This window comes from Emys orbicularis, chromosome 1 (genome assembly GCF_028017835.1).
Source record: "Emys orbicularis isolate rEmyOrb1 chromosome 1, rEmyOrb1.hap1, whole genome shotgun sequence".
NCBI lineage: Eukaryota > Metazoa > Chordata > Testudines > Emydidae > Emys > Emys orbicularis.
The window spans coordinates 307,423,020-307,711,377 of NC_088683.1; the positions used below are offsets into that span (position 1 = coordinate 307,423,020).

The following is a 288,358-nucleotide window of genomic DNA, read 5'->3' on the forward strand; positions in this document are numbered from 1 at the left end:
CTTGGTCTACGCTAATCTCCTAAAACTCCCCCATCCCAGACTCCTGAGTGACTGAGCTAGCCTAGAAAACGGGATTTCTATTCAGTTAGATTTGGCTGTAATCTAGCATTAACCTGGTTGAATCACCTTAAAGGTAACATGAAATGCTCTTTAAAAATACGTTAAAACTGTTGATGTTTTCAAATCCTTAACACAACAGGTCGAGTTATTTTTAAAAAAATAAATGCATTTTAAATTAAAATGTTTTAAGGTTGATTTAAAAATGCTATGCTGAGGGGCAGTGCCCTGCCAATGGCCAAAAGTAAGGGACATGCCTTTGTTTTTTCTTTACCACAAGTCACGTGACTGCTTTTCTCTATTGTTCCTACCACTCACTGATGCGTGAAGCAGCTTCTCTGAATGAAGTGTCTGTGACTAACAACAGACCTTATCTCTGGTGAAACAAATTGTCTGTGACTTTCTTTTATTATTTCGATGCCTCTCCTGTTTCTGATAATACGGAGCACTTAGGGTTTGATCCTGCGCCCCATTCAAGTCAATGGAAAAAATCCCACTGATGAATGATGGAGAATTAAGCCCATATGTAGCACTTTTTGCCCAGAGATTTTGAAGTGCTTTAAAAAGCATTAGCAGCACTGTTTAAATAGATGGGGGAAACGGAGACACAGAGAGGTGGTATGACACACCCACGTTAAGAGGGCATGTCAGTAGAAGAACCAGGGATAGAACCCAAGTCTTCTGATGTGCAGTCTGGTGCCCTATACACTGGATAATGCTACCTTCCTCTTTTCTGTCATCCCTTTTTTTTCTCCTCTCACTCTTCTATGTTTCTGACCTTTCTGCTATCCTTTCCCTTCCTTCTCTCTTTTTTTCCCCCTTCTCCCTCCCAGTCTGCTTACTTCTCTCCTCTCATCCCATCTTTTGCCATTCTCCTTCCATTGGCCACTCTTCTGCCTTCAGCCTCCACTCACTTGGCACTTCTTCCACGCAGCGCTTCTAGAATTAGATAGTAGCAGCAGCTCTAGCTTTCTAGAAATCAAGCTGTTTTGGATCAGGACTGCAGACCCATTATTATTCATATTTGTAGCATAGTACCCCCTAGGGGCCTCAACCAAGACCAGGGTCCCTTTGAGCTAGGCACTGTAGAAACACATAGTAATAGACAGTCTTTGTGCCAAAATACTTACAGTCTAAACTGACAACGGTTGGGAGAAAGCAAGTATTATTGTCGCCATTTTGCAGATGGAGAACTAAGGCACAGTGAAATTAAGTGACTTACCCAAAGTCACCCAAGATGTCAGTGTCAGAGCTTGGAATTGAACCAGATCTCCAGTGACCGCGAGCATCACACAACCATCCTTCCTGTAGGCACAATTCCACAGCATGGATTCATATCTGAATCCAGATATGACTATCAATTCCTCCTTTACTTGCCTGCCCAGTCCTGATCTTAGTGCTGTGTGAATCCTCTACTTCCATTGATTATGTCCATAGTATCTCATGTCATCATATAACCATCTGCTCATGTCTTGGTTGGTAAGAAGCTTCTAAGTCCATCTATCCACCTCTTCCCTCTGTGTGGTCCTTGGAATCTTACAGTTAACATGTTTGTATTTATTCTTAGTTATAAAAGCCTCTATCTAGTGCTCTAGGCTCCAAACAATAATCATACATCAAAACAGAAGTCAGCAGTTCAAAATGGCCATAGAAGACCATCAACTTTCTTCCTTCCTTCCTTCCTCTCCCCTTCCAAGTGACCTGTTAGAACATTCAGTCAGGTGTCCTTAAAATAAACTGACTAGAGCTCCGACTGCTATCGGGGTAGCCGTGTTAGTCTGTATCCACAAAAACAACAAGGAGTCCGGTGGCACCTTAAAGACTAACAGATTTATTTGGGCATAAGCTTTCGTGGGTAAAAAACTCACTTCTTCAGATGCAGTTAAACAGTTCCGACTGTTTATCAAATGTATATTTAACTTAAGGATATTTTTGGCACATGCTGACCAAAATAAAATAAAAAAATGAGTGTCCTTTGATATTGTTTTTAACAATTTCCTCTCCCAGTGGATGGGAATTGGCTGTAGGATATATATTTTGTTCTAAAGTGACAACCCAGTCAGGGAACATAATTATTTTTCAAGCATCCCACATCTATTAGGTATCTCAGAAAATACCTAAGAACATGTTTTCTGTCTCAAAGAACTTAAAATATAGATACAACAAGGGAGACTACTAAACAGCCCAACTGTGGGAGGGGAGAGGACAGAAATAGATAAGCAAACATTGAGGAATAAAACTCACTTTACCTTTCCCTAGAGAAATTCAAGACAACTGATCTGCAGAGAATCTGTGAGAGGCATTATTCTATTTAAAGGGGGGGAAACGGGAGATTTCAATATTGTTGAATTAAGCTGTCTGATCTACTGTAAATACAATTATCCTCTATTACTCTTCCGTTAGCATATTGTGCTTCAGCTTTTCCTTTCAGCTTCTTAGCATTCCTGTGAAGCAGTTATGACAATGGCGTAAACTGTTTTACGTTAGACCTTTTGAGTATGTTCACTGTTTGAGGTTTGAAGCTGAAACCACACCAGTTCTTTATCTTGATTTTCTGCATCTATTTTTAAATGAGCTACCAAGACAATTGGTTAAACTGGTAACAAACTGAAATCTTCTTTTCCCCCCACATTTTAGAGGCCCCAAGAGGAGAAATATCCTGTAGGACCATGGCTACTGGCACTGTTTGTTTTTGTTGTCTGTGGATCAGGTATGAACACACCACTGAGAATAGATAAAGAAGGGGCGGGGGAGGGAGTTGAGCTGACAGTAGAAAAGCATTTAAGAGCCTGATCCAGCTCCCACTGAAGTCAGTGGCATGGTTCCCATTTACTTCAATGGGAGTGAGTTCAGACCCTAAAAGTTTGTGGACAAAATTCTGACCCAGGACGCATGCACACAACTTCCACTGCAGCCAATGGGAACCTCTGCATGTGTATTTATGAATAGAATTTGATGCTTAGCATACAGTGCGGCTCTGGATCTGTCCCAGAGAAACTTACATGAGCATTTAGGAAAAGTTTCTGGAGATTGCAAGTGGTTTAATATATTTTTCCTCTCAAATCTTAAGCAATGAATGATAATTATATAGTCTTGCTTAGAACAAATGCATCTTAAGAGGAAAGTTTTTTCCACTTTCAGTCTAAAACTGGAGTTTCATTTCTATGTGGGACTGGATGGCTCAGGTTCCATGTCCTATTAATTTTTCTTTCACCTTTAGGCTGCAGGTTTGAACCTGGGCTGGGATGGTAATAGTGTTACCATGTGATGAATGCGAAATATATTCAATGGCCCAAACAAAATGAGTTCTTTATAGCAGTCCAGTTCCTAGCAGACAGGTGTCCAAATCACAAAATCTGCATTACAGTTTGGCTGCAGGTGGCACACTTATTGGCAGAGTCAGAGAAGAGGTCACTGAATGGGAGAGATTTAACTACCTTCCAGAGCCAAGTTAAGATTCAGTAGTGTGCGGGAGCATATGATTCCACTTCCTTTGTTTTGTACCCAGAGGAGTTTCTTTCCCCAGGTTGTCAATCTAAGATCTTTCACAAGAATTGACGTGTGTTTGATAGTAATTTTTTTAAGAGCCCCAATATGGAACGGGTCATAGGTAGACCCACCCTGGAGTAATGAGTAGTCCATTGGTATTGCATTGCTTTCAGAAATGCAATGCAGCGGCCTTTGTGTTGATGTCTGACTTAATGAATGCCATTTTTGAGAACTTTCTGTTCCTATTTTTTCACCTAGTCTTAAAGCAGGATTTCAACTCCCCCCAAAAACAAATGGTAGTTATGGTAAATCCACCACGGCCCATTGCAGCTAGATGTGTTCTTCTGATGCCGCATTCCTTATGCACTCAAATCTCTCCCTCCCACCAAAGTCAGTTGGGAGTTTTTGGTGAATGAGGGTTGTCCCTGTAGTTATGTATTGCTAAAGCTAATAATCATGTAGAGCATAGCATTAGACTGCTGCAAACTCTCAGGCCTTCAGCTAGCCTGCAGCTCCCAACTCCATTACATGTCTTTGGTGTCCTGTGAACTTTCATGTTTATTTATTCCCTTACGTGGCCTCTAACTAAGAATAAAGACGACGATGCTTTTTAGACACATCAGTTGTGATGTCAGTGTCTCAAGAAATAATAGTTCCTTCCCATAACAAGACATCAAGTGGTTTCAAACATGCTCTGGCAGAAAGAAAGAGCAGGGTCAAAGTGCAGCTCCTTAGTTAGTTATTATTTCTGTTGCGGGGGAGGGCTCCACTGTACTCGGCAGTGATGGCCAAACAGCACACATGCAGCCCCTACCCCAGACCTCACAACAACAAAAACTCTAAGAAAAGTGACAAAAAACGAGTGATTTTTTTAAAAATGTAATTGAAAATAAGTCAATAAAACAAAATCAAAATCTTAGTTTTATTTTCTAAAAATAAGTATGTTAAACAGCTGAACATGGGAGATGCAGAGAAGATAAATAAATATGCTGGTGCTAAATGACGGAGAGTACATCCAGTTGATTGCCAAGAACGAACATTTTGTGATCTGGAATTCAACCCTGCATTCTTTACTCATGCTAACCAATCACTGACTGAAATGGGAGTTTTGCCTGAGTGAGAACCACTGAACTGGTTTCATTATCTGAAGAGACATCGTAATAATGTGGCTTAGATGTTTATCTTGGTCATTTTTAGAGCTTGATCAGACTTTAGTCTTCAGTAATGTATTGGCTATGGCTATGTTTGTTCTTTCAGTAGTGAATCCATTAGACAAATGCCTCCTTTTTCCACAAACATTTTCAGGGCTGTTCTTGTGGGCTATTACAATCGCACACAGCTTTTGCTGTAACCCTTTTAATTATTATTTGCTTTGTGGGCCCCATCCCCAGGGTGCCAGGCACTGTACAACCATGTAACAAACAACATGGTACCTGCCCCCATCGCACATCTCTTTGCACCATGCAAATCAAAGGCCAGATTGTGCCACTGGATGAAGTACATGCACGGCTACCATTCCATTTGCAATGTGGACCTCAGTTTTGAGGGTGGCATTTTGGAAAAGGTTTTTCAGGGTTATTGCTGCATGAGGAAGGGAATTCCTAGCTTATGTAGCTAAGATTTACAGATGTTAAAGCCAGAGAAGACCACTTGGATCGTGTAGTGTGATCCCTACATTTTGGAGGACTAGTCTCTACTTAATTCCTGCAAATGTCTTATCCACTATCCAGTCACCTCCATTGGTAGCCTCCACCCAATGGCTGTTACTGTTGAGAACTTTTTCTTAATGTCTAACCTGAACTTTTTTCCTTCCTTAGCTTCAAACCATTGCTCCTTATCTACCATCTTCTGAGAATGGAATAATTCCCTTTCTTCATTTCTGTTATTACCTTGAAGGTATTTATAAACTGTGATCATGTTTTCTCCCAGCCCTCCCCTAGTCTTCTCTTTTCCAGAACATGCCCAATTAGTTCCCCCTCTCTCTCCGCGTAGGTTATAAACCCGATCCTTGTGTCCTTTGTGTTGTGTTTGTATATACTTCCTAAATGTTGAGGACTGGAAAGAAACACAATATTTCAGGTCTGCTACATGGTCTGGCCCTATTATCTCTCTAGTTTATACATGTGAGCCTATTTATGTATCTGAGACCAGCAATGGTTTCTGTTCCGTTTGCTTGTTTTGCAGTAGTGTTGCACTTGAACCTAATATTTCGCTTGCTATATTACTATCACCCCTTGGTCTTTGCAGACATCCTGTTTCCCAGATAGCTGTCCTCCAATTTATATCAGTGCTGCTTACTTCCTCTTCCTAGGTGAATGGCTTTCGTATTTGATTTCATCTCATTGCATGCAGCCCACTCTACAAAATGATTCTTATCCTTCTGTGTAACTGGCTCATCCTGCAAGGTTGAGATTGTCAACAGTTTGAGCACGGTTGAATTTACATCTTCCTTTAGATTACTAATTAATGTATTAAATAATCTGGGTCCCAGTATGTGCCTGTGACACCACATACAGAGAACTTGCCATTTACAATATCTTTGCTCCTCAGATCCTCAGTCAATTTCTAATCCACAATTTGGTATTTGTATCTTCTTGGTATTAGTCACTATAGTAGAATTAAAATATACTGGTATAAGAAAAATCTTATTAAGATGAAGGTCCCAGACACCCAAAAGCCAAGCTACTATTTTCAGCTCTGCCACTGATTCACTGTCTGAACTTGGGCAACTCACTTAACCTTACTGCACCTATGTTCACTCATCTGTATAAAGGATATAATGCTCACCACTCCGAGGCGATGTGAGGTAACATTAATTAAGGATTGCAAAGTGCTTTGAGACCCTAGAATGAAAGTAACCATGTGAGCATGAAGTATTATTGTTGTGAAAGCTGTCTGGTTTCCAAGGCCAGCTGAGATTCTAATGTCATGGTACAGGATCTGTACATCATTGGGGGATGTAAGTGAATTTACCTGAACTGGAGTTGTTTGGTAAATCCATCCATTTATTAACTAAATCGGTAAAGAGAGCAAAGAAAGGTAATTGTGTGGAGTGATCTATTTTAACAAACCCATGTTGGTGTAGAGATGTCTTTCTCCCAAATGTTTACATTGACTCTTATTTTGTATGTTCAGAGAGTTTGCCTAGAACAATTGTCAAGCTAATTGGCCAGTGCATATTCTTCTTGTTACTTCCTACTCCCTTTGCCCTTTTTACAGGCACCTCTCCTGACCTACAGCCTTTACTGAAGAGACTGAGAGCTTGCAAGATTTCCTTTGCAACTTCTTTTAGGATCGTCAGGGGCATCGTGTCCACGGTTATAGATACTTTGCTCCATCCGGCACTCTAGCACCAACTCTTTGTTACTCTCTGCTCCTGGCATCTCCAGCAATTGTCTCTAATAATTTCCCTGAATCCTATAGGAGGTTGTCCCATTTTTATTATAACGAGTTGAAAACTGAGCACCCATAGTGATTTATTCCAATACAAGATCAATGAAGCTTTCCAGCTAGGTTAGAGAGCTGACTTGTTTTCACTGGTCCTTCTCCCCTCTCTCTTTGACCCCTCACTTTTCTGATTGTATTTCTAGATTCTTTATTCTTTGTGACTAATTCTCTTCCTCCCTAGAGCTAACACAATTTCATTTTGCTGGTTTGTTCCTTTTATGCTCCTCTGTGGCTAGCTTGGACCTACTCAACTCACCCTCCTTTTCATTTCCTATACACACTTCCTTCAATTTCACATCTTCCTGTGTCCAGCTCTTCAGCCTAGATGGGTTTTTATGTTTGTCTTTCCTCTACCCTGCTCCCTGTTCCGACTGCAACTCATTTTATTCTGCCAGCTTCCTTATTTCTGCAAGGTTTGCAGCATGAACATGTAGTGAAAGGTTTCTGCCTTTTAGAGTTGGGATTGAATCCAGCAAGGTGCTGAGGATCCTCAAATCCTTTTGAAGGCCCCTGACTAGTCGCACAATTACAAATGCCACCCTTGGTCTCCCAACACAAAGCAGTCACAATGTCAGAGCACCCAGGACCTCAAGACCATTTTAACGCCCCTGCTTCATGCCTACTAAGCCATCCTTGTATTTTTAATACTTGAGATGCTGCTATGCAACCAATAGAACTTACTCCGCTTATTAATAATCCTTTGGATCTGTTAGTTAGTAACAGGCCTCCTTTCTGGGCTCTAATGTCCATGTTGAATATTGTCTCCTTTTAGTGCCTTCCTTTCTGTCTCCCCCGTTTCTCTTACTCAGCCATACACTCACTGGCACTGTTATTCTCTCAGCTCTGCTCTCCCACCATTAAGTTATTAACTTCTCAGAGTCTAGACTCCCTACTTCCTTCCTTTCTCTCTCTCTCTCTCTCTTTGAACTTCCTCAGCAACTCCACCGTCTTCCTGTTCCTTGCTGCACTTTGGAGTCAGATGTTATTAAACAGATTCACTCACTGGTTTACAGGCAGAGCTAGATGCTCCGTGGAGTTTGGTTTTTACAGACCCTGTTGCAAAAACAGTAGCTTTCTACAGTACAATGGGTCAGGCAAACTGGGCCCGACGGGGTGACAGAAGCAGGTGATTTTCACTAGTTTTGCTGCTCCATAGCCTAATCGACTTGTGATTCAATTTAGTATAATATTGCAAGAGGCTGGACTGCAGGGCAAATCCCATTCGATTGAGGAATCCTGTTTATTTAAGCAAGAAAAATAAACCTCAGAGAAGTGAATTATAAAAGCACTTACAGAACAAAATACAAAACAAACAAAATCATGTATTAAAAACACCTACAAAATCAAAACCACAAACCCTACCCCAAGCAGAGTTTCCACCCAAAAGAACCGCCAGAGGCTCCATGAAATCCACTGTGGACTTTGCTATTGCTATCGATTTTCCACTGAAGGTGCTCAGATAACAGAGTGATAAGTGGCAGTAAAAAGCTCTATGATAGACAGATAAGAGAGTTCGAGGGCCAGATCCTCAGCTGCTGGAATTTGGCATCACTTCCTTGACTTACATACACCAGCAGAACATCTGTCCCCTGAAGTTGGCCATTATTTTAAGTATTACTTTAAAAAAAAAATGGGTTTGGCCTTGTGTCCAAAATGAAGGCCTGACTCTGCAAACCCTTCTAGAGGGAGTCCTTAACCATGGAGTACGTCTGTAAACCGGCTGGAAACGTGCTTCCCAGGGTGGGTAGACAGACACCTGCTAGCACACTAAAAATAGCAGTGTGGCTGCGGTGGCAGCTTGGGCTACTTGCCCAGCCCCTTGGGTACTTACATGAGTGGCTGGCCGGAGCCGCCTCCTGTGCTGCTGTGGCCACACGGCTATTTATAGCGTACTAGCTCAAGCAGAGCGAATGCGTGTCTGGCTAGCCCCACTGGGAAGCACCGTCCCAGCTACTATGTAGCCATGCCCTCATTGACTTCAGTGGAACTTCTCAAGTGTCTGCAGGATGAGGGCAGAGACTCGGCATCAATTACTGCAGCTCAGCAATCAAAGTGACGCTTCCCGATCTTATGCCTTTTACCTTCTTGGTTTAAAAGGAAACAAGTTTTTTCTCAATTTTTCGTAAGTTTTCCAAACACACACCTCAAAGCTCTAAAAGGGCAACAGACGAGGGAGCTCTATGAAAATACATTTCCAGGGCACGTGTCTTTTCACGGGACGTGCTCAGCATCTGCAGCTGCGTCAGCACAGCCTGACTCCTGCACTTGCGCTCACTGGTTCCAGCAGACGGATGCCGTTCCAGAGCTGGGGGATTAGGAGGCAGTGACGGTACAGATGAAGAGAACTTATGTCCTGTTTGTATAATTAAGAACTAAGGCTCAATCCTGCAGCCTTTCAACGTATTGAACGTCCCGTGAAATCAGTGGGAGTTTTGCTTGCATGAGGTCTGCAGAATCAAGTCCTTAGTAATTCGTGTATTAACTATACTAAAGGACAGGAAATACAGTTATTCAATGCTCGGGTCTTTTTCTCTGTGGAGGTATAGTACCAGTTTGTGCCATCAGTTTTGATACCAATAGAGATTTCTGTTTCAACCGTGATGGCAGAATCGGCCTCATAAGAATGGCCATATTGGGTCAGACCAAAGGTCCATCTAGCCCAGTATCCTGTCTTCCGACAGCAGCCAATGCCAGGTACCTCGTTTCCATTTAGCCAGTTCTGGTGAACTGTCCCATTTTGAAGACTATCTTCTGATTTGAGATTTGCATCCCTAACGGCTAGTAAACAGTAGTCAACACTGCTCTTGTTTGTGGGCTGCAAACATAGGCCCCAGTCCTGTGAGTCTTTGTGGGCAGACACACGTACGGGGGGCTCTGCATGGGTCCACTGGAACTGATCTGTTTGCAGGCTTGAGATGACAGTGCCCCATCCGGCAAAACCTTACTCCCAAAAATCATCCCATCAACTTTCATGCATCTCCTCACATGAGTGCATTTTTGCAGGATTGAGCCCGCGGTATGGAATAATACAGGAGTTTAGATGGCCCAACCCTACAAATCAGCTTTAGCAATAATTAAAGTAGGCCAGATTTGTGAGAGGTTGTATTCCTGTTACTGGTCTACCTACTTATAAGGAGCCGTTTTATAAACAGCCTGTAACAAGAAGTGATTGTTCCCAAGAAAGAGACCCACCAACTTGTTAAGTGTACGCAGCTGTGCCTGGCAGCGCCACTGCACACCCTCTAGTCGAAGGGGTCTAATCCCTCATCAGCGCCCGAGGATTTACGCATGGTACTTCCATTAGCATTCCTAGACGGTACCTGCATAATCCTTTTTGCATCAGTGGGGGGAGTAGGCCCCTACTCAAAAGAAGTCCACTGATCCAAGCACTTGCTAGATAACATCTAATCATGCATGTGAGAACAGGAGCCATTCAGCTGTTTAAAGCAACAGTATCAGAGTACAGGATTGAATTTCAGGAAAGTTAACCAGCATTTGAACAGCCTCTCTTTTTGCCTTGTTTCAGCTATCTTTCAGATCATTCAGAGTATAAGGATGGGCATGTGAGGAGCTGCGTAGATTTGACATTGCCTTTATCATCCAACATGGTGGACCAGATACAATTTTAGCCTGACATAAATGTGAAGAGCTCTTATCTGAGAGTACCTGTGTGTTTCCTCTTGAATGGGGCAGACCAAATTACCTGTTGACCTGTCATATTGGTTGCGTATGTGTTTTAACTGCCACAGCAGAAAAGGACATTTTGCTTTTCTATTGCCTTAATGAGTTAACCACATTGGTTAGCTGTCAGTGCTGTTCAGTTGATTTATTTCTTCTTTTACCTAATGTATTTATGAGTGATCATATGAGTGCCTGTTTATCTACTCTGTACATTATAATTGTTTTATGCTGGAAATTTGTTTTTATTACAAATAAATATTCATGTTCAACTTGACTACATTTGTTCCATTTTTTCCAAACGTATGGCAGTATAAACAGCCTTCCCTCCTTCCCCCTCAACAGACACACTAGTGGCCAAATCTTGAGGTCCTTACTCAGGCAAATCTCTCACTAGATCTGATTTGCCCTCACACAGGTGTAACTCAAGAGTCGCTAGAGTTACATTCTTTGGAGTTGCAACTGTTTTACACTGGTGTGAGATGAGAAATCAGGCCTACTGGAAGGTCTGCCTGAGCAAGAGCTAATTAAAAACTCAGTTAGGACATTGGGAATAGTTATCATGTTATAGCCATTTAGGAATTATGTTTTCACAGCAGGATGGTTTCAGGATTTTCCTTTGATTACCAATCCTCTGAAAGCTGTTTGCAAAGAAAAGCCTTCCCTTCCCAAAGCAACAGGAGTGACTCAAGAGGAGATTTAGATGAAATGGTTGGCGTCCTGAGGTTCTTTCACATCCCTTTATTTCGGAAAGTCCTTTCTGAACCCCCAAACATGTTTAATAAAGTGATGATTGTTCTGTAGATGCTAAATGTCCACCTTAAAGAAACTTCTTCCTAGTGTTGCACACCAGGACAGGGAAAGATCATTTCCCAACACGGTGGGGGAAAGGGAGGATTTGCATACGCACAAGTGGTAGTTAGGTGACTAACCACAACTGACTTAGACCGTTAACTACCATTTGTGCCTTTGAAAATCCCCCCCAAAAAACGCTAAGCTGAGATTTCAAAGAGGCCTAAAGTAGGTAGCATCCAACTCCCTTAAACATCTTTGCAAATCTGAGCCCCTAATTATGGTCTCAAAAATGTAGTTTTTAAGAGAGGATATAGGAGAGAAAAGCCAAGACCCTTCTCAACTTTGATCAAGGACCTGAACCATCACTGTGCTTCTCTTTTTATTACAGTTTCAAAAACTGTTGGAGACTGAAAGTAAATTATCTTTGCCTGGATGAGTGGGAATAATATTAGGAGCATATTTCCTTTTGCTCTCTCCCAGCCCCTCTTTATAATCCTACCCACAACGGAGCAGCTACAGTCACTACCTGCACCCTAGGCAAGCAGTCTCCAAGATGGCAATGCTGGTCTGTAATTATCTACTCTCAGTTGCTACAGGCAGAATACATTTCTTTTCCCTTCCCCCACAGACTGAATATTGCTCCCAACCCCAACTAACATGAGGTGCTGTGGGGTCTCACCTGTTGTGTCAGTGCATAGAGTTATCCATTAAGGGACGGATTTGCAAAGGCACAAAGGAGAGTTAGGCATCCAACTCCCACAGAAAGTCAATGGGTGCCTTTGAAAAATCTGCCCTTAAGCTATGAAAAACAACAACCACCCCAGTTATTTTAAAAGGTTAGGGACAATTGTCAGCTCCTAACTCCATTTTTAGGCACTCAATAGAAGTGGCCTGATTTCCAAAGCTGCTGAGCACACCATGTTGTAATTACTTGTATTACACAGAGTAGCACCTAGAGATCAGGGCCCCTTTGTGCACTGTACTGTACAAACACATAGGAAGAGAGAGCACCTGCCCAGAAGAGATTACAATCTAAATAGGCAAGACAGATAATCAGTGGAAGAAGAAACAGGTACAGAAAAGTGAAGATGACTTGCTCAGGGTCACACAGCTGATTATTCCTAGCTCTGCCATTAATAATAGAATATAGCACCTAACTCTTACATAACGTGTGTCATCTGTAGATTCCAAAGCACTTTACAAAGGAGATCACAGTATCACTACCCCCATTTTACAGCTGGGGAAACTGAGGCACAGACAGGCAAAGTGACTTCCCCAAGGTCTCCCAGCAGGGCAGTGGCAGAGTCCAGGTCTCCCACATCCCAGTCCAGGACCCTCTCCACTCAACCATACTATAGCTCCCATTGACTTCCACGAGATTTGTGGGTACTTAGCTCTTCTGAATGTTAAGCCATTTGTAGCCAACTGCCTAAAAATGGATGATAAAAATCAAACTTTAGGCACCCAGGTTTGAAAGTTTTGTCCTAGTTTTCTGCCTCACAAAGTTTTTCTTCAAGGCATTTTTAAATCAGTGTTTCCTGTCCTGGCCAAAGAGCAAAAGACCCTCCCTCCTATCCCATCCCCCTCTCCACTTGTCCCATTCCTAAATAAATCGATTCCTCTATGTTTTATAAGATTAGCTGGTCAAGATTTGAATGACGTGCATGTATGTTTTTGCCCTATTTGCCCTAATGCAAACTTCACACACACACAGTAAAGCTTTCAGCTGCATGAGAACACAAACAGAGCAACTATCATAGGCAGAGAACGTGTGCCTAGCAGCTCGCCCAATTTGGGTTCAGCGATGCTGCACAAAAGGCGGTGGGTGCCTTCACTAACCATGTAGAGGCAGCTAGAGCTATCAATTACTGGCACAAGGATGTTTACAAGGCCCACCCATCTACTTCCTGTTCCAGAATGTTCTGCCTCTGCAGGCAGCGCACTGCAGCTCACAACTCTCCAAATTTTCATCTTTTTTCTGATTTTGAACTATCCCCTTTTTACCTGATTTCGCCTTGCTGTCCTTTCCCGCACGTGGCACAGTGCTTTGACTCTACCTGAGCACTGCAAGCCAGGTGGCCATGCTCAGTATCATGGAGTAGAAGAAACAAAAGGCCTGTTCCTGCTCCTAAGGCAAGGCTCATCTTTCCTCCTGGATAGAAAGGAGGATTTACCATTCCTAGTCCCAAGGAAGAACAGTTAAAACAGGAAAGATGGATTATCTGTGATGGCCACAGCATCCGGGCAGGAGAATGTTTCCACTCCAGCCTGTTCAGGGCTTGTAGGTTCCAGCTCAGTACAGATACTAAATGAAAGTTTTCAGAAAGTAGGAAACTTGGAGGCAACTAAAAGATTAACGTGTGCTGCCTGGTGCCTGATTCTAGTCTTGCAGTCACTTGCCAAGAGTCCATTTAACTTGCTCTCACGGTAGTTATGATCTAGGAAAAGGGGCATGGCAAGACTCCAAGTAACTGTCAGTTGAGGATCAATAATGCACCCATCCAAAGACACAGTGGTTCTTGGCTCGCTGATTACATTGTAATTTGAGTTTGCAGAGATCTCAGGGCATAGGACTCACATCATACTGGCCAAAGTGACAACAAGAGAAAGAAAATGGTGGCATAGTCTTAGGGCTTGTCTGTGCTGAGAGTGTTTGCACCAATATAGCTACACACCAGCGCAAACCCCCACTGCAATGGTTTATCTCAGCCTGATTTCAAACCACATTACTGTAAGCCCACTGCACTTCTAGGCTGGAGCATTAGGTCAGTTTTAGTACTCATTCTATAAGCAGGTTCCGAGTGTCATGCAAGATCTAGTTGAAAGAGTAGGAATCTTTCCAGAAGACCAACTTGCTATTTGTAGCCTATCACCCATGATATCGAAAGAAGAAACCCCGCAGACATCATAGCATGGTAGATAAAAACAAAAGTACTTGATGACACCTACAAAATAAAAACACTTTGTGCCCCTCCAAGCAACCAAGTGTGAACTCAATAAGATCTGTTGTTATTTTGCGGGTGGCGAAGTTCTAAGTCTCAGCTACCATGATTGGCAAAGCTGCCACCAGACTGTGTTTCCACGCTTTTACAAGGCATTTTAAACTGGATCCACCAGCATCCATGTGCAACAGCATCCTTAGGCAAAAGACACTCCGCACTGAAGTAACCTCATAATTCCTGTCTTCCCAGTTCTCCCTCTTCTGACACTTCCCAGCCTAACTCTTCACTTAACTGCTGACTGCTTCTCATCTGTTAAGAATGATTGGACCCAGATGCAAGAAAGAGGTCACTTACCTGTCAGTCTTTTCTCTAAGACTTTGGGACAGCTGATCCTTTTGCCCCTACAGGAATGACTTTCCAGTCTGTATGTCATTGTGGACCATTGTCTGCTTAAGAGAAGCTTTAGTCTGTGGTGAACTTGTGCTTTTTATGGAACATTTAGGAATTTGAAGAGGCAGCCAAGTTTATTCCAGATAAGTCATTTCAGCCAATGTAATAAATATTTTAATATACGCTAAGTCATTACTGACTGAGGATGTCAAAATGTGCAATGATTTAGACTAGGATTTTTTTAACAGGCTCAAAAGTGCATTCGTTTTAGGGTTTGTCAAAAGTTTTGCATCAAAACTTTTTTAAATGGAAAATTGGGGTTTCAATACATTTTTTGAAAAGTGAAATGAACAATGTCTGCTTTCTGCAGAAAGTTTCAAATATTTATTTAAAAAAAACAAAATATTTCATTTTGGCTATGCTGCCATATGCCTCATGGGAGTTGTAGTTCAGGTGCCTCATTCCCCCAATATCATTTGTACCTGAGAAGTGTCGCCAAGACTGTCTCTCTCTCGATGCACCATGGCCCAGGCCTCCTCGGATGCACTGCCTACCCTCACCAAGGTGGGAGACCATGGTGCATCATTGGAGATGTTGTCCAACGAGGGAGTCTAGCCTATAGAGGAGAATGGGAGTATGAGGCACCTCAGAAGCATTTCCAAATCAAAATATTTTTGGTTTTTGGCTGAAATATTTCACTTTTTGAAATTTTCTGAAAAGTCAGTTTTCTGTGGAAACCTCCCCCTCCAATCACCCCCCGCCCCGCCCGCAACTACCATTTTCTGACCAAGTCTAAATTATTAGCTCATAAGTTAAATGAGTTTACAGGTATTGGTCTAGTTCTAGTCGATAGTTGAACATAACTTTGAACCACAGTAGGGTTGTCAGATTTTGGTGAGGAAAAGCCCTGGATTGGGATAATGCAGGGAAGGATTAAGGTGTGACAAATCCGTGAGGGAAAGACTGCACAGAACAGCACCTTTCTGAATTGTATTGTTATTTATAGAAGGATAAATAGAGTATACACGTCAGAGCAAAGGCACTCAGGGAAGTACAGCATAGAATCATAGGACTGGAAGGGACCATGTATCATGCATGTATCATGCTGTGCAATATCACTGATGAATATGGTACAGTGCGTGAAGTAGGGCCTATGTCTACACTACAAGCTAGGGGTGTGATTCCTGCTCATGTCCCATACTCGCACTAGCTCGATGAGAGCTAGCATGAGTATAACTAGCAGTGCAGCTACAGTGGCACTGGTAGCGGCAGTGGAGGCACAGCTGAGCCGTGTCGCCTTAAACCACTGCGTACATATTTGGCACAGCTCAGCTCTCCCCACTGCCACTATGCCGCTCTACCATGGCTACACTGCTATTTATACTTGAGCTAGCATGAGTACGTGTGCACAAGCAGGTGAATCACACCCCTCGCTTGTAGTGTGGACAGAAGCCTAAGACAGAAAATTATCTGAATGTTGCAGATCCCTTCATCAGTTAGCTAGCTGGGATCTCTAACACTCCAGGTCAAACGCTTTAGTCTTTCCTATTTAGGCACAGTTTAGTGCTACTAATAAATACAGTATACTGCATTTTGTAGTTGTATCGAGGGCGCACGCTGGGCCCCTCTGGTTTCGGCCCCTGTTGCCCTCTTCAATCAGTCAGGAACGCCTCAGCTTGATGCAACACCAGTGTTCTTTATTTACAGTTGTTTTCTCACCACCACTTTCCACCTATGTACGGGTTTCACAGCCAACTTTGCCAAGTTCAGGTCTAGCCAGCAACAGACCCGAAGGCCCGCCCCCCCACCGTGCCTGGCCTTCTCCCAGCCTTTATAGCCCTGGCTAATGAGGCTGGCAGGTGCTGCCCCTTACCAGGCAGACACAGGGCTATCCAACCAGCCCCAATCCATTCCCCTTGGTTGGGGCTGGAGTGGCAGGGGCTGATTAGGTGCTTCTCACTCAGCACCCTGTCACACACCTCCCCCCTTAAGCAACCGCTAGGTTTGGCCTAGCCCAGCCTCTTCTCCCTCTACCGGGGGGTTACTCCGTGGGAGTCCCTCACCTCCCACTGGCTGATCTCCAGGGTCGTCCTTGTGGGGTTTGTTCATCCCCCACCCACAGAACGTATATTTTGGGGGGGGGAGGAGAGGGAAACAGCCCCTCAAGTCCGTTGCCACCCATAGTTTTTCACATCAGTCACAACCTCGGGTTTGTTCTCTCAGCTGATCCTGATCCCCTGCCAGGGAAAAAAGGGGGTTAGTCCGGGCCTCCTTACCTGGGGGTTCTGTTTTGGGGCACGCCCTGGATCTCCTTACCTGGGAGTTCTATTCTGAGGCACTCCTTTGGCCCCTCCCCCTCTGCTCCTTTTCCTTCCCTATTCGGGCTCTGTTGTCTAGGGTTTTTTCCTTGTTTTCCCTGGGGACCTTGGTCCTCCCCCTCACCGGTGTCCACTAATGTAGGGGGTTCTCCTCCCTTCTTTGGGGTCCCTCCCTTTATCTGCTGGTGGGTCTCCTCCCACTGCCTCCTTTCCCTTTTGGGAGGGGGCCCTTGTCTGTCCCCAGTACCAGTGGGTACAGTAACCCCTCCACTACCCCAACCCGTTTCCAGGCAAATCTGCCCCTTGCTCCCAGGGACCATGGGGCAGTGCTCCCAATCCCCATGGGGGCACTCTAGCTTTATCCTTGCCTCGGGGATAAGCCAATGTGGCTTTACCAGCCCCCTCTGGAGGAGCGAGCGGGCCGAAGCCATGTCCACCAGGCCCCTCTGGGGCTTCCTTCCCACCCGCACTGGAATGGTGGCTAGTCCTCGCCCGTTCCCCCGCACTCCAACATTAGTCCAGCTGCAAAACTCAGCTAGGCCGCATTCCATCTCCGGGCAGTCCCCCCTTTTATGTCCTGGCCGCCCGCACTGCCAGCACACGAGCTGTCAAGGGCGACCGGGGGCTCCCCTGGTCTCCTCCTTCCTCTCCGGGCCCTTCCCAAGGGGAAGGGGGGAGAAGTGTTTCTCAGGGTTTTTTTCCCCCCACTCTAGGTCCCGGCAGGTCCGACCCTCCTTTCGGGGGAAGTCCGCCTCCGTGTACTTCTCCGTTAACTTAATGGCGGCCTCCACGGTGCCCAGCAGGTGTCGCCTGACCCAGACTCGCACGCTGTCTGAGAGACCCTGTAAAAACTGCTCGAGCATCACCCAGTCCATGATTTCCCCCACCATTTGGGTATCCATCCACAACCAACGCGAGGCCCAATCTGTCAGCTTCTGGGCGAAGGCTTGGGGCCGCAAACCCACCGTCCACCAGCTGACCGAAACTTCTGCTGATATTTCTCCACCGACAGCCCTACGCGGTCTAGGACGGCCACCTTCGCCACCTCATAGTCCCTGGCCTGGTTGTTGCTCATCGTCATATAGGCGGCTTGAGCCTCGCCAGCCAGATAGGGAGCCAGTCATAGGGCCCACATTGCCCTATCCCATCCGGTGTCCATGGCTACCCGCTAAAAGGTACAAAGGAAGGCATCTGGGTCATCGGCAGAGCCCATCTTACATAGGCCTAATGCCGTTGCGTGGGTGCCCTCACCTCCCAGGGGACTCACCAGTCATTGTAGGAGCTGCTGCTGCACATTGGCCTGCTCCTTTATAAAGTCCTGGAGAGTTTTCTGTTGCTCCGCCTGCCAGGCGAGTAAGGCCTGCCTCTCTAGCTCGTGGGATTGCTGGAAGGCTTGCAGCGCCTTCTGCATCTCCTCCTGTTGCTTTGCTAGTCACTGCAGGGTTCCCTCCATCTCCGGGCTGCCAAACTCTTGTGCTGGCTTCAGATCCCGGACAAGTTCCCATGTGTAGCGAGGGCACACGCTGGTCCCCTCTGGTTTCAGCCACTGTTGCCCTCTCCAATCAGTCAGGAACGCCTCAGCTTGATGCAACACCAGTGTTCTTTATTTACAGTTGTTTTCCCGCCACCACTTTCCACCTATGTGCAGGTTTCGCAGCCAACTTTGCCAAGTGCAGGTCTAACCAGCAACAGACCCGAAGGTCCCGGTCCCTGTCCCTCTCCCCCCCCCCCCCCCCCCACAGTGCCTGGTCTCCTCCCAGCCTGGCTAATGAGGCTGGCAGGTGCTGCCCATTACCTGGCAGACACAGGGCTATCCAACCATCCCCAATCCATTCCCCTTGATTGGGGCTGGAGTGGCAGGGGCTGATTAGGTGCTTCTCACTCAGCACCCTGTCATAATAGTTATTGTAGTATCAGTATTTGATACAGTTGCCTCATTTGTAAATACCTATCTTATAGAGGCATTGGGTGGCAGTGTCTGTAAAGCCCTTTAAGCTCATTGAACAAAAAACATCATGTAAGTGCAAAGTATTATACACTAACATTTAACATGACAAATGGAGCTCTTGGTATCTCTTTCTGAGACACATTTTCATAGGACACTCAGTCTTTAGAAGAGGGAAAGGAATGTTTTTCAAAAAGGATGATGTGAGACTTCACATTTATATAGCAGTTTCCCTCTTCAAAGGGCCTTACTAACTAACTAATTACTGTCGAGTGTTCATCCATCACAGAAAAGCTCTTTGTTTTAGCATTGCTTGTATACATCTGCCCTGGCACCAACGTATGTTCTGTATTTCCATTTTCATGGTTTATGGAAACAGGAGGCTTCCAGGACAATGCTCCAGCACTTCGATTTCATCTGTTTGGTAATTTTTCTGATGGTAAAATGTGCTAGTTTGTTGAATAATTCCCCATCACTTGGAACATTTAAAATCAAGCTGAACACACTAGAAAACATACTGTAGGGAACAGCCTTGTATTGGCAGGGAGAAGGACTGGATGACCTAATGAATCTTATTCATTTCCAACTTCTATGTTTTCTTTAAAGGCTAATCTTTGCTACTGATTTTCTTTACAGGCTTGTTTAGTTCTGCAAGGACTTAAAACACACTTTAAAGGTTGTTCAACGATACAGTCACTATTGTGGTTAGTGTTTGTTTTGTTTTTGTAAAGGTTGCTGCTATTTTCAAGTCTGCTTGATCTAACCGATGGTTTGAGAGAACAAAATATGCAATGCTTCTTGACCCTTTATTGCAAAACACAACCTGGAATTTAGAAAGCTCGTTTCCAGAAATTTCTCACAAGTTGGCTCTGCCCTCAGCTACTGATGAGGCTGTGAGAAAGTAGCAAGGATTGTAAGGATACTGTTTCTTTAGTCACAGAATAATACCTGGTCTTACAGCTTATTACTTTCCTAGTAAAAGGGCTTTTACAGTACTAGCTATATAATACAGAGCAGTAGCTGCCACACAATGGCTAGGTTGTAGACAGTATAATAAAAGCACTGCAGTGAGTCTTTTGTGGTGAAAGAGTAAATGCCACTGCCTCTAAAATGAAAGCAAAGTCTAATCTTATTGAGGTTATATTCAGTTACAGTACTGTGGGACACCAATTAGGAAAGCTACAGCCCTTTACCTGTTTGCAAAGCTAAAGGCAAGTGATCATTTGTATTTTTGTTACTTCAAAAATCGCGGTGGTCTTTCTTGGCCCTTACTGAACAGACTGAATTATTGACACAGATAGTTTGTACAAAGTGGAAAATCAAAATGATTCTTTAATGTGATTGCTTTTTTAAATATGGAGCTTGCTGTTTTTGTTATGATTTAACCTGCCACAGGACAGGAAGAACTTTCACATCCCCCTTAGGAACTTGGGACTAGATCCTGTATTTCATTTTCATCCAAACTCCTCTTTACTTCAATGCAGGATCAGGGCATCAAAGCAACAAAGGCAGCACATGCTGCTGCAGGAGGATCCATGTACACAACACAATCACTATGTTGGAGGGGGTGGGGTAGAGAGGGAGGTGGGCCTGTTACAACACAGCTCCCGTATCACCAACCCCAAGCCCCTGAGAAACTCATGAGTAACACCTCAAAAATACTAAGCTTTTGGAAAATAAATACACTTGGGGTTCTTTTTTATTTGCCTTCTGGTTTCTGACTCTTTAGGTTACATTCAGTTCAGGTTTTCAAGCTTCTCTCCACAACCATGAGGGCTAGAAATTTATTTTTTTCCAATGAGAGCTCAGATTCTCATGAGATAACAGGATGCCAAGAGCTCAGCTATCATGAGAGTTGTGATAAAATTACAAGAGTTGGCAATACTGCAGTTATAGCTGTAAACACAGTCTCATCTTATGGTGTAGATTGGACGTAACTGTACATTAGCAGTGTCCTTGTAACACAGATGATGCTTGTGTACAGATATGAAACAACGATCGACTGTCCCAACCTGTAACTGACAGCAGAATGTTTTCAAAAGGTGACACTGCCTGGTGGTTTAGAGCAAAAATGTAAATATGGGTGTAGGTTTTTTTTAAATCTAATCTAGTTTTGTTTTAAATGTAACCATGGTTTGTTTGAATTGAAACATCCCCATAGTGTCTGCAATCCAGCTGTTCTGTGTTGTGTTACCATAGGAGAATCAGAAAGTGAAACTTAATCAAAACAGAAATGAAACTGTCAAGATGGTTTGCAATGTCTAAACCAGGGGTCGGCATCCTTTCAGAAGTGATGTGCCAAGTCTTCATTTATTCACTCTAATTTAAGGTTTCCCGTGCCAGTAATACTTAACGTTTTTAGAAGGTCTCTTTCTATAAGTCTATAATATATAACTAAACTATTGTTGTATGTAAAGTAAATAAGGTTTTTAAAACGTTTAAGAAGCTTCATTTAAAATTAAATTAAAATGCAGAGCCCCCCAGACCAGTGGCCAGGACCTGGGCAGTGTAAGTGCCACTGAAAATCAGCTCACGTGCCGCCTTCAGCTCGCGTGCCATAGATTGCCTACCCCTGGTCTAAACTGAATTAGATGCAAACAAACAATACAAATGGTGATAAGAATTGAGATTTTTTCAAAATTCTTTGAGTTTAAATAAGTTGTAGGTGCTGTTAGGAACACAGGCAAGGACACTATATATTAATCTGCCAGTGTTCCTTTAAAATAAATATACCAGTATAAAGGTGCTTATATTGATATAAATTAACATCATATACTGATATAATCACCTTTATACCACTAAAAGTGCATTGACATGAACTATATCAGTTCCTCAAATGATTTACTTAAAATAGAAAAAAAAAAAAGTGTGCAAACCAACCCTTCAGAATGGTTTGGTTTTTATCAGTATTAACATCCTTGGTAACATTTACAAAGGGATACAGGTTCAGAAAACAATGCTCTGGCATTGCGGCACCAGTGTCATGATTTATTATTTTATGTCTGGCACTTTACTATGCATTATGTATTCAAGTGGTGGCACTTTCTGCTCAAGAACACACCGTATCATGTAGCAGCGGGAATTCTATCTGGTTTATGTATACCGATGAGCTGCTATATTTGAAGACTTTTTTTCCTCTTACGGTGCTGAATCTGGGCAAGATTTTAATAAGCAGAGCCACCAGAAATCCACGTGTGGAATTTGCATCCTCTCTAAGTCCCTCGGTTGTCCTGCAGATCTTTAACATCCCTCCTCCTTACTACGTAATTTAAACTTTCATTAAAAAAGAAAGCATCTAATCTTTCTGGTTGTGAGGAATGGAATGGAAACAGATGCATTGATACCTGAAGGCTTTTCTACACTGAAGTTTTTATTTCAAGTTAACTGACAACCTAAGGCTTTATCATCACTGAAAACAAAAACACAAGATGTGTTTTAACATCAAGCTTGTTATCGGGAAGTAAAACAGATAGTTTTTACTTTGATGTACCTGGTCAAGGTCAGCACTATACCCCCCCACATGGGATTGAGCTAGACTAGCTACACTGAGGAAAACTGACAATTCCTGGTCTCCACTAGGATTTTCCAGCGAGTTAGCGGTAAACATTTTATTTTTGGCAGAGAAGCCAAAGAGAAACCCAAAACATCAGCATCCTGAAACAAAATTAAGTTTTTGGATTTGGATTTTTCCCCCCAGGGGTATGTGTGGGGGAGGTGGGAAGGGGAGTATCCAGACCAGCCTTTAGAACCCTGTTAACCACCTGGAGTTCAATGGCTAATCAGCTAACTCAAAATAAGACACTCTAGTGTAATCAAGCCCTAAAACAATAGCACTGCAGTGTGAACTGCTCCCATCCATCTCAATAGGGTGCCAACACAAAAGCCTAATTATGGCAATTTAAACATTAACCTCTAAAGTGTGTCATTGGTGCACGGAGAGGCTTTAGTCAGGTTTAAGCCAATTCTTTTTTTAAAATCAGAAACAGCCAGCTAACCTGCTCATCTAGCAAAGAGCTGTTGCCACTCATTGTAAAAGGTATTCAACAGGACTAAAGGACAGGAGACCCTCCCTCAATCCATTTCAGCCCTAGATCTCATACACAACTAACTTCTCAAGGTTACAGGCAGAGGTCAACCCTCCAGGCTGGCACTGTTACTCCTCCTGGCAGCATTCACATGCTGTTGCTCATGAGGTTCTGCTGCAGCACAGGAATGAACTGGAGTGGGTGCTGGAGGGGTTTGCTTAGCACAAGCTGCCTGTGTGGATGACCCCTTTTGTAACGGGACCACTCAGCTGAACTAAAACAAACGCTCTACTCCCAGAAAAGCTGGCTGGGAACTTGGTGCTTTATTCAACTGCATGATCTGCCCCACAGACTGGAGGGAAAACTCACACTTACAGAACAGGAAGGAACTTGGGATGGAGCATGGCTCCATCCCATAATACTCTGGATAAATCAGTTAACCCTATCATGGCCACTTTACTACAACCCCTTCATGTCCTTTTCCCATGCCCAACTCTGTGCCTGCTTTCATGCTGGCCCATATGCCTAGAATCCCCTTCCTGGCCCCATGGACCATGCCACCTCTTTTTCCTCCATGTCGGTTTTCCAATCCAGGAGAATTATAAACTACAGTCTTTCACACAGTGAAAAAAGCAACAAATACAATATATTGCAAACATTCACCACTGCTTTGATACTGTCTCAACATTGCATTTGCCTCTCCAGAGACCATGTTATTGTATTGTCCTCTGCTGCATCCTTTCCTCCTCTTAGGCTTCCCTGCGTGGTCAGCTCCTACCTCATTTTCATCTTGATGAAGACTATCAGCACCTCAGCATCTCTACATACAGACATGGGAAATACCGAAATTATTCCATGCCTTGTAAAGGCCATGTGCATCTATGGCACTATGTAAGTAAATAATAAATACACTGGTGCAACAAGCCACATGCTAGCTAACACATACTAGGAATTGAACTAGAGAATCTCCAGAACTGAATATTTAAGTCTATACAGCTTAAACTAAAGTGCCAGGCTCTACAGGTGGAGACAGTAACAGTCGCATATCCTTTGTGGATCAGGCAGAGAGAGGGATGCATAACACACATTGAGCTGTGGGTTACACTAGCATCACTCTTTTCTCTCACTTAGATCTCACCGAGTTTGAAGGACAGCTGCTGCTCCTTACTAAGAGCCCTCCCCGGGACTCTCTCTCCGGACTTAGTCCCATCCTCTCTCTAATTCAGCGTACAGTAGATGCGAGACCACTGGGGGAGACAGATGTGCTGCACCCCCAATATGTAGCTAACACCCAGCTTTAGAACTGTTCCTCAAGGGTACATATACATGGCAGTTAGGAGAGTGCTGCCTTTCTTTAGCAATTCTGAACATGGCTGCCTGGGAGCAGGAGACATCTGACTATGCCACAAACTGAACTAACTTTAAATATAGTCTCTTGCTTTCTTTTGCTTTTGTTTATAGACTCTGGTTTGTTTGGGTTTTTTTAAACCTCCCCTCCAGTAGCTTTCATTTGTGGTTGGGTGAGCTTCTATAGCCAGCTCTAAAAGAATGGTTCAGACTGAACTTTAAATAAAGAACTTTAAGTCAGTTAAGAATGTTATACACAAGTCTTTGGTATGTCTTGGGTCCGGATGGTGTAAGAAACTGGTAATGGGAAGTCTTTTACTGCTACATCACGAGTTTCTATGTGGTTTAGGGAGGTAGTTATTGTCCGTTACCGTCTGATGCTGATCTGAAAAGAGTTTGGTTGCTTAGTCCAGTTCCTAGGGTTGCTGCCACATCACAAGACCACCACAGTTGAGAATGTAATCCTTGCTGGCAGCCTGAGCAAGCAGACTAACAATTGCCTGAGCAGGACAACGGGACAACCCCTCTCGTTTCCAGAAGTTGTTCCTGCAAGTGATGGTGGAGGCACATTGGTGGGACAGTGTGAGGAGCGCTTGTTCAGTCACCCATGTGCAATTTGGATAAACAGGCAACTCCAGCCTCTAGTGCCATCAGTGCAGTCTCTTCTGCTACCAGTTAGGAGATTGCAAAAAGTTAACACAAACAAATCTTTGCTGCTACACCATTATATCACTGTGTCAATTTCTACATTCATATCAATACGTAGAAAGAAGAAAGGTCAAATTACTTACTGCCATTAAGTCAGGACGTGTCCTGTCTTCTTCTGAAGTATGAGGATTCTGGACGTGATGGCCCAACAGTCTGAGGCAGTACAGCAAACCACGTTCCTAGACAGGACTTTTTTGTAGCTTGTCCATTTCTGCCCCACAAGACAAAAGCCTTGATTTTGCACTGGGATGTGTCCTAATTTTAGCCACTAGCAGCCAGTCACTGCTGCAACTGCACAAAGGCAAACCCAGAGCAAGGAAAGCTGTGACTTGCACTGGAGGACTTCACCCATGTTTCAAGCAGGAATAAGCTGCACTGAGCCAAGTTTCATCTTTCATTTTCTGTACTAGAAGACTACATTGGTGCAGCTATATTGGATGCTGGCCACCAAAGACTGTAATTGGGGCAAACCCTTGATGCAGAGGACAGAATTCTTGCAGGGACTGATTTTGCTTCATAAAAGTCTTGCCAAAGTTAGAAAATATGTTGAAATCTTAAAGTTTGATAACACATCTGATCAAATTGCAGCTGTCCTTCCTGATGGATGTTGAGTGGTTGAGCTGCAATCAGAGCACCAGCAGAAAGGCAAACTTGTTTTTCCTCAGTGATAAAACTAATGGAAGGGAGAATAAACATTATTTACTATGGGATCCACAGTGAGTGTGCTGAAGGAGGTTAAATTTAAGAACAGGGGTAACTAGTGGTGTTCCCCAAGGGTCAGTCCTAGGACCTATCCTATTCAATTTATTCATAAATGATCTGGAGAAAGGGGTAAACAGTGAGGTGGCAAAGTTTGCAGATGATACTAAACTACTCAAGATAGTTAAGACCAAAGCAGATTGTGAAGAACTTCAAAAAGATCTCACAAAACTAAGTGATTGGGCAACAAAATGGCAAATGAAATTTAATGTGGATAAATGTAAAGTAATGCACATTGGAAAAAATAACCCCAACTATACATACAACATGATGGGGGCTAATTTAGCTACAACGAGTCAGGAAAAAGATCTTGGCGTCATCGTGGATAGTTCTCTAAAGATGTCCACGCAGTGTGCAGAGGCGGTCAAAAAAGCAAACAGGATGTTAGGAATCATTAAAAAGGGGACAGAGAATAAGACTGAGAATATATTATTGCCCTTATATAAATCCATGGTTCGCCCACATCTCGAATACTGTGTACAGATGTGGTCTCCTCACCTCAAAAAAGATATTCTAGCACTAGAAAAGGTTCAGAAAAGAGCAACTAAAATGATTAAGGGTTTAGAGAGGGTCCCATATGAGGAAAGATTAAAGAGGCTAGGACTCTTCAGTTTGGAAAAGAGAAGACTAAGGGGGGACATGATAGAGGTATATAAAATCATGAGTGATGTTGAGAAAGTGGATAAGGAAAAGTTATTTACTTATTCCCATAATACAAGAACTAGGGGTCACCAAAAGAAATTAATAGGCAGCAAGTTTAAAACAAATAAAAGGAAGTTCTTCTTCACGCAGCGCACAGTCAACTTGTGGAACTCCTTACCTGAGGAGGTTGTGAAGGCTAGGACTATAACAATGTTTAAAAGGGGACTGGATAAATTCATGGTGGCTAAGTCCATAAATGGCTATTAGCCAGGATGGGTAAGAATGGTGTCCCTAGCCTCTGTTCGTCAGAGGATGGAGATGGATGGCAGGAGAGAGATCACTTGATCATTGCCTGTTAGGTTCACTCCCTCTGGGGCACCTGGCATTGGCCACTGTCGGTAGACAGATACTGGGCTAGATGGACCTTTGGTCTGACCCAGTACGGCCTTTCTTATGTTCTTATGTTAACAGAAGTTTGTGAAGACATCAAGGGTATGTCTACACTGCATTGTAAAGCCGGGTATTAATGGGTTCATCTACACTGAAAAATCCTGAACCAAACCAAAACATGGCACAGTGTCTCAACAGCCTCAGGCTTGTGGGGCTCATTCTGTGGCTCTAAAAATAGAAGGTGTAGGCGTTCCCACTTAGGCTGAAGCTCAGGGCCTGAGACCCATCCACCGCGCCAGGTTTCAGAACCCGAGCAGGACAACAGAGATTTATAATGAGATGCTCAACACACAATAACTAGAGAATGCAAATTGGCCTGCTTACTTATGCATTACCAGCCTAAGCTCAAGAACAGGTTTTAAACAACTATTAAAAAAGCCTATTTTGACCTACCTTCAGTGGCCAGCCCAAGTGTAGCATTGTCAAGATTGGTTTGGAAAAGCTGCAGTGTAACTAGGGCCATCCACAACGTCTCTCCCCCCCTTCCCAACAAAACTCAGAGAAGGCAGTGGGACTGCACCATATGCCTTTCAATGCAAGGCAACAATTGGGGAATTTCTGCTTCACCGTAGCCAAGCGACTCTTTGTTGACTTTTGCTTTCCAATTATTTCCCTTTTTCTAGGTATTTACATTGTAAGGAAATGTGCTTATTGGCATTGTTGTTTTTATCATCATTGTTGATTTTAACCTCCCCTCTGACAGGAATTAGACCCTACTCCAGCAGACGCTGACCAGCAAATGATGCAAACGCTCTAGGGTGGGATTTTCAAAAGCACCCAGCGCTGACCTCACTCTGCACTTTTTGAAGTCAAGGGTAAAATGTCCCATTGATTTCTGTGGGAGGAGGATTGGGCCAATGCCAAATGCTTTCAAACTCTCTCCTTTAGCACAGGGAAAACAGCAACTTACCCTAGGCAAACAAGGGTAAGATCTCCCAATGCACATCATGACTTTCCTTGTTTATGTCAGGGGTTTGCATCAGTGCAGCTATGCGCATTACTGGCTGCCAGGGACTTGAGTTGGGCTAATTTTCAATATAAAGAAGGCCTTAGATTTACAAGTTGCTAAAAGTCCGCTCTACCAGAATGTATTCAGAGAGAATGTGGTAAAATATAGAATTCTAAGTAAAAACATTTTTTTAACCATTATTATTTGGAAGTCAACTAGCTGCTGATAAAATGTAACCAGTTTTTTTTTAAATATGAAAAAGTACTAACTAGAATTTTGGAAAGTGTTAAAAGTAAAATATTTTATCCTCTCCATCCTCAGCTAGCTTTGCACACTCCTATTTTCCCTTTATAAAGGAGGAGGGGTATATAATTCCCTTTGTATCCATCTGAATTTGTTTACTATGGGCATAAATGATTTCCACAGTAAACTTCCCTAGTAGCCATTTACAACTTCACTAGCCATTTCTCCCCCCCCCCACGAGGCATACAGGGTTGCCTTTCAGACTATACAATTACTCCATATAGAATTAAGGAGAGGCACTTGTACACAAGCTATTGCAATGCCTCCCACCGTTGTTTAGAAGATATGTTCAGGTACAGATTGTGTAATCTTTAAATACCATGTTAGGTAAGTATAACTTCTATCTAGGTATTTATAATGCACCCAGAATGGTGGCACATATGAGAACATATGAACTTGTCCTTGCTTTAAAAGCATATAGACATTTACAGGGGGGGAAATGGGGGAGGGGAATATGATATGAAGCTATTTGTCTATATGACTAATAATTTTTCTATCCATACCACCACACCTCATCACTCTGCATATTTGCTTTATTTTAAACGGCAATTAAATTCCAGTGGGAAGGTAAAATGACAAACTAAGGGCTTATCTACATGATGCCAAAGCCTGGACTACTGGGATATGAACTATAGAGTGCTCTAACGTGTTGCACTCTAACTGACCCACGAAGACCCTGTTGGCGTGACCTAAAAAGGTACCAAGTTAGCATTGTAGCCCTATTTCAAACAGGACGCTGTTAACGCAACCTAGCTACCTTTTAGTTTGCACCAGCAGGGTCTATACAGGACAGCTAAAGCACTCCACAGTCCATACCCCTGTAGACCTGACTGCAGCACTGTGTAGACAAGGATTTTGTAACTAAAAGCTATACAGAGGATGGAATTCTATTTCATTAAGGATTTTGAGATCTCAAAATCTGGCTTAGCTCAGAGGAGGAGCAAAAACTGGAAATTTCAGTTATCCGCACAGGAAAATTTAAAAAACAAAAAACCCCTGTTTTGAGTGGTTTGAAAATATTTATCTTGATTTTGACTTCTATTTTGCAGTACAGTATCTAATATAAACAGCAACAAAGAGTGCTGGGGCACCTTATAGACCAACAAATGTATTGGAGCGTAAGCTTTCATGGGTGAATACCACTTCGTCAGACGCAGTTGTGGGTGAATACCCACTTCGTCAGACGTGACGAAGTGGGTATTCACCCACGAAAGCTTATGCTCCAATACATTTGTTAGTCTATAATGTGCCACAGGAGACACTGTTGCTTTTTACAGATCCAGACTAACACAGCTACCCCTCTGAAATTCAAACCAGTTGTTTCAAAACAAAAAATTGGAATGTTTCATCGCAAAAAATGTCAAAACAGGCTTTCTACATTGTTGGAACTTTTTTCCATTTTTCTTCCTAAATGAAATTCTGGTGAATTTCTCAGTGATTTCCAGAAGCAGTTTGATGTTGATGGAACGACATATTCCCATGGAATATGGTTCTATCAAAGTTTCTCCAGCCAGTTCTAATACCTAATAAGAGGATTCAAAAAGATAGACTGCAGTGTTGAAAAACAGCTCTTCACAGACAAGCAAGTCCAAACCTTCATTTGTTCTAATGTTCAACTGTACTTTATGCCAAATAAATTCTGGAGTCCTCTCCTTAAACTCAAATTTTCAGTCTTCTTTTAGGCACTACGCTACTGGGCATAGTCTAAAATTCTAAACAGAAAATATGGTTTGGTTGTTCACTAACATAGGTAAAAGGTATAAATCTAATGTTCACACATGGTCTCAACATACTCAAGTTTGCACAGAAGTGGGATATCTTTAAACAAGTCAAATATGCGGAAATCATGTACACCTCTACACCGATATAACGCGACCCAATATAACACGAATTCGGATATAACGCGGTAAAGCAGTGCTCCGGGGGGATCCGGCGGATCAAAGCAAGTTCGATATAATGCGGTAAGATTTTTTGGCTCCCAAGGACAGCATCATATCGGGGTAGAGGTGTATTAAAATTAGACATGTGTATAATGAACAAGCTGCCCTGGCTGTTCTGAAGAGCACTAAAATTGGGAGAAAAACAATGGGACACTATCAGGTAAGTTATTAAAAATCACTAAAATCAGCATTCCTTTTATTAGAACCCTGATAAATCAACTGAAATTAGTTATTTCTAATTTTGAATTTTCTTCAATTTAGTCTTAACAAAAAAAGCATCTAGTATCTTTAATTTGGCTGTATTTTTAAAATGCATTGTTCAAATGAGCCCACCTCATTATAGAAGGTTGTTTTTTTTAAAGCATACATTCAATAAAATATTGAGATCCCGGAATCAAACTACAAATCAAGTCCCTGACTCTGCAAAAGATTTATTGATGCGCTTAGTTTACCACACTGTGATCAATCTCATGGAAGACAATGGGATTACTCAGTGTGTAAAGTTGAACACATACCTAAGTCTTTGCAGGATCAGGCCCTAAATGTGTAAGAATTCAACTACAAATCAACGTTCTAGGACAAAACTGTTTTTTCTGTAACCAGGCCTTCGTGTTCTACTTTCCCCTGCTGCAGTTGCTTGCTCACTAAAATCTAAAGCACTGTAAGAAATGCCACTCGTTTTTATGGATATCTTGGTTTTGTGTTTCTTCTGTAACTACTGATATGAAGACCATAAAATATGTGTGTGTGTATATTATGGTGTTCATATCAGTAGTTACAAAAGAAACAAAAACAAGATCCTGAAAGGAGAAAAGCTTTCCACCAATCTTTTAAGAGGAGTTGTATATTAGTTATTGGATCCAAATTTTTAGCGCATCTAACTTAAAAAGTGATGACCTTACAACCCAAATTTAAATGTTCTACCATTAAAGACTTGACCACTTTATCTTTAATTCTTGGCTGAAAACTGTAAATATGTAGGACTTCCTTCCTTAGTTCATTATGGTCCTAACTAGTAAATTGCACTCTGATTATGGAGTAGCAAATTCTTCAGCATCTCCCAATTCCAGGCATCATCATCATCTAGTATATGCATTTTGTAACACTGGCCTGATTTCCAAGTTTACATCATTTTATTAATCAACAGTAGTGCTGAACAGTGAGCAAGATTGTGTGTCTGGGCTGATAATTTTTCATGACAATTTTACAAGGCTGAATTGATGCTGTGTTCCAAGTTTGCATCATCCCATTTCACAAATAGAAAGAAACCAGTTCGCTTCCCACTCTGGTGATGAGGATGAGAGAGTGAGGAATTCTTGGACACCCACTTTACAGCACATTCTAAATCACTCAAAGCTCTAGCTAGTACATAGAGTTAAGAGTGATGAATTCAGGAAGCTACAGTAGCTACTTGATTTACCACATGGACTTGGATGGTTCTGAGCTGCTGCCTAGCAGGGGAATGCCTAGTTCCACATGAGGAGGTGCAGTTTGTTGCTAAGGGAACCATTGTTGTCTGAGCTTTACAGGTTCATTGCTGTACAAGGGACAGATGTCCATACTATTGCACTAATTACTATAGAGGGAGCAGAAGGCACCCAGCACTTCCTAAGAGCTGGTCAGCATCTCACAGGATTGGACCAAAAGAGGGAGCATTTGTCTGATACTCAGGCTCCCTCCCTTACACACTTCATTTTAGGATTTCCTCTGCCTCCCCCCCCCCCCCAATAGTATTTTTCCCACCTCTTTAAAGTCAGTTATATGGCAATTATATTTTTAATTTTCACTTTTAAAAAAAGTGAAATTATAAAGTTTTAAAAAAACACAAACAGAATTTAGTACAGAAATCTTTGTCCAAAAACTTAATCAGGTTACATTGGAAGGTTGCACTGAAGTTTGTCAAAATTATTATGGTTAACCTTACAATATAGAAGTCGTTATTTATCAACATCTTATGCTTTATTGAAGGTTGACAAGTGCAACAGTTAAATACATTGACGTGTTACAACTGTTTAGATAACATGCACAAAAACAAATGCATACTACTATACAGATCATATGCAAAAATCCATACTGGGAAACTCATTTTGTTTTATTCTTGCGCTAGCAGGAATTGATAATTTTTGAAGTGTTTTTTCCTGTCTTAAACCAAACTACAGTGAACAAAGATTTACTTCAAATATTCAGCAGCCAGGGAAATTCAGAAATTACACAATCAGCATAAATCTGCCAAATTCTGATCAGCTGCGTAAGTGTATTCTTATTTATGTAGCATTTAAAAAAAAAAACAACTATCCAAACTTCATCAGATCAGCCAATGAAACAACTAAATTTCAATCTGTACAAACTAAATAGTAGTTACAGTTTTCTATTTTACAAAGTAATTACACTAAATACACAAATATACATTAGGCAAATAACCTTCATTGTAATTATCCTACATCCCAACTCTGTCACCTACCTTCTCTCTCTAATACAGCTTTATGCACCTGTCCACGGCTTCCGAAAACAGCGCAAACATATTTGCACTTAAGGTTTCAGGTGACAGTTTAGTGTTGAACACTGAATTTACCTTTCACCCTTAGATCCTATGCATCAGTCTTTACTTTGGATCCCAATTGGATGTGTGTGTGTGGGGGGGGTATTGATCCATCACTTTTACTCCATTCTATTTCTTCATTTTTTCATGCCTGCATTAGTAACAGCAGTGGATGGATGGAAGATTTAAAACAAAAATCAAGCATGCAACTCCATTTCTTAGCCATTTGCAGAAGCTGTTCAAGTCCCCAGTGCATTTGTGCTAATTCTCTGGAAAATAGTGTTTTTGTGTGTTGTTTTTTATTCACCAACCTAAAAATAAGAACTCCTTTAGCCAAAAAGAAAGGACAGATGAGTGCTTAATACTGAAAAACAAAAATTTCTTGTGATGGTGCATGCAGTGTACAGAGTCCTTGAGTCTGGACTGCAGCGTGCAATGAAATGGATGAGGGGGTGGCTGTGGCAGATTTCCACTTGTCCTCTTTTCTCTGGGTAGCCCAGAGCATACTGGCCACGAAGGCCAGGACATTGGAGACTATGCTGAAGGTCCTGAGCCCTGTGATGCCGGCTGGGCAGGCTGTTGTGTTGTCCCTTGTGTCTGGGAAGAAGGTGGAGAACCAGTCTGCAGCTGTGCTTGGAACTGGGCGAGCTGCTCTGGGCTGGCCAGTGTTTTCAGCAGAGTGTTTTCCTGCTCCAGCTGGGAGTTCTTCTCAATCAGCTCTTTGATTTGCTCTTTGAGGACCTCCACTTCCTCCCTCACAGCATACATCAAATGGCTCTTCACCAGATCCTGAAACAGAAAAGAGAGCGCACAAATCAGGCAAGAGGTCCAACCTTAGGACAGGGATACAACGCTGCTCAGCCAGAGACACAATAATCCAACCCAACTAAGGCAAGCAGCAGATGTGGCTCCAGCTTTGAGACAGCAAAACACGGGTAGATGGGTCCGAGAAATCTCCCCTCCATGTACTAGCGCTTGTAAAGCGTTTTGGAGATTAACATGCAGAGCCAGAGCCTGCATTCCCTGTGCACCCAGAATACACACAAGAAGTGTTGGACGTCCAAGTAGGCCAGTCTCATTACAAACCTGACCACCAGCCTGGCCACTACTCTGTCTATGGGCTCACCCACCCCTGGCCAGCTCACCTATTAATTGATCTGAATAGAAAAATACCATCGAATTGATTCAGGCTGGAAGGGGGAAGGAGAGGGTTGTTTCTATAGGAAGCCAGCCCGAGCCTCCAAATTCCCCGCCGCGTGCTGTTGTCTTCCACTTCCAATAATCCACACCCCCCAGCCGGCACTTCTTCGCGGACGTGCCTCGGAGGAGGGCTGGGATCAGAGGGGTTTCACTGATGAGAGGTGCGGATCCAGGCACCAGTCCCGCTCTGCTCTCGCGGGCCGGCGCCGTGTGTTTGTAAAAGCAGGAACCTCCTCCCCTGCAACAACTGCTCCCCGCCCCCCCGCGCCCAGCCTCCGTGGAGCTGGCTGCAGCTAGTTCTTACAGTGCAGGTTGCCGCATTTCCCTCCCTCCCTCCCTCCAGTGTTTCGTGACCGAGAGTGACGTCAAAGAGACCCGGCCAACCACCCCCACGCGCCTCAGCCAATGAGCTGCCGAGTTATTTATAGCCGCGAGTTAAAGGTTCGGAGTTTGCCTAGCAACAGTAGGCAGAGAATCCCGTGAGAACGGCTACAGGCACCGCTCCAATAACAAAGAGCAGCCAAGGCGGAAATCAAAAAACAGGAAAAATTAGGCACAGACACAGGGTTTGTGGGTTGTTGTGTGTGTTTTTGGAGGAGGGTTTTTTGTTTTTTTAACCGGCTTCGCTTCTCCCCCATCGCGCAACAGAGCCCATGATTTCCACTGCACTTCAGGGCAGCAGCCCCAGCGTACAAGATCCCAGCTCCAAGGCACGTTACCTTCCATTGCCAGCAAGCATGGGAATTAAAGCAGCTTAGGATGCCCCTATTGGATCCATCAGCACACTGTGGCTAGTCCCATTTTCCAGGGATAATCCAGCTGGGATGGTTGGGGGATTTTGAAAAAAAAAAATTGGAGTGGAAATATTATTTCATCCTCCTTCCCACCACCCCCGGAGTCAGGATCGATTATTTTTAAAAAGGCAGAAGATGCCGTCATAGTCATTTAAGGCACCTACAGGGAAACGTATGCATTCCTCGCGTTTGGAAGCCTTTGATCATCAGTGTATTTAAAAAAACCCAGCAGCTTCACTATTAAAAAAACACGCACATGCATCGGTTAAATGTTACCCAGAGAACCTTGATATTGTGAACACTTACTTCTATTCACAACTCGCGCTTTAAACATTAATTGTATTTTTATTAAACAATCGGTACATACCATCGCTTGCTCGATTTTGTTGTCAATAGCTACCACACTTGCACCCGAGGAGCTGAAAAGAGGGGAAAGATATATCAGCAGCTGAATTATTTACAAGACAAGAGAGTTGAATACTGATAACTAGCTTGCTGAGAAATATATCCCGCACTGACTTAATACTGCTGTTTATGTCATCGGGATGCTTCAATGCAGAGAAACCAACCTGTAAAGCCACCTCAAACCGCCCGCTACAGCAGGATCAAAGATCCGGACATTTTCCCTAATAACCCACAAAGATGGAGCTTAATTACATAATGCGGTAACAGCGATCCGTGTCCCGGAGATTCAATCTCTCACAAGATAAATGTAAAACACACCGCCCGTGCCACTGCAGCTTCCCAGTAATGCCCAGTCCGATGGACAAAGGAATCAGCCCCCTGGCATTCACCTGCATTACTGCAAATATTCCAGCAAGGAAAACAAGCACATTTTAGACCAGAGTTATTTACCTACTGTCGAGTCTCAAAGAAGAATTGTCGGTGCCCAGCAAGGATGACAAGAAAGAAATTGAAAAATGTCTTAGTTGATAAACTCCTAGATCCATTGCCACTGTTCTACAACGTTGGGCATTCATGCAATTCCAGCCAGAAACACCCCCCCCAAAGAAAAAAAATAATGCAGAGATTCTCTGTTGATCTACATTAATCTCAGTTAAATCTCCGCCACGGGGGAATGGTAGGAGGCTGGCTAGAGAGATAGAATTTTGAAAAAACACCAGTTTGTGGCGGTATGATCCTGGAAGATGCTGATCCCAGGGCTGCGCAAAGAAATCTCCGAGGTCAGCTCTTCTATACTCAGCAGAAAACCTGAGGTTCCAGTCCTATTGCATAATATATGCAAGAGAGTCAGTGCCTATTGGCTGGCCGGTCATTCGGAACCTCCCACCGCCAGAACGGCTCCTTTGCATCACTTCAGTAGCAGTGAACCATCACCAAAATCCAGTTACCCTTAATCAGGAGACCGCTGGCCAGGAGACCCGTTCTCCCCCGTTATAATACTACGATTTGCAAGGAACCGCATGAGCATTTAGCAGATCTCTGCAGAGTCGGAGAATTTGGGTGGCAACAGCAGCGCAGAAACAAAACGATCCAGTGCCCAATTTAAACCCTTTCAACATGTAAGATGATTCGCTTACAAGATGCACAGGCTGATTTTTACCTGCAGAAAAACTACACATGCAAAGTTTAACCTGGGTAGAAACGATCGGATATAGCTGATGTTGGAATTCAATAACAATGTCACTAGACTTACATTTAGCTACTCCAATGCCGCCACCTATTGGCGCAACACTATACCTTTAGACTAGAAAAGATAAAACAGAACATGCACGATGGAAAGTCTCACGACATTTGGTCTCCGTTAATTAAACCCTAGGACCCAAGATCCCTTCCTCATCAGATGCCTTAGAATTTGCTTGGTGAAACCACTTCCAATAATACGATGCTTCATTTTTGCATCATCCCTTTGCAGTTGACCGTCATCGTACAACATGAGAGGGTTTTTTAATCTAAAGGACTATTATAGGTGGTTCTTGAAAGAGCAAAATCTGTTTTTCATATGAAAAGACAAAAGGATTTTTATGATGAGAAAGGTTAGAAGCAAGAAGCTGACAGGATGGTGTAGTTTAGGCACAAAATTCACACTCATGGTTCCTGGGCTACCAGGGGAGTTTCACCTTAAAAATTACAATCCTTACACAATTTTAAGGTGTTCATATGTCTGCCTCCACAGTACTTCAGCACACGTTGGCATAGGAAAATGAAACTAGTTATTCAATATATTCTTATATTCTTGAATACATTTGTGAAAATATTTGCAGCAGGAAGCAAATTATAAATGAAAGCCTATAGATCACTGTTCTGGCAAATTCCTAATACTTGTCTACTCTTTATTCAAATTAAATGGCCCTTTTTATAGCCTTTAAACCATTCATTTTAAGATATTCGGCCACCAGACAATTCAGAAAATACACACACAGCATGAATCTGTAAAATTCTAGACAGATGCTTTTTGACATTCTTATATTGTAACACTGAACATGTCTATCCACTCTTTTCCAGATGAGGCAATACAACAGCTACTTTTTAAACTATGTCATACAGAAAATAAGGAGTTTTCTTAAATTATTTATCACAACAGCATATTTCAAAATGAAGGTGTTACAGTTCTAATATTTAATTATAGAACAAAATCACACATTCAGATCAAAATGATTTTAAAATGGTGCGCTCTCTCCACTTAGCTATTTAACAGGACCAAATTATGACTTAGAACAATACAAGCAAAGCACTTGAATAAAACTGAAAACACCCTTTAATACACGTAACCTATAAAGTATCAACATTCGTGTGATTTAAACATGCAAAACAGAAAAGCCAAAACTCTTCTCTCTTCTGTAGTGCAAGAATTTTAAATATATATTACAGTTGTCACTCTCACAAAAGCAGGAAAGCTAGAAAGGCAAGGAATAATAGTCTTAAATTTAACTTTAGCATTAGCATGTCATCATCATCCTTCTTAAAGAGATTATTTTAGCTTTCTTGGTCTACTGTTCTTTCATTCAGTAATACCAGCAGAGTGGCGCAAGTAAGCTAATCCTACTTACGGGGGAGGTTACATTTAAGAATACTGAACTTCGCATAAATGTTTTTTCCAACTTCAAAGCACATACATTTCCTTTAAGGTAGAATTCCCACTCACTTCTGTGTTACTTCAAAAATAGTCACATTTCCCATGCCTTCGCAACGTTTCCCCTATTTTAAATTATCTGCACCTCTTGACCATGTAATCCATTCCAATTTACTTAATATTAACACAAACATTAGGGCATATGTTTTGAGCTCCTTCTGCACTCCTGGACAGGCAAATGACATCAGTAACCATAAATTCCTTTTATACTCTTCGGCTGTCCAAGAGGTTACACCTCTCATCAGCCACAGACCAAGCCAAGGTGATCTGTGTGTTTGTCACCTCTAAACTCAACTACTGCAACATGCTGAACCTCAGGTTGAAAGTGAAAGCTCCAGAGGGTACACCAGGCAGCCCCTCTTCTTACATAATGACTATGAGAATACACCACCCTAGCCCAGGGCTCTCTGTACTGGTTCCCAGTCCAACTTAAAACCGTGATCTTCACAGCCCTTAGTGGTTGTACCCCAAAACTCTCAGATCACCTCTCACTATGCCAATTAAGCTTCAAGGACACTGGAGGTGATTGTGCTTAGGCTGAAATTTGCAAGTGCAGGGGATCTGAGTCTCTTGGCAGATTATTTTTTTATGAGGGTGGTTAAAATCTCTTCAGATTAGGTTTTCCTACAATAACCCACCTCAAGATGGCAAGCGATAAAAACAAAACACACATTTGTCATGTTCTTTCTTGGTGTGACAAAGCAAGAGGCAGACTGCAGTCTTTCAGACTGATTGCGCTATTTGTAATTTTGGTTGTGCTCTGATTCCAGGGTCATGGGCACATTCTAGTTAATCAATGTTTCTGCGGAATGATTAGTAATGATTCCCTAAAATTGTTTGTAGAGGTCTACAAGTCTAATTAGAGTCAGTGCATAGTTAGCTGCATCTGGCTTCCAACGTTTTGTCAGTAGTGTGGATGGGATAACACAAACATAAGCATGCTGTCCTGTCCACTTTACAGACAAAAGCAAAGTGTTAGAACACAGATGCGCCTACATGTCAGACAACTGTGCTCTGACATGATCAAACATATAACATCTGGTCCACAGATTATGTAGAAATATAGCAAAGTGTCCGGAAAGACCTCAATCCTTAGAATTTGTGGATTTTCCATCTTTGTCAATTTCCATTGTCCCTGTTTATCAGGGAATTTCAGGAGAGAGTTATAATTCTCTTCACAGTCAGAACATAAGAACAGCCATATTGGGTCAGACCAAAGGTCTGTCTATCCCAGTATCCTGTCTTCTGCACTGGCCAGTGCCAGATGCTTCAGAGGGAATGAACAGAACAGGACAATTATCAAGTGATCCATTCCCAATTGTCCAGTCCCAGCTTTGGCAGTTGAAGGTTTAGGGACACTGAAAGCATGGGGTTGCATCCCTGACCATCTTGGCTAATAGCTATTGATGGCCCTATCCTCCATGAACATACTCAGTTCTTTTTTGAACCCAGCTATATTTTTGGCCTTCACATCCCCTGGCAATGAGTTCCACAGGTTGACTGTGCACTGCATTAAGTTTGTTTTAAATTTGCTGCCTATTAATTTCATTAGGTGGCCCCTTGTTCTTGTGTTATGTGAAGGGGTAAAGACCTTTATAATATCCCCCTTAGACTTCTGTTCCAGGTTTAGTGTCCCAGTCCTTTCCATCTCTCCTCATGTGGAAGCTGTTCCATACCACTAATCATTTTTGTTGCCCTTCTCTGTATTTCTTCCAATTCTAACGTATCTTTTTTGCAATGGGGTGACCAGAACTGTACGCAATATTCAAGTGTGGGTGCACCATGAATTTATATAGTGGCATTATAATATTTTCTGTCTTATCTGTCCCTTTCCTAATGGTTCCTAACATACTGTTAGCTTTTTTGACTGCTGCTACACACTGAGCAGATGTTTTTACAGAACTATCCATGACGACTCCAAGATCTTTCTTGTGCAGTGACAGCTCATTTAGACTCCATCATTTTGTATGTACAGTTGGGATTATGTTTTCCAATATGCATTACTTTGCATCTGTCAACATTGAATTTCATCTGCTATTTTGTTGCCTAATCGCCTAGTTGTGTGTGATCCCTTCGTAACTCTTCACAGTCAGATTTTGACTCAACTATCTTAAGTAATTTTGTATCATCTGCAAACTTTGCCACCTCGTTGTTTACACTTCTTTTTTCAGGTTATTTATGAATATGTTGAACAGTACTGGTCCCGTACAGATCCCCAAGGGATCCTGCGACTTACCTCTCTCCATTTTGAAAACGGACTATTTACACCTACCTTTTGTTTCCTATCTTTTAACCAGTTATTGATCCATGAAAGGACTTTCCCTCTTATCCCATGACTGCGTACACTGCTTAACAGCCTTTGATGAGGGACACTGTCAAAGGCTTTCTGAAAGTCCAATATACTATATCTACTGCATCATCCTTGTCCACATGCTTGTTGACACCATTAAAGAATTCTACTTGACTGATGAAGCAAGACAAGTCAAAGGAGAGCAACAAAAATCCTCTCCCGAACTCATTTCTTCCTTTCCCTTTGATCAGTGATCCCACTTCGCTATCCCTTTCTCTTCTCTCCCCCAACGATGTATTTTTATTATTTATAGTTTGCATTATGGTAGTACATAAGAGTCCTCAAACATGAGGTCTACCCCCATTGTAGTAGGCATTGTACATTGATAGGCAATGTACATTAGACATGGTCCTTCCCCACAAAAATTACGTCAGGCCCCCCAATTCTAGAAATGCTTATATAACGTTAAAAATTTTACACCCACAAGTTCAATGGCACTACTCATGTCTCATGTTATTCTTGTGTATAAGGATCTGTAGCATCAAGGGCTAATTTCTGTCCTATTTAAACCCTGAACCTGCAAAAAGATTCACACATGCAAAGGGTCCACCCACACAGAGTTCATTGCAAGAATGTATCATCCTTCGGAAGCTAACGTTTGTAAAACACCACAGACATGGTATAAATAAAGCACTGAATAAATAAAGTAATACATAATGCTGAGATGTATTTGGTGGGTAAAGAATGCATCCAAGTTCAATGCTAATTAAGTAGCTGATATGCATGCTCTGGTCTTTAGATACAGAGATCAATTAACTACCTTAACAACTGCAAATTGTTCCATCGCTGAAAAGATTGTTTGGCAAACTACTTTTTGTAGGGATTCCATTTCTTTTTGTCTCATTAAAAATTACCTCGTCTCAATAATATTTAGCCCTTAAAGAACTTTTCATCTTCAGCATATAATTAGATAAATATTTGTACAGACTCATTTAGAACCTGTTTGAGGTTCAGTTTGTTTCTATGTGCTTGTTAAACAACCCCCCCCACACACACATTTTTTCTACTTCCCTTGGGGTTTGATTTAATCTTTCAAGTACCTTGACAACGCTCTCCTCTCTTTAGAAACAGACATTTTAAATACAGAACAAATATCTCCCAAAATTGAGATAAATCTTCAGTCTTTCCTACACTATAAAACACTAGAAAAACTGATCATTTCAGGGCCTTTGTTACAACATGGTAGTCCCCTGCTATGGGTAACACAATTTTAACTATATTTCTCAACTGCAAAATGCTGAAATACAATCAAAATGTGGTTCAGTCACAAAAACATTAAGAACCAACTGCGTTATAACCACTTTGGTGGAGCAATGGAAGAAAGACTGCAGTAATTGGGTCCTGCAAAACATTTGCCTTCATTGCTTTAGAGGGGATTTTAATGCTGATTATATTGAACTGGACTAGTGGCATAAGTAGAGTTGCCTTAAAAAATCCTAAATTCAAACCCATATATATCCATTGGGGGGGGGGGGGAGAGGAGGGTACACGAGGGGGGAACTAGTGTAATGATTCTGACAGAAATCCACAAAACTCTAATTATATAGGCTGAAATCTTGGTCCCACTGAAGCCAATAGAAAAACTGCCATTGATTTAAACGAGGACAGGCTTTCCAACCAGTTTTAACCAGGTTCAATTTAGTCAGTTTAAAGGGGTGGTCTTTTGAATAGTTTCTCCTGACTTAACTGCGAATTTCATAGACTTTAAGGATAGAGGAGACTATTATAATCACCTAATCTGCTACAGGCCATAGACTTTCAGCCAGCAATTCCCATATCTAGCCCAACAGCTTGTGGTTGAACTAAAACATCTCTTTTAGAAAGCCATGCGATCTTGATTCAAAGACTCCAAGCCACTGAAAATTTACCACATCCCTTGGCAATCTGTTCCAAAAGGTTAAATTGCATCTTATTTTGAGTCTGAACTTTGCTGACTTCAACTTCCAGCCAATGGATCTTGTTATGTCTGTCAGTTAAATTAAAGAGCCATTGAGTACCAGATATTTCTATAGTATTAGCTTTCTTAATTTTTTTTGCTAGAACCTTCAAGCTATTTAAACCTATGGTTTGATTGCATGTGGATTTCCTTTTTTTGTTTTTTCATGATTTTTAGAAGAACTGTTAAAGAAGATTAGAATCTAACACCTCAAATGAAATGAAAAAGAACCAGTGTCACTTACCATGTTTGTAATTTTGTTTTTACCATTAGCAAGGTGTAGAAAAAAAATAATGAACTACAAAGTGGAAAGAACATTCATTCCACCTACATACAACCTACTTGGCCGGCAGTAGTATAACACCAGTATCTGTAATTATAGTACATATATGATGATATGCTCTGCACTCTGACTAGAAGACAGAAGGATGCATTTAAAAGCAAGCTGATATAAAATCAAAGGACAAAAAAAAAAGTCTGACTTCTCTGGGGATAGGATACTGGTCACAGCTCTTTCGTTTCTATAGGAAAACAGATAGCTAATTAAACCCCATTTGTTTTAATGAGGATGTCGTCATATCACATCATTGATTTTAATGGTGATGGAATAAATCTTGATTAAAAAAAAAGTCTGCATCTCTCCAGTTCAGGAGTTTCAGCAAGGAGAGAGAGACAGGTTACCACCTTCAAGGGACATCTAGACATCTTTAGAAGACCTCATTGGTGGGAAGAACTAAAACATTCTGAGGTTATCAAAGAATCCTTCCAGAAACAAGTAACTATGTCTAGCAACACAATTTGAATTATAGGAATAGAATCTGTTGTGTGTATGACCCCACTGGGCTAAATCTCTTGTATTAAGAGATCTAACTTTCATGGTTACTCTATACCTTGCAATTAGCATCCAGGATACTAGGGCTGAGTAGGTATGAAGTACCACCTAGTCTGGGAACCAAACACTTCCTTGTCTGTAAATTCAACCCTAGATTAGAAATCTGAAATACCTAAACTTAATACAACTGAAAGCTCTCCTTGGAGCGCTATAACTGCTTCTGTCCAACACTCACGGGGAGGAAAGGACCCACCCACTAAAGAGTTGTGCTTTTAAAATTTTAAATGACACACTCCTTTGTCAGGGACCAGATCTGTCCCTTCCTCTTCATAGGCCACAGTCAGGTTTATTCCCACCCTAACCCCACAGTATCTCTTACACAACTGGCCCAAAAGGGAGGGGGGTATTAAAAGGATTGATCCAGGAGAGGGCATTTTGGTGTGTGGAAGGTTGAAAGAACATTACAAGAGCTCTTCTTCCTCTGACACTGGCCAGCTCTCCAGCACACACCTCACTTTTATTCTTCCTTTTTGACCTCATACAAGAGATCATCCTTACCTTTGAATATGCTTGCCTGCTCTGCAGTCAGTACACAGCCTTTCAGAGCTTCCAGGCTTTAGAAGACTGCATATATAATTTCATCTGATACATCCCTATGTGAATTTATTTGCCAGAAAACTAAAAAGTTACTCAAAGTTCACATTTGATTCCATGCTTTCATCTGTACTTCTAATGTGTACTGGTTTCCTTAGAGGAGAAACCACTCATGCTACAGAATCCTGCTGTTCTCTAAAATGTACATTATGTATTTTCTGAACTGCACTCCAACGTTAAATGAAAGGAAATTACTGGAGTATTTCTAGTTACATCTACCATGACAAAAAGAAACAAAACCAACGATCAGGTGGTCACTTGGCAGCAGTGAGATCACTCGCATTTGAAAAGCACAAATTATCTTATATTAGAATGTAGCTCTCAACACTGGTCTGTTCTGATAGGCCAGCTGGACCTTGTTGGTGATGTCACAGCTCCCGGCAGTGCATGGCTGGGACCTCATTACCCAGATAAAAACAAGACATCCCTATGTATTTTGGCAAGAGAGGACAAGTTATCTGCTCCTCTCTCTCTTTCACCCCTGCCTCCTCCATCCTCCACCTATCCACTTTCTACTGCTCACCCCTTTCTTCTCTCCCTTTTCTTCCTGACTCTGGTTTTTCTTTTTATTGCTCCCCTTGAAGTTGCATTGGAAGTCTTGAATGGTCTCCTAACCTATTTTAAATTCATTTCAAAGCACCCCTGCCTTTTGTCTAGCAGAGCAGCTGGACTAGGTTTCTAGCTGGACAGCAGTTTTCCTTTGATGGTCACTTCCCTCTTCAGCCTCACACTTTTAAAATTAAGCCTATACTTAAGACATTACATTAGAAGCCAAGTCAAGGCTCCTAGGCATTGATTCAAAGCCCATTAAAGTCAACGGGAATCCTTCCACTGACTTAAATAAACTTTGGGGATCAGGCCACTATTGTAATTTCTTAGGGAACAGTAAAATTCTATGGGATCCTGAGAAAGGGGAGGCAAAAATACAGGGGAACAAAGTAGGGTAAAGGGAAATTGCTATGACCCCTTGTCCTTAAGCCAACCGCCTGCGCACTAACATTTTGTTTTAAAATCACATTCAGCTAGGAAAACATAATGGCTGTTCAAAATCATCCCATTTTGTCAGAAATTAATGCTAAATATATTAAATAGCATTGGTCCATTACTATATGGAAATGGTAGAATTATCAATAATAATTACACTTGGCAGAATTAGATTTTTTATTATTTTGATGAATATTGATGTTTATTTTAAGAGATTTTCAATTTTTATCTATTTAAATTTTCACAAGTTGCACAAAATTATGGGTTTAAAGCTTTTTATTTTCATTGATTTAACTTTTCAGTTGCAGGAAATTATGGGGAGAGTCAGACAATTTTTTAATGACAGTAGATTTGAGATTCAAAAAGCTAAAGCTTTATAACCGTTTAAACACCAATTGTCAACTTCACATATCAAATTTTACAAAGTAAATATCCTTAAATCAAAATTCCCAAGCAGCATTTTGCTTACTTTGCCTATCTGTAAACTTCAATCAACACAGATTTTTAAAATATTTTTGTATGCGTGGTGAAATCTAAGTTTACCCACATTTACTGATTAAAATCTACTCCTTCCAAGCCTAATAATAATGCAGAATGAACACTTCTGCCCTATAAATATTTCTGTTCTGTATTTGGGGAAAAAGCAGATATGCAGTCTCATCATATGGTAACACTTTCTCCATTAGTATCTCAAGAGACTGTTAAACAGCAGAGTCTAATGTTAAGACATTTTTAAATCAACAGATCCAGATAATTTGCATCCATGAGTTTTAAAAGAGCTGACTCAGGAATTGCTGCACCGTTAAAGTTATTTTCAAAAGTCTTGGAACACAGTTCCAGAAGACTGGAAGAAAGCTAATGTGACAGTATTTAAGATGGGTAAACGGGATGACCTGTGTAATTACAGGCCTGGCAGTCTGACACCAACTGCTGGCAAGATAATGGAACATCTTACATAGGACTCACAGAATTAAAAGAGGGCATATAACTAATGCAAATCAACATGGTTTTATTTTTGTGATCAGATTATAAATTTGGTTGATCAAAGTAATAGTAACGCTGTAATATACTTAGACTTCTGTAAAGTGTGACTTGATGCCACACAACATTTTGATTAAAAAACTAATAAAGAATATAAAATTAACATGGCACACATTAAGTAGATTAAAAGCTGGCTAACTGATAGGTGTCAAAATACAATTATAAACAGGGAATAGTCATTGAGCGGGTGTGTTCCTAGTGGGATCCTCTGATAATCATTCTTACCCTATGCTATTTAACATTTGTATCAATAATCTGGAAGAAAACATAAAATCACCAATGAAAGACTGCATATCACACAAAAATAGGGGGAGTGGTAAATAATGAAGAGGATAGGTCACTGATTCAGAGTGACCTGGATTGCTTGGTAACCTGAGCGTAAGCAAACAGTGTGTGTTTTAATACAGATAAATGTAAATGTACACATCTAGGAACAAAGAACGTCAGCCATACTTGGAGGATGGGGGAATCTATGCTGGAATGCAGTGACTGAAAAAGATATGGGAGTTGTGGTGGATAATCAGCTGAACATGAGCTCCCACTGTGGCCAAAGGGGCTAACGCAATCCTTGGATGCATATACAGGGGAATTTTGAGTAGGGGTAGACAGGCTATTTTGCCTCTGTATTTGGCATTAGTGCGACCGCTGTTGGAATACTGTGTCCAGATCTGGTATCCACAATTTTAAAAATGATGTTAAAAAAATTGTAGAGGGTTCAGAGAAGATCCATGAGAAGGATTAAAAGATTAGAAAATCTGTGAGAGTGGCAAGGAGCTCTGTTTAGCTTAACAATGAGAAGGCTAAGGGGTGACTTCATTACAGTCTGTAAGTGCATACATGGGGAACAAATATTTAATAATGGGCTCTTCAATCTAGCAGAGAAAGCTATGACATGCTCCAATGACTGGAAGTTGAAGCTAGACAAATTCAGACTGGAAACGAGGCGTACATTTTTAATGGCGAGATTAACCAACCACTGGAAAAATTTACCAAGGGTCATGGCAGATTCTCCATCACTCCATTTTTTAAATCAAGACTGGATGTTTTTCTAAAAGATCTGCTCTAGGAATTATTTTGGTGAAGTTCTATGGCCTGTGTTACACAAGAGGTCAGATCAGATGATCACAATGGTCCCTTCTGCCCTTAGAATCTATAAGTATATGAATGCTCTTCAGCAATTTCAAACTATAAAATAGGAAGAAATAAAGAACAAAACATGTATTATAAATATCTGATTTCTTATTTTGTACGTCATTAAGAAAAATTCATGATTATCTACCTTTAATTCAGCACAGGAATGAAGGGGTGGGGACAAAGATGCATTTAAGCCTTTTGATACTCTGGGGGTGGGGGATGTCTGCCTACTGTCAATGTAAACTGTAAAAGCCTCAGGGTACTCTAACTTATTCTTGGGTTCCCCATGCCTCTCTCTAGTCACAGCACAGTGAAGCTCCAGTTCAGCATCCTCCTTTGCATGTACCCCGGACACGCCTCCTACATGGAAAATTGTAAGGGACTGGTGTAGTCATTTCACCAGCAGGGGAACACTGCAGGTATTGCCTGGGGGAAGTTTGTTGCCTTTAGGACCCTCCTTCACACCATCTAGTGGCATAAAGAGGCCTCTGGGCAAGACAGGCTTGGGCCATCACTCTCCAAGACTTTGAAACTCTGCTGGCTTTCAAACAGAACACAAATTCCGTAATCTGGAACTAAGACACCATTAGAACACGCTGTCCTGGACAGAAGCCACCGACACCCAGCCACCCCTGACCTTCCGAGAACTACAGAAGATCTATCGTCTAATCTTTTAATACATGATTTGCCAAGTAAAGATTAAGACTTAGAATTTCATACCTATGCAACACCTGGTTAATCTCTTTAAAGTACTTGGCGTTGGCTAAATTTGTGTTAACGTTGTCCCTATTAATTACGGAACAGTCCTCACCATTCCCTAGTATTATATTAGGTCTACTGCCTGAAGAATGGTGCACTAAAAGTTTTGTATACCCTTACAAAAATCCTTCATTCAAACCAGGGCTTGAGTTGGGCTAGTCCATGCTGGGTCATTGACCCAGCACATTTTTTTGGGGAGGGGGAGGAGCGGGGGTAATCTTATTCTCCAAAATCAGTTAAAAAAAAAAAAAGCCTTCAGACTTCCTGGTTACCAAACCCTCTTTCCCTTCCACTCCCCAAAAGAGTCTACACTAGCGAGCTTACTGTGGCAGAGCTGTATGGATGCAATGTCTACAGGAGAGAGCTCTCCCATCGACATAATTAAACCACTCCCAATGAGCGGGGGTAGCTATATCATACCCCTGTCCACAATGGCGCTTCTATTGGTGTAACTTATGTCGCTCAGTGGGGCATTTTTTCACACCCCTGAGTGACATACGTTTACTAGCAAAAGTGCTAGTGTAGCCATAGCCTTAGTGATGCCTGGAAGCCTGAAAGAGCTCAAAGATGTGAGCTTCCTCATTCATCTTAAATGGAGAGTTAACTCAATGACAATTTTAAAATGACAACACCATTAATCATTACAATGCTCTGAAAGCATGAAGGAGAGAGTGAACCACACAAGAAAGGTCTGTACACATCTACTCTGAATGGCACCTCACTGGTAGGTGGTCTAAGGGCACATCTACGTGAACATTTAGCTTGCAGCAAGCTGGGGTGTGAATCTACTCCCCACGAGCCTGCTGCGCACAGTCTATGTGGACCCTGCTGACGCACAACAGTTCATTAGATTGCTTTGATCTAGGTCTCATTGAAACAGGCTCCCCTCCCCACTGATTTGACCAGTGGAGACAAATGGTCAAAGAAACATAGCCCAGAGGACATCTGAGCCCCAACAATGCAGAACTAATCTCACAGAGGCATCCAAGCCTCCCCCCAAAACCACTCAAGGCAACCTCCAGAGCTGGGAAGGCCTGCCTGGTCTGCTCTGGTGCTAGGTATAGGACACGTTAATTCTTCCTTCGCTCTACTGGCTACTGCTACTCCCTCTACTAGAGGCTCTCTGCAAATTCAGGGACACACTACTGCATCAGTCACACCGTTCAAGTTTCCTGAGTAACCACGATGGCTAGAAGCAAGCCAGTTTTTAAATGAAAGCTGAACTTTTGATTTCATCACATGACTCTGGAAGCTGAGGTACAAGTCTATGCCTGAATCTGTCCTGTTCAAAGGTGTATCTGAACCTCAGTGAGGGAAGCCCAGCAGAGTCCATATGATCATATTCTGAACATCTGCATGATCTGAGGAAAGGAGGTGGAGCTTGGAAATGTACCACCACTTCCCCCATCTCCTACAATTTGAAACTTGTCCAAATACAACAGATCTTATTGGGGATCCCTCTTGCAAAGCTTTAATAATATTAATAAAGGTTTCCAGGACCATGTCCTCGTATGACATGTCAATATATGCTGGAATGCTATTTACAATTCTGATGTCCACATTTTGAAAAGGATGTTGAAAAAAACTGGAGACGGTGCAGAAGAGCCACCAAATGATTTGAAGGCTGGAAAAAAACCTCAATCTGTTTATTTGTATCAAAAAGACTGAGAAGTGACTTGATTACAGTGTATAAGAACCTCCACAGGGAGAAAATACTTGATACTAAAGGGTTCTTTAACCTAGCAGAGAAAGGCATAATATGAACCAGTGGCTGGAAACTGAAGCCTGACAGATAAAAAGAAACAAGGTACAATTAAAAAGAAAAAGAAAAAGAAAAAAAAAAAAGAAAAATGAAACTGATTAACCATTGGAATCAACTACATAAGGAAGTAGTAAGTTCTCCATCTCTTGAGGCCTTTAAATCAAGACTGGATGCTTTTCTGGAAGATATGCTTTAATCAAACACAAAATTATTGGGCTCAATATAGGAGGAACTGATGGAAATTTAATGGCCTGCGTTATACAGTAACTCCTCACTTAATGTTGTAGTTATCTTCCTGAAGAATGCAACTTTAAGCGAAACAATGTTAAACGAATCCAATTTCCCCATAAGAATTAATGTAAACAAGGGGGGGGTTAAGTTCCAGGGAAATTTTTTTCACCAGACAAAAAACTACACACACACACACACACACACACACACACACACACACACACACACACACACACACACACACAGAGTAAGTTTTAAAACAAACAATTTAATACTGTTCACAGCTATGATGATTCTGAAGCTTGGTTGAGGTGGTGAAGTTAGAAGATGGGATATTTCCCAGGGAATGCCTTGCTGCTAAATCAGTGGTTCTCAAACTTTTGTACTGGTGACCCATTTCACATAGCAAGCCTCTGAGTGCGACCCCCCCATATAAATTAAAAATACACCTTACCTCAATATAACGCTGTCCTCGAGAGCCCCAAAATCTTACTGCGTTATAGGTGAAACTGCGTTATATCGAACTTGCTTTGATCCGCCAGAGTGCGCCGCCCTGCCCCCCCGGAGCGCTGCTTTACCGCGTTATATCAGAATTTGTGTTATATCGGGGTAGAGGTGTACTTTTTTATATATTTAACACCATTATAAATGCTGGAGGCAAAGTGGGGTTTGGGGTGGAGACTGACAGCTCACGACCCCCATGTAATAACCTCATGGCCCCCTGAGGGGTTCCGACCCCCAGTTTGAGAACCCCTGTGCTAAATGATGAACTAGCACTCGGCTGAGCCCTCAAGGGTTAACACATTGTTGTTAATGTAGCCTCTCACTCTACAAGGCAGCAGGAATGGAGAGGAGGGGAGATAGCATAGCAGACAGAGACAGATACACACCTTGTGTGTGGGGGAGAGAGAGAGATGCACGCTGCCCCTTTAAGTAACTGACCCACTCTAAAGTGCATTGTCTTTTTAAGTGGATCAGGAAGTTGAGAAAGCAGCTGCTGCCCCAAGGTCTCTCTCCCTCTGTGTCCCCACCCTGCTCTATATGGAGAAGAAGGGGTAAGCGGGGTGTAGGAGCGGGGGGGATGGGGACACCCTGACATTAGACCCCCCATTCCCCTCTCCCACTGCACAGCAAGCAGGAGGCTCAGGGAGCAGCTCCAAGGCAGAGGGCAGGAGCAGCACATGGCAGTGGGGGGAGGGACAGCTGCAACTGCTAGCCCGCTGGGCAGCTGCTGCACAGGGAACTTAGGGGAGCGGGGAGCTGATAGGGGGGCTGCTGGTCCACCCTGGTTCCAAGCCCCCACCAGCTAGCTGCAATGGGCTGCTCTTCCTGCAAGCAGTGGACAAAGCAGATGGCTGCCAAACGAGGTTAGAAGGGAGTATTGCACAACTTTTAACGAGCATGTTCCCTAATTGATCAACAGCGTAACAACGTTAACCGGGACGACTTTAAGTGAGGAGTTACTGTACAGGAGATCATCTTAGATTATCTAATGGTCCCTTCTGGCCTTAAACTATGAATGGAACAAAAGAGGAAGCCTGGAGGGAGGCTGCTGTCACTACAAGCAGGATTAAGTTTAATTTATTGTTGCAGACAGAAGTCTATAGGTATTTATTATTGAATAGTGTTAGAATTGTACACCTAACCTTAACTTGTGATTTCCACTGTTAATTTATTTACCCCTTTTTTGAAATCAACATGTGTAATTCAACTGTTTGGAGCAGCACTTCTCAACCTCTGCAGTTTGCTAACAAAGGCTTTTGGCTGAGATTATATTGCGCATTTATACAACTCCTTTGTCAGCCCAAAGCATGTCCACCCTGGCATTGCAGCAGCCTCTGGGGATAGAGGGCAGCAGCCAAACGATGCACACAGGTTGCTGCATGACCATGAGTGAAGGGGGAAATTTATATGACGACACCAGAGCAAACCCCGGCTCATACAAAATGTGTCATAGGCATTTTAACATCCACACACAGCTAACAGAGATCCTATTATTAAGGTCTGCTCTTAAAATTCTATGTATAAACTGCATGGAACTCAGTCTATCTCAAAGAGAACGGTTTGAGCCAAACCTGCCTTAATTTCAACTAGTGGCTCCAAGAGACTAAATATTTCAAACCTGCTCCAGGAGCAAGAAACCCTTTTTGCCAGACCTTGGGACAGTTTTAAGTATCTGGGGATTGACTGGGCTAGAGGAATTTGGGGGATTAAGCAATTCACTGTGAAAATTAAATTTGCTGTGCATACACACACAGTGCATCATTCCCTCATGGCACATTTAATGAGCTTAGCAAAAAACCCTCTACTCTTCACGCTCAACAGGTAATTTTTAAAACACTCATTCAATCAAATCAACACCAGGTTGTTTTTTTTGGACTAAGGTCATGCGCTGTTCCTCAATGAATATTATTTCCAAGCTAAATTGCAACATTAAATCAGCCACGTCAGCAATAGGGCTGTTCAAAAACCATCACAAGAGACCAAACATGGAAAATTTTAGCCAAAAGGATGATTGTTGCACAAAGTTATAAGCATCTGAAAATAGGCATTATAATGCAAAGTGTTTTACAACCTCACCCTTTAATTACAGTGGTCACTGCCAGGAGTTCACAGTAATATAAATACAGATCTCTTATATAAAAAAGACCTAGCACATAGAAAGACAGGCTTTAAAATAAATCTTTTACACATGCAGATTAGTAATTACACACTACTTATATCTATACTGTGTGTGTTCTTCAACAGCGATTGCTTTGCAACAGTAATGTCTTCAGTGAAGAGACAACTGAGTAATGATGAGCCCTTCTAAGCTATACATGATATTTCAGTGGTGTCCATCTCTTCCAGGTGGGAAATGATGCGGTGGCAGCAGCCAATAAAAACTAAGGAAGACAAAGGGTTCCGCTTATTTTGAAACTGGTGGGTAGCATGTCTATTATCCAATCCTAGTTTCCAGAAAAGCATCTAGAGTATAATTATCCAACACGCTTCTATGGGAAACGAAGTAATATGCGTGTTGAGGTCCGCCCTGCCGTTTATTGCCTCAGATAGGAGCATGAGGCGAGCCAGGGTGCATGCGTGGACCAAGGGACACTATTTTCAAATTCTCTGACTCCGGACACATGGTGTTTATGCCTAACCCTCAGTGGAATACAATAGTGGGCCATCACTCAACGCAGCAGCAAAATAATTAGTAAATAAAAAGAGGTAACCTGTTGAAACAAGGAACACAGTAAAGTACACACAAATCCTGTTTATACAACAGCTGCTGATGGGTGTTTTTATGAGCTGAGGTACTGTATCTAACACAGCATTATGTAAGACGGAATATCGCTTATAACAAGTTGCAGGGCAGAAAGGTCATAAAATCTTTTTTCTCCATGATTAACATGCTTGCTGCTCTTTTTCTGGGCTATGATTGGTTGATCCAAACACTGAGAAATATATTCCTGGTTTGGAAATATGCAGTAACCCAGGTTGTTGCAATATCACATATATAGTTTATGAGTAGGGAAGCATCTGTAACCTGTTGTCATGAGCTACATTTGAGATGAGTTATCAATAATGATTGCTAGCCTTGTTAAGTGCTAAGATACCAGTTTAGTGTAATAGTGTATTTACTGTTCAACATTTGAGAATACTTAAAAATCAAACATATTTTTAAACAGTTGCCTGCTGAATGAATCTCAATATTAGATAACTAATTTTATAGCAGCTTCCCAATGTATAAATTAAGAGGGTTGCGGTTTTTTTTTTTTTTTTTTTTTTTAAGACTCCACTCACACTATGGAGAAAAAGTTACTCTTTCTCTACAGACATTATTAAAGGCAGTGACATGAAAACACCTTCAAATGGAATGTGTTAAGTTACTATTTTAGTTTTCCTGAATACAATAAGAACAACAAAGTATATTATGCCAGATTTTCTGGGCAAGGCAAAATGAAGACAGCAACTCAAACATTTGAAATTTTCATAAGCAAAGAAGCTTTTATTATTTATCCTCTATTTACACTATAATCACACAGCAACTAATACCGAGACTAGGATCCTGAACAAAGGGTATGAAAATTGCTTTCATATGTTTGGGGGTGGGGGCACCAGGGTAGGGCAAGAATCTACCCTCCAACTTACTCTATCCAGAAAATCCTACATGTCATCACAGGGTCTGTTAAAAAATAACACCCATTATTGATGTTGGGAAATGTAAAATGTTCTGTTATTACATTTCTTCCCATAAAGGTAAAGGTATTCATTTGCCCTAGGCAAATAGCAATTATGAAACATGAAGGAACCAAGGCTTTTCTACTTTTATAAACAATAATACATGTACCTTAACTCAGCTCTATAAAAGAATCCCTCCCATTCTCCAAGTTAATACTTGAGATTTTCTTTTTTCTTTTAATCAGGAATCAGATTAAAAAAATCAAACCTCGTAAAGCAAATTAATCCCAAGTGCATCATGTAGCTCTGCTCAGGTGGCCAAAGGAGGATCAACATTAAGTGATTTGCTGAAGATGAAACCACAATTCAAGATAATTCCAATTTGTAACACAGAATAACAAATTATGTATTCAACTTTTCTCTGTAGGTGTTTGAAGAGATAGTAGAAAACAGGCAGTATGTAACTCTGCAACACTTCTGTTAAAAAAAGTCATTTAAAAGGGTACAAAAATATTCTTTAATTAACTCTTTAAAAATTTTAATCTTGTTAAACAGGATTATTCGATTTTAAAAGTTATGCATTTCAGCAGGGAGTCACCACATTATATACCTGCAATGAATTTATAAAGCACACAACTTTTTAAAAGAAAATAGTTTCTAAATACCTTGATTGCCAACAGTTTCTGATGAAATCTCAATTTTAAATTGAAAGATAGGTCTAGCTCTTTTCAAAGAGTGGAGGTTTTGGTCAATAAGTAAATCACTCAGCATAGCAAAGCATTTATCTCTGAATCAGTATCAGGCTTCTCTTTTGAGACAGCTTTAATAAAGTGACAAGCACCTTGATTTAAGAGTAGCAATATCATTTTTAAGCACTCACTCAAACTGCTTAAACAACCAAGAATCTTAAAGGAAAATAAAAGCTTTACAAATACCTCTTAAGATGCTGTTCCAATTCCAAGAACAACACTTTCATGGCTATTCCGTCACGGTTTTGTCCTTGGAGAAATGTCACTTTCATTGATATGACTATTTAGTATGACTATTGATTATTTCTCACAGAATGAAGCACCGATGAAACACTTAAGTCCTTAGCATCAGTAAAATTAGCATTAGCATTCCACTGTTAATTTGCCAGCCCTGAACTCAACAGCACTTTCAAGAATTAAAAAGCCTTGCTGTTAAAGATTATTCCCTTGCTTCTATTCAAAGTTTACTGTGTTTAACAGTGGTTGGTCATGATCAACAGAAACAAGACAGACAAATGATGACATCACAGAGCTTGAGATCACATGATGTGCTGTTACATAAAACATCAAGAGAGATTAACATCTTGAGAAGTGAAATCCTAATAATCATAAAGAGCCACCGGTGGTATATCTTCTTTCAACAGTGCACACTTCTCCAATTCTGAAAGTAAGTCACCCTGTGCTCTCCATTTTTTGGAGTAGTGTATGCTAATTGTTACATGTTCTCATTATTCTGCTTAAAGAAAATCTGCTGTCTCATGTTGCTCTCTCATACTAAATTCTAAAACGACAGCAGTAACTAAGCACATGGACAAGTGCCAGCACTGGATTAGCTAGAAAACTTCAGTAAGCAGAAAGTGCATGGGGTAAACAGGGTCTATGTCATGGTGATTACTAGTGACTATAACCTGAAAGTAGGCTCTCAACGGTGTTCCTGCACTTACTAGAATAAAGTAAATCTCCATGATGACAGTGACACTATCCTTACCAAACTGTTCACGTATATCAGCTGAACATGTTTTACTGATATACAGCAGAACCCTGTTTATCCAAGTTTCCATTATCCTGCTTGCTGTATTAACCGAACCACCAGCTGTCCAGGGCTGACAGCGGCTGGGGCTCGGGCGACCAGGCAGAGCCCTCCCATCCACCCCCCCATCTTAAAATAAAGGCTAGAAAGCTCTTTGCCAATTCTCCTGATTATCCCAATTTTTGATTATTCAATCAGGCCCTGGTCCCAATTAGATTGACTAAATAGGGTTCTGCTATAAATTTAAAGCACATTTAAAAAAAAAAAAAAAAAAAATCAACAAGAGGGGGAGGTTGTGTACATTGAGTAAATGACGCTGATACTTTCAGTAAACTTTAGTTAATGTTATTTTTTCCCCCCCACAAAACGTAAAAACTAAAGATTCTCTTTAAAAATGCAAATTCTGCTTTTTTCAGTGGCAAACAGATTTCTAGGATCCCTGATCATCATCCTGCAATGGTTTGACACATCAGATACTTTATATGGTCATGCATAATACTTCTAGTAAAAAAGTTTACAGTACTACAGTTTGTTACAGAAAACTGAATGACTGATGTCACATGCAACTCATATTTATGCTCTATGCAGGAGCTAGAGAATCAGAAATTAGCTTGTTTGTCTGGGAAGTCCAGGACAAGAAACTAAAAGTGGTGCAGGATAGCATACTTAGAGGGCAATGTAATAATCATTTGCACTTCCAGAATAGGTTCCACTGAAGGATCTCAAAGCACTTACGAATGATAAGGAATTAACCTTAACAATGCTTTCAATTAACTATTATTCCTCTTTTTACAAATGAAATTGAGCCCAGATCAGTGACAAACTTGAGAACAAAATGTAAATTTCTTGAATCAGAATATTGTGCTTTAACTACTAGACAATATATGTTATATATTTCCTTCATACACGTTTTCCCTATATGGATATATTTGATTAGGCCCCACAAACAGGTAACCTCAAACAGGGCACAGCATATTTATTATTTGTATTACTGTTGGGTCTTCCAAGGCTAGCTGTGTGGTTGCTTAGGTGACAACAGAAGAGTCTGGCCCAGTTTCAAGGATCCACACCAGTTTAAATAAACTACTGTTTGACAGCAAATCTAGCATAACAAAAGAAATTGGGTTTGTTCGTTTTTTTTGCAGGGGGGCAAGTAATGGAATGGACATGAGCAACACATCTCGAACAGGTGGACTCTGAGTTCACAGTCTAGTGGCATGCAGTACTGCTCTGCCAAAGCCAGCATCGTCCCAGGCGTGCTGGATAAATGCATCATGGGATGTGAACGTGTGGCCAGACGACCAGGGGGCCACCCTACAGATATCCTGGATTGGCACTTGGACTAGGAAAGCTGCTGAAGAGGTTTGCGTCCTGGTTGAATGGGTGGTTACAATCGCCGGAGGTGGTATCTTTGCCTGATCGTAGCAGCAGCGAATGCAGACAGTGATCCAAGAAGAAATTCTTTGAGCAGACACTGTCTGCCACCACAACAAATAATTGCATTGACTTGCGGAATGGCTTGGTCCTTTCAATGTAGAAGACTAGCGCCCTCCTAAAGTCTAGGGAATGCAGCCGACGCTCCTCCTTCGACTTATGTGGCTTTGGAAAAAAAGACAAGTAAATGTCCTGTCCCGTATAAAACTGTGAGACCACCTTAGGCAAGAAGGCCGGGTGTGGCCGCATCTAGACCTTGTCCTTGTAAAAGACTGTATAGGACGGTTCTGAGGTAAGCTGATTTAGAGGGCAGTTCCATAACTGGCTTGTCCTTGGATGCCGGGGCCTTAGCCGGGTCCGTCGCCTGGCTTGCATCCGCAGTGTCGGCTATCCTACTTTTGGCTGCCGGGGCCGCTTTGGGCACTTGAGGCCCTACGAGGAGTCGGGGTCTGCTGCTGCACCCAGGAGTCGGAGGTGGATCCCTGGCTGGGCTAGGGGGTCCAACCATAGGAGTACCCCCATGTAGCTCCGGGGCGGGCACATGGCCTGATACAGGTCCTTTGCCTGAAGCCCCATTCCCCTCTGGTACCAACAGACTCTTTGTCTTCAGCCATTTCGTGGGCACTGGCGAGGGGGAACAGTGCCGGCCGCAGCCCGGTGCTACTGGTGCGCTCTGCACGGATACCAAGGTGCTAGGCATGGAGTCCATTTGGGAGGGCTCCGAGGCAGGATGAAGCGCAGCCTCCATGAGGAGGGCCCTCAAGGGGAAATCCCACTCCTTTTGAGTCCAAGGGTGAAAGTTTTTGCAGATTCTACACTTGTCCTTTCCATGGGACTCCCCCAAACACTTTAAACAGCTGTCATGGGGGTTGCTAACGGGCATTGGCCTGCCACACAATGAGCATGGCTTAAAGCGTGAAGAACGGGGCATGCCCCGCTCCGAAGTCAAGTCCCAGCCAGGACTCTTAACTACTAAACTACACTAACACTTAACTTAATGGTCTAAGTACCTATAAGCTAAATACAAAGGCGACAGAACAATGGGTTGTAAGAACCACTAACGCTCTTGCAATGCAAGACAAAGCGCTCCGACCAACTCTCTCAGGCAGTAAGAAGGAACTGAGAGGGTGTAGGGCCGGCAGCGCCTAATATACCGATGCATGAGCGCAGCATTCACGAGGGGACCACACCCGGCCCTATGGATACCACTAAAGCAAAAATCTGACAACTGTGCATGTTGGTGCACACACACCTAGAATGGAATCGACATGAGCAACCATTGAAGAACACCCCATTACCAAAGCAAAGAGGTTACCAGACCACTCAAGCTGGGCAGCTCAAAGGTACTGAAGAACCAGAGTTGGTGTAGAGTAGAACATTTCAAATAGATCCTGTACAGGGTTGACAAGCCTCATTTGTAAGCAGCAGAGTGCAGTGTGCCATGTAAAGCATACATATATGGATTTGTAAGGCAAGTCCGGTTTTGTGGGAAATTTTCCACTGGTGTAGAGTGAGGACTTCTGCCTCAGTGCAGTAGTGGATTGGCTATTGGCTGGAGACCGCTGGATGGAGTCATGACTCATTTGGATGACACCCCCTCCCGGAGAACCCATTACAGCAGAACTATTCAGGCAGCCAGTGAATTAATTGTACTCAGCTAAGTGGATGATTGCAGGAAAAACTCCTGCATCCAAAGCTGGCCTACCCATGGATGCTCCAAAAAGTGGGGGCCACTTTTTGGAGAATCAAAAGGGATAATTTGATAAGTGAAGTGGTCTGTTCAGAGGGCCTCCCGGAGAAGGGAAGCAGTGAGCTAAAGCAAAGGGGGCCAACAATAATTAAGCTGGGAGAGTTCTGCCCAGTATTACCAGATTACTCAGAAGTTCAAGACAAAAACGTTATTTATGGGAGGGATTTTCCTCTAAAGGAGCCTCAGGTTCACTTTAAGGCCCACAACTTCAACCAGGCTAGAGGACATGCTGAAAACTGAGGCCAGAAAGTTCAGTTAGGAAGTAGAGGATGGCTCAATGGCAGCTTTTACACATCCCTTCCTAGTCAGAGATTCTTTGGGAATAGTTCCTAAAGAATTTCCAGGGAAAAATCATTTAGGACACCACTTGTTTTACCATTCCAGAGCAGTTCTGTGAATTACCAGATTGACCCACAGAACTGCTCTACAATGGTAGAATTATTAACCTATAAATATTTACTTTTAATAATTGGGTCACTCCATTTGCAGCGCATACACTCAACTTCATCCTTTTCTCCTGTTTATTTTTTTTTAAACTTTCGAATACTTCCTTGTGTTCTGAAACGTATTCTGATGCAGATTTTTGTTTTCTTCCCATTTTAGTGTGTCAATATTTAAACCGTTATCTGCTAACAGTTTGAAATGTGTACGTGGTGGGCATGAGATTCATCAGTATGTTAAGATGCACATGCACTTCAGGGCTTGCATGAGTGCCTGTTTATTTATTGTGTGCATCTTTCTAGACCAGTGGTGGGCAACCTGCGGCCAGCATGCAGCCCCGTCAGGGCAATCCGCTGGCAGGCCGCGAGACACTTTGTTTACATTGACCATCCGCAGGCACGGCCGCCCACAGCTCCCAGTGGCTGTGGTTCGCCATTCCCAGCCAATGGGAGCTGCGGGAAGCAGCGCAGGCCGCAGGGACATGCTAGCCACCACTTCCCACAGCTCCCATTGACCGAGAAGCCACTGGGAGCTGCAGGTGGCCGTGCCGGTGGACGGTCAATGTAAACAAACTGTCTCGCGGCCCGTCAGCAGATTACCCTGACAGGCCGCGTGCCACAGGTTGCCCACCACTGTTCTAGACTAATACATAGCCCTACTTCAATGGGCAACTTTGCATATACACAGACTGATGTATTATTGTAATACATATATCTCATGCAATGTACTGTGTTTTCATAATAAAACAAGTTATTTTTTATATATTTTAATGATAAAGTAAAGGTGAAAATCTGAAAAAACTGAATAATGCTTTTTGTAAAACCCGGGAATTTTTCAGTAAAAATCGGTTTAAATTGAAAACAAAGGGCTTAATTTATCACTTAAATCAGCTTCTGTACTAGATAACTGGAGCATATTTAATATAAGGTCAGTTTTTAAAAAAAAAGACTCCAGAGGCAATCCTAGCAATTACAGGCCAGTAAGCCTAATTTTAGTACTGGGCAAATTAGGTGCAACTGTAGTAAAGAACAGAATTATCAGACACGTAGATGAACACGATCTGCTGGGGAGAGTCAACATAGCTTTTGTAAGGGGAAATCATGCCTCACCAATCTGGAAAATAGGGCAAACAATGAGGTGGCAAAATTTGCAGACAATACAAAATTAGTCAAAATAGTTGAGTCCATAGCAGACTGCGAAAAGTTACAAAGGGATCTCACAAAATTGGGTGACTGAGCAACAAAATGGCAGATGAAATTCAGTGTTGATAAATGCAAAGTTAGGCATATTGGAAAATGTAATCCCAACTATACATCCAAAATGATGGGCGTCTAAATTAGCTGTTACCACTCAAGAAAGATTTTGGAGTCATTATGGGTAGTTCCTTGAAAACATCCACTCAGTGTGCAGCGGCAGCCAAAGCTAAGACAATGTTAGGAAAGTGATAAATAAGACAGTAAATATCATGCCACTATATACATCCATGGTACGTCTATGGTTTGAATACTGCGTGCAGTTCTGGTTGCTCTGTGTCAAAAAATATATTAGAACTGCAAAAGGTACAGAAAAGGGCAACAAAAATGATTAAGGGTATGGAACAGTTTCTGAATGAAGAGAAATTAAAAAGATTGGGACTGTTCAGCCTGGAAAAAGAGAGAAGGGGAGGCCTATGATAGAGGTCTATAAAATCCTGACTGATGTGGAGCAAGAATACGGAAGTTTTATTTACCCCTTCACATAACACAAGAACCTGGGAGCACTCAATGAAATTAATAGGCAGCAGGTTTAAAACAAACAGAAGGAAATACTTCTTCATGCAACATACAGTCACCATGTGTAACTCGTCGCCAGGAGATGTTGCAAAAGTATAACTGGGTTCAAAAAAAAAAAAAAAAAAAGTTAAGTTCATGGAGGATAGGACCATCAATGACTATTAGTCAAGATGGTCAGGGATGCAACCCCATGCTCTGCGTATCCCTAAGCCTCGGACTGCCAGCGCTGGGTGACAGGGGATGGACTACTTGATAGTATCTATCCTTTGATCAGGCTGTGGCCACAGTCCACACCTGGGGAATAGGGGCCATAAGCAGCTTCACATGTCAAGTGAGCTTTCCTTCCCTCTATCCCACCTTTATCTCTCTCTCTCTCTCTCTCTCTATCTTTCTTTTCCTTTGTGTTCTACTTGCCATGCATTCTACTTCTTCCTCTCTATTTCCCCTCTCCTTTCTGCTCCCACTTCTCCCACATTGTACTACTCTTTCCTAAATCAACCCCATCAATCTTCTCTCATACTTCTCCACATACCACATATAGAGGATTTGACAGGACACCTGAAACCACTGGCCACAAATAAACATGAAAGGTTGTGTGGGGGGGGGGCGGGGGGGGGAGGGAGGAGGGAGGCATTGTCCCTGGTCACTGCCCATGTGAGAACCCAACCTTTTGCTACCAAGCTGCTGGACAAAGGAGAGTGCCAGGATTCCTGTCAGGGTACAATCCCTGGATCTATCTTAGGGGCTTCATTTTGTGCATCAGCCTCCAGCAAGCAGGTGTCCGATATATATGAAGCCGCTTCCCTCCACCACATCCTCTATGGCTGCTGGAAGAGAGGAAATGTCTCTGCTACTTAATTTTGATCTTACATATTCCAGGCTGCAACAAGGATCCAAAGGGTAAGAGCAGGGACTAGGAATGTCTTTGCTACTCTACTCCTCCCCTCAGTGTTCTGTCTGTTGTAATGGGGGTGTACTCTACTAGTGAGCTGGAGGGGGCACTAGCTACTGGGCCAGCCTACAGCTTTTCCAAAAGGTAGGTGAGAGAATTCTTTGGGCAACACTTCACAAGCTTCCTACTTGCCTGGGTGAATACATTTTACAAGCCTTGGATAAAACGTGCTTATTTAACATCTATAAAGTTGGCAGCCTTTTTATTGTGTCCCTTTAAATGCTTTCCATCCCTTTGGATAAAGCACATTGCGTATAATTTAAACAGACTTATCAAGCTAGTGATGTAGGCATTGCTGGCACTGGTATCCTTGGCCTCCAGAGTTAACACTCCATTGAGATAAATGGAGTGATCACACTCAGACCTACTGCCTCATTTTGTCTGACAGGCAGCATTTCACTGGCTCAAAAACAGCTCTCTTCATAACCAGGAGGGCTAGAACTGTTATATAAATGAAAACTTAAATTTTGCAGGAGACACTAAAGGCTTTAGAGAGGTCCTAAATCTGTGCTAAAAACAAGCAACTTCTGATCTTGCAATTTCAATCCTTATAATTCTCGCTGCTGCTATTAACTAGATCCATGACATAGTCAGCTTGGCAATGAACACTTAACAGACGTGTTATAGGGAGATTTATTGCACGTATTCCGCGGAATGCCCATGTGACAGGTTGGATCACAGAAACCCCCTTGGGAGCTGCCACCCAATGTACCAAGTCTACCCCTGTTCCTGTTTTCCCTGCCAGCTCAGGACTCCAGCACCCTGTCTTGCTGAGCCAGACACTCCAGTCTGCTCCAACACAGACCCAGGGTCTGAATCACTTGTCCCAGAGCTGCAAGTTTACCTGAAAACAGCTCACAGAAGTGTGCTTGTCTTTAGCACTCAGATGCCCAACTCCCAATGGGGTCTAAACCCAGATAAATCCGTTTTTCCCTGCATAAAGTTTATGCAGGGCAAACTCATGAATTGTTCACCCTCTATAACACTGATAGAGAGATATGCACAGTTGTTTGCTCCCCCAGGTATTAATACATACTCTGAGTAAATTACTAAATAAAAAGTGATTTTATTAAATACAGACAGTAGGATTTAAGTGGTTCCAAGTAGTAACAGACAGAACAAAGTAAGTCACCAAGCAAAATAAAATAAAATGCGCAAATCTATGCCTAATCAAACTGAATACAGATAATCTCACCCTCAGAGATGCTTCAGTAAGTTTTTTCTCAGACTGGACACCTTCCAGGCCTGGGCACAATTCTTTCCCCTGGTACAGCTCTTGTTCCAGCTCAGGTGATAGCTAGGGGATTCTTCATGATGGCTCCTCTCTCCTCTTTTGTTCTGTTCCACCCCTTTATATATCTTTTGCATAAGGCGGGAACCCTTTGTCCCTCTGGGTTTCCACCCCCCCTCACTGGAAAAGCACCAGGTTAAAGATGGATTCCAGTTCAGGTGACATGATCACATGTCACTGCAAGACTTCATTGCCCACTTGCCAGCACACACATATACAGGAAGACTCACAGGTAAATACAGCCATCTGCGGATAATGGTCCTTGTTAATGGGAGTCATCAAGATTCCAAACCATCATTAATGGCCTACACTTTACATAATTACAATAGGCCCTCAGAGTTATATTTTATATTTCTAGTTTTAGATACAAGAGTGGTACATTTATACAAATCGGATGATCATACTCAGTAGATTATAAGCTTTGTAATGATACCTTACAAGAGACCTTTTGCACGAAGCATATCCCAGTTACATTATATTCACATATCATGTTTTTATAAAACCATATAGACTGCACAACGTCACAGCCCATTACACCACCTTCATACTGAACAGCACTGGGCACACTGTTTGGGCTCAACAAATAGCCATCCCCCCCGCGCGCACACACACTATTACAGATCCCCCATCCCCACTTCCAATCACCTCAAACATTTCACCAGCTAATTCTAAACTGATCTTGAGCAATGCATTTTCTACATGTTGTCAGTGTACAATGTGCGTTAATAATTCTGATCCATTACTTTCTAATTTCTGGAATTGTTCTGTGCTCCAATGGAGTCTATTTTATTTACCTTATATGTCAACTTCATAAAAGTAAAGAGAGATTAAAAATTGAGAAGGGTTCATTAGTTACCATGTTGAGATTGACTTCAATTTTAAACACCCGTAACTGGTTAAGGGAGGGCTGCTCTGAGAATAGGATATGGGATTTTTCTTCTGAACATTCCCATAAATTTCCCAATTCCAGTAGCAATATGTGTTCAAGTAATTAGAATTATTGCTCAGTGCTGGGGTCCCCTACACTCAATTATGTGAAGGTCAACAATTTACAGGTAATGGAAACAGAGAAGAAATCTTAAATCAGCTGGGTTAGCTAAGTGATGGAACATTTTTTACTGCTTTGAAAAACAGCCTCTAGCTACAACTGAAAATGCCTCAAGTACAAGGATCTTCTTTCTTCCCCTGTCAGATTCAAGAATTCATCACCAAGCTATGTTTTTCCTCTTTTGTCCTGAATCATTCTGGATTTTATATAAAGTGACAGATTGCACACAGATGAATTACCACTGTGGGTACACTAGGATGTCAGATATAGGCAAGTTAGCCTTGAACGATACAAAAACAACATTTAGTGCATGGTAGCGTCAGGGTACCCAATGTTTTTAATTTATTTTCCTCAGTGGATGTCAGATCTCGAGAATAGATATGGTGGTTCAAGATGTTACACCCATTGTACACGAGAGTTTTGCTTTTTGCAAAAATTGGCAGTCAACTAGGGAAGTTTACTGTTTGCGTCAATCTCCGTGAAATTAACAGTTCAAGCATGAATTCCTGAGTGTGTTACACATCACTGAGTTAGCTGCAGTACCCATGTGCAGTAAACACTTTTAGATAACAATCACTAGCAGGTTTTACTTCCATGTACTACAGACCAATATGTTTTTTGAGACATTCAGACATTACCATATTGAAAAGCATAAAGTGGAAGGCAAGCTAATTTTCATTCAAAAGTAGTAAGATTAAAGCCTTTTAATAAAACATCAGTTTTGATGTAAAGCAACAAATTAACGATGAATGTAAAATTCTGTTGCAAACAACAGCACTTTAAGAGACAGAAAACATTAAAATAAACCACTTGAGCCCTTTTGGTGGTTCTTAACCGTATAAAAAATAATCCTTAATATTTAGCCGTAAAACGTCTTATTAACAAAACATTCTATTTGGGACTGATATCCACCAATAAACCACTATCATTTAGAATCCCAAAAGCATGTTTTGCAAATATGCACTGACACAGGTGTCCAAACACTATTTCTTCAAAAAGTCTAGCAAGCTTAAATTATTGCTTATTCTCTCAGGAAATACAATACATTGAATATTTAATCCATGCTATGTCTCAACATTTTAGTATTCCTTGATATTTTAGTTTTAATTTTATTGCAAAGTGAAATCCGCAAGATGGACTTTAACAGAATGTTTCGGAATTCTGATATTCAGATGCAGCAAGTTTTTTTTAAAAAATGCAGAGCACTATATGAAAAAAATCTGGCTTCATAAGACATTCATTTCAACTAAGCTGTGAAATGATCCATGAAAGCAAGCAAACGAAGGGAGAAAGGAAGGAGGAAACAAAGTAAGACAGAAAAACTAAGATGAATCCTGCCCATAATTGCTTTATAGATCATAACCAGGATACTGTAATGGAAACCAGCATAGAGATGCCAAAGCAGGGAGCATGTCTGAAATACCTGTTCCATTCTCAGTGCTAGCACTTTTTTTTTTTTTAAACCAACACACCAAAAAAAAAAAAAACCCACTTGAACTTTTGTTACCCCCACATTTTCAATCAATATTCTTGATTCTTCAGTTACAAAAGAGATCTGTGTTTCAATCCAGCATTATAACCAACAAAACAAAAGAGAGGTATTACTTAGTCTCCCTTGTATCCCCTAGGCATGCACCTCTGCTCATTTCCTTCACTCCTCTGCCTCTCATCTCCAAAAACGTGGATAGCCAAATCTAAAGGTAAGAAAACTTTCAGCTAAATAAGCATTAAAAATTTACATTGAAATTTAAAATTAAATAGAATGTTTCTTGGCTGCTGTTGGTTACAGATGTTTGCAAAATGTGAGATATTTCTCACTTACAAATCCTGTTGAAGCTTAAAAGTCAGTAATGCCAAACCATCCTGAACTTGGTCAGAAGTCTGGATGGCTCAATCGGAATGAACTGGATACTGTCCAATAACTTTGTGGCTAAACCACCAAATAATGAATTATAATAAGCCTCGCTATTAAAAAATACATGAATCAGAGTTTCTAGGTCAGATCCAAAACAGTCCCTACACCTTACAATTTTGCACACACAAAAAATAAAAACAAACAAAAAAAAACACTTGTAACCAACTGTGGTAATTTTATCTTGATTACAAAGTAAATCCCATTGAGGTACCACAGTTGAAGTTTTGTGGATGCTTTAAATTCCATCAGTATAACTAGCAGAACCTGTACCACAACATTCATGAATGCAAGACAAGACAGACAGGAATCACTGAAATTACAAACAAAATCTATTCAGCTGTTTGAGGTACAATAACATGAAAAAAATTCACTCCCCACATACTCTGCCTCCTCCAACCCTTCCCCCTCCCCCCAAATAAGGAAATTTATAACAAAAGAAATTAAGATAAATTCTGAACCCTATCACCCATTAAAACATTCCTAGATTTAAAACAAAAACAAAAACTGTGGGACTACGTTTAAGATTCTAGCAAACCAACCTTAACTCTGCCCACCTTCTACCTATAAGTAAGACCTCTTTATCCTACCTGCCCTGTCCTAAAAGAAAATTCTCTTCCTTGGTCATAGCACCTTTGAAATCTAGACCAACGGAACTAATTAACCTGGACTAGCACAGCACAACAACAGAGTTGGGCATTTCTTCCTACAAGGGATTGTCAATTTATGTTTCATGAGGACAGCTGGATTTGAGCCAATTTAAGCATACGTAGTTAGATCAGAAAGGAACAAAGATTGTGTGTGTTTTTAATTTTTCCTCACCATATTCACAGTGAGATCTGAGCTGTGTTTAGGAGGTTATGACCAGTTGCCCCCAGTTTAGGGGGTTAGGACCAGTGTATGAGACAGACCCCGGTTACATGCTGACTAAAGCCAGCAGAGAGACACTAGGCTCCATTATGACAAGATTTAGAAAGGTCTCCCTTTCGGAGGAGCTAGCCACACCACACTTGCACAAGCAGTAGTTACAGTTCTTACTCAGGAAACTTCCTTTGACATTAGCCCTCAGCCCAAGCCTCGCGAGCATGAGTCAGTTGGCACGGGAGAGCCGCGGGTGTCTAAATGTAGTGTAGATATACTCTTAGAGTACAGGCATATTTAATTCCCCTCAATGGAGATGTTTAAAATTTTTAAATATTCATGAAAATATGAATATGCCATTAAAATAAAATTTTAATTAAAATGGTAAATTTTTAAAATTAAAAACAAAAACTTTGTTTCTTGTTTGACTTCCTCCTTTGCTCAGCAGCAGAATCGGGAGTGAGACCCGTGCATGGAACTAGGATTGTACTGACGTCAAGGTGATCGCCTAGCAAGGGCTACAGGTAAGTCAGTGGACTTAAGCTGAACCTGCAAGGGATGTGGTCCAAGGTGGCCATGCTGATAGAGCTAACAATCAGGAGCCATTCACCACAAGATATTTGCTCACTAGCAGGATCATGTGGACTGGATGAAGCAGCTCTTTCAATGAGTTTGTTCCTTCCTCTAAGAGAAGTTCCAAAGGGTAACATGATAGGAAACAGCTCATCTTTCCCAAAGCTCCTCATAGTTATGGGACCTTGCAGAACCATATATATCTAGGACACTGCTAAACAGGGTGGATAAAAATCAATGATTTAAAAAAAAAATCGGATATTTTTTATTTAAATCAGATTTTTTGATAAAATGATTTTTGAGGAAAAACCTATCTAAAGATAGTTTTAATTAAGATACATTATAGTTCAAAGCTATCTCATCATGGAATAGGGATTATAAATTCTAATTCTATAGAATGAGACAATATACACCTCTACCTCGATATAATGCGACCCGATATAACACTAATTCAGATAGAACGCGGTAAAGCAGTGCTCCAGGGGGGCGGGGCTGCGCACTCCGGTGGATCAAAGCAAATTCAATATAACGCGGTTTCACCTATAACACGGTAAGATTTTTTGGCTCCCGAGGACAGCATTATATCGAGGTAGAGGTGTATTCATGTAATGTTTAAGAAAAGTTTTGTAAATGAGTTCCAATAGTTCACTGATTAAGGACCCAATCTTATGGGGTTCCACAGGCTTCTGTGCAGATTATTTAGGTTAAGCTTTCTATCTACCCAATGGGACTCAGTGCTCAGTCCAGAAGATACCATCAGAGATGTTTAGTTTTGCAGTTCTCAAACTGTGAATTTGTGTCTCCAGAGGTAACATGCTTGTTAACAGCAAAAATGTTTTAAAATAAATAAATATATAGAGGTGAGAAATAACAGGCCTCAACTCTATTGTCCCTCTGCAAATTTGTGTACACGGAGTCAATCCCCTTACCTCTCACTAAAAGTTTAAAGTTTCAAAAAGTTCAATAAATAGAAAATTATTGGGGGCGGAATAGATCTGGACAAGGAGAAGAAGTCTGGAGTTAAATGTGAGAAGTGAGGGACATATGCTTGTTTTGTTAAAATATTATATGTTTGCTGTTGAAGAAAAAAATCCAGAATACTTAATGTTGTTGTTAGTTAAATAAAACAATTTAAATGTGTGTCTGGTGATGTTCTCCTCCTAATGCAGCATGGCAAGAAAATCCTCCAAATATTAGTGATTAACCTGTTGAATTGGAGATAGTTCACCTCCCAATGACTTCATAAATATCTACTTCAATTACCTTTGGTAAACGAAATAACCAAACAATCATTCATTTTCTGATATAGCTGTAAAACTCATCTGAAAAGTTTCCAAAATAAATCACTGTTTAAAAATGTATAGCGTGTACCTTCTAAAAATGAAACCTCCACCTATCTCCAAATTGTGAAGAATATGTATTAAGGTTGTAACAACCAAGAATGCACTTTTATGTAGAAAACCATGATTAAATCGAGTCTCCCTGACTAGCGATTTAAATCATGATTTAAATCAAATCCACCCTGCTGCTAAAGCACCTATTCCCCGTGCTATCTAAGTTATCAGTGTTACCCTTTCTGTTCATGCTAAATGAAACCACTTTGAAAGATCTGTGATGTTTAAGACTACAATGTCATCAGTATAGGAGGATATTCAGCTCTATGCCTCCTTTTTCCTTCAGATTTTACAGTTTCAATGTTCTTACCAGTATCTGACAGAGATAGCCATCTGGATGAAGATGAACTGCCTGCAACTTGTGCACACATTGTTACTCAGACCCAGAAGACACAAAATTTGAATGCTAGCTGTAATTTCAGTACCACAAATTCAGACAAGCAAACCTTTTCCGTCTCTTTAAAAAACAAGCTAACTAAACACAAATATATTCATTAATGCAACATTACCTTTGAGTTTTTACATGCACAAAAACTCCTACAGCAATTGCAACGCTGTATTGGGTATGTAATATAGCCCCATTTAATCAACGTTGGTCTATACCCCTAAGATTTCAATGCCATGCAAGTCAGTTTTTCAGGCCAAGCAGTATTTAGTTTCTTTACCATACCCAGGAATTAATTTTTCATAGCTGGGCTGTGTATGTGTGTGTGTGTGTTACATAAAGGCAAAAATGCCAACACTCCTCTCCCCTTAAAAAATTGTGGAATTAACAAGATTTTGCCAACCATTACTCTGATCACTCTGCTTGTATGTTATATTTCCCCCACCCCCCTCGATCTTGTCCACTTAATTTGTAAGTTCTGCAGGACAGAACCATCTCTTCTATATACTTGCATGATGTCTAGCACAATGGAGCCCCAGTCTGGCATTTTAGAGCTGATGCACAAACAAACAGATTTCAGGGTTCTGAGGGCACTATTAATCAAATATACTGATTTGTTTAGACTCTTTTAGAACATGCAGCAAGGTTATATGTCAGGGGTCGGCAACGTTTGGCACGCGGCTCGCCAGGGTAAGCACCCTGGCAGGCCGGGCCAGTTTTATTTACCTGCTGACGCGGCAGGTTCGGCCGATCGCGGCCCCCACTGGCCGCGGTTCGCCGTCCCGGGCCAATGGGGGCGGCGAGAAGCCGCGGCCAGCACATCGCTCGCCTGCGCCGCTTCCCGCCACCCCCATTGGCCCGGGACGGTGAACCACGGCCAGTGGGGGCCGCAATCGGCCGAACCTGCCGCGTCAGCAGGTAAATAAAACTGGCCCAGCCCGCCAGGGTGCTTACCCTGGCGAGCCGCGTGCCAAACGTTGCCGACCCCTGTTATATGTAATGGCTAGATAAGGAAATAGAAATAATGGGACATAGTCATGTTAATACTGATAAAATAAAGAATATGGATGTCATAAAAGGATTTTAAGCATTCACAAATATAGTTTGAGCCTTTTTCTACTATATGAATGTTCCACCATGAATGTTTCAGCCACATCAGCTGATGTGCACTGATCATATAGATATATTACCCTTTAAAAGCTCTTTGCTACGTTAAGTACAAGTTCCGTTTACTTACCTCAAGAACATTTAGCTGATCCAACACATTCTACATTTATAAAGGATTTTTCTATTTTTATTATACCCAGGCGTGAATTCCTAGGTCCTTATGAATACAGATTTTATTTTTATATCTCTCTACATCCATCTACATTGCATGTGGTTACACAAAATTTATTTCAGAAAGGGAGACATTCACAATCTTCAATTTTTCTGTTTGCTTGCATAACAAAAGGGGAAAGTTTTTAAAGTAATATCTCCTGTCAAAGTATTCTCTGTGAAGGCCCTTGACTCTGATATTCACTTTCACTCTATCCAAAGGAGCTCGTATTTGTTATCCTTCCAGGAAAGGCCCCTCTTTTTAACCAGGAATTCAGGCCTCAATCTCTCAACCCTTATTCATGAGGCCAGTTCTGTTGAAGTCAATGGAACTATGCATGTAGGTAAGGGCTATAGGATCAGGCCTGGGTGGAGGGGGGCAGGCTGTTATTGTATTTTATAGAAGTGATGTTGTTTATCTTGTGAGCAGCTGGTTATTAAGGGTGTTGAGCAGTTTTGTTGTATTTACTGGGAATCTTAATATTACGTCAGAGCATGCACAGCAAATGCACCTGGCTACACTTTTACAAACTGAAAGAACAGGAAGAAGAGTGTGGAGATGGAGGAGAAAGAGGAAAGAAGGAAGGAGAAAATGTAAAAAGGGAAGATAGGGCAGGAGACTAAAGTGGGGAAGGAAGAGGGAGAGAAATGAGAGGGGAAAGGAGGTGAGAGGGAGGAGGAAACAATGGGGAGAATGGTGGGAAGAAGGGGAGAGAGGCAGAGAACTGACGGACAAAAAATGCACAAAGATAGGTGAAAACAGAGAAGGGTGGTAGGGAGAAAACAAATGAAAAGTGGAAAGCAAACTCTGCCAAAATATAAAAAAGGGGTGGGAAACAATAGAGAGGAGAGGGAGGAAGGGAGCTGGATATAAACCAGGCTAAGATACAGCTGCAATGCCTTCCGAAGTTAAAGTATAACTCCCCTGCCTCTGCTAAAAACAGAGGGGAACTCCTCCCTCTCTCCCTGACTTAGGGGAGCACTGCTCCCCACTCTTCCTCAGCTGGTGTGGCAAGTGCTCCCCTTCCCGCTTCAATGTCCTTTACTCACTGATTGCCAGGATGTAGCATGACATGACATGGGGAAGAAAAGGGGGTTCATTACAAATAAACCACAAATGGAAACTCCTTCCCATAAAGGTTGGAAACTACTTGCATAGGGACTGATCAGAGTGACATTATGCAGCTCCAGAGGGAGCTTCACGCATTCAGCTGGCCTGAGGCTGCAGTAGCAATGAAGATTTGCCTACGGAAAGGTCAGATGTTGCTGCTTGAGGGATGTCCCTTGTCAGGCAGAAGCTATTGCTGCTTGGGAAAGAGAAAGGAGAAGGAAGAGAAACTATGTTCTCAGTATGAATGACTTGCAAAGCCCACAATTCCCCTTGGCCAGACAGACATTTTGATTCTGTCAGGTGCAGTGACAGCACACTGGGATGAAGGCGTGTGTCTGTATAAGAACAAATCTACGCACAAAGTCCCTTTTCTGAAAAGGGAAATAGATGGTATATTTTAGAATCAGAATTGAATGCTGAATATCAAATATATCCCAGTAGATAAGTTAGTAACTCAGACCATTTTATAGCACTAAAGAAACAAACATTTGTCTCAGAAATGAAACCAACAAGACCTTACCTACATTTAGACCTATTTTCTCAGAACCCTTCGCCACTAGTGCAGTTCCACCACTGTAGCAAACAATGAGAGCACCAGAGTTAATAGTCATTAGTGGCTGCTGTTGTTTTAGCCACCAGGTAACCTACCTGTTTAGAGCAGCACTGAACAACAAGGTGGTCAAAAAGCGGTCTACACTACCCCTTCCACTATTGCAACTGAATCAGTGGTAGCAATGGCGGGAAATTTTAAGGAAATGGGTCTAGTACAGAGAGCCTAAAAGTACAGCAGTATTTTCAGTCCTCTTTAAAATACATACTGCTCATTTTAGACTAAGCTAGTTTTGTTCACACGTCTCCTCTAGCCAATAGTGGAAACATTTAATAAGAAGACTGCAGAACAGCTCGCTGCAAAATGCATCACAATACATGAGGATTTCAGGTTCCAAATGCCTTTAGAAGTGTCTATACATTTTAAGGTTCAATGGTTTATAAATATCAATTTATCAAGTTATAAAGGTGTAAATTCTCTCTCAAGGTGCCTGAATATCAAAGTATTACTTTCTCCTTCAGTGAACAGTTCAATATCCCATTGCACATCGGTCATGATCACTATTGGACAGGATCATCATGTATATGCCAAAAATAAAAGCTGTTCAGCCCCTCAATATTTCAGTAGGTTTGGTATTGACGGAAGCTGAATTTCCCATGATTTATTATGAAGACATAAACCAAGCTATAGTACAAATTAAATTATGATTTTTTTTTTTAGGAAGCAGTTGGCAGAGGTGTATCTGTTTTATGCTCATATCTATATCTTTCTGGTTTATTAAATATATTTGGAGTCTGTTGTACATTTGGCAATCTATTTTAAATCATTTTAGCTTATTTGTCTAAATTAGAAGCATGTAAGAAACCGTCAATAATCTGTCCAGTCAGCACCATTAAACATTTTAATGTGGGTTTGTGGTAACATAGCTCATAATTGCTCATTGCTAATATGTCAAGTTCCAAGTTTTATTTAAAGCAGGTACTGTAAAAGGGTTTACTTTCATAATCTAATAGCATACCAGCAAAAAAATCAGAGTACTATTTTGGCCCTGTTTACTGCACTATATGAGCACCACTGAATAAGGGAAGTGCTTCTATCCCATTTTACAGTGAATTGAGGCAAGGAGAGAGTAAGTGACTTGCCTAAGGTCTCACAGGAAATTTGTGGCAAAAGCCAGGACAGGTGACCTAAACATTGTCTAGTTCTCCTTTTACTGCCACCAGTTAAGAAACACTAAGGCCAGGTCTACACTAAAAAAAGTCAAGTTGACTCAGCTATGTCACCCAGCCATGTCACTGAACACCCCCGAGTGACATCGTTAAATCAATGTAATCCCCAGTGTATACAGCAGTAGGTCAACAGAAGAATTCTTGGGCAGTTGGATTAACTACAGTGACAGGGAACCCCTCCTGTCACTATCTACGCGGAAGCACTGTAGCTGTAGCAGTTGAAGTGTAGAGACGTAGCTTAAATTTTCAACATTGATTCATTTTTATGAAGTGTCAAAATGTACACAACAGAAACTTAATTTTAAAAACAAAAACAGCTCAGAATCAGTTGTTCTTCTCTACGTTACTTGTCAAGACCTAAGCCTGAAGTTGGGCATTTCTCCTGCAAAAGAGGTCATAAACATCTTAAGCAGTATAAAGAATTCAGGTTTTTTTAAAAAAGGTGTTTGTGATACATAACTGTCACAGGTTCTTCCTGAAGATCAACTGACTTTTAAAAAGGTGATTTGCAAATTGGCTTGGCAAAAATGCATTAACTTTGGAATTATATACTGAATGCCCCCAAAGGCAAGTCCAAATAGGGACACTGAGTATACAGCTGATTTTAAAGGGTTTTTTCCCCTTTTATATATATTGCCATTAATATTGCTTTCTGTAATTCTGAGTATATCACATTTAATTCCAATATAATTAATGGGCAATACAGAGTCAATTTAACTTAATTCACAGCTCAGAGATTTAGAGGTAGTTTACAAATATGCATGCTTCCCCCTCTCTCACCCCAAAAATCCCTTTCAGAATTATATTCTGAATGCCCCATTCTGAGAGAAGCAATCTGCAGGTTTGTAATTTTAAAACATCCTTTGGATATAGAAAAACAAAGGCATTGCCATGGATCAGTAGCTTTGAACTCCCTCTCCTGATACATTCTGCTGATGATCTAACATCTGCCACTGAACACTGTGGATAACGTATCTTGCCATTAAGGGTTTAATTTTCAGGTCCTTCAGACTGTTTACTTAGCACACTGTTGGAAAAATCTGTACAGATTTTAAATGTTTTCAAAAATAGCATTTTTTCTAAACATTTACAAAACAGTACACTGTTCTAAAAATAGCTGTGTTACTTCTAGATACAGAATCCACTTTTCAGAGTACTTTCCAGTATAAAGCCACCAGCAGAATGTATATTGCAACATTCCTCCAAAAGGAATTGGGCAACCTAGACTTCACAAACCTGAAAAGCTAAAAACAAAGCCACATACATTCTAGATAATAAATCTGCTGCTTGGCTCTCTTATTACGGTTATTTGGGGCATTCAACACAGAATTCCAAGCTGTGGAGTTCTTTTAATATGCATTTGCAGAGGGCAAAAGATACAATTAAAGGGTCTGAATCTGCAAAAAACTTAGGCTATGTCTACACTAGAGAGTTTACAGCTGCACTGCTGTAAGATCTCTCGTGTAGCCGCTCTATGCCAACAGGAGAGAGGTCTCCCGTCAACGTAATTAAATCACCCCCAACAAGCAGCGGTAGCTATGTCAGCGCTGTGCATCCTACCACTCATGCCAGCATAACTTGTCACTCAGGGGCGTGTTTTTTTCACATCCCTGAGATACAGAAGTTTTGCCAACATAAATGGTAGTCGAGACATGGCCTTACTGGTTATATTACTTATTAATGGATATAGTAGCATTGAAGCTAATGGAGCTATTCACGATAGTAAACAGTATACTGGGTAGTGTCTGCAGATGAGGCCCTCGTTTTACCAAAGTTTGTTTCACCTTACTAATACTAAAAGGTAATAGGAATTCCCTGCAGCTCCTCATACAAATTCAACCCTAAAATACATTTTCCATCAATTTTAAAGGTAATCTGCAAAGGATTTTGAGAGAGTTAGGCTTGTGCCTTTTCTTGGTTTATTTTATATGAAGAAGGCCTGATCGCTTTCCCCCACCAAAAAAAGTGTTCCCCAACTTATCTTTTAATTTAAAAACAAAGGATTTAAGACTTGTCTTTTTTTATTTTTTAATGTTGCTGAAGGATCTTTTGAAGGTCTCAGAACATGGACATTATGAGCTCTCAACTTAACTGAAGGGGCAAGATATAAAGTTGCTAACAAACATTCTTTGTCCAAAATGTTAATTCAACATTCTAGTTTAATAGGTGTTAAACCCCAAAGTGTTGTCAAAAGGTATCCTTTCGCAATTGGCCTAATCTACACTTACAAATGTACAGTGTAAAATAGGTTGTAATTATGCTGGTTTGGGGGTGTGTGAATTTTTTGCTGACAGTTACACTGGGATAAAGGTACCTTATGTTGGTATAGTTTATTTCAGTTCCTGAACTGGAATAAACCATACCAGTATAAGCTTTTTAATATCTGTATAACTGCAGCCACACTTGGGGTTGGAGGGAGGGGAGTTGTTGACACTAACTCTACTGGTAGGTACTAAAGCCCTAAGTCTTTGGGCTCCTTGATTTGTGAAGTCATAATTCACCATTTATGTAGGTACCATAAAGTCTTCCAGGGAATACAAGACCTAAATTTCTAATGTGGGGGAGGGGAGGGGGGAGAAGATAGAAACAGCCTCCATCACTTTTCTGAGCTGGGGTAGAGGAATTGGTAAGGAAGGGAACTTTTAGACCATTTTTCTTCGCAGGTCACCTTTAACAGCCAATTGTGATAATGATGTCAGTATCACATTATGAATGAATGTATCCAGTGTATTATCCATGACTGAACTGTATTGTCTAATTAAAGCCTGTTTGTACACTCTCCAAGCAGAGATTACATTCAATAAATATTGGTAATTAAAAAAGTCTTTACCTGTGTCAGAAGTACATCATGATTGTTGAAGAACCACATTCCAAAAAGGATAAGCACACACATGGGTGAGAAAAGGGAGAAAGGAGGGGAGGGGGGAAAAGTAAAAATAAATTATAACTACAATATCTAAGATGCACAACAGCATATACAAGTTTAACATTCAGTCCAATTCCAAACTTAATAATACATTAATTAAAAATAGGTTGCACATTTTATATCTAGGAATAGAGATACAGTGTAGGATGACCAGACGTCCCGATATCCACCGGCAGCACTGTGGTTTTTTTCTTTTGTTTTGGCTCAGCCGGGGAAGGACTCGGCTTTTTTTTTTTTTGCTCTGCCGGTGGGCACCCCTTCCTCCCCCACCCCCCCCATGTGTCCCGATATTTTCTTCCCCTCATCTGGTCACCCTAATACAGTGACACTGATATACTAATATACAACTAACTGCTTTTTTATGAACAAAATAAATCATGCATTTTTCACTAATTAAATTTCAACATAAATGCTCTATAATCAGCTAAGGATGACCCTCAGATATGCAAATACATTAGATCAATTTAGAAAACACATCTGCTGAGAATCTTATTTGAAAAAACATGCATGTTGAATACTAAATCACAAAGCAAATGCTCCAACAAAATCCACTCATTCCAAACTAAACCAGTGCTACATCTGACCTGAGTACTTTATAACGGGTGTTCCTGAGTTTCTTTCATAATGAGGGCCATTCCTTAACAGAGAAAGTCTTAGGAAAACTACCTCCTGTCTGTGATCAAGTAATAGCCTTGTGATACACATCGATTACATGGAAAAAAGTGTTTAGAAAGGAGAAAAGAACCAAACACTGCATAAGATTTCCAGCCACTTGCCTTCTCCTTGTATATGATGCCCAGATATCCAGTCCTCTTCTTTTCCTGCTTCTCTGAACATTGCTGCTCTGTTGGCTGGCAGCACCAGTCTCACTAACAACACTATTTCCTCTACTCCTCTTATGTTGCAATAGCCTCTAAGTAGAGACAGATAAGCTGGGATCTCCTACTTTCCAGCTCCTTTCAGAGTATCCTAGGCTCTTCTTCACAATAAAGTACGTGAGCACTTGTCACAGTATTTGGACACAAGGAGGAGAGCCAGCCTTATGTGGTCAACCAGGTCTTCATGCACTACCAATGAGCGTTACAGGGACTATCAGTGGACCACATACCATACTGCTGGTTAATAGAGAATGCGGAGTTAAAAGAACTGCATATTGATACTCAAGACAAACTGATCTTTTGAATTTCAAGCATATTTCAATTTACAAAATCATCTACACAAGTTCCAGGCTCTCACACAAACCAAACTTAAAAAACAAAAACAAATTGACCAAATTCAAAAGTTCTAATCCCTTGGCACCAACCCGCCCCCTCACTCTGCCACAAAAAAAACCACCACCCAAAAACCTTGAAACCTAAATCAACTTCCTATTCTTAACCCATCCACTTCCATTCAAATCAGTCCATTGTAAAAAAGCCAGAATGGGAATATATTGTCAAGTGGCTCTGAAACCTGTTCTAAAAGAAAAAGCTGCATGAAGTAGGGAATTTTAACTGCTCTAGACAGAAGCCAAAGACATATTTATGTTTAACTTTTGGAGATGCATCTTGCATCTGGGTCCAGGATATTGTGGACAAAGAAAAGATATTAACAGGTTGAAGTTTCTTCATAAAGCTTGGTAGAACATCTCAGGGTTAAGATTAACTTTTGTATGGCATGCTGAAATTCAGTTAAACCTGGTCAAACATTCTCCATCAAAATAAGTGTGATAGGAAACATCTTTTCAAAAAATCAGAAGGGATCAAAAAAGTACAGGAGATTTGTTGAAAAATAATTAAATTATTTTTAATAATTTAATTGAATAACAATTAAACCCTGAAAAATGAGAAAAAAAATCAGTGAAATAAACTGTTTATTTATTTTTTTAATGGGGGTAGTGGGAGGGGAATCATTTCCTCACCAGCTCTAATCATTGTCTTCACTGTAGTCAGCAACCTTGCACATACAGATGCAAACAGCTATCAACATTAAGGATTGAGAAGTCAAGCCCACAAGAGTCACAAGAGTCACAAAATTCCAAAAGTTAAAATCTCTCCCACAACATTAAAACTGTTTCACGTTGCATATCCTGTATATTTGTATCCTGCATACTATACGGATTACTATGGCTTGCATTACACAAGTAAAGCAGGAGAAGGTATACAAGTGCACCATACCTAGCCCCTGCTCAAATCTATTTGCCTTAGAGGGCTTTTATAGGACTTCTACAATTGTGTAACCTTCTCATTTTCTGATTTTTTTCAGGAAAGTGTTCATAGAGAGAATTAAGGAAGGGTGTATAGGACCCCTCCCATGCCTGCACCCTCCAAAAAACTGGAGAAGTGTACTTTGTCATAACTCTAGTCTTCCTTTGCTCAGCATATAAATCCTTGTTCAGAGACAGAGAAAACAGTTATATGTCCCAAGCATTTCCCAACTCGTGAAAGATTTGACTCACCACTCACTGATCCTAACACCATTTGCCAGTGTTTATTACTCATTGACTCAGCCTATCTATAACTGGACTTTCCTTCCTGTTAAGAGGCCATACGAATGCCTTGTTATCTTCTACGTTGTCTTGGGCTAGGTCTACACTGCAGCGGGGGTCCGACCTAAGATACGCAACTTCAGCTACGTGAATACCGTAGCTGAAGTTGCGTATTTTAGGTCGGCTTACCTGGCAGTGAGGACGCGGGAAAGTCGACCGCTGCCGCGCTGCCGCCGACTCCGCTGTTGCCTCCTGCCGAGGTGGATTTCCGGAGTCGACGGCAGAGCGATCAGGGATCGATTTTACCGCGTCTTCACTAGACGTGGTAAGTCGATCCCCGAAAAACCGATTGCTACCCGCCGGATCGGCGGGTAGTGAAGACAAAGCCTTGGGCTCTTAATAGGGGAAGGAAGGCTTTTTGCCTAAGCTGTCTCTAGAAAGAATCCTATGTAGGCCAACTACTTCCAAGTGAAGAACCTGGTATTTGGGTACACCAATAAATTAACAGTGCTTCCAGAACCTTGGGAGCAACACACAAGTCTGCTAATAAGTGTTTCAAATCTACTTTTTCACCCTGGAGGTAGATGCCTTCTTAGATTTAAGCAGGAAATCTACTGGTTCCCGAGAGTGAATACAGCATTGAGCGTTTATAATTTTAGATTCTACGCCAACAATTTCAGCCTTTAGAGACTGGATAATTTAGAGGGCCTGGCAGAGGAGACTGTGTCCAAGTTATGAAGGTACTAACTTATAAACAAACACTACTGCTAGTTGTGGGAAGCAAGACCTTCAGAGTCAAACAGGTATGATCAAAATGGTGACATTTTCATCCTGGATTCTTCTGGTTATCATCAGTAAGTGTGGAAAAGGGAGATATTTATACTCTCCTTCTTTCTACTCCACTCATACTGCCTCTTGCCAACCATCTCCCTCTCACTTTGTTCAAAACCCTTTCCTTCTAACTGTACCACCTCCTCACTCTCTACCCAGCATCTGGTCAACTTTTTAAACGCAAAATTGATGGGACCAACCCTTTACACTATCCTCCTGTTCCTTTTTCACGATGTCAAATCAGCTAGCTAATGACTAGCCTGTGTGACAGTCAGGCTGATTTTAAAAATATTTGCCATGATTCAGAACCATCGCATTGCACATGCAACTTACCTAGATAACAGAGTGAGGTTATTACTGCTCCTCATTTCCTACCCACTTGCCTCTTATAGTTACTCACATTTTATTTCAAATTAGACTAGCTTCTTTGGGGAAGGGACTGTCTTTCCAAGCATTCAAACAGACTAAGAACAACATGACCCTGATCATGACTGCGGCAGTTGGACACCACTGTAGAATAAAATAACTGTCCTCTTTTAAACCCCGTATTCTATTCTTAAGACTCCATCCATCTGTCTACCTTAAAATCTCTATTTCTGAACTTGGCCTTCATCCCCTCACCCCTCAATCTACCTTCTCCCTCCCTCTTCTTCCCTTCCTGTCTCTTATCAATATCCTCTTGGGCTCCTTCCCCCTCTGTATAAGTGTGTTACTAGCATTACTTAACGCTCCTCACCTGCTCCCCATACCATTAAAATCACACCTTTGTTGAAGCTGGATACAAGCTAAAACAAGTGGGTGGGCACAGAGACTGAAATAGCCATTCAACAAAGGGCTGCTTACTGGAAGACAAGGTTGAAATGGGAAAAGTTACATTGCTGGTTCCAGTAATGTACACGTTCTGCAGACAGAAAACCCTGGCAATCCAGAAGGTTAATCTGGCACCTTTCAGATTTTTTTAAGGGGGACAAGTTAACAAAACTGTACGTGTTAGCAATTATGAAATTATGTTAGCATACAGGCAATTATGAAAAATATACTTTTAGCACTGAGTTTTCACGCATAGTCAGCACCCATTTAGGCAACTAGATAAATGCTCACTGGCTTCCACTGATCTCAAAAGGAGTTGCGGGATGCTCAGATCTTTAGACAATTAAACAAGTGGCAAGGTTTTCAAATGGGAATGGTTTTGAAAATCTGGCCGTAAAAGTAATTTATGTTTCACCATTTTTTGACTTTTAATATTCCATTCATCTTGGGCAAACTGGTTAGTATCTAGACAGTTTCACTTTGGTTCTCACACAATGCTGTTGTGTTCACAGTGCAGCAGGGGAATATGTTTTTAAAAGCTTTTTATTGGAATTAAAAAGGTATTCCATAAAAACCACTTTTATTCTATTGTGTGTGTGTTTTAAAGCAATTAGCTAATGAGTTGTAACATGTGTTTGTACCCAAAACCGCCTTCATGCACCAGTTACATTCCTTTTTATAATATACTTTTAATATTGTGTAATAGTTCAGTTGCCAATAAAATATTCACATCTGTTTATAACACAAAACATTCATGCATGCAAATTATCCATATGCTGAAGAAATGAACACGTCTCTAAGGATCCAAAAATGAAAATCTTTGCAATTTTTATTCCTCCACTTCTGCATTAATTTGACTTTATAACAAGGTAAAACTGCCACTGCTATCAGGGAAGCACACACAGTAATAGGGAAGGTAAAACAGCAATGCAGTATTTTAAGACCAATTACTGTTAGGCTGTGTGAATATGTTTGAAAAAGTGAAGAGACTGAGAGGTAACACACATTTTAAAAAGCTCCCTTTAGAGCATAATGGAAAAAAGAAGTGACTCAGAAGCTGCCACACGGCTGCATGTGAGGATTATGTAACACCTGGATAATCAGCCAATCAGATTCCCAGGCAGGCTGAACCCTTCTAAAGATCTACAATTCTGTTTCTAAAAAATGCTTCTTACTCTGGAATTGACTTTTAAGATTACACTGAGGTAGAAGACTCTTTATTTAAATTAACTGAAACCATGGCTCTCACTATGTATATTTCAGTGCACTATTGTTAATGGCATCACAAGGTTACCTCTGTTTGTGTTATGGTGCGTCTCATTCACAGTAAGTTCAAAATAGCATTATTCAGCTTTACTTAAGAATATTATTGCCTAAAGCAGACCTGCTCACAATATGCACTGGTACGGATAGAATCATTTACCCACTCTTCCTCCGGACAGCATATTATTTTGGAAGGTAGCTTCAATATGTTAATATTCCATTGCAACAGCAATTAAGGCAACACTATATTCATTAGAAGTACAACTAACCTCTCAGGAGCAGAAATGTATTAACTGTTTAGTTCTAATATACCACATTAGTGGTACACTGGGATCAGCCACAGAGATACAAGCACTGATCCTCATGTCAACAGCTCCTTCCTTTCCTTTGCAGCGGACCTCTTCATTTCCCTCCCAACCCATGCAGCTTCCTCCTGTTGGAAGCCAGGGGCTTGAAGAGCTGTTACTGCTCATGTCTCTGAATTGTCAAATAATCAGAAAACTAAAAGAGAAACCAGTTGCATCTAATAAATTGGTAAGATGTTCTTTTCACACATACATCATTCATACTCAAGGGTGAAAAAAGACAAATAAAAACAAATATGCATCAGTTGTCTGACAAGGCTTCTGCTTAGAGAAAACAAATACTCCAGAAGACATCAGCAACTCTTTAAGGACACATTAAAAATAAATTTGGTTTATTAGATATTTATAGATACACAGATTCCAAGGACAGAATAGACAATTGTGATTGTCAAGTCTTACCTACTGTGTAACACGGGCCATAGAACTTCCCCAAAATAATTCCTAGAGCAGATCTTTTAGGAAAACATCCTATCTTCATTTAAAAATTAATCAGCGATGGAGAATCATCCAAACACCCCATGGTAAACTAAACTTGGATGATTCTCCATCACTGATTAATGTTTATTAATTATTTATTAATGATGTTTTCCTAAAAGATCTGCTCTAGGAATTATTTTGGGGAAGTTCTATGGCCCGTGTTACACAGTAGGTAAGACTTGACAATCACAATTGTCTATTCTGTCCTTGGAATCTGTGTATCTATAAATATCTAATAAACCAAATTTATTTTTAATGTGTCCTTAAAGAGTTGCTGATGTCTTCTGGAGTATTTGTTTTCTCTAAGCAGAAGCCTTGTCAGACAAGGTAACACCCCATGGTAAATTGTTCCAATGGTTAATTACACTCACTGTTAAAATTGTATGCCTTATTTCCAGTCTGTAATGGTAATACTTGCCTATAAATAAGCCATAAAGATTTAGTACCCCAAACATATTAGCGCCTGCAAAGGATTCAGTATTCAGTTATATCAATACCATAATACAATCCTGCCCCCTTGTGGTGCACTGGCAAAAAGACAATATGCTGTGATACCTTCCTGTCTAAATATACTTATAAGAATTTCTCTTCTGGATATTTAGGACCGCATTCCTCATTCATATACTGGCCATTTTATTTCCATATCCAATAGTCCAAGATGTTGAACTCCAGTATGTACAGTAGTTATAGACGCTACTGTTTAGAAAAAAAATCATCTTCCACTTCCAAGCTCATTTACAATTTCATCTAGTTCAGCCAAATGTGAGAAGAACATTGTATTTACAATCTAGTACTCCCCTCGCCTGTGAGAACCCAGACCAGGGGTAGGCAAACTATGGCACGCATGCCGAAGGCGGCTCGCGAGCTGATTTTCAGTGGCACTCACATTGCCCGGGTCCTGGCCACAGGTCCGGGGGGCTCTGCATTTTAATTTAATTTTAAATGAAGCTTCTTAAACATTTTAAAAACCTTATTTACTTGACATACAACAACAGTTTAGTTATATATTATAGACTTATAGAAAGAGACCTTCTAAAAACGTTAAAATATATTACTGGCACGCGAAACCTTAAATTAGAGTGAATAAATGAAGACTCGGCACACCACTTCTGAAAGGTTGCCGACCCCTGGCCCAGACAATAACTTACATGTGTTACACTAAACTGTTTCAGAGTAGCAGCCGTGTTAGTCTGTATCCGCAAAAATAACAGGAGTACTTGTGGCACCTTAGAGACTAACAAATTTATTAGAGCATAAGCTTTCGTGGGCTACAACCCACTTCTTCGGATGCATATAAACTGCACTAAACTGTTCTTACCTTTATTGGGTTAAACCCAATTGCAAACATTTCACTGGCCACTAGGTAGCACTACTTGATAAGTTTAAACAGAGACAAGCCATGGAAAACAACTGCATTATTGGCAAAAAGAACAGGAGTACTTGTGGCACCTTAGAGACTAACAAAGGTGCCACAAGTACTCCTGTTCTTTTTGCGGATACAGACTAACACGGCTGCTACTCTGAAAACTGCATTACAACAATTCAGTTTAGGTTTGAGTCTTTAAAAACATTTCTTAACCCTCAAAATTATCATTGCATTCTAACAATGTACAACTGGAACATCTCTCTAATCCCAAACTTCACACAGTCCCCTCTGCTCCTTCAAATACTTTTTTCCCATTGTCTCTTCAACCACCACCTATTGTCTCTATTTTTAATGTAGAATAAATTAATTAAGAACCATATAAAAAAAGTACCATCATATGCAAGCAAACAACATAAAATTAAGGCAATCTCTTCCGCTTGCCTGATGTCATCTCTTCAGCATACTGTTGTGTCGGATTATGAACTCCTTGCAAACTGTGTTGTACCTTCACTCTTAGGGGCCAATAATGCCTGGCCCTTATGCAGGTAAGCAGAAAAGGGAAGGTCACAAAATAAACCTCTTCTCCCCTTCGCAAGTCCCACATAAGGGCCATGCAGATTCACGAAATCATTTGGCCAGCCACTTGCACGCTTGCAAATGCAATTAGTAAAAAAAATACATTCTTGCAATAAAAAGTGTTGCCAGGTCCCCTTGAAACACAATTGATGGCACTCTGGAGGAAAAACTGCAACTCACTGGTCCTTTTGACGTGTCTGTTACCAGCAAGGCAGTCTTGATTGTCTACAAGGCCTCCAGCATTGAACCATGCATTTCCTTCCCCCTACTCTTCCCTCACCGTATTTATTCCAAATTGCAGAGTAAACCAAACAAAAAACTCCCCAAAGTAGTATCGCCCCAACCAAAAACTCTAAGAACAACAAGAGGGTAAAAGTGGGTTGTACAGAGAAAGCACAAACCGTCAGTAGTCTCTCTTCAATAATCAGTTTGAGATAGGTGGTGACTCCCAGTCAGGATGCAATAATGTTCCCATAAAAAGGAGATTATCTTTGGAGAATAGTTAGCAATATATCCCTGTGTGTTAGCTCTGAAAAAAACCTGGTTTTGAGCCAGAATTGTCTTGTTCTCTCTCCCCAAATAAACAACATATGAAACCTGCGTATGCACAGTACAGATCTGATTAAATTCCCACCCTTGGGATAAGCAGAAGCAGCAATTACTGCTTTACTTGCCCAAAGTCTGCTTTGAGAATCTGCTTTTGTTTTTGAATGGAGGCAGAAAGAGACAGTGATGTGTAACAGACTCAGAACACATGACTTCTTTCTGAATAGAATTAATCTCTCAAACTCATCATCAAATAAGAGAGAGCATCAATTAACAGGATAAGTCAAACTCTAAACAACTAAATCAAGTTAAAAACAAAAAGCAAGGTACCAAAAGGCAATTGGAGTAACTTATTGGAATAAGAGGAAAGTGTCAACAATCAATGAAAAAAGAATCCACATGTAAGGTAGACAGGTGTATCTCAGCACAATAAAAGTTTGCATTTTCCTTTCAAAATAGTTAAATGGCAAAAGGACTATGTATCAAAATCATTCTCCTCTCCATCCGAAAGCCAATCTCACTTTGCTTATTTCCATGTACTGAGTAGGCTCTCACATCTTAATTGGATTACCAGTTTCCTACCAGTACATTTGAGACGAATCACCTACAATGGCTGATTAAGTTTACCTTTTCCAAGATTCAATCCCCAGGAGGCCATTAACTCATTCTAGAGCAAACATGATCATACATATCCATGATTTTGCAGTTTCCTCTAATAAGTCTTTACTGGTTGACTAGATCTTCCTATCCTTTTCTGTCAGGTCTCACAAGGCACCACAAATAGTAAGTATGAACCTTTAACCTGTTAGTCTATTTAAAACAACAGGATCTCTCTCCCACTGAATTATCCCAATGAGTAATTACAATTATCTTTAAATAAGTTATTAAGGGAGTCAAATGCTTTGGATTTGAATCCCAAACAATGGCTGCTTGCATGACTAGGAATGCTTCAATATAGAGGGATGGAATGATTCACTGGAGAGTATGGGTACAAAACTGATTGACAGTGCAGTGTGTCTAAAGAGCCATATTTTGTTAAATGGAAGTTTAATACATTTAGCAGTTTATAATTATAACTATCTCTATACAAGTCATTCAGTTAGTATTTAAAAACCAGTTTTCATTATTTTTATTTTGCTTTTAAAATTTCCAATATTTGTGAAGAAATTACATTAGAAGTATGAAAATATAATAGCTTTCGCTAATGTTTTAAAAAAAGTTTTCACTTTTCCTGTTGGTCAGTTTTTCTTCCCCTTCTCACATGGCAAACACTGACTGTTTTCCCTGCCCTACTCAGCAGGTCCCCATCCTCCCCACTAAGCACCAGTCAACTTGGCAAAGAATTATTCCTTGCTTGCCAAAAGCATCACTAATATAAAAGTGGTGCCAGCATACTTTTGTTAGTAAATTTGTGCTCCTTCTGAAAAGGCAGAACAAACATATTGCCAGGTCAAGCATTAATGGAAACTACTATTTTGCTCAGCCTAGCAGTATGGAAGTTTACAAGACAAGAATCAGTTACACCACAAATAAGCGGTAAAAAGGAAGGCTGCTCACCTCTAACTTAATTTCTCCAACTACATTGCCTCTGCAGACTCAATATCCTTGGAAGACCACAACTCACAAATCCCCAAGGAGTGGGGACACAGCAGAAGCAATCTCAGGCTAGGTCTACACTACAGCGGGGGTCCGACCTAAGATACGCAACTTCAGCTACGTGAATACCGTAGCTGAAGTTGCGTATTTTAGGTCGGCTTACCTGGCGGTGAGGACGCGGGAAAGTCGACCGCTGCCGCGCTGCCGCCGACTCCGCTGCCGCCTCTTGCTGAGGTGGATTTCCGGAGTCGACGGCAGAGCGATCAGGGATCGATTTTACCGCGTCTTCACTAGACGCGGTAAGTTGATCCCCGATAGACTGATTGCTACCCGCCGGATCGGCGGGTAGTGAAGACATAGCCTCAGAAGAAGAATTAGCACTTCAGAGATGCCTGCTGGAAAAACTATGAACTTAGTCCTGGAACGTGACATCTTGATGAAAACTGATGTCATCTGTGACATTAGGGACTCAATGGGCAAGACAGTAAACCATTCTAATTAAATCTTATTTAATAATGGTTTAACCATCATAAAATGTAAAACTAGAGTTTGAATCTTTTGTAATTCCCATCTATAGATTTTTTTTTCTATTAGCGTATTTAATACAGCACATTTGCTGAGAGTTTCCTGATCTGTATGGTTTTACAAATCAAAAGAAAACTGTATTTGATTACTTCAGCAAGTGGCCTGAACTTCCCTGGTTACTTCCACAAGAGTAGTCAAGTGCTTGTTAATTTCTAGTCATTTAGAAAATCCAAGGGAACTAGTCTGATAATGAACCTCGATTAGAGGATGTGGAATTGTAAGCGCTTCTGAAGGGAAGCAATATTAAAGCACAGATGTTTTTCTATCACTTTCAGGTTAATAGGGAAATAAAACAGGTCAACCAAGGTTTGAAAGACTGCCTGACTAGATTAGAAGCCTTTGAAATAATGTACAACATGGCTACCAAGCAGTCGGGTGCACAATCATCCGCATCTCCAATGGAACGGTTGCATGGAAAGAGTAGGTAGAGGAAGAGAGATTGATGTTCACAAAAAGCTAGATACGATAAAGAACGTACAACACAGATCAGTAGAAAGTCTACATGCCAGAATTTTAAACCAGCTGGATAGGAGTACACAGATAAATGATGTAATGTTTATTTGAAATCTGCAGTCCAGATTTATAAAGAAGGGAAAAATCTTTGTTTAGTGACTCATTGCAAACTATGGAACAGCTAGTATATCCTTATGCGTTACTATACTAATGTGACTGTTTGGAATACAACCATGGTTGTTTGTTAGATCATCCTGGAATACAAAAGCATATTCATCTTCCACACATACATTATATAAACGCTTCTATCAACATCAGGCATTAGCAATTGCATGGTACAGCCTTAAACTGCAATCTCTATGTGACCAGTTTTGAAAAGTTTGTAGAGTCCCTTCCAACTTAAATGATCCCAATAAAATAGCACTTGGATCTACAGATGGTTCATCAAAGTAAAACTTATACAGACACAAAAATCAGAGCTATTTCATCATCAAATAGAATGTATTATAATTATTGTTCAAAAAAACACACTCTAAACTACTATTACTACTAAAGACCAGGATATCAGTTCATGGCAGTAACATCCAAACATTGTATTTCTCCAAATAACGTTTGAAACTTTTTGAATTAGTTCAAAGTTTATAAAGCTTTAAGAAAGAAGAAAATCAAACAAGAAACCCAGGAAGGAAAAAATATCATTTATTATAATTTCTCACCAATATCCTGTCTGCAGTACAAAACTGACCATGTAGATGGGGCTTTGTTTCGTGGTTGTCCCAGCCAGTTACAACACAGTTCCATCTTGCCGTATAAATTGAACTAAATCCCATCCCCAAATCACTCTAAAGACAGCCTTCTCTGAATATTGTTCTAGGTTGTAGCATGATTTGAGGATACAACTACAACATAATTCAATCCCGTCTATACTATATGTTTAAACAATGGTTGGAGACAACTGCATTTTCACTGGACCTGCTGTAACTGGATTTTAGAGTGTTGACAAGATATGAAAACATTTGCTCAAACTTGAAGAATCTCATCTACTTTACAGGGGAACTAAGTGATTCAGAATATTCTTTAAACATTCCTAGAACACTGCAAATATGTTTTCAATATTGTTCTCCTGATCCTTGAAGGCCAAACCTAGTCACCCTATAAAAAAAATTAATGTTCTGTACTAAGTTTGTGTAACAGATGGCTTTAGATATTAACAAGAATATTGTTCAAATTCAAATTAGGACCAAAATGTTCCAAGCAAAAATCTGCTTGTGTTTTTTCCTATAAACAGAAAAATGTATATCTACAGGTTCTCCATCTTGGTGTTCTGACCATTACATTTTTAATATAGTTTAGTGTCTCAAACTCAAGACTGTTTCTTTGAAATTACTGGATGACATTTCATTCAAAATGCTCAGTTTATGGCTACTTAAAAACAGTTAGTAACAAAATTCATTATAGAGGGATATATTTAAAGGAAAAATTAAGTTTAAAGAATGAATGAGTAAACAAATCAAACAGAGAAGAATTAACATCTAGAAAAATATCCAGGGGGAAAAAAGACCTGAACATCAGAGGAGGAAACCTAATAGAATATTACACAATGTTTAAAAGAAGGGCATAAATTATTCAGTCTAAGATGGTCTGCAAATCAGCAATAATGTCCTGAAATTAAGGAAGGAAATGTTTATTGCAGGTTGTTAGGAAGTATTTATAATAGAACCAACTGGGCAGAGAATATGAATATTAAGTTCAGCAGAGGTATCCCACTGTTGAAATGCCAGAACAAGTTACTGGGAATGATTCAGACTGGATTACCCAAAGGGACTTTTCTAGTCTATGATTTATGGGCCACACTGCAGTTATTTATCATGAACCTGCTACAAAGTTTGTTAACTGTAGTATGCAGACCAAGAGAACAGTTATTCTCCATAATCTTTCGTTAATACTGTTTTTCAGATTTTGAACCATCAGAATTTTCATTAGGTAGAGGTCACATATGAATGCAAAAAATACCATATTTTTGCAGCCCTTACTCATAGGAATTGTCAAAAGAGATCAGACCAAGGTCCATCTAGTCCACCAGTACCACGCCTCTGACAGTGGCCAAAAGCAGATGTTTCGTAGGAAGATGCAAGAACTCTGCACTAGGCAGATCTGGGACAATAGGTTAGTGACTGGGTTAAGCCCGGAAGAATGAAGTTTAATATCCCTGTCAACATTTTTGTGGTCATTAACAGCAACTCTGGATATTTTTGATAGCAACAAATATCCAACCTCTCTTTGAATTTTGTAAATTCTTGGCCTCAACAACTTCCTTTGGCAACAAGTTCCATAGTGTAATAATCACACAGTGTGAAAATGTTTCCTCTTATCAGCTTTGAATTTGCCATTTTTTAAATTGTATTGAATAGTTCCTTGTTCTTATGCCATGAGACAGGAAGAACAGAAGTTCCTGATTTGCCTTTTAAGTTATGGAAACAAAAAAATTGTGATATTTTAATCTTTTTCTAATTCCAAAGAATTGTACTCCACACTGAACTCTGATACCTAGGGCCCAACGCAAATATAAAATTTATATCCGCATCCTATCTGTGATCTGCAAACATGGTCCACAGGTATAAAGTGGATATCCGCAGATTTGCAGACACCTACTGGATAGTAGGATTGGGGCGCATTAGAATGTTTATGATAAACAGATGCTTGCTAAAATTATGAACAACCCAAAGATAAGGAGTCATCTGAAAATGGCAGCTATAAACTCAGATTCTAAACCACCACACACATTCTGCTCATGGTCAAACAATTGTTCTCAACGTTTTTTGTATCTGGGCCCCAAAAACACATATAGGCATCCCAAACAATTCTCACAATCCTGGCTGCCACAGAGTCCTGGGAGATGGGGTTACAGCAAAGAACCTTGGTTGTTCTGAAACAAAAGAAACCAAGTGAAAGAAGCTGGTTGGGGTGTGGGGGGAGGGTGTCTGGACATGAGGCTTCTGCACCACCAACAAAAATAAGAAGAATCTTACTATTGTTAAAACTAGAAGAGAAGACTCAATCTTGGTGTGGCAAAGGGAAGTTTCATATATTTATTCCTTTGAATCTTATACCATTTAAGAGAAGCTTTACTTGAATCCATTCTTCTCAGGTAATAGCCATTCAGAATCAACTTTTCCCCCCAAAAGACTGATGAGCTACATAAAGAGCTTTCCCATTATGTTTGTCCATTTTAAGGACAAGTCTGTTTCATAATTTTAATTTCTTCCATTGTCCCTGATGGCACCTATACGTCTTTCTAAATCATTAGTTAAGCGTTATACAGCATGCAATCATCATTAAAATCACTCACCAATCACTCATCTATCTCGATCAAAATATCAGTTTCATAAGTTTAGCAGCATTTCATTCTCTCTTGTATACTGTCTGTAACATGTATTAATTCTTTAACTACCTTAATCATCTGGATATTAGAAAATATCCACCCATCATCTTTATTAAAAATATAAATTGAAAACTTTACAGAAGATCCTAGATAAAAATTGTAACAAGCAATGCACTCACAGTTTACTGTCCTAGTTTCAACAATAGAGAGGAAAATCCCTCTGGGGCAAGATACTTAAGTGCACAAATTTTGGAGGAATGGGTTTAAACATTTATAATAGTCACATCAGAATCTTATTCTACTTTTACAAACAAGGCTTTAACTAATATTTTAGTTAGCTTTGGCTTAAAACATTTCGAAGAAGCATCGTGATTTGACCCGACTCTGACATGGATGTGCTGTGACACCATGGCAAGTCACCTCTCTGTACCTCTGTTTCCCTCCCTACTCTGTGTCTGTCTTGTCTATTTAGGATGTAAACTTCTGGACAGAGACTGACTTGCTAAGTGTATGGCCACTGGGAGCTGCAGGTGATTGTGCAAATGTAAACAAACTTTCTGGCAGCCCGCCAATGGATTACCCTGGCGGGCTGCATGTGGTTGCCCACCACTGCTCTAGGTGCTACCATGAAAAAAAATACTAAATGATGAGAATTCTATAAGTCATATCTATAATAAGATCAATCTATAACCAAAACACAGAAAACAAACAATTGATTACTTAAGAAGGAACCACCTAAGCTTCATTTATCCATTTTGTTATTTGGGAACCTAATGCTAAAAAAAGGTGCATGCTCACTTACAGTCCACTTACAGAAGGTAAAGCCCAAATGTAATTTAAAAGTGTAAGTCTTCTCTATAGTACAAAAGTTAATCAGATTAATTAAATTAAAAACTTGATTTAGTTAAACTACTGCAAATGCCTAATATAGACATACTTAGATTGATTAAATCATTGCTTATATTAATTTAAACTGAGGTAAGTAAACAAGGGCTCAACTGGTTTAAGTGTGTTCACATTAGTAATTTGCACTGGTTTAAGAAGACCCATTTTCAAACTGATTTAGTCAAACTGGTACATTTTCTAGTACATAAGAACATAAGAGTGGCTACACTGGGTCAGACCAATGGTCCAGACCAATGGTCCATCTAGCCCAGTAGCCTATCTTTCAACAGGGTCCAATGCCCAGGTGCTTCCGAGGAAATGAACAGAATAGGCAATCCTCGAGTGATCCATCCCCTCTCGCCCATTCTCAGCTTCTGGCAAACAGAGGCTAGGGACACCCAGGACCTATCCTCCATGAATTTATTTAGTACTTTTTTTAAATCCGGTTATAGTCTTGGCCTTCACAACACCCCTGGCAACAGGTTCCACAAACTGATTGTGTGTTGTGTTAAGAAATACTTCCTTTTGTTTGTTTTAAACCTGCTGCCTATTAATTTCATTGGGTGACCCCTAGTTCGTGTGTTATGAGTAAATAACACTTCCTTATTCATTTTCTCCACACCAGTCATGCTTTCACAGACCTCAATCATATCCCCCCCTTAGTCATCTCTTTTTCCAAGCTGAAATGTCCCAGTCTTTTTAATCTCTCCTCATATGAAAGCTGTTCCATATCCCTAATCATTTTTGTTGCCCTTCTTTGTATCTTTTTCAATTCTAATATATCTTCTTTGAGATGGAGTGACCAGAACTGCATGCAGTATTCAAGGTGTGGGAGTACCATGGATTTATACAGTGGCATTATATTTTCTGTCTTCTCATCAGGGATCCTGATTTTCCACCCCCAAATAAAAATCCATTTTTCCATAATGAAAATGAAATGCTGAATTTTAGTTTCCCTAGCTACCGAATACATGGGTATCAGTTGAACACAGTGTTTTATTGATATACAGGAAAACTCTATTTATCTGAGCCTCCACTATCCGGCTCTCCATGTTAACTGAACCACTAGCTGCTGGAGCCCCGGCTACCCACTGCTAACTGCCGCCTGTGCCCTGCCATTGTCAGAGCCAGATAATGGAGGATCAGATAAAACGCGGTTCCACTGTACGTAGATTTAAAGCGCATTCAAAAATCAACCACAAGAGGGGGAGGTTGCACATACTGAATAAGAGACACTGGTACTTTTAGTAAAATTTAGTTGTTAGTTAATATAGGTTTTTATTTTTTCACAAAATATAAACTAAAGAGTCTCTGTAAAAACACAAATTCTGTGTTTTCCTGTGAAAAACAGATTTCTAGATTTCCTGCTTATTATCTATCCCTTTCCTAATGGTTCCTAACATTGTTAGCTTTTTTGATTACCAATGCATATTGAGTGGATGTTTTCAGAGAATTATCCACGACTCCAAGATCAGCTAATTTAGACCCCATCATTTTATATGTATAGTTGCGATTATGTTTGCCACGTGCATTACTTTGCATTTATCAACATTGAATTTCATCTGCCATTTTGTTGCCCAGTTACCCAGTTTTGTGAGATCCCTTTGTAACTCTGCTTTGGACTTAACTATCTGGAGTAATTTTGTATTGTCTGCAAATTTTGCCACCTTACTGTTTACCTTTTTCCTGATTATTTATGAATATGCTGAACAGCACTGGTCCCAGTACAGATCCTTGGAAGCATAGGCACAGACTCCGTGGATGCTCCAGGGCTGTAGCACCCACGGGGAAAAAAATAGTGGTTGCTAGGCACCCACTGGCAGATGTGCAGATCTGCTCCTCCCCCACCCCCAGCGCCTCCCACCCACTAGCAGACCCCACCGATCAGCTCCTCCTCCTCCCTCCCAGCACCTCCCACCTGCCGTGATCAGTTGTTCAGTGGCATGCAGGAGGTGCTAGGTGGGAGCGCGACGAACAGGGGCAGGAAGAGGCAGGGTGGGGGTGGAGCAGGGGAGGGAAGAAGTGGGGGCTTAATGGGGTGGAGTGGGGCCTGGAGCGGAGCAAGGGTCCAGCACCCCCAGGGAAATCACAAAATTGGCGCCTGAAAACTGACCATTTATTCCTACCTTTCGTTTTCTATCTTTTAATCAGTTACTGATCCATGAGAGAACCTTCCCTCTTATCCCATGATTCCCTACTTTGCTTAACAGCCTTTGGTGAAGCACCTACATCCACTGGATCACCCTTGTCGACATGGCTTGTTGATACCCTCAAAGAATTCTAATAAATTGGTGAGGCATGATTGCCTTTTACAAAAGCCATGTTGACTCTTTCCCAACAAATCATGTTCATACATTTGTCTGATAATTCTGTTCTTTACTATAGTTTCAATCAGTTTGACTGGTACTAAAGTCAGGCTTATAGGCCTGTAGTTGCCACGATTGACTCTGGAGTGTTTTCTAAAAATTGGTGTCACATTAGCTATTCTCAGTCATCTGGTGCAGAAGCTGATTTAAGTGAGGATACATACCACATTTAGTAGCTCTCCAATTTCATATTTGAGTTCCTTCAGAACTCTTGGGTGAATCCCATCTGGCCCCGGTGACTTATTTCTGTTGAGTTTATCAGTTTGTTCCTAACCCTCCTCTATTTACACCTCACCTGAGACAATTCCTCAGATTTGTCACCTAAAAAGAATGGCTCAGGTGTGGGAACCTCCTTCTCATCCTCTGCAGTGAAGAGGGATGCAAATAATTCATTTAGCTTCTCTGCAACAGCCTTGTCCTCCTTGAGTGCTCCTTTAGCACCTTGACCATTCAGTGGCCCCACTCATTGTTTGGCAGGCTTCCTGCTTCTGATGTATTTAAAAAAAAAATTTGCTGTTAGTTTTTGAGTCTTGGGCTAATTGCTCTTCAAATTCTTTTTTGGCCTACCTAATTTTACTTTTACACTTGACTTGCCAGAGTTTATGCTCCTTTCTATTTTCCTCAGTAGGATTGATCTTCCAATTTTTAAAGGATGCCTTTTTATCTCTAACCACTTCTTTTACTTTGTTGTTTAGCCATGGTGGCACTATTTTGGTCCTCTTACTACATTTTTTTTAATTTGGGGTGTACATTTAATTTGAGTATCAGAGGGGTAGCCGTATTAGTCTGAATCTGTAAAAAGCAACAGAGGGTCCTGTGGCACCTTTAAGACTAACAGAAGTATTGGGAGCATAAGCTTTCGTGGGTAAGAACCTCACTTCTTCAGATGCAAGTAATGGAAATTTCCAGAGGCAGGTATAAATCAGTATGGAGATAACGAGGTTTGAGACTCTATTATGGTGTTTCTAAAAAGTTTCCATACAGCTTGTAGGCATTTCACTTTTGGGACTGTACCTTTTAATTTCTGTTTAACTAGTTCCCCCATTTTTGTATAGTTTCCTTTTCTGACATTAAATGCTATTGTGGTGAGCTTCTTGGGTATCTCCCCACTCTCTCACACACACACACACACACACACGGATGTTAAATTTAATTATTATCGTCACTATTACTGCGTGATTCAGCTTCTATTCACCTCTGGGACCAGATCCTGTGCTCCACTTAGGAGTAAATCAATAATTGCTTCTTCCTTTGTGGGTTCCAGGATTGGCTGCTCCAAGAAGCAGTTATTAATCGTGTCTAGAAAGTATGGTACAGATAAGTTGTCTTATAAAGTCATGTGCATGAATTTTTACGTTCTAAACTGCTCAAATACATTTGAAATATCCTTTTTACCCAGTGGCAGTGTAATTTATTTTCCAAGACTCTCACTAAGGAAGTGCATAAGTTCTCATTGTTTCAAGCTCATCTGGAAACAACAAATTTCACACCTCATTTTATAGTTCAACAATGACACTAGAGGGGCTGTATTTACAATGAAGTATTATTGCTTGACATTAAGATGGAAAGTATGAGGCTCTTACATCACCTCATCACAAAAATCACACAGTCTGAAATCAAATGATTTCTTCCAGTTTTAAAGATAAAGCATTTGCAGAGAGACATTAACCAGGAAAAAGATTTCCATTTGAACACAAAATGAAAGCCATTATTTCCATACTATCTAATGTGAAAGAGTTAAACGTTTAAAGTTTTTGAAGTCATGTTTGCTTCAATAAAGGGTCTGCTTTAAAAAACATGTCTGCACACAAAAGTTGAAGGAGTTGACCACTGATTCTTTCAGTCATATTTTTATCAAATTGAATCCCTAACTAGGAATTATTTATCACAGATGTTAGGGGTGTTCTCAACTAAAAGAGAGATCAGTATCTCTATTCACTGACTTGAAATACTGAAAGTACACTGTTTTAAAATCAGGTTTAAAAATTCTGTTCTTATTGAGATTCTGCCTCACACACAATTATTCAATTAACTAGTCTCAGATATACATTCTGTAATATTTATCAATATTTTACCGTATAATGGAAAATGGATAAAAACATAACTAATCATTGGGATTTTCCTTTAACAATTTTTTGATTAATTTCTTATGAAGTTGAAAAGGCAAAACCATAAAACATACACAGACAAGTAATGCTGTAACATAAAAATCACACCTAAAAATTAAGCTATCCATACCTGAAATTTAGAGGACAACTCATTTTTTAAGATAATATCCCATATTCAAGTTATCTCTCACAGCTCATGTGACAAGAGGATGCATTACTGACTAGCCAATATAAATCGGAGAGTGTCATTGTTGAACTATAAAATGAGGTGTGAAATTTGTTGTTTCCAGATGAGCTTGAAACAATGAGAACTTATGCACTTCCTTAGTGAGAGTCTTGGAAAATAAATTACACTGCCACTGGGTAAAAAGGATATTTCAAATGTATTTGAGCAGTTTAGAACCTAAAAATTCATGCACATGACTTTATAAGACAACTTATCTGTACCATACTTTCTAGACACGCTTAATAACTGCTTCTTGGAGCAGCCAATCCTGGAACCCACAAAGGAAGAAGCAATTATTGATTTACTCCTAAGTGGAGCACAGGATCTGGTCCCAGAGGTGAATAGAAGCTGAATCACGTAGTAATAGTGACGATAATAATTAAATTTAACGTGTGTGTGTGTGTGTGTGTGTGTGAGTGTGTGAGAGAGAGAGAGAGAGAGAGAGAGAGAGAGAGAGAGAGAGAGAGAGAATACCCAAGAAGCTCACCACAATAGCATTTAATGTCAGAAAAGGGAACTATACAAAAATGGGGGAACTAGTTAAACAGAAATTAAAAGGTACCACCTCTCACTGAAGACAATGGAAGGGCGTCATGGGGAGGTGGATCAGGCCCCATCCGAACAGGAAACATTTTTGCTTCAAGTCCTTAAGAACAAGGATTTAAGAAATACAGGTTAGGCTACCTATAATTACTTTTTGCAGTGAGTTTAAACAAAATTTGGTGAATACCAAATTCATCATTTGGAAATATTAACACCTTTGTCTCAAAATCAGTACAAAATAGGTGTTTGGATCTACTAATTTAGTTAAAATATTTCTAGGCAACAGAGAAAGGGAAAAAATTGTTAGCTTTGGAAGGTGTATATGTTAATAAGTAAAGGGGCAATTATTTTTGTGCAACTGTGAATAGAAAATATTTCAGAAGAATGTTCTAATATCTGATGTTGTGTATTGAAAGTAAGTGATCAGTTAAGCATGTAAGGAACCCATTTCTAATTTTAAGAAGTTATTATACTTTCTCCATTTGTGCATTCCCTTGCATTATAGCATGATTAAAATGCTGCCGTACTCTGCCTTTGAAAAATCATATCATACACCTTCAAATCAACTAAGTCTTAAATCTACCATGGAGCCATTGTGTTTAGTTACTAGGACTAAACATGTCACTTCATAAATCACCTGCCTGACAAGTCGGGGGGGGGGGGGGTGAGAGGGAGGGAGAGATGGGGGAGAAGAAAAGCACAATAATGTGAGAAGGTACCACACATCCAAAAGCAAGTGAAGGCAAGGAATAAATAGTCCGTATTTATACACGACCCTGTCAAGCAAGATCACTAGCAACAAACAATCAAGATGTTAAAATTAATCAACCAGCTTGCTACTTCATGTATCAGATCTCCTTGGGCCCTCAAAGATCCAAATCATTTTCATAAAGACACAGGTTTACACTTCCTTTGAATTCCATAGCTGTCTCATTTACAGTAGATGGTGTCCCACCAAGTTCAAGGCAAACATCCTGCAACTATCTTAAGAACTGGAAGGAAGAGAATTCTCAAACCGAAGCTTCACATCCCTCTCTTCATCATGTCTGAAATACATGAAATGCAACTTGAGCAAGAACTATTTTGCATCCTGTGTCTTAGAGACCTGTAACTCGCTTGCTGTCTCTTCAGAAATATGATTTCCAACATATTCCTCTGTTGAAACTAATTTATGATTTACTCTCGTTGTCAGCAAAAAGAACGAGGAGTACTTGTGGCACCTAGAGACTAACAAATTTATTTGAGCATAAGCTTTCGTGGGCTAAAACCCACTTCATCGGATGCATGCAGTGGAAAATACAGTAGGAAGATATATATACACACACACACACACACACACACAGAGGACATGAAAAAACGGGTGTTGCCATACTAACTATAACTATTCTATAGCCCACCTTAACTGATTACTCTCGTTATCAAGTTTTCACACGACATTCTTCTAGTCCAGGCAGCCTTCGATTTAGACTGTCTTGTAGGCCCTATGGCTTCAATATAGAGCTTAGCAGCACAGCTGCACCGATGCAGCTGCACTGTTGTAGCACTGCTAGTGAAGACACTCTAAGGACTTGTCTACATTACCCTCAGGATCGACGTGCAGCAATCGATCCAGCAGGGGTCAATTTATCGTGTCTAGTGAAGACGCGATAAATCCACCGCCGCGCACTCTCCCGTCGACTCCGGTACTCCACCGGAGCGAGAGGCGCAGGTGGAGTCGACGGAGGAGCGTCAGCAGTCGACTCACTGCAGTGAGTAGATCTAAGTACGTCGAATTCAGCTACGTTATTCACATAGCTGAAGTTGCGTAACTTGGATCATTCCCTCCCCACCCCCCGCCGCCCCAGTGTAGACCAGACTTAAGACAATGGGAGAAAGCTCTCCCATTGACTTAATTATACCGATGTAAGCTGTAGTGTATACATAGCCTAAAACAATCTTGCAACAACAACTTAGGTTCCAGAAATAACCATATAGAAAGCAGCAATATCACTCCCTTACTTCTGGCAATTAGGTTCCCACCTTTTCTTATCCTGGGGGTGTTAGGGAGTTCCCCTATTCAGCTTCCTTGAGAACACTCCTTTATGCCATCTGACCCACATGAAGTACCTCTATGGAGCAGTTTAAACATATAGAAACTGTTGTGGAGAACTATTATTTTTTGTGAAATTCCATTGAAACTTTTAAGCTGGCAAATATTGTACATTAACCATGCTTTACAACTTCTACTTGCTAAAGCAGAGTAGCCAAGAGGTCCCAATGATTGAAGACATTAAAAATTTGATTGTTTCTACCGGTCATTCAAGGTGAAAGAGAACCTCACAGGAGTAAGACTGGTGAAACTAGAACCTGAAAAGATATGCTAGATGTACTCTGAAACATTGCACTTTTGCACAATACTAAATGAATGCCACAATACACTGTCAAAAACATGCCACAGTGGGTGCCTGCCACATGAAACTTCTGATGCTAGTAAGCATGATAAACTGATCCTTTTTGATTTTACTGACCATGTAATGAGGAAGTCACAAGTTCTGTTCAAAATAAAAGCTGAAAACTGTGGCAGTGGATGACTTCAGGATCTATACATGCCACAACATCCATCATTTCTTGAATTTCATTATTTTTGGATTATGCCACTATTGTAGAGTACTTAATAAAGCAATCCACTTATCAGTATGTTAATCTTTTCTCCTGACATTTAATTGGCATAATACAGTTGAGAACTCAGGCCAGTATTTTCAAAAGTGACTAGTGATTTAGGACTTCTCAAATTTTTGGGTGCTCAATCTGAGACACCTTAAAGGGGTCTGATTTTTTTTAAGTACTGGGGATCCACCCACCCACTCACAGAAACTCATGCTCCTTTAATATGTCAGGCTGAGTATCCAAAAACTGAGGCACCCAACTTCACTAGTCAAAACTTGGTCCATTGTAATTTGCCTGCGTTCTCCATCCTGGACTACTCTTATAGTTCTGTATATGTACGGGTTCTACTGTAAGGAGACAGGGTTTTTTTTTGAAAGATTTAGAGTATAAAGCAGCACTTGGAGTTATGTTTACATATGCAAAAGCCAGTTTAAAAATGATCACTATTGTTAAATCCGACACTTGGCCTGGTCTAACTCCACTAAGGGTTTTGGAACAGTTAACTGGAAACATAAGTCACAAAAAATGACCGCTCAGTTTGTTGACTCTCTCACATTACATTTGCTTCATAAAGCACTCACTACTTTTAATGAAATTGCTAAACTAACTAACTATTTATGGTGCTGTATCTGCACTGTACAGTATATCTAAGTCAGCAAAATACTTTGTTATATTCAATAAGTGAATTTACCACAGATACCAGAGAATGCTTTAGTACTAAAATTGGCTTCATATGCTTAAAAGAACCCTTAATAATATATAGGCAGAAAAATTAGCTCATTCACTAGTAGTGTTTTGAGTGAATGCAAAGTATGGGACCTCTGGGAAGATTCAACCATCACCCACCCACCTAGAGTTTCAATCACACAGCTTTGAGGAATAAGAGGAAGGAACTCATTGTCTCCCTATGGGTGCTCCACTGTAGGCATATCTTTGCCCCTGCGCTTCTAATTGAAGATTTTAAGTAGCAGTGTCCGTTCAGCCTGGACATGCGCTCTCCCTCCCTTGTGGTCTGCCTCGAGGCTATCTAGCACTGCACTGGCAAATGCCCCTCAGTTCCTTCTCTACTGCGGAGCCCCTTATGGAGAACTCCGAAGTAGAGGGCAGGTTGTGGAGCACCCATAAGGGGACACATCTCAAAGAACCATTGTTACTGCACAAGGTGAATAACTTCTTCTTTGAGTAGTGTCCCTGCGAGTGCTTCACTGTAGGTGACTTTACAGCAGTATCCCACATAGAAGGATGGGGCTTCAGAGTGGAGTCTGCTACTACAGAGTACTGTGGAGCCAAAGATGGCGTTGGAGTCCGAATCTCCAGTGATTGCACAATATTCTGCGAAAGCATGGACAGATGCCCCAGTCACTGTTCTGCAGATTTCCAAGATAGGGACATCTTTAAGGAAGGCAGAAAATGACCTCATGGAGAGCGTATGAATTCCAGAAAGAGAGACCAGGTTTCACCTTTGATATTAGTGACCCATTTGGATAGTCTTTGAGAGGCTATTGCGGAGCCTTTAATCTTTCTGCAAACTAAAGGAAGAGTTTAGAAGACTTCCTGAATCCCTTAATCCTGCCTAAGCAGGTTAGTACTCTTCTAACATCTAGCATATGCATAATCTCCTCCCTGTTGTCACAATGTGGTTTGGGGGAAAAACAGGTAGATGGATCTGTTGATTCATATGGAAAGTGGAGGCAACTTTATGTAGAAAGTTGGTATGCGGCCTCAGAGTTACTTTGTCTTTAGAAAAGATCGTGTATGGTAGGTGGCCATTAGAGCTGCTATTTTTCCTATGCACCTAGCTAAAGTGATTGCAATTAGAAATGCTGTCTTCATAGACAGATGTAAGAGAGCAAGTTGCCCTGGGCTCAAAGGGAGATCTAGTCAAAGCTCTGAGAACTAGGTTAAGATCCCAGGTTGGAGGGGTGGTATCACATGCGGGAAGAGATTCCCAATGCCCTTAAGGAATCCACACATCAGTGGATGAGCGAACACCAAGTTTCTGTCTACATGATGGTGGAAAACCATTATGGCCGCAAGATTAAGGGAGCTGAGCGACAGTTTTGACCTCTTGAGGTCTAAAATATAGTCTAAAATCAGAGGGAGAAAAGAGAAGATTGGTCTGGTTGCTTAGAATTACACCAAACTTGGAATAGTTTCCATTTTTGTAGTTAAGTACACTGAGTGATCAACTTTTGGCTGTGCAGCAACACGTCTGTCACCTCACTGTTCGAGATCAAAGACGGGGGTGGGGGCCGGGGTCGCCTGCACAGAGCTAGATAGCCTTGAAGCAGACCACGAGGGAGGGAGCGCGCATGTGCAGGCTGAACGGACACTGCTACCTAAAATCTCCATTTAGAGGCAAAGGGGCAGATATACCTACAGTGGAGCACCACAGGGACACTACTCGAAGAAGGCGGCTAAGCTAAAAAAGCCACCGCAGCCCTTTCACAATTTCATACCTAGAAAATGGGAAGAAACTCTCTTTTGCTGACTAGTTGCTGCAATAGCCCCTAAGGTACAGAGCTGTGCATGCACTGAAAATGGGGTCACCCAGGAAGTGGAAGAGGAATATGAACACACAATAGGGACTGAGGCAGTGTTCCTGATATGCTTGGAACCAAAAAGCTGATCTTGCCTCCATATCCCCTCTGCATACCAGCTCTCCCAACTCTCGCCAGCAGTCTGGATAACTAGGGGGTGCTTGCTTGTCTATCAATTTGAACTTGTAAAAGCAGAGTCAGGAAGTGGATTTGATAAAAGGAAGAACTTTAAAACAAACCCCATTGATGTTTCCAAATTATATTAGTTCCTGTCCCAGCATCATAGCCTTGCCTGGTAACTAACTGTGCCACAATTATGCTCTTAACCCATGTTCCCCCAGTTTCGTTTGCATTAAACGGTCTCATTCCTTTATGATGCAACAATTCACATTCTGGAGAGAAGTAAACTGGCCAGGCCTGCTGGATAAGGGAGCACAACTGGTCTGCCCCACTGAAAGTGAGACGACTGGTTGTGACAGGGAGCAAAACCTTAACAGCTGAGCTATCAATGGTTTTGAACAGCAGCATCTGACAAAATGTACAAGTTGCGTGCTCATCATGCCAGTGATTAACTGAAACCCTGTCACTCACAGCCATGGAGAGGTCAAATGAGCAGGAAGGAGACTGCATAGCTTTTTAGATGCAACACGTCTCTGGGCAACAGCATGATCACAGATGAATGATGTGAGCAGGGATATGCTTGCTGCACAGCAGCAGGAAGAGCTCACAGATCATTGTTAAGTATGTCAGGTCAAAACAGGAGTGGGTAATTTTAGCATCTCCTAGCGATTGGTATGTTTGTTTACCTGCAGCGTCCGCAGGTTCGGCTGATTGCAGCTCCCACTGGCTGCGGTTCGCCGTTCCAGGCCAATGGGGATGCGGGAAGTGGCAGCCAGCACATCCCTCGGCCCATTCTGCTTCCCGCAGCCCCCATTGGCCTGAAACAGTGAACCACGGCCAGTGGGAGCCGTGATCGGCTGAACCTGCGGAAACTGCAGGTAAACAAACCATCCCGGCCCATCAGCGCATATCTCTGACAGACCGTGTGCCAAAGGTTGCCGATCCCTGGTTTATACCATACATATCCAAAGTAATGATTTATTTGCCTTATTTTCTTTGATCTTTCCCCTTTAAGTCTCTGTCAACATTTTCCTTTTGATCTATACTTATTATTATGCAAGCTGTGACATCACTAGTATGGCCCAGAGCTTAACAGAACCCACAGGGACACAAGTGCATCACAAAAATCAACTGATGTTCTGAATGGAAACCACACAAAAAAGATTGAAACAATTTAAGTATGTCACATTGGAGCATCAACTGGTTAGTGCCGCCCCTGTACATTTGCTCAAATTGGGAAACAGTGTTTCTGTACTGAAGACAACAGAAGAAGTTTCAATTAGTCTGCAAAGTTAATATAAGATATAGTAAAGGGAAGAGGCCAGGGACGAAGCAGCAGTGTGTCCTGGTTTTCAAGTCTTAAAAAATTATGGTCACCTTACACTGAAATTAAATGGAATAAAAAGTTCATGCTTAAAAACTGAAACGACATTCAAACTATTACTCTTTCAGTGTCTTTTTAACTAAGAACCTGTAAAATCTCTAGAGATCCCAATCTTGATTGAAGCCTTATTAGGCTAGGTACTGCACAGACACATGAAGATACAGCTCCTACCATTAAGTGCTTATGAGTAATGTTTGGTTTCCTCCTGGCAAAATAAATAAATAAATCAGAACCTACTTAGTACATGGCCCACCCATGCAGACTAGACTGCTGGATTTTAATATAAAAGACAACATAATAAAAAAAAGCAAGAGAATGCCAACACAGGCACAAGAAAAGAAGAAGGGAAGCACAGCATTTATCATTAGTATCAGTCCAGGGGCACATGGACTGAACTGCTAGGACGCTTCTAGTGTTGACATGTAATGACATCAGAAGACTTTCATGTCAAATTCATCTTTGGTTTAACGCCATTACAAAAAAATTTATGAATTTGGTCCAATTTCTCAAACCCTGTAACGTGCCATTACGTTAGATTCTGAGCTTTCAGAGTAGACAAGTCCCAGACAGAGTAAGCCAGCGAACTGCAATGTAAAAGTCACCACTAGGAGAAGGAAGAGGCTAGTTTTTTATTTCTTAAAATGTAAAACGGTTGTACAACTGTTTATGACGTATAGCTGAACGTATACTGGCAGAATTCAAAGTTGGCCCTAAACTTACCAGTAAGTAACTCTTCAGTTAAAGATCACAACAGAAAGATAGAGGGGGCCTGGAAGGAGCAAAACTACATTAAGCTACACCTACAAAAGCTGGCAGTTCATCTTGAAGATTTAATGGTAAAAAACAATTGAACCTCTCACGTTACACAGTCACATACATAAATTACAAGACAAGACCTTTAATACACTTACTAGTATACTATAGAACATAAGAATGGCCCTACCGGGTCAGACCAAAGGTCCATCTAGCCCAGTATCCTGTCTTCCGATAGTGGCCAGTGCCAGGTGCCTCAGAGGGAATGAACAGAACGGGTAATCATCAAGTGATCCATTCCCTGTCGTTCATTCCCAGCTTCTGGCAAATTAGTAATAAATTATAAATTAGTAATACAATTAAAATTTAATTTTAGTTGTGAAAATAATGTAATTAAGTATGCTTTAGGATGCATTAGTCTTGCTTTATATTGTGTGTTACACTCACTCACTAATTGACAATATTGAGGGTCTTCCCATCAGTAGACATTAGCAAGGCCCTCCAAAATAGCACACCTAATTTGCACTGCAGTACAGCAAAATGAAACGCATTTCAATTTAGAAGCACCAATAGTTTGCTACCTTAAGAAAAGCTTACATTAAAGCTGTACAGGGAGGATGCTAACATCTTTAAAACATCAAGCATGAAAATCAAGTGTTTGGTACTAGACAGAAGGGCTGTATAATTTCTGCATGAAAGATAAAATATGTCTGACCCATATCATGCTTACAATAGATAAATGATTCCTGGTACATACCTTTATTAAAAATACGAGTAGGGGAGGTATCTTTGAAAGCTGTCCAAATTAAAAACTTAGTCACATGGTTTCTGCCCACCTGCCCTGGCAACTTTGAAATTCTCAGAATGAAACGTTAAAGAAAGCATTAAGAGTGTCATTAACTTCAATTGTATTGATCTTCTTAAAAGGAAGACTTTTAAAATTAATTACATAAAACCTTTATGGTATCACTCATGAAATCACAAAGGAGACGGCTAACTTAAATAAATCAGATACTTAAAGTTATCAAGTCATGTTAATTAACATCAAGTCATGTTAATGTTCTCTCTTAACTAACTTGTGTGTAGGATTTTTGTCCAGGAAAATTAAAACTAGGGGTAAAAATGAAATAGCACTATGCAAAAGTAAAAATGATACAAGAGAGTGCACAAGTGCAGGAAGAGAGAGAATTTCATTCCCACATCGACCTTCTCTCATCTTCCAATTTTAAGATGTAGTAGTGTTGGCACCATTTGCTGTAACAATTAGTTGGCTTATAAAGCAGTTTTCTCCCAGTCTATAGCAATCCAACAAGCTCAACAGCAAGGAACAATTAACCCCCAACTTGCAGAAATATAGAGGGGAATTTAACTTTGTATTAGTGCCACTAAAAATTAATATTATCTGGGTGGGATAGTCCCAGATTAGTGGACAGACACACACACACACAAAATATACACACACAGCGCAAGTGCATCTGCATGCAATAAACTTTTCTGGGACTTCAATCTATAAATCTGGAATGATGGAAACTGAATAGCATCCCTCCACACAAAAAGGGGGGGGGGGGGAGAAAGGAGGAATGAAAGTTGAGAAGGCACTGGAACACACTAAAAAGTCATCAGTAAGGAAAAACAGCTATTTAGGTTACTCTGTTTGGTAAACAAATGCAGGGAGAGTCATACCAGCTTTCTACAAAATTTATCTGAATAAATATACTCACATTCAGCCTTCCAAATTAATGGCTTAAGTGAAATAAACTAACTCTGAAGTTCAGAGGCCCCTTGTTATCTGCAAGGCTGAAATACAAAGGCAGATCAAATTGGCAATAGTTTTTACTGCGGTTTTCAATAAACTCCTGGGAGCTGACGCATGCCTTAAAGGTAAGGCATAATACTGAAGAAGAAAGTTCCCTAGAAGAGTCCTCATGATTTGAGAGTGACAAGGAACAATGTGTGGGACTAAGCATCCTGGCAATCCTGGAAGGTTAAGTAACATTCTGGGCTAAGTGCTACAATTGCCATTATTATTGATTCTGTCACTTTTTTTTCTCCACATCAAAACTGCGGAGTCATTTCAAGTGCAGGAATGGTCTGTCACTCCTCAGTTTATTCACAGCTATTAACCAGAATCTGTTCCATCACGTGCATTTTAGTGTATGTAAAACCTGATCATGTCATATTCCTCCAACCTCCCTTCCTCTCCTATGTGTCACCCACCTGTTGCAGCTTGCCGTAGAGGCAGTTTATTATTGATTGTCCATAAGGGCATATTAACTTCATTTGGACTACTCACAAAGTTAAACACACGCAAAAGCTTTTGCAGTATTGAGGCCTAAGACTGTAAGCAGTTTGGGACAGGAAACATGATGAGTGCACAATGGGAACCCAGCTTGCCAGGGGTTTCTATCACTACCATAATACCAATATATAATAAATGGTCTCTATGAATAACTACTGTTACCAAACTCTTCCATTTCATTTCATCTTACAAGCCAAGGCACAGTACAAGTCAAGATAACCCACGTATTTAATCATGCCTGGACAGCATAGCTGGTACCCATTAGTCCATCATAACCATAGCCTTTTGTCCACAAAAACTCAAGTGCCAGAGAGGTAACCAGAAGAAATCTTAGAAGGCTTTTCTGTAATAACATACCCTTCTCCTACTGCCACACAAGACTAAGAGGTTTGATATATTCCTGTGCACGGGAAGACAGGGACCCACAAGAGTAATGACAAGTTTGTTAAACTTCTGAATTTCTTCATTAGATAATGGAGGGACCCCTTTATGGAAATCCTTCAGCATAGTCTCAGGAATCACCAAATAGAGGCATATCCACCCACAACTAGACAGGAATATTAAACTGATGCTTTATAAATAATTCAGCTGACTTGGTATAGAATCAAACAAGTCCTTCTGGCAATTGTGATCTCATGTTTGTAAACAGGAAATTTCAAGAAATCCTGTGCAGCATCTTAAATAAAAAGAAGAACTTTTGGGGCGCTTTTACAAACCAAGCACATTGCTGGCCCTTAAATGATCAGTTTGAAACAGACTGGAGATATAGAACAGTGGTTTTCAACCTTTTTTTCCATTTGCAGACCCCTAAAACATTTCAAATGGAGGTGCAGTCCCCTTTGAAAATCTTGAGAGTTTGCAGACCCCCAGGATCCACGGACCACAGGTAGAAAACCAATGACATAGAAAAACTATCAGCAACTGAACAATTATATTGTGGGTTATAGTAGCAAGATCTCCTTTGCAGTTTCTTAAAGGACTGATTCTGCCACCTTTAAATCATGCTGAGCTATACTTTACTTCAAAAATCAGTAGGCCCAGACACTGACTGAGGATTACACAGCACAAGGTGGCAACTCAGCTCCTTTGTAAAGAAAACCCTGCTTCTAAAGCATATGCTTTTTCTTTGATTATGTAACACACACAAATACTAAGATTTCTACAAGTGAAAGCCCCTTGTAATTGCAAACATTTGTTCTAAACCACACTTGCAAAATTATATTTGCTCGCTCATCCAGGGCGTATATTTTTTTTTAAAAAAACTAATTAGTAAAATAGGTTTTTCAGCAGCATCATAGTAACCATGGGCAATGCAAGCAGATTTGGTGGAATTTTTTTTTTTTTGTGACAATTTTGCAAAGCTATTCAAAATAGATATAAAGCAAGAAAAACAAAGAAATGCTTAAGTGAAGATGCTAAAAAAACATAGTTTATGTAGTCCAAATGTCTCTGCATATCATCTTAAATATATACTATAAAAATGCCATCGTAACTTTCTCATTCTACAAATCAACGACCACCAAATCGGTGTCCAAGTGTATTAAAAATGAAATAGTTATGTTACTTGATGCCCAGTTGGTCAGCCTGTGCACTGTAGTTAAACTTCACTGCCCTTTCAGGGCTGGGGCATCCACGCGGAGTGAAAGAAAACTAAAACAGGAAGAAGCTTTTTGCCATCTTCGCCCTCTAACAGCAGTATCTAGTAGCAAAGGAAGCATACAGCAGTTCTAATAGGTCATGGCTCCTTGCAGTGGCAAGAAGAAAAAAAAAGAAAAAAACGAACACATTACTGCTGGAACATTAAAGACTGGTTAAACTACTTTGAAATATTTTGAAAGGTTGGGAACAGTGATTTTAAAGCACTAATGCTGTTTAATAATCAGACATTGGGTTTGATGGAAACGAAGCCAGCAGCAAGGTCATTAGAACTCTGGCTGGTGGCTAAGCCTTGTAAATGACATCTTTCAAATAACACCTATAAAAAAAAAATGGAGGCTCCAACATGGTCCTACAGGGTACAGTAGTTTAAATTTAAGAAGTTACTGAAAGACAACTTTATAGCAAACCAATTTAAACCACACATTCTGAATACCCCCAGATGGAACAAAATTTTCAAAGTTGTAGAAAACAATATCCCCTTGCATTAAATGTCCTTTCACTTAATGGTTTAAAAAAAAAAAAAAAAGCCCATCCTCATACCCTAATCCTGCAAACAGGTCAAATGCGTAACCCCATTCATAGACTTTGAGATTAGTCACATGAGGAAAGTTACATATGTGCATAAAAGTGTTTTCAGGATCAGTGGCTCAGTTTCCAGCAATACACTTCAAGTGATGTGGATATCATTGACACTTAAGAATGTTTGGGGTGATCCAAGACAACTGTGGTGTGAAAATATCCGCTACAACTACGTGCCTGTGTTAGAGGTTGTTCAGGTTTTATGGGGAAAAGTTTGGCCAGACATGGGCAGGATGTAATGGTTATTATGGACCAATACTTAATCATCTACAAAACTCAGACCATAATGTATTTTTATTTTGTTTATTTTAAATATAAAAAAGCATCTAGTACTTTAAAAAAAAAAAAAAAAAAAAAAAAAAAGGCACTTCCCAGGAGTCTATCATAGCTTAAATTTACTACTTCTCGCACACACATTCCCCCTCAACAAATGCACATATTTCACGCACCAAGTACAAGAACAGTATCATGATGCGAAAACTAAAATAGTACAGCCAATATTTAAGTGCTATTAAAGTATACACATAATACCACTATATCCACATTTTCATGCTGTCACTTGTTAAAATGCTGTCTTGGATGGGCCTCTCTTTAAAGTATAAAGTCAAGCTACAATGTAATGCTAAAAATTCCAGCATCAGCTCCTCCTCCTGAGAACATTTTTCATTCACTGATAGTCTAGTACACATACACTTCAAAGTTGAAGCTGTGATTAATATTGTATATGGTAAAATAGATACTTAGTAGACATTGGATAGTTAACTAAAATCTCGCTGTTGCAGTCATAAACCCACGAGCAGTAAACTAAGCACAAGAAACAAGGGCACCATGCAAAGGCAGAGATGGAGAACAGAAACTATGCTACAAGAGGGAAAGCGCCGATTAGAAGTGAAAAATATCTTCACCAGTAGCAAAAGAAACAAAAATACTGACTTAAGTGTTCCTTTTATTTATTATAACTTTTCCCAAAATTTGTTCGGTTGTGATAGCCCTAGGTTTCTGATAAGTGGGGGGCTGGGGTTTATTTTTTAGGGAAACAAATATATAGTTTACACTATCTGGTTGGTGGTACTTAAATCTCTGTTTACCTCCTTGGAGGTCTTTTTTTCAAATAGGTAAAGAAACAGAGTTACGGGTTTTTTGGTTTTGCTTTTAAATATAAATTCCTTGTGTGATTGACCCTATGTCAGGTACTGGCATCAGGATTTGGAGGAACATATTCCATCTCTGATTGAGAACTAGGAATGACAAGTCAATGGGGGGAGGAGGGCAATGAAAATACTTTGCCTTGTTATACTTTATAAACCTGGTTATTGTTATTTATAAATTTGTAATGCAGTAGCAGCTATGGCCCAAATCAGATATAACTTAGAGAATTTTTTCACTTCAAGGTCCCAGAAGCAAAGACAAGGTTTTCATCTCAAGGCCAAAAGACCAAAAACATCAAGACACTTGATCACGGCCTTGGATAGACCAAGAGACTACCTACACTTGACCAGAGCTCAGAGAGCCCCCCATTAAAAAAAACCACACACACAAAAGGGCTGTCAATCCTAAACTTGAAGATTAGCTCAGAATGGTTTTGCGCTCTGCATGTGTAGACCCATTCATAGTGAAAATAGTGAACTGCATCTCGATGAGGAAGGTAATTGCTTTTCTTGTATTTTATTGTAAGCAGCCTGGGACCATGAATTCTTGAAGGCCAGGGAAAAGTAGATTAGTCACGGATCATATTGGAACAGGTGAATTTTCCTGAGTCATTTAAGTTGGGAGATTTCAAGGGGACTTTGTAAGGGAAAGAGACATGCTTACCATCCAGGAATTAATTTGAGAGGAGGCATAGGAGCTTTGTAGACCTTTTAGTTCTCTTATATTTGGACATATCTAGAGCACAGGAGGGTCCTTAACAAATCAGCAAGAAGGCTGTTCTGGCAGAAGGCTTGTGTTGAGGTGGTCTAGTCCAGTCCATCCCATATCACATTTTTCAGGAGACAGGTTTCAAAGATCACTGGATCACTGCATGCCCACAAAAACAATTAGACTATTCACCGAGTAAGGTGCTACCCAGCATAAGCAGGAGCATCATAATCCAACCCGTAGATATTTGTGGCTTGGATTTCAAGTTTTTACTTCATTTATCTATTTTCTCTTTGTATAGATACATACCCAAGCATGGGTATAGATGCATATGTGCATATAAAACAAATATTGATAGTTTGCAAAGCAGCAGCATTCTTGGGTAATACTTTGGTATTTGGGTAGTGAAGACAAAGAAAAGAGATGAATTATTTATAAAGTGCAGTGGTTCACCCAGCGAAGCAGATACTGACAAACAGATACTGACAAACAACTGGAACATCGAGAGAGACAAAAAACAGGTGGGCAGTTCAGGATAACACAAGGTAGCATAACTACAATACCAGCCAGACACTGTTTTGTTTAAAGGTAAATGGAGATTCAAAATCTGGCTCAGTTCAGAACTATCTGAATACACAATGGGCTTCTTGTGAGAGACAGGAGGCAGCTTAAAATGCAACAAATAAGATCATGAGGAATGGGAAACTAGCTGACTCTCACATCCTATCATCATCACCACCACCACTCTGCAATCAGAGTCCACAATTTAAAAACAAAACATCAGAGATTGCCAGAGGTTGCTTTCCTGGTTATGGTCAGTAAGACATCTACTCTGACCTGCATGGCAGCCTGCAGGTGGTGCTCTACACTGCCATATAGGAAACTCTGGTTTGATTCCTGGCCTTAGTGACACCATTTCAGACATCTTAAGACTCCCAAGTAATTTATATTTCTGGGCAGCAATTTGGGATTTGATACCAGGAAAACTTAATTCCTGAATTTCCCAGTTTTTCACTCCCTGAATAAATACAGTATTACTGTGTAGTTAGCTCGTTTAGCACTAGGGTAAAGGTTGCAGAAGTGCTTCTTAAGCTACCCCTCAGCTAATTAGAAAGATGCTTTGATTGGTACTAAAGTGACATGACTAGTGTATCGCTATAAGAATGATGGGAGTGAACAGGGTAGACTGATTTCAATCAATGACTTAAATCACCAATTTTAATCACAATTTAAATCAGCAAACAGGCAGCGTTGATTTAAATCATGTTTTGTATTTGTACTTTAATTCTTTTCCTAAAGAAAAGTAGAGTCTCATGGGATGGTAACAATTAAAACATGTTGATTTCCAACTAATTATAGCCTTTACACTAAGTTTGGCGCTTCTTTTTGCTAGCCAGGATGATACACTATCACTCTATACTTTTGTTTAAGCAATTATAGAGCTTAACTTACATTTATTCAGATTCTTAATTTTTACCTTTTTGTTAGAATGAAGGGGAATGATGCACTTATTTACTAGATTTTTTTTTTTTTTTTTACTTGCAATTTGCATCAAGCTTTATTTGGATGGAAATTCAAACAATTAAAAATGCACAAAAATAGCATTTTCAATTTCTTTCCAAATATTAATGCTACCTTAAATGTTCTGGATACATAAGAAAAAATGTTTAATAAAAATGTTATCAAAATATTTTATTTTTTTATTTAAAGCTAACGTTATACAAAGGAAGTATTATCTAGTCAGTGAATACTGATTGTTCCTGGTCACCATGTCCTTTTAGATTTTAGAAAATGTAGATCTCATTCTGTTTTTGTTCATGGAAGAGGAAAACAAGCTTTGCTGCTTTTTACATCTCCCAATTTTTTTCTTAATTTTGAATGAACTAGTCATTGAACTGAAATAGCTGAATAAACTGAAATAAGGAAAATATTCTCTCTGCACCTGCAAAAGAGGCTACTGCTGTCAAAAACTGGGCTAGCACTTCAACAAACTTGTTCCAAACGCTTAGTCAGTGACTTCCACCAGTTCAGTGGTTTCATTTTCTTTAAAACTTGGCAAACAAACACGTACAGCTGAATAGTTTTTGTATTTAACTTAAAATATTTTAATAGATTAGAGTTTAGGTCTTAATATAGGTTATCAATTGTAAATAGGTATATTTTTTAAAAAAAAGAAACCTGTATTTAAAAAATGCAATTTAAATATAAAAATCTGATCTAATAAAATCTGATTTTAAACCAGCCTGTTAGTGAACAGTCTCCAGAGTGAGTGTGAGCAAGGATGAACTCATTCTGCACAAAATTTAATAGAAATAATTAAAAATAAAAATCTTGGGATTGATACAGGTGGAAATGAGGTATATCCTGGCAAAAGATCTCATCACTGCCAGTACATAACTAACTAAAAGGATGACAATACATGGAATTCTGCTCAACATATTCTGTGACGAAGGAAAATACTGCATTGACCTAAATAATATAGCAGTGGACAAACCAGAGTCACGGGTGTTTTGCAGGTATTTGATTAAGATTAACCTTACACAAAATTATACACATTGCTGTATTTGCCAAAATCTACAACGCAGTAGTCCATACTACCCTGAAAATGTAAAAAACTTTTTGGAATCCTAGGTACCTACTTTTGGGGAGGGATGGTTCATGAAAAACAAAGTTAACAATCCACAATAAAAACAGCAAGGTCTTCCCAATGCTGTAGTAGGCCTTAACTTCATGAGATAATGTAGCCTCACAACAGCATGTAAATCAATTTTTATTAACAAATTCAAAAAACAACTTGACGCATGGAATTGTTTATCTGTCCTTTGTTTATATACACAAGTAAATCTTGTACCATTATTCCTTTCTGCTACAAAACCATATTTTCACAACTACTTAATTTTGAAAGACAACTTATTTTAAAATCACAGAAATTAAATGTATGAATTTAAGTTGTACAAATTTGTAACTTTCAATTTCTGGTTTTATCATCACAATGAACTATCTAGAGGCAAATTTTTTTCTGTTTTAATTCAACTTTTTAATATCAAAACACTATACTCAAGTCACAAGGATTTTGTTTTTTTAATACCTGATTTACATGTTTAAAGACTTGTAGTATTAAAACCCCATTCTGTAACCATTTTGATATAACAATAGTACCTGAAAAAAGTTGAGTTACTGGATTTTAAATCTTTGTTAGTGGCTTATTTTTACAACCATTAACATGCCACACATATAACATGAAGTCATTTTTCTGTCAAGACTAAAATTAGATTAATTGTGGGTTTCTGTATTATCTGATGGTGTCTCGTTTTCAGTTCCTGTACTTCTCCGGACCTCAAGCAAGTCCCTCTTTACCCACTATCTTGAGATTACTGAACATTCCATTTGTACACATCTCTGATCTTGGCTCCACTCAGTTTACTCCTTTGCATTTCAATCCAGATTTTGTCTCTTCATCATTGTGACCCTGGGACCTCTTGATGCCAACTGGCAGAGGGCACAGAGGAGGTGCATGGAGGTTTACATATGGTGCATAGGGATATCCCGGGTCCGATGTTACGTAATAATATGCCAAAGTGTAGCATGTGAGGTCTCCACCATCAGCCATAAAACACTGGTCATCCTAACCATTGTGAGATGTCTGTACAGTTAATATTTAAGGAGTCATGTATCTATGCTGAAAATTATGCCTACAAATCGAAGCATGAAGGGGCATTTGAATATTTAGCATATCTGGCATGTAAATACCATGCAACACCAGTTACAACAGTGCCATGCGAACGCCTGTTCTTACTTTCAGGTGACATTGTAAATAAGAAGCGGGCAGCATTCTCCCACATAAATGTAAATGAACTTGTTTGTCTTAGCAATTTGCTGAACAAGAAGTAGGACTGAGTGGACTTGTAGATTCTGAAGTTTTACATTGTTTTGTTTGAGTGCAGTTATGTAAAAAAATACTTCTATGTTTGTAAGTTGCACTTTCACGATAATAAGATTGCACTACAGTACTTGTATGAGGTGAAATGAAAAATACTATTTCTTTTGTCTTTTTTACAGTGCAAATATTTGCAATCAAAAATATAAAGTGAGCACTGTACACTTTGTATTCTGTGTTGTAGTTGAAATCAATATATTTGAAAATGTAGAAAAACATCCAAAAATATTTATAATAAATTTGAAGTGGTATTCTATTATTGTTTAACAGTGTGATTAAGATGCAAATTAATCATTACTTTTTTTAATCTAGTTTGTTTTCCATTAATTGCATGTATTAACTGCAATTAATTGATAGCCCTTCTATAAACAAATTTAAGTGGAGCAGTGATCTTGAGATTAAACTGGTAAGCTGTGTACTATTGCTTTGAGAGTAGCAGATCTCTGAATTCTGTGAGTGTCCAGCAGAACATGGGGTGGACACTCCAGAGAGATGCTTGGAGGGCTCGGTGGATGGAGTGCACCTATTCCTTGCCTACAGAGGGACAGCAAAGCCTGTATAGGCTGAGAGGGGAGTGCTTGTGTTACCCATGGCTGGTGGAGGAGTCAAGAAGCTGACCCCTGGCAGGCACAGACAAAGTTTCCTCCCGTAAAGGTAGGTGGTAGCGAGATGCCTCACAACGCTGAGCACCCCCAGGAACCGTCACAATCATCCTTTGTAACTCAGTCAACACAGATACCCAAAATCCAGTATGTCTCCAGATTGTGTCCTGTTACTGTTCTCTAGTAGGTAGCACAGCCAATTCTTATCATCCCTGTTCAGGAAAGTTCCTAAGCATGTACTAGAACATGACTATGTACTTAAACTCCACTGAAGTGCTTTTCTGGACAGGTATGCTTTCCTGAATCGACAGCCACGGGAACTCCAAAAAACAACTACATGTCTATTTTCTGAGGTTCATAATGTTTACATTACTTACCATTTATTTAGTTCCCAACTTAGCTTTATTTCCATATTATCCTCTTCATTAGTGTATGTTGTACATATCCATTAGAAAATTACTGTAAATGTAGGAATAGTATAAGCCCTTAGTACAAAGAGCTAAGATTTCCAGACACTAAGCCTTGCATCCTATTTCTCACCCTCCCATTTCTGGCACAATTCTAGCAAATGTGTTTATCAATAATAAGTATTGTAAAGAACCATCCTAGAGTGGGTGGCGAATGAACCAATTTTTTCCAGATCCTTTTATGATTCCATGAGGAAAGTACCGGACTTTTCAAAATAAGCCATTTAAACTATGCTCTTGAATTATGCTTCCTGCCACTACGCAGCAAATGCTCAATAGAGCTTTCCCACACCAAGAATCGGCTATTTAATTAATACACATTATATATTTCAGTTTATCAACATATGGTACTACTGAAAATCAAGCAAGCAGAAGAGCCCTTCAAATAAATTTAAATGTCTCTTTGATGAAACATTAACAGTCAAAATCTAATTTGATAACTGACAGCATGACTTTTATTTTGACAAAATATCTTCTAATTTTCAACTGTTAAATACAAACGCTGACCAAAGCGGCTACCACTGTTAACAAGGAACATTTGCTTACATTTTCTTATACCCAATTCCAACAATACATAAGAATAAGTTACCTAAACTCAGTCTCTGGAAAGAATTCTCTGGATACTACTTTTTATTAGCTGATAATCACTTTGAATGAACATGGTAATCTTGTTTAGAATTCCGGGGTCTACACCGATTGTGTCCTCTTAAAATTTACACTGCCTTGTGGACTGAAGTGAATCAAGTTGCATTTTTTTACCTTTCAAATAATGTTCTGGGTTCTAAAATAAGAGATGAACAGATCATCAGCACATCTGTTTAACCATATGTTTTTACTCCATTTGTTCAAATATTATTCACATTAGTTCTATACATAGGTACGATGTTTCTTCCCTGCCCTGGGCTAGGAGGGAGAGTGATCAGTTGCTGACAAAGTTAAAGTTACACAAGGAATTCACACTAAAACGTAACCTACCTTAACAATTTGCATAGTCTGGTGGGGCATGTCCTCTGGATTCTAAATATACATTAATTTTCCCCCCAAGAAAGCTATCATTTGTGAGATGCTATAAATAAGAGCTTCCCTTATTGCTCTGCAACAAGCACCTTACTCACACTGTTCACATGGTCTTGACATCCATTTGCTTGGTGCACAGACAAACAAGAGATAGCAATGTTGGATTCTACTACAATAGAAAGAAGGGGAGTGATAGAAAGAAAGTACAATATCAAACAGACCATTTAGAAGTATTTTCTTCCCCCTCCTCCCCCCAGATTCTAAAAAGAGGGGTAAATAACTAAGAAGAGTTAAAGGGTCACTGCCTCTACCTTCAAGTCCAAAGTTTAAAAACATAGTTAAAAATGTTCTCTTTTCTTTTTGGTTAATTATTTTAAAAAATCCACTCTCCTAGCCAAAACTAAAGATTTCGGAACCATTCCACATATGCAAACATATCACACCTCTGAAGGGAACACTAGTGCAGCTTCCCTTCAAAGTGTGGTTGACCACACAACCACTCCCAGCTCTTCATAGTCCATTTACAAGAAAAGCCATTTTGTGGCTTCATATTTGTGTGTATCACTAATTCCATACCAAATTTACTCAGCTCACAATAAATGCAATTTTTCCAAAACGACAGCCCTTCAATCTCACACTGGGCTCAAAGTCAAGCTGGGCTCTCTCTCATACCTCATCAGTGATAAAAGTTCTGCAGGCCAAATTATGCTACGAGTGCCACCTGTGCCAACCTACTTTCCTAAGAATTATGCCTTCTATCAGTTACATGTGAGCATCCCATTTGTTGTCAGTAGAATTTCAGATATGTAATAGATGGTATTATTTGACCTTCAGCATATTACTTGCTATTAAGCATGAAAAGGAAAGAGCCCAACTTGATTTTCAGAAGTCAGAGTAAATTTGCATCAAAGACAGATAAGCAACATCTATTTCACTGTAAACTGAGCAAACCTGAGATGGCATAAGTGATAAGAATGAATATGGAATCCCAGAAGTGTTTTCCCTGCTAAGCAGTTACTTCTCAGAGTATAACCACATTGTAAGGAAGGGAGAGATCTCCAATAGACACTTTCAAGAGATCTGGAGTAAGCATCGATAATGTGTTTTCTCAATGCTAATAAAGAGGATTAGCTACAGTTGGGGCAGCAATGTTGGCAGGATATTGGAAAAGAGACTTCACATCACTCCCAAGACATTGTATCACAGAGTCAGGATACAGACTGAAGAGGATGGATAGAAGGTATGGAGGACTTGATGGTGTACTGGGACAGCTTGAGGGACCGGGTTATGACTTGCAGAGGAAGGGAGAGGGAGATGCCAACAGTCAGGATTTTCTTGATGGGTTGAGAGAGGAAAGTCTGAACTGGACAAAGAAGTCAGGGTCACTAATTGCTAGAAGCAGGCACCTATAAGGAAGGTAGAGATCACATAAAGGAGAAATAATTGGGATTGGGTGGTTCTAAAACTTAAGGAAGTTGAGCCAAAAAATCAGGCAAACAGAGGTGAGTCAAGTCCCAAGACATTCTGCTAGGGCTTGGGCTATAAGACACTAGCATCATAGGGTAGGATTTCTTGTTACAGTCCTGGTATTTTGGAGTCAGGATAAAGTAGACAGAGTGATCACCTTCTCTGAACATGTATGGAAATCTGAAATATAATATAAACATAAGGAAACAGATTGTTTTAATACCTTTATTAATATTTGATAATACATAATCAATAGACACCTTTCTAAAACACTCCAGCAGTCAAGCTGCAGGTTTCGGAGTACCAAAGATTACATTACACAATGCTGGTGCATAGAGCAGAAGTATCAAAATACCAACAAAAAACTATATTATTTTTAAAAGTGTTAACAAAAAAAATTATTTTCATGAATGGAAATAAATTTTATATGGATAGTTTTAAGTTTCCAAGGGGTTGTAACAGAGCCAAGTAATTTTTTTTAAGCTTTTTAAAAACTTAACGTTATGTCTTTAGAGACTTTACTATTAAAACAATTCTCAGTTGGTGTGCAGAGTAATTTAGATTATCCTTCACCAAATGAAGTTATTTAATACCTCAATTCAGAGAAGGATGCCTATTCAGGAAGGGCACTTAAGCATGTTCTTAACTTTAAATCAATGGGACTTAGTCACATACTTAGGTCCTCATCCAGGACAGCACTTATACCACCAGTGTTTAAGTTCACATATTTTGCCCTTTTCTTGGATTTAAAGATGTTTAGTCCTGAAGCTCTTAAGTAACTTCTACAATTGGATTTTAAATCTCTGGATGCAAAAAAGTCAAAATAAATGTACCTATAGTAAATAAGCTATTCAATATGCATAAGTGAGATACTGATTTCGAAGACAGACAAAGACAGCTTTCTTTAAAAAGTGAAATACATCTTCACTTTTGATTTACCACACTGAACTTTATACGGCATCACCACACAATTGTGTTTGTGGATTAAAGAAATCAGTTTAAATAAATTCATTTTAAATCAGTTACTGCAGTCCCATATTTTAACAAACATTTTATCAATTTTCTAAAAAACACTAAATTATAAATTATGTGTATTTTACAGACTATATGGCTACAGCAGAAATCAGGATGTAGGCAATAAGCAGTTTGATAGCTATTCTTGGCAAAGGAAAAGCCACATGAATGATTTTTTTAATCTGAAAGGGCCCCAATTTAAGTAAATCCTCTGTGAATGGCTCACTACGTAAGTATGTATTTAAGCAGCACTATCTAAACAATTATTTTTAGACAATATACTTCAACTGAAATGCATTCCAACATAATAAGAAATCACAACTGCCAAGAAGCAGTAGCCTGGGGGCTATGTTAAGATTGTTAGGCAATTTAGGTATGCTGGTTGATTTAATGAAAGATCTAGGCATTAGTTAAAAATGTTTCATGGTGAACTGATTTAAGAAACTAAGTGGAAGGAGGCACAAGCATCTGATTAGTTTATTCCAACTGCCAGAAGCAGATCATGGGGGGGGGGGGGGGGGAAGGGAGAGGGGATATATATGCTCTTCCACTCCTGTAAAGGCTAATGTTAATCCCCTATAGGAATTTCCAAAACTAGTTTTGGGGTGGTTTTTAGAAATCTGAAGCGCAAAAAATAAACCTTGTTCTTCAGAAAAGTTTGCCTACGACGTTCAGTAATATGCTTGAAGTAAAGCCAGACACTTTTACTTATTTCTCAGCTGATCTGGCACCACAATAAACTGAATTTGGTTATAGAAATTCTCTTATAAAGAACTGCTGCATACTGATTTTAACTATGTATAGAACAGGCTTTTCCCCAAAACACCTTAAAAGGGTGACAAGCCACACTGAATTATATCTCCCTCCACATTTCTCTCCTGAGCCCTCCAAAACACTTAAATTTAAGTTAACAATTTGCTTCAATTTGTAGAAATTTCAAATGTGTAATAGTGTATATTTTGACAGTTTGGGCTCAACTCTTTCCTAAAAACCCAGAGAAGGAGTAACTGATTAATAAATCCATTATTTTCCACAAGTTCTCTTTACAGATATACTGGATAGTTACAGAAATTGAACCAGAAGTGCAAAGTGGGGGGGGGGGGGGGGGGAATTGGTCTTATAAAAGCAGCAGTGTCTGGAGCACAAGAGAAGCAGGTTTCACAGATTCCTCTGAGGTCGCCTATGCAGAGGATGATGAGGCCCAACTTCACTTAATTTGAGATTTGAAGATCTGCTCACGGTAGTACAGCTGGAGACTTGCAAGCTTTATCCATGTATTTACTTGAACCCTGGGTCAGCAAGGTAAGAGGGGCCAGATCAAACAAACATTCCGCACAACACTTCAACGAAGAACTACAGGAGACCAGAATGTCTCCTGAATGAACATTTATTTCCTAGGAGCTATAATCTGTCTGGGCTTCCACCCCAAAGACAGCTAATATTCTGGCTCTAAGGATTCTGCATGATCTGGAAAAAAAAAAAAAAAAAAAAAAAACACCAACAACCACCACCTCCTCCTCTTCCATAACCCAATTTGTATCAGGGAATCTTACTTGTGAAAGGTCAAGATTCAAGAATAAAGTCTCATCATCTGGAATCTTAGAAGGCCCTCCTCAAGGTCTTTCCACTGAGGGCTCATGGCACTGTAAGGGCTGAAAGTTCATGCAGCAATTTTTGGGAAGCGAGGAGGGAGAGAAGAGCCATTGGATCCACTGGGTAGTATTGAGTGCAACATAGTTCTAGTTGAATTTTCTTGGTATGAAAGAAGGACTGGGGGAAAAGGGGCCTGGACCTTTGAGGCTCCAAAAGCCCTCTTAGAATCCCATTGCTCATTGCAGGGTTGATCTCTGTGGTTACAGCCAGGGGACACCCACAACAGCCTGTCTGCCTCAGCTATGAGGTGGAGATGGGGAGGTCTGGCAGTGGGCAGTCTGAGGGAGAAGCTGCTGCTGCAGCATGTGGTGTGAAGTGAGGAGGGAGAGCTCACAGTTAAGCTCCTACTAAAAAAATCTCACACTAAAATCATTCTCTGGGCCATTGGCATAGCTGCAGGGAGGGGTCAGCAACATCCCCTTTGATCGGTGAGAGTTCTTGCCCTGGCACCCTGCTCCATTGTAGTCACACAGGCAAATCAAAGCATCAGGGGAATTGCAAAATCCAGCGATGCGAGAACTAGTAAATCAGATTTCCCTGGCTGAGAGAAAAGAGTGTCTGGGTCCGCCTACATGGTTTCCACAGTCATAATATCTCAGCTCTTTTGTGCAGAGAGGGGAGAGAGGAAGAGCAGTAGGAGAGCCTACAGCACAAAGCAGTACTGTGAGTTGGGGTTGGAGACAATGAGGTGCACACACAAACCCCTCAACAGGAAACTTTCCAAACTACAGCAAAGTGGGTGGGGAGAGAAATGCCTTCCCTATTTCTCACAAAAATCTGCTGAGCCAGAAGCTCTTCCCCTCTCAGTCTAGAAAGGTGGGCAACAAAGAAGAAAGGGCAAAGGACCAGCCATGTCAGTCCTCCACACTTGAGGAGAAGGCAATACAAGCGGCTATCCCCAAGTGGGCTCTACCTACCTGCAACACTGATGAGGGGGTTCAAGAATTCAGTGTCTACCCAGGGAACAAGGGAGGAGCAAATCCTGGAAGCAGATCCTTCCCCAAAGGAAATCTCATTTTGACTCTGCAACTTGAGAGCTTCTGCCTGAAACTGACTCACTCTGATATTTCTTGGATTCTGTCTTCTTCCTTTCTTCAGTCATCTTTCCTGCTGGTTTCTTCCCTTTGCTTTGGGGGTCAGCTGGAAAAAGAATGAAGCAGAAGGCTAAGGCATGACTCCATAATTCCAGGACAAAGAGGTAAGACTGAAGGGGAAGGAGAAGTGTATTTGATACCTTCTGAATAACAGCTGTTTTACAGGTTTTTCAATGCTCTGATTTGTCAAAAAATGGCTAAAATCTTTCTTTTTAAATTGCCAATAGGCCAAGACCAAGCACAGGAGGTTTTTGTCCAGAAAGGTTTTTTTCATGTTGTTACAAGTAGAGCTGGTCAGAAAATTTTGAAATTGTGCAAATTTTGTAGAAAAACTGAATTTCCACAATTCTTCCTTCCATTTTCTGACAAGCTCTAATTATAATCACAGTATCTACTATTGCAACACAATGAACAGCTCTTCACAAGATTAGGCAGAAAGAAGCTGTGAGATGAAAAGGTGTTTGTACTTACCTGGAAGTTTCCTTTAAACTGTCCCCCTTTTCTTAGCAGTACTAGTCCACAGCTCCAATAGTAAGGTCTTCCTCTCTACTTGCAGAACCAGACCTGTCAATCACTGGCAGCAATGTAAAACACACTTCCCATCCTGAAAGCCCACCAGTTGGGAAACTTCAACAGTTAATATGGTACTGTATAATTGTAACTACACATAATGCCTACTATAGAACACAAGAACCTCCGCAATCCCTGTGTTATTGTTTTGCATTCCTAGACCAATTTTTCTTCCCTGGGGAGCTGGATCTGTGACGCTTTACTACCTGAAGAAAGCAAGTGTTCAGGTAATTAATCTGCCTATTCTTTAGCACAGGAAGTTCCATAGATCTTTAAGATTTTACCAGCACTGTGTGGCTGAAGTGATGGGGCATGGCAGCTGAAGTGGATGCAAATATATGCCTCATTATTTACTTTAGTCTGCCTTTGTTCACTGAGGTACACAAGTACCTGAAGTACATGAATGAGTAAGGTGGCTCTAAAGAAGTTGCTTTACTTGTAGATGAAGAAACATCCTACCTCTCATCACTTCACCTTCAGACACTGAATATGATGAAGACTTTGTTTAACGTGGGAGCTTTTTCCCCGATAGCAAGATCATCTTGTAGACAATTGAGGATGCACTGTTTTAGTTGAATTTCATGATCTCTGCCTGAATATATGAATTTTAACACCACCATGTTGGTTCACTTCTTTCCCGAGATTAAAATGGTGGACATGAATTTGGCTGAGCATCATCTCTTTTTAATTATGGTTTGCCTCTCAAAAGCCAGATGCAGCCTAGTCAAGCTTGCTTGGCCCCTTATGCATGACTAGTCCTTGTGGAAAAAAGGATCTGTCCTGCTTTGGAGGAAAAGTAGCTGACCTAGCAAGATACTGATCAGGTCCAGACAGTGGGGTCTTCTTAGCCAATATATCATCTTTGCTTTCTCTAACAGTCTACATCATTCTGGATAGGAGTAGAAAAGGAGAAAAGAAAAATGGTAGTATATGCAGTGCTCTTTGGGACAGAGCTTCTGTTGCTATTGTATTTGATAGCTGAATACTCAAAAAGAATAAAAATAATACAAATCAAAGTAATAATTCATGTATTGCATGGTGAATAAAAGGGTCTCACTGGTCGTATCTGATGACTGACACTACTTTGCTCCTCAAAGAGTTTTCATGTTGCTAGAAGATGTTGCTTGCACTTCCACCTTCCATAACAGTAGTGACATGTAATGTCTTGAGTATCGCACTGCAGTCCCTGGTGCTGGCTGACAGGTATTGGGAGTCCAAAGAGGCATCCAAAACACAAACAATAGAAACTTCCACAGTATTGAACCCAGCCAAATTCTCTCTTGGTGCTAAGCAGGAGTGCACCCAAACATTAAATCAATCCACCCATCCAAGAATTTGCTAAGTAAAGCAAGCAGACATATGTGATGGCTGGCCCATCCCTTTGTAGTTTTCTCTCAGGCAGGAATCTACCTTCAGATCCCTCGAGTCTCTCAGGAAGGAGTGACTAGCCTTTCAATGCACATAAGAACTCCCTTGGAAAGGATAAAAAGCACGTACGTTTGCATAGGTTTATCTTGAGGACTCAGGAATAGGAAGATGGGTTCCTGGTTTGTATGTTCTGGCTACCATACACTCTAATGGGACTTTTGAACTCCTACTGTCACATTGGTTGGATTCTGCTATATAGATGTGTGTCTCCGGGCTGGGGACAGCTAGATTCTTCTGCATCTTTTTGGAAGCTTGTGGGATGGTGCTTTTTACTTAGCCTTTCCTTTTTCATGCTTCCCCTTTTTCAGATTTGGAGGGACAGAGGGAAAAGATCTAGTTCTGATGCACTTGAATTCCTCTTAGGCGTGTCACAGACATGGTTCCTTCTACCTTTGGGGTATATGCTTATCCAGGGAAGTCTATGTTCTTGCCCCTATTTGAGTTATTTTCATGAGGGCCAGCGTAAGAGACTCAAGATGCTGGAATGTGCTTGGGCCAGCAGGATAGATCCCATATATTTACTGTGAAAAGAATTTGCCGATTCCTTTGATGTGGAGGACTGTGTTGGGCTCTTCCTCGCTGGAGAGAGAACATCCTGGTTACACCACCACCAGGGAAACACAGGCTGACTTAGTCTCTTGTAGATGGGCACGACAGATAGATTTAGAAAGTAGACTGATGGTCTATGGTTCCCTTTTCTGCCTTCTGTCTGGTCCACTGGCTGTACCGCGTGCTGGTCATCTTCCTTTCACAGCCTTTTGTGGAGAGGCAAGATGCAATGCTGTTGCTCCACTTTTATTGTTGATGAGGGCTTTGGGAGTGCAACAGCTCCCTCTGATGCCTTGTCTGAGCTGGCCTCACTCTATTGCCCCCAATAGGAGAGGATCGACTGTCACTCAGTGCTTCTTGGGGTTAGGGAGACAGTGGCAACTGTTTCTTTCATGGCTCTGCTCAGAACCTCACAAAGTAGGCCTACACAAGTTTGTGTATGACCACGATGGAAGCCCTGTCTGGAAGACAGGCAAAAATCCCAAGAGATGCATTTGGTAAGTAGAGAGGAGCATAAGCAGAAAAGCTTCCCTTTTCCTTTCTTCGTCTATTTGTTTGCCATGATGAGAGCAGCATTTGTCAGAGTGCACACTGCTGCAGTACCTCAGCGAAGGAATGCAGAATCAAAGTCTAATTCCAGACACCCAGCTGCTAAGCCAGATGTATTTTAGCCCTCTAGATCCACTGAATTCTTTTGCTTTGTTTAAAAATGTAACTGATCATCTGCAGCAGTGAAATACGAGCCACCTATCTGCAGCTACAGATGCAGAAGTAAAAGTGATTTTTATCCTACTTCCTGTTATTGACAGGTCTGGTTCTACTTCCAGGACTGCAAGTAGGCTGCAAACCCACTACAGGATTTGTTGACCTGCCTATGCTGAAAAAAGCTGTTTTCAAAACCATGTACACAATACAATACCAACAGAGTAAATCCTGACAAAGTAAATGTCTTCTTATGGCACCAACATAAAACATACATGAATTGTTAAAACATCAACAATGGACATGTCATAATGATTGCTTGGCACTGAGTTCTGTTGGCTATTGACACTCATTATGGAAAAACTGAATTTTTTAAAAAAAGTTGGAGTGGAAAAATGGCTTTTGAACAATACAGCAGCTACATTTTAAGGGTCTGTTAGCATTTCCTTTAGAAACCTACTTTGAGGGGTTTTATAACGCAGCTGAATAAAACATGCTTAAGGCTGAAACTTGGCATAAAATGTCTCATAGAAGCAATTTTAATTTATTTTAAAAGCAAATTAGGTTTAATTATTTGAGACATCTACAAAAATAACGTGTGATCCTGACTCTCCCTTGGGATGGTCACAAGAATCAGTAAGGTTATCTTATTTTACATCTTCAGTAATGATCTCGGAGTTAAGGTAAACCAAATGTTATTGGAATAGAGAGATTTTAAATGGGGAGGTATTACAAATACCAGGAGAAAAGAAAAAAGGATAAAGAGATCTAGAGAGGTAGAAAATATGAGAAGGAAATAAAATTAGATTCAAATCAGAAAATGTACAAGCTAAGGGTTTATCTACACTGGAATAACAGACATATGGGAAAAAATACAAAAACGAAATAAGTGCACCTTAGCTAAGCAGCAGCTAAAAGGAACATGGTAACATCTGAAGGGTGTAAATATCAAGAAAGGAGAGGAATTTAAGGTGATCGAAGAGGATATAATTAGGAGCAATAGAATGAAATTTAGTCTATTGAGGAAAATGTCCTGACAAGGAAATCTTGTAGATTATAGAACAGTCATCCACAGGAAGAGGTGAATGGCACATTTTCTTTAGACATTTAAAATTACACTGAATGAAGTATTAGAAATGTATTGTGAGAACAAGCACACATTGACAACAGGTGAGACTAGAGGAGACCACAAGAAATGATTTTTTTTTTCCTTTCTGATCACTGAACTATCAGTAGTGTAAGTGTCCTGGCCTTAAGAGCTTTTGATGGCATAAAACACTGGTTTCTAGAATCAGTAATTCTTGAGATAACAGCCATTACAGTGGAGGAGGAAGGAAGCAAAATGATAATCTGAATAGTTGATTTTAAGGTCAAATATCACACATACTACCATGAAAAGAAACTAATGCTATATACCATCAGAATGCTCAGAATTGCAACTTTCCAGTTTGTATAAAGCTTTGGTTTCTAACCATTTTGTTCTAGCAGGGTATGTGTGTCACCAGTTTGGGAGCTCTGCTACAAATGATATGGACCATATCAGATTAGAATATATTTGATTAAATTAGCGCTGAATATAGCACATCCTGGGCCAGTGCAGTTTTCAATCCTTAGATGACCATCCTAATTTAAGAGTTTCACAGAGTTTCCATCATAACAATCAACTTTTGTGTCACATTTGCACAAATTTGAAGTATATTTCTCTTGCCTATTTTAAAGTCAAGAGAACATGCATAGGAGCAGTAAATGCATGGGAGTAATGAGGCTGAATCATGTATTATTGAGTATAACAAATGATTAATGAAAGAATTATTATGCATAAATGTAGTCATTTGATAAACCTTATAATTTTGGCTTTTTAAAAAAAATACCAAGTCATTGATATAGTGGTCCAAAAATCTCGCTTTTAAAGGTCATTTTAAGTTACAGGTAGCATATTTTAAAATCCTTAGTAGAAGAGGCTATCAAAGTTGGGTTTTTATTATTGTTTCTTTTGTTTTTTGTTTCCTTTCAAAGTTTGTATGCCAACTGTAGCTAACAGCAAACTTCAGCAGCCTAGTTAATAAAGCATTTTAAACCAGACTTTAATAGTCAGATCTCATTGGCACTAATAAGCCCACTGAAAAAAATATATATATACCCTCTTTCAATTTTCAGGAAATTCTAAGCCTCAAGTGGTTCTGGAAAAAGTATTTGAATTGGTAAAAAAAATAAAATTTTGTTTTTCAAACAAAGATATAGTGGCTTTTTTGTTTTGTTTTGTTTTTAAAGGAGCTAATTTTTGGAAGAAAAAAAACAAGGTTACCAACATATTGGTATATACATATATATCCTTAACATACTCCAATTATTGCGCAAAACTTGCAATTTCTTTATGTTAATAGGGGCTTTCATTTTACTTCTCAGAATTCAGTGCTGGTTTACTTGATTCGGTTATACCTGCAATTAGCTTATGTTTTTTTTTAAAAAAACATTTGATTATTTTGTATCTTGCTGATTTTCCACTCAATACTCTGAATCCTCACATTTCTTCTACTCTTCTGTAGTCTTTTAACCAGTTTTCTGTAAGTGTCAAGTTCCAAGTTTTTGTGCTACAAACGAGCAGTGTGAAGGGTAACCACTCCAATAAGGCTACCTGCATTTTTCAAACTGAATTTTGCAGAAGACATTTTGCTAGTCTATTCTCCTTTGGTATTTACGCCTGCTCTTCTCCATGACTCTCCTCTGATGTTTGTAATTTCTGGAGAACTCAAATATAGCAAAAAGTGAAGAAAGTTTGCATCCCTAACATATAACCATCCTACTCTCAATAAATATAGATCACTGCCATTAATGCTAGTGGAGAATTACACATTATGCACGGAAAAGAAAGAATCCTAAATAGACTACTTTTTGTAGCATTCACTCAAAAATGTAACTGCTATCCTATTTTGAAAAGGGACTCAATGATGGCATTGTGTGGTTCCATGTTTATTGTGTTCCATGTCAAATGTTCTCAACTTTCAGGGGGAAAAGATTGTTTCCTATCAGCCTCGCAATCTAAGCCTGGAATATGAGACTCAAGCTGGATTCTTTTCTTGTCTTTACCAGCAATAAAGGATGAGGCTGATTTGGGCCCTCAGTTATACCAGTTGACTTACTGGAACTTAATCTTATTGCTGAGGCACAAGCAGATCCTTGATGTTCTCTTAGTTGTGTTGGTTCTGCTAACAGGAGTACAAAGTGGTAAAAGCTTATTTTAGTCTAATGTGTGCAGATATGATTGAATACATATGGGGAACAATTTAAGCCCTGACCTTGCAAATGACCAGTGTGCCCATGCACTATGTACTGCAGGATCAGGGCCCAAGATCTAGTAAGAAGGTTCAATTTTTAGTCATTTTTCAGAAGAGAGCCACACTTTAAAAGTTGTTGATTTCACCCAGCTTATTACACATGTAAGATATTAACAGTACAAAAAGTAAAGCTTATGATCTTCCCACAGAGCTTAGTCGAAGCTATATTCAGTTGTACTGAATATTCTTGAAGTAGTTCTGCAATAATTTAGCCATTTAACATTCTCAGAATGTTCTTTGATTTAATTAAGTTTCCTTACTGGACTAAATCCCCAAATTTACCTATATTTTAATTATTTTTAGTATTAGAAATTAATTTCCATATATATTTCCCCCAAAATATGAGTTAAAACAAGACAAACAAAATATGCTGAGTTCCTCTTGTTTTAGTCTTTCCTTGTAAGGAAATTCTCACCAACTCAATTCAGGCAGAGTTTTCTATTTCTTTTAAATAAAACTACTTCTTACACTCACTTCCCCTCCATCTCTTCTCCATGCAAGCATCTTTCACCTACCTGCTTTGCTCAGTCAGACCTCCCAGCATTTGCACTAGACATAATTAACTTTGGTAATGCCTCTTCACAGGCATACCAGTGTGCAATGTTAGACTCAGTCATTCTGTATCTGTTGAAATATTAGCACTTGTTTTAGGTCACTTACAAAGAACAAAGTTAAGCCATAGAAAATCAAACAAAACAGATACAAACACGCACATACAGTTTTATTTCTACCTTAGGCTCATTACTTTTGTAGAACTATAAAATATAGAAAAAACAACATTTGCACCAAAAACCAAACTTACCCCTCTTAATGATGTGGGTTTCAAAGTCTGATTAACCATATTTTAGATGGTTTTATGCATCTCACAGGACCCTCTCCTTCATTTGAGTCAAGCCTTGATTGACAAAAATGAACATGGTCTAGGGCAGATAAAAAGAACTTCCCTCTAGCACCCAACCAAACATGCAACAGACTACTAGCCCTTTTGATCACAAACACTATTTTATTTAATTGAACATTTTTCTGCATGATTACTGCATGCACAGATTCTTTTGAACTGAATTCTTGACAACTATGTTTGCCAAATACTTTCTTTGGAGCTTCATATTAATTTCCTGACCTATTTTATTTCAATTATTTTTCCTTAAGAAAATAACTAAGTTACAGGCTGATATTGTTTCAAAATATGAATTTACATTAATTTAATGAAAATCTTCTATCTGAAGATTCTGAAGATAACCCCAGCTCCCCTCATCAGATGTGAAGGGCTATTATTCAGTGAGACATTTAAAAGCTATTAAGACTAAAAAGGGTTCTTTGACTCCATGATTTTCTTTTAGGGTAAAATTTTAAAATTAAATTACAACCTACACTGGGAGAGCTCTGCATTAAAAATAAATGTTTTGAGACAAACTCTAGAAGATGTACCTCAATTAGGAATTTCTAAATCTTAAGTGTTACATGTAAATTATAGATCTACTTTATATTTTCTCCTCGTAATTTTAATAGTAATAGCTTCCTACCTACCACCAAATAAAGTGAAAGAAACTAGAACGAAGTGCAGAAAGAAGCATAAAAATCTCAGCCTAAGATATCTGAGCTGTTCCCCTCTGTCCCATTTCTGTAGGTAGACTATTTTAATCAGTGAATGTATGTTGAATTGTCCCTTCCAAACAAACAAAAAAACCAAAACCAAAATAAAAAACCCCCACAACATAGGCTTAGGGCATGAAAGTGCTGTCAAAACCAAAAAAAAAAAAAAAAAGCAAATGCAGGATACATGTGACAACTCAGGCTCAGCTAGTCAGCTAACTTATGGGAAATTGGTTTTGCTTCATTAAGTATCTGCAATGTAATCACTAGCACATGCCCAAGGTTATGTTTTGAGGCTGTAAAGTTAAACCATGTTTTATGTGGTGTAAGATTTAATTTAGAATTATTCTAATTTTTAACTTGAGCTACTCTAACAAGCTGTTGTTTGCCCAGATAAAGTTTTTAATAAATCTTAATGATAATAAAACGGGATATCCCTTAAGCATTTAGCCAATTAAACTATATAGTTTGTCACTACTGTTTTGCTAGACAAGAATTATATTAGCAATAACCATCTCATGTCAATTCCTGCAACCCAAGGGTATATATTTTCATGTACCTCTGAGCTTCCTTTAACGCTTTAAATCAGATGGTCAACATCGTAGTTCCCATAGTTCCAAAAAGTGACTTACTGTAAGACCAGCTGTTAGGATCAAGAATCCCTCAATGTTTTTTTCAAGTGGTCAGTTCAGCAGGGAAATACTTGGGGGAAAAAAAGCAATGACCTCTTATTTGTGCATTTCACATAAAATAATGCAGTACACACAATCCCCATGAGACAAGCATACAACTTGTTTATGTATGTGGTACCAAATAAAGCTATGGTCCTCCAATGGGATCTGGTTGGGCAAACTCTTACATTCCTTGGGAATTCAATTGAAATCAATGAGACTCTGCATAGCTGCAAGCATCTGCCTGCGTTAATGCAGCTGCAGAATCAGGGACTACTTTATTTAAAAACCCCACTACAATAGTTATGAGATGGTTGAAGAACAAAAACAAAGGGTGGATAAGCATTTGGAAAGTTCCATCCCATCTGACCTTTCTGGAAAAATCATCATAGCAATTAATTTTAGGAGCCTAATGAAAGTGACAATACTACATTAAACTTCAACCAATTCAAATACATTACAGAGAAGGTACAATGTAAACTCAGTATAGCTTTCAGAAGCATCAAGCATTCAGCTAACTATAATCAAAAGTTTGCTCTTCTTTTAGTAATATGCCTTAGTATCACGATACAGCATTATGATCTTTTAACAACTGCCATTAGAAATTAAAATATTTCTTAAATCTCTCCACTCTGTTCTGAAAGTGGTGTTAACTGTGTTTAATTTGCTGCTGCTTTGTTGTTTGTTTTCCCATTATTATATTTTAAAGAATAACACACTAATTGCTTGCCTTTCATTACCAACAGCAAGTATGTGTTTGCTCTCAAACCTTTGAACAGTCTGTTCCACAGTCTTGTAGGGTGAGGGGTGTGTTCCACATTGAATTAAAAGCAACTGTCATGAAGGATGCTTTCAGTCTCTAGGGAAAGGGGTGCCAGAAATTTCCTTGAAAAATGTTCGCTGCTGCCTCTGAAGAAGTCATTTCTCCATTCATCCAAGTCACATGTTAAGAGAGTTTAGCAAATTAGGAGAAAAATGAGAAAGACGCAGTAGAAACATATACTTATTAAATGATTTTAGGTTTTAAAATATTTTCTGCTGTGAAAGTCTCTCAAACCCAAGAAAGTATAAAAATACAAAAAGATCATATTGCCTACACACAGTTGTATGTAAAAATATCTAGCAAATCAGTTATCAAGGAAGGTAAATGTTTAACCCCAACCACCTTTACAGTGGAAAGTTTTATTAAAGTGAAGTGTTAATTTAAAATGTACACATTTATTTTTTATCCCTGATTTAAAAAAAAAGAAAAAAAAGTAAACATTAAAGCAAATTATCTTGATCTCAGGTTGAAAGTGTGCGGAACACGTAGTGAACCCTGATACTAACTTCAATTGGAAAAAAAAGATAGTAAAAACTACCGGAGAGCATAATTCTTTAAGGAAAACAGACATTTTCTGTGTCTTATGTTTTTGGTATTTCAATTAGCATATACTTTACTATGAGCATTCTCAAACTTTCCCCACAGTGGACAGAGTTGGTTTCATAGACCACCTTCTCCCTCCCATTCACAACCACACGGAGCACATCCCTTCCCATTTGTAATCACTTAAAACCCATGTAGCCACTGTAGCTATTGCTTACTTTAAGTCGTCCTATAAGGAAAGTATTAACATATTTTAGCAGCTGGAAATGACAACAGCCAACTCTCCATAGGCCGTAGACCACAGTTTGAGAACCACTGCTCTATTACACGTTAACCTGGAACTTCACTGGGGTAACATTCAAGTATTTCAGGTGTAGTAAATAAACATGATGTTATGCTGCAACAAACATGTCAGCGCATGCATCCATTTCCTACAAGTCACAATGCAAGAGGTTCCTTACAGTGACTGCTAGACAGCATGTTATGCCAATCCTCGCTTATACCAGTTCACACAACCTCAAACAGGCAGCTAACATTAAATAAATAAATAAATAAATAAAAAGGAAGTGTGAAATATTTTGCAGTACTGTGAAGTTAAGAACACCTTTATACATCTACGAACTCCTTTGAGGAGTTTTTAGATTCTCTAACAGTAATAATTTAATTAGTTTCATTTATTAAATGACAAAAAGTCCTATAGCTAAAACTGTCTCTTTTTTTTTTTTTAAGGAAAGTTTTCCATAATTTCTAAGTTGTTACTCAATCATTAAACTTTAATAATTAAACATTAGAAATAATGTTGTTCTTTAAGGCTCTGTGGCACTGCCTCAATCTGGGTCCAAAGGTTTGTATTAATATGCTCCATCCTGGCAGAACCCAATAACTAGGTAGAGCACCACTGACTTTGATGAGGTTCTGTGCAGGCTTAAGGTTTTGTCTATATTGAGCTTCTTGTATGATTAGGGCCCTAGTGATGAGTGCACTACTTAGTTTTGAGGATTAGTCAAAATATTGGCATCAATGGCGTGGTATTTGTGATTTAACCCTGATTTAACTCAGGCCTCCCATGCACACACCATGATGGAAGGTGACAGTCTTCCTTGCTGTTCAATGCAGTTAGTTCAAATACCCTCCTATTTGCCAACTATTTAAAAACTACTCTAGTCTCACACTGCAGTGCTTGTGTGTGCAAACATTAATTTTAAGCAAAGACTTCTATGCTTGACAATTACTTCTGCCAATTTCTCATTTTTAATTATATGCAAAGATGTCAAAAGAAATGTTTTTATTTTTACACTAATATTTCATATTTTCTTCTTAGACTCCTGATGCATGAGTTTAGGAACGTAATCAGGGCTTTGGGGCGGAACCCAGAGCTGGAGCACGAAGCAGCTCCGGAGCAGTGGAGCTGCAGGTTTTTGGCTGGAGCTGGAGCGGAGCCCGAGCACAGCTCCAAAGCCCTGAACATAATGACACAGTAGATCTAGGAACTTACCATTAGAATACAAATAGTAGGGATCCTACAATGAGTAATAGGGCCCTAAATCTGAAAATACAGTTTCTCTCAGTGATAGAGGAACATACACTGCTATTAACTACCATTCTAAAGGATCACATACATATCCTATGTAGGAGTTTAAATGTTTAAAATGTATGTACACTTAAAGGGACTAGACTAGTAAGATTTAAGTAGTCAAAGCAGAGTCATCTTTGAAGGTTTTTTTAATCTTTAAAGCTGTAACAAAAGCATTATATTCTGAACACAAGTAATAATTTGACTTGTGCCACAGTTCAAAGAGTTTAATCAACTTAACTTACAAAAACTATAGCTTTTAAATCAATGCTTTTTTTTACGTCTTACTTCAGTGATTTGCAAATGTAAAATATTTTATCAGCATTTCACAAACAGATAGGAATAAAGTGCTCAGAGGGAATTAAATCCTTCCAGGGGCGTTTTAGTTCAAATCTAATTATGAATTTTTCCTCACTCTTTCTCCTTCCTTGTTTTTTATTCCCAGTTGCAGCCTATAATTTCTTTGAGGCAAGAGAGGAATGTCACCCTAGAGTTTCCAAATACCAACGTTTTAGAATTTTTCCCAATTAACCAGCAAAATTTTGCCTCTAAGTAGTTAAGGTTGAGTATTTCAAAAGTAGCATCTGATTCTGAGTGCCTCTAATTTTGAGTGCCCACCCTGAGACATATTGAGCTTCATTTTCAGAGGCATCCTCCCACTTAAGCCACCCCAAATTAGGGGAAACTTTTCGAAGTCTGGACCCTAGCTAGATAAGCTGGTGCCAGAACAAATACCATCCAAGAGAAGTCATAAAATATAAACTCGAATTGATAGAATTACTTTTTAAAATTATAACCAAACTGGAAGTTAAGAAAATGAAACACTACAGGCAAGGGCCATCACAAATTAGGCAAGAGTCTGACTGGCATTCTAAAAGGAATCTCTACAGGAAAAGGTGTTGGTTCACAGCACTCTCAGTGAAAGGAGAAGAGACACTATAAAGTACTGGACGGGGGACGCAATCCTCTCTTGTGTCGATGTACCTAGCACCAATCTAAGTTCAAAGGGTTCTTTGAAGTCAAAAGACACGTCAGCAAAATGTACATTTGCATCCAGTATTTAAAAAAAAAAAAGCTTCTCCAAAGGGAGTTGAAATGGACTATTTGTTTATATTGGCTGTCATATCAATAGGGACCCTTCTCCGGGAAGCCAGCAAAATTCCCACTTCTAATACTAATTTTGCACTTTAAGCCCTCCCCAGTTCTTACACCAAACTGAAGTAACAATAATAACTGAAATAGAGGCCTTCTTGCCATTTTAAACAATGTTTTGTTAATACTCATTACTGCAGAGATCAAGTGTGTTGGGCTAATCAATTAAATAGAGGGACTCCAATCTTCAGCTTCTGAGGTAGGCTTCTGGTGTAACTGTTGTCCATGGTGGTGCTGTCCATAGAATTTCTTTCATTAGAGGAGGATATATCTTTACTAAATGAAAGAAGTGAGGATTAATGCGGTTTCCACTGATTCAGTCTCAGGGTCCCACTGTGACAGTCTGAAGTGACAATGTAAGGTAGTCCAAAGTACCAAGTCAACCAAAGAGACTATAGAATTACAGAGAGCAGGGACCTTTTACTTTATTATTATTACTATTATTAAATAATAAATGTGAAAATTAGAGAAAGATACTGTCTGAAGCAACTTGCAGAGAAAAGTACCACACTATAAATTTAAGAGTTTAGGTCCAAAGTAGGATTTTAAGAAGGGGGAATATATACAGCCAAATTTTATTGAGTTTTGCCTCTGGTACCTGCCAGAAGCTTTAAATAAGCATTAACAGATGGGGGGGGGGGGGGGGAAGGATTTGGATGTAGTTGAGTGAGGATGGTGGAACATACCAACATTTTCTTGGCTGCAATCCACCCACCTTAGTCTGCTCCTCAGCTGAACAAAGCAAACAAAAAGTAACAAGCTCTGAATGATTATGTATGTTAATGTTACAAGCTCTGTAGTATTAACATATGTCCGAGTTATTGGCTTCACTACATCAGCCCTTCCTGCTGCACTCTTCTGCTTCCTTACAAGGTGCAGTAGGGGAGTTGAATGCTGTGTCGGCACACAGCAAAAGTAAGTTAACAGGTTCTTATATGCTATTCTACCTTTTGAAGTTTTTATTTTCAGGCTTCAGCTCTACTCGGACTCCTCCCCTGTACTCTAAAAAGAGAAAGCTGAAGAAAAAATTAAATGAAGTTGGATAAAAAAACTGAATAAAATCTAATGATAAACTCACAGAAGTTAAACTGAAGGAAGCTGTAGCGATGACTGAGTGGGCCCTGAAGTAGGAGGAACCAGGAAGGAGAGGGGCTGTGAGCATATGGCGAGGATAACAGACTTAAGTTTTAATCATAAAAACACAAGACAAAAATTATAATTGTGTTTTAATTTTTACAAGTAATCTGATTTGGGTAACTGAAATAGCTAAATCTAAAGCTATAAATGAGAAAAATTTAAATGTATTACACAATTAAATACTGAACAATGGCATGACTGTTTGTGATGCAGAAGCTTACATAAGTACCATATTTTGCCATATATAAAAACTATAGTAGAACTCAAACACAGAATGGCAAAAGAGCAATGCTCAGACTGTGAACATAGGAAATAGGGCCATTCTTCCCCATCTCTCACCCTATTTGGACCCCGGCTTTCGGAGGAACAAGTGACTTTAAAAAGGGACTGAAAGAGAAGATCTGTACAGTGACGCAAGGAAGGGGAAGGTAAAGTATTACATGAGGAAGAGTAATGAGTGTTTAAAACGAAGGAGCTATTGCAAGTGAGGGCAACCTGTAATCAAATTCCTTGCACCTGATCTGGTGATATTCTTTGATGGCTGGATAGTGGGGTTGCTGAGTAGACAAGAAAGTTCATCACTCTGAAGAAGAAACAAAGATGGACTGCAACTTTAGAAAGGAGAGAAATAAAAGTGAAATTCTGTAGTCTGGAGGTCAGTGATTTAGGATACTTAATGATATTTCCAACTGTTGTACTGAAATGGAGATGGCATATTTATCACTGTTTTACCAAAGCACCAGTTTATGAGGGCCTGTTTTGGTCTGATATATGTCCAATTTTGAGAGATGGCTTAATTTTAAATATTTCTTTCTTTCATCATTTAGTTATTAAGTGAAGCACAGGTTCTCTGCCATATAAATGTAATACCTTTTGTTAAAAATATTTTAAGAATGGATAATTTTAAAAAAAGTGTCCTGCATATAACTTCCGTTTTCCTAAACTTAAAACAATCTGCAGCAACTTGGTCTCCCTAACAGTTACATTGAGGAAAAGCTAATGGACTGGTCCCAGTTCCTTTCAAACACCCCAGGTCTGAGTGGGCCCATGCTAACTTTACGGTTTGAAAATGTTAAATTCTCAATAACTTCAATGAACTGTAAAATCTAAGCTTTTCATGGTTTACATTGAAGCTGTATTGTTTTGAAGTGACAAAGATTTTATGCCGCTAAGGTTTTCATAAAATTACAGTTTTAGCAGCATCTGATGCTAAAACTGTAATTTTATAAAAACCTTAGTGACATAAGTCTTTGTTACTTCAAAACAATATTGCAAACACTTACGCACACAGGTAATCCACTGAAGCTAATCGGATTATTCACGAGTCCAATTATGTACTACTTAAGTGTTTGCAGGATCAGGACCAATAATTTGTAAAATTAAAACGTAGCCCCTACTAGTAATAGCATTTAAAAAGGTGTTTAAAATTTATTGCTCTTTGAGCACTATTCAGACAAAGCAAAACCATGCAAACAAGTCTTCATAAATTGAGAGAACTATGAGGAAAGTCCCAAAAATAAACCCTTCCATAATTAACATTGCTTTTCCATGTCTGCCAATAAAAAAAAAAAAAAAAGATTCAAAAAAGCAGACGCACAGCTATTGGAAGAAGCAAGGAGTTGTTAAATGTTTTGAGATAGAATTACACACTAATTGTGTGTCATTCTATTTGGAACACGAATTTCAAATTACAAAATCATAAAGTCATCACCTAGAAAAATTTACAGTTTTCTAGATTTATACAGGATAACTATATACACAAAGGCTCAACACATGCTCAATAATATACAACCTAAAAAGCATTGTTCAAAACCTTTTTGCTATTGTGCCTCAGCTGTTTTTTATTATTACTTTTATTTAAGTAAGCTTTGTGCTGAAAAACCAATTATTTAAATTGATTTCATTAACCTTTATAGGACAAAGAAATGATTAATGCAAATACAGAAGAAGTCTACTGCTTGTTTTGATCACTGAAATGTAATGTTTTATTGTGCAATAATTGAAAGGTTTGAGAATATGTAAAAAAAGAGAAAACACACAGGAAAAAGCAGTGCTATATAAGTGCCTTGAATTAGGTTCCAGAACTCTTAGAATTTTAGTTAGGCAACAGTAATTATAAATAACACTTTACATTTATTTCTTTAGATCAAGAGGGGTTTTTTTGGCCTTTGTTTTGAGAGTGTTTGTTTCCATTTCACCCCACTTCGGCGCTGCTGCTGCCCCCCCCCCCCCAGCTCCCTTCCAATACAGAAAGTCCAAGTACCCTCTGCTTTACTGACTACACAACTCATTTCTCTAGTCATTTAAAAAAAAAAAAAAAAAGAGAACCAGCATCTGTTCACTTACCTGACTTCCCATAAATGAAGGCAAAACATCACCTTTCCCAAACCTTATTTCAGTATGCCCAGAGGATATGTTTACTGTGCATTAAGTTTATGTAAACACACTTAGTATTATGATTGTTGAATATAACTTTAGAAACGGCACGTCTGCAGTTATATGCTCTTCCATCCAATAGTCTGGCAATATCCAACAGTTTTAGAAACTATGCATTTTGGAAGAAGTCCACTAACCCCAACCCCGCTCTATTGCTTATCTCAGGGACTCTACATCATTTAAGAGTAATGTAACTTGTTAGAATTACATACAGAACTCTTTTGATTACTTTTTCCTGTTGCCTTCGCACCGCCCTCACTTCTCTTACACGTTGCACACCTACCACCGTTCCCATCATATACCCAACAGAATATTGGAAGAGAAAAAGTTATCAAAACCCATCTACCTAAAGCATACAAACTAACCAAACCAAAGAATATTTTAAATGCAGCAATTTGGCAAGCCTTTTTATGACTATCATTAATCCCAAGCCTTCAGTTATACATACATGATCACTCCCAAAACGGAAACACCAGTGTCAGTTCTTTCACCTCAATTCAAAAGGCAACACTGAATTAACACTCCCCGCCAACTTCCTTTGTTGACATAAATTAGCAAATCTACTTGAAATCATTCACCTTAATTCTTCACGTGGCAACACTAAAATTTTGTTTCCATAGGCTACTAACCAACACACCACGCTTCAAGCAAATATTTCTGATGAATTTTTATAAGCTGACTTTTGGCAAAGGGCACCTGCGAAGGATATTGGATAATTTAGCTCTATATTAAATTATTAGAGCACATCCAATTACTAGTCAATATACTATACAGGACTATTTGGTTTAACACAGAAGACTTAGGTTCCATCTTTGTGCATAAGCGCCATTTTGAGACGCTTATACCATTGTAATACGGAACTGCCAATCAAATGCACATCTTTCGCATGCAGAAAGTTCTTTTAAATATATTTCTTACACAAATTTATTAATATTGTACTACATTTATACAGTGCCATTGGAGTCTATTGTACATTACAAATGATAAAAAGACAAGGTTCCTCAGGAGCTTAGAATCTAAATTAGACAAACACAGTAAAGGAAGACAACAATAGGAAAGCAAGAGGGCATGAATAGAAAGGAGGTCAGCAAAAAAAGGTTAATTGGGACTGGAGAGTTTTGAGAACGCATTTGAAAAAGGAGACAGAGGTAAAATGGCACACAGAGTTGAGATACGTACAACTAAAAATACTGAGCTGTTTACATTAGCTTACAGGGAAAACAAAAGTTTTCAAGAGCTCAAAACAGTCTATTAAAAATACGATTAACGTTCTAAACATTATCAGATGCCAACATTCAGAATAAAGATGTTTTATTTGCTATTTCCCACAGTCAAAAGAAACACTATCATACTTGAACAAATAGTAGACTAACTTTGTATATGGTTAACAATTCTCCCCAGTTTCAAGCAAAAACCCACTTCTCCCCCCCCCCCAACTAGTTTGCAATCCTGCTTATCTCTTGACACTCATCCTCCTCTAATACTCTTACTTCCATGTCAGTGATCAGAAGATCTTTCTAAAAAGTTCATAATTCAATACGACACAAATACAGTGAACTTTAAGGCTAACAAGCATCACTGGTACATGTATTAGGAAGAAAACCTTGCTTGCTTGTCAGACATATCTGACGATATCACTAGACATTAGTGCTATCCTTTTCTTAAGTAGAATTTACTAAAACTATCTCCCTTCCCTGGTAGCTTGTTCCAGGTCTACATCTTGGAAAATGATGTGCCTATTCTTCACAATATCCATTCTAAACCTCTCTCTAACGAGCTTCAGATGGTGATCTCATGTAAGCTGATTAGATCCTTATTTAAGTATTTATTTGGAGACGTTGATATTTCCATATTAATTAGGCCTCTTTTATGGTATTCTTTTGAAGGCTAAAAAAAATGAAGCTCTTGAAGTCTTTCTGCATAAACCTTCTAATCTTCTAGTAAGCCTTGGGGCCCTTCTCTGCACCTATTTAGGACTTTGAGAAAAGTATCCTGGTCCCTCTAAGATTTAGGACTTGCTACATTTCCAAGTCATTAGCTATCCTATGATCCAACTATGGACATGCACAGTTATCAATAGTTAAAATACTGCTATGCTCGCACACATAACATATATAGAATATATTGCTTATTAAGGGCTTGTCTACACATAAAGCACTCCAGCGGCTTCAGTGTAGACACCACCTCTGCCAACAAGAGGGGTTCTCCCATCAGCATGGGTAATCCACCTCCCAGCGAGGCGGTAGCTAGGTTGACAGAAGAATTCTTCTGTGGTTCTAGCACTGTCTACAAAGGGATTTAGATTGGGTTAACAATACCATCAGAGGTTTGGATTTTTCACACCCCTGACCAACGTAGTAAAACCAACCTAATTTTCTAGTGTAGAGCAGCCTAAGGTTGTCCAACAGATCCCACTATAATACCCTGTTTTCAGTTGCTTAGGACTTTGCCAAACTAACCGCTTAACAGCTGAAATTTTCCACAGTGAGTGTATCTCAGGCTGCACTTATTATTAAAAAAAAAAAAACACCAGCCAAAGTGGTTCAGCTGTTTCAGAGAACGAAGCTAGGGGAAAATAGATTGGGTCTGAGTTGGGAGTCAGGGTGGGAGTGGGAATGGATTGGGACTAGCTGGGGAAGAAGACTAGCACTGGGAACCAGGGGGGTGGAAGGATGGAGGTGGCTGGAGAGGGGAGACAGATCTGTCAAGAAATTGGGGGAGAACTGACATTGGCTGGGCAAGAAGACTAGATTGAGAACCCTAAGGAGTGGAGACTGGAACTAACTAGGTGAAGAGAATGGGACTGGGCCCAAGAGCCTGGAGTAGGAAGGAGACAGTACTAGGACAAGGACAGGTTGAAGGGGCCAGGACAGAAAGGGCCACACTTGGGGGGGAGGGGCAGAGGTGGAATAGACAGAAGAGTCTGTGCCAACTAAAAACACACACTTCCTCCAGAGCCTGGACTAGAACCATTCTTCTGCTGTCAGCTAGCGTTTGAAACCCACTGGCAAAGTGTCCCATTCCCCTCTATTGCTAGTCCAGATGGAGGATGACAATCAGTTACTCTATTAGCTCAAATGACAGACGACTGTGTGGTGGATCTAAAGGTTACAACCATTCTGATAACCCACGTGGGTGTCAATATAATGCCATGTCATCACTTCTGTTTTTTCAGTTTGCTTTTTTAAAAAGCAAGGAAAATACACACAAAAAGCTATATTGAAGGATTATTAAGGTTGTGATCATATAATTAAAGACTATATAATAATGCATATGCACAAGAGGGCCAAATTAAGGTCACATTGGCAAATTTAATTCTGGCATTTTCTAATTCTGAAGTGCTTGATTTTGCAACCTTAATAGTGTTTTTAATGTAATTTTTTTTTTTAAGTGTTTCATTTATAAAGAATAGATTTTGCATTGCAGTGCCAACCCAAGGTCTAAATCAAGATTCGAGTCCACTATGCTAGGCACTGCACAAACAGATAGGATTTATGGTCTCTGCCTCGAAGAATTTAAAAATTAATTTGAAACAAAATGCAGGGAGTATCAAACAGTAGGGAGAGAGGAAAGGAAAGATGGTGGAGAGTAAAGGTAATAAGGTTACATATAAAAAGTTATCAACTGCAGAACAGGCACTGTACATAAGCTCTCAGAAATAACCCCTTCCCCATTCTGTTTGACTGGAATATTTTCACATACCCATAAAACTACGTGGGGGAAGACAGACACACACACACCCCCGAAGGTTGTGTCCACATACTCTATTTCTTCCTCGGTCATGTTTCTAATACTGGACTTTTCACTCTATCAGCATTGCTACATTTCTCATTCAAGCCCTCCATCATCTCCAGTCTTTACAACAACCTCCTCCTCATGCATCATTCTAAATTTGCTTCATTCCGTTTGTTCACTGGCTCTTCATTTTCCATCACATTAGATTAAGGACTCTCGTCCTCATTTTTAAGTACCTTCACAGCTGTTCCTCTCTTTAGTTACTTATTTTACGCATTGCCCACCACCCTGCCAATATATTTTTGCACCCTCTTCCATGCTGCTCCCCAAGTATCGAACATCTTCCATGAACTAATCAATAAAGCCTCTAACCTCTCCTTCAAATACCTCCTCAAGACCCCCTTTTCTGTGATGCCTTGAAGATGTCAGCCCACTTATAATGAACAAGTTATGGGGCAGTCATATATATTAAAAAAAAGCCCACAGCAACTAAACATATACTGTACACCGGGGTTCTCAACCTTTTTCTTTCTGAGGCCCCCAAACATGCTATAAAAACTCCACAGCCCACCTGTGCCACAATAACTGGTTTTCTGCATATAAAAGCCAGGGATGGCATTAGGGGGTAGCAAGCAGGGCAACTGCCTGGCAAAGCTACATTGCTCAGGCTTCAGCCCCAGGTGGCAGGGCTCAGGGTCCTGGCTTCAGCCCCATGTGGTGGGGCTTTGGCTTTCTGCCCTGGGCCCCAGCGAGTCTAACGCTGGCCCTACTTGGTGGCCCCGGGGTTCCTGGTTGAGAACCACTGCTGTACACGTTCTGATTGTATCCCTCTCCCCAATCCTTTGTACACTGCTTGTCTTCTTAAACAGTCCACAGCAAGGATCTTTCTGTCTGTGTGAACAGCACCTGGCACACTGTAAACATGTCAAAATAAGAATTGTAAAAAATAGCAACCATATTTTATTTAATTTCCAATCCTGTTGTCCCAATTACCTCAGGTGCTAAAGATGTTCAAGGAACTTACAGTTTTCCTTCATCTCAGGGCAATCCACAAAAGCAGAAGGGCCACTCAGTTAACTCTACTAGTGTTGCCAATTTTAAATACAAATTAATTATTCAAGTATCAGTTATAAATTCAACAGCCAAATAAGTGAACTATTTTCTGAACAGTAATAAAAATAACTAAATATGATTCTTTACATTGTAATGCAATATTTTATATCATGATATTTATAACACTTTCCATTCAAGTATTTCAAAATGCTTCACCAACATTAAGGGAAAGCTTTATACTCAACACATCTATTAGATAAGGTTGTACTATCCCCATTTTTCAATGAAGCACAGATCATTTCCTGTATAAAACTCAGAGTGTCACCTAAGACTGTGGCAAAAATGGGAATAGATCCCAAATTTCTTGACAATCAGTCCTGTGCATCAACTATACACCATCCAATTGGTTTTGGGGCAATTAGGAAGCTTTATGTCATTTGTTTTTTTTCATTTCTTTTACACCCAATTCTGTCATTTACTACAATGTTATGCAATGCTACCGATTTCCATGTTTGACATCTGTTGGAAAATGCATGTTGCTAAATAATCTGTTAAACATATAGTAATTTGAGTACTTACTCAGCTGTTTAGGATTATTTTAAAATTGATATTTTGCTAATCCATTTATACTTTAAGAGTGACATCTACAGGACTTTCTGGACCTCAGATTAATGACCAGTCTACCACTAATTTGTAATCACATTCAAAGTAATTTGGATTATACCAAAATCAGACCAGTTAACTTCCTCCTCCAGAAGCCAAGCACAACCACTAAAATGTGTGTGGAATCTTTCTGCTTCTAAACCATGATTCCTGGAACAGCTGCTGAAAATCAAATACAATACCTATATTTACAAAATAGCTCAAAGATAACATTTTCAAAAGCGCCTAAATGACTAAGGCATGTAAGTACCATTTTAAGTGATTTAGGCACTTCATACTTGCCTTGACTGAAGACTTAACCTCAAGTTATAACTTGATGTTGCCACTAACTTGAGTCCCACCTACACACAAAAACCCTTTACTCAAGTGTGATGGTGCTTTTAATTCAACTTGGCTCCTGCATCAGGAGGTATAGGCTAAAGTTCAAGTTGGCACTACTTATCAGTTGCTAGCACAACCACTCTTGGCAGCTCAAGTGTTATAAGCTTTTGTCTCATCTTTACTATTTAACTTTGGGACCCATTTCTTAGGAGTTCTTATATTAGTCTCAGCAATTAAAGTAGTTACGACCTCAAAAGTACTATGGGATACTTCCCTACTGTAAGGCCTAAGGCCTTTGTCTGCAGCCATATTAGGAGAGCAGCAGTCATTACCCAAGAAGCAGAAAGTCACATCCTCACATTCCATCTAAATTACATTAAAACAAACAATGTAATATCAGACTGTTAAGGGGATCCTGCCCTAATAGCACCCACTATCACTACATAAAGAAACAGATCTTAAGATGGTTAAAGAAAACTTAGTTTGATAGCATTCTGTCTGGCAAGAAATCAGTTATCAATAGTTGTGGTTGTGAAAGCCTCACTTTATTGTTTTAACTTTATAGTTCCCACTTCTCTATTGTTTATCTGCATGATCTCTGTCTGGTTCTTTGATTGTTTCTGTCTGTTACATAATTAATTTTGCTAGGTGTAATTAAGGTGGTGAGGTATGATTGGTTAGAGAATTGTGTTACAATATGTTAGGATTAGTTAGTAAAATTTTAGTAAAATGATTAGTGTATAGCTAAGCAAGACTCTAGTTTATATAGTGAAACTTGAGTCCAAAAGGAAGTTCTTTGGAAACCAACTCCAGGATACAGCCCCAAGATTAGAACTGCCAGACCTCAACATCTTGCCAATGGCACTGTGCAGAAACTGGAGTCCCCCAGATGACCTGATCCTGACTGGCCATCAAGAAAAGTTCATCTGTCTTATTGGGAGTGGTAAGCATCGTATGTGTAGCATGTACATGGTGGTTTGGTGATTATTAATAAAGAGAGGTTAAGTAGGATATTACTGTGTAAGGCTCTTTCACTGGTGAAAGACACCACAAACCCGCAGAGTGTAGGGAAGGAAAAGGGTGGGTGCCTAAATTAAGAGCATTACGCCTTGAGCCCCAGGAAAAGGGTAAAGGTGGGTGCTCCTAGAGTGTGAGTAACAGAATTTTGTGCAGGTAACACTCCCCCAAAAAGGAGACTGAGCAGTTATAATGCAAGACTAGAGGATTTGCAAAATTGAAACTTACATTGATCACACAATTCCCTTCTCAGTTTAGACTAAGAGTACCAATTACTAATTAAGGTAAGCCAGTAGGTTTGAAATAGATTTGATAACATGGGGCCTACAGCAGTCAATCCTGGGGCCTATGGACAACTTTAATGAAGTCACTGTACTCAGCAAAAAATTTTAAAGGATATTCCATATATCCAGTACCATTTCTGTTTCCTGCACTGAGCGAAGTTTTATTTTTGTCTGTCTATGAGCAAGTTAACCATACTGTGATATACGACTGCATGTACAGACAGTACAATACAAAAGACTTTGAATGCCAAATTTAAATTCAGAAAAAAATAGCAAGACAGAAGATGCTACAGTACCGCTCAGTGGATGCTTGTTTTTGAAACCACTTTTCTAACAAATCTGGTACTACATTTTTTCAAAACAATTTTCCGTATTGTTTTTATAGTAAATTTAGAAATCCTATATATTTCTCTAAATGCTCAACTCTTATACAGTATGGAGGTACACTAGGAAATATTACAAATGGTATATTTGCTTTTCCCCCTTTTTTCGGGTGCCTTCAATAATTTTTGTACCCCTATTTCAACCATAGAGTATTTAGTCTACTACACTAATTTGCTTTCTCCCTTACCCCCAATTATTCACTTATTTTACTGTACTTTAATTGAATTCACAAAAAATACTTAATATTTATGGATAAAGTAGTATTTTAAACTGTTCACATTTTAAATTTGTTAGGGAGAATTTCCTTTCCAATATTTTATTTCAGCAAGAATCCTTGAGATTGTTTCACAGAGAACAAATTTTCTTTGTTCCCATGTATACAAAGCAATGCATACAAGCATTCCAATGAAGAATATCTACTTAGCAGTAGATGCAAGAACTACCACTTTTTTTTTTAAAACAAAATTAAGATCTCTATCAAGGTACAAAATGATGTTTAAGCAGAATATTCATTTGCAAGTGGCAACCAGGCAAAACATACATACTATGTTTTATGCTGTAAACATTCTGCTGCCAAACTCACCACAGGTGAAAGGGCAGAGATACATACACCATGCTGAGTAACTCTTGATGGTAAAGATCTTACCAAGACAAAGTAATTTAAAAACTAACCAAGTTACTCAACTCTGAAGTACACTTTTTCAGGAATTCTTAAACATCTTTCTAGAGTTGCTAGGGTGATGCATACAACAGATGAGACGTTAAAGGCCATTAAAAACAAGAGACATGGATGTTCAAAGTCAAGTCCTTGACTTTCCCTGTTGTGACTAGCTATTGTAACACACACGAGCAAAAAAGATAGAGTGAATACACACACAAATCAGAGATTAAAAAGAGACCCAGTGACAAGGGAAACACTTTGAATGGCTAGGAGAGCAGTAAAAACAAAACAAGACTAGTTAGTTTCACTGTTTTTATTTAGAACCTTGAAAACAGCACTGAAATGAAAGAAATATGGTAATTTAATGATAATGCTGCTTAGAAAAAGAGGAGCGAAGACAGGCAGTGGAGTTATTCACAGAGGCTACTGGAAAGGGTATAGTAAACGACACCTCTTTCCTTCCTCTTGCAGCAGATACACCTCTAGAAGGGTGCAGGAGCAGAGATTCCTCCCCTCCCAGCTAGAAGGAAGAGAAACAACAGAAAGTGCCTTCTGCTTCCAGCATAGATCTTCAAGTTTATTAGACCACTACTAGGAAGACATTTGAATCGAAGACTAAGAACACCTGGGTCCTGTTGTGGACCCTGCCAGTAGACATACAAGCATCTAAAAAGACATGGGGTAGAGAAAAAGCAGAGGAGCCCAGACCCTTAAGGTGTGTTGGCCTTGCACCCTACTGATGGAACTTCCTCCCTTGTCTTTTGTATCTACTTATGGCTAATTGCCCTGAATAAATTTATGAAAACAGAAAACTAAATTAAATATTTGCATTTATAATGTAATTAACTCATGTTTTTAGCCAAAGCATTGCAACTTCCTTCTTAAAAGCATTCTATGGTTTATCAATGACACAATTTAAAAAAAAATTTATAAAGTGCAAGTTTTTCAGAAATCAGTTTAAAATATTTCTGAAAAAATTGAAAAAGCTTAGATTATTATACAGGGTTTACAGTATGTGTCTTTTACAGGCCACTTGGATGTCTTCCAGTGGCGCTTCCATGTCAGAGCTTTAGTGTCTGAAGTGCTATTTTAAGCAATTCATGTGCTGACAATTATATTTTTCAAGCACGAGAATGGCTTTCTGAGCAACAAAGGCTAAATGAATGAGAATGTTTCCGTTCAGCCATGCTGTTTATAGTAACAGCACTCCTAATTTTGACATTTTTGTAGTGATGCTTTACTATAATATTGTTTTGGCTACAACTTTTCTGTACCTAAAAAATCCAACACAATCTTAATGTAATAATAAAGTTAAGTCAGTGACTTAGGTCATCGAGTTATGGTTGGTATTTAATGGCCACATGACCAATTTTGATCATTTGAGATTCTATAAATAACTGAATAGGAAAAAAATCTTGACTATTGATTTGCTTTTTCATCCCATTACATTAGTTTCCCCTCCTTCCCACCTACCTTGAGCCGGTGTACTCAACTAGGCAAAACAGATTTGATTTACGACTCCATTGTTTTTTTATTTCTAATTTGAAACATAAGAGTTATCATACCGGATCAGTGCACCATCCTCTCTCCAACAACTATAAATACCAGAAGCTTGAGAAGAAAGTGCAAGAAAACTGCTGAAAGTAAGTATGAGTAAACTGCCCCAGGGAAAGTTTCCTCTTAACCCTGAATAGTTAGAAGTTGGCTTATGTACTGAAGCATGAGATTTTATCTCACCAAAACTCATTTATTTTATTTATTTATTTTTGAGATACTCGCTAAAACGGCTCAGCCTTGTCCAAGAACAAGGTTAGGAAAGAACAGTCTTCCCCTAGGTTAAAAAGTTCTTACAGCTGTTTCATTGAGAAGCTGTAGAATCACCATGCTTTAGAGCAGAGACTTAAAATTTGGCAGGAGGAAGAGGGAGACCTCCCTGATGTTAGAGATGTGTCTTCTGCCATTTCCAGGAAAATCCAACACAAATTTGGCTGAATTATAGGCCACTGAAAAAAATCTCAGTTTTCAAATACTCAGAGGCTTGTTAAAGTTTGGCAGCTATATTCTCCAACAATTCTGACTGCACTGAGCATACTCCATCCCACAGCTTTTACAAACTTATCAAAGATTGTGCATGCTCCATCCTGTGGCTGAGCAAGACTTCTTTCCTATGGTGCTGAGCTCAGGACCCGAGAGCAGGGATACTGTGTCTCCTGTGCCCTCAATATCCCCCTACTGATGCCCATACAGCATAGAGGAAAAGGAGGAAACAGACTGACTTGAATCCAGAAGGGCAGTGAGCAGGAGGTGGAAGAGGTGAAGGAGAAAGGGGCACAAGTGATGGAGGGAGGGGAAGAACAGGTGCAAGAGCCAAAGGGACAGGGGCACAACAATTTGTAACTACTGATTAGAACATATACCCCTCCACAATCTGGAACTGAATCCAGGATTCCCAAGTCTCAACATTCCACTGCTATCTAGCAAACAACAGTAAAACCACTGGCAAGGTGTACTTGTTCCCTCCATAGAGGCTGTTCCACGCAGAGAACAGTCTACTACAGCTGCTACCAGTTATTCCATTAATTCAAGTGGTAAAGCCCTGTGCTCCAACAGGAGCATGTGAGAGTCTATATGGTTGCACATGATGGATTTTTTTTCCAGTGTTCTTTTTATATAAGCTATTATAAAAAAAATAACTACATTAAAATGTTACAAAGGCAAGCACTCAAAAATTGAGAAATGCCAGAATTACAGTTACCCTGTGAACCCATTTTTAAGATATTGTGTTTAAGACTGACCCTTATTGACTTGAGCCTACAATTAACCTGCATTTTTCACCTCTATTCAGTTACATGGAAATTCATGTGATAACACACATACAGTATCTTCAGTTCGCTGAACAAGTCATTAGCAGACAATGGAGCACTGGTATGGTGAAAGCCCATATTTAAACAATATTCAGGCAGGTTTAAATCTGTCTTAAATGAATACAAAAAGGACAGATTAAAAAAAAAAAACAGTTGCTCAAGGAATAGATCTTTAGTGAAAAATCAAATAAAATTCAGCCACCACTTATAGCTTCTACTTTCAACTCTCAGTTGTAGCAGAGAAGTCCAGCTACTTCCTCCCACTCATGTAAGAAAGAGGCTTCACCTTGCTTCATTCTCCATCCCCATAGGAGGTAGGGATGTAATGTTAATCAGTAACTGAAAATATTTTCCTGGGAGATACTAAACTATTTTCTATGTGGTCACTAGCCAACTTGAAGTAAGAACATGTTAAGAAAAGGGGAAAGGCTACTTTAGAGTGTTTGCCATTATAATTCAGAAAAACAAATTTATACAAGAGTATGTAAAACACATGGAAATTAACCACTATAACAATAGAAGAATAATTATAATTCCACTATAGCTATGCCAGTCAATTTTCCCATATAGACAAAAGCAAAGTATACAGATTTATACCAAAGTCAGTAATATTTCAAAGTTCCACCCAATAAGAAAATACTTAAATGCACTGCTTTAGTCTCTCACTTCAAGATTGCTAAATTTGCTGAACTAAAAGGCACTCAGATACTTTTGCCATTGACAAGGGCCAAAATATCAGAATTTCTATTAACATAATAAAGAAATATCTAGTAAGACAGCTGAAATATTGTGTTACAAATGTTTCATATGAGCTTCCCAATCTCTGCAAGGATTTTGTTTTGTTTTTTATTAATGTTTCACACAGTTATAAATTCTTACTTTGTGCTAGGGCTTCAGACAACAATCATCTCACCTGATGTATATAGAAATACATTCTTAAGAACACACACAGTCTGAAGTTCTAGCAAATCCTTGAAAGCGAAGTTCTGCCTTTACATTTGGCTATGAAAAATAATTTGCCTAACATTCACAAAAGTTCTAAAGTTAATAAAATATTTGTCCATGATAATATACTTTACGTTTCAACTGCCTTCAGTAGTTTTGCCTGTATGAACTATGTAGGACTGAAATCTTTAATCCAGCAGCTATTTAACTTTTTTCATTTGAGTCATACGTAGCATGCCAAGTTCCTAATAGCAAGTATTTCTGCTCTTAATCAACTAATAATAATGTATTAGATGGAAAGAAACTTTTATCAGAATATAAATATATAAACCACCCAAGAAACTACTAAGAAGAATTTTGGTGACAATCCACAAGAGCAAAATTTGACTGGTTTGTTCACTGGGCAAGTCTATTAAGACAGAATTATAGCATTAGTTTATTTAAGGAACGCTCAATATAAAGTCATATTGTAGACAAATTTATCTGCTAATGTCACCACTGATCATTTGAAATGAAATAATTTTAAAAATCCAATTTACTTGTTATTGTTTATGTTCTGCTGACTTTTCTGCATTTCTCTCATCTGGGAAATAAAAAATTAATTTCATGTTCAAGTTCTTAGCATTACAATGGTTGTATTTCAGACATTTCAGGGGAAGTATTTAAAATTTTCATTGTAATTAAATTTATAGAAATGTATTTATTGACCTTCATTTTTATAAAAGTCATTTTTGCACAACTTTAATGGTATGTCCTATTTAAGTTACCATTTTCCTTTTGGGAGCAATCTCTCATTTATTAAGATATGCAGTTTTTAAATCATCTACTCTTCCAATCTGTGTTTCTTGGGGTTGTCTTGACTGTACATTTTTCCAAGTTTTCTTCCAGAATTGATACCTAGCATTTGAGTCGGCGTTTATTCTTGAAGGTAGGAAGTAAAATAGTGCATTTTTCTTACATCACTAAGGTATTTATTTTTCTGAAATGACTTTCTTTAAATAGACATCAGTACTGAACAAAAGTAAAAATGGAACATCAGTTTTAATAGTCCTAATGTTGTTCAAGTGTCCTCTGCTTACAAGGTAGCGTAAAAGGGTCCTTGGTGCGTCAAGTGGCCTAGTTGTTAGCATCCCCAGCACCGCCACTCACTCCCCTCATGGGTAGGATTTGCAGTCTAGTCCCTCACTTAATCAGAGGGGCATTGAGGTGGGCAGAAAGTCTATGTCCCTACCATATTAGGAGCAGTTGGTAGGGAAGCACGGGCCCACCCATTCCACTGGGCTCCAACCCAGGACCCTAGGAAGGTCCGTGTCTGGCCCCCAAAGGTGTCTTTCAAGTTACCCTCCCTGGGTCACATCCTACTGTCGGCCTTTCTCCTCCGGCCTCCAGTCTGACATAAAGCAAAAAGAAAAAGCAAAGGCAAGCAAAACAGTCAGCCCTAAAGGAGCTCAACAGGCAAATTTCTTCCCTTGAGAAGGCTTCTCCGGTGTCCTTGTCAGGAGCTTTCCAGGCAAGGCCTGTCCTCCTCCCCAGACCTTCCCTTCCTGAGCTGGGTTGCTCCCTTTTCAACCCTTTCTCCAGCTGGAGCATGCTCCGCAGGTCTGGAGGGGCTGGGCTACCTGGGACCAGTACTGCCCTATAGCCCCTTCGGGCCCCATGTGGGGTCTGTACATCCCATCACAGGAGGAGAACCTTAAATTCTTTACAAGTGTGCTTAAAAGTTTAAGAACTCATAACAGAATGTGTGTAAACTAAAAAAAACAAATTAGATTTTTAAAATCACATATTTGAAGACAGTTCATTCTTTCATTTACTTACTCAAATTCAAACTCAGTATTCTTTTTTCCCTCTAGAAAAGTTAGTGACAAACACCTAACAATGCTTCAAAGTTTTCTTGCTTCACTTCTGTAAAGGCAGGAATGCTCTGATATGGAGCAATCTGAAATTTCATTGAAGAAAATGGAAGAAGGTATGTTCTGCATCTCAGTTATTTTTTGGAAAAAATTTTATTTGCTCAGAAAATTAAGCAGATGAGATAAAGGAAACATTTGTTGGGTTCAGAAGATGCTACTTTTTTTTTTTTTTTTTAAACAGTCGCCATCCTGACCATAACCATACTTTTACTATGTCATCATCACTTGCAGTAAAAATACATAAACTGAAATCTTTTCATATCATCTAAATAAAGGAGTACCCAATTTTAAAATATCCAAATATCTGAATTCTAAAATGGTTTCATTTTTAACGTTTACAGGTAGGTTTTGCTTTTGTGGAATCTTTTTTTTTTTTTTTTTTTTGTTGTTGTTGTTGCCGATGCTGTTGCTTTTTGTTTTCAAGTTTACAAAAAGTTTTCAGTTCACATTTCATCTCAACTGTTCCAGTGTAGGTTCAGTCTGCTGCTTCTTCTATTCTGGAGAATGAATCAAGTTGTAATGCTCTGGATACAAGGTATACACAGGTAAATGTACCTCTGGTATACCGGGAATACTTCATGTTCAAATCCACAAAGCTGTGCAACTCAGCTGTGAGTGCCATACTGCACAGAACTACTGCAACATAAAATTGGACAGCACATACAATACAGAACATTACATATTCATAAAAGGATGGTGTAAAGGTTGTTGTGCAGCCCTGAACTGAATTTTCTGACTGGCGTGTTTGAAATCTCATCCCTAAAACTCCACTAACACGGTTTTGCTTGGTGTTTTTTGGACAGTGCTCTTATCTTTTGTTCACATGGCCAACAGGGACTGAATTTTAAAATTTTAGGTTGGGGGGGGGGGGGGGAGAGAAGAAAATCAGGAATTTGTGATACATCCCTCCTAGAAATCTTGCAAAAAAAATTTCATGGCCATGCAAACCAATAAGGAAATATTAATGCAAACAGGATTAGTTAGCCAATCAATCATTTAATGACAACAGGACTACATACGTGGGTAAAGTGCTTTGCTGGATCTGGGCCTAATATTCTCCAGGTTGGGCCAAAGAACACAAGCTATACACAATCTCCAGTTGCGATCAGAAGTCCATACCTGAACCAAAACATTTAGTTCACACATTTTCAATAGGCATCAGCATTTTGTTTCTCTCCAGTTATGCACAAATGTATGGTAGGCTTCTATCTCCTGCTCCCCATGAAGGGTTATTGTAATAATGATGCTACTGGTTTCCATGTTTGTGCTTGAATGATTACAAATTTGACTTGACCAAATATATATATATGGTAGCACTGCTAGCCAAGAAGTCAAGCCATGTTGTTTCCTGACCTATTCACCCCAATTCCCTTCAAAACTCTGCCTTACACCTGTACAATACCCATTGTTGCCTTCAATGGGGGTGCGCAGCTGATACCAAGGGCAGAATTTGTCCCAGAAATTGAGTAACGGTTCTGTGCAAAACAATAAAATTCACTACTTTTCCATAGCTTTGCTGACTCTGCACTACTAGAAGAAATATAAATGTAGGCCAAGAATTTTAAGCCTGCATACCTAAAGTTAAGCACCTACATAAGTCGCCTGATTTTCAGAGTTACCCAATATCTGGACCTCCACTGACTTCAAAAGGAGCTGTAGGTTCTCAACACCTCGGAAAGTTAGGTCACTTATTTATATACGGATTTAGAATCCTATTTTTGCAAATCTTGGTACAAAACAATAAATGAACACCATTAGTAACTTAATTGAACTGCTGTATAATTAACAGCCAATAAATGTGTATTAAAATGGTGGAGGAGGAAAGGGAAGCCAGGAGTCACTTCTGATCACCTGTAGAGAAACAAATTTAATTTAAAAGATCTATTTTAATGGAGTGCTCGGATGATTTGGGATATAAACATTATGACTTCAATGGGATGGCTAGCTCAAAGAAAAATAGTTGACAGCCATTGTACAATGGAAATCCATAATTCTGATCCAGTCTAACTGTAATCACTCATGATTTTACAGTGCAAAATTATGAACACTTATAATTTCACTAAAACACGATACTAAAAAACAAATATTTTACTCCTACATATGAAATGTGGTAAATGCAGTCTCTTAACCTCTACATAATGTAAAAGTCATGAGAGTCCCTGCTCAGTAGGCTTTAGCATGCCATCAATTCACAAATTAACTATTAATGATAAAATACCCATTTAACCATGTGTACTAGCTTTCTTCAAATGCAAGTACCAGGATTTACCCCAAGAGGCAAGACACATTATGCTTTCATGTTCTATTCATTCTCTGCCGCATAAAATAAACCAGGTCCAAAAACGGATACTATATAATAACTGTTTGGTGATTTACATGAAATGAGTTGATGGGAGTTAAATGTTCACACCACAACAGTAAGTTTCACAATTAAACATGTGTGTCAACAGTTTGCAATGGCAGGCCAAGGACCAAAAGAGTACAATTCAGATAGCAGGACCAGAAAAAACAAGATTGGGCACCCAGTCTGACGTCATATCTTTTGTAGAGCTTCTCACCACATGACTGACATTAATGTCTTTAGCCTTTTTTAAAAAATAATAATCCATAACAATGGTGCTTCAATCACATATCTTGGGAGTCTATTCTGCTCTCCAATTGCTCTTAAGAACTTTTCCCTGCCTTCCTTCACTTCAGGCTATTGTTTCTTGTCCTATCGTGTTTTGAGATTGTGAATAGTACTCTTACTTCATTTATATTAGTTGTTACCGTGAAATAATTTCTCGATTGATCGTCCCTCACCTGCAGCCCCTCTCCTAGTGTATGGTAAAGCATAAAGTTTATACTTCTGCTTAATGTTATACTGTCTCCGGTGTTCTCATGTTAGTTTGCTATTCGCTCTACCTCTTATGTTTTTTACAGACTTGTTTCCATCCAGCTAAAAGTCTTCCATTCATGCTATTCTCTCTCCAAGGTAAATGACTTTACTACAACTTATTCTCTGTCTGTGCTCCAAATGTGTGCTAGCCATTTAAATTTTTACACTTTATTAAAACAGACTCTTATATTGCTTCAAATAGCCCACTGTTTTACTCATTCCAGGTAATTTTGCAATCCCACCAAAGGAGTATTATTTACACAACTGGGACTTCATCATCAGGACTGTAGTACATAGTAAGGTCAGGAAGTGTTGTTCTGCGAGCTGACAAGCTCTACTTGTTTGCTGAATAGAGGACTTCACTTTCCAATTCTGTCAGACTAGAAATTTTCACAAGAATTAAATTAGTTTAAAAAAAATTCTGAGAAAATTCACAGTGGCTGCTTTTCAATGTTAAATAGCTCCAACTCCTTATTTCTTACACATACACACAGAGGATTTAACCAGACTATGAATTATTTTTAGTTTTTAAAAATAATGAAAATAAAAAGGCACACAAAACTAGAGCGCTAAAGGTTTAAGAAAATTCCCTGCAGAGATCAAGTTACTGGCTGGAAAAGTATAGTTCTCAGCATCTATGACAACCAGCCGTATCTAACAGTGTTAGAGGACCAGTAATACCTTCTGCTATCTGCTGGTTCTTCCTGCCCTTCGGCAGAGCCATTGGAGTACCAACCACTAGAGCAGTCCTCACTGTGTCAGAGTATTATGGAATGGGAAGCAATGCATCTATGTAAGGTGCCAAAGAGAGCATCTTCCACATGGGTATCCTAAGTCCCCTCACTGAGAGGGCCAGGGATTTGCTCCCTTGCCCCTCCACTTCTTTTCCGAATGCATAATGAAGGAAAGGTATCTGGTGTATTGTCAGACACAATGCTTTCGTTGTGAGTTTGGAAGAGCAGAGTCTTATGTCTGAGAACAACACATCATGGCCTGAGAGTGAACCAAGACTCTTGCAGGAAATAATGAGGACAGAGTGCACTTCTTTCCAGAAGCAGCTGCTTGGTGGAAATGAGAGTGGGGTCCCCTGCTTCCTCCCTCCTCCCTTCCAACAAAGCAGGAAAAACAGTGACAAAGTCACTCCTGCCTATGTGTGGCATCCTATTCCACTGGGCAGAGTGCAGAGTTGAGCCCGACAGCATGACACGACAACAAGAGTGTTCTCTGCATCACCAGACAAAACTACATTTTCTATTCACCAATCTGACTCACTATTGGTGAGCAGGTAAGTGTACTATTCCAGTTCTATTAATAATCAAACTGAATTACGAAAGATCTATTAAAATAGACTCAAACATGCTCTTCTGGGTGCAAATTTTATGACAATTTCAAATTCATGGCAAATTTATAAAGTTAAATTTAGCTTCTGAAATTGGAGGATTGTAACAATGATAGTGCTGACAGTCTGGTGTTACAGCTTACACAAATTAAGAAGCTCAATGCAAACCGTTAAAGTACTATGCCATTTTAAGGATTCCCCACAGTTCCCGCACAGCTTCCGTTCACAATGTATAAAACCTATGACAAAATCTTAGTTTAAAAACAAACTCCATATAAATTCACTAAGTTGTAACACTTAAAAATTAAAAGCATTAATAAGAATGTGCCTCAAAAGAGAAAGGATCATGCTATGCTCACAATTCTACAACCTGGCCTGCTTACCATAGGTCAGAGTTGGTTAGCGACTTCTGTAAAAATCTCATTTGTTCTCTTGGCCTCAGGGGTCTATATTATATACACATTGATTTTTCCTGTAAAATTTCCCCCCCTTTCCTGACTGCATTCGCTTGCAGTTAGCATTTTTAAAAAATCTTTACAAGTGTGCTTAATTCACTAAGTTTGGTTTCATCCATCCTCCCTTTTCGTAACTTTAAGAACCCTTGGACCAATCCTACAGTCTATACACAGGCAAACGTCTCACAGCCACCTGTCCAATTTTAAAGACACATCAGCAACCTGAAATCCACTGGGTGGGGAAAAAATGTAAAATAGTTTCAGGTATTACACATGCCTTAAAGTCTCCATACCAGTTTTTATGGGTTTACAATCATTTTCCTACTTTTCAAACTGGTTTCTCGCACGCTGTTACTATGTGAAAGACACATACAAACAGGTGAAAACACAGACTGACTAGCGAGGAAGCAGTGGGAAAGTGACTTACACATAAAGTGCTCTCAAGTGCATGAAGAAAACAAGTGAAGAAAAAGATTTTTATTTATTTATCTTTACCATACAAGCAACATTTATGAACGAGAGGCAAATTTGAAACAAAATGTGTGATTTAAGTTAACTTTGTACCTATAAAAATCAGTAGAAATACAACAGGTTTGGATTTTATACTTATATGTAAACTAAATACTAAGAGCTGTGCTCTTTATTGCACACATGGATTCCCACTGTGAACTTATTTGCATATGATGTTAACACACTGCCTAGGAAGGTGTTACCTTGACTCATTTTGCAACACAAAGTCTACATACATGAAAATGTAATGGAAAATATTTTATTAAGGTTTATCTATTTGAAAGATTCCAAGGGCATTAAAAATAAAATAATGAAGAAAGATTTCCATAGTTAAAACATCTGAAGATCAAAGATTATTGAATCAAGTCAATTTCAAACAATCAGGCTCTGTGTAAACTGAGACAAGAGCCACCTATAAATGAGATAGCCTTATGAAAAATCAATATATACCATGACTCAAGAAAAAAGAAACTACCTAAACACCAAAAGGGAATTTGCCTATATTTTAGAAAACTGAGCTATTAGGACAGATGACAAGTCTAGAGTTTGACATGTCAAAATGTGAGGTGTATCTGACAGGCTAAGAGAACAGAAGCCAGAGGAAACAGCTTATTAATATGGCAGCTGTAACAGTATTGCTTTTACCCTCTCTCTTCAATAACTGAAGTTTATAGATTAATTTTCCACAGGATATCCTGTCAGGGAGTTCATCTTTATGCTTCTTTTTATGGCTTCTCTGCTACATTTAGAAATATAGCAGTCTGACTTATATTGGGGAAATACCAGCTATTATTTCAAAGAGAAAATTCTCTCTCCTCTTAAAAGGATGTAGATAACACAGCAGAGTATTTAACAGCCTATGTACTAATAATGGGCACAGGAAGGAGTGCAGTTACTGCTCTAAAGAGGTAATAGGGTTAACAATTTTAAGGCAAAAGGACATTGACACATGAATGTACACAATTATAAAATGGCTTCATTGAAAGCTGAGATATAATTTACACAAGATATTATATGGGTCAGACATTTCTTCAGATGCATGCTCACAACGGAATTTTACAACTTCTTCACCAGTCCAATTATGCTGTCACTCAGCATTATTCAATTACATTTTTTCTTATGCATTTTCCCTTGTCAGATTTGGAACCACTTGTGACGTGTACACATTAATCTTAAATCAGAAAATGTAGTGCCCACCTGGAGTCTAGAATCCCCTGCAGGCATTTTACTTGTTAGACATATTTTAGGGTGCCTATTCCTTTAGTATGTAGAGTCCAGGTATGTAACACAATATTGTCCCCTAACCAGGAGACATCTAATCTAATACATACACCCTACAGCAAAAGAGAATCAAAACCAAGAACACCAACTAAAGGAGATTAGTGGCTGAGGAGATAAGAGAAAAACCAAACCAAAGAGAGATCACTTTTAGGACATGACGCAAGGTACAGGACTCAGACTCTGATAGACTGTAAGTGGAAAGGCATTACAGAGCCAAGGATCTGGTACTGAAAATACCTTTTCAGTAGCTCCAGGATTCCATCCCCAGATGGAAAGCAAAAGCATTTCCACTAATGGTATATTCTGAAAAGGGATACATGGGGAGAGGTGATCTCTGAGACAGCCAGGTACTAGAACATCTGTAAATAATCTATCTTTGACGAAGCAGAGGATTGGCAGCCAGTGCAGTGCACAGCGATAGTATAGTCTCTTCTATCTACAGGTCTTTAAAAAGCAAGCAGTCATATTCTACTCTAAATGAAGCATCTGAGTGATGGTCAGTGGTAGCTACATGAGAGCACATTTCAGTAGTCTACTAAGAGATGATAAAGACAAATAATGAAGGCACAGTCTGCGTAGGTGGGGAAAAGATGCACTCTTTGGCCAGCCAAGAAACTGAAGGCAGCATTTCCAGCTACTGCTACTACCTGGGATTCAAGAACTACAAACAAATCTATCAACTGTGAAAAACAGCTGACTTCTACCCTTAAAATAAGTGTGCAGTCGCATACCCCAGCCAATTTCTCAAAACGCTTTCCAATATCAACAAGCATACTGCCATCTTAACTGGTTTGAGCACACCAGCTAGCATCAGTTTTGATTACTTCTTCCAACACTGAAAAAGCAAAGAGCAATGTTCAGGTTCTCCAAGGGAAAACAAAACAAAAAAATCCCCCAAAGATGAGCATCATCAGCATAATGATGACATAGTAGGCCCATAACATCTCAATACCTCCTCTACCAGCTTCACATACTTGTTGAAAAGAAAGTGGGCCACTAACAGAATATTGTGAGACCTCTTATGCAAGAGCCCTCATGGAAAATGAGCAACCTCCCCTTCTAACCCTCTGGGATATCTTAGAAAGAATGACTAAAGCCACCTTAAGCATGTCAACACCTCAAGATCAACAGTATCAAAGACTGCTGATATAATATTAACATTAATATCTAACCTTTCAGCATCCTGAGAGCTACCACAATGGGGACAAATTTGTCCTCTGCTAGTTCTCAGGACTTAAACAGCTGTATGAACCTAAAAATTAAAAAAAAAAAAAAAAAAAAAACCCACACCCTCACCTCTCATTGCGACTACAAGCAAGAAGGAAAATCTGAATCTTTCCTTGTTTCATGTCCTGTTCTTCCCCCATTCATTTTCAAGGCTATTTAATTCTGTCCTAAGTTACCCTCCTCTCACATTAATGGAATTTCTTCTTCTCAGGGCTTGTCTACCCTTACCGGGGAATCGACAAGCGATGCATCAGTGGTCGATTTAGCAGGTCTAAGACCCGCTAAAATTGACCGCAGTTCGCTCTCCCGTTGACTCCTGTACTCCACCGGAAGCTGTCAACATCACATAGTGTGCACTCCACGGTAAGTAGATCTAAGCTATGTCGATTTGAGTTACACTATTCACATAACTCAAACTGCGTTTTCATATTTATTTTTACAGAGCCCGTTATAATAGGGCCCTAATCCCAACTGGGTTTACCAGATACAGCTACGACATTAGTATTAAATAATAATGGTTGTAAATGGCTGTTGCCAAGGCTGCTAAATTCTGTACAGGGAGCAGAAACCTTTGAAACTGACACAGTTACACTGCACACATTGCCAAAGAAACCAGCACACGCACATACACAAACACACAAATTAAGACACCCAGTTCTCATCTATTTTAAAAAAACCCCTCATGTTTCAAGTGTCTAACAATGGTTCCTCTGAGACTGTACTACAGGCACATCAATTGCAAAGGCCTGTGCTCCCTGTGCAGAACTGAGCAACTCTGGCAATGTAATAGGGCTTTAAAGTGGAAACTCCAGGAACGAAACATGCAAGTGCCTCAGGTTGCGCTCAAAGAGGGGGAAGGGAGGAGCAGCAGCAGAGAACATTGAGAGGAAACATCCAGGGTCTGAGCAGTCTGAACAACTAGTTTCCCACCACCACCCCCAGAGAAGCCCCACTCCACCCCCATATTGCCTAAGTGGCTGGCCCAAACCTTCCATAAGGTATTCATTCACAGCAGACCAAACCATGATGTAGTCAAGATTCAAAAAGGAAATTTGAGATGGAAAGGACTCTTAGGCTTGTAAAATATACCTAAAAATAAATCTCAAATAGTTAATTGTATTTAAGAATTGCTCCCCCAAAACTTGATAATTATTGTAAGTATACCACCACACTCCAAAGCGTACTTTTCCAGTCAACCTTACACGTTGTGTGTACGTATAATATAATGAAGGGGGACACAGCCTGCTAGGTACTTCTACACATAGACAGTGTACTCATGCAATATAGTTTCAGAGTGCAATCAGTACAATTCACTCCCTTTCTTAGAAGAGAAGCAACATAAGAAATTTAACACAGTAGCTGTGTATGTCGTGACCTGAGAAACTGTTTTTCTAACAAAGCAGGTATCACAACTATATCTGCAACGTTACACTTAGTCATCTTATAAAACCACTGCAATGGTAATTGCAAACTAATATACATAAAAGTGATATGGTTTCTTTGTAAAGTTAGTGGCATGATCTTACCTCTCATCCTCACCATCAACAAGATGTGTTGTCAATGGCAGTACCTTCAGTGGAAAAAGGGAAGCAGAGGATGTTATGTTGCTTCCACTCCCATCTGAAACAGCTGATGCTCCAACACCACTTTCACCACTGGCAGCTTGCGGTAAACCAACTAAGGAAGGTTCTGTAGGGCGCCTGCCATCTTCAATTTGGCTTACAATTGACTGAGTTAGTGATTGTGCAGAGAACTGGGTAGAGTTTAGCGGTATCTGTGGTGGCACATTCTGTGCCACTGGCATACTTATACTAGTTGATATCAAGGGAGGCTGACTAACACTTTGAACCAAATTCCCATTTTGCACAGCTGAAGCTTGTGCTATGTTCTGTGATGGACCCAAACTTACAGGAGCAGAAGGTATATCAAGAGGTACATTTGAACTAGCTTGACTTGGAGCAGGAACGGTACTAGTAGAAGGTATAGGGCTAACTGCAGGCAATGGTTGGCTGGTCATTCCTTGAACTACAGTTTCTACTTGTGTCTGGGGTTGTACAGGTAACAAAGCATTTTGTGAAGCAATGACCATTTGTGGAGGAAGGCTTGAAGCACCAGCTTGTAGTCCCTGCTGAATTATCCCAGTCTGAACAGGCTGCACCACTTGTGAAGATGGAGGAGCAGCACTTTGCTGCATAACTGAAGGTGTAATTTGGTTTGCAACAGGTGGCTGCTGTACCACAGCAGGTACATTTCCTTGTTGTCCAATGTTAATAATTTGACCACTAGTACCTACAGGTGGCATTGCTGTCTGAGCATGTGCAACAGGCTGAGCTGGTGCCACAGCAGGGTGTACTTGTACAGAAGGTTGGATGCTTGGTGCCTGAGCAACAGGAACCGGTGTTCCTGCTCCTACTCCTGTAGAGCTGGATTGCACAGCAGGCACTGGAGGTTGAAGTATCTGCTGATGTTGTATGTAGTCCGGTATGGTCCCTGTCACAGAACTCTGATTCACTGGTTTAACTCGTGCAGGGGCCATCTGCATGGGAAGTGTCTGTTGTTGTCCATACTGTAACTGCTGCTGTGGTACAACAGGCAAAGTTTGCACAGACCGTGAGGGTTGAGAATATGGTAGCTGCTGTTGAGCCACACTTGGAATAGCAGGTTGTTGGTGACCTAAAGATGATACACCTACTACATTAACTGGAGTTGGCTGAACACCAGTAACAGTTGTTAGACTAGCCTGCGCTGAAGACTGGACTCCTTGCTTTTGCTGTGGATAATTTACTTCTTGAGAAGGCAATTGTACTTGTGCAAGCTGTGATTGAGAAATACTCTGCGGTATATTGGATGCTGGAATAGTCTGAGGTCCAGCACAACTAAAATCCATCTGCTGTGGACCCACACCTTGAAATGTCTGCTGTTGTATCACAGTAGGTGCTCCCATTTCCCCGCTTCCCACACTTTCTGTGTAGTGACTCAGTGTGCTTACATTGCTGCTAACAGAACTCCCACTGGTGCTCTCCCTTTCAGAAGTCACTTCAAGTGGATTTTGTTTTATAGTCTCTACCGCTTTGTTTACTGCTACTCCTTCTGTAACTGCTACAGTGTTTTCTTTATCATAGAATTCAGTGCATATCCATCTACCTTTTTTAAAAGGTTCAGAACTGGAATCTAATTTTACAACTCTAAACCTTGATGTGCCAGCTGCAGGCTGCTGCTGACTTGATCCCACTGCCATTCCTGCAGTTGGATTAGTAACATTATTAATGACATTAGAGGAAGCACTCGTACCATTGCCAACACCACTCAAGATATTCACATTAACATTGCTGCTGGTTCCAGACAAAGCATGTACATTAGCAGTACTTGTGATGTTGCTTAAGTTTATATTAACGTTACCAAGCATGCTGCTTGTCATACTAGGACTACCACCACCCACATTACTTAACGTACTAGTTCCAGTAACAGGACTTACACCTATATTGCCAGGAGTACTTGTAGTGCGAATATTAGACAGGGCAGATGCAGGTGTACCAGTGGATGATGCAGCAGAAACTGGTGCAGCTGTGATAACATTGTCAGAGCTTCCAGTTGTGGACAGCTTTCTAAATGATGGACTTGGGGGTGGTCCTCCAGAAGCTGGTGTACTGCCCACCCCAGGATGCGATGGATGATGATGCCCATGATGGTGATGATGAAGGTGGTGGTGATGGTGACCATGATGGGGGTGAACATTTCCATTGATCACAACACTCTGCTGTGGGTGATGTGGCAAAGGGGGATGTTGCTGAGGAAGGTGAGGCTGGTTTGGAGAGACGGCTCCAGGAGTCTCAGCCTCTTGGAAGTTATTTAAAGTCTCTTCGGAGGAGCTCCGTTCAGGTTCACCCAAGTCAGTGGCCCTGGATAAAGAAACATCCAAAATTTCTGAAGAAGACAGGTCTTCAGTGTGGGACTCATCCAGGTCGTCGTAGCTTTCCGTGTCCTCCGCTATGCTGTTGTTAGAGCTCATACTGGCAGAGATCTGAGCAGGGGTCACGCTGGTAATTTGGAAGCCACTTTTCTTTTTCATTTGGGCTCCAGCCTGTGCAAGAGGCTGTGGCTGGAGCTGAGACTGGGCAAGGAGGTTCAGGCTTTGTGGAGGAGGGGGTGGCGGCTGTGGACCCGCCGATGAAGATGCTGCAAGAGACGGAGGCGGCGGCTGGATGAGCAGAGGCGGCGGATAATCCTCGGTGGAGAGGGCACCGCTACCAGCGCCGGTACCTGGTGCATTGAGCGCAGTAACGCAGCTGCCGCCGCTGCTGCTGCCGCTGCCCCTTCTAGGAAACATTGCCGGGTGCGCCATCTTCCTAGGACTAATGTCTGCGGCTGAGTCAGGCTGGTGCATTGTACCAGGTTTATTTTAAGAGTGCAATTTCCCGGCCCGGAGAGAGAGCCACACAGTTAGCTTTGCATGCAACCCAGGGGAGAGGCACCACACACAACCCCCTCCTCTCCCGGCTGGCGCACACAGCACAGGCTGAGACGCTTCGGTACAGCCGGCACTGCCACTAAACCGCCCCTTTTCCTCCTCCTCCTCCTCTCGGGGGCTGGGGGGTGAGGCCGGGTCCCTCCGCCGCCTTCAGATCAGAGCCAGTGAATGTGACACTTTCAATCCTTTGCCGTTCACTTTCCCCTCCGATCTCCACTCCCCCCTATCCCTCTTCTCCGGGGGGCGGGGTGCTGGGGGGTGGGGAAGAAATTACCCACGTTATCCGGCCAACTCAGAAAGCAACCGCCCGCCCCCCTCCCCGGCTCCCAACCGAGCTGTGTGTAGCTAGAGGGGGGTGACTCTCGGCAGAGCAGACCTCCCCGCCGCGGGGCCCTGGGGGAGCGGCTGCCGCCGCCTCTGGCGGCTGGGTGCGGAGGAGCGGCGAGGGGGTCTCGGGGGCTCCGCAGAGCGGCAGGCTGGGGCGCCTAGGAGCAGCAAGGCGAAGGCAGATACGTACAGGGCTGGCACGCAGCAGGGCGGCGGCAGCAGCCTGAGCCGGGCAGGGACATTCCCGTCAGTGGCAGCCATGGAGCTGAATCATTTTGGGGTGGTTAAAGAGACAGAAGGAGGCCGGAACGAGCAGCCACCCGCCCTCCTCCCCTAGGAGAGCCCGGCGCAGGGAGGGGAGCCGGCCCAGCCTCTCCCTCCGCCGCTCGGTCTCTCTGCAGCGAGGCGTTCGCTTCAGCCGCTCTGCCCCGGCTCCCTCGGGCTAACACCGAGCTCCTCTGCAGAACCGGGCTGGGATGAATCCTCCTCCTCCTCCCTCTGCTGGGTCTGTCTGCCCCCCGGCTCCTCCGCTACCGCGACTCGTCCTCCCCCGCCCCCCAGGCCTCCTCACACGGCATTGGAGCGCGGCGCCGAAGCTGAGCAAGGGGAGGGATTGGCCGGAGGGGAGGGAGAAGAAGAGAAGTAAGATGGCGGCGGCGCAGGCGCCCTGAGCCCTCAGACATAAAGCCCGTCTGGAGCCGGCGGTCGGAAATAGATTCGGCTCCGGCCGGCGGAAATTGCCGAGCGGTGACGAGGAGCTCGGCTTGCCCAGCGAATCCGGGTGGGCGGGGCTGGCCGCGGGGAGAGGGCTGGGCGCCTACCATTGGCGGAGCGGCCCCCGAGTTATTAATAGGCTCCCGCAGAGCTGGGGGGGGACGGGGTCGCTGCACGGGCTGTACCGCGGGGGAGGGGAGCGATGCCACCGCCGCGCCCCAGGCGGAACGTCTCTGTCTCAGACACACGCAGCTCGGGCGGCACTGGCCGCATGGCTCTGCCCCACATGATAGGCCCCAGCCCCTCCCCATCCTGTTGCAGAGGTAGCTACAGTGTTAAGTGCTGTATCATTTTATTTCCATCGGTTCTCATTTCGATCCAGGATATTCTCCTCCCTCCCCTCCCCTCCCTGAATGAGAAACCTGAGGCTTTATCATCAGGGCTGCCTTTTCCAGCATCACGTGCCTCTTTTGTGCAACAAACTGCAGTTGCCATGTGGTCCCCCCTCTCTCTCCACAGAGGACTGGGCTGGGTGGGGGAAGGGGAGAGGAATGGGTGGGGTGCAAATAGCGCCCTTATTGGCTACTGCACAGTTGGTCACTGCAGTCGGTAGAGATGTTTCTGGAGTGACTCATCCTTTCGTTGGATTGGGTGAAGTTCTGGAGGTGGGCTCATGCTTTTTAACTCCAATTTAGCGGCCCCCCCCCTCCAGATTTCCACCCACCTGAAACCTATGAACGACAGCAGAGGAAGATGTGAATTATATATATAAAAACAATTAAAATGTTTTCAGTTCAGTTGTTTCCTCATAAATGTCAGTGCTGTAGATAATATAGTACCTCTTACTGGATTAACCAAAAATTTAGGAATATATAAATATTTAGGCAGCAAATATCTTTTCTACAGTGATACAGGCAACATAGATGTTATGATATTAAGGACAGTATATCCTCGGCTGTGTTAAACATTCAAAGCTGCATATAAAAAAGATGCAACTAATGAATGCAGCTTTTTTAAAATTGCTATCTATATCTACATCAAATATAGATAGATAAATGTTTCTTATAAAACTGCTATAACTAAAGGAAACACACTCGTGCAACATTTCACATCTCGCGATTAATATACGTGTTGGTGGTAGCTAAATTATATTGAAGTAATTTTAAATCCACCAGTCAAAATAGCACCCCTTTCAACAGCCTGCAGCCAACATTCTGCAAAAGAAGAAAGCTCTCACTTTCCCTCTACTATCAGAAATATGAGGCTCAATGTACCCAACTACTACGGTGACCAGATGTCCCGATTTTATAGGGACAGTCCCGATTTTTTTCCACAGTGGCTTTGTCTACATGTACACAATTCATTGTGTTAGAAAACATTAACACAACATTAAACAAGATTTTGTCTTTAGTGTGAACAAGAATTTTAAAAGTGTTAGTAAATATGTTTTCTAGCACCATGTACTTCCCAGTACAGACCAGGCCAATGTAAGAAAAAACTTCATCAAGAGCTAGTCCTTGATCCAGACAACGAGCTGGCCTAGTGGATCTCTGCATGGAACCACAATAATTTCCACTAGGCTCCAGCCCACACGGAGCTCATTGTAGTATTGGGATAGCGTGACCAGATGTCCCGATTTTATAGGGACAGTCCTGATTTTTGGGTCTTTTTCTTATATAGGCTCCTATTACCCCCCACCCCCATCCCGATTTTTCACGCTTGCTGTCTTGTCACCCTACATCGGGACCTTATAAACATGTTTAATTTTAATGGGACTATTCATGCTGAAAGGTAAGCATGTGCATAAGTGTTTGCTAAATCAAGCCTAAAGTGGCAAATCCCCTTCCATTATAAATTCCTGCAATTTTCTTAAAAATTCTTCTTAGGGCTGAAATTTTCCATTATCAGTCTCAGCCCAGAGGGATTTTTTTTCTGAATATTTTAGCAAAATCCAGTCAGTTTTAAAATATGTGGTCAATGAAAACAGGTAGAACTTTTCTCCCCTCCCCCCAACTTTAAATAGCATTACAACATTTAATTGCACATGAATAACTAAAAAGGGACTTAACTTTAAAGTTTGTATGTAACTACTTCCCAATGAGAAATAGACATCAAATAAGTTTGAAAAAAATAGTAAAATTATAACTAGTTAAACATTTACTTTTGCACATGCATACTGAAAGAGTTCTGTTCACTTGATATTTTGATAGTTGTATGCAGCTCTACTGGGCTGTAAGCTCCATTTAACAACAGCTAAGTCCTGATCCTAGAATTGAGTTCTCACATTTCTGTTCCTGCAAATCAGGAACAGAAAGAAAAATAAAGTTCAAATAGGAAAGTTAACTCAGTTATATAATGCACATACTGTACATTAAATTAGATATTTAACAATCCAAACAGTAATCTAGGTTCGAGGACGAATATATGAAATAGTCTGATAAGAGTCTTTTACCTAAATAATATTCTGTATGCATACCCTTTTCTTTAAAATCTCTTTGTGAACCTGAATAAAATGTCATCTGAGTCACATTTATCCGTGTTCTTGTGAATGGTTATTGGTAGAGCTGGTTAAAACAAAGAGAGTGGAGGGAATTATCACACAAAATGTTGTGATTTCTTTTTCATCCCTCTCCATTTTAAATTTCTTTATTTGTCAAATTAAACATATTTCAGTGAAAATTTAATTTAAAAGAGTCCCTTTCTTCAAAAAATTGTGACCCATTCTGACTCTTGGTTTCCAGGTTATAAATGAATTCTGAAATTGTTGTATAGCTGATACTTCCAGGAAACTGTGGCCTAGCACCTTTTTTATGATCTGGAGGAAAGCTGCAAAGTGAGGGTACTGCTACATCAATCAAATATAAAACTATAGGTGTGACTGCTTCACGTGCTTGATCCAGCCCTCTTGCCTTTGAGCACAACTAATGATTAGGAAGTGGACGCTACTGCAATCCATTCATTACATCTGCTGGAGATGGAAGATTTCAGGAATGTTGCAAAAGAAGAGGAGTCACTTTGGACTGGACCTTCCCAGGTATGTGTTTCCCCAAATGTATAACCACAGATGGCCTCAGCCCTCAGCCCAGCCCTTGGTGCTACATAGGAAGGCTGTGTATCAGAAGGAAGATGTCTAGTTCAGCCCAGCAATCTTGTAACTTCAATTACTGCAACAGGACAGACTAAATATTTGGATATCTATCTTTTATATATTAAAAATCTTATCAAAGGGGAAACAAGAAGAATCTGGGTCCCACCACATATTCTCAAGCTACTGCTCCACAGATATCAGAAACAGCATTATTTTAGTATTAGTAGCTCGTTCACTGTGTTACAGTAGTAATACACATTCATCTCTGTTCACACCATAGATTGTATGTGGATATAAGCTAATTACTAGACCATTCAATAAGCACAGTTTGTTGGCTTTAGTCAAGACTAGGCCAGGAACATTGCAAGTCAATTTCCAGGTTTATTGGTAAACCTGTATGGCAGTACTTTTTTTTTTTAAAGTCACTAACAATAATAAAAAATGAAGTGTTTTGCTATGGAGCTGCAATAGTTGAAATAGTGGTTTAGCAGTCTATGGATTGGTTGTTGTTTTTTGATTTTTAACTGGTGACTATATTTAATCTACAAAGATGACCTACAAAGGCTTGTGCAACCTTTTTTGTTCTTTAAATAAGTTCTAAAAGGAATTCTCTCACCCTTCAGCTCCCAAAAAGTTTGATTCTGCTTCCCTTTTTTCTTAGGAAAAAAAACAGGAATGTCATGTCTTGAATTTTCTTTTTTTGTTGGATGACTTATTGGATGATTCAAAAATACATAGTGGGAGATTTTTCAGCCTGCAAGTGAAGGACAGGAGTGTTGAATCTTTAGCAAATACAGTTTCTTCCAAAGTTTAGTTAAGTGTTGACAGAAACTAAGAATTTTAGCTATCTTCATAAAAATACCATACCCTCTCCATTGATCAGGTTTAACCCTCTTGTTTTGGTATTAGTGAATTGTAATCATAGACCATCTGCAAAGTAATTTTTAAAAATGTCACTGCATGGTTTCTTAAGCCCTGCCATGTGGGTAGGTTGCACAGTAGTTAGCCCCTTTCATGAACATTACATTCAAATGCAGATTTGATTAAGGAGGTCTAAAAGCTTTGTTTTATCATTCAATTATGGCATGTAAACATTGAACACAGAGTTCTAGTATAATGGTAAAGGTTAAAAGAAAATGTTCAGACCTTCTGTTGCTCATACATTATCAGCCAAAGCAACTGCCTGATCTTATTGCTGTTACCCATCATCCTCTCTTCTACTCCCCCCCCTTCACCTCCATTTGCAATCATCACTCATAAAATTACATCCTAAATATGGGCTCGACTCTGGAAGGCCTTTGATAAATATTCCTTATTCATAGGTGTAAAGTCAATCATTTAAATTAGGGTTTTCAGGATAGAGCCTTTAGCTTTTAAACTCTTTGGGTCTTTTATTAGTCTGTTATGTACCACACCATATTTATGATGCAGCTTAAATAAAATCAGCGATCAAATAATTTACAGAAAATAGTTTGCTTGCCAAATATAGCCTCCTTTTGTCCTTGCTGAATGTCCATGAGCTGACTGTGATTTCCTCAGATTTCCTCAACTGGTTTTTGTGGTTTCTCTTACTCTTTATGAATTAATTATGAATAGTTAGATTGGGGTATTTATTACTCAATGCTGGAAAGCTGAGCTGTTTTGGTTTGTTGCGAGTGGGCATATAATACACATGGTATTGTTTCTTTTCACTGACTGGGACCCTATTGAGGAAAGCACTTAAGCACATGCACAAATCCATCTGTATTCAGAAAAGCTTTTAAAGGTGTGCTTAACTTAAGCATGTGGCACATGAGTACATGCTTAAATTCTTCCTTAGATAGGGATGCTTTTCTGATTCAGGGCCCGAAGGAGTGTAATACTTATAATAAGGGGCAGATCTTTAGAGCCTCTGTTTAGGGACAAATAAACAAGAGTAGGACATTTTGGAACATGCTTCATCTTTTTCTTTTTGGGCCACCTAGCACTTGTCTGAGGCACAATTCGTAGAAAATTAAACTAATCTGTAACAGTTAATCAATAAATACTACAATCATCTCTTTTTTCCATCACTTAAAGTAACTGGAGGTGCATATGCTGTCCAGTGAAGGGTGCAGGCAGATCCTTTTTGGACTCATTTCATTCTTCCTGCATCCTGTGCGGCACCCCTGCTGTGCCAAGCAAAGTCTGATCCTATATAAAATATACCATTCCTGTTGCAAATAGTTTCTTTTGGAAAATCTAAAATTTGCTCTCTTAAGCTTTGCTTACTGTATGCATCAATCCTAAAAAAACTGGATTGTTTGTGGAAGAAAAACATAAAAGAGGCATAAGCCCAACAGAAGCAAATTCATTTTAAGAGTAATCACCCAGCTCTAAAAATAAAGGATATTTATATTGTCTTACTCCTCTAACAATGGAGATGTAAACTCATTCACACTAATAATAAAGCAGGATATTTTAATTCCTCCATCTACATGAGTTCTTCTATTTGTTCCCCATAAACCAAAGAACTCATATAGATGGAGGTTATCCAAAACATCCTCACTTTGAACTTCTTTAAATTTTAAAATGCTGTATCTCTGCAGTGCATGACACTCTTGCTCCTGTATACATTTTTATGCAAATCCTGGGAAATGAAATGAAATGTCAGTGCAAACTAAGACAATTTAGTCAACAAAAGACAATGGTGAATAGGTGAAACGGGATTCCAAATCGGGGGAGGTGGAGAGGGGGTAGAAAAATTGGATGATTTTGTCAATTTCAGTAAAGCAAAAAAATATACATCCTGCAAACAATTATATGCATGGGCTTCATTTTAGTCATGTGATTAGTTCCATTGACTAGTTTAATTTTCAGTCACTAGACTCAAATTAAGTAGGTGCTTATGCTCATGCTTCAGTGGGACTACATATGAGCTTAAACATGTGTAAGTCTTTGAAGGATCAGGGGATAAGAAGTTGTATTTGCTCTGGGCAGTTGGATGTTGCATTAGGATGATAATAGTATTAAATCCTCACTGTAAGGTAAGTGATGTCATTCCACATACTCATAGGTATGGAACTAGAGGTGCTGGGGTGCTGCAGCCCCCCCTCGCTTGAAGTTTATATACAGGGTTTACAGTTTGGTTCAATGGCTCTCAGCAGTCCCACTATAAAAAAATTTCTAGCACCCCTGCACATATGCCAAAATAAAGATCTTCAACAACTTTTAAAAAGGTATTAGTACCTATATGTGCTTGTGATTTTAGCAATAACAACCTGCCCAGCAGTTTTTCAGTTTTAGGATCTGGTGAAATTATATTTTTCCATTTTTACCACACATTGAAAAAAAAAGACAAAAATAAAAACATGCTTTTATTGATCAAAGTCTGCTTTCTCTCTCTTCAGTTAAAAATTGGAGCTCACCAAGGGTGACTGAGAATGCTAAATGTGGCAGTGTTGCTAGCCCTATCTTCCTGCAACTAATATAGACTAAGGGTATGTCTACAGTACGAAATTAGGTCGATTTTATAGAAGTCGATCTTTAGAAAGCGATTTTATACAGTCGATTGTGTATGTCCCCACTAAGCACATTAAGTCAGCAGAGTGCGTCCTCAATACCATGGCTAGCATCGACTCACGGAGCGGTGCACTGTGGGTAGCTATCCCACAGTCCCTGCAGTCTCCGCTGCCCATTGGAATTCTGGATTAAGCGCCCAATGACTGATGGGGCAAAAACATTGTTGCGGGTGGTTTTGGGTACATGTCATCAGTCTCCCCTCCTTCCCTCCCTCCATGAAAGCAATGGTAGACAATCGTTTCACGCCTTTTTTCTTGGGTTACCCATGCAGACGCCATAGCATGGCAAGCATGGAGCCTGCTCAGCTCAGCGCTGCTGTTGTGAGCATTGTAAACACCTTGCGCATTATCCTGCAGTATGTGCAGAGCCTAACTAGGAGCCGCCAGCACAAGGATGATTGTGAGGAGGATATGGACACAGATGTTCCTGAAAGCACGGGATGTGGCAATTGGGATATCATGGCGGCAGTGGGGCAGATTGATACAGTGGAACACCGATTCTGGGCCTGGCAAACAAGCACAGACTGGTGGGACCGCATAGTGTTGCAGCTATGGGATGATTCCCAGTGGCTGCAAAACTTTTGCATGCGGAAGGCCACTTTCCTGGAACTTTGTGAGTTGCTTTCCCCCACCCTGAAGTGCAGGAATACCAAGATGAGAGCTGCCCTGACAGTTGAGAAGTGAGTGGCGATAGCCCTGTGGAAGCTTGCAACGCCTGACTGCTACCAGTCAGTCGGGAATCAATTTGGAGTGGGCAAAACAATTTCAGACTTCTGATGAAGTGGGCATTCACCCACGAAAGCTTATGCTCCAATACGTCTGTTAGTCTTAAAGGTGCCACAGGACCCTCTGTTAGTATTTTAATGGCCTCACATGTCACCCTTTCATGAATTATTATGCATATAATTGAACCAGGAGATCCAAGTTGGCATCAAGAGGTTTCGGGGTCACATATAGTCACACCATAGCTTTGAACCTGATGCCTTTGCATATCATATAATCATAGAAATATAGAGTTAGAAGGGACCTTGAGAGGTCATCAACTCCAGCCCTCTGAGCTGAGACAGAACCAAGTAAACCTAGACCAAAGCTGACAGGTGTTTGTCCAACTTGTTTTAAAAAGATTTCAATGATGGGGACTCCACGACCTCCCTTGGAAGCCTATTCCAGAGCGTAAAAAACAATTACAGAAGTCTGATGAAGTGGGCATTCACCCACGAAAGCTTATGCTCCAATACATCTGTTAGTCTTAAAGGTGCCACAGGACCCTCTGTTGTTTTTTACAGATTCAGACTAACACGGCTACCCCTCTGATACATTAAAATACTGGTCATCATAACCATTGAGAAATATATGGGAGGATAACATTTAAGAGTTATGTACCTGACATGCGTCTGACGAAGTGGGCATTCACCCACGAAAGCTTATGCTCCAATACATCTGTTAGTCTTAAAGGTGCCACAAGACTCTCTGTTGCTTTTTACATGTACCTATATTGTAAATTATGTCTATGAGTTAAAGCACACAGGTAGTGACAAATATGTTTTTTTCAGACATGTAGGAGACGCTTATTTATTTGTCTGGTTACATGCAAATTGAGTATTGTATATGTCACAATGAATACCTATTAGCATACTAAAATACCATCTAAGCAAGATTAAGAAATTAACAAGAAATTGCAAAATCTACAGGAAGGAACACACAGCAGGAGGACGTCCGGTTTATTAATAAAAATCAAAGAATTGTTTTGTTATATCTGGGATTGCAAAGGGACATGCTGGTATCTTTCACCTAAGAAGAAAATTGACAGTGGGGGTTGCTTCACAAATGGAAGATAATAGCCAAGCCTAGCGGTACTATTCTGGAAGGACTGTGCGTAAGCTTTTGCACTTATGACACAATAATATCCTATCAGTTAAGTGTAGGCTCTACTAAGCACATTGTGATTTTATTTTATATGTAACCCCTTGTTTCCAATATTTCTGCTTGCTGTTATTTGAATCTCTGTTCTTTGTTAAATAAAATTAGGTTTGTTTATAGGGAAAACAAGTATAAGTGCTGTGTGCTAAGCAGAACTGAGTTCTACAGAATAACTCGTAAACAGTAGTGTACTGTTCCTTTGGGGACAGAGGAGCTGGGAATTCTGACCGTTTCTTCTCCTACAGTTTCCTACAAGATGTTTCAGCCCATGTATGCCTATAAGTACTGACACTTGCTGATTCAGACATTGGTCTGAATAAAGCAAGACTAGTATGTCATGTCGTTTGTTAGTCCCTCAGATGAACTTTGGGAATCATATCTTCAAGGATACATATCCCACGTATGGAACCATTTGCCCTCCAGCCCTTCTATCTGAAGTATACTGCCAATAGACTGTAACTTGCAATAAGATAAATGCTCATAATAGGAAGTTTTGCATATGCAGGTCACTTGAGAACCAGTATCTAGTTAGGCAGGTACTCTTTACACCATCTCGGTAAACATAACCATGACAAGCTGGTCCCACTAACTGCTGGCTGGCCTCGTTGACACCCATTTGGGTAGCATCCATCTCCTGAACCCATTGACTAGCATCTTTGCTCTTCTTTCTTTTCTTCCTGGCTCAAACTTGCTCTGATTTGAATGTCTACCAGTCAGTTGCTGATCTACTAGGTTGGGGTTAGGAGAATTCTCACAAACATTTTGAAAATGTCCTATTTGCCTACAGTTAAAACATAAAGGATTTATTTTCTTCAATTTTGATATTGCTTGTTTATTAAATTCTTTGGGTCTTTGAGGAGTGAAGAGTGTATCTGAAGCGGACGTTCCAGAACTAGGCTGGGTCATCTGCAGTCCTACCAACTGCTGCTTAGGATGAGTTCACCTGAGTCTCAGAGTCTTTGATCACCAAATCTATACAGTCTGTTGAGTCAAAAGCACTGCAACAGTACTTTCCTTCCTCTTGTTCACAGAAATCTCCAACTGGAATCCATGCAGATTCTTTCTCCTCCTCTGCTGAAATCAGTTAGATAGTTAACTAATTAACCAACCAATCAGATTAAGTATATAAATAAAAAAAACCCTCAATGGAGTCTAAGTCTAGCTACAGGGAACCTATTGAGCATGTCCAAAACTATCACACCCCATTCGGGAAACTTCTGGGTGTAGAGTACTAATTGTGCAACAATGACCCAGACACAACTCATTCCTCCCCGCCTCCCTCTTAAAGAGATATCTCCCTATTAAGCACATGGGTACATGTTCACAGGTAAGTGGTGGTAAGTAGGTAAGTGTTGGAAGCCCAGTCATCAAGAACATTTAAATCTAGATTGGACAAAATACTAGAACATTGACTGTATAGAAGAACCCTGCCTTGGCCAGTAAATGGATGGAATAATCTAATAGATCTTTTCCACCTTTAGTTTATAGAATTTTACTATGTTGAAGGGGTCTATGAGCTTGTTGACAAAGGGGCTTAAGGCCCTGACCTGACCCCATGGTTTAAAATGACTGGTGATTACGCCATGGGGAAAATGATGTGGCATTATTCCCTGAGGTATAAATAGCAATAACTTTTAAAACTAAAATTCTATGGATAATTCAATGTCTGCTCAATGACAATTCTAGAGCCTGCTGCTGTCATGTGCCATAAGCCCAGAGCATTCTGAATCAGGCTCAGTCTGGCCTGGATGCTGAGAATGTCTTCCCATGCTTGTCATTGTCACTCACACAGAACAGCTCCCAACAGTCCAGATAAACCAGTCTTCCTAAACAAAACTCTGGACAGGTAAATGAAAATAGATTTGGCACTTATCCCAGCTGATAAAGACATTGGCAGCTGTTCCTTGCTGTTGGTGTCTGATGTATTTTCAGGCAATGGTGGTTCAGATGGATTTAAAATCTCTCGTTAAAGACAACAAAATCAGCATCATATAAACAATTTCCTTCTTTCTTATTTTGCCCCTTTTCAACCCAAGTGGCTTGTCAAAATCTAGGGCCCTGTGAGCGTTCCAGTTGGAAACAGAAATTGGTGACAATCAGGTATTTCTTTATTGACAAAGAATGTACAAAGTGCTGTGTCTCTGAATGCAGAAGGAACCAATAGCAGGAAACAGCTTCTTTTGCTCACAGCACCAGAGCACTCTTTTCAGCCCTCTTTTCAGCCTGCACCTCTGACCCACAAACCTCTTTCCAGATTTTCTTCCAGAGTCAGCCACTATGCTTTTGTAACCCACATGCCTAATAGGAGATAACTCTTTAAGAGACCTAGAGAGAAGTTGCGGGGTGGGAGGGGGGCGTGGGAGGGAGAAGTGACTGAGTTGTGTCTGAGTTATTGTTGCTAGGTAGATGCACAATCATCATTCTACTCTGAATAGTTTCTGGAATTGGAAGTGAAAGTTTTGGGTATGCCCAATTGATTCCCTGTAGCTGGACTTAATAGACTCTGTTGCAGGGAGGGATAGCTCAGTGGTTTGAGCATTGGTCTGCTAAATCCAGGGTTGTGAGTTCAATCCCTGAGGGGGCCAGTTAGGGATCTGGAGCAAAAAATCTATCTGGAGATTGGTCCTGCTTTGAGCAGGGGGTTGGACTAGATGACCTCCTAAGGTCCCTTCCAACCCTGATGTTCTATTATTCTATTGAGAGCAGGGCAATCAGGGCAGCTGCTTTACTAAAGACTATGGCCTGGTCTACACTACAAAGTTAGGTTGACATAAGCCATGTTAAGTCGATCTAATAACGTATGTGTCTAGACTGCCGAGTCCCTTCTGCTGACCTAAGTGGCCTGTAACTTCGACTTCTGTACTCCACCTCCGTGAGAGGCGTAGCACGTGATTTGACATCCATGGGTCAACATGGGAATAGTGTAGACACTGCATTCTGTAATTCGACTGAATTGGCCTCCAGGGGGTATCCCATAGTGCTCCGCTGTGACCACTCTGGAGAGCACTTTCAACTCCACTACACATCAGCCAGGTACACAGGAAACAGCCACTCCCCCCTCCCCCCGTTAAAGCCCCGGGAACTTTTGAATGTTCATTTCCTGTTTGATCGGCGTGGAGAGCTCGTCAGCACAGCTGATCATGGAGACTCAAGGCCGCAAACGTGCATCAGCGTGGAGTACACAGGAGCAGTAGCGGATTTACCATGGAGCCACTGGCGCCATGGAGCCAGGCCCACACTCCCGGGGGGCCCCAACCAGGCCCACTCTTCTCTGCCCCCCGCTGTCTCCTGTGGGGGGCAGAAGCTTGGTGCTCCTGGCAGTGAGGCTTCTGCTGCAGTAGGGCAGCCAAGCTCCCCCTCCCCTGCCTCTTCTCACAGCTTGCTCCCTTCCCGCCCTCCCCCTCCCTGCCGCCGATCAGCTGTTTGCCGGCAGGAGGGGGGGGGGAGGAACACAGCCGCAGCATGCTCACCTGGGGAGAGGAGGCAGAGAAGAGGCAGGGGTGAGGCCTTGGGGAGGGGGGTGGAATGAGCAGACCTACTCTGACTGCAGAGCTGCACAGCCAGGCTGAAAAAAGAAGGTGCTGTTCAGCTCCCGGAACTTTGCAGCTGGACACCACCTTCTGGATCCTAGTGCTGTTGAGCTCCCTTCTGTGTGCTGGGAGCCATCCTTCATCTTGTACAACAGTACAACAGTGAGTGCCCATGGTGGGGCAGGCAGGGCAGGGGGACAGAGGCAGTGGGGAAGGAAGGGGGTGAGATGGGGAAGAGATGGAGTGGTGGGGAAGGGGCATGGGATGGGGAAAAGAAGGGGATAGGGCAGGGATCGGCAACCTTCGGCCTGCGGCCCGCCAGGGTAAGCCCCCTGGTGGGCCGGGCCAGTTTGTTTACCTGCTGCGTCCGCAGGTTTGGCCGATCGTGGCTCCAGGCAAATGGGGGGCTGCAGGACGAGGGATGTGCTGGCCGCGGCTTCTCGCAGCCCCCATTGGCCTGGAACGGCAAACCACAGCCAGTGGGAGCCGCAATCGGCCGAACCTGTGGATGCGGCAAGTAAACAAACCGGCCCGGCCCGCCAGGGGGCTTACTTCTCACAGCTTGCTCCCTTTTCTCAAGTTCCAACCTGTGATCCCAAGGATGTCTTCACAAAAGCTGCAGCACAAGACCTTTCGCCTATGCTTCATGGCCTTACTCACCACGGCAGTAGCCAGCGGTTGTGATTACGTTGTGGCTTGTAGGGAAGTGCATTGAGGGTGTTTCTTTTTATAAAAGAATTAATCTTGCACCAGAAACAATGCTACCCTTGTGCTTTGTATTCTTTGCAGCTGAAACTTGTCCATCGGTGCATCCGCCACACCGGGACAGAGACTTTTCCAGATGAGAAGGCAGAAAAAAAGGCAGCTGGATGCTAGAGTCCCTCTGCAGCCTATGCTGAACCTGCTGCCCTCATTGCCCTGTTCTACATCCTCCTCCCGAAAACATCCTATGAGGAGTGGGGGAGGGAAGGTGTTCGATATCCCTTATACTCAACACCAGGGGAGAGTACAAGGACCATAAGGCACCCATTCCCATACCTTTGATTGTTATTGCAGTGCATCTGTAAGCAAGTGGTTCTCCCCCCCCCCCCGCAGTGTTATCAGCCCTTTTTCCCCTGGTTATCTTACTTTTCTTTATTGTCTCTGTGTGTTTGTGTGCAAATAAAATGTAATGGATTGAGGAGAAAAGGCTTTTTATTCATTCAACAAACGGTGGTTAGTGGGGGTGGAGTTTAGAAGGGAGAAAATGCAATGGAGGGGACAGTTTGGTAAGGAAAAATACAGATAAATGTCACATTACTGTGGCTCATTACTGAAACTGGTTTTCAAAGCCTCATGGAGACGCAGAGCTCCTTGATGTGCTCTTCTGATTGCCCTGATGTCTGGCTGCTCAAAATTGGCTGCCAGGTGATCTGCCTTAACCCCCAACCCCGGCGGAAACTTTTCTCTCTCTTTGTTTCACAGATATTATGGAGCACACAGCAGGCAGCAATAACAATGGGGATATTGCTTTCACTGAGGTCTAACCTAATAAGCAAACAACGCCAGCGGCCTTTTAAACATCCAAAGGCACATTCCACCACCATTCTGCACTTGCTCAGCCTGTGGTTGAACCAGTCCTTACTGCTGTCTAGGCTGCCTGTGTATGGCTTCATGAGCCATGGGAGCAAGGGGTAGGCTGGGTCCCCCAGGATCACGATTAGCATTTCAACATCACCTTGTGATCCACCAGCACTTGCAACAACATTGAGAAGTACCCCTTTCAGTTTATGTATTCTTTGGGAAGGTGGTCTGGTGTCAAGATAGAGATATATGTGCCATCTATCGCCCCACTGCAGCTAGAGAACCCCATCATAGCAAAACCATCCACTATGTCCTGCATGTTGCCCATAGTCACTACCCTTCTTAGCAGAAGTCTGTGGATTGCCCTGCAAACTTGGATAACAACAGACCCCACTCTGAATTGATTCCCCATTGACAGGTAGCAGTCTGGTGTTGCAAGCTTCCACAGAGCTATCGCCACTCGCTTCTCCACTGTCAGAGCAGCTCTCATTTTAGTATTGCTGTGCTTCAGGGCTGGGGAAAGCTCTTCACACAGTTCCTGGAAAGTGGCCTTACGCAGTCAAAAGTTCTGCAGCCACTGCTCATCATCCTGTAGCTGCATAATGATGCGGTCCCACCCGTCAGTGCTTGTTTCCCAGACCCAGAAGCAGCGCTCAACCGTGTCAAGGTGATGTGTGACTGTTGCCAGCAACTGCTAATTGCTCCACTCTATGTATTCCAGCAGGGCTGCTTGTGTGGCATCATACTGTTCTGCGCGGCAGCTCCTGTATCGGCTTTGTAAATACTGCAGGATAAGGCGTGAGGTGTTTTTAATGCTCACAACAACAGTGTACAGCTGAGCGGGATCCATGATTACCGTGCTATGGCGTCTGTGTGGGTAACCCAGGCTTACGAAAAAAGGCGTGAAAAAGGCTTGGTTTTGCTTGCCATTGATTTCAGGGAGGGAGGGAGGTAAGTGCATCATGGGAGGCTAATGCCATGTTCCCATAACCACTCACACAAATGTTTTGGTTCCATAAGGCATTGCAAGCCCAACCCAAAATTCCACTTGGCTACATGCACTGTGGGATAGCTACCCACAGGGCAGTGCTCTGCGCATCCATGCAAGTCCTGCTAGTGAGGATGCACTCCCCCGACACAATGAGCATAGTGGGGACATGCAAGATTGACTTGCTTAAATCGAAGGCTCGATGTCGACTTACATAAAATCGACTTAATTTTGTAGGTAGACGTGGCCTATGTGAGTGACCTGTTTGGGTTGGAGGAAGAAATCCAGCTATAGGAGCAAAAAGCAGGTTGTTTTCCCCTAACTCTGAAGTATTTTACGGCAGGTCGATGCTATTGTTAACTTTCCGGCAGGGTAGCGTTGGTAACCCTAGGTATAGAAACGGGAAATTGGGAGGGAAAATTTATTTTTCACATTAATTGTGTACTTTGAATGTTGTTTGATTTTAGCCAAATTGTTTTCGTCAAATTATTTTAACAAGTATGGTTCACCAACTCTTTTCTTATTTAAATGTGATGGTAAGGAAAGTGTCGTTTATATTTTGTTATTTGCAGTTTTGTATTTTTCTTGTAACAGGGTGATTCATTTACACACTTAATTAATACTGATTGGTTAATTAGTTAGTTGCCTAGCTAACTGAGTGATTCCATAGCCCACAGAGGAGGAGAAAGTCTGTGGGTATGTTTACACTATGAAATTAGGTTGAATTTATAGAAGCCGGTTTTATAGAAATCGGTTGTATACAGCCGATTGTGTGTGTCCCCACATAAAATGCTCTAAGTGCATTAAGTTGGTGGACCGTGTCCACAGTACCGAGGCTAGCGTCGACTTCCGGAGCGTTGCACTGTGGGTAGCTATCCCACAGTTCCCGCAGTCTCCGCCGCTCATTGGAATTCTGGGTTGAGATCCCAATGCCTGAATGATGCAAAACAGTGTCGCGGGGGGTTCTGGGTACATGTCATCAGGCACCTCCCCCTCCGTCAGAGCAACGGCAGACAATCAATTCGTGCCTTTTTACCTGGGTTACCTGTGCAGACAACATACCATGCCAAGCATGGAGCCCACTCAGCTCAGCTCACCGTCACCATATGTCATCTGGGTGCCGGCAGACATGGTACTGCATTGCTACACAGCAGCAGCTAATTGCCTTTTGGCAGTAGATGGTGCAGTATGACTGGTAGCCTTCATCGGCGATCTGGGTGCTGGCAGACGTGGGGCTGCATTGCTACACAGCAGCAGCCCCTTGCCTTTTGGTAGAAGATGATGTATTACGACTGGTATCCGTCGTCGTCGTACTGCAGTGGCTGAAACTCCGTATGTCCCCCAGTCGCTGCCTTCCCAATGACGATGATGGCTATCAGTCGTAGTACGCTATTTTCTGCCAAGCGCCCAGTATTTTCTGCCAAGCACCCAGAAGATGCCGAGGGCTATCAGTCATGCTGCACCGTCGGCTGCCAGCTTAAGATGTAAAAAACAGATTTGTTCTATCTTCATTTGCTTCCCCCTCCCTCCGTGAAATCAACGGCCTGCTAAACCCAGGGTTTTGAGTTCAATCTTTGGGGGGGCCATTCTGTGTGACAGTTGTTTGTGTTTCTCCCTGATGCACAGCCACCTTTGTTGATTTTAATTCCCTGTACCTGTACGCCATGTCATCACTCACCCCTCCCTCCCTCCCTCCGTCCGTCAGATACTAGTTTTGCGCCTTTTTTCAGAGCAGACGCCATAGCACTGGGATCATGGAGCCCGCTCAGATCACCGCGGCAATTATGAGCACTATGAACACCACGCGCATTGTCCTGGAGTATATGCAGAACCAGGACACGCCAAAGCAAAACCAGGACCAGCCGAGGAGGCGATTGCAGCACGGCGACGAGAGTGATGAGGAAATTGACATGGACATAGACCTCTCACAAGGCACAGGCCCCAGCAATGTGCAAATCATGTTGTTACTGGGGCAGGTTCATGCCGTGGAATGCCGATTCTGGGCCCGGGAAACAAGCACAGACTGGTGGGACCGCATCGTGTTGCAGGTGTGGGACGATTCCCAGTGGCTGCGAAACTTTCGCATGCGTAAGGGCACTTTCATGGAACTTTGTGACTTGCTTTCCCCTGCCCTGAAGCGCCAGAATACCAGGATGAGAGCAGCCCTCACAGTTGAGAAGCGAGTGGCGATAGCCCTGTGGAAGCTTGCAACGCCAGACAGCTACCGGTCAGTCGGGAATCAATTTGGAGTGGGCAAATCTACTGTGGGGGCTGCTGTGATCCAAGTTGCCAGGGCAATCAAAGACCTGCTGATATCAAGGGTAGTGACTCTGGAAAACGTGCAGGTCATAGTGGATGGCTTTGCTGCAATGGGATTCCCTAACTGTGGTGGGGCGATAGATGGAACCCATATCCCTATCATGTCACTGGAGCACCAAGCCACCGAGTACATAAACCGCAAGGGGTACTTTTCAATGCTGCTGCAAGCCCTGGTGGATCACAAGGGACGTTTCACCAACATCAATGTGGGATGGCCGGGAAAGGTACATGATGCTCGCGTCTTCAGGCACTCTGGTCTGTTTCGAAAGCTGGAGGAAGGGACTTTCTTCCCGGACCAGAAACGAACCGTTGGGGATGTTGAAATGCCTATCGTGATCCTTGGGGACCCAGCCTACCCCTTAATGCCATGGCTCATGAAGCCGTACACAGGCAGCCTGGACAGGAGTCAGGACCTGTTCAACTACAGGCTGAGCAAGTGCCGAATGGTGGTGGAATGTGCATTTGGATGTTTAAAAGTGCGCTGGCGCAGCTTACTGACTCGCTCAGACCTCAGCGAAAAGAATATCCCCATTGTTATTGCTGCTTGCTGTGCGCTCCACAATATCTGTGAGAGTAAGGGAGAGACATTTATGGCGGGGTGGGAGGTTGAGGCAAATCGCCTGGCCGCTGATTACGTGCAGCCAGACACCAGGGCGGTTAGAAGAGCACAGCAGGGCGCGGTGCGCATCAGAGAAGCTTTGAAAATGAGTTTTGTGACTGGCCAGGCTACGGTGTGAAACTTCTGTTTGTTTCTCCTTGATGAACCCTCCGCCCCCCTCCCACCCGGTTCACTCTACTTCCCTGTAAACCAACCACCCCACTCTCCCCTCCCCCCCTCGAGCACTGCTTGCAGAGGCAATAAAGTCATTGTTACTTCACATTCATGCATTCTTTATTAATTCATCACACAACTAGGGGGATAATTGCCGAGGTAGCCCGGGATGGGTGGGGGAGGAGGGAAGGAAAAGGACACACTGCAGTTTAAAACTTTAACTCTTATTGAAGGCCAGCCTTCTGATGCTCGGGCAATCATCTGGGGTGGAGTGACTGGGTGGCCGGAGGCCCTCCCACCGTGTTCTTGGGCGTCTGGATGAGGAGGCTATGGAACTTGGGGAGGAGGGCTGTTGGTTACACAGGGGCTGTAGCGGCGGTCTCTGCTCCTGCTGCCTTTCCTGCAGCTCAACCATACGCTGGAGCATATCAGTTTGATGCTCCAGCAGCCGGAGCATTGACTCTTGCCATCTGTCTGCAAGCTGACGCCACCTATCATCTTCAGCCCACCACTTGCTCTGTTCAGCCCGCGATTCAGCCCGCCACCTCTCCTCTCGTTCATATTGTGCTTTTCTGTAGTCTGACATTGACTGCCTCCACGCATTCTGCTGTGCTCTGTCAGCGTGGGAGGACATCTGGAGCTCCGAGAACATATCATCCCGAGTCCGCTGTTTTCTCCTTCTAATCTTCACTAGCCTCTGCGAAGGAGAAACATTTGCAGCTGGTGGAGGAGAAGGGAGAGGTGGTTAAAAAAGACACATTTTAGAGAACAATGGGTACACTCTTTCATGTTAAATTTTGCTGTTCACATTACACAGCACATGTGCTTTCGTTACAAGGTCGCATTTTTCCTCTTATATTGAGGGCCTGCCGGTTTGGTGTGAGAGATCACTCACGCAGTGCCAGGCAACAGATTTCGGCTTGCAGGCAGCCATGGTAAGCCACAGTCTTTTGGCTTTTTTAACCTTCTTAACATGTGGGAATGCTTTCAAACAGTAGCGCCCTCATTTCCCATACCAAGCACCCGTTGGGTTGGCCATTTAAAATGGGTTTGCAATGTAAAAGGAGGGGCTGCGGTTTCCGGGTTAACATGCAGCACAACCCCAACTAACCCCCCCCCCACACACACCCAATTCTCGGGGATGATCACTTCACCCCTCCCCCCCACCGCGTGGCTAACAGCGGGGAACATTTCTGTTCAGCAGAGCAGGAACGGGCACCTCTGAATGTCCCCTTAATAAAATCGCCCCATTTCAACCAGGTGACCGTGAATGATATCACTCTCCTGAGGATAACAAAGAGCGATAAGGAATGGATGTTGTCTGCATGCCAGCAAACACCGGGACCATACGCTGCCATGCTTTGTTATGCAATGATTCCAGACTACGTGCTACTGGCCTGGCGTGGTAAAGTGTCCTACCATGGCGGACGGGATAAGGCAGCCCTCCCCAGAAACCTTTTGCAAAGGCTTTGGGAGTACATGAAGGAGAGCTTTCTGGAGATGTCCCTGGAGGATTTCCGCTCCATCCCCATACATGTTAACAGACTTTTCCAGTAGCTGTACTGGCCACGATTGCCAGGGCAAATTAATCATTAAACACACTTGCTTTTAAACCATGTGTAATATTTACAAAGGTACACTCACCAGAGGTCCCCTGTGTGCCCTCAGGGTCTGGGAGCACGCCTTGGGTGAGTTCGGGGGTTACTGATTCCAGGTCCAGGGTGATAAACATATCCTGGCTGTTGGGAAAACCGGTTTCTCCGCTTCCTTGCTGCTGTGAGCTATCTACATTATCTTCATCCTCATCTTCCTCGTACCCCGAACCCGCTTCCCTGTGTGTTTCTCCATTGAAGGAGTCAAAGCACACGGTTGGGGTAGTGGTGGCTGCACCCCCTAGCATGGCATGCAGCTCCGCGTAGAAGCAGCATGTTTGCGGCTCTGCCCCGGACCTTCCATTTGCCTCTCTGGCTTTGTGGTAGGCTTGCCTTAGCTCCTTAATTTTCATGCGGCACTGCTGTGCGTCCCTGTTATGGCCTCTGTCCTTCATGGCCTTGGAGACCTTTTCTAATATTTTGCCATTTCGTTTACTGCTACGGAGTTCAGCTAGCACTGATTTATCTCCCCATATAGCGAGCAGATCCCGTACCTCCCGTTCGGTCCATGATGGAGCTCTTTTGCGATCCTGGGACTCCATCACGGTTACCTGTGCTGATGAGCTCTGCGTGGTCACCTGTGCTCTCCACGCTGGGCAAACAGGAAATGAAATTCAAACGTTCGCGGGGCTTTTCCTGTCTACCTGGTCAGTGCATCTGAGTTGAGAGTGCTGTCCAGAGCGGTCACAATGAAGCACTGTGGGATAGCTCCCGGAGGCCAATAACGTCGAATTCCGTTCACACTACCCCAATTCCGACCCGCTAAGGCCGATTTTATCGCTAATCCCCTCATCGGAGGTGGAGTAAAGAAACCAGTTTAAAGGGCCCTTTAAGTCAAAAAAAGGGACTTAGCCATGTGAACGTGTCCAGGCTTAATTCGATTTAACGCTGCTAAATTCGACCTAAACTCGTAGTGTAGACCAGGCCTGTGTGGACTCCAATTAGAGATCTCTGCAAGCAAAAGGAGAGAAGATATTATTGCAGGGTTTCTGACTCAGCGGAATGGACAGAGTTGATGAACAAAGACTTTTACTAAGGGCTTGTCTATACTTACCGCGCTGGTTCGGCGGCAGGCAATCGAACTTCTGGGTTCGATTTATCGCGTCTTGACTGGACGCGATAAATCGAACCCAGAAGTGCTCGCCGTCGACTCCAGTAATCCTGCTCGGCGCGAGGAGTACGCGGAGTCGACGGGGGAGCCTGCCTGCCGCATCTGGACCGCGGTAAGTTTGAACTAAGGTACGTCGACTTCAGCTACGTTATTCACGTAGCTGAAGTTGCGTACCTTAGTTCGAATTGGGGGGTTAGTGTAGACCAGGCCTAAGACTCAGGTGAACTCATTCTAAGCTTTTGGAACTCTGAGTTACTTCTCACTGTGTTTCTGTGGGAACGAACCTATTTAGATTTAATTTGTTATATTATATATATAATTGAAGATAATGTGGATTATGAAGTAGGCTTATTTTTAGTAGAAATTAAGCTATTATCTTTCTTTATCATTATTCAGTTTTATGAAGTTGGTACTTAAGAATTAAATTCATTTTTCTTGTTCTTTTTGAACCTGTCTGTGGGAAGATTGACCCTATGTGATCCTTGCTGAAAATCCTCAATGACTGAATTATGAGTCTCCATGTGCTTTTTTATACATGTTGTGTTGAAGTACGAGGAGAGGGGTGGTAAAGTAAATTGTAGCTGACTCAAAGGTTACACTTTCAGCCGCTCCTTCAGGTTGTGTCACCCTCTGACTCTTCCCGTTTTCTGTGTGTTCTTTCTTAACTCCCCCCCTGCCTGCTCACAGTATCTAATCTGCCTGTCTGGTGCTAGTTTCTGGACAAACTTTAATAGGCTTTGTTTTAGGTGTGGTCCCTTAATTGTCTCTTACTATGGTCTTAAATGCGGGGACTCATTCACACATCCTTTGAATGAGGTTTTAACAAAGTTTTACCCAGCTCATAACACTCTTCTACTACTAGCTATCTCTTACCATTAAACTGACTAATCCAGCGTATAAACTATTTTCCTTCTCCCTGAACTCACTTAAATTACTTCTATAGCTGTGCTAATTCTTTTTCCTTTTTAAGTAGTTATGGTATCATCTTTTCACTTGTCCTCCATCCTACCTAACATTTTATTTCTTATTGTTGTTCCTTTCAATTACTTAATTTACTCTCTCCCTTCTGATCCTCTGAATTGCCTCCTTTCCTTCCCAGATAAAACTTCTACTCACTTCAGACCAACCAGCCCATCTGTCACGAACTACCCCCACTCTCAAAAATTTCCAGCTGGATCAGCCTCTTGCCAGTTAGGGTCACACAGGAGTCATAAGTTTCTCTGAGCTTCTCTTTTGATCCTCAGAGGCCAAGAAACAGGTTTTTCTAGCAGAACATGTGACTCTGCTGAGATATTAAACTAACATACAAAGTGATAAGAAGTAGCTAATTTCATCATATTGTAGCCAATGATGGGAGTACACACTATTTTGCTTCTATTTATTTGAGAAAGTTATGTGATATCCCTTTTTGTGTTCCTTTCCTCTTTCTTCAGAATAGTTCTTCTCCCTCCTCTTTGAAAGAGTGTGCGCACATGTGCACATACACAATTTATATATTCATTTTTCATGATTTCTGTACAGTGCTTAGCATAATGTTGTCTTGACTATGGTTGCTAATGCTACTGTAATATATTAAGATTAATACTATTGCACTAAGAATGTTAGAGGAAGACATTCTGGTGATTGCGTACCAGGAGAGGGGTTCTAGCACCACTTGCAGTCTTCAGACTTCTCCATGGCATTCAGGTTTTCAACTCAATAGTGCCTTAATCTCCTGCTCAGCATGGCCTCATTCTCCAGCTGTTCATATCTACAGTAGCTCAGTCTCCGAGCATCCTGCTCAGTGTGTGTTATGTCCCTCTCCGTGCCATAGAAAATATGCTACAGCTGTTAGCTAAGTGCTTAGTATACTCTAATGGTTCGTGCTTTTGTTCAGCAATCCTGGGTTGAGTTTTCAGTGATGACCAAGATGACAGTCATTATAAATGACATCATGCATTTATTAATGTGATAAATAACCTGAACTACGTCTTAAGTTATGAGAATACACATTATTATTTTTATACGTTCTGTAGCACCAACCTGGTGACAGCAAATACAAACAGAACAAAACAAACAGTTAATCAAATGCTAAACAAAACTATTGCATCTGGCATTCTGGGCTGAAAGTTGCTAGATTCAGGCTGAAATGGACTGCCAAATGGGAGTGAAATCTAAAGGAGGTGGCCATCAACTAAAAATCCTTGTTGCCAGCCTTTGGTTGGGAAATGCTTACTCTCAGAATCCATCTTGACTGCTTTGATCTATAGAATGGGAGTTAATTTCTCAGAGAACTTGGCCCTGATCACTCAGGACTTTAAACATCATTTGCACCTTGAATTGCACCCAGAAGCAAACAGAGAGCCAGAGCAGACTAACCATGAGTGTTGTGTTCACATAAGAATGCATTGCTTAGCAGGTGGTTTCATACCACTAAGCAACGTGCTCTGCTGCTTACCAATCCTGCTCCTTTGAAATCTGAAGCTGCCTCTTGTCCCCTAAACCTTCAAAATGTGACCCAAGGTAAACTGCACAGAGTGAAAATCTGAAACCTGAAGGTGATGTACATGTCAACACCATTAACTATTTCACTGCTGGAAACATACAGCTTGTGTCCACAATCCCAACTTGTTTCCTAAGTTGGTACTAAAAAGCCTCATTTCCCTCTTCAACTCACCACACAAGCTGGCCCTGGAAACTGTTGACACACCACCATTTGTATATGTGATTGATCATGGATGAGAGGGAGAAATGCATGGTGATTTTCTGATGTTTAAACTGCATTTTGTACCATTTTCAAATCCACTGCACTACAAAAAGAAAAGAGTTTAGATGAAGAATCCGCATGACATGGTTGGGGATTATATATATTTATTCTGTTTAACTCCCTCAGTAGGAAACAGAAGATCAGGGTGACGTATTCCAGCCAACGAGACAAGACAGTGAACTAAAACAAGTTTTAGTAATGTCCAAGCCACACAAGATTAAAGGCAACAATTCCCATATACAGGCAGCCTAGAAGCAAGAGGCAAGACATCAGAAATATCAAATACAGAACAGAAACATAGCTGTAAAAAATCTCATTGACTGAATCATTATACATTGTGGGAGTTTCAGGAGTATGCTTTGAGGATAGTAGCAAATGGAATCAGGTTTGATTTGGAAAGAGACAAGAAAATTATGGCTTTCTTTGCTAGAATCAAAGCCAAAGTGATTTTGGATGCTTTTCCTTACTGACGACTGACTCAGCCTCTTTACTGAGTTTAGAGTAGTGTCAATTGCAGAGATGCCAACAAAGCTATCCATCAAAATGCTGGCAGGAAAAAGCACAGGTGCTTTCCTGCTCCAGCTATTTATAGGAAAGGCATGTGACCACACATGATACAAACTCAGTGGTTTGGTTGCTACATTCCAGAAGCCAAAAACCATTTCTTTGGTTGAAAACACAGTTCAAGAATTACAATTGGAAACACAATTGTAGCTGTCTAGCAAATAGACCCTGAGCAGCCGTCCCCTTTTTGAGGCTCTTTCTGTACCAGGAGGAGCTTATTGTTATTTTTGTATATATTTCTTGTCCCAATAACTTTTTTTATAAAGCCACATGATCAACTGAAAAACGTACAATGGACTCGAACATGTTTGTGAATAATATAGGGCCATATTCTTCCCCCATGTATGTGAGGGATTCTATCATTTTAAACTCACTGAACTCTATGCATATTCACTTAATGGGGAGGAGAAGAGGAAGGGCAAAGGGCACTGGGTCTAAATCCCACTTTTGCAAGAATACCACAGATCATGCAGTAGTTCTGCCCATCCCTTCCCTGGCCACATGGCTCCTCTGGAAATCATGATCCTTTTCTTCCTATGCAAAACCCCATCTTTGAGGGGTACAGAAATGGAGCATAAGCTAATGATGCAAGGAAAACTGTTAATTTATGCATGGATAGCCACAAGTTTTAGAGGAAGCATGCAGCAGATAGCATCATGTCCTCTGCCCCCTGCTTCCAGAATGCCCATGAAATCTTGCAGGGCCCCTACAGCATGGAGAGACAAATAGAAACCCCATTTTCCCTCTGCGTGTTTCTTGTGCCCTTGTTTGTCACTATGGTGTCTGAACATTATCCTAAGATGTTAAGCATGCTGCATTAGCGCTGTGACCTCTTCCATAAATAGGGGGCCCTCTGTACCCTTATTCTCATTCCTTTGTTCAGCAATGTGGTGAGCAATAAAGACCCAATAATAGAACACTTCTATTTTGCTTTTTATCTTTGAAATTCCATACAACCATTAACTTAGCTAACATACAGCCATTACTAAGTTCCATTACCTGTGTACACTGGTTGTACTATGAGTTATTTTTATGTCTATCCATCCATCCATCCATCCTAATAAATATTTATTTTTGAGAAAATAATACAAATATTGGTTCTCAAGGTGCTCTAATACCATCGTATAAGCTCCTTGGATGAAATCTTGGTTCCAATAATGTCAATGAGAATTTTGCAATTGACTTCCACAGAGATTTCACCCCTAGATAAATCATAATAGATATTAGGCTGAAACTTTAAAATGAATCTATGTCAAGGTACAAACTCTCTACCACACTCCCACATCAGCATCAATTTTCTGTACACCACAATCAGCTGCAAAAATGGAACCCTCCAGCCAATTATATACAAGAAACCCACGGATTATCTTCACAGATCCAGTAACCACTCCAAACACACCAAAAAATCTGTTATCTACAGCCAGGCACTCAGATACCACAGAATATGCTCTGAGGAGAAAAATCTGGAATATACACCTTAACTCGCTTAAAACTGCCTGTACCAAACAAGGACACTCCCCTAGAAAAGTAGATTGCATCATGGAATAGGCCACCCAAATACCCCAAGAGAATCTGCTTCAATATAGGGGGGGGAAAAACTACTGACCGCACACCCCTAATGGTCATCTCTCACCCCACGCTGGAACCGCTATGGGGTATCATTGAACAATTACAACCCATAATCAGCGGGGAGCACATCCTGAAAGAAATATTTTTGGCCTTCAAACAACCCCCCAATCTCTCAAAGCTCATCATCAGAAGCAAGCTCCCCACAAACCAGGACCCACCAACTCAGAAGAGGCACCAGACCTTGCCAGAACAACTGGTGCAAAATCTGCAGACATCTCCACTGCTGCAATGATTATTCCCCCCCAACCCTCACAACACACCTTTCATGATCCATGGCTGTCACATGCCTATCACAACATGTGGTGTACCTCATCCAGTGCACTAAATGGATAGGTGACATGAGACAATTACTACATAGGCGCCGACTCTGTGGGTGCTCTGGGGCTGGAGCACCCATGGGGAAAAAATAGCAGGTGCTCCACACCCACCGGCAGCCAAGCTCCCCCCGCCCCCTCCCGAGTGCACCTCATCCCCGCTCCTCCCTCCCCCTCCCAGCGCTTCCCCCCCGCCCCAGCTGCCTAACAGCTGTTTGGCGGCACTTTCCAGGATGGGGGGGAAGGAGCGGGTACACGGCACGCTCATAGGAGGAGGCGGAGAAGAGGTGGGGCAGGGGTGGGGACTTGAGGGAAGGGGTGGAATGGGGATGGGACAAGGGCGGTGCAGGGGTGGGGCCGGGGGGGGGGGGTCGAGCACCCACCGGGCAGAAGGAAAGTCGACACCTATGAATCACTATGTTCTCAAATGAACTCACACAGAAAAATGATAAAAAAGACAAAAACACCATATCACCTAGGGGCAAACACTTTTCACAAAATGATCATTTCATATCTGACATCTCAGACCTCATCCTCAAGGGAAACCTTCAATAAACTACACCTTCAAAAGGACAAGCCTGGGAGCTTAAATTCATAACTTGGCTAGATACTAGAAATGATGGACTCAAAGATGCTGGATTTATGGCTCATTACAACAATCTGCAATCCACTAACCCTCCTCTGTACCATGACTGCAAGGGATTAACAGCCCACTTCCTCTTGAATAGTCTCTTGCAACATGTGTGAACTCCTTTGCTTAACAATCTGTTCCAAGTGGTATTTAGCTGTGATTCTTTGTACCTTTCCCAGACATGAAGAAAAGCTCAGTGTAAACTCAGAAGTTTTTCTCTTTCCCCACAGAGCAGTGGTCCCCAAACTGTGGGGCACACCCTTTAGGGGGGGCACAAAGGAGCATCCGGGGGGTAAGGCAGGGGTGGGAAAGAAGTGCCACATAGCCCTGCTCCCAGCTCTGCTCCAGTCCTGTTCCCTGCCCCAGCCCCCAGCTGCAGCTGTGGCCCCAGCCTTGCTCCCGCTGCTGGCCCCCACTCCCAGCCCTCGGCCCAGGGGGATGCAGACACATTTCTGTACTGCAAAGGGGGGGGGGGGGAGGGAGAGGAAAAGTTTGGGCACCACTGCCATAGAGATAGGTACAATAAAAGATATTGCCTCACTCACCTTGTCTCTCTAATATCTGGGGACCAACATGGCTACAGCAACGCAAACAAAGGTATATGGTACAGCAAACAAAGGTATATGGTACTTGATTCAGGGTTGTGGGGAGGATTTGAAGAAGGGGTTGCTCATTAACTTTCCTTTAAATCCACAAATTAATTTCTTCTTAATCTAATGACTTCCTACTTGTACAACAAATAATGGACTTGGAATGGGGCCATACTGATTGACAGTCAGCTTGAGTTTGCACATAGTTTGGTTGGTCTACATTTAACTCTTTTTTTTTTTTGCCTAATGCTTGCTTGATTGTTTCTGTGTTAGTGTTTTTTTAAGACCCATCAGCTACTCAGGATATGAAGAAAAGTCGCATGTAAACAAAAAGCAATTTCAGATTCAGAATTTCTGAGATTATATCAGATGCTATCACTTTCTATAATCTCTCTATGAAATTCATATTCTACTTACAGATCTAAGCAGAGAAAAAAGGAAATTAAAGGAACATTTCAGTAAAAGACTATCACGGTCTCCTGTTGGACACACAACCTTATGTCCCACTGACATTTTATACACTAGTGGTCAAATCCTGGCTTGACTGAAGTCAGAGAGACTTTAATTGGGACCAGAATTTGGCTTCAGTGTAAAAGCTGACATTGGTTTTGACTATGCATCTACTTTCTGCCAATGAAGTTTTAAAAACTCTAATATATTGATTGGAATTAGGTGCAGAATAATGTTGCAGGACAGATATTTTTAAAGATACAAACATACATAACTTAAAGTTTAGTTTTATTTGTTCCCCAAAGAAGGACATTTTCAGAGAATAGTGCAGTTTTAGCTGTACAACTCCTATTGACTTTATTTGTCTGGTCCTGTTTCCATAGGAGTCGATGACAAAACTCCCATTGACTTCACTAGGAGTGGTACTGGGCCATGAAGCCAAACAGCTAAAGCACCATGTACTGCTTTGAAAATTAAGAAAGCATTAAGGTCATAACAATAACTTGCATTAAGTCTGACAAAAATAATGCATTTTGTACTGTCCAACTGTTCATGTCATTGTACATACAGAGTAACAGAAACTTTGTAATTATGCTTAGTAATGCTTATCTGGCACTGAATGAAAAGGTTCTTTACAAAACATACAGCCCAGGGCACAAGCCCGCATAAAATCAATGTTTTTAGTGGTTGTATTATTTATAACAAACCTATTTTATTGAAACTTTTTTAAAGAGAAAAAAATAGGGCCATGCAGGATGGTTTAACACAACAAATGTTGAGTGTCACTGGAGAAACTTGCAGAGTTTGGCACAAACCCCAGGAAAAGATATTACTTCACTATTATACAAATTGTAGCAACATAAGACATAATAGAATACAAATGTATGCAACGAGATAGATTATTATAGAATGGGCTAAGTGATGATTGCATTACTGGCATGGTCTATTAAAATATATTGGAACATATCCTAAATAAGAACTTCAGGATTTGGCACATTGAAAGATAATAGATAGCACATGTAACCTTAACTCAGCCTCCTTGTGTTTGTGTTATAGGACCAGATCCTCGCTTCAATGGATTTACACCAGCTGAGGATCTGGCTCCATTTTTAATGACATGATCATATGTGATTTCTCAAATAGTACCTTCATTTTTTTCTACAGTCTTAAACATATATAATACACAGTACTGTGCCATTCATACAAATGAGTCCATGACAGTCATTTATATATACTATATATTAAGCATACAACAGTACCAGTGAATTTGTGTAGCCTGCCTATGTTCACAGGTAACAAAGTTTGTGACTAACACGGCTACCCCTCTGATACTAAAGTTTGTGATTGACTCCTTCAGTTGCTGAAGACTGTCTTGTCTGTTCTGGCTTATGCCCTGAATTGTACCTTAAGAAGGTGGTGCTACTGGTTGTAAAGAAAAATGCATAGTAAATGGATGACTATTATTATTATAATATTGTGTATGAGAGAAGAGGAGTTACCATACAAAAGCCTAACTCCATAAAGATCACGGACCGTGAAATCTGGTCTCCCACCGTGAAATCTGGTCTTTTGTGTGCTTTTACCCTATCAGATTTCACAGGGGAGACCATGGTTTCTCAAATTGGAGGTCCTGACCCAAAAGGGAGCTTCCAGGGGAGTCACAGTATTGCCACCCTTACTTCTGCGCTGCCTTCAGAGCTCGGTGGCTGGAGAGTGATGGCTGTTGGCCGGGGCCCAGCTCTGAAGGCAGCACCCCACCACCAGCAGCGCAGAAGTAAAGGTGGCAATACCATACCATGCCATCCTTACTTCTGCGCTGCTGCAGGCAGTGGCACTGCCTTCAGAGTTGGGCTCCCGGCCAGCAGCTGTTGCTCTCCAGCCACCCAGCTGTGATGGCAGCGCTGCTGTCAGTAGCAGCAGCACAGAAGTAAGGGTAGCAGTACCGCAACCCCGCTACAATAACCTTGTGACCCCCCCACAACTCCTTTTTGGGTCAGGGTCCCTACAATTACAACACCGTGAAATTTCAGATTTAAATAGCTGAAATCATGAAATTTATTATTTTTAACATCCTATGACTATGAAATTGACCAAAATGGACCATGAATTTGGTAGGGCCCTTATCATACATCATTGGCTTGAGCATAATTAGCACTGATTACAAATTTTAGAAGCAAAGTGAAACAATCAAAATAAAGGCCAGTATTATTTCATTCACTATGAATAGGGCTGCACATTTGTCATGGCATTTTTCATCAAAGTCATGGAACAGTCATGGTAAGCTTAGTAAAACTCATGGGTTTTGTGATTTTTGATTTAAAAAAAAAAAAAAAAAAAAAAAAAAGCCATGACAGAAGAGAAGGGGCCCTGTGGGAGAGGTAAGCTGAAGAGCATGATGAGGGAGGGGTGGATAGGCCAAACCTGAACAGTGCTGCAACCCTGTGCACCAGTCCGCAACGCCGGGACCAGGCAGCCAGTCCCAGTCCCATGGGACAGGAGCCGCAGAAGTTGTTGCTGTGGAATGAGTGTATTGAAATCATGGACACAAAGACAAGTAATGGACAAACAGTAAAGTTACAGTATCCGTGCCATTTTCCCCAGCATGACAAACCTGCAACCCTAACAATGACTGACCCATTTTTTTTACTCTTTCTAAAATCTTAAGGGGAAAAAAAAGAAATCTAGAGACTGCTATTTAAAACAACAGCCCCCCCCCCCATTACCATAGTATGTGAACACCTCACAGCCTTTAGTGTATTTATCTCCACAACATCTCTGTGAGGTATTAAAATCCCCATTTGTAAAACTGGCACTGAGAGACTAAGTGACTTTCCCAACACTACACAGGAAATCTGTGGTAGAGCAGGGATTTGAACAGAAGTCTTCCACCTCCTAAGCTACTGCCCTAATCACTGGACCATCTTTCAACCTACAACAGAAAAGTGCAAATCTATAGCTATACTCTCGTGCAGTGGCTCTCAAACTTTTTTACTGGTGACCCCTTTCACATATCAAGCCTCTAAGTGCGACCCCCCTTATAAATTAAAAACACATTTTAATATATTTACCACCATTATAAATGCTGCAGGCAAAGCAGGGTTTGGTGTGGAGGTTGACAGCTCGTGACCCCCAATGTAATAACCTTGCGACCCCCTGAGGGGTCCTGTCCTGACCCCCAGTTTGAGAACCCCTGCTCTAGTGAGTGTCAACATTAAATGCCCTTCTCTACTTATGTTGATGATTTGGTGATTTTAGTGCCATACCTCCCAGTTTTATCACTTTAAGATTTGATCAATATTGAATTAATGTTGGGTGGGATCCACAAATCTACTCAGGCACCTAAGTCCCGTTTTTAGGCATCTAAATCCTGTTTTTAGACAACTGAGTCCTGTGTTTAGGTATCACTGCGGTCCACAAGACTCCAACTCAGCTTCCATCTAACTCTGTAGGTGCCTTAACTCGCTCAGCAGCTAAGTTTTTTGCAGTGAAAACACCTAGTTACTTAGGTGTCTATGTTCCTGTCCCTAAGCATACGTGCTACTGCTAGGCTCTAGGTGTCCATGTACCTAACCACCACCTAAATCCCAAAGGGATCCAGGAACCAGGGGAAAACAGGTGCTCCTCTTCCTAAGTCACAGGTGGGGTTCGATCTGGTAGGCATGCTCATAACTCCACGCAAAATAGCCAGGTGGAGGGGAAGAGGAGGATCTCTCTGATAACCTTTAGCTGACACCCCCCTGTCCCAGGCTCTTTTGTGTGGAATTAGGCAGGCTCTGAGTGTGCCTACCATATCAGGCCCCCTCGTGACTTAGGCAGATGAGCACCTATCTTCCCCTAGTTCAGGGGAGGGCAAACTATGGCCTGCAGGCCGGATCCAGCCCGTCAGGGCTTTCGATCCAGCCCACTGGATTGCCAGCCCTGTGGCCCAGCGGGGCTAAGGCAGGTTCCCTGCCTGCCCTGACCCCACACCACTCCCGGAAGTGGCAGGCACCACCTCCCGGTAGACCCTGGGAGGGTGGGGGTGCGGGCTCCGATCGCTGCCCTTGCCTGCAGACACCGCCCCCCGCAGCTCCCATTGGCCAGGAACGAGGAACTGCAGCCAATGGGAGTTTTGGAGGTGGTACCCACAGGCAAGGGCAGCGCACGGCAGAGCCACCTGCCCCACCCCACCCCCAGGAGCCACTGCCGGACATGCTGGCCACTTCCGGGAGCAGCGCGGGGCCAGGGCAGGCAGGGAGCCTGCCTTAGGCCCACTATGCATCGCTGTCACCCGGAGCCGCTCGAGGTAAGTGGTGCCAGGCTGGAGGCCGCACCCCGATCCCCTCCTGCACCCCAACCCCCTGCCCTGATCCCCCTAGCCCCCGACTTGAGCCCCCTGCCGCACCCCAACCCCCTGCCCTGAGCCCCCTCCCACACCCCACACCCCTCGTGCACCCCAACCCCTTGTCCTGAGCCCCTTCCTGAACATCGCACCACCTCCCACACCCCACACTCCCTCCAGCACCCCAACTCCCTGCCCCAGCCCTACATTCCTGGCCCTGCATACAATTTCCCCACCCAGACATGGCCCTTGGACCAAAACGTTTGTCCATCCCTGCCCTAGTTTGTCGATCGCTAACACAGAGAGGCACCTCTCTGCAGCTCACCCTTAGGCATGGAACTCTACAAGAGGGGTGGGCTTAGCACACATTCCTCTCACCACCCTTTCCCATTGGCTAGTTTAGGCAATTCTCCTTGTAGCATGCTGAATTTGTGGATTCCATTCTAAGGTACCTATCCCTATGTGCCAAACTCAGGTTTTGTGGATTGCTGTGTTGTTCCTGTGAATTTCTAGGTTCCAAAAAATTAGATGTTATGATGCTGAGCATCTCAACACCTAAATCCCTTTTGTGGATCTGGGCCTTTCTCCTCAAGGTCATTAATGATTTATGGGACTAAATTCATCAGTGGTGTTAGGTGGACTGCATTTGCCTATGCCTGAAGTTGAAACAGTCTGTACTGAATAATGCTGAACCATACATGGTGAAATTCTCCATGTTCAACTCCCATTTCATACAACAGCATTGATAACTTTGTTTCCTATCTGTAAGCCAGTTGTTTAGCCATTATACTGACCAGACACTAGCTCTGTTATATTGGTATAAATCCTTTTAAACTCCCTTTAAACCAATGAATATCAATAGAGATACTCCAGATTTACCCGGATGTAACCAATATCACACTTCAGCCCAGTATTTCAGATTTCTGAATGAGTCTTATTGAAACGCAGATCAGTGATGTTTAGAATATTTCCCTTACCCTCTCAGGGGAAAAATCTACTGTCCCTGAAGTCAATGGGAAACTTTCCACTGACTTCAATATGCCTTGGATCAAGATCTTAGTCTGTTCTTTCAAAAAAAAAAAAAAAAAAAAAAAACAGGTTAATCTAGTACAACCAGTGCTTCTCAGGCAACTTGTCAATTACTGGATAATATAACTGCAGTAACAGGGTGACCCGTAAACTACTGTAATAATGATCATTCTTTTTGCAGGGCACAGATACAGGCAGATATGACACCTCAACATTATTTCATCTTATTTTGTGGGTTATTCTAATTTTGCTGTAGATTTCTGCATTGTCATTTTCAGTGCCTCACACTAAGTCCTGATCATCATAATTTTAAATTGAGGGAAGCCCACTCCAGTTATGGTGAATTATAAACATCTGCAAACTAAGGGGAAATAATACTGAGAGGGAGGATAACTTCATTAATGTTTTTTATGTTCTTAGATATTGTGGTGACAAGTAACATAGAAAAGCCCACACCCTAAATAAACATTTCCCTGAGACTTAGTATTGGCCCAAATTCAAAGGTGTGTAAATTACGTGTCCTGAAAGTGAATATGGGTAAATTGCTATAACATTCTGTTAGAAAGAGAGGGGAAGGGTTGCTGCAAGACCATCAACAGGAGGGTGTAAAAAATGTAAGTTAAAGCAGATCATCTCAGTGTGTAAATTACACCAATACACTCACATTCCTTACATCAATTTACCAACATGTAATTTATATTACTATTTACATCACCTCTGAATCTGGCTTTGTGACTTGAAAGCAATCCATGTTTGTGTTTTCCATTATTTTTTAAATCTTAAGTTTAAAGGGTGTTCAGGGCCATATCATGGTATCCATTTTAATATGTGAAATCTCATAAACGGATTGTATGATATGGCCTATTGTCCATAAGACCTTCAGATTCTTGGCACAGCACTTTACATTTTTAAGCACAGAACTAAGACTAACATCAGAACAGGATAATGATTTAAACATACTTTTTGTTCTTCACAAGCTGTAACCTGGCCCTGATGGAAATAGTCACGGTTTGTGGGCTGACCGGGTCACAGTGGAAAAGGAGGAACGGCCTTGTCACTTTTATCTTCATATCTTGTTACCTAATTCTCCCTCTCAGGAAAAACTTGCCATTTTGTTGATTAACATTTAACAGAGAAGGGACCTGATCCTGCATGCACTATGGTGATGATAGCCAAGGGCCTCCCAGTTTAATAGCTTGGCAATAGCAAGGTCCTTAATAATAGACTTTATGGAATCTCTGGCTTTTCAAAGCTCTGCTCAGGGTGTTCTTGGGGAGGGGTTGAGGAAGATCTTACTCCCCCCACACACTTATTGAATATACAGGTTTTGGTTTCACACCAGTTTCACTAATATCTGCTTCTTAGTATTGGTCCCCAATATATTGTATTGCTATTTTTTTTTTGACCTCTCAAAACAAGCTGCTACCTAGAGGAGATTTAGTGAGGTTGTGGTTGGAGATCCTGAGCTGCTAAGAGGATTCTGGTCTGGTCCTGAATGTAGAACTTCTTCTTTAACTGCCCTTTCTTACAATTGTAAAACACTTTATGTACTGGAAAATTCCGAAGTATCCTGCATGCAGTTAAGTATCAGACCTTATAACTGCTCTGCCTCTAGGTCTCAAAGACAGGCTTGCAAAGCAGGGTGAACATGCCTATAGCCGAGGAGAAGGTCTCCACTTCCAATCATTTCAGTGATCCAGAATTCCAGCGGAATCCCCCATCTGGAATTGATTGTGTGATTTCATCGTGTTCATCATTTTTTTCCCCCTGACGTACACTTTGGGCTTGTATAATTAATTAAAAACTTGGCCCCAAATGTACAAAGACATGGACATTAGAGATTGACAGGCCTTTTATTGGGTCATGTCATCCATTTCCTCACAGACACTGACTTTTGTTTTTGCCGGTGGGTGATCCACTCCCATTCTGCTCGAAGGTCCTACCACATTCCTCCCCTTCCCATCCCTGCTTTGGCCCCTTCCTTGACGCTCCTCCCCCGCCCACCTGACACTTGCTCCTCTCCATCCCCTCTCCCAAGAGTCCCCCTGCCCACCCTCTACACCCTCTCCTCCCAAGCGCCGCCTGCCTGCTCCTCTCCACCCCCTCCCCGAGCGCCATTTGCTCCTTTCTGCCCTCTCCTGCCTTAAGGGCGAGTGATGGGGAGAACAGTGAGCGGCAGGGGCCTCGGGGGAAGAGGCAGAGTGGGAAAGGGGTCATGGTCCATGAGTGCTGAGCACTCCCTATTTTTTTTCGTGGGTGCTTGAGCCCCGAAGTGCCATGGAATCGGTGTCTATGCATTTCTTCACCAATTCAGGATGTTTTTCTACAGTTTATTTTCAAGTACTCTGTCTAGTCTAGTTTCAAGTGTCCTCCTGAACCTAATGGATTACACTATTCAGTATATACTTAAATTATAAGCAATTTGGAATAGGGGGCATCTTTTGTGATGCATTTGTACAGTGGTTAGTACAATGAGGACTTGATTCCTGATGGGGGCCTCTACACATTACCACAATAAAAAATAAATAACAATACGATACACAAAATAGCATTGCACTCTCTCCAGCAGGGGCTCCCACAGCAGGTTCTGTTCCCTTAAGAAAGTGCCAAAACTTTCTTTGAATCCAAAGGGGAATCTTTGTTTTACACCTGGTGCTAGTTTTCAGTAATTCACTCCCATCCAACTGTCCAAGGGGGCTTCAATTTAACAAAAGTATCTTGGAACTTTCTGCATTCCAGACATATAAGGAATAAAAGGGGATAGATTGCTCCAAGCCTGAGGACAAGGGTGATCCAGTCCATGTAGTGTACTTGGATTTTCAGACAGCCTTTGACAAAGTCCCTCAACAAAGGCTCTTAAGCAAACTACACAGTAATGGGACAAGAGAGAAGGTTCTCTCATGGATCAGTAACTGGTTAAAAGACAGGAAACAAAGGGTAGGAATAAATGGTCAGTTTTCAGAATGGAGAGAGGTAAATAGTGGGGACCCCAAGGCTCTGTACTGGGACTATGCTGTTCATTTATGAAGATGCTGATCTGGAAAAGGGGATAAACAGTGCAGTGGAAAATTTGCAGATGATACAAAATTACTGAAGATAGTTAAGTCCAAAGCTGACTGTGAAGAGTTACAAAGGGATCTCCGAAAACTGGGTGACTGGGCAACAAACTGGCAGATGCTATTCAATGTCAATAAGTATAAAGTAATGCACATTGGAAAAAGTAATCCTAACTATACATACAAAATGATTGGATCTAAATGAGCTGTTACCACTCAAGAAAGATCTTGGAGTCATTGCGGATAGTTCTCTGAAAACAACTACTCAATGTTCAGCGAAAGTTAAAAAGGCTAACAGAATAGTAGGAAGGGGATACCTAAAACAGAAAATATCATGCCATTGTATAAATCCACGGTATGCCTACACCATGAATATCGCATGTAGTTCTGGTTACCTGAGATCAAAAAAGATATGTTAGAATTGGAAAAGATGCAGAGAAGGACAACAAAAATAATTAGGCGGATGGAACAGCTTTAATACAAGGAGATATTAAAAAGACTGGGACTGTTCATCTTAGAAAAGAGATGACTAAGGGGTGATATGAACGATATATAAAATCATGAATGATATGGAGAAAGTGAATAGGGAAGTGTTATTTACCCTTCACATAACTCAAGAACTTGAGGTTATCTGATGAAATTAATGGGCAGTAGATTTAAAAACAAACAAAAGGAAGTACTTCTTCACACAATGCAGTTCCCATGGCAACAAGTTCCACAGGTTATATTGTGAAGGCCGAAAGTATAAAAGGGTTCATAAGAGAATTAGATAAGTTCATAGAGGATAGGTCCATCAATGGCTATTAGCCAAGATGGTCAGGGACGCAACCCCACAGGCAGGGACACAACCCCACGCTCCAGGTGTCTTTAAACCTCCAACTGCCAGAAGCATCTGGCACTGTCCACTGTCAGAGACAGGATATTGGGATAGATGGACCATTGGTCCGACCCAGTATGGCCTTTCTTCTGTTATGAATTGAGTCGGTCTCCGCCTCCAAAGAAACAAGCAAACTATCTGTAAATCAGTCTGTCCTACTGACCACACTCTGCTCCTGGCTTAGCCACTTGCAAGGTTTTGCAGCCTAAAACCTTTGAGCCCTTAACTCAGAAAGAACTTTATTTTCTCCACTCTCAGAAAACCTATGCCATGGGAGCCAAGTAATTTCATAGTGGAGTTGTAACTGACCTCAGCTGATCTACTTCCTTCCTCTTCCTGACTTGAATTAACCCTTTCCTGCTCTCCAGTTGCATGGTAGCTAATACTTCCTGCTACATGCAGAACATGTAAGAATAAAGAAACAGTAATATTTTGTTAAAATAGCAGAGCCATGTGAGAATTAATGTTGCAACCAAACTGTTTTGGCCAGAGGGCTGAAAAAAGTACAACACTGTCAGAGAACAAATTATTTTCCAGATTATAAAATTCCTCCATTAGGGTTCAGTCATTAATCTTTGAATACCCAAAAGACACACACTTTGCTTGTGGGTTTTACAGATATTTGCTGACAATAGAGAAAAGGTAAGACTCAGGAATCTTAGGGTTCTATTCCAGGTTCTAGAGGACAGTGTTCTCTAGTTGCCATAGACTTTTCTGCTCCAGTTCCTGTCCCAGTACTCTCTTCCCCCAACAACTTCTTGTTTCAGTCCCAGTCTCTTTGCCTAGTCAGCCCCACTCTCTGTCCCAAGGCTCTTTATCCCAGTTCTAGACTCCCATCCCGCCCTCCTTGTCTGATCTCTCCCCCAGCTCTCATCCCTTCTTCTTCTGCAGGTGTAGCGGGATGGACACCCGCTCCTGCCCTGAAGGGTAAAAGCAGCCCTGGAAAGGGCTGCAGCTCTAAAAGCTGGGCTAATTGGGGAAGCAGCCGCAGCTGGGCCACACCCCAATCAGGCCTCAGCTGGCCCTATATAAGAGGCTGGGAGCCAGGAGCTCAGCAGACTCTTTCTAGCTTCTGAGATGGAGGGACCTGGGCAGAGTACTAGAGTACAGCAGGGCTGGGGAAGGGCGGAGGAGCTGGGGAGCTCTAGCCTGGAAAGCCCCAGGCTGCGACCTAGCATTAGGCCTATTAGGTACTGGGTTGCAGGGGGCAGCCCATGGGTAGACAGAGGCAGCAGGTTGGAACCCCTTTGCCTGTGATGAGTGGCTGATACTGCAGTCTGCCCCAGTGAACGGGGGCTAGATGGAGACTGGGCAGTAGCCAAGACTGAGGCGAAGTGGGGATAGTGGGTGGGGGTTCCCCTGGGAGGGGGAGACCCAGAACTGTGGGGGTACTGCTAGGAGGGAGCACCCAGAAAAAGGAGCACTGGGGTCCTGGGAGGGACATGGGGCCAATGGCAAGGCGGATCACCGGCCTGCAGAGGGCGCTCCAAGGCTGGGAGAACTAATTCCCTGAGATGACCAGCAGGAGATGCTGCAGCGGTGAGTCACGCACAAGTACAGCAGCCATACCAAGTTTCTGCCCTGCCAGTAACTTCCAGACCCAGTCTCCCCTGCCCTCCCCCCAGGCTTCTTGTTCTAATCTTCTTCCTCCACAGCCTCTCACACCCCTTTTGGCTCTTTTTCCTTCTGCATACAAGCCAGGCACCTTCCTCCTCCCCACTTCCTGTGTGCCAGGAGGGGGAACATTGATGGCACAAGAGAGACAGACTCCTTGCTCTCAGTTCCTGTGTCTGGTGCTACCTTGGCCTTTAGCAATGGCAGGAAAAGTCCTGCTTAGCCCCTGCAGTCCTGGGGTGGAGCATGTGCTGTCACTCTGTGGGCAAGGTGCATGAGCTGTCCATTTGGCACACAAGAGCTGCAAAGCAATAGATCATGCCCCGTGTAGAGGGAATCACTGGAGAGTTTAGCTGCCAACCTGGATTTTAGCTGCCAACCTCTAACAAGTTTCTACTGAGCATGTGGGAATGGGGATTTTTTCAAAGGCTCATAACTTGGCCAAGTGTGGGCAAATTTTCACAGGAACAGCAAAATGCACTTCCCTGACACAAATTTCAATCCCATGCTCCAAAGCAAGAGGGTGCTAGAACCTCCCAACAAAGTAATTATAAGACTTCAGCATGGGCAGGATAACATTTTCTCCATATTTCATTCTCCAAAACAATTGAACCATTTTTGCTAAATTTCAGGGAGGGAATTTAACCTGAGTCCCAAACTTATCATGAAAAATTAATTTGGCAAAGTTATAATCAGCTGAAAACAGGGTCTTATAATGGGAATTGTCCGGCAACCTTAAATACAGGTGGAGCTACCAGCTCTGACTATAATATAAATCTATAACACGCAATTACATACATATATTTTTAAAAAAACAGGTATATATCATATGGGATACCATAAGTAAGGAGCTACATCCTACTGTTGCTGCCCTGTGATGCTGCTGTAGCAAGTTTTACAGAACTTAGAGGGAAAAGCACAGGTGCAGGAGGAAAGATGTTATAAAGTGGGTGCTCACCCCCGCCCCACACCTTCTGGGGGCCTGGTATGGAGTGGCAAATGTGTCCCTGCCTCAGCTTTCCCTTATGCATCTCTGCCTTCTCCTGAGCCATCATCTTTAGTCTTTCTAGTTCTTTAACTTGTTCCAGGAGCTGTTCATCCTCTTGAATTAGAAAAAACGAACTGGCTTCTGAAGCTTATAAATCCCAGAAATCATTCCTCTGATGTTCTAGCTGCACTACTTTCAACCTGCAGCACTTTCTAGAACATCCTATTAATGAGGGGTAGGGCTTGTTCAAGCCCTTTCTGTTTCAGCTCCTGGATAGTTTGCCCATTGAATAGCACCTTTTCTACCTTGGCTGCCTCAGGGACTCAAAGTCCAGCTGCTCTTCTAGCCATATTATCCTTGTCTCCAAGGCAGCAGTGGAAGACTTGTACTTGGATACCATTGGGCTCTCCACCTCCAGTAACTTGGTCTTCAAGTGCATATTTAATTGACTGACCTTTAGATTTTCTTCCTTGAGCTGGTTGTTCACCATCTTGCTGCTCCTCTATTCTTCTTCCAGCTGAACTATTCGGGTCTCCAGCCAAAGACCTTTCAACCCAGGACTCTCTTCTGGAGTCAGGCCTCCTGCCATTACTTGGGGAAGGGTTCCTTCTCTGTTCTCAGGGCCCTCACAGAGGTCACACCACTGCAGTTCTCCTCTGGGTAGTGTGTAGTTCCCAATGATCCAGATATCATGCAGCTGTTTGGTAAGGTCCTTTCAGTGAGACCAGGCCTACCTAAGACTCTGACACCCATAGCCCTTTTGGAACCTTTCCCTTCAGGAGAACCTTTCCTATGTCCCCTTTTCTGGTGTGCTCTCTAACCAGCTCCCTTGAGAAATCCCTCTCCTCTTGAGCTTCCCCTCTGTCCTCAGATGCCTTTATTAGGCTCAGGTGTTCATTAACTAATTACCTACCGCCCAGCCACCTTGGTAATTAACTACTCACAGGTGGATCTGTAGTGACTCATTCTCCTTAGTATCAGAGGGGTAGCCGTATTAGTCTGGATCTGTAAAAAGCAACAGAGAGTCCTGTGGCACCTTTAAGACTAACAGATGTATTGGAGCATAAGCTTTTGTGGGTGAATACCCACTGACAAAGTGGGTATTCACCCACAAAAGCTTATGCTCCAATACATCTGTTAGTCTTAAAGGTGCCACAGGACTCTCTGTTGCTTCATTCTCCTTAGTGGAGCCTATCTCAGGTAGGCTGGTCCCTGATTCCCCTGAAAGGGCCAGCTTCCATGACTGGAGTTTGGAGGAGGCACCAGGAAGTCAGTCTGTGTGCACGTGGATTGAAAGCTAGCTGCAGTTGCAGCATCTCTGTAAATAGTTTCCTTAATAAAGACACAGCTTAGTTTTAGAAACATGGAGTCCTCTCATGTTATGCCCCAGCATATGGTACATGAAACAACTCCACAGAGTCTTCCTCTGGCTGTTTTTCTTCTGTTGATAAAGCAGAGGGAGGCAGTCCAAGGCTCCACCTTCACCCAGCTGCTTCCTGTGCTGCCAGACAGTGACGGGGAGAAGGAAAAGATGCTGTAGGGCTCCCACAACTGCTCCTGCTGCCAACTGTCTGGAACGAATGGAGAATGGCCTTTAAGACTCGTGCTTACCCGTATCCCTCCATTTCTCTCCTTTCATCTTTTGCTGTATCTCCCTCCCTCTTTTCTCTTTCTAACCATGTCTCCTTCTCTTTTATTTAACATTCCCCTCCTGCCCCGACACATTCTCTCTCTCTCTCTCTCTCTCTCTCTCTCTCTCTCTCTCTCTCGAAGGGAAAGATAGTATGTTTATAAGGGGGGAAGAATGGCATAAGAGAATAGGAATGAAAGTGAAGGGGAGAGACCATAATGAATACAGTATATGGAATGGAAGAGACGAGGTGGGACAGTGAGGTGAAGGAGAAAGAGTTGAGTTAATAAAGGGGTAGACAGAATGAGAAAGAGGAGTAAAAGGGGAGGGAATGGGAGTGAAAGACCTGTGCTCATAGCACTGAATCTTCAACTCGGCTGAGCTCCTACAAAAGGAGAAAAGATCTCAGAATGGTAAGATAGCGAGGAAGGCAAGAGTCAGGGATCTGCTACAATACTTCCTCCTTTGAAAAGCCTATAAAAACCACACCCACGAAGACTGCATAATATCTTTATGATTAAAATTAAAAAAAAAGATAAAAGAGCTTAGATCCATAAGAAGGAGAGTGGCAGATAGTTCTGTATTATGACTGGGTAATAGAAACTACTCTGCACTGATCAGACCATTTGTTGGCCTAATGTTCTTATTAGAATGATTCAAAGGGGGGTCTCACAAAAACTTTCATCTTGAAGTGCCAGCATGTTGGCACAGCCCAGGGACACCAGTTTGTAGAGCCTAACATTCATACGACTGCTTTTCATCCCCATTACACCTACAGCCATTAAACATGAATGTACGTAGTAGGTTCTTAGATTTTGATGTGCCATTACAGAAATGAGGAAGGATTTAAATTCAAAGGAAGAAATACAGTTGAAGGAGCAGAGGGAGAATAAGTTTTATTTCTTTCTAAACTAACTGGAATGTATTTTCCTCATTATGTTTTTAAACAAAATATAATAGGTTGGAAAAGTTTGTGCTACATCTTTCTTGTATAATTTGCTAGACTAAGGCAGAGCTGAAGCACATGTATGTGTATGGGAAAATCATAATTCTGAAACAGATGATCAAGTTTACTAATTAGAGATTATTAACTAAGGAGTCAATTCCGTGCTTCCAGTGAATTGCAAACATTTCTAAGGAGCAGCATTAATTTCCCTTTTTTCTGGTCTGAATGCAATAAATGAGCTAAAATTTGTTTTTATGTTTTGCATTTTACAGTTAAAAACTAACCAAAATAGTTCCTTATGTAACATGCCAAAGTAAGTTACAGCTGTTCCTAGATGTGTGTTTTAAGGATAAAGACCTCCACATATCATATCAATTATTTAGATAATGGCAAAAGAGTACACTTATAAAGTTTGCGGATGATACCAAGCTGGGAGGGGTTGCAAGTGCTTTGGAGGATAGGATTAAAATTCAAAATGATCTGGACAAACTGGAGAAATGGTCTAAAGTAAACAGGATGAAATTTAATAAGGACAAATGCAAAGTACTCCACTTAGGAAAGAACAATTAGTTGCACACATATAAAATGAGAAATGACTGCCTAGGAAGGAGCACTGCAGAAAGGGATCTGGGGGTCACAGTGGACCACAAGCTAAATATGAGTCAACAGTGTAACACTGTTGCAAAAAAACAACAACCATAATTCTCCCATGTTTTAGCAGGAGTATTGTGAGCAAGACATGAGAAGTAAATCTTCCGCTCTACTCCGTGCTGATAAGGCCTCAACTGGAGTACTGTGTCCAGTTCTGGGTGCCACATTTGAGGAAAAATGTGGACAAATTGGAGAAAGTCCAGAAAAGAGCAACAAAAATAATTAAAGGTCTAGAAGATATGACCTATGAGGGAAGATTGAAAAAAAAATGGGTTTGTTTAGTCTGGAGAAGAGAAGACTGAGAGGAGACATGATATCCATTTTCAAGTACATAAAAGGTTGTTACAAGGAGGAGGGAGAAAAATTGTTCTTCTTAACCTCTGAGGATAGGACAAGAAGCAATGGGCTTAAATTGCAGCAAGGGCAATTTAGGTTGGACATTAGGAAAAACTTCCTAATTGTCAGGGTGGTTAAACACTGGAATAAATTGCCTATAGAGGTTGTGGAATCTCCATTGCTGGAGATTTTTAAGAGCAGGTTAGACAAACACCTGTCAGGGATAGTCTAGATAATACTTAGTCCTTCTATGAGTGCAGGGGACTGGACTAGATGACCTCTCGAGGTTCCTTCCAGTCCTATGATTCTATAACTGCATAAAATAACATGCCTTTATTGGTATTCCATTACTGGGGAAGTAGAGAGGAGGAGGAAAAGGAGAAGGGAACTACAACAAGTCAAGCTAGAGTGAAAGGTTAAAGTTCAGCTAACATGCAATGGCAGATCATGAGGAAATAGGATATTAAAATATATGTAGTGAGAAACTACAGGCCAAGGCCCATATGCTAAGTTCCCTGTGAGCTGCGGAGCCACTTGGCCACGCAGCATGCCACGCAGGCACTCAGGGAATCTGCCAGGGGACCTGCCACAGCCGGGGGAGGGGCGCCCCTAGCCCAGCAAAGCCGGGCCCCCAACCTGCCACGGCTGGGGCAGCCCCTCAGTGCCAACTATGCCGTGGCCCAGACCTGCCACAGCGCCCCTACCCCAGCCCAGACCCAGCCGGGGTGGCGCGGCCTGGCTGCAGCATCCCGGCCTAGACCCAACTGCAGTGGCCCGGCTCTGAACCCAAGCAGCCTGGCCCAGACCCAGCCACAGCCGGGGCAGTGCAGCCTGACCCAGACCCAGCCTCAGCCGGGGCAGCCCGGCCTGGACTCATGATGGCTGGGGCAGCGCGGCCCTGCCCGAACAGCCCGGCCTAGACCCAGCCGTGGTGGCCCGAACCCAGCTGTGGACAGGGCGGCCTGGCCTGAAGCCAGGCAGCCCAGCCTGGACCTGTTGCGGGGCGCCCCTCCCCTAACCCAGCCCCAGTCTGGATCTGCGGGGGTCAGGGGAGGGGTGCCTATACTCTGGCCCCACCCCAGAGCCTGCACCCCCAGCTGGAGCCCTCCCCCCCAACCCTCTGCCCCTGCCCTGAGCCCCTCATCCCCGGCCCTGCCCCAGAGCCTGCACCCCCAGCCGGAGCCCTCATACCCCTGCACCCCAATCCTCTGCCCCAGCCCTGAGCCCCCTCTCACACTCTGAACCCCTCGGCCCCACCCCCACCAAATGAATTTTATTATATGCACCTATATGAAGGTGATGTCTCACACATCACCTCCATATTGGTGCACATAACAAAATTCATCCCTCACATGGGTGGGAAAAAATAAAGGGGACACTGATCATCTGAGCAACCTGCCAGGAGCCATGGGTATGCATGTACATAAGAACATAAGAACGGCCATACTGGGTCAGACCAAAGGTCCATCTAGCCCAGTATCCTGTCTACCAACAGTGGCCAATGCCAGGTGCCCCAGAGGGAGTGAACCTAACAGGTAATGATCAAATGATCTCTCTCCTGCCATCCATCTCCACCCTCTGACAAACAGAGTCTAGGGACACTATTCCTTACCCATCGTGGCTAATAGCCATTAATGGACTTAACCGCCATGAATTTATCCAGTTCTCTTTTAAACGCTGTTATAGTCCTAGCCTTCACAACCTCCTCAGGTAAGGAGTTCCACAAGTTGACTGTGTGCTGTGTGAAGAAGAACTTCCTTTTATTTGTTTTAAACCTGCTGCCTATTAATTTCATTTGGTGACCCCTAGTTCTTGTATTATGGGAATAAGTAAATAACTTTTCCTTATCTACTTTCTCCACATCACTCATAATTTTATATACCTCTATCATATCCCCCCTTAGTCTCCTCTTTTCCAAGCTGAAAAGTCCTAGCCTCTTTAATCTCTCCTCATATGGGACCCTCTCCAAACCCCTAATCATTTGAGTTGCCCTTCTCTGAACCTTTTCTAGTGCCAGTATATCTTTTTTTGAGATGAGGAGACCACATCTGTACGCAGTATTCAAGATGTGGGCGTACCATCGATTTATATAAGGGCAATAATATATTCTCCGTCTTATATTCTATCCCCTTTTTAATGATTCCTAACATCCTGTTTGCTTTTTTTGTACAGTAATGTAGTTGAAAGGATGCAGTCATCCGTATTTTAAATGTGGAATTGCAGCCCATACAGCGGGTAGGAGTGAACATCTTTGCCTTGATCCAAGCAGGGAGAGTGCTTGGATTGAGATGGACAGGAACACAAAGTAGAGAGGGATAAACGAGAAAGACATTGTGCGAGAAAGGTGGAAACTGGGGTGTGGTGAGTGAGCATGGCGTCAGGATAGGAGGGACAGAGATTGGAAGTCATACCTTTGAGGATCTTCGCCGTAGTTACAACCCCACATCTCCCCTCACCCCAGTCCCTTTTATCCTTACTTTACATGAATAAGTATAACAAGATCTCTGACTGAAACCTGTTTTACAAACAGTAGGTGCACTCTCTTGTTCAGGGGGCCAATATAAACTTTGCCTGTTCTTCTGATAGATACCCTCATCCTACCAAATTACCATGATCTTGTCTGGAATGAGACTCCACCACATAATCTTCCACTAGGTCCCAATCCTAGAAATGCTGGCTCATTTAATGCACTGCCCCAGCGTGGTCAGAAGAGAAAAAGACATTAAAACATGTGCAGAGATAGATGAAGGGAATCCGGGAAAGAGAAATAGGAAGAGAAAATAAGAAGAGAGGTAATAGTAAAAGGGAAAGGAGAAAGAATAGACAGATGTTGATGGATTTTTTTATTTATAATTAAATCCTAGCTTTTCTTTTTAAAAATGCACGTCTAATCCTTTCCTTTTCGAAGAGAGCATCCCTCTGCATGCCTGCTGCAGAAACCTGTTGCTTCCCAGCCTACCATACGGTCATACCAACGGCGTAAAATCAATCCTGCCCTGGGCCATTCACCTTGAATCCAGCAAAGAAAGTGGAAGAGCTTAGGGAAGGGGAGAAAGGGATTTTTAAAAAGAGATATAGCAGCAGTGCTTTTGGCATGGACCTTTACCTGGTCATCTGCTGTGAATGTGAGCTAAACAGGGAATGCGCATGCACATTTGAAAAAGTGGCTCTCTGTGTCCAAAGTACCTGTCTGGTTTAGACTGCAAGTCGCTGGTGGCAGGGGCGATCTCTCTTGCTTTGCATAGTACAAGCACACTGGTGGTGCATATTATAATTATTAATTATAAATAATAACTTCCATGCATAATGGATTTATTTCTAAACTCCATAAATTAAAAGCAAGAACCGTATCTGAATTACCAGTTGCAATTTTAGGGGAAAGTAAGGTTGTAAAAACAACCTTCATCTCCCATGTTCTACACTGGCAATTTGATTAAGAACTGTGATTAAAACTTTATCCCTAAAGCTAATTCACAATATAATCACAAATAAAGTCAGAGTCTGTGTTCACCTTTGAGAGACTTGACAGGGCATTTCTCTCCAGTCTCATTAATTCTGTGCAGGGTCAGATTCCTAAACCCAAGTGGTTCCCATTGATAGTTTTCACGTTGCTTTATTGAGCTTCACAAATGAAAATGTTGCAAACACCAGTGAGGATAGAAAGAGGCTAGAAATATGGATAGAAAAATAACAAAGTGAAACCCAGTTGGAAAATGAAGTCTAAAATATCTGGGGAAAATAATCTGAAACACAGATGTTTAAAGGGAGGAAAAATCTGGCCAAACCACTGAAAAAGACCAAGGCATGAGCTTGTGACACAATCTGACAATAAAAAGGCCAATATAACTTTTGGCAAAGTATTATGTAACAGCATAGGGAGATGCTTTAGTAGTTGCTCTCTACATAGCTGTGGTGCATCTGCACAAAGAATATTGTATTCAGTTCTGGACACCACATTACAAAAAAGATATATGCTAAGGGGAGATCTGTACTGATGACCGGCTCACCACTCTATACAGAGCAATATGCTTTATACTGAAGCCACCTGGAATATACATATACATATACAACAGATTTAGTTAAACAATTCTTTCAGAAGCACATTATAATTACTGGTATGCTGGGATGTAGGTAATCCCTTTTCAATACATGCAGCTGATTATCAGTCTGGAAATAACAAGACTTCAGACCTAAAAATCTACGAGTTTACACTTCATAACCCATTAACTGGGGCTGGCCTTTGGATAGGCCTCCTCTTGTGTTTCTTGGAAATGTGGGGAAGTAAATCCCTTGATTTTTGTGGAACTTAATCACATGCTTAAAGTTAGGAGTTTTGCGGGCCTAAACCCTCCTTCATGACCACTAGTACTGGGCTGACATAGCTCAGACATATTTTTATTCCACTGAGCATAATCATACTTCACACTCCTTGAGCCAGAAACTGCCGTCCACTAAATTCATTTTGCATTGAGTGGACTTAAACTGTCCTGGAGTGGTCAGCAAAAAAGTCCCCCTTTCCAGGACAGTTCCTACATCAGCTACCACTGCCATAAAGGGAAAAAGTGGAAGGGGGGTGAACCGGGGGTGGGGAGTTGCATGGTGGATTAGAGCTCTGCTATGCTGAATCCTACACTGGCATAGTGTCGCTGAGGGACCTTACATCAGTGGCATAAGTTACAGCTGTTCCTTAGCAACTCTAATTTACCCTGGGGCCAGGTGACACACGATCAAGGCACTCTTCTACACCTGAGCTCCAATTAGGCAGGCTAGAGAATCCAGACCCTTAGCTCTAATGGCTCTCCCTATGCTTACCCCAGCTCCCAATTTCAGACGTCTTAAATAACAAAATTTATCTGGCACGTGAGTGAAAATAAAGCAAAAACTATAATAAAGGCAAGTCAAATGTAAACAAAGCTTGTCTAAATTATGTGAAAACCCAGGTGGCTGGCTTTACTCTGGAATCCAAAATATGGCTTAAGAGAAATGAGAATTTTTACATTATAGAAAGACTCGTGACTTAGCTATATTTTCATTCAGTCTTCCAGCCTGTCATGGGAAGTCTGTCTGCTTCTCTTTTCCAGAGTCAGAGCTCAGTTGTGTGTTTTTTCTTATCCAGCCTCTGACAATTTCCTTCCCTCACAACTAATGTTGTAATTGGAGCACCTCCATTTATTGTGTAATGGGCTTGAGGCCCAGCTATGAAAGTCTTGGTTAGGATCTCAGGACATTGCAGTTGCAACTTGGTTACAATAATCTTTGGCTAAGTCTATTTTTCTTTGTTTATTGGCATGTTTTTTTTAAATGGTCCATCTACTTTCCATGCATGCATTTCTATTACTGTGTATCCATTCAAAGGGTTTGTGCTCATTTGAGATAGTGCTTTGAACCGGTAAGGTATTTAGTCTCTTTAAAAAAACTGAATACAGCAACATTATTCTTTAACATCACTGAAAGTATCTTTAGTAGTCACCTTGCCTTTTTTTTTTTTATTTAAGGGCTTTCCTGCCTTCTTTGGTGAGGCTCAATAAACATCCCTCATTGGGGAGTGCTTTGGCATATTAATTATTTTGTCACCCACGTGGATCTGGGGTTAAGAGACAGATTGTGCCCTCTGAAATCTGAGCACTGATCAGTATTGACAGAAGTTCAAGATTTGGCCCAATGTGCATAAACAAATAATTGCACCTTTCCTGTCTCAACCACTGTGATCTAGTTGAAGTCACGGCTGAGTCAGGAGATCTGAGGGTCTTGTGACCTGTGTTCTATTATTGACTGAAACTATTTTGCAGTGTGACCTATCTTAGTTATCTACTTTAGGATTTTCTATTACATCCATAGCTGCAGTACCTAAGTGCTGGGCAAGTCATTTATCCTCTATGTGATTCAGTTTTGACATCTGTAAAAAATGCTTTGAGAGCCTCACATGAAAAGCACTACATAAGTGGGAAGTGTGGTTATTTCATTCACTATTATGAGCTAAACAGGAGTTAAAATGCTGAACAAAAAATGATGAAAATGATCCTGTGCACTCCTCCTGCTATATGAACTGTGCATGGAAAACAGCCTTGAGATTCCACCTGGCTGCAAGACTGTTCTATTGTTCGTCATCTTAATAGTTTCATGTCTTTTCAAAAGAGCCTATTACGTACTCTACAACTCCCTGATGACGTTGGGTTGGCTGGCTTCCAAGCAATTGAAGGCTGGTCAAAAGTCATTTAGGGCATTTTCAGTGTGTTTTCTACTACCTTGATGTTGGTGGAAAAATACCAAAACATTGAATATTCTTTCAATAGTCACTCAGTCCTGTTCAGCTTTTCTGCTGAAAATATGGCGCTGCTGAAGAGCTCGAGTGGATTCTCTTATAATCTGAAATTAAATACTAATTGCCCAATTTTAAAAATAATTAATTCAGAGAGTCTCTTCCAATATCTTACTAACAGCTGCATTGTCTTTTGTCTGAATCGACAGAGCTTTGAGCACCACTCAGTTATCATGTATGTGTATAAAGGATAGTAACATGCTACAGCAGGTTTCCTATTAAAATGTCGACCCTTTCCCTTTTCCTCCTGCCTCAAATAACCTTTTAATGTCCTCTTGCGCTCCACTCTACTTCATATAAGCAATGGGAGGACTGTGATATTGTATACAGTGCTTTTGTCCACCTAATTAATAACACTAATTCTCTCCATTGAGCAGATAAAATAGAAATGGAGCTTACCTAAAATCCCTTTCTATCAATATTCTCAACGCCTGCATTTCAGTGTGTTGTATAATGTATAGGCTTATTTCTTAGTCTCCATTCAAGACTAGAATCAATTGTTTGCCAGTGGGAGGGAAGTCTAAGGAGATTTTGTGCCGTGAATTTTTAGTTGTTCAGTAGATTTTAAAACCAGGTCTAAACACTTTTATCATTCACATCTAAGTCCTCATGTGCAGGCTATTATTATTTATTCATTGTATGGGAAGAATTTCATAACCTGAGTACATGGCGATGAATGAAACAGAACATCTCACTGGACTCAATCACAGTATGTTAACTAAATCATACCCTATTAAAATGCTAATGTTTTAACTAGCTAGATTAATAATTTGGGTCAGCTATGATGTAATTAAGACCCTCTCATTTTCTTTCAAATCATCCCTCATGGAAACATGATGGTGATTCTGATGTCTTGTCTTGGTGTGTGAAAACTGCTAAAGACAATAATTTAGATGTGCCTGTTTCTTTTGTGTGCATTTATTTAAGCCAGCCTATAACATTAGAGAAAATATTCACTTCTAATTCCATTTGCATAGCTAAAAACCAATTTGAAAGAGACACCATTGAGAGTGTCAAAACATTTCTACTAAACGAGGAACTTTTTTTTTATGATGATCATTTAAAGTGTCCGCAAAAGTGGGAAAACAGGGAAATCTCAAGCTGAGATACAGTTTTCTTTGACTATAACAATGACACTAGGACCAGTTAATCATCACTTCCATAAAAGACCAAATCAAGTTCCGTGACCTTTCAGTTTCTGTTGTCTTCCTCTTCCTTCCTCTTGCTGTCACCAACTTTGCTGTTTTCAAGTAGAAAACAGTTAGCACCACTTTCTTAGACTGGATTATAATAATGTATTAGAAAATAGATACTCAAGAGGAAACAATACTGATAAAAAATCCACTATGAGAAGTAAAAGCCTACAATGAATTGAATTCCCTTCCCTTTTGGAATACAAGAAAAACAAATAACACAGGGACTTGTATCTATATCAGGGGTAGGCAACCTATGGCACGCGTGTCGAAGGCAGCACGCGAGCTGATTTTCAGTGGCACTCACACTGCCCAGGTCCTGGCCACCGGTCGAGGAGGCTCTGCATTTTAATTTAATTTTAAATGAAGCTTCTTAAACATTTTAAAAACCTTATTTACTTTACATACAACAATAGTTTAGTTATATATTAAAGACCTATAGAAAGAGACCTTCTAAAAACATTTAAATGTATTACTGGCACGCGAAACCTTAAATTAGAGTGAATAAATGAAGACTCGGCACACCACTTCTGAAAGGTTGCCGACCCCTGATCTATATGCATCTCACTGTGAAGAGATGGCATATGAAGCCATGGTGGCAAACATCTCCAGAGATCAGTTGCATTGTAGATGAAAGAAGTGTAGCCATAAATTAAATAAGTGATCAAATTATTCCTGGTGTGTGGTCTTTTCTCCATAGTTTGTTTTTATAAAGATTTTTTTGTCTTTTTAGCTTTAAAGAAGAAAAATTATTATATTTTAGGAAGCAAACACTATGATATATTTGTGGTAACAAATAGCAAGAGGTTTATAAAATCTAAATGGGCTAAAATTGAAGTTAATGGACTTACACCAGGAATTAATTTGGCTTAATATATACCTTCATTTTCAACCCTCAGCAAAGAACAAAGCAGGCAGTATAATCAGTGTTATTAGTTATTTGCATTGTGGTAGCACCTCGGGGCTCCACGCATGGATCCAGACCCCATTGCACTACGCACTGCAAAAACAAGTAATAAAAAAATGATAGTCACTGCCCCAACAACCTCACAATCTCTCACAAGAGACAGAATAGATGGACAAAACAGACCAGTGCAGGGAAACAAGCATGTTTTTGCAGATTAAGCAGGCATCTCAGCTTTCCAAATGCCTGGTCATAATGCAGATTAAACCTTTCCTTAGACTGTGAGCTCTTAGGTGCAGGGACCATCTTTTTGTTCTGTGTTTGTACAGCACCTAGCACAATGGGGTCCTGGTCCATGACTAGGGCTCCTAGCCACTATGGTAATACAAATAATAAAAATAATAATAATATATGCTAATGCAGCAGTTCTCAAACTTCATTGCACCGCAACCCCCTTCTGACAACAAAAATTACTACATGACCCCAGGTGGGGGGACCGAAGTGTAAGCCCGAGCCCTACTGGCCCAGGCAGAGGGACCTAAGACGAAGCCCAAGGGCAGCGTTTCTCAAACTGGGGGTCCTGACCCAAAAGGGGGTCGCAAGACCATTGTGTGTGTGTGTGGGGGGTCACAAGAGCAGCGGCTGGTGGCCGAGTACCAAGCTCTAAAGGCAGCGCTGCCACCAGCAGCAGCACAGAAGTAAGGATGGCATGGTATGGAGGGGGGGCGTCAGAGCATGAAATATTTTCAAAGGGTGTCTCAGACAAAATGTTTGAGAACCCCTGCCTAAGGGCTTCAGCCCCAAGCAGGGGACCTGTAACCAGAGCCCCGCTGCCCAGAGCTGAAGCCTGAGCCCGCTGCCCAGGGCTCTTTCACCCTTTGTACATCTTGCCTATTTAGTTTGTTAGATAAAAGATCCAGTCCTGTATCTCTGATGCTGGCAAACTCCCACTGGAAATTTTGTCTGCCTGAGAGCTGTAGAATAGGGCCCCACAACTCTAGTCCTAGAAGTCCCTCCAGTTCGTTTTCACCTCACAGCTCTATTCAGAAATATCACTCAGACATATCATTGCATTACAACAAAATGTCTAGTGGCTGTAGTAGGAAGAGAGCCTGAGACATAAGCCCTTGTATCAGAGGCCTGGTATGAGGCAGTCACTGGCAAATAAAACAAATGCTAATATAAAAGAAAAACCAACAAAAGCAGGGGAATGTAGCTAAGGCCCAAAATAAGTAATTAGCACCTGGAGGGCAGCATCATTTTTTGAAAGAAATGTGCATACCACTGGACACATGGGGCATGAATGTATGAATGGGTAAAGCAAAATGGCCAAGAAACAGTGTTTAGGCCACTGGGTCATTTTCAGTCCGTGCATTATCCTTTTCCGGGATGATGGGTAAACATCCTCCCATAAAAAGACAAAAAGCGGGGACTGTAGTAGGAAGAGAGCCTGAGACATAAGCCCTTGTATCAGAGGTCTGGTATGAGGCAGGACCTGCTCACAGAATCTGGCAAGAACAGGGCAGATAGTGCAGAAATACACATTTCTAAGAAGTGCTAAGCACAGAGTACTCACACAAACACATCCCGATATCAAGTGGTACCAGAACATCCTGATATCAAGGATGGTACAAAAAACATTCTGAAGGATAACAGAAACACACTGACTCCTCCTAAAAGATAAGGTCAGGATGACAGTACATAACTTGTTTTTATCAGGGTATAAAGATGTACCTCAGAGGGAGTATCTTTGGCCAGCCTAGGGGGCAGTGGAAAGTCCCACCACTGACTTAGCTGCATCCATTGTCACGGGTATACATGTCTTAGTATCCTCATAGAGTCTGCCAGGTGCTATTACCGTGCTTCATCGACAATAAACCTGGCTGGGCGCCTTCGTACCTTAACAGATCTTGTGGTCATTGGGCGGTTCGCTCAAGGTCTGCTGTGCGAACTATCTGCGCAGAGCTGGGGCAGCACACAGAAAAAACACACGCAGCCAAACATCTGACCACAATGGCTAGCTGAGCACATTATTAATCTCCCCAAATTAGACTTCCCTGTGTGTGTTTTATTCCAGACCACATAGTTGTTTCATATTGGTTAATAAAATATGAAAGAATTGAAGAAATTCTTACATCACCTCTTTAAACTATACTCTGTCTAGAAAGCCTGCCTGGGATTTTCAAAGTTAGGCCCCTAAATCACACTGAAGCTCAGTGAGATTCGGGCACCAACTCCCATAGGCTGCTTTGGAAATCCCTGCCCATGCCAATACATAGTAGAAGTCATCATGTTGGCAGTCATGTAGTACTTGCCTGACCACTCTCACATTGTCACTGATGCCACTCAAGAAAGTCAAACAAATCAATTACAGTACTCCAGTGAAATTACTGGTCATGAATCAGGGCATTTAACACTCATCCCGCCTTCTCTGGACATGGTAAAAACACATAGGCCGGAATCCTGGCCCTATTGAAGTCAATGGGGATTTTGCAATCACTCTAATGGACCAGGATTTCACCTACAAATTTCTCCTATAAACATTGTTTTGATAGTTGACCAGTTGAGGTTCAACCCTCACATAATCATCCAGTTTATTACATGTCTCAACTGTTCTGCCTTTCTCATTAAGAATGCAAGCAGGAACAATATCTTTCTCTCTGTGCAACACCAAGCACAATGATGAGACTCAAAAAAACCCCACAATAATAATAATGGCTGAGCAAACAAAATGAACTCTTGACCATGATCCGAAAGTCTCCTGCCATTAGCTATTAAGCAGTTGATCACAGCATAGTGATCATTGTCTCTGCAGGATATCAGCAATTTAACAAGTGCATATTACATATGGTTTCCATTGCCACTAAAGCAAAGCATGCAGTCTGTTTTTATGAATCCCATTGGACCAACTAGAACTCTCTTATTCAGATAAACAAAGATGTCTTGGTATACTAGGAGTATTTTCTTTTCTCAAGTCAAATAATATGTGAGGTAATACCAAGGTCTTGTTTTAGGGCGTTTGATCTGTAATCCATTACGAAGAATTTATACTTCCAGTGCCAGAAAGGATTGCTGTTCTAGAGCCAGCCTAAAGATTTGCAAGATGTTTCTGTATCAGAGGGGTAGCCGTGTTAGTCTGGATCTGTAAAAAGCAACAGAGAGTCCTGTGGCACCTTTAAGACTAACAGATGTATTGGAGCATAAGCTTTCGTGGGTGAATACCCACTACGCCACGGACTCTAAGATGTTTCTGATGACTTCTGATGTGTTTCACGGGATCAGCAGCTTGAACCATTCTACATGCCTAGACTGTTGGGTGGGGAGTTCAACCTATTTCTCTCTTTCAAACCATGAGCATTGCATTAAAAGCGAAGGTGGAACATTTGGAAATCCTGATGACAGTGCCTCTGTTTGCACAAGTTACTGCCCGCCCAGGTCCCGGGACTAGTGTGATTAACAATACCAGGGAAGAAGGTTCCAGCTCTAAGGCATAGAGGAGATTTAGTATTTTTTTGAACCCTGAAAGTAACTTATGCAGATAATGAAATGTAGACTAAGCAGTTGTGGGTGGGCATTGCTATTAACCCGAGGAAGAGCTCTGTGTAACTCGAAAGCTCGTCTCTCTCACCAACAGAAGTTGGTCCAATAAAAAGATATTACCTCTATCTATTACCACCTTGATTCTTTAATATCTTGGGACCGGCTACAACACCACTGCATATTATCAGTACATACAGCACAGGCATAGGTGGGGATATACCACACATGCAAACAAGTTTTAATTTTCTGGGAGCAACATTTTTTAAAGTGTGCAGGTAAAGTTCCTTTTGTTTATCAGGTTCTTTATTAATCTACATCTCACTGCAATTGCTACCATAGGGCCAACCCTGCAAACAATCACATGATTAGCCCTTACTCACATGAGCAGGGTGGAGTATCAGGCCCTGGTCTTGTCCCCATTGAACTGCCATGGGGTTTTGCCTATATATAGATGGCAGGAGCAAGCCCATTGTGCATAGTGGCCAGTCTGTTTTGGGAGACAGCGAGTCTGGGGTGAGATTTGCAAAAGCGGTCAGTGCTGGCTGAACTCTGCTCCCTTTGACGTCAGGGGGACGCTCTGGCATTACTAACAGTCTCGGCAACTTGCCTTAATCGCCCCACCCCCCAGTTTTAAGTTCCTGGAGGAGCTATGGTAACCCTCCCTCCATGGAATAGAATACAATCATACATAAACCATTCATAAATGTAATATAATGTTTCTTAAAGATACTGCATGTGGTTGCAATATCTGTCTCACACACACCCTGTGCCTTTTCTGCCTTTCCTCAGAGGCTGAAGGACTTTGCTCTCTTTCAAGGCGGTCTGTGTGAAATTACAAGCCAACAGTCCATGAGTCAGATAATCATGTTAAAAACAAAACTGACTAAAAAGAGAAACAATGATAGCAAAACAAAAGAAATGGGTCGTTTAATGCACCTCGGTTGAATACTCTGCAAAGCCCAGCAAGGTAGGTTCCTCTTAGCTTAGTCACAAAATGAAAGAAAAGAAATCTTTACTTCCCTCAGTATCCCCAAACTGACGGCTCTTAGGGGTGCCTGCTGGAAGTTAGGGCCTTCTCTGCAAAGGCCTGGTGCCTCTGCACTGCCTCCCAGTCTTGCTGCTCCATCTAGCCCCTTGGCAACATGGCTTCTTCAGGAGCCACACTGCCAGAGGCTCCACCAGAGGTATTGGAACTAGGGGTGCTGGAGGTGCTGCAGCACCCCCTGGCTTGAAGTGGTTTCCATTATATACAGGGCTTACAGTTTGGTTCGATGGCTCTCAGCACCCCCCTGTACAAATTGTTCCAGCACCCTTGGGCCCCACTGCTGGCCAACCTTATAACCTAAGGGAGAAGTCTTGTTCATGTGCCAAAATTTCATGTAAGATTTGGGGTGGGAATGTCCTTATATCCTAATCCATTTCCTCCTGACCTGCGGAGCGAATCCAAACCTGTGGTGTACCTGTGGATATGTTTTGTAAAGTAAATTCCTATCCTGGCAGTGCACAAGTCACAGGGGCATGTGACCCATTTTATGTTGGTGCTATCATAGGATATACTGTTCAAGTCAACTTTCTCTCAAAATACTCCTTAAATCATGTGGTTTCTCTGCAAATTCTGTGACAGTGTCAGGCTTATAAGTCACCTGGTAGGAGACTCACAAAGCAAAGCAAACTCTCACGGGACCTGATCCTGAAGTCCTTACTCAGGCTACAAATTCCTTTTGAATTAATTATGGCTGAGCCTAGGGTTCTCTCTAAGGCTCTCAAACTTTTCATTCCTTTTTCGGATCAGATCATGGAAGATGCTGAGAACAGTCAGTTGCCAATGCTTACTAGGTGTTATGGGTGTTTAGCACCCACAGCTTGCAGGACTGGGCCCTTCCAAGACACAGGTCTCAAGCAAAGGACATGTCTGCTTTCAGCTGACGTGAATTCATGCCTGCTATTCAAGTGTGAAGCAGCGAAAACACTCTATTCATATGTATGGCTTACAGAATGTCACAAAAAGATGTCACACTAATGACGTTCTTTATAACTAAACACAACCCAGACTTTTGGTAGAGTTATTTCAGCCTGAATTTTCACTATTCTCTATGGTTAGTACATTTTCATAGGGATGAGTGTGGTCAGTGATTCTAAACCCTTTGACTTATTTGAATATCCCTACATTGGAGGTATTCAAACATAAAACTTGGATCTGCTGAGATACTGACAATATAATAGTAGCATCTCACATGGGAAATCAGGGAAGTGGAAAGAATTCAAAACAACTTGGGTATGCTTGCATAACCCCTTTGTAGAAATTGCTGCACTAACGATTTGCAATTAAAGTGAAAGTGTGTAAAAATAGAATGACCCTGCATCCAACAATGACAGTATTTTGCAGGCTCCAGGGCTATTTTACAACTGACCTGCAAACATTGGTAAAGAAACTGTGTAAACATTGTATAGACATAATAGCATTGTCATTAAGAAAGCACAGCTCCACAATGCCACATTACAGGAAGGTTTTATCAGCATTACGCCATTCACAGCACTATTGAGTGTAAAGAAGGTAATGGAATAAGATAAGATTAGAACCGGAAATTTTCTGAACTGAAACTATTGTCTGTCAGGTGATCCTGAGGGACTGTTCTGCTAATCTGGAGCCCAATCCTGCAAAACCTTAGTCACATGAGTGGCCCTACCTCATACAAGTCACTAGTTTTATCATCTGCAAGGGGATTATTCACAGGAGTAAGGGTTTGCAGGATTGGAGCCCTTATTGTGGATTTTTTTTATGAACAGTTCCTTACAGCATTCCCCTGAGGTTAACACTGTGGTTAAGGTTTCCATAAAAGTCCTGGTTTTCACATGCTCATAACTTGCCAAAAAAGTCACCTTTTCAGATGAAACTTTTCATGGTTGACCACAATCCAAAGATGATATTCTTTTACTGTCTGAGCAAAATCTCTTCAGTCAGTTGTGAGCTAAGTATATGTATGTGTGTGTAAGGGGGAAGTTCACCTATGGACATGTTATTCCATAATTGCTCATTTTGGATTTCTTGCACCTTCTTCTGAAGTACCTGGGCCTGGGCAATCTTGGAGACTGGATTCTGGAGCACAGGTCTGATCTGGTATAGCAATTTTTATGTTGCTGTAAACTTGGCATGTTAATACTCATCACTGCTCTACATCCAGGGCCAAGCTTGAATCAAAATTAGTTGGAAGTGAAAGGCATGGACATTTGGAAAATGCTTTCTGACAAAGCACAGTACAAAACATCACAGTGTCTGAGAGTTTGTACTTTGGGGGATGCACTGCATGTGCACGTATCTTTCAGACGTGCACACTTTCCTATGAATGTCAATATGCACCCACTGGCCTTAAGGCCTTAAAGTAGCTTAAGTGCTAATACCACAAGAAGACTTAGTAAGGATTTAAGGTGGCTTAAGTACTTACATTGTGCCACCTGAAGGATTTATGGTAGTTGAAGTGCTTATGTTCCTTAAGAAGTTATGCAGGTGAAGTGATTTTCACCCTAACACCCAAATAATCAGGATTTATTTGGTGAAATGCCTCAGCATGATCTGAAGGGTCATATCTCTTCTGAGGCTGCCAGCAAGGGTGACAATTAGTGGTAGTTTCTGTGGCAGCAGTGGGTTTGTGAGGTGGCCTCTGTTCTTTAGGGACAGGACTGAGATCACCAACTCACAGTTCTTCATTTTAAAGGACACATTTGACCAAACTCATCATGGTATAATTCCACTAACTTGGGTGGAATTACATCAAGAATGGATTTGGTCTATTGTTCTTAGTCTCTTGGGCCCAGCCACTATTTTTAGCATATCCTGTGGGGCCAAGCTAGTTCTTTGCAGCCAAATGCATTTCCACCCTCACCCTGGTCTTTTTCCCTTCCCTTTTTCTCTTCCTTGCACAAAGGCTTGGAGGCTACTTTTGCCACATGGTTAGATTAAACTCCACAAAGAGGCTCCACTTCTACTCCATGGCCTTGGGGAAGGACTCCCTCCTTCCCTTTCCCTGCACAGACCCCATCCCCCCAATACAGGTCTGGTCCTGAGGTGAGAATTTGCCCCAGACTACATGGCCCCTTTCCACTGAAGGTAAGTACATGCTGAAGCTCATTTTTAGTGCCTAAGCATAGGGGGCAGACATGAGGGGGAGGGTGACCACTTTTTGGATGGCCAAACATAAGTGGTGATCCCCTGCACCAGGTCACACCACCATACATTCCCTCAGATCTGGCCTGGCCAGCCCTCCATCATGAAGGGGTAGATGGCGGGCAAATGTGAATGACATTGCAAACTGGCACACAGGGTCACAGCAACACTCAGGCAGGCAGCAGGTCGCAATGCCACTCATTCACATATAGAGGGATGGGTGTAGGGGTTTATTGGCCTTGGGAGGGGGCCAGACTGCTAGAGGGGGGCATCCAAGAAGGAAAGGAGAGGGCCAGGGATGCAAATCTATGACCCCCCTCACACACACTTTAAACAGGCTCCACAGCTCCTGATGCCTAGTTTTACTACATTAGCGGAGAGAAATGTCATAAGAAATTTAGAAATTAATGGAGATATCCCATCTTCTAGAACTGGAAGGGACCTTGAAAGGTCATCGAGTCCAGCCCCCTGCCTTCACTAGCAGGACCAAGTACTGATTTTGCCCCAGATCCCCAAGTGGCCCCCTCAAGGATTGAACTCACAACCCTGGGTTTAGCAGGCCAATGCTCAAACCACTGAGCTATCCCTCCCCCAAAAAAAGAAATAGAACTTGCTCCACCAGTCGACACACTCCTCCTCCTCCTGGGGAAGAACGGAAGGAAGAGCAGTGTGAGCCTTGCTAACCAGTGGGAAATGCAGGCGTCTCTGTCGCACTGCTGCTGAGAGCTGCTATCCCACTGGGCAGGGGGGCTGCTGCTCCAAGTTCCTCCCTGACCCCTCTGTGAAACCCACCTTCTCTGCTCTCAGTGTGGTTCGAAGCCACGACTCGGCAGCCATCCTGCCCAGCATCTGCGGAGATGAGGAGAGACTCTGCGGAGATGAGGAGAGACGAAAAATCCGTTAATTATTGTGATTGGCCTGCAAAAAAGTAATCGACATCAGGTGGGGTTGCAGTTTACTTTAAGCAGTACAGATCTGGATCTGATCACTAATTATCACTGTTGTTTGTATGTAGTGACTTTGTAACTCAAAGTCACTTCATTCTTACATGCTGCATAGCTGCCCATTGGTTACTATGAAATCTTTTAGTTAACCCTCCCCCAACACACTAGAGTAAAGTTACAGAACCAAATTCACCCTGAGGTAAATGGATACTCCTCCACTAAAGCCAGTGGAGTTGCACCAACTTAGATTAGGACTGATTTTAGCTCACAAAGGCTATTTATAAGTACTTGGTCCCCTTCTGTGCAGGGCCGGCTCCAGGCAGCAGCCGACCAAGCACATGCTTGGGGTGGCACCTGGTAAGGGGCGGCCAATCTTGGGGTGGCGGGGGGGCGCTCAGGGTTTTTTGGGGGGGGTTCGGTCGGGCGGCGCTGGGGGTGGGGTGGGTTGTTTTTGTTTCGGTGGCTGGGCGCGCGGGGGGCGCTGGGGGGTGGGATTCGGCAGCGGCGCTATGCAGAGGGGGGGTGTGGCGGCATGGCGGGGTGCTCTGCGGGGGGTAGGGGGGGTGTTCGGCAGCGTGGCTCGGTGGCGTTTGGTGGCTTGGTGGGAGGTGTGTGGGGTGGCGGGGGGGTTCGGCAGCGTGGCGCTCCGCGGGGGGATTCAGCAGCGCTGCGCGGCGCTCCGCGGGGGGGAGTTCGGCTGCGCAGAGCTCTGCGGGGGGCTGGGGGGTTCGGCGGCACTCCGTGGGGGTCTGGGGGGTGTTCGGCAGCGCTCGGCGGGGGGGTTCGGCGGCGCTCCACGGGGGGGGGGGGGTCGGCGGCATGGCGCTCCGTGGAGGGCTGGGGGATTCGGCGGGGGGGTTCGGCGGCACGGCGCTCCGCGCGGGGCTGGGGGGTTCGGCTGGGGGGGATCAGCGGCACGGCACTCCGCGGGGGGGGGGTTCGGTGGCGCTCCGCAGGGGGCTGGGGGGTTTGGCGTCGCGGCGCTCCACAGGGGGTTGGGGGGGTTCGGCGGGGGGGGTTCGGCGACGCGGTGGGGGGGCGGGGGGGGGGCGTCGCGGTGCTGAGGGTGTGTGTTATGGCGGCGCTATGGAGGGCGGCACTCTTTTTTTTTGCTTGGGGCAGCCAAAAAGTTAGAGCCGGCCCTGCTTCTGTGCTATATAAGAGGGAAGGGAACATGGGGGAATTGATTGTATCCAACTAAGTCATAATAGCATAGTTAACCACCGGAATGCGATGGAGTGGAGTAAGGTGTTCAAAACTCCACCTGGAGTTAGATGTATGCTCTCTGTGCTGGATGTTCTCCTAACTGCGGGCCTGGTGAAGAAGCATTACATTAAAAAGAGTTGGTGCTTTATTAAGGCACAGCAATCCATAAACTCAAGAAAGCAATAGGTCCTTCAACCAAGAAGTCTGCCCCACTCAAATCTCTTAGTGAAGACAACATCATTGACAGAAGCAAACAGATGCACTGGCCAGTGGAACACTATCACAAACTCTATTCATGTGAAACCACTGTTTCAGAAGCAGTGTTAAATGTGCTCACCAGACTCCAGATCACTGAATATAGATATAGAATCATCGGTAAATGAGATCCAGGCACCAGGCAGGGCTGCAGGAAAAGATGGAATTCCAGATAAAGTATTGAAACAAGTGGACAGTTTATACTTAAACGTCTGCACAATGTCTTGCTCGCCTGCTGGAGGGAAGGCAGAGTACCATAAGACATGATGGATGCCAACATCATAACACTATGAAAACACAGGAGATCAGAGTGGCTGCAATACCTGCAAAGGAGTGTATCTCCTGAGTGTTGCTGGCAAGGCATTCACATGGGTCACTCTCAAAAGAGTGCAAGTTCTTGCTGAACATGTAAATCCAGAAAATCAGTGTGGTTTCTGTCCCCGTAGATCTGTCAACATGGTCTTTGCATGAAGGCACCTGCAAGAAAAAGCCATTAAGAACCCGGAAAACCTCTCTACACGGCCTTCGTAGATCTTACAAAAGTTTTTGACCTGGTCAGCAAAAAGGGCCTTTTTCAATTGCTAGAGAGAATTGGTTGCACCCCAATCCTACTGAGTCTGATTTGATCCTTCCATGATGGAAATCAATCTGAGAGCTCTGAAATCTGCAGTGGTGTCAAAAAGGGATATGTTTTAGCACCAACAGTCTGGTATATTCTTCTCTCTGCTGCTTCATCATGCTTTCTCTTATAGCACCAAGGGTGTATCTGCATACAAGTTCACATGGAAATCTCTTCAACATTGCACATCTAAGATTAAAGGGCAAAGGCAAAAACCTCTAATACAGGGGTCGGCAACTTCTGGCATGTGGCTCGCCAGGGTAAGCACCCTGGTGGGCCGGGCCAGTTTGTTTACCTGCCGCATCCGCAGATTCGGCCGATCGCGGCTCCCACTGGCTGCGGTTTGCCGCTCCAGGCCAATCGGGACCGCGGGAAGCCGCGGCCAGCACATTCCTCGGCCCGCGCTGCTTCCCACAGCCCCCATTGGCCTGGAGCGGTGAACCACAGCCAGTGGGAGCCGCGATGGGCCGAACCTGCGGATGCGGCAGGTAAACAAACTGGCCCAGCCCGCCAGGGTGCTTACCCTGGCGAGCCGCGTGCCAGAGGTTGCTGACCCCTGCTCTAATAAGAGAACTTCTTTTCCCTGAAAACACAGGGCTTGTCACACACAGTGAAAGGGAGCTTCAGCAACTGTGCAATAGCTTTGTGCTAGCTTGTGATGAATTTGAACTAACCATCAGACTAAAGACAACAATGATTACAACACTAGGTGTGTTGACTGCACCGAAAGTTTCAATAGTTAACACCACACTAGAAGCAGAACTTTTACACAAGTATCTAGGATCCACTGTATCAGATTTATCTTTAGGTGACAAGCTTAATTCTTGCATTGGAAGATCTGCTACCACATTTGGTCAATTGACCAAACTCATGTAGGGTAACAGGAAATTAACTTTGAAGATGTGTGTCTTAAGCATGCTTCTGTACGGTAGCAAGACGTGGACCGCCTACAGCAGGCATGAGAGAAGGATAGACACTTCATACCCGCTCTCTTAGCCATATTTTAAATATCAAGTGGGAAGCCAATGTTCCTGACAGTGAAGTACTTAAGAAAGCAAAATTGCCAAATCTAATCATTATTCTCAAACTCACGTATCTCCATTGGCTTGATCATCTGCACCAGATGGATGATGGATGCATTCCAAAGGACCTCCTGTATGGAACACGTGTGGATGCTCCAAGGCCATCCTAGTCTCAGGTTCAAGAATGCTTGCAAGAGGGACTTGAACTTTCAACATCAACACCACAAGCTGGGAAGATGCAGCTAGCAACAGGCCACACTGGAGGGCCACACTGTGCTAAGGAGTCAGAGACTGAAGAGAAGTGGTGTAGGAAGAAGAAAATGAAGAGAGGTAAGAGGAAAGTGCAGAAGGCCTCAGACACTAGTAGTGCGCTCACTTCATCCTCTGACTCTGCATCTAATGCCTATTTCTGGCAAAGATTATCACTCAAGAATTGGACTTTTTTAGACACTTGTGATGCCGCAGCATGACATAGTATCTGAACTGCTTTGCTGCTTACACCATCATCTTTTGAAATGGACAATTGCCATGTGGTTTTGTAAATAAAAATTTGTATACACCGTGTACAACTGATAATTAACCTATATCACATGTCTCACTAAATGCATGACCATTAAATGTAATATTAGTGCAGACCATTAAATATAATATTCAGTAATGAAGGTAGTTTTATCACTTCTATTTTACTTCACTTAAATCCTACATACCACTCTGGTATAGCTAGTTTTTTCCCCTCTTTTCTTAGGCTATGGAGAAGGGAGCGGTTCTGAGGATTGGAGTGGTTATATTAATGGGCTGTGAGTTTGTGTTTTAATGTATGAGGTAGATATCTAGAGTATCGGACGGGCACCTATAGATATTTTATAAATTCAATTAGAAATAAATGGTGAAGAGGAATATAGAAGCTCTAGCAAAGTTCAGTAAGCATGGTATAGGGACTTGAGGTTACTTGAGGGACAAGGCTAGAGAAGCTAGCTTTGTATTCCTTAGAAAACAGCAGATGAGCTGTAGCTTATTAAAGTTTACAAAATAAGACAGGAACCAAGTACCCTAAATAATTTTGTGTCATCCGCAAATTTGGTACTAGGCTATGTGAATTACAGTACAACATCATTGTGTACAGCATTCATGCTCATTATATATCAATATGCTTCAAGGGGCTCAGTAATGCTGCTCCGGACAATCATAGAGGAAGAGAGAAATTAATAGACAGAAGCAAGTATGCTTTCAGCTTAGATCTGAAGTGAGTTGGGAAAGTCAATGAAGCAGAGAGCTAATGTATTTACTAGAAGGGGTCAAGAATTCAAACTGAGTTTAGGCTGGGTGGGCCCAGAAGGAATGTTCGTGGAATTTTTTAAATAGCACATGTAGCTAATGTACCGAATAAACTGCCATGGGGAGAAATACAAGAAGCCAGTAAAACATTTTTTTTTTAAAAGGAGTTAAGAGTGGATGGAGGGAAAGATACTGTGAGGTAAAGCTGATAACTTAAAGAAGACAGATTTGGGAATAGACATCAACTTTTTTCCATTGTAAAATTTCCTGTTGCCACATTAAAATTACAATATAATTATTTCTTTCCTAAACTAATTAAAAGGCCAGTCCACCTAGGGATCTGTGCCCACAACTTCCACTGACACCCATGGGAGTTCCAGGCATGCAGTGCTTGCAGATCAGGCCTGGTGAATGATTACAGCTAAACAGGAAGAGCTTTACCAGACTTTCAACACTATGCCAAGAGTTACAAGCATTCAACTGGATAAATACATTACAAACGTTTGCATGACATTGCTGGACAACTGATTTACAAGAAGGCCGGTTGGGAATATCTGGGATTGTTGGAATACCCATAAATCAGTTGTTTTTGCACTGGATTGGAAGAATATGGAGTCACTTTGGAGGGTTCTCTGCCCAAATCTACGTTTTTCACGTTTGTTTTATCCCCTGGGTTAACAAAGGAATCTTGGGTTGCTGAGAGTGCAGCAATATGGCATGCAGTAGCATGTTTGGTTTTGAAGTTCATTTAATTGTTTTAGGGAGGTGGTTTGGGGCTGTATTCTCCCCTGAATTTTCACACATAACTGCTACTAGTGCAGCACTCAAAGGAATGTCAGCATTAGATTTACTTGTGCCCTGTCCAGCTAAGGATTGAAGGTCTGCTGAGGGAGTCAAAGGGGACAGCTCTGGTTGCAGCAGCAGAGTTTTGTGAGCTCTGAAAGGACTAAGCAGCAGTGGGGCTTGTGCAAGCTGTACTTGTTTATTCAGTTTGTGCCCCAGGGACACATATTGAAGAATTTTACAAATAGCTGGATCTTCCTTCTGAGATGCGGGAATGTCTTCTCATGGAACAAGCTTTATGGTGGATTTAATGCCCAGGGAGAAATCTTCTAATACCAAAGGATTGGTAGTATAACTGCTGTCGTGGAAAAAGTCACCCACGCATTGATTTTAGTTCACAGACTCAAGCCTGAGGCCAGTTTATTGCAATACATACCAACGCATTGGGGTAGCAGTCCGAAATCTACCACACCTAGCACAGCACGCAGGCTGCTTTTATTCCGTCAAACCGCAAGCATAGTACAAATAATACGTCAATTATGCGAAAATAAGAGTAGGGGTCTGTCCCTTTTTCCCGGTAGCTTCCTCATTATTTACGAGAATTGGGTGCCTATTGGGTGAGGGGTTTCTTGGTGGATTCTGACATGGGTGGTACTTAGCACCAGTTGGGGTGTTGTTCTCGTCAGGGTACATATTGTTTTTTTCCGGCGTCAGAGGGGTTTATTACGGGACGCTCAAAGATGATATATGATTGGCTAGTTTGGCAGTTAGCTGGAACTACAGGGGAAGTTGACCTTCACTAGAAACAATTTCTTCATATAGGTGGTTATTATGTTTCATAAACAAGCGGTTATCATGTTTTTACAAACAAGCAGTTATCATGTTGCTAAGCCTTTCACATTGCTCCCTCCTCCTCCCTCCTCTGGTCATAGCCCATGACCGTATTTGGCAGGGAATTGTACAGCTTAGTTTTGTTCAGGCCCTGGCCTGAACTGCCCTTTGTAAGGGTAGTCAGTATATTGAACCTGTGTCAGAGGGCCTGATTTTGGGCCTTCGGTGTTACTCTGGCTGTCAAAAGGAAGGCTACCCAGTTCTTTTCCCCCACAATTTCCCTCCTCTGATGCCATGTAGGCATCATTATCATAGTTTGCTAAAGAGGCCCTAGTGCAGTATTCAGGCTCAGTTTCTTGTAAAAGGGGATCAGCGGACACGAGACTGACAGTGCCGGAGGGAGGGACACTGAGGTGACTAATTTCGGGTCTGAGGGAAAATATAGTGTTGTGTTGGGGGTATCGATGGGAAAAAGAAGGGCTTGGGGTGGTGATTGAACCTGTAGCTGGGGTAAACGACATGCCCTGCACATGCAACAAAGGGTGACAATTAATAAACAGCCACCGGTTGCGAGAATTATACCGGCTAGTATTTTTAAGACTGAGGAAGTGAAGAGGCTGGGCGTGACTTGGGAGATTTCTTTAGAGGCAAAACACAAAACGTCGTGGGAAGAGCATAGGGTACCCACCCAGTAGGCAGTTTGAAATGCTTTGGCCTCCCTGTTGTATTCAACCTCTATTACATGTATTTGGTCTTGGAGGTGAGATATGTTGGAGAGGATGGAAATCAGAAAAGTCAAATTTAAGAAGCGGTTTGGGATGAGGGAAGTCCAGTCGAAAGTAAGAGGGACGGCTGGATGGAGGGTTACGTAGATTTGGGGATTAGCAGGCCATGTGATAAAGCGGCTACCCTGGGTAGTGGTTAAGTTAAGGTGAAAGGGAAGAGGGGTGTGGGGATTGGATGGCAGGGCGCAACCATCCTTTTTGCTAAATAGGAGTTCTCCTCCTGGGGCCTTACCTACTGCTTCTCCTTCCCAACAAACTGTATCAGAGATGTTCAGTAATTCCCCAGGGTGTAGCTTACGGAGACAAAACAACTGTGGGGGTTCCAAGGGCCATAAGGACCACAAGGTTCCGATTCCCACCCAGACGTGTTGAGCAGCGAAATCATGGGGAGTGGTGATAAAATGGCTAGGTTCGTGGGGTGGCTTGACTTCCCATACCTGCTGGCCGATAACCCAGTCCCATAGACAGCCCACCCAGGGTCCCGGCAAAAGTAAGTGCACTGGGTCCATGTGCCATTGACAGGTCCCGAAGCCTGGAAAGAGCATTTTGAGGAGTCACAGGCCCACCCTGACAACGTCCACGTATGCCTCCATTTCCACAGCTCGGGTGGCACTCCTGTAGTAGTGTTAAGGGTCTCTTACCTGGCGCCTGGGATCGATGTGGAAGCGGTCCACGGTCCTCCGGTCCGGTGGGACGTCGAGTGATCCCGGACGAGCCCCCAAATTGTGGAAAAAGTCACCCACGCATTGATTTTAGTTCACAGACGCAAGCCTGAGGCCAGTTTATTGCAATACATACCAACGCGTTGGGGTAAAAAAAAGGAAAGTAAAAAAGTTAACTCTGTAGTTACTGAAAAAAATTAAGCAATAACACTACGTAAATATTAAAAGAAGGTATTATAAAGAAAATTCTTCGTTTCTTTGCAGCCATTCCTTTGGGAGTGTCTGTAAGGAATTCAGGCAAAAGGATTATTTAAGTGAAATCATTTAACTATAAACAAGTTATTCAAATTTGCTAAAAAAAACACTCCTGGTGTGTACAATTTTTGTTTTATAAGTTTAAAATTAATTGGTGTTGCTTTGGGGTTGTAAAACCAAAAAATACTTTTGCCAAACAAAGTAAACTAGTGTTGTTTAATTTTGGTATTTAGCATTTAATCCTTAAAGTAACTTAATGCTTTACAAAATTTAAATTGTTTTAAATAAAACCAAAGTTGTGGCTGCGGCAGGGCAGCCAAAGCCAGAAAAATGGTAAGGGTTCTTGGACGAGCTGCTGCAGCAATTTGGGCAAAGGTGTTTCTTGGTTTGCCGGAGCTGTTGTGGAGCTTGGTTTAGGAATTTTGTATCACAATTTGGCATACCTAAACAGACTGTAACCAGTTATGTGAAGCTTGACCAATATGGCCAAATGCTTTTAAAGACCACTCTAAATCAAAAGACCGAACTCAGCTCTCATAAATTTCTAACAGAATCGCCCGATGCGACTACCGGCAGTGCCCTGCTGGCCCTGGTTCAGATAAACAGTCGTTTAATAAATTACACAATAGTCAGGCACTAACAAAATGTGTTAGGTCTTTTTATATACAGTAGTCCTGCCACTCACTGAAACCAGGAGACTGGGTCTACATAGAGGTCCATCAGCAGAGAACTGCTAAGGGACTCTTATTAAGTCCTGTTAATTATCAACACCGCTGTAAAGTACTGAGAATTGACTACCCGCCCATGTTTCTCACTGAAATGGCTCTTCAACTGATCGGTCTATCGTTGTTGCTCCTTCTGGACGGCAAAAGTGAAGGACAAGGTAAAAAGCTGGTAACCTCTCCTTTGTCCGCTGACAAACCCACTGAGCCTTTGGATCTTGCTAAGAAAACAACCTCTCCACCTGGGGACATACTAAAGCCTCCAACCAAGCAAGGTGATTGTGCTAGTAACCCCTCCCTTGCAGCCTCATTGCCGGACAGCTAAGTGAACTAAGACTACGAAATCTCGAAGAATAGCTTGCGGAAGCTAGCCAAAACTACCTGAAGATGAAACTTTTGGTGTTCCTCAGCCTCTCCTCGTTGGCGGGCTTGGGGTGGCGAGGGAAAAAGTGGTATTTTTCTGGGTCTTGGCCGATTGGTGGCCTCCGATTTGGCCTGTGTCGTGTTGCAGTGTGCCCCTGCTTATACCATTAATATTAGTGCCTCTCTGCCCTTTGTAAAGGTGTTTAGCCAACAAATGTGGTATAGGGTAGCGCACCCTACCGACAGAATTATCGTTTCCGCCGGTGGATTGTGCTAAATGCTACTATAGGGACCACCACTTTCTCATTTCCCATTTCCGCTTTCCAAATAACTACCCTATACCCCAATTGCACCCAAGGAGTGGCCATTCGGTTAGCCCAGCTTATGCAGTGGGAGAATTTTCAGAAGAAAAGAGGCTTCCTGGAAGGGGCCTTGCATGGTCTAACTGGAGCAGCCGCTATCTGGACAATAGATAAGGCCCAAGACCATGAACAATGCCTGGGTAGTTTGGAAAGGGCATCAGGCCTCCTTACTGAGGCAGGGTTAACCAACACCCACTCAGATATAGAAACCCTCCATGCCCTGTCAGGACTGGGAGCCACAACCCAAACCCTCTTAACAAAATTAATAAACACCCTCGTTTTAATAGGGAAAGACACCGGATGGGATTCAGCTTGTAGCCAGATGCAGGATTTCTTTAATGGTCTCTTAGCAGAAATGTGGAGCGATGTACTCAGTCAGCGATGGCCCAAAGTCCTTAACACTACTGCAGGAGTGCCACCCGAGCTGTGGAAATGGAGGCATACATGGACATTGTCAGGGTGGGCCTGTGACTCCTCAAAATGCTCTTTCCAGGCTTCGGGACCTGTCAATGGCACATGGGCCCCAGTGCACTTACTTTTGCCGGGACCCTGGGCGGGCTGTCTATGGGACTGGGTTATCGGCCGGCAGGTATGGGAAGTCAAGCCACCCCACAAACCTAGCCATTTTATCACCACTCCCCATGATTTCGCTGCTCAACACGTCTGGGTGGGAATCGGAACCTTGTGGTCCTTATGGCCCTTGGAACCCCCACAGTTGTTTTGTCTCCGTAAGCTACACCCTGGGGAATTACTGAACATCTTTGATACAGTTTGTTGGAAAGGAGAAGCAGTAGGTAAGGCCCCAGGAGGAGAACTCCTATTTAGCAAAAAGGATGGTTGCGCCCTGCCATCAAATCCCCACACCCCTCTTCCCTTTCACCTTAACTTAACCACTACCCAGGGTAGCCACTTTATCATATGGCCTGCTAATCCCCAAATCTACGTAACCCTCCATCCAGCCATCCCTCTTACTTTCGACTGGACTTCCCTCATCCCAAACCGCTTCTTAAATATTGACTTTTCTGATTTCCATCCTCTCCAACATATCTCACCTCCAAGACCAAATACATGTAATAGAGGTTGAATACAACAGGGAGGCCAAAGCATTTCAAACTGCCTACTGGGTGGGTACCCTATGCTCTTCCCACGACGTTTTGTGTTTTACCTCTAAAGAAATCTCCCAAGTCACGCCCAGCCTCTTCACTTCCTCAGTCTTAAAAATACTAGTCGGTATAATTCTCGCAATCGGTGGCTGTTTATTAATTGTCACCCTTTGTTGCATGTGCAGGGCGTGTCGTTTACCCCAGCTACAGGTTCAATCACCACCCCAAGCCCTTCTTTTTCCCATCGATACCCCCAACACAACACTATATTTTCCCTCAGACCCAGAAATTAGTCACCTCAGTGTCCCTCCCTCCGGCACTGCCAGTCTCGTGTCCGCTGATCCCCTTTTACAAGAAACTGAGCCTGAATACTGCACTAGGGCCTCTTTAGCAAACTATGATAATGATGCCTACCTGGCATCAGAGGAGGGAAATTGTGGGGGAAAAGAACTGGGTAGCCTTCCTTTTGACAGCCAGAGTAACACCGAAGGCCCAAAATCAGGCCCTCTGACAGAGGCTCAATATACTGACTACCCTTACAAAGGGCAGTTCAGGCCAGGGCCTGAACAAAACTAAGCTGTACAATTCCCTGCCAAATACGGTCATGGGCTATGACCAGAGGAGGGAGGAGGAGGGAGCAATGCGAAAGGCTTAGCAACATGATAACTGCTTGTTTGTAAAAACATGATAACCGCTTGTTTATGAAACATAATAACCACCTATATGAAGAAATTGTTTCTAGTGAAGGTCAACTTCCCCTGTAGTTCCAGCTAACTGCCAAACTAGCCAATCATATATCATCTTTGAGTGTCCCGTAATAAACCCCTATGGCCCCGAAAAAAAACAATATGTACCCTGACGAGAACAACACCCCAACTGGTGTAAAGTACCACCCATGTCGGAAACCACCAAGAAAACCCTCACCCAATAGGCACCCAATTCTCGTAAATAATGAGGAAGCTACCGGGAAAAAGGGACAGACCCCTACTCTTATTTTCGCATAAATGACGTATTATTTGTACTATGCTTGCGGTTTGACGGAATAAAAGCAGCCTGCGTGCTGTGCTAGGTGTGGTAGTTTTCGGACTGCTACCCCAATGCGTTGGTATGTATTGCAATAAACTGGCCTCAGGCTTGAGTCTGTGAACTAAAATCAATGCGTGGGTGACTTTTTCTACGACACTGCTAACCAAGATACTTTGTCATGTCTTTGCTGTTCTAAAACAGTATTAACAACATCTTCACTTGTCATATATTTTTCCATGTCAAAGGATATTCTGGGTAAAGCATTGCCTCCACGTTAGATTTTCCTGGACAATATCTAACATTAACTTCATAGTCAGTTAATTCGGCAAGCCGTCTGATGTGATGTTTAGCCAGTCAGAGCTGAAAACACAGGTTAGTGAGTTATCACTGTAAACCATCAAGGAGAGCGCATAGTAGTGGTAGTCACAAAATTTGTGAGTTACAGCCCATTTCAAGGCTAGAAACTCCACCTTTTCTGCGTGCAGGTGATAATTCTTCTCAGCTGCAGTTTGCATTCTTGACCACTAACTTATGACTCTTGGTTTACCTTTCTGATGTTGGTGTAAGACTATCTAATCCCTTATTGAGTTTGAGGAATAAAGAGTAAGGAAAAATTGGGATAGGCTATTCGTGGTGGCTGTATCAGGCAGTTAATTTTCTGGTTTAAAACTTTTTGATGTTGCTTAGCCCAGGTAACTGGCTGTTTGGGTGGCATTTGTCCAGATCCCTTTCCTTGCCTTTTGGCTTCTGTAAGTCCTTGCACAGGAGCAATGAGTGTAGCCCATGATAATTATTAGAAGTGGTCAAAAAATTTGCAATAGAAATTTTCTGCTGTAAAATGCTGATTTTACTAAATCAAAATGTTTCACAGGAACATATCAAATTTGTCAAAATTTTCACAGGAAATCTTTTTCTAGTCTACTTTTGATGGTGTTATGTTGACTATTCTATTGGAATCTGACACAAGTCATACAATGGCTTTGCTATTTGAGGAAAGTCTTGAATGTACCTTGGGGAGATGAGGAAGCCTAGCAGCTTTCAAATATCCCTTGTGAAGTTTGGTGGTTTCTCTTAGAGAACATGAACAGCCAAGGTGTCAGTTGCATCCCTCTTGTTACCTTCAGCAGATACCATCATTCCAGCTTTCAGCTTAATTCCATGCTTCTGTAACTGTTGTAACATTATTTTTATATTCTCCACATGTTCTTCAGAAGTGCCACTGTATACAAGGTTATCGTCCAGGTAGGGAATACACACCTCATCTCTATGCTCCACAAGACACTCAAACACAACTGGAAGGCAGCAGCTGCATTTGCTAAATCAAATGGAATTCTAACCCATTCATATAGACCCCAAGGAGTAACGAAACCTGTGAGGTGACAGCTTTGTTCAGCCATGAAACCTTGAGCATAGGCTTTCATTTAATCTTAAACAGAGAACCAAGATTTACCTCCTAATCCAATCAGAACATCTTAAATTCAAAGGATGGGTTCTCTACCAGTATGGGTTTTTTTCCCATTCAGTTCCCGATAGTCTATGCAGAGTCTTAGACTATCGCCTCTTTTCTGGACACATACCACTGGTAATGAATAGGATTTATTTGATTTTGAGATCCATTCCCTATTTAGGAGATCCTGGAGATACATCTCAGTGCCTCATCCATTGTATAAAGAGTTAAAGGAGTAAGTCTTCTGTACATGTTGCTGGTCATATAACTTAATATGCATCCACAGACAAGGGGTTTGTCCCATGTCTCTATCATCTCCAGAGAAAACTTTGGACTCCTCTTTCAGCATCTACTGGGTTATTTTCCTTTACATTTCTGGCAAATAGCTCAGGTTCATTGCTGATTCAAACAGATCTCAATCACAGAATCATAGAATTGTAGTACTGGAAGGGATCTCAAGAGCTAATCTAGTCTATTCCCTGTACTCATGGCAGGATTATTATATAGACCATCCCTGACAGGTGTTTATCTAACCTGCTCTTAAAAATCTCCATCGATGGAGATTCCACAACCACCCTAGGCAATTTATTCCAGTGCTTAACCACCCTGATAGTTAGAAGTTTTTCCTAATGTCCAATCTAAACTGCCCTTGCTGCAATTTAAATCGATTGCTTCTTGTCCTATCCTCAGAGGTTAAGAAGAATAATTTTTCTCCCTCCTCCTTGTAACAACCTTTATGTACTTGAAAAGTGTTATTATGTCTCCTCTCAGTCTTCTCTTCTCCAGACTAAACAAACTCAGTTTTTTTCAATCTTCCCTCATAGGTCATGTTTTCTAGACCTTTAATAATTTTTGTTGCTCTTCTCTGGCCTTTCTCCAATTTGTCCACATCTTTCCTGAAATGTGGCGCCCAGAACTGGACACAATACTCCAGTTGAGGCCTAATCAGCACATCGTAGAGCAGAAGAATTACTTCTCGTGCCTTGCTTACAACACTCCTGCTAATACATCCCAGAATTATGTTTTCTTTTTTTGCAACAGTGTTACGCTGTTGACTCATATTTAGTTTATGATCCACTATGACCCCCAGATCCCTTTCCGCAGTACTTCTTCCTAGGCAGTCATTTGCCATTTTGTATGTGTGCAACTGATTGATCCTGGAGTGGAGTACTTTGCATTTGTCCTTATTGAATTTCATCCTGTTTACTTCAGACCTACCCCCCCTCCCCACCTCTTTCCCCCGCAAGGTAGCCATAGATGTTTGATGCAGTTAGGATGACCTCTATACGTATGTACCATTCCTATTTTTATCTTTGTTCAGGGTTTTCTCTTGACTTGTAGCAATGTCTGTCTCGTATGTACAGATAAATGCAAATGAATTGATAAGAGAATGTATATAACTGGCCAAGGTGGCACCATATTTTTGAAGCTGTTTATCAGTCTTCCCGGTACTGTGAATGAACCCCCTTAAGTATTGTCTGTGCTTGCCTGATTCTTGGGGAAAAGAATCTTTTTGCCTAACAAGGTCATGCGAGACAGTATCAAAAGCCTTTCTAAAGTCAAGATATACCACGCCTACCACTTCCCCACTATTCACAAGCTTGTTACCCTGTCAAAGAAAGCTATTAAATTGGTTTGACGATTTGTTCTTGACAAATCCATGCTGGTCGTTACTTATCACCTTATTATCTTCTAGGTGTTTGCAAATTGATTGCTTAATTATTTGCTCCATTATCTTTTCGGGGACTGAAGTTAAACTGACTGGTCTATAATTCCCTGGATTGTCTTTATGTCCTTTGGAGATAATTACATCCCTTCTCCCCACTTTAAGCATGGAAGGGGCATACAAATGTTATCTGGCATCTAAATACCTTGCAACACCGGCTACAAAAGTGCCATGCGAACTCCTGTTCTCACTTTCAGGTGACATTGTAAATAAGAAGCAGGCAGTGGTATCTCCAGTCATTGTAAACAAACTTGTTTGTCTTAGCGATTGGCAGAATAAGAAGTAGGACTGAGTGGACTTGTAGATTCTAAAGTTTTACACTGTTTTGGTTTTGAGTGCAGTTATGTAACCAAAAAAAAATCTGCATTTGTAAGTTACACTTTCACGATAAAGAGACTGCAGTACTTGTATGAGGTGAATTGAAAAATACTATTTTTTTTGTTTATCATTTTTACAGTGCATATATTTGTAATCAAAAAATAATAATATAAAGTGATCACTGTGCACTTTGTATTCTGTGTTGTACCTGAAATTAATATTGAAAATGTAGAAAAACATCCTAAAATATTTAATACATTTCAATTGGTATTCTATTGTTATAAGTGCGATTAATCACGATTAAAAATATTTTTAATAGCGATTAATTTTTTTGAGTTATTCGCATGAGTTAACTGCGATTAATTGACCGCCATATAAAAAAACAGAATTAATAAGAAAAAATAGCATGACCCTGCCACAGTCTACTGGCACAATCAATGCTGGTGCTCCTTTAAAGGATTTACTTATATTACAGTAGTTTGCAGTCAGTGGAGTTACACCTGAGCAAAAGTAGTGGAACTGAGATCACATTAAGGCCCAAGATATTCATGTGGTTTATTGAGTTAGAGAAATGTCAAAAGAAGCGCCCATCCATGTGCTCTCGGAATCCTTGACATAACTTAAAAATACATCAAGTTCAGCTATACAGTCAGAGAGAACCTTACACAGTAGCTTAAGCAACTCAGACTCACCTCCCCTTTTGGACTATTCCGCCCGCCCTCTCCACTTTCAGGTGCCTGGGAAAAAAGGAGTCTTGCAGCTTATGCTGATGTTCATCAGATTTGAGCTATTTTCGGCCAACTAATAGTTTAGCTAAGTATCTGATGTTAAAACATCTTCTAAAGGGGTGTGGGTAGGGGTGCGCATGCATGCATACATGTGAATAGAAGTGTTAACTGGAAGGCCAACTTCAGTAGCTACAGAAATGGTTGTGTAAGTTACTTAGAAGGTGTATGTCTGGTGAAATGCAGTGTAACTTGAATTGATTTGATAGTATCAGATGTGCGCCATACTCAGATTTGTTATTCTACTGAGATAAAATTGACCCCTGATGTAAGTGGGTCCAACTTCTACTAAAACCAATGGAGCTGTGTCTGCTTATGCCAGGGGCTGAATTTGGTCTCATTCTGATAAGGGTGCTGGGAGTGTTGGGGAAGGTGAGGGAGTAAGTTAAAGTGGATGTGGGGAAAGCTTTATCTTATACCAGGAATGTAACTCCTGGCTCTACGGTACTTGGTGGCCCAGTGCTACAAGAAGGAAAGGAGCCAAACTGAGCTTCCAAAAGCTGTCTCCCCCCGGTTTCCTCTGGCTGGCCTGTGAGGGGGAAGAGTTAAGGAAGGAAGAGAAGCAGGGCTGCACAATCTTCTGGCCAGTAAAAGAGGATGGGGGAGGGAGCTGGGATTGGGTGCTCTCCTTGTCTCCTCCCCACCAGAAGCAATCGTGCTGCTGCCTGCTTTTTGACCTACACCATCTCCTGGGCACCAAGCACCACACTTTGCTTAAGAGCCTTTGGTGAGGAACCTTGTCAAAGGCTTTCTGAAAACCTAAATACATTATATCCACTGGATCATCCTTGTCCACATGCTTGTTGACCCCCTCAAAGAATTCTAGTAGATTGGTGAGGCATGATTTCCCTTTACAAAAACCATGTTGACTCTTCCCCAACAAATCGTGTTCATCTATGTGTCTAATTCTGTTCTTTACTATAGTTTCAACCAATTTTCCTGGTATTGAAGTTAGGTTTACCACCCTGTAATTGGCGGGGTCGCCTCTGGAGATTTTTAAAAAAATTGGTGCCACATTAGCTATCCTCCAGGTGAGGCAGACACTCTTGTCTTCTCTCTCTCTCTCCAGTCTAGTCTTCTGCCATGTGGCAGTGAATGGCCTCCCTTTCACAGAAAGCACCCCCGCTTAAACCGTTCCTAGCCCTGATTTGCCTAGATTAGGAAATTCCAGTCCTAAGTATGTGAGTCCTGTTTGAAGAAAATCATTGTTCTCTGAGGTGCACCAGTCATTGAGTCATTCATAATTTGATGGATCTCTCATTGATAGTCTTCTCTGAGGTGTTCCACACCCTTTTGGAGTAGGACAGTGCCTGGAATATGCTGGGCATGTCAAGGTCAGGTGTGGCATGATCTGTTGATTGTGTATTAGTTATATTGATCACTTAGAAAAGTCAATTAACACTCTGTAGTTTGGCAAGAGTCTGCCACATGACCAGACCCAGAAATATTAGAGTTATTACTAGGACCCTGGCATGCACAAGAGACGATCACACTTAGGAAAGGCGTTCTGTCCCTGCAATAGCTTTATTAGCACAGTTAGCTAGAAATAATACAGAATGATCAAAACTGCCATCTGAGTATTCACATATTCACACGATCCCTTGCAAAAAACAACACCACCATGAACTGTTAGTCATCCTCCTCCTCATCACCAGCGGTCATCATGCTTGCATCTCTCCAGGTATGCAAGTTGGGATACAACTTTCACTCCCACTATGCCTAATGCATATTCAGTAGGGGTTTTAACCCCCTTTTCCTTGTCTGTATTTCTTTACTCTACTAATGTTTAGGTGACCTTCTCCATTAGGTTAGTAGGCCTTTTACCTCATGCTTATTAACATACAGATCAATTAGCTAATATGATATTCTTGTGGTTGAACATCTGCTGATCTTCCAAACTTAAAATACCTAAAGCTGGTATAAACTGGCATCTTGTGGTTACCTGTCAGGTTAGCAACTTTTACTTATAACATCACTCTATTTGGTGATGCCTTGTGATATAGAGTCATTTATGGGTTAGTTACTTATGTCAAATCTTTAGGCCTTGGGCCTTAATTAGTCTGGCTAAGCTATTGTCTTTACAGGCTTGAGAGCTGTAGGCTTTTGCATTACTGCCTTAACCCATACCTCTATACTACAAAGGCTGGTTTCTTAACACAGACTACAAAATGGTAGCTGGCACACAAAATGGAAGGTGGTAGAAAAAAGGAGTTCACAAAACAAGATGGCGTTCACAATCTGATACCAACATGCCCCACTCTGTCAGACAGTGCCCAGCAAAATAGGGTCCCACTCCCGAGTAGGGGTCTATAGCAGTATTGCCAAACCCAAATCATGCAGTCCAATTATCCATTTGTATTAATATATTAAATCAAAACCGTTCCTAGCAACATATACAAAGTACTGTGCGCAATCTGTTCTGTAGACAAGATACAAGGAATAAAGTGACCTAACACTTTGCCAGCACAGGCAAATGCACATCTTGCCAGCTTGCAAGCTGCATTTCAGAGAGGCTTTGGGCAGTGTTTCCCCCTCATAGCACCCATTATGGAAAGAGTAGATTCCAATTTAGTACACAAACACCGTACTGTATATGTTACTGAACACTATTGCATGAAGCGTAGATTACTCCACTCCTTGGCGAAGTTCAGGCACTAGGTTGATGTAAACAGGCTGTGCCCTTTCAGACACATAGATGAACATGATTCGTTGGGGAAGAGTCAACATGGTTTTTGTAAAGGGAAATCATGCCTCACCAATCTACTAGAATTCTTTGAGGGGGTCAACAAGCATGTGGACAAGGATGATCCAGTGGATATAATGTATTTAGATTTCCAGAAAGCCTTTGACAAGGTCCCTCACCAAAGGCTCTTAAGCAAAGTAAGCTGTCATGGGATAAGAGGGAAGGTCCTCTCATGGATCAGTAACTGGTTAAAAGATAGGAAACAAAGGGTAGGAATAAATGGCCAGTTTTCAGAATGGACAGTGGTGTCCCCCAGTGGTCTTTACTGGGACCAGTATTGTTCAACATATTCATAAAAGATCTGGGAAAAGGGGTAATCAGTGAGATGGCAAAACCTGCAGATGATACAAAACTACAATATAGTTAAGTCCAAAGAAGGCTGCAAAGAGTTACAAAGGGACCTCACAAAACTGGGTGACAGGGCAACAAAATGGCAGATGAAATTCAGTGCTGATAAATGCAAAGTAATGCACACTGGAAAACATAATCCCAACTATTAATTTAAAAAGATGGAGTCTAAATTAGCTGTTACCACTCAAGAAAGAGATCTTGGAGTCATTGTGGATAGTTCTTTGAAAATATCCACTCATTTTGCAGCAGCAGTCAAAAAGATAACAGAATGTTGGGAATCATTAAGAAAGGTATAGATAATAAGACTGAAAATACCATATTGCCTCTATATATCACATCTTGAATACTGTGTGCAGATCTGGTTGCCCCATCTCCAAAAAGATATACTGGAATTAGAAAAGATTCAGAAAAGGGCAACAAAAATGATTATGGGTATGGAACTCTTCCATATGAGGAGACATTAATAAGACTGGGACTTTTCAGCTTGGAAAAGAGACAACTAAGGGGGGCGATATGCTAGAGGTCTATAAAATCATGACTAGTGTGGAGAAAGTAAATAAGGAAGTGTTATTTACTCCTCATAACACAAGAACTAGGGGTCACCAAATAAAATTATTAGGCAGCAGGTTTAAAACAAGCAAAAGGAAGTATTTCTTCACACAATGCATAGTCAACCTGTGGAACTCCTTGCCAGAGGATGTTGTGAAGGCCAAGACTATAACAGGGTTCAAAAAAGAACTAGATAAGTTCATGGAGGATAGGTCCATGAAGGCTGGATAGCCAGGATAGGCAGGGATGGTGTCCCTAGCCTCTGTTTGCCAGAAGCTGGGAATGGGTGACAGGGGATGGATCACTTTATAATTACCTGTTCTGTTCATTCCCTATGAATCACCTGGCATTGGCCACTGTCACCTAGCCAGTTACTTCCCATGCTGCAGTTGTGCACTTGATTTTTACTTTCTAAGTGTGGTACTTTGCACTTGTCTGTACTGAATTTCATCTCGTTGATTTCAGACCAATTGTCCAGTTTGTCAAAGTCATTTTGACTTCTAATCCTGTCCTCCAACCTCTCCCAGCTTGGTACCATCCACAGTTTTGATAATCATGCTCTTCATTCCATTATCCAAGTCATTAATGAAAATATTGAATAGGACTGAGCCCTGCAGGCCCCCACTAGGTACATCCTCCAGTTTCACAGCAAACCATTGATAACTACTCTTTGAGTACAGTCTCTCGATCAGTTGTGCATTCACCTTACAGTAATTTCATCTAGACCACATTTTCCTAGTTTGCATATGAGAAAGGAATGGGTAAGAGTAGTTGGGCTTCACTAAACAGAAATGGTCACATTTACCTCATCAAATGCATTCCCTCAGTCAGGGGTACTGATATCATACTTGTCAATTCTTTTATTGCTTCTTCTGACCTATCAGCAACATCTCTGCCTTATCTAGATAGAGCCTTATCCAGTTAGCCTCTCATGCATGGCAGTCATTGGGTCATCCATTCCACTTCATTGGACATGCTCAGCTGAGATAGATACACTGAAAGAGTATCATGTGCAAACTAAAGACTACTCACCCCATGTCTTCTTACTAACCTGCATAACAGACTCATCTAAATGTTGAACGGGATGGGGGCACAATGGGGTTCTGCAGCACCCCACAGAAGAGAACCTTCATTTCAGAGACACAGTCACCAACAATTACTACTAAATGATGACAAATCAGAAAATAAAGTAACTCAAAGGAAGGAAAGGAATTGTTTAGTGTGGTCCGTGATTATATATTTTGGAATGAGGGAAGCAAAGGAGGATGTACATTGACTATTGAACATTTGGAGCAAATAATGAAGCAATCAATTTGCAAACATCTAGAAGATAGTGAAGTGATAAGTAACAGTCAGCATGGATTTGTCAAAAACAAATCATGTCAAACCAACCTGATAGGTTTCTTTGAGAGGGTAACAAGCCTTGTGGATGGGGGGAAGCAGTAGATGTGGTATATCTTGATTTTAGTAAAGCTTTTGATACTTTCCCTCATGACCTTCTCATAAATAAACTAGGGAAATGCAACCTAGATGGAGCTACTATAAAGTGAGTGCAAAACTGGTTGGAAAACCATTCCCAGAGAGTAGTTATCAGTGGTTCACAGTCATGCTGGAAGGGCATAATGAGTGGGATCCCGCAGGGATCAGTTCTGGGTCCAGTTCTGTTCAATATCTTCATCAGTGATTTTGATAATGGCATAGAGAGTACATTTATAAAGTTTGTGGATGATACCAAGGTGGGAAGGGTTGCAAGTACTTTGGAGGATAGGATTAAAATTCAAAATGATCTGGACAAACTGGAGAAATGGTCTGAAGTAAATAGGATGAAATTCAATAAGGATAAATGCAAAGTACTCCATTTAGGAAGGAACAATCAGCTGCACAAATACAAAATGGGAAATGATTGCCTAGGAAGGAGTACTGCAGAAAGGGATCTGGGGGTAATAGGGGATCACAAGCTAAATATGAGTCAAGACTGTAACGCTGTTGCAAAAAAAGTGAACATCATTCTGGGATGTATTAGCAAGAGTGTTGTAGGCAAGACATGAGAAGTAATTCTTCCGCTCTGATTAGGCCTCAACTGGAGTATTGTGTGCAGTTCTGGGCGCTACATTTCAGGAAGAATGTGGACAAATTGGAGAGAGTCCAGAGAAGAGCAACAAAAATGATTAAAGGTCTAGAAAACATGACCTATGAGGGAAGATTGAAAAAATTGAGTTTGTTTAATCTGGAAAAGAGAAGACTGAGAGGGGACATGATAACAGTTTTTAAGTATGTAAAAGGTTTTTACAAGGAGGAGGAAGAAAAATTGTTTTTCTTAACCTCTGAGGATAGGTCAAGAAGCAATGGGCTTAAATTGCAGCAAGGGAGGTTTAGGTTGGACATTAGGAAAAACTTCCTGTCAGGGTGGTTAAGCATGGGAATAAATTTCCTAGGGAGGTTGTGGAATCTCCATCATTGGAGATTTTTACGTGCAGGTTAGACAAACACCTGTCAGAAATGGTCTAGATAATTAGTCCTGCCATGAGTGCAGGGGACTGGACTAGATGACCTCTCGAGGTCCCTTCCAGCTTTATGATTCTATGATTTCCCAACAGGGAAGGCTTGCAAGTTCCCTTGCTCATACATATAGAACTAGATTGAAACTCTCGAGAGTAGGGAACAATCTTACATATGTAGGAAGATGCAGAAGATAATTTAAGTATTTACCATCTCTAATTTCTGTCATCTTCTAATTCTAGAGCAATGGAAGAGTCATTAAGCATTTTGGCAGCAAATCATGTAAAAAAGAATGTAAAATGCGATCGAATATAAAAATAATAGTTTAGACATGCAGCTGTCCATTTGTGTGCGCAACCAACATGATTGGCCTTGCATTTGTGGTGATTGCACATGCACACTTGCACACACCTCTGAAAATTTAGCCCTATATGTACAGCCCTAACCTTGTATTTATAGCGTGATTTACATGATACTTTTATGACAACATTAACAATTGTATACACATATAATGGATATCTCTCAAGGATTGTTTTCTATTCTATGTGTGAAATCACAATATGGTCAATCTTTTTGGTGTGAACAATATATTCAAACTACTCCTTTCATAGAATTCAAATGCTTTGCCTTGTAGCTGCATTTCAATAAATAAATAAATAAACAACTTGCCATAACTACTACGAGTGTGTGAACAGTGTATGACCAAGTTATTAAATATTCCTTGCTTTTAAATGAGAAACAAAGTCATATTCAATAAAGAGAGTGTTAAATCAAGCGCCTGTTCCCATTCGGCACTAGCTCTGCACTGTGTTTGACATTCGGTGACAAGTGATTGTGTGGGGATTTCACTGGATGCAAACGCTGAAAAATCTTGTTTACTCTGCCATTCTTGCTTACTCATCCCAGTGGTGATTTTTCCATTCTCTCCCTTTGTGGACCTTAAAGAACATACATAATCAGTTTAGCTCTCAGGCTTTAAGGGCTCTCCCTAGTTAAACACATACGTCTTGCTGAGTAAATAAAAAGTTGCCTTTTGTTATGTCCATTTAATTAAACTTGGATTCATTTGGATTTTAGTGCCATCATTCTCACATCTTTTTCAGGTTTTTTTTTTTTTTTTTTTTTTTACATTTTTTAATCTATCTGTATATGTTTGTGGTGTTATGGCATTTCAGTGCTGTTTATACAAATAAGTTCCACAAAATATATACTAGTAAGATTATACTGCTGAACTTCCTGATTAGGGAAAAAATATAGGGCCGGATCCTGACTCATTTTTACAACTCCAGTGTACATAAAAGTTACCATAACTAGACAGTGGAGAATTGCTCACAGAGGAATCACTGACTGATGTGAAGGAGCCATAGGCAAGTCTGTGTCGCACCCCTACCCAACATATTAAGTCCATTGAGTGGACTATGTTGAAGACCAAAGAGACAACTAAGTCTAATCAAATAGTAATAATGGGTGACTTCAACTATCCACATCTAAATGTGTCACATTAGAACAAGTTTTAGGGCCACAATTTCTTTATACCTTATATGGTTGCTTCTAAAAACAAACAGGTCTAGAGCACACAAGACAAAAGGGGAAAGGAGAGGCTGTTTTTGACTTTGTGAAGCCAGTAGAAAGGAACATAGATTGCAGCATGTAAAATGTTAAATAGATATTAGTAAGGGATTTGAGTGGCAAATAGTGATAGAGGTACTTAAAAATTTTCTTGCTCTATCAGAAACAGGAAGCTTACGAGAAAACTTTTGAACTATCAAGGAATTAAGGGTGCAGTTGTGGAAGATGAGGACATTGCAGGGAAATGAAGTGAGTTCTTTGAACTGAGTCTCATTGTTTGGGAGATACCTACCCTAGCCCTACTCTTTTTAGGCAAGAAAGCCAAGATACTGAGTGGCAAAAGAGGATATGCAGGAACAAGTTGATAAATTGAACAGTAACTGTGTGCCAGGGCCAGATGGTATACTTTCAAGTGTTCTGAAGGAATTTAACAATGACGTGGCTGAGCTATTACCCAAAATATTCAATCTTATTAAATTTAGCTAGAAGACTGAAGGGTAGCAAACACCATACTTATCTTTTTAAAACAGCATTAGGGGTAATCCTGAAATTTACCAGTGAGTTTTACTTCAGCACTAAGAAAATTGGTTCAACCAATAGAATGATTAAACGCCTACCAGTGTATACACATGATATGAGAGGGACAAACAGTCATGGCTTCTGTAAAGGAAAATCATGCTTCTCTAATCTGCTATACAGGGGTGGCAGGTTTGTATAATTTTTGGTGGTGCCCAGAATGGGTCCAAGTCCCATCCCCTCACCCCCTCCACACACCCCTGCCTTGTAAGCCAATATATATTTTTTTAAATACTGTAAAAAATGGACTGGAAACAGTAAGCGTTTAACAGTTTCCCTATATTGCACAATGTGGGGGGTTGTGGGGGGATGAGGTCTCTGGCTGGGGGTGAGGGCTCTGGGGTGGGGATGAGGGGTTCATGGTGCAGGAGGGAGCTCAGGGGTGGGGCCAGGGCCGCCGAGAGTGGGTTCAGGCCCCGGTGAAAAAAAAGTTTTGGGCCCCCCAGCAAGGGCGGACCAGCTAAACAGGGCCGACGAGAGGGGAGGGAAGCCGGGGAAGCCGGGCCCTGGGCCCCCTTCCAGACCGCTGGGCCCCGGTAATTTGTACCGGCTTTCCCCCCCCCCCTCATTGGCCCTGGAGCAGAGGGTTGGGGTGCAGGGGGGTGAGGAGTCTGGCTGGGGGTGCAGGCTCGGGTGGGGCGAGGCTGGGGATGAGGAGTTTCGGGTGCAGACAGACAGCCCCGGGGCTGGGACCAGAGAGGAGGACTGCACAGTCCCCACAGCCCTCTCCCCCCGGCAGCACACTCACCCGGCACCATCACTGAACATGCTCCTAGGAGCCAGTCCCTCTCAGGTCCAGGAAGCCCCCTCGTCTCCCCTGTGGTGAGTGCCGGGGGGGGAAGGGCTGCCATCACGTGTGCACCTCCTCCCCTCCGCAGGCCGCGGCTGTGCCACCACCTCAACCTGCTGCCGGCGTCGCTCTCTTTTGTAGCCGGCAGCGGCCTGCGAGGGAGCGCAGCTCGGAACGGCAGGTCAGCCGCTTGCTGCCCAGGGTGTAGGCAGGGATGCTCTGGGGGAACTGCGTGGTTAAGACCACAGTTCTGTGTTAAGACCACTGTTTAATACATTTATTAATTACTTTTAAAAAGTTGAACAGTGAGGTGGCAAAATTTGCAAATTACACACATATCCCCCCAAGATTAATCAAGACCAGAGGAGACTGTGGGGCACTTCATAAGTACCTACCAACACTGGTTCAATAGGCAACAATATAATAGATAAAAACCAGGGCTGACAAATACAATCTAATACACACTGGAGGGAATAATATGAACTACTTATACACAAAGCTGGGTTCTAATGTAATTGTAATCAGTAAACTCAAGAGCAAGAGGCCTGAAAAACAATACATTCAAAAGTGAGAGAAGGATTTTTTGTTTTTAATACAACACATAATTAGCCCGTGGAACCCTCTGCCACAAGATATCATTGAGGTTGATAGCTTTGTAGGGTTCATACAAGGATTAGATATTGATATGGATAATGAGAACATCCAGTTAATTAAAAAAAAGGTGTTTTTTAAAAAAGGAATATAAATCCTGATGCTTCGGGGCACACAACAACTAGTCACTGATAAGTTTGAAAGAAGCTTCACCTAAGAGCAAATTATTCCAGCACTGTCCACTATGAGGTTCCTTACACCTTTCTTTGAAACATCTGGTACTAGCCAATGTCAGGATATTAGACAAGATGGCCGAATGGACTGTACAGCAGTTCCCAGCTTCCCATTATAAACCTGTCTGGCTGCAGTCCCTCATTCGGTAGTTATCCAAAATAGTTTATGGTTCCACTAAATTCCAAATTATTTAAGATATTGTCCTGATTTTTTGATCTACAATGTTGTTGTAGGATTCTGTATTTCAGTATAGAAATATATTTGGAATGATTGAGTAGACTGACAACAATAGCGTGGAATTTGCTCTCAAGTCAACATTTTAATTTCCTCCTCCATGTAACATTAAAAAGAAAAAACTAAAAAACCCCAAAAAACAAACAATTCCCCTCCCCCCCAAAAAAAACAACCAACCAAACCTATCATCTGGGGTGTAAAATTAACTGGCTGAATGACAAAAGTAATCTATTGTACATTATGAACCCAGAATGAAAATAACATGTGACCCAAAACAGTCTAAGCAGCCCATGCCAGCTGGTTCTATGGGCAAAAGTGAGAATGTTAATAAACACCCAAATGAAAGGAAATTGTTGGATTGTAATTAACATATGCCATTAGTATCTGCCTCTTTGGCCAGACACAGCAGACAGGCTGAACTCATACATACAAATGAGTGTCTGCCTGAACTCTACAGAGAAGAAAGAGAGATGATTTCATTGTAAGCGTCTGGTGCTGTCAGCAGCTTTAAATCACAGTGGGACTTAGTTACAAAAACAGTAAAGGCCATTGTGTTCTAGAACAATAATACGGCTTTTTAAAACCTCGTTTGATTTAATAAACTTTTCTGCATGTTGGTTCGCCCTCCTCTTGCCATCAAAAATAGTCTCTGTCATTTAAATACGTGTCTAAATGACAAATACTGACCAGTAAGAAATATTTTTAATATGATGGCTTTTTCCAGGACACTGCATCTGCCGCTCTTTTGCAACAGTTTCCAAACCCTTTGCCAAATATAAAGGTGATGACAGCAGTCTCCTGGGTATCATTATCAATGTGCTTCCTAAGAATGCGATTAACCACTTCTTGAAAACCTAAAATGGACCGTGAGACTGTATAAACCACCCACTAGCAGAGGCCTTTTTCTGCTTTATAATGGGCCCTATGAACCCCTCTATTCTGCAGTGTGGAGGGGAGCAAAAGCGTGTTAATCATGCAGCAATAGCTATGGGGAGACCACACAGAGTAGTAAGACAGCTATGCACTATTATTCCCTACCACAACTACCACACTAACACTGTGCATACCAAGGGGCATGAAAAAGGGGCCATGGTCTGCCAGAGAGGGGAGGGGTTGGAAACTATCTTACTTGGCTGAATGCTGTGCAAGTTAATGTTTCTGCAAGAATAGTTAACTCTACTGTCATACTCTGTGTCCTACAACATAGGGGTCTCATAAGCATTGCAAGAAGGAGGAGCCAGAGACAGCAATGCAGTTGTGTCAGATATGCTCCCAGTACAGAGGAAAGGAGGGCTACAAATAGCATGGAGACACAACGGTTCCTGCCCGTACTGCCCATCGGGTTTGCCTAGTCCACTGATCTCAAGTCTACACGTGGTTGTCCCGTCTATATCCCTTATCCTTTACTGGCAATCCACAGGTTCCGAGGATGCAATGCATTGGGATGGTGACTGCTCCAGAGCTGTAGGCATTTTAAGGCAAGTCCTCATAGTCCATTTTTATCTGTAGAACTATGTGTTATTTGCTTTATTAAACTAATGCTGCTTTGGCCAAAAAGTTACTGATACCATAGTGGAGGAGGTGAGTGCCAATTTATCTCCTTTTTTCTGAAGGAAAGGGTTCAACGTTTTGTATAGAAAGGTAAATCCCAGTTTTATGAAGAGTCCTGGGGGACCACCAGAAACCTTCAATGAGCTTTGACTCAGAACCTTATTGAAATCAATGGGAATCTTTCCATTGCTTTCAATGGGATTTGGATGAAACCTAAAGTTAGTGTCTTATGAAAACAAAAGTTGGTTTTGATAAAAATTTTAGATGTGGGACAAGGTACAAATATCAGAAAACATGGAGTCAGAGACTAGGGTGACCAGGTGTCCCGATTTTATAGGGACAGTCCCGATTTTTGGGTCTTTTTCTTATATAGTCTCCTATTACCCCCCACCCTCTGTCCCGATTTTTCACACTTGCTGTCTGGTCACCCTATCAGAGACTGAGGGTTCAGGAAATCAGGGTTCCCCTGGGTTCTCATCTTACGGGACAATATTGTGAATTTTACCGTGTGCAGAAAGATGAGCTATAATTTTCTGATTGTAAACTCCAATTTTGGTGGTCTACACAACAACCAGCCGTAAATTCAATAAGCTAGAGTGTGTGATCTTTTTACTGCTACCCTATTCAACCCCTCTATTCAGCACAGGTCCTTGTAGTTTGCTGGAGCTGAACCAGTAATGATTCTGCTCTATTTTTGTTAACAATAATTGTCTTTACAGTGCTTTATATTCCTTACCTAAAGCTTTCTCTCTCTGTCCTAGGGGTTGGAAAATTGATACACGCAGACAAGCACATCATCCTATTGGCAGAGTTTGAGAACTCCCAGTTAATTGCTAGGGTTCTGTTCTGATTCTAAAGAGCAATGCCAAGAATTGAAGGCTTAGCAATTTTATTATCTCTCACCAAAAAATCTCCATAAATTAGAAAACTAATGATTTTTAAAGCCCAGAATATATTTCCTGAGCCTAAATTTATATATTTCCCTAGCCTAATTTTAAATGATTTTTCCCTAGTCTTCCTATAACTTTTAAAAATGTTTATTACACAAGTGATTGACTCAAGTAACATTACCACCAAAAAAACCAAACAAACCCATATGCATAGGATTTTAATATTATTGTACTAAATCTCTAAACTGCAGTGAAAAACAACGAAGTCAGAAAGGTCTGGGCCATACTCCAAGAAACAGGATTTATAGATCAGATTCTGCATTTTGGTGCATTTGGATAATACATTGTCATATTTTATGAATTAAAATATGAGGTATCTGCAGCATTTTCTGTCTGGGGGTTATGAGAGGGAAGATTGTATGTAAGAAATTCTATGGCATGGGGATTTTTTTACTTGTGTTTTGCAGTCTGCCAGGCAACGTAGGGGTCAACAGCCCAAATGATCTGCTGAATTCTGGTTGAGGTTTGTCATCTAGGGTGACCAGATAGCAAGTGTGAAAAATCAGAACACTTTTTGGCGGGGGGGAGTAGGATAGTTGCCTTTATAAGACAAAGCCCCTAATATTGGGACGGTATCAATAATATCAGGATGTCTGGTCACCCCGTTAACATCTAATCTTCTACTTCTAAATTTTCTAATTCTCCTGCTTGTTGACAATTAAAAAAACTGTTTTTATTAACTCTGAGACAAATTCTAAAGTCCTTACTTCAGACTTACTTTGACTAAACTTCTGTTGTTGTTAGTGGACATTTTGCCTGAATAAATGTTGTGTAACAGTGCAGTATTTCCACCATTGATCCTGATTCTCCTCCCATTATATTCATCAGTTTTGTACGGATGTAACTCCACTGACTTCTCTGGGTTTACTCCCAATTTACACTAAAGTAAGAATCAGGCCAATGTGTCCAAACTACACACTGATATGCTACAATTGTCTTTCTGACCCCCCCCCCCCAATTTGTACATCTACCATTGCCCTCTGCTGGATAAAATACGACACCTGCTCAAGTGGTTCCATTCCAGAGACACAAAGAGTTCACAACACTAACTATTCAATAAATAAAGCTTTGGGAGTTCGTGTAATGTTCTAGCTGAGACGTTGTATCAGTGTGTATCACATCAGCACCTCAACGGGCAACACCTCCTTTAGCTGGATTGTAAGAACATACTTGCCAGAACTACATAACTGGTACAACCCAAAGGGCACACTGCAAGATGATGCTACAAGGACTTTCATAAAGAATAGAAATTTATGAAGACTAAAAATGCTGTCAGATTGTCAGGGGAAATAATATCCTGGTAAGATTGTTTTTTGATTAATTTGCATCATTTCTTTCAGACAGATTGCAACAGCATGAATTTTTTCGTGACAGATTAGTGAGTCAAGTAGGAAACTACTTTTGGAAGTAGATCAGGCACTTTCAGAGAGAACAGTAACGAAATCTCTTCAACACTGTTTAACACCTACCCAGTGAATAGACTCCAATGGCCTGGTTCTGCTCTCAGTTACACCAGCATAAGCCTCTGCTCCTACAAATGGATCCTTACCCCTGCACAGACTCCCATTGACTGAAATAAGATTCCATGGGCAGAAAAGTCCACTATTTCAGCACAGGTTGCAGGATCAGGATCTAATCTCCGGGCAATTCCACCAAAATCAATTAAGTTCAACTGGTGTAAAACTGGTTTAAGTGAGATCAGAACAGGCCCAGTGGCTCTACTGGCAAAAAACAAACAAACAAACAAAAACCCAACATTGTCTCTGTATCATGCTCTTTCCTTGAGCTTTCTACAGTCTTTTTTCTTGTTTGTTTTGACGCATGAACACCATTTTCACAAGAGTACAATTCTTTAGAAGTGCATCAGTCAAAAGCATGAGAAAGAAGAAATCAGGTGAAAAGTTGCCTCAGGCAGTAGATTTAACCTTGAAATGCTCATATTGATTATTATTTAACACTAATCATACAGTAGTGTCCAGATGGCCCATTGTACTCGGTGAAAGTACAAACATACCAGAAGGCAGGATTCCAACCCCATACAGTTCACAGTCTAAGGCTCTAATCCTGCAAACACAATGTGTTTAACTTTAAACTCATGAGTAATCCCACTGGCTTCAATAGAACTACTCACATGCTTAGAGTTAAACAAACATGTATGTAAGTGTTTGAAATGACAAATCACCTCAGGCCCTTCTCCTGCAATCTCATGGCTTTAATACATTGTGATTTTATATGGCTATTAATTTTTTAAGTGCAAGTTTACCATGGTAAGCACTGTGCCAGGTAATGTGCAATATAGTTAGGCTCCAAAGGATTTAATTTTTATTTTCCATTTACTTTGACAGATATCTAAGTATATATCAATGCTTATTCAAAGTATTTTAAAAATTTCATCTATTTTAATTTTTGCAGTACCTGAAAATATACTTTTAAATTCCAATGTTAGTGACTGTAGCGAGTTATAAGAGATTCAGAAATAAAACCATAATAATAATATTTCCGAGTATGGTATTAACTAACTGCTGGATATAACTGACAGCAAAAAGTGCAACAGTTTTCCACAAATGCAACATACCACATTTCTAACTCACCCTCTCTGTGTACTTTGATTAATAACATAGCATTTTCTATCACCTTTTGGGTCAAGGGAAAAACAGACAATTCATTATTGACATTTGGGGCCAGACTTTCAGAAATGCTCAGCTCCCATTTAGGCAAGTTAATAACAGACAGATTTTCAAAAAGTGTTCAGCACTTTGGAAAATCTGGCCATTTATTTTGGAGCCCAAGTAGGAGCTGAGCTCTCTGGAAAATCTGCCCCTTACTGGTAAACTTCTAATCTTTCCAAGTCTATATACACTGTATACTTGCCATGAATTTGCACTTGTGTCTTTTAAAGCAAACATTGTGGTGACTAATTTACTGTGTTACATTCATGAACACTGAGAATGAATTCCTGACCCACTGACTTCAGCAGGACCAGGATTCCCCCCCCCCCCTCAAGGGAGAGCCAAGTCACCTGACCTAGGGGGTTTATAAGCTCCAGAGATAGAAGGCTTGCTTTAGAAGGATAAAACAGGGAGCTCCCTCTAGAGTGGAAAAGAGTAAAAGCCAGTTACGGTCAGCCTCATTTACCCTGGCAAGGAGAGGGCCAGTGAGGGTCTGTGGACCCAGTTGGCCAGACCCCGCTGCAGCTTTCTCAAATATCAAGAGTGGAGAGGAGAGTGAAAAGAGGAGACCTAGCTCAGTTTGGGGCTGACCAGGCAGGAGAGCAGAGCTCTGCTTCTCCCTTGGTGAGGGATGCCTGGTTTCAGCCAAGAGGCTGAGACAGCGTGCTCCCTGGATGAGCCTCCCATTGGGTGAGATGACAAGCCCTGAAAAGAAGGGTGGTGTCTTGTCAAAGACTCCTCGGATGACCCGGGTTTTGAGTTCACAGTATTCCTTTATTTTTCAACTTTAATACCCCGAAAGAGGTGGGACTCAAGTGTGCCTTAGCCGGATGGCTAAAGCACCATTGTACCAGACCCATGACAGCAGACAACCGCCCATCGGAGACCCCACGACAGGGTGAGTAGTGCCCTGTTGGGCCCCAGAAGGGTACCAATAGGCAGGCCCTCTCCCAGTTTGGTGGAGAATGTAGGCACCGATCTAGCCCTTGCAGAAAGGAGCAGGTCAAGACTCAATATATATATCACCTTAAAAGTGCAATGAAGTTTTCTCCCCAAAAATATGGACTTGGGGATTTAGGGTGTAGTTTTGGGGGGTGCAGGGGAGGCATTGCCCCCACAAACAGAGCTGAGGTGTAAGGGGTGTCACCTGGGGTCATGTGCCACGTCCCCCCCATTTCTGTGAGCGCTGAACTGCCCTGCAGGGCTTGCTCTGCTGGGGCTGCCCGGGAGCGGGGATCTGTACTTCCCACGGTGCACCTCCTCCCCCAGCACGTTTTGGCTCATGGCGAGTGGAAGGGGCAGGCCGGAGAAGCTGTTCTCTTGTGCACCAGTTTGCTGCCTTGGCAGCTGGACTGGACACCGTCTCCTGAGTCCTAGAGCCTGCCTGTTTCCTGTACAACAGTGAGTGCCCACAGGGGGGCAGGGCAAGAGGGACAGGGTGGGGCTGGGAGAAGGGGGGTGGGAGGAAGAGACAGTGGGATTGAGCAGAGGGAAGAGAAGGGGATGGAATGGGGCAAGGGACAGTGGGGAGAGGAAGGGGGCAGGGATGGGGAAAAGAAGGGGATATGGGAATGGGCGGGGTGGAAGGAGGAATCCAGCATGTGGTGTCCCCTCAGCGGCAGCAGAAGCCCCAACAGGGAGGTGGCTGCAGCAGCACCAGAGCAGCGACATCACTGCAGCAGCCCGTGTGTGTGTGTGGCTACCAGCAAGCTGGGGTTCTCCCATTAAGCTGGCCTGTCCCCCAGCACTGGCAGCCCAGGTACCACTCCAGGCAGGGGGAGAGAGCCAGTGAGCCAAGGGAACTGGCTTCAGCATGTACTTGTGTGCACGTGCATGTGCACATGTGCCCTCTGCCCCTTCCCCCAAATATAGCAATCACACTACGCCTATGCTGGGGAATATGGTAAAATGGATTGCAGAGCAGGCCACCCAACTCCTGCAGCAGTAGCAGTTCTTACAACAACTAGTCACCCAGAAGCAGCAGCTAATTCAGGAATTGTCGGTCCAGTAATAGCAGCTCGTACACCAAGTGTACACGCCCTTGAAATCTCCCACAACAACTAGGTCTTCTTCTGTGGGTCTCATGGATGCAGCTACGCTGCCTTCAGCTGGACCAATCTGACTCACACAGATGGGGCCCACAAACGATGTAGAGGCCTTTCTTGAGACATTTCAATGGATGGCAATGGTGGCAGTGCAGCAGCCAGTGGAACTGTGGGCCATCCTGGTGGCCTCATATTTGACTAGACAGATCAAGTTGCCTATCGTTGCCTGGATCCCAAGCTGCCATGTTGGGCCATTTAGAGACCTCCAAGGAGACCCTCCGCCAACACTTCCAGGAACAGAAGAATTCCTTTGGAGCTCAGTCCTAAGGGGTGTCATGGAAACTGCATGGCCTCAGTTGGCAGTGGTTCAAATCAGAAGGAAAGATGGGGACCCAAATGGCACCAAAAGGTTGCAGGACAGAGAGTGTCCAAGAATCCCTGAGTAATCCCCGCCCCTCAAGTGAAAACCTCTTGGCAGTGCGACAGGGTTTCCCCAAGTGGAAAGATCCGCCAGACGGTTAAGAACAGGTCTTGACTCTGGTCACCAAGGGCAATGTCCTTGCTTTCTGTAAAGGAGCCCAGGGCAAGGGTTTTGGGGCTGCTCCCTTAGCGAGTGCATTATTGTACAAGTCTGGACTGCAGAAGACAGGTCACATTGACCATCCCTGTTAGTGTAAATGAAACAGAGGTGGTGGGGCTTGTACACTCGGGATGTGATCAAACCCTGGTGAGGTAATACTTGGTAACATCTGAAAGGCCTCCTGAGAAAAACAAAGTCATACCCCAGCACATGGGTACAGCTCAGCATAGGGGACCACACCCAGTCCCTAGTGGTTGGCCTGACCCTATCACTTGCCTGCCCAGTTATTGAGAGCTGAGGCTCAGACCATTTTGGGGAACTCTGAAAGAGGTTTTTGAGACCTCCACACAGTGCTGGAAACTCAACCCCTATTTCCTCAGGAGCAGGGCCTAATAGATCTGGTTGGGATAGGAGAGACAGACAGGCCAGGCAAAGGGACTTCTGGCTAACCAGACACTTCCCTAGACATCCATTCTCACTCAGAGCCAGTGGCAGCCTGATATCAGAAACTGCTGTACTTACGAGGTTCTCCAACTTCACAGAGGAGCAATGGGATGACAAAACCTTGAGCCAGGCCTATATACAGGTGGCACTCATGAATGGGGAAGTAGTAGACCCCCAGAAAGTCAAGGTCTTTCCATGGTTTGAAATCTAGAATGAATGGCTGTATTATCTGGAGAGAGACCATCAAATGAGGGAAGTCCAGTCCCAAGTCCTGGTGCCCTAGCCATACCACCAGGAAATTGTGTCCTCAGCCCAATTCATGCCCCTTGATGGACATAAGGAAAGAAGCAACCTTGGTTCGAATACTGACCCATTTCTGTTGGCTCAGTGTATATAAGGAGGTCAGTGATTTCTATGCCTCCTGCCCAGAGTCTCAGCTGGCTGCACCAAGAGGAATGCCAAAGGCCTCATTAGTTCCTGTTCCCATAGTCAGCATCCTGTTTGACAGAATCAGAATGGACCTAGTCAAACCACTTGAAAAGAGTGCAGCTAGCTACTGGTTCATTCTAATAATTGTAGATTATGCCACAAGGTATCCCGAGGCAGTGACTTTGCGCTCCATGAATGCTAAGACCATTGCATCGGAGCAAGTGAAGGTCTTTGCCAGAGTAGGACTGCCCCAGAAGATTTTGACCAACCAAGGAACCACATTATGAGAGAATTGTGTGAACCACTAAAAATTAAGTATCTTTTAACTTCTGTCTACCACCCCCAGATAGATGGGTTGGTGAAATGTTTTAATTGGATGTTGAAGATCATGCTAAAGAAGTTTGTCACTGCAAATCCTTGTCTTTCTAACAAGTTGCTTCCCCAAATCCTGGTTGCAGTAGGAGAGATATGCCTGTCAACTAAGGGCTTCTCCCATCTTGAACTCTTATACAGGAAGCAACCTCAGGGGATTTTTGGACTTGGTGAGGGAGATGTGTGAGGAACAGGCTCCTTGAGGTGAAAATGTTGTCCATTATATACTTAATCTTTGCTAGAAGCTTGAAGCCCTAGGTTCCTTTGGGAGGGAGAATCTTCTGAATGTTCAGCCAAAAGAGGATATACAATAAATGAATATACCTCTGAGTGTTCAAACCTGGTGATCAGGTGCTCCTATTGCTCCCTAACACAGAGTCAAAACTGTTGGTCTGATGGCGTGGTCCCTATGACATTATACAGCAGGTAGGACAAGTCAATTATGAAATCAGAAAACCTGATAAACTGGTCATATTGGGCTGCATTAGTAGGAGCGTTGCCAGCGGATTGAGGGAAGTGATTATTCCCCTCTATTTGGCACTGGTGAGGCCACATCTGGAGTACTACGTCCAGTTTTGGGCCCCTCACTACAGAAAGGATGTGGACAAATTGGAAAGAGTCCAGCGGAGGGCAATGAAAATGATTAGCAGGCTGGGGCACATGACTTATGAGGAGAGGCTGAGGGAACTGGGCTTATTTAGTCTGCAGAAGAGAAGAGTGAGGGGGGATTTGATAGCAGCCTTCAACTACCTGAAGGCTAGTTCCAAAAAGGATGGAGCTAGGCTTTTCTCAGTGGTGGCAGATGACAGAACAAGGAGCAACGGTCTCAAGTTGCAGTCTGGGAGGTCTAGGTTGAATATTAGGAGGGTGGTGAAGCACTGGAATGGGTTACCTAGGGAGGTGGTAGAATCTCCATCTTTAGAGGTTTTTAAGGCCCAGCTTGACAAAGCCCTGGCTGGGATGATTTAGTTGTGGTTCGTCCTGCTTTGAGCAGGGGGTTGGACTAGATGACCTCCTGAGGTCTCTTCCAACCCTAATCTTCTATGATTCTATGATAAAAGACAAATTAAACAGATCTACCATGTGAACCTTTTCAAGCCATGGAAGTCCCCAAAGAAATTATGTATAACCCTTTACCCTCTGAAGCCAGAATTGGATCTGTAGGTACCCAGCACTCTGACCACTGGGACCATAGAAATTGGGGGGAATCTTATGCCAGATCAGAAGACCCAAGTGTAACCACTGGTAGCTAAGTATCAGAGGGGTAGCCGTGTTAGTCTGAATCTGTAAAAAGCAACAGAGGGTCCTGTGGCACCTTTGAGACTAACAGAAGTATTGGAGCATAAGCTGGTAGCTACATGCTCCACAGTCTTTTTGACCCTGCTGGGGTGTACACACTTGGATTCCCATCATAAACAGACAGAACTGGGACAACAAATCAGGAAAACACCTCTACTTTTTCCCAGGAAGATGAGGGAGATGAGGAATCACATAGTGACTGAAGAAGCCCAGTTGTCTGCCTAAACAGAATAGCACAACCACCTTCTGTATAGACTTCAGAAAAATCAACCCTATCTCAAAATTTGACACATATCCTATGCCCCTAGTAGGCGAATTACTGGATTGGTTGGTCAAGGCCCTATGTATTACCACCTGGGACTTTATGAAAGGGTATTAGTAAAGCCCTCCCACTCCAGAATCTTGGGGAAGAAACAGCCTTTGCAACCCTTTATGGGCTAGATCAGTTCCAAACCATGCCATTTGGCTTCCATGAGGCCCCAGCAACATTTCAGTGGCTGATGGGCAGGGTCCTTCAACCCCATGTGGTTTATGCTGCAGCCTACCTGGTCAATGTTATTAGTTATAGCCAGAATTAGGATGATCACCTGAAGCAGATATAGCTGTCCTCCAGTCCCTATAGAAAGCTGTATTAATGGCAAACCCTGCAAAATACCATATAGACAAGGATGAAACAACATACTGGGGGTATACATAAGGTAAGGCCAAGTGCAACCCTTTGTGGATAAGGTCCAGGCCTTGCAAGCCTGTCCTATTCCAACCTCAAAGCACCAGGGACAATGATTCCTGGGGCTGGCAGGATATTACCGCCAATTTGTACCTGAGGTCTCATCCATTGTGGCCTTTCTCAGATCCTAAAGGCAGCAACCTAGAAAGGTCTGCTGGACAGAGGCCTGCAGAAAAGCCTTCCTGACCCTTAAGGTTCACCTCAGTAGGAAACCTGTTTTATACAGGCCAGACTTTACCAAGGAGTTCATCCTCCAAATGGATGCCTTGAAGTCAGGTTGGGAGCTGTCTTGTCCCTGGCGGTCGATGCTAAAGAACATCCAGTCCTCTACCTGAGCAGGAAACTCTTTTCCCAAGAGACAGCCTACTCTGTTACTGAGAAGGAAGACTTGGCAGTAAAGGGGGCCATGGAAGTGCTCTGCTACTAGTTTCTCAGGACAGCATTTACCCTGGTTACTGACCACACCCCTCTGCGGTGGCTCAGTGCCATAAAGGACGCCAACCCCTGACTCATGAGAGGTACCCTTCTTGTTCAGCATAGGGCAGGGAGCACTCAAGGTGGAGGAGACTTGGCAGAGGACACCAGTACCTTAAGCCCGCTCCTGAGGGGGAGAATGTGTGATGAGGCAGATATTAACCCCCTCCTTGCTGGTGTGGGGCCTGAGGGCCTGTGGACCCAATTGCCTCGGCTCCCCTACACCTACAGCAAATGTCAAGAGGGGAGTTAAAGAAGGAGACCAAACTCAGTTTGGGGCTGGCCAGGCAGGAGAGCAGAGCTGTGCTTCTTCCTTGTTGAGGGAAGCCCTGTTTCAGCCAAGAATCTGAGACAGCTTGCTGCCTAGATGAACCTCCTGATAGATGCGATGACCAGGCCCAGGAAGATTGATTGGGGGACTGACTGCATGAAGATAGGACCCTGTCCTTCTACTCGGAGCCTATCGAAGACTTCCTGGATGACCCTAGTTTTAAGTTCATAATATTCTTTTATTTTTGGACCTTAATACTCTGGAAGAAATGGGTCTCAAGTGTGCCTTGGCCGGAGGGCTAAAGTATCACTGCACCAGACCTGTGAGAAGCATCATCATCAGAAGGACCCCATGACAGAATGAGTAGTACCCTGTTGGGCCACAAGGGGGCACCACAGAGGTGAGCACTGTCACACTGACCCATAGTACCACATACTGTGTAATTGCTTTAGCTGGAAATTGTCTGTGTGCTGATTGTATATATGATAGTAGAAAAATTGTACAGGAATTTTATGAGACATGGTCTGGAACAAGCAGGTCAACCTGAGTTTACATGTTATACCTATCTCATAGAGCGAGAAGGGTAATTGAGACCAGCCCCCTGCCTTCACTAGCAAGACCAAGTACTGATTTTTTCCCCAGATCCCTAACTGGCCCCCTCAAGGATTGAACTCACAACCCTGGGTTTAGCAGGCCAATATGCAAACCACTGAGGAATAGGACTGAAGGTCAACAGTGGAGTGTAAAGGACTCCAGCCAAGGGTCCTGTTTTGCTTTATCCTAAAGGGTAAGGAGTCTGTCCAAAATTCCTGTTTTGCTTTGGCTTCCCCACCTCGTGATTCTGAACCTTGTGTGGTGTGATTCTGTGAGCCTGGAGCCACAGTGGTTGCACAGATGCTGACTTAGCAGCAAGGAGCTGTCGTCATGGAACTGGACCAGGTAGCTTCACATTCTGAAGCTGGTACCAACTTCTCTGGACTGGAGTAGGCAGGCACCCATTGACACCCTACTACAGGGTCTAATTGGACCTGTGAATAAGGTTTGAAGGGATGGGGATTGTTGTTGTTACTAAGAATTCTGCACCTCAGTAAACGAGACAAGTAATACTAGGAACTGTAATACTGACCACTGGGTTTTGCTCATTTGGTAGTACGTAAATGTATACCGTTATCATATTTCTTTTGTTTGTTTTTCCTTTTTCCAACCAATAAAAATATAGTTGTGGTTCCATGTTCTCAAGGATTCATGCTGAGTTGGGAAGAACCACCTGCAAAGGTGGCCAAGGAGGGTTGTGTTTTAACTTTCCAGAGCCAGAAGTAGGAGCATGGCTCTGGGTTGGGGCTCGAGCCACCATTGTATTTATTTTATAGAAGGAAGAGACAGACTGAACCTGTCCCTTAATGCTGCCATTGGCACTTGGCAGAAGGGTTACAGGAGAAAGGTAAAAAAGGAGAATGCCTGGGATGGATGGGGCTGTCCATGTGACCAAATGACAGGATCATGCATTGCCAGGTGAGGAAGCTCTGGTTTTGTCCAGTGCTGAGTCCAAATCCAGGGGCATAAAGCCTGTGGTGGGCATAAAGGATTTGCAGAAGTAGCAGCAAGTGGATGAAACCTGCCTTCTGCCGGCGAGCCTACGGACGTTGTGCTGACTGTGGAGGTGGCTTGGCTCAGGGATGCTGTTGTTCATCACATCTGATCAGTATCCTCCACCAGGAGGATTCCAACCACAACTTAAAGCTGCCCTGGCCCTGAGACCCTAAAGGATGTCAGTTGGTGGCCATGCTTTCTGCCCTCCCTCAGGGCAATTCCTCCATCTGGGTGCAGAGGGACAGTCTGGACAGGAACTTTACACTTCCTTGAGCTGTCTTGAGTGAAACAAGGGTGAAATCAGAAAAATAAACATTAAAAATCAAAACCTTACCAAAAAATCTCCTCAACACTGCACATACCATTCTCTCCTGGGGAAAGGATGAGCGAAAGAACAAACCATTTGTGACAGATGTTAGTCACATCGCTTAATGCACTATGAAAAGGTGCCCAGATATTTCAGTGACGAGGGCAGTATAAGAACCTGAATAGAATAAAAGCTAGTCCCTCTTCTCTTTCTCCCTGGGTTAAGTGTGTAGATTAGGGTTTGAACAAATACACTATGAAGAGTGCCCTGTAGGGTTAGGGGAAGTGAAGGAGAGAGTGTGCCACAATTTGACACTGAAAGGCTTCCAGATTGCATCTGCTTTTCTAAAAACAAAATTCCAGAGCGGAGCCCTGAACCTACAGCTAGTTTGAAGATTTAAAACCTCTGATAAATGCAGCCATTCACCTAAGCATTCTTAAGTTTGGGGAGAAGGAAAACCTGGCATCCCTGCTGGCAGCAGAGAGGGAAATATTGCTGGCATCAGAGAAGGTGGTGATCTGGCAGGAGAGGAAAAGGCCCGGCAAACCAAAGCTAGCTACTGAACTGTGTGTGTGCTAGAGATCTCTGTAGTTCTCTAGCCTGCAGTTCAAAGTGGAAATCTTGCTGATGGGTGTACAACTAGGAATTTCTAATGCACACATGAAAGTGCTGAACATGACATGTGAAAAGTTACCAAACTGTCTCTTATGATATACAGACCTAGCAATGCATATATGTGAATTGCTGTGTGAGCCTACTGGAACTGGTATGCACACCAGCCTTAGCAAAAGGAGATAATCCTGTTGAGAAAAGAGACCTACATTTGGAGCAGTCAGAATAATAGCATAACTCTCTTGATAAGTGAAATCTACTACACTTTTGAGATTTGATGATTCAAATGAGTCAACTGAAGAAAACTATCCTTGAGGTCAGAAGACGACCAGATCTGTCTGAATAGCGAAGCTGGAGATTCTTCTGGATCTATAATTTCTAGTTAAATAATCCTTATAAAAATTAAAAGTTATGTAGAAGGAATGGCAGGTAGAAAATAATGTGTTCTGTTTCTTTAACTCTGTCACTGGAAGCCAGGCAGGTGTGGGCTGGGGAAGATTCTAGGTAGAAGCTCTACAGTGAAGCAGAGAGAGAATAGGGTCAATGTCCGTATTGTTTCTTTTTATCATTATTCTTCTACAAAAGTTCCTTGTTCAGCATTAAAAGAAATTGTCTCTTTCTGTGAGTCTTTCCTATTGTCACATGACACTAGGATATCCTGATTATGATTGTTGCCACATCTCGTGATTTTTAATGCAATTTTCGCATTTGGTGTTTCTCATAAAGCCCCACCTGCTGGAGCCAGGTGATTATATGAGAATCTCAGATTTTACTTTCTATTTTTTTAAGTAAGTTTCTAATCATCATGGTTGCAGAGGAAAGATTGAAAACATGACCCCTAAGTGCCCAGAAACACAGAAGGCAAATAAAAAGGCCCAACTTTTATTATTATTTTTAAGACACGTGACTGTTAAGCCAATCTCATGATTTTTGGGAGGCATGACTTCTGATTTTTGAATGCTTGGAGTTGACAGTACTGGCTAATGTAGCATTATCCCATGGAGGTACCCACCATTAAGCCCTGGTTTATAGAAGAAACAAACTCTTAACAGACTTTTCGACTCTATTGTGTAGCCTTCCTGTGCTGTACCACTCCCACTTTGTCATGTGCCCCAAACATTCCACCACCAAGATACGCTGGAATGTGTATACATTTTTAAATTATGTCGATTTATTGTTTCAAGGATGTATTTTTCAACATCTACCCTTAAATATAATTTGCTTATAATTAATGCACTTTTGAATACAAGCTATAGAAATAAGATTGTATTCTTTTATCACTGCTACTTTGCTCTTGATTCATAGAATGTATTAGGAGTAAAAGCTTCCAGCGAGGAAGGTGAGTTATGAACCTTAGCTGAGATTTTTAGAAGTGATTTTTTGGGTGCCAACTTGAGACATATCATAGAGGCCTGATTTTTCAAAGGGTGGCTGCTTAGCACTTTCTAAAAATCACATCCCTTTAAGGTGTCTCAAATTGGACACCAAAAATCACTAGTGACTTCTGAAAATCTTGCCGCCTGATCCTGATTTCACTGGGGGGAAATAAGCAAGGAGAACAAGCTGGGTGCTGTTGGGGGTTGCATGTGGAATGGGGGAATATTGGAGGCGTATACAGAGATGTAATAATCCTACTATGTCTGGAATTATCCAGAAAGTCTTCCTCAGAAAACAAAGTAGTCAGATCTGAATTTCTATTGTAAAAAAAAACCAAGCAGAAAAAAAAGGACTTTCCGGCCCTTTTTTCATTTTTTAACTTTATTAAGAAACTAAAAAGGGCACAAACTTATTTTTGTTTTCCTTTACCTTTCTCCTTTCACAAAACTTTGTTTCTTACTACTCAGTCTTCCCAATTTTCTTAACTTTTTGTGAGATTGTGCTCCCTCCCCCCTTTTATCCTTTTGTGCTAGTGATAAATTCTGACGACCACAAGACTATAATTCTGATACACTCTGTTTCAAGTTAACTGTAAACTCTCTTGGGCAAGGATTGAGTCAGCATCTAACTCAGTGGAGCCCAGTGTTACCATAAGAAAACAACAAACATCACTTTTTAAATACTTGCATTCTAGATCATCTTTTTCTTTAAAAAAAAAAAAAAAATAGATTAGGGACAAATCTGATCAACACATTTGTCCAGTTACCTAGCAGGAATAATTATGTTTTGCAAGCTGGATGTGTGGGTGGGAGGGCAGTATTCCTGTGGTTATTTGATCTCCAGCCCATAGTGCCTGCATTTTAAAATGCTAATGATACCATGTCTGAACTTAAAAAAATTTCTATGTAACCTTTTGACATTATGTTGTCAAATGCCATACTTGCAAATACCAACATTTAATTGAAATGGAAAAGGATGCAATTCTCTCCAAGGAAAACTAATGTAAATGTGATAAATTGGACAAAATCATATTCAAAGCACATTCTCCTTTCTCTCCCCCCCCACCTTTTAAATTTAATTCAGAAGTTGCTTTGACCTTTCTGATTGATTTTTACAGTTATATACAAACTTGGCAATAGCTTCTTTCTTATACTTCTGAATATTTTGTTATAAGAGAGAGAAGGTGGTTGAAGTTGGTCCAATAAAAGATCTTACCTCACCCACACTGTCTCTCTAATATCCTGGGACTGACATGGCTACAACAACCCTGCAATAAAGTATTATTCTTATCCAAGATCAAGGGGACCAGAATGTATTCTCTAATAACAATTATGCAGCACAGAGTAATAAACCTATTGTCTAGTCAAATAAACGAGGCTGGTAATTTATCTTAGTATTCCTACTAATGTTTTCTTTGACTTTTTTTATATCTTCAAATGCAGCAATCTTTTCAACAATACAAACAGAGCTGGGCCCTTCATGTCTGCAGTAGTTCACTAATCCATCAGAAAATGGTCTGTCAAAATAATTTACATGTACTGAATTAAAGTTTTCCTGACAAGGATTTTCATAAGATGCAAATAGATGTAGATTGCACCTCCCAGATTGCCTAGCACAAGAACAGATTCAAAGAGACTAATTCATGAAGAAATGTTGCGAAACAGAATGCTGACCTGTGGGATGGGCAGGTTAAAGTTCTAAGTCACAACAGCTAGGAAAATGTAACCTTAATCAAATGGGTTAGCTGGAACTTTGCAAGTCTTTTCTTTAAACATTGCACTCTTGATTGGTTCCCAATAACCATGATGACTTCCCTCTCTGAACTGGCCCTTGATCTTGTGTCTTTTTTGGGGGTTCTCATCCCCAATGTCTTTGCAATATCCAAAATCAATTCCACACCCAGGAAACTATCCAGCACATCCTATGGCTGATACATCAGCCATGCTGGGGTGGTTGTGTGGGTGTGTTCTGGGATGCTGAATGCTTCTTAAAATGTTCCACTTTTTCCAAGCACTTCTCTGAGAGTGCGGACCCTATTAGCCCATGGTAATGAGTGATTTCCATATACTAATGAACACTGGTAGTGGAGACTCAGAGGGTTGTATGCCCAGATCATTTATATATCCTCTTTCAACCATTCATCCACTACATAAGTGCTGTGACCTGCATTGGCCCCATCACAGCCTTTCTACCCTGAAAGTCACCATTGTGGCTTTCTCTTATGCCATGGCAATAGGCTATTATGATAGTTCTCCTTCTGTGGCCAGAGGATGCAGTGCCCCTTATGCCAGCTGCTTGCTTACTTCCTTTGCCCTTAGAGAGTGCCCATCAGTAAGCAAACAGCAGTTGGTGTTCACCTTGGCTGCCCATGAATGTTTATAGTCTTCATGCTCTGTGTGAAGTCTGCATTGCTTCATCTTGTGACCCTTTCCCAGAGTAGGCTGCAGACATCAGTGACCTTGCACTGGGCCCAGGCAGCCTGTGCCGGTAAATGGTAACTTATATTTTCAGGCACAGACTCTGCCCATTACGAGTTCTTAAAAATCCCACAGAAAACCAGTCCAGGTAATTTCCCAACTATGTGTCCATCTCTCTACCTGTGAAAATCCAGGTCTAAGATCATAGCAAACAACTATATGTAACTGAGAGAAAATTACCAGCTAGAGGGGATACAAAGTCATATGAAAGTAACATCTCAAAAAAGTTTGACAAAGTATCTCAGGTGTCAATCACCAGCACGTAATTCTGAATCAGTCCATTAACAGGACGAGGTCCCAGCTTCGTTTCAATAGCACTTTTCTTTGACTTACATTAAACACACACATATACCGTTGCCTCTACATTTCAGTTCAAAAACCACTTGAGATGGAAAAGGTGCATTGATTTAATACCTGCCCCCCAAAAGTCAGCAACACTAACGCTACTTACACATTTTATAGATGTGACCCAAGAATCTTAATGCCAACTTGCAAGGGGCTTACAAGAATGTCCTGATTCTGGTTTATACATTCTGGTTCACTAAAGAATGTCATGTGAGGTCATAAATGAAAGCCCGGGTCACACTGGTCATTAATATTGTTATGCAATATATGTACGCATACTATGTAAGGAGCTCTCTATATACACTGAAAATATATTTGAAAGTCTGTTTCAAGGCAGAGCTGACAAACAAACAGTTTTCTGTCAGGTAAGGGACTTTTATTCTCCTGTCTCTGTTGAAATATACATTAAGAATTGTTTCATTCACAATGGGTCTCCCATCATCTGTCTAACCTCTATACAAGTGAAGGATTGTAAGAATTTTAAAAAGGAATTCACAGCAGGGGAAGAGAACCGTATCTTAAGATATAGCCCAGCAACCTTTCGGAGGATATTTGGGGAACCAAGAAGACACCTCCTCATCCTGCACCTAGGAAGTAAATGGGAAGTGAGGGCATTTACATTCCTGAAAATAGAACCACAACCAGCCTTGGCTGGAAATGCTGCAGAAGACTTTGGGTGAGATAAGACTTCTTTAGACAGGAGTTTAGCCTGTCAAGTTTAGTATCTAGAAAACGTGTTTTCATTGTTTCCATTCTCCTTACTCACTAGCTCTGAAATCTTTGGAAATAAACTTATCCTCGTTTTCACTATAAATATACCTCAGTGCTGCGGTGTTAAACAAAGTGCTGGTTCTGAGCTGACTCTTACAAGGTGGGGTGTGCTCTCTTCCCTTGGGGACAGCTGACCTGGTATTTCTATGAGTGTTCAGTAGATAAAGGGCTGGACACTACAGGGGAACACTTCAAAGGGGCTCAGGGACTGGGTCCACCTATGGTAAACCTGCAAGGCAAAGTAGGGTCTGGCATTGCCCAGAGGAGAGTGTTTGGGTGGCTAATAGACTAGTGGGGTGCTCCCTCACACTGAAGACAGGGAGTTAACAAGGTGACTCTCAGTCCTGGGTGCCCTGAGAACCATCAGACTAGGGACAAACTGTTACTCAATGGAATTCACTCTGCAAGTTAGGGAACCTACGGCAATTCTGCAGTTTCAGGCTCACCTATTTTGCTCTCCTGGTGCTACAGTTGTCAAGCTCTGGAAGAGAATGGTTCTGTGCATTCTTTGATTCCCTTCCTTCTGTCATCTCAGAGGCCCATTCCCAGAAAACATTGTTAAGGCAGACATTCCTATGTGGCACTGTCACACATAGACTTCCAAGTTCTTTCTCTTAGCATGCAAACACGTTTTGACTCTTGGGAAGACATGCTGTGGTGTTACTAGTTTTGGTTATGAAAGGCTGTGTGTAGAGGCAGCATCAGGAGAGACGGAGCTGTGCAAGTAGTCAGAGAGTTTGGTCTCTGATTCGAGTCAGTCTTTGAGGCAGAGTTGCTCCATGGGAACTGGGCATTGGTATTAAACTGGGATGCCTGAAAGAAGTGTTTGCTCTACATGTGGTTGGGCCATCTCCTATCAGGACTAGTGTATGTGTTTAAATAAAGCAAGTTACCTTTACCGTTAGACTATACCCAGACTCTGCATCGCTGATTTCTCGTCCACCAGGAAGTGACCTGCAAAGCACCATCACCTGCTACTGCTCAGCAGAGGGGCAACACTGGTGCCAAGAAAAGGGGCAATAGTATTTTACCCTTAAAAACCCATCCTAACGTCAAGATCACATCTACATCTAGACAGACACAAACACCATTATTTATGACATTACAGTGTAGTATATTGACAGCTAGACTTTAAGATGTAAACAATTTGATTTCAGGGGACATTTAAAAAGCTAAAAATAAAAACAAGCTTTCCAGTGGTGGACTTGCTCACATACCACAAACTTCTGGACAGGGATCAGCAACAGGATTGCAAAGAACACAGGTCTCATGCTCTTATTAACAGGGAACATTTTCCTTCTGGGTATGGTATGTTCCTGCAGATTCCACTGATGGAACTACTATAATGATTTGTGCAGTCATCTAATTTTTACCGCATAAAAATATCATCGCGTTAGGCTGGAAACGCAGCTCCCCTCCAAGTGAATCTGACTGGATACAGAGCATATGAGGCATAGTCCATCCATGGATATGTTAACCCTTTCTTCTAACAGTCATGGTCATTTGAATTTAGCCCAGAGTCTGAAAAATGCTATGGGAGCAGAAAATAAGATCTATGGGGAAAAATAAACAGTATTCCGTGCTCTGTATGAGCATCCACTCATGCTGGCCTACATTTTGTATGGTGTTCTATAGACCCGATACAGACCACAGGCTTACTGTTAGTTAGGAAAAAATATTTTTTAAAGGAACTAGGATCCCAATCCTGCAATTGATCGCAAGCATATGAACCCTGTGCCCAAGTAGAACCAGGTGAAATCAGTGAGGTACCATACAAGTGTAAGCAGAGTCAGGATGAGCTCTACCCTGACATCTGGTGGTGAATTATGGCGAGTGTGGAAAAGAAATCCAGGGGCTGATCTTGTTTGCATAGGCACACCCACCCCGCCTAGCATGAGCCCATGGCAGCCCAAAATGGTCACTTTGGCTGCTGTGGGATCCCCAGTTTCTCTGTTATTGGGGCAGGAGGAATAAAGTATTGTTACCCTGATTATGTGAATCAAGGACAATGAAACTGTTTTATGACAGAGGGTCTCACAATCACCTAAGTAGCACTTGCTAGACAAGGGACATGGGTTCCAACTCCCAGTGAATGGAGAGAGGATGGGTGTTTGTGCTGGATGGTATGGGCCTCTTTTGAGGGCCTGAAACACCAATTCATAGAATATCTGGGTTGGAAGGGACCTCAGGAGATCATCTAGTCCAACCCCCAATTGCACCATCTCCTTTCTCCATTGTTAAATAGCAGAGCTAATTTTGATTCTATTGAGAGTCTAGTTACAGACTGCTATGCGGAATTCACTTTGGGCCAATGGTGCACTAGCACTGGGGCTCTCCTACTATAAGCTGAAATCACTAAAGAGCTGAGATTACTGAGTGCTGTGTTAACTAGTGGGGGAGCCTGAAGCTCTAATGCTAAGCGGCTGGCAGAGCGGAGCAGTTTTGCAGGACGGCTGGTGGAGCGGCTGGCAGAGTGGAGCAGTTTGTGGGACGGTTGGAGCAGCCCACGAAACAGCGAGCGGAGCGGAGCTGAGCAGTTTGCGGGACGGCTGGAGAAGCAGAGTGGAGCGGAGTGGCTGGTAGAGCAGAGCAGTTTGTGGGGCGGCAGGAGCGGCTCATGGGACAGCTGGTGGAGTGGAGCGGCTCGTGGTGAAGGATGCAGCGGAACCCCACGGAGAGGTGGGCAGTCAGCCTTGGACCACGTAAGGTGCCCCTTAACACCCTGTGCGCACCCCTTCCCCCCCCATTTCCACCCAGGCTGGGGGGGTAAAACCCTGCAGATAAACTTTTGAACTCTGGAGCTGCACTGACCAGGGGCAGAGACTTTTGGGTTGTTGGACTTTTGGGACTTTGGGTGATTTTTGGGTTGCTGGATTCAAGAACCAAAGGGAAAGGACATGGCCCAATTTGCTGGGATGGATCTTTTGCTCATGGTTTGTGTTATGAATCCTGTTTGTGATGTTTTTCCAATTTAATGCTGATGTCGTTTACCTCATGTTATTAAACATTTTCTGCTATACTCAGACTCCGTGCTTGCGAGAGGGGAAGTATTGCCTCTTAGAGGCGCCCAGGGGGTGGTATGTAATTGTCCCAGGTCACTGGGTGGGGGCTCGAGCCGGTTTTGCATTGCATTATTGAAACGGAACCCCTAGATACTGAACCCAGCCCTTGTTACTGCCAACTCAGATGGGCAGAAGGGTTACACAAGTGATCTGGCCATATGCAGTCAGTTGTTGGAGTGGGGCATTTTTTTTGCAGTCTGTGAACCCTCAGCCTCCTGAGGGTCACTCATCCCTTCTATTGACTCACTACAGCATGAAAAGCTGGCCAGGAAACTGAGTGTGGAGGAATTTGCATCAAGTCACCAGCAATGTTCCCTCTAACTTTTTAGATTATGCTGAATGAATTTTGTTATGTGCACCAATATGGAGGTGACGTGTGGTGAGGGTGGGGCCAAGGGGTTCAGAGTGTGGGAGGGGGCTCAGGGCTGGGGCAGAAGGTTGGGATGCGGGGGCGGGGGGTGAGGGCTCTGACTGGGGGTGCAGGCTGTAGGGTGGGGCTAGGGCCGAGGGGTTCTGAGTGTGGGAGGGGGTTCAGGGCTGGGGCAGAGGGTTGGGGTGCAGAGGGGTGAGGGCTCTGGCTGGGGGTGCGGGCTCTGGGGTGGGGCCGGGGATGAGGGCAGGGATTTCCCTACACCCCCCCTGAATTTCCCCAATACCCCCCCTCCATTTTGTGAACAAGTTACATGCAGTGTTGCCAATTTAGTGATTGTTTGGAAATCTGAATTGAAATTGAAACATTAATACACACTGTAAAAGCATATACAGTGTATGATAAAATACGTGTATCTGAAAAAGTATAATAGATTTGAAAAGTATGAACATAGACTAGCTTCCTTATACAGCTGTTGTTTTTTAATGACAACGTCAGTGCATTCATTTTGGTGATGTTGGCCAACCTAATAATTTCAAATTATGATTTGTAAGCAAAGTCTAAATGAGCTCTCACTGACAGCTGGGGGAAAGGCTTCAGGACCAGATTGTATTTACAGTCACACCTAATCTACCTAGGTATCCAGCAAACAGAGCTGTGTTGCCCAAGTGATAGATTTTGGCTGGGGTTGGGTTACAAATCACTTGAATGCGGGGGGTAATGAAATGTTGTTATTCTTATTGTATGAGTAAAGGGCAGTAGAACTGTACTTAGCCTGTGCTGATTGAGGGCATCAAGAGAGAGGGTGGGGACAGGTGTTTTGCTTGATAGTCTGCCTGAGTCACAAGTACTATTTGACCTGCCCCTCTCCACTGTTTAAAGACAGAGCTGATTAGGCTCCATAGATAGTCTTTTGTTTTGTTAAGTGACCACTGCAGCTGAAATCACTGATAATCAGGTCTAAATGCTTAGACCTGCTGTGGGACAGTGTTTCTGTGACAGAGACGGCCCAGTCTGCACTAGCAGCAAGGTTCCCCCACTGAGAGCTCAGCTGAAATCACTGAGAGCTGGGTGGAACCTCAAGAGACCAACTCGCAGAGGTCACAGTGGCAGGTGGCAGCAGAAGGTGACGGCGCAGGGCCATTGGTAACAGAGCGATGGAGTGAACAGTGGCACAACAACAAACAGTGGCCAGAGTGAACAGTGAGCAGCTGGAGGAACGAGCAAGGTGCCTTCTTGCCCCCGACCTGGGAGGTGAACTCATGTGAAAGCACCGCTGAACTCTGAGTCTCCACTGACCAAGGACAACACCGGTGAGTGTTAATGAGGCTGTTAAGAATGCTGGAGACACAACATAGTTAATGCAAACAAACATGGCTGTGGCATCATACTTTCTATTTAAGCAAGAGATACCACACACTACAAATTGGAGGCCAATATTAAATGCATTGTCACTTGTTCATCCTGAAGTTGAACACTGGTTCCGAACAAGACCAGCAAATGCTCACTATCTTTCTGCAAGAAATTCAACTGACTGGCTAGAAGCATGTGGTGCAACAGTGAAAGACTCAACAGTTGAAAAAGTGAAGAACTCTCTCACCACATTCAAAAAATTTGCATACATGGCTGATGAATGCACCGATGCAAATGGGCATCAAGTATTAAGTCATTGTGTATGTTATTTTGATGTCAGTGGTAGGCCAGTAGATGCACTTCTAGATGTTCAAGTTATAGAAGACACATTGGCTGCAACTGTGACAACCCACATCTTAGAGTTAAATGCTTGTCAATTGGACCCCAAACAGATGGCTGCTTGTGCATTTGGAGCTGCAAACTTCTCTGGAAGACATGGTGGAGTACAAGCTTTACTCAGAGAAAAGTGTAACCCTAATCTCTCCTATACACACTGCAGAGGCTATCTATTCCAACTAGCGCTAGTACAAGCTGCAGACTCTTCAAAAGACATTTAAAAAGCAATAAATTTAATGTCTTCATTATATTCTTTTTCCAGCAAGAGTCTAAAAATACTGAATATCTTGGAAAATATAGAAGATACACTGGGACTGAAGTTCAAATTAGTCCAACCTGGGAAAACCCTCTGGCTTTCTCATGAGCGATCCTTGGCTGTTGTCTTAAAATTACTCCAGCTGTTATTACTGGCTTTGGAAAGTATCTAGCAAGAGGGATGGATCTAAGTAGTGAGGCTGGTGGATTACTTTTGCTACTACGTTCAGAGAAGACTATTGCCATTCTCTCTTGTAAGTCTACTCTTGAAACCACTTGGGTCATTAAACAATGCCATCCAGGCATCTGCTACAACAGTAGTAGATCTTTGTCCAGCAATAGAAGCTACATTTAGATCAATCAGAGAGCTATCCATTGAAAAAGTACTGGAATAAGCAAAGACTTCAGTCCAGAAGTTGACTAATGAAGGCATTTATATTGAATCCTTAAGTGAAGAGGACAAGAAGTGTTTTTTAAGACAACTGAAAAAGTACACAGATTTGATTCTTAAAAATCTACAACAGCGACTTCTAGATTCTACTCAACCTCTATGTAGCTTTTACAGATCCCTGTCCTATAAAACACCAACAGTTGAGTGGAGTGCGGCACTACCAACAATGGGGCTGCCATTTGCTCAGGACAGAATAGAGAATTTGAACATTAGACGAATGAATGAAGATTTGACTTCAACTTCTTTTTTATCATCACTAGTGGCTCAACCCAATTTTTATGCTATGTTTCCTGGGATGAAAGAAGTAGGAATTCATCTCTTGCTACTCCCAGTCACAACAGCTACAGTTGAGCGTTCTTTTTCATTATTGAATAGAATTTTGTGTTCTGAAAGAAGTCGCCTTCTGCCTGATCACGTGAATGAACTAATGAACATATCAAGTGAAGGAATGGAAGTACCAGACACACGAGAAGCCACCAAAGACGAATGCATTGAATTCAAGAAGTTCATGAACAGAGCTGTGCAAAATTGTAACAAGAAACCAAGAAGGATGTAGATCAGGGGTTCTCAAACTGGGGGTCGGGACCTCTCAGGGGGTCGCGAGGTTATTACATGGGGGGCCGCGAGCTGTCAGCCTGCACCCCAAACTCCTTTGCATCCAGCATTTATAATGGTGTTAAATATTGTGATAGACCCAGGCCAGTTGGGTACAGCAGAATAGCAGAAGGCAGATATACTGGGCAGATATACTGTTCCCTGACTGACCAGAGCAGGGGCTGCTGCAGGATAATGAGAACATCTGACTCCAATTAACCTGCAAAGAGTCAGGTGAGGCCATTAAGCTAATGTGACCACCTGACTCTAATTAAGGCCCCGCTGATACTATAAAAAGGGCTCACTCCAGTCAGGCAGAGGAGAGCCAGGGAGCCAGAGGAGAGGAAGTGCGGCTGAAGGACTGGTTAATGAAGACACCCTCAAGTTATTGATAAGGGAGCCCTAAGGTAAGGGTGAAGAAGGGAGAAGCAGGAGAGCTGTGGGGAAGTGGCCCAGGGAAATGTAGCAACTCTGGCAGTGAAAGGTTGGCTGCCAACAGCTGCTACCATTAGGGTCCCTGGGCCGGAACCCGGAGTAGAGGGCGGGCCTGGGTTCCCCCCAACCCACCACTACAGGAACACCTCCTGGGAGGGGAAGTCAGGCCCCTGTCAGGACAGGAGGCTAAACTGTTCTCAAACAAGCCCTAGGGACAACAGAGACTGTGGGAATTCTCTCACCAACCTCCTTGCTGGCTTATGATGAAAAGGGCTCAGTAGACTGTAACCCTGGCCCTAGAGAGAGAAGGGCTACGTGGAGGGTCACAGAGAGCCACTGAGGCTAGCATATACCGCCTAGAAGCGCAGGACCCACGGGGACAAGGTCAGAGCTCTGCCACAATATATAAAAAAGTGTTTTAATTTATGAGGGCGGTCGCACTCAGAGGTTTGCTATTTGAAAGGGGTCACCAGTACAAAAGTTTGAGAACTACTGGGATGTAGTGCTTCATAGAAGGCTTGAGTAGCCAACTTTAATTTGTGTGATGATTTTAAAACAAGTTAAATCTAATAAAATGGTCATGAAACATTTTTCAGTTTTTACTATGGTGCCATTCAGCCCCCCTTCACCCTCACAGTCTCACCCCTCATCGGCCCTGACCCCCCAATAAATTCGAACCCCCCCCCCCTAATTTTAATTCCTGGGGAAAAACACTGGATGAGGGGTTTGGAGTGCCGGCTGCCCTGGGGCTGCAGTGGGGAAAGAGGACCCCCCCCCCCAGCCCTCTCTTGCTGCAGCAGCCTGGGGCTGGGGGAGAGGCACCTCTCTCTGTCTGTGGCAGCTCCATGGCTGAGGGAGAGGCGCCCCTCCCTGGCCACGGCAGCTCAAGGGCTGGGGCCGGGGGAGAGATGGTGTAGAGTAGCATAAGTACAATGGTGAAAGATCACTGAATTCAGTGGACTAGTTCCTGGTCTGTAATTGGTTTTCCACCATTGGTGTAAATGAGATCATAATCAATGCCAATTCCATTATTCAAAGACTTTGAAAGCAAAGGGGCCAAGGACAGATAGGAAGATGAGCAGCGTGTAATCTTCCTTCTTTTAGTTTTAATAAGCAATAGGTGGGAGAAACATGGAACGATTTGTCAAAGAGCAATAGAAGCAAGTGTAAATAGAATAGGAGTAAACGCATGTGTAAATCTATTTTCAGGAGGACTGATTTGAAGCTGAAGGGGAGAATCTACCACAGACTTCCTGTATGATATTGGGCAAGTCACACTGCATAGTTAACAGGGGCTCTCATCCAGGTGTTGCCCCTACCCCACCGCCCATCCACACAAAATCCTCTTACCTGAATTAATTGGTGCTTTCAATCTGGGATAGTTGGCCTGTCCTTGGCATGTGGGTAAGACTCTAGGTTCTGCTTGTATCCCGGATAGTAACTTACTCTATTTACAGTCAGGATGCAGGCTAAACCATGCGAGTTTAATAATCCTCCAACACCCCACAATTCCCACTGTGTGCCCAGAAGGACAGACAAATTCTCCCACAATTCACTGGGAAAGAATCATAAAGCAGCTCATCTTACTGTAGCACAAAGAACCATGAGATATGCCCCCAGCAGTCCTAGCAACACAGCACCAGTACAGCATCAATGAGAACACAGTAACTTGAGTATGGGTTTGCATTATGGCTGCTCACATCTTGCTAGGCTAGGCTAACCTGGGCTCCAAAAAACAAGTTAACTCTGCAGCAAAGACATACCTTTAGTCTCTCTGGGCCTCAGTTCTTCATCTGTAAAATGGGGATAATACTACTTCTCTATATCACATAGAATGATGTTGTGAGGATAAATCTACTACAGATTGTGATGTGCTCAGATTCTACTGTAATGGAGGCCCTACTGTAAAGGAGTACCTTAGCTAATACAATTATCTCAGTGCATAATGCACCATACAGTATGTAATAAGGCAATTTACTAATTCCTAGAGTTGGCTGATCAGGTGACCTTACACCACCAACCCAATGATTATGAGATAGGAATGATTCCTAATTTTGTTTCATATTTTGTTCCTCTCACCTGACCTGGTTCACTCTGTGTCAGACCTTTCCATCAACAGACCAGAAATAGTTGGCTAATGATTTCATAGATTAATATAATATTTTTTACTCACTGCAGTAATATGAAGAAAATGTAAGACCACCATCTCCATTCCCACAGTGGCAGGTGATTTCTTAAAGCCTCTTGGTTTATTAAGAAAAGTTAAACTATTCTTTGAATGAAAGATGTACTGTGTAAAAGTCAGTATAGGCGTGATTCTCCTCTCACACCAGTAGAAATTAGAATTAACTCTATTAGTCAATGGAGCTACAGCAATTTAAAATGCTGTAACTGAGGGCATGGCTACACTTGCGAGTTAGAGTGCATTAAAGCAGCCCCGGGCGCTCTAACTCCGACGCGTCCACACTAGCAAGGCACGTAGAGCGCCCGGATTCCGTGGCTAGAGCGCTCCTGGTACTCCACCTCAGTGAGTGGAATAATGTTTGATGTGCCCCTGCTGGAGCGCTGCAGTGCCAGTGTAGACGCCCTGGTCTGTTAATGCGCTCTGATCAGCCTCCAGAAGTGTCCCACAATGCCTGTTTTAGCCACTCTGGTCATCACTTTGAACTCTACTGCCCTGCCCTGAAGTGACCAACTGTCAGACCCGCCCTTTAAATTCTCTGGGAATTTTGAAAATCCCCTTCCTGTTTGTTCAACCAGGCGTGGAGTGCTGTCAGCAAATCTTTCCAGATGACCACGCCTCCGCGTGCCAGGCGATCCCCAGTATGGAGCAATGACGAGGTGCTGGACCTCATCAGTGTTTGGGGCGAGGAAGCTGTCCAGTGCCAGCTGCGCTCCAGCCATAGGAATTACGATACCTTCAGGCAGATATCAAGGGACATGATGGATAGGGGCCATGACTGGGATGCACTGCAGTGCAGGGTTAAAGTGAAGGAGCTGTGGAATGCGTACCGCAAAGCCCGCGAGGCAAACCGCCGCTCTGGTGCTGTCCCCACGACCTGCTGTTTCTACAAAGAGCTGGACATGATACTTGGGGGTGACCCCACCTCCACTCCGAGTACCACCATGGACACTTCAGAGCCTAGTTCAACAAGGCAGGAGGAGGAGGAGGAAATTGGGAGCAAGGGTGCTGAGGAGGAGGAAGACACCCCGGAATCCCTAGATGCAGGCAGCCAGGAGCTGTTTTCAAGCCAGAAGGAAGGCAGCCAGTCGTGGCGGCCGGCACTTAGGGAAGGACAGACACCAGAGGAGGTGCCCGGTAAGCAGCTTTTATTTTGGGAAGGAACTTATTCGGTGCGGGCTCTTGGGGCGAGGAGGGTTAGGGCTGCATGCATGCCTAGATGCGGAATAGGGCGTTGATGTGCTCTCTCACATCGCCGTAATCGGCCTCAGTGATCTCTTCAAAGGTCTCATCCAGAACTTGGGCAATGCGCTTACGCAGGTTTCTTGGGAGAGCCACTGTGGTCCTTGTCCCAGTCAGGCTAACATGTCCGCACTACTGTGCCGTGAGGGGTGGGGGGACCATTGCTGCACACAGGCAAGCTGCATATGGGCCAGGGAGGAAGCCGCATTGCAGTAGAAGACCCTCCCTTGCTTCCCAGGTCACCCTCAGCAGCGAGATATCTTCCAGGACAAACTCCTGTGGAAAATGTGGGGACAGTGTTCAGTATAGGGGGCCCCTGCAGCTGTTGGCTCTCCCCAAGACACAGAAATCCAGAGGACAGTACGGCCATGAAACAATCAGTCCCTATTGACCCTGTGCTTACTCACCATTTTGGGGCTCCCGTGAGTTATGTGCACTCACTTTGGGACAGGCAAATTATGCTATTGTGTAAACTGTGCTTGCCCTTAAGTATGGGGGAATTATTGCTCTGTCTGGTGTGAACAATGCTGCCTCTGTTAAGTGTTGCATTTTGCCTTTACAGATGCAACCTTGAGATCTCAGCCGTCCGTGTTATCACCGGCCGAAAGACTGCAAAGAATTAGGAAGAGGCCACTGCATGAAGTAATGCATCAGTATTTAACAAGAATCTAAGAGCGCAGTTGTGGAGGGAGAATGAAAGGAGGATCCGCCAGCAGAATGAGGAGCGTTGGCACAAAAGTGCGGAGCTCCAGCAGCAAAGCACGGATCGGCTGATGAGCATCATGGAGCGCCAAGCGGACTCAATCCAGGTGCTCATAGCCATGCAGGCGGAGCACTACCGTGCCCACCCCACCCCCCTGCAGCCCTTGTCCCAAAACTCTTTCCCTCGTGCCCCCATGTCACCTCCAACCCACTTTCCCCAACACCCAGGCTCTTATCACCACCAGCTGCCTCCAACACCTGTAGCTTCACCACCCAGCCCTGAAAACTACGACCCTTACCCACTGCACTCAACCCCCATCACCATGCAGTATAGCCATCCTGAAGTGCAGCACTCATTGCACAGCACTCCAGACAGGAAGGCTGAGTATGATAACATGACATACGCAAATCTGTGATTGTACCGTTCCCCACCCCATCCCCTTGCCCTTTCTGTTTCCCAAGCAGTTGTGTTTCTTTTCAATAAATGAATTTTCTTTTCAATAAATGGATTTTTTGGCTTTGAAAACATTCTTTATTATTGCATAAAGTAAAAGATACCTTAGCCCAGGATAGCAACAGGCTCTGCAAGTCAGCATAGCAAACACAGATTCCTACTAACATTGGCAACACTGCACTTCACTCCCATGCAGGGCACCAGACATTACTGGTGGCTTTCAGCCTCAAATTGCTCCCTCAAGGCATCCCTAATCCTTGCAACCCCATGCTGGGCCCCTCTAATAGCCCTGCTCTCTGGCTGTTCAAATTCAGCCTCCAGGTATTGAATCTCCGAGGTCCATGCCTGAGTGAATCTTTCACCATTCCCTTCACAAATGTTATGGAGGGTACAGCATGTGGCTATAACCGCAGGGATGCTGTCATCAGCCAGGTCCAGCTTCCGATACAGAGAGTGCCAGTGGCCCTTTAAACGGCCAAAAGCACACTCCACAGTCATTCTGCACCGGCTCAGCCTGTTGTTAAGGCTTGCTGCTGTCAAGGCTCCGTGTAGGGTTTCATGAGCCACAGCATTAAAGGGTAAGCGGGGTCTCCAAGGATCACAATGGGCATTTCGACTTCCCCTACAGTGATCTTCTGGTCTGGGAAAAAAGTCCCGGCTTTCAGCTTCCTGAACAGGCCAGTGTTCCGAAAGGTGCATGCGTTATGCACCTTTCTGGGCCAGCCTGCGTTAATGTCAATGAAACGCCCACGGTGATCCACAAGTGCCTGGAGAACCATAGAGAAATACCCCTTCCGATTAACGTACTCGGAGGCTGGTGCCAGAATTGGAATATGCATCCCATCTATCGCCCCTCCACAGTTAGGGAAACCCATTTGTGCAAAGCCAGCCACAATGTCATGCACGTTACCCAGAGTCATGGATCTTCTGAGCAGGATGCGATTAATGACCCTGCAAACTTGCATCAACATGATTCCAACGGTCAACTTTCCCACTCCAAACTGGTTAGCGACTGATCGGTAGCTGTCTGGAGTTGCCAGCTTCCAGATTGCAATAGCCATCCGCTTCTCCACCGTCAGGGCAACTCTCAATCTCGTGTCCTTGCGCCGCAGGATGGGGGCGAGCTCCTCAGACAGTCCCAAGAAAGTGGCTTTTCTGATCCGAAAGTTCTGCAGCCACTGCTCGTCATCCCAGACTTGCAGGACGATGTGATCCCACCACTCAGTGCTTGTTTCCCGAGCCCAAAAGCGGCGTTCCACAGTGGTGAGCATGTCCGTGAATGCCACAAGCAATCTCATGTCGTATGCATTACTCGAGTCAATATCATCGTTGGAGTCCTCACTGTCGGTTTGGATCTTAAGGAGTAACTCGACTGCCAAACGTGACATGCTGGCGAGACTCGTCAGCATATTCCTCAGTAGCAGGCTTCATTCCCGCAGACCAAAAGGGAAGACAGAGCGCGCAGCACAAAAACCGTTGAAAGATGGCATCACATGTGGACGGAAGCACAGGGATTGCTGGGATGTGAACCGATGCATCACAGGGCATTGGGACAGGACCCAGAATGCCCCGCACCCTCTGCCCCCTTCCCACAAGCCACAGAATGGGAAGAGGTGCTCTGTGGGATAGGTGCCCATAATGCACTGCTCCCAATGCCGCTGCAAGTGCCGCAAATGTGGCCACGCCAGTGCGTTTGCAGCTGTCAGTGGACAGACTGCAGCGCTTTCCCTACTGCGCTATCCGAAGGCTGCTTTAACTCAAAGCGCTCTATGTCTGCAAGTGTTGCCATGCCCTGAGTCGAGAATCAGGTCCTGTGTTTACAAGCTCAAGTAGAAGACAGCTTGAGTAAAAGGTTTGGTTAATGGGAAACATCAGTTCCACTTAGAATCAGCAATATTAAACATAACACATCAGCTTTGACCTAAGTGTCTCCAGAACTTATTGTGTTCCTGCCATTTGGCTAAACCACAATACAGATGTAGGCTGAAAACCCCAACACAGGTGATAGAATCAACATTGCTACAGCTCATCTGAACAAAGCAAACTACTGGAACTTTATTAGCAAAGTGGTGTTGGACTAGCTCCTATTGGATGGGTACAGGTAGGTGTAATTGCTATCCAACAGCACAACTGATAAGGAGGTGAAAGAAGCCTCTGAGAGAAAATAAAACAAAGCCAAAACCAAATGGAAATGGAAGAAATGCTGTTGAGAGACACCATGACTGTACAGTCAGACAGCACTGCCACAGAGAGAACAAAAGGTGCCCCAGTCAGCAAAACACACACACGAATTAATTTTCTTATACTTATTGAGCAAAAGTAGAATTGCATACTCAGTTTCTGCAGCTCCTGAACTTGAAATACGCTGCCCAGTTTTTTTCTTTAAGGACAAAAGAAGACAATATGAAATTAATGGGAGCCATCTTTGTGGTAGGCAAAATAAGCAGACCACTGTAACAGTAAGAGCTGATGGTAGCAGTTAGATTGGAACACTTAACAAAGCTGGCAGCAGTAAAGCTGCATGGAACTGAACAGAAAAATCAGCCAAATATTAAACAAAACAAGCTAATTAAACACCTGAAAAGAATCAGCAGCAAGGTTTGCCATTGCTCCCAGCAGTCAGTATGCATGAGGATAACTTTGCTCAGTGACAGCAAATATGGATAAACAGTGCAGTCCAGTGGCTAGGATAACAGAGCAAGTTCTTTTAGAAGAGCTGGATTCTACTTCCATCTCTGCCAGCAAGGCACTGTGCTACCTTCTCTGTGCTACAGTTCCCCCCTCTGTAATTGCATCTATCCCCCTGGGAAATGCTTTGAGATCGGTGCATGAAAGTCCTAAGCAAGTACTAACTATTGTCATTAAGTATCTTCTGAAATCTGTTTTGACTTGAACTTGAAATGCCAACATGGCAAGTGGCAGTTCCCTGACACCACATGGGCCAGAGGGGGAAAGTATTATTAGTTACTGTTTCTATGTAGTTGTGCTAAAAGGGTGTGGTGAGAAGCAAGGTTGTGCTAGGAGCCAAACAAATGCAGACACCAAGGGGACTCGTCACCTAGGTAAAGTTAATAGATGTGTGTATGGGTCAGGGCCTAAGAAGTCAAGCAATGTATAAAAGGTCAGAAAGAAGGACCCAATCCAAGATGTGCAATACAGTGAAACCTTTGCTATTTTGGTCTGTGTTTTTAGTTTTGTAATTACATAAATATCTACTTTTCTGTAAGTGCTTTGAGCAGCTAGTGCTGCAATCCTGAGTCTACACAGGGTAGCTGTAGAATTTGTGACTCCAGAGACAGTCAAGTCTCCTCTGCAGTGTAAGCGTTCAGCTGTTTCCCAGAAGCAGAGACTAACAAGCAGATGTGTGATATAGGATGTGCTGGGCATTAAGCATTTCTGCTTCATGAGAAGCTCAGGCCAGGGACACAGCGTGTTGGGCGAGTCTGATACAGAGCAGGAGCTGAAAAAGGTGAAACGTTGCCCTGTAAGCTGGTGTTAGGAGGGCAGGCTGAACTGGTGCATGTGTAATGTTAGCAGCTTTCTGTCCCCGGTGGGGAGAAATGAGTGCTGGATGTGTCATTTTCAATCAGATCCAAGCTAAGGACTTTGCCCTAAGTGTATTACCGAAGTCTGTAAAATACCTAGCACGGCTGTTGTGCATGAATGCAAGTATTGCACAGATGTTGTTCCAGCCACTAGTTTGTTGCAACCCTTCCATCTAGTGTAGAAAGGGCATTGGTGGGATTAGAACTCAAATTGGCTAATAGTTCTGCCCTCAGGCTTCTAGACGATCATGTTTCTCTCTTGACTAGTGTTTGTGATGATTAGATTTACTGTTCAGACTCCAGTCCCATACAGTGTCCCAAGGGAGCTGAGTCCGAGTTAGACTCTACTACCTAGACTATTTCCAAACTTTAGATAAATGTGAGATCTCACATTACAAAATAAGGAAAAAGGGATTCCCTTGAAAAGGTCCCATCAGACACGTTTATTGTGTATGGCAAGGCAACACATACAAAAAAAAGAGGGGGAGCTGACATACAGTACTGCCAGAACAAGCCAGCACCACATGTTAAACACATCCAGCATGGCGACTTCAAAATCAACATGTAAGCAAATGCTGCTCTGAATTTTAATGAGTCTCAAAGCAGTAGCATTTCATTGTCAGCATGAGACAAAAAAGGGTGTGTGTCTGTGTGCTGGTCTTGGCAATCGGAAGTAGTTTATGTTACTGAAAGTCAAAGAATGAGCAGTCCTCTGTGAAAGGGGAATAAACCAAGGAGTTCTGTGAAAGTTTATAGAAGGTGACAACATCAGTGGAATAACTGATGACTGAGTCATTGGAGGAGCCTACACAGGCTAGATGAGACTAGACTTACAAGGCAAACAATTAATTTTGAGCAGCACCTTGTAGACAAAAGCTGCCCAAAGAGGTCACAGGCCAAATAAAAGATAAGTACAGGAAAAGCATAATCCAGTTAAAAGTAAAAACATATTTAAAGATAATGGTATGGGTTGGGCTAAAACTCATTGAAACTGGGGGGTGTAACTGTCACCTTTCATTTAAGATAGCTGTAAGAACCAGTGAAGCTCCTTTATGAAACAATAGCAGCCCCCAAACACAGGCACATATCACCACTGCCTCTGCGCCCCCCCCCCCCCCTTCAAAAGGAACAAGTAAGGCTGCTCAGGATTTTAAACTATGTGGGTAGAGGGGCTTGGCTAGAGCTGACTGCTGGCTGAAAGAGGCTTGGAGCTGTGAGCAAAGAAACTATCTCCTGTTCTTTTATTCCTCCTGTGTTCAGGAACACAGGACTTTGCACATTCTTTGTAAATAAACAGGACTGCATCAAAGAGACCCAAACTCTATCATCAATTTCTCCTCTTAACAGAAACAACCCACAAGCCCCTGAACGTGGGCTGTCTGTTCTGCTCCAAAGGAGTAACAGGAATAGCAAGTAAACATCTTCAATAGGATTTGAAATCAGGCAAACAGCAACAGTGGTCAGCTAATGACCAAAAGGCATAATGAGCCATGGGTTCTTCTTTAGTGAATGGAATTCACATTATGTAGTAGCTGAGAAAAACAAGGGTGTGTGTGTGTATATCTTCGAATAAATTCAAGATCTACTTATTGTTAAGTCACAAGGCTGGGACTCAGGAGACAGGAGTTCTGCTCTGCCACTGACTTCCTCTGTGGACTTGAGCAAGTCACATAATCTCCTGTGCCTCCGTTTCCACATGTAAAATAAGTCTAGTAATTTACTTCCCGGGGGCCTTTCTGAGGCTATATTCATTGTTGTTTGGAAATGAGTTTCTAGAAATGGAAATCACCATATCTGAAGTGGAAGTAAAACTTAGAGAGCTTAATGCACTGAAATCAGGGAGACTGGTAGTACTGTATGACTGGAGAATAGCTAACATTGTATAATAGAATAGCTAACTATGTATAAGAAAGGGGGAAATAACGATCCAAAGCAGTGCGCACTGATGCACCTTCATTTTCATCATCTGAATTAGATACCACCAACAGAAGGTTGATTTTATTTTTTGGTGGTTCGGGTTCTGCAGTTTCTGCATCAGAGTGTTGCTGTTTTAAGACTTCTGAAATCATGCTCCGCACCTCGTCCCTCTCAGATTTTGGAAGACACTTCAGATTCTTAAATTTTGGGTTGAATGCTGTAGCTATCTTTAGAAATCTGATATTGGCACCTTCTTTGTGTTTTGTCAAGTCTGCAGTGAAAGTGTTCTTAAATCAAACAGCATATGCTGGGTCATCATCTGAGACTACCATAACACAAAATATATGGCAGAATGTGGGTAAAACCATGGAGCAGGAGACATACAATTCTCCCCCAAGGAGTTCAGTCACAAATGTAATTAATGCATTTTTTTTAAACAAGCATCACCAGCATGGAAGCATGTCCTCTGGAATCGTGGTAGAAGTATGAAGAGGCATATGAATGTTTAGCATATCCAGCACGTAAATACCTTGCAATGCCACTACAAAAATGCCATTCAAACTCCCGTTCTCACTTTCAGGTGACATTGTAAATAAGAAGCAGACAGCAGTATCTCCCGTAAATGTAAACTAACTTGTTTGTCTTA

General features: G+C 41.9%; 2 protein-coding genes across 4 annotated transcripts in view; one reads left to right on the forward strand and one right to left on the reverse strand.

Moving 5' to 3' along the window:
* SERP2 (stress associated endoplasmic reticulum protein family member 2) overlaps positions 1-10,560 on the forward strand; it is a 12,776-nt gene extending 2,216 nt beyond the window's left edge. Inside the window, exons 2-3 of the mRNA XM_065423553.1 lie at positions 2,695-2,767; positions 10,520-10,560. Of these exons, the coding sequence (XP_065279625.1) occupies positions 2,695-2,767; positions 10,520-10,560 (114 nt within the window). The remainder of the gene's footprint in view (positions 1-2,694; positions 2,768-10,519) is intronic.
* A 21,387-nt stretch (positions 10,561-31,947) lies between these two features.
* On the reverse strand, positions 31,948-164,742 carry TSC22D1 (TSC22 domain family member 1). 3 transcript variants are annotated; one of them, XM_065416211.1, is made up of 3 exons: positions 161,885-164,742; positions 35,085-35,136; positions 31,948-33,512 (listed from the first exon to the last, which is right to left on the reverse strand). In XM_065416211.1, exons 1-3 carry the CDS (start codon positions 164,740-164,742, stop codon positions 33,258-33,260), a joined length of 3,165 nt encoding a protein of 1,054 aa, XP_065272283.1. In that variant the 3' UTR covers positions 31,948-33,257. The 3 variants fall into 3 exon arrangements, with proteins under 3 accessions (XP_065272283.1, XP_065272288.1, XP_065272295.1); XM_065416216.1 differs by lacking the exon at positions 161,885-164,742 and adding an exon at positions 35,573-35,933; XM_065416223.1 differs by lacking the exons at positions 35,085-35,136; positions 161,885-164,742 and adding an exon at positions 33,897-34,125.
* Positions 164,743-288,358: the final 123,616 nt, after the last annotated feature.

Excerpts from the sequence above, each read along its gene's own strand:
- TSC22D1 (XM_065416211.1), bottom strand. The coding sequence starts at position 164,742 with ATGCACCAGCCTGACTCAGCCGCAGACATTAGTCCTAGGAAGATGGCG. Across the intron at positions 35,137-161,884 it reads GTTGATGGTGAGGATGAGAG|CTCCTCGGGTGCAAGTGTGG; the intron begins GTAAGATCATGC and ends CCCTCTTTTCAG. Across the intron at positions 33,513-35,084 it reads ACAAAATCGAGCAAGCGATG|GATCTGGTGAAGAGCCATTT; the intron begins GTATGTACCGAT and ends TTTCTGTTTCAG.